The sequence below is a fragment of the Sceloporus occidentalis genome, unplaced genomic scaffold, assembly GCF_023333645.1.
Source record: "Sceloporus occidentalis isolate IW3139 unplaced genomic scaffold, rSceOcc1.0.p SCAF_2, whole genome shotgun sequence".
In the NCBI taxonomy this organism is placed as follows: domain Eukaryota; kingdom Metazoa; phylum Chordata; class Lepidosauria; order Squamata; family Phrynosomatidae; genus Sceloporus; species Sceloporus occidentalis.
Window position 1 is genome coordinate 19894432 of NW_028316982.1, and position 267966 is coordinate 20162397.

General features: G+C 40.1%; 5 protein-coding genes and 1 pseudogene across 12 annotated transcripts; 1 reads left to right on the forward strand and 5 right to left on the reverse strand.

Annotated features, from left to right (window-relative positions):
- Positions 1-5181: 5181 nt before the first annotated feature.
- SKIL (SKI like proto-oncogene) lies at positions 5182-39881 on the reverse strand. Of its 4 annotated transcripts, none has more exons than XM_089508860.1 (7): positions 39831-39881; positions 27869-29727; positions 19415-19512; positions 14167-14414; positions 13828-14066; positions 9813-10037; positions 5182-6397 (listed from the first exon to the last, which is right to left on the reverse strand). In XM_089508860.1, the coding sequence occupies exons 2-7, from the start codon at positions 28967-28969 to the stop codon at positions 6236-6238; spliced, it is 2073 nt and encodes a 690-aa protein (XP_089364986.1). In that variant the 5' UTR covers positions 28970-29727; positions 39831-39881; the 3' UTR covers positions 5182-6235. The 4 variants fall into 4 exon arrangements, with proteins under 4 accessions (XP_089364986.1, XP_089364988.1, XP_089364985.1 ...); XM_089508862.1 differs by lacking the exon at positions 39831-39881 and adding an exon at positions 38311-38371 and having other exon boundaries at positions 13900-14066; XM_089508859.1 differs by lacking the exon at positions 39831-39881 and adding an exon at positions 38311-38371.
- A 16663-nt stretch (positions 39882-56544) lies between these two features.
- LOC149318018 (protein kinase C iota type) lies at positions 56545-124664 on the reverse strand. The gene is made up of 18 exons (XM_089508863.1): positions 124184-124664; positions 94271-94392; positions 86599-86688; positions 82938-82988; positions 80988-81073; positions 78145-78285; positions 77197-77242; positions 76375-76433; positions 76004-76180; positions 70525-70622; positions 69270-69356; positions 68204-68339; positions 65571-65658; positions 63956-64081; positions 63356-63435; positions 62483-62572; positions 61812-61927; positions 56545-59536 (listed from the first exon to the last, which is right to left on the reverse strand). The coding sequence occupies exons 1-18, from the start codon at positions 124372-124374 to the stop codon at positions 59449-59451; spliced, it is 1872 nt and encodes a 623-aa protein (XP_089364989.1). The 5' UTR covers positions 124375-124664; the 3' UTR covers positions 56545-59448.
- Positions 124665-132247: 7583 nt separating this feature from the next.
- On the forward strand, positions 132248-221978 carry LOC149318019 (polyhomeotic-like protein 3). 2 transcript variants are annotated; one of them, XM_089508865.1, is made up of 15 exons: positions 132248-132375; positions 138032-138182; positions 141071-141229; positions 142610-142687; positions 143182-143340; positions 156214-156312; positions 180698-180938; positions 189779-190650; positions 194517-194658; positions 198051-198304; positions 203181-203340; positions 207553-207667; positions 208740-208890; positions 208988-209219; positions 212709-221978. In XM_089508865.1, the coding sequence occupies exons 2-15, from the start codon at positions 138054-138056 to the stop codon at positions 212861-212863; spliced, it is 2946 nt and encodes a 981-aa protein (XP_089364991.1). In that variant the 5' UTR covers positions 132248-132375; positions 138032-138053; the 3' UTR covers positions 212864-221978. The 2 variants fall into 2 exon arrangements, with proteins under 2 accessions (XP_089364991.1, XP_089364990.1); XM_089508864.1 differs by lacking the exon at positions 212709-221978 and having other exon boundaries at positions 132299-132375; positions 209013-209141.
- On the reverse strand, positions 159140-161734 carry LOC149318020 (A-kinase anchor protein 4 pseudogene; annotated as a pseudogene).
- Positions 174377-176688, reverse strand: LOC149318021 (A-kinase anchor protein 4-like). Its single transcript, XM_089507684.1, has one exon. It carries the CDS (start codon positions 176562-176564, stop codon positions 174516-174518), a length of 2049 nt encoding a protein of 682 aa, XP_089363810.1. The 5' UTR covers positions 176565-176688; the 3' UTR covers positions 174377-174515.
- A 2254-nt stretch (positions 221979-224232) lies between the features above and the next one.
- GPR160 (G protein-coupled receptor 160) lies at positions 224233-234821 on the reverse strand. 4 transcript variants are annotated; one of them, XM_089508867.1, is made up of 2 exons: positions 234635-234821; positions 224233-225481 (listed from the first exon to the last, which is right to left on the reverse strand). In XM_089508867.1, the coding sequence occupies exon 2, from the start codon at positions 225463-225465 to the stop codon at positions 224422-224424; it is 1044 nt and encodes a 347-aa protein (XP_089364993.1). In that variant the 5' UTR covers positions 225466-225481; positions 234635-234821; the 3' UTR covers positions 224233-224421. The 4 variants fall into 4 exon arrangements, with proteins under 4 accessions (XP_089364993.1, XP_089364995.1, XP_089364992.1 ...); XM_089508869.1 differs by lacking the exon at positions 234635-234821 and adding an exon at positions 233788-233939; XM_089508866.1 differs by lacking the exon at positions 234635-234821 and adding an exon at positions 232819-232970.
- Positions 234822-267966: the final 33145 nt, after the last annotated feature.

The window sequence follows — 267966 nt, forward strand, 5'->3', positions numbered from 1 at the left end:
AAGCATAGTTACCTATTTGCAAAGAAGAAAGCTTAATTTCATTAGTGTATTCCATTAGTAAAATGTCCAGGCTAGAAAACTTTACCAATTATAGAAATGCTTAATTTTCAGTAATATACTCTCTCTCTATATATATATATATATATATGCATGCCAAATGTTATGTCTCTTGAGAGTGGGGATAGGATTGTGTGCTTATTTGCTCTGCATATATTTCTAGTTGTTTGTGCTTGTGGCACATTGAACCAGTCTGAATTATGATAGACAGACAGCAATGGCCTCAGGCTATGGGAAAGGGAGGGATGCTTTCTTCTTGAATTTCATCCCAGTGAAACTTTTTCAATAATAATTATAATTAAAAACAGGGATGTCAAGAGGCAGATTTTCTTTTTAAAAAGTGCTCTTGGCAGCCTCTCTGCTAGACAATTGCAGTTTTTTTAAAAAAACCTTTAAGAAACATTAATGGAGAGGACAATTAGAGAAATAAATCTACCATGTAAAAGGTGAACACATAGATGATACTTTTCATTTTTAAAAGTATTCTCTAATTAACATACTGAATGAACATGCTAAGGCTAAAAGAGTAGTCAAGGGACAGAGTAATTTGTCATAGATCTCTGTAAATGGGCAAAGTCTTGAATTCAAGCTATACAGGCAGCAACTAAATCACCCATAAAATACATCATATTTAGAGATCAATGTAAGAAACTACTTCTGCAAAACATAGAATATTTACAATTTACTAGAAAACTATTATTGGTGATAATAGACACCTATGGCACAGTTCTATGTAATAATAACATCTACATGGAAGTGTTTTGTAAGATAGGCTGAAATGGTTTAATGGTAACCATTACATTATGATTTTTAATTAAAAGTGGGTATGTGGTCCGGTCTTACAAATTTTCAAAGATATAAAATCTGAAAGTAGCATTCATTCCTTCACACACTAAATCATTTCCATTACAAATCTATTTTTCTAAAATTTAGTCAAAGTTACTGCCTCTGGTTTGGATTTAATATTTGCAGTGACTGTAGAAACAGTTAGGACAAATGCTGATCCTTATCATGTCAGGCCAAGAAAGAAAGAAAATATGGCAGTTACAAATTCTAATTGGATTCCGAAACATACTCCACAAAAAAACTCTAATACTGGGAAATCTTGGCAGAAAGCATTATGTTGCAATGACATTTAGAAAGGATTTTCCATTTAAAATTGAAAATTTTGATGACTGTGGTGGCTCAACTAGTTCTGGGACATGCCTCCCCTTTGTACTGGCATTTGTTGGTTTTAAGAGAATTATTATTTTTTCTATTCTCACAGACACTTTTAATGCTTGCCAGGCATCAGAGAATGCCTCCTGGAACAACAGACTATATATGTGAGGAGCAATTAAATATAAGTGATTTTCAGCCAAGTACTATTTCTTTTCCTAACATGGTAAAACTTTCAGATTCAGAAACTCAAAATAAAATGTTAACATCTGTCTGTGAAATCCAATAAAAATAATATCCACAACTAAACACAATTAGAGGTGCATAAACACCCACTGATTTCAACAGCCTTGCATGTCTAATTCTCTTGGACTGTTGCTACTATTTGCACCACACTACAGAGTTCTGTGTTTATAACTTCTGTTAACATGTCCCAGTAATTCCAAGCTTCAGCCATCCATTGACAGAGACCATACAATAGCCTCCCTGTTCATAAATGCAAGGATGAACATGTAGATGACCTATCAGCACCTGATCAACTCACTTCAACGTCTGTCATACCTTGAACATAGCAATATCAGAGGCTGCAATACTTTCACCCATAGATAACTGACGATGTAAAACAAGCATGTACAATGCTCAAATGTGCTTCTTATCCAAGTTACAGTAAATTGTTGAACAGGAAAACATTTTTAACAGAGAAACATTTCAAAAGCAGGCATTTTTCATATGCACATTCAGTGAAACCTGCATGCCCAGCACTGAAAGATGATTATTTACTTCAGAAGTAAAGATGAACAAAATGGTAACTTATACTGCAATGGCAAAAGAAAACATTTCAAAATGGTGTTGTTCTGTGCTATTTAAAGATGCCAAAACAATGTTTTACAGTACTTTCCAACATGTAAGCAATAAATTTCCTTAATAAATTGTAACTGATTCCTCAACAGTATGTACTGTTGTTAAAACAAGAGACAGAGATGCCAAATATACTACAATTATTATTCAGAAAGCATATAAAATTGTTTTGTTCATCCCATTGGAAAAAAAAACCATACACAATCTGGGCACATACAGTATTTGAAATTTAAGTTAATAGCAGGTGAAGACCTATATTTTAAGAAGTGTAAATTAAATCATTTCAGTAAATGACTACCATCTAAGACTTGAGTGTCTGCAATGTCAACATATTTTTAAAAGCTTTGGGATGATAACACAAAGAGGATGGATGCACTGATAAGTAATCAGACAAAGGTTTCACTAGGTCTTGAACTCTACCATAAATTTGGGAATTATTTTTGTGGAGTACTGGATTTTATATGCTATTCCCCATACTATTTACCATCAATATTTTAACATTGACCTCTGTTTCTCCTTTACACTAACAAACAGTTTAATACCTCTCCAAAGACTGGTTGAAAGGAGAAAGCTCAGCCCACATAATATGGCAGTTACTCATGCTGGGAGGCTGATCAAGCCAGGTAATTGTACATTTACTATTCTTAAAAGTTATACTGTACTTTCCCATGGACATAGGAGTTATAGCTTTAAAATGTTTCTGATTCAACATGTGTAGCAGGATTTTCATGCAGCAACTGGGTAAAGGTACCTCTTGCCTGTTTCATCAGATGCACCTCTTTCTGGATAAGGTCCTTGCTAAGGCTTTGCCTGCCCTGATAAAGTATAGATTCAATTACCATGATGTACTTCAGCTAGGACTGCCCTTGAAGATGGCTTGAAAATGTCCAATTGTTTCAAGAATGAGGTAGCTTAATTGAGGCCAAACACATAGTGTATACCATAGTTGTTGCAAGAGCTTAATTGGCTTCCAATTGATTTCCAAGCAAAATCCATGTTCTTGATTTAGACCTTGCAAGCCCTACACTGCCTGGGCCTAGGCTATTTGAAGGAACATTTGTTCCTATGCATACCACAGGTTGACAAGAGAAGGTACTATGGGTCTTGATAGAGAAAAATGTAAAACCCTAGTCTACAAGAAATGATGGAGGCTGATCTGTGGAATTTTCCACAAGAGAAACTCTGCAAATACAGTTGGCCCTCCGTATTGGTAGGGGTTCCACTCTGTTCCCTCCCCTCCAAGTATAATAAAAAGTGCATGACCTCAAGTCCTATTACTCAATGGACATGTAACATTAGTGCCACTGCATGCATGTGTCACTACTGACAACAATGTGGCAAGACTGTCAGCAAATGCTCTAATCTGCAGATGGCTTAGCTCACTGATACAGAGGGACAACTGTACTATACACTTATTTTAGAACTGCAGTTACACTTTTGTTTTGCTATGTCTCAGGTCCACAACACACTGCAGAAACTTGATTATTTGTGCAGTGTGTTTTGGACCTCAGTTGTTTTAGTTTCTCTCTGTATGTGTGTAATACACTGTGACTTATGGTGCTGTTAATTTATTTGTTTAATATATACAGATATGAGAACTAAATAGTTGAAATGTAGGCCCGTTCCGGACGGGAGTATAGTATGTCCCCAGGACGTACTGGGGTTAGGAAGGGGCGTGACTTCCTGATGCCCCTAACCCTAGTACATACTGGGTACGTACAAAATGGCGGCGCCCTTCCACATGGGTGCCGTCATCTTGACGTCGCAGACGCATAGCGTCTGGACGTCACGCGGCGGAAGTGACGCCGCAAGTGCGCGACTAGCGCCACTTCAGGGGTGCAAAAAGCACCATTTTGGTGCTTCTTTTTTGCTGCGCCTGGGAACCGTGCAGTTTGGCCGCTGTGGTTCCCGGACACAGCAACCGGCGGCGGTGGCAGACCGCCACTTTCTGGCGATCTGTAACGTGCCGTAGTGACGTAACTGAAAATAAATTAAAAGTACAGAAATTTGGTTGTATGAAATAGTCTTTATACAACACAAAACAATGGATATAAGAAGACTTCACCAGGCATCCATAGCATGAAAATCATAGGATAAGTGCCCATAAGATGAACATATAAAGGAATATTACTATTTGCAGTGCTTGTTATTTGTGGATGTACACGTTTCCACCTGCACTGCCATGTGTTTCCCCACACACCCTCTTGTGCTATTAGTCACATATAATACATACAGTTGGGTAGGCAGCCATGGAGTATCTGGAACCACAACCATGCCATCTTCAATCACCCTCTAGATGTCTGTAGGGTGTATTTGCACCTTTTTCAGACTGCAAGTGACCAGATCATCACTTCCAGTTTGGGAGTGGAGAAAGAAAGGTGGAAGCACGATTTTCTATTTGGGGCTGAATTCTATTTTTTCTTTTTTTTGCACTGAGGACATTGGTGGGCTGCATGCAACATACAGGTTGCAGAATTCTCATCTCTCATCTTTGACCTCTACAATGGGGCAAAAAAACTTTTAAAAGTGTGTGTGAACTTGGCTTTGGAGACTAATGCATTCACCCTGCCCTCAACTGCCATACTGAGCATTTAAACTGTTGTCTAACAGTACTAAAATAAGAAAAGGAAATTTTCTTGCTATTTCTGCTTTTCCTCCCCCCAGAGAAACTGATTTGGATAATTAAAACTTTGCAGTTTTCTCAACAGATGTTTGGTGTAAAAGAACACTTTAAGAAAACCCAATGGCCAGGATTCAATTATGTACTTTTGCTGGATGCTGCTTTGCCAAAAGCGACACACACACACGTACCATGTGAAACCCCTCAAGAATCCTAAAGAGCTTCTTCTGAGGGATAGGAAACACTCTGGATCAGTTTTTTGGCAGCACATAGCACTGAAGTGGGAACAATAGACAAGGACAGTCCCAATTCCATTTCATCCAACACAAGTTAAATGCACCATAGGATCTTGACCATAAATTCTTTTATCAAATATACTGCACCTGTTTGGCCTTTAATCAGTAAAAACTCTGGAAGTGAACTACTTGTTAGCCAACACCAGAATATCAAGCACATTAAATGTTAATGCCCCAATAAAGACCTTAGCATTTTCAAAATTAGTAACAGTTTAATAACTAAATTGCTTTTTTAAAAAATGGTAGCAGTATTTACCTTGGCATAAAAAAACATAAGCATCACTTTCACAATGTCAGAATCCATTTGTTCCCCCTCAACATTTCTTTAAGTATCAAGACCACCCACTTCCATGCACTCCAGGACATTCTGTGCATGGAAAATCTTATTGCTAGTGAAGCAACCTACTTGCCTGATGGTTAAAATAGTCACTCTACAAAATAAGGCTGACATTTTCAAACTTCCATGAGTATGAGAAATTTCCCATCATGTTCTGCTTAATAGTAACTGGGGGTGAACTAGTACTTTTGAAAAGTGTCTCAGACTTCTTTTCATAACAGCATTCAGCGGAGTACCAGAAAAATTGGCACTTGGTATTTAACAATTAATAACTGACACCTAAAAGCTGAAGTTAACTGTGTGGAAATTTGCATTTAGAAAAAAAAAGACCGTTTGACTGTTTAATAATTTCCAGGTCTTTCTTTGATGCAGCATTAACTATCAAATGGAGTAATCAGACTAGGACAACAAAAGGGAATATATTCTCTACAATCTGTTTTTCTCTTTTAGATTTTGAAATAACAAGACTATTTTATGTAAATGCTTGCATGCAAAAGAAAGTATGTAGATTCTGCATATCTTGAATGAAAGAAAGTTGCATTCAGTAAAAGGTAGAGAGCCCTCGGGATAGCTTGTATAAACATACATGGAGCACTCTAGAACATAAAGTTTCAATCTTGCTCATAACAGTTTAAAAAAGCAGCACAAATACGGATTTTATCACTCTAGAAGTTGTACAAATGTATATCATTACAGACATACATTGGACACAGTTCTCTGGGATGTCTCTTGTGCAAACATCATTGAAATGACTAGGATCTGAATTACTCTCCTTCACTGATGTTGATTGCACAAGAAGAATTCTCCATGACTGTCCCCAATACCTTTTCTTATCCATGGCTTGACTTCTCCTTGACAGGTAATTTATTATCCCTGCTGAAAAAATGCAGATACATTCTTATTGGCACTTTATTTCCCTTTGCCATTTTTCGAAGACTTCTGAATCTGAAGTTTTAACTCCTTGATCATCATCTCTAACTTTCGTCTTGCTTCTCGTTCTTGTCTCAGTTCATCCTGGAGTTCTTGCCTATCAGCCTCAGCATGATCCAGCCTCTGTCTCAGCTCTGCCAACTGCAATTTTGAACAGAAAAATTAAAACTTCAATATGTATCCATCCATCTATCTATCTCGATAAATTGTAAGCATTTGTTGCTGGAACAATATCAGTGAGGTATTCACAATAATAATTTTGTTCTAAAATGTCACATTTCTTAGTGTTCCTAACATGGGGAGAGGGAAGACTGGCATGGATACAAAGATTCTGGTAGAGAGGATATACTACAGAGAAGTAAGTATTCAAACATTACTGGGTATTTAAAATATGCATTCTAGACACTTAACTCCTTTCTGTTCAGTATTAATAAAACAATGCATGAGCAAAAATATTCTTGTCCTCTTTGGCGGGTTACACACCGCCATTTAGTACGTATTCTATACGTACTAGGGTTAGGAAGGGGCGGTGCTTCCGCACCCCCTAACCCTAGTACGTATAGAATACGTACAAGATGGCGGCGCCCTGTTCATACGGGTGCCGCCATCTTTACATATCGGACACTGTGCGTCCGGACGTCACACAGCGTCTATGACGTCGCGAGTCCTCCCCAGGCACCTCGCGACGTCATAGAGGCGCCGCAAAAAGAAGCTCCAAAATGGAGCTTCTTTTTTGCTCCGCGTGGGAGCCGCGCGGTGTGGCTGCTGCGGCTCCCTCACGGAGCAAATGATGCCGGCGGGAGACCGCCGCAAAGCGGCGGTCTATAACCCGCCTTTGGAACCAAATGTTCTTTCTGCATCTCTGATTCACAAATCTACCGTTCTTCTAAGACACCAGGCTCCAAAATGTATTTCATTTTCATTTGCACTCTCCTGAAATCTCTCACTGTGCTGTAAAGCATATTAAAATCTTATTATTAAAAAGAAACCCTTTTTTAAAAAATAACCTATACAATAGAATCAAACAGAGACAACAATTCCAGTTTCCAACTTAGGGCTTATTTGTTAACTTTTCCCCTACAATCTCAGCAACTGTTCCATTTCAACTGCTACATCATAGGCGATAAAGGACCAAAACATTCTGCAACTCTTGCTATATCTGAGAGGACAGGGACTTTGAATCATAAAGTAACAAACTTCCATCCAGTTACAGTATGATTCCACAGAAGTATGACACCAGATCATTCACTGGTGTTGTTGTGTGCCTCCAGGTCATGTATGCCTTATGTTGGCCCCAAGGTGAACTTATTGTAGGGTTTCCTTCAATCGCTGCCTAACTGAAAATATGTAAATGGAAAGGAATCTGTCCCAGAGCCAAATTAGTGTTGATTCATGGTGGTGATGAACAACAAAAAACAAATAAAAAGAGAGGCCAAGTCCACTATAAACAATGAATGTGTTTAATGCTGCTAAATTGGCTGAAATCCAATGTATCAGGGGCAAACTATAGTCCTGGAAGCCATGACTATAGACTAAAGTGTTAACATGCATACAGAAGACAATGTCCTTATCATAGAATCACAGAGTTCTAGAGCTGGAAGAGACCACAAGGGCCATCCAGTCCAGCCCCCTGCCATGCAGGAAATCACAATCAAAGCATCACCGACAGATGGCCATCCAGCCTCTATCTAAAGACCTTCAAGGAAGGAGACCCCACAATGCTCCAAGGGAATGTGTTCCACTGTCGAACAGCTCTTACTGTCAGAAAGTTCCTCCTAGTGTTGAGGTGGAATCTCTGTTCCTGGAGCTTGCATCTATACTGTTCTATGTTCTAGTCTCTGGAGCAGCAGAAAACAAGCTTGCTCCAACCTCAATGTGACACTCCTTCAAATACTTAAACAGGGCTATCATACCCCTTAATCATCTCTTCGCCAGGCTAAACATACCCAGCTCCATAAGAGGGGAATACATTTCCGGAAAACAAGCTTTCTTTCCCTTTCTGTTTTCACTGTTTTTTTAATATTCCAGTCTGTATTTAGATAACTTTAGTGTCACGTGTTTTTCATTGACATTTTACATGCTGCAGCTCTATTTGTTGTTTCAATTATTTATGTATTTAACTGTTTTTACTTGTATTTTAAAGGATGTTATGACTTTTATACCCTGAAAAATGGGTTAGAAATATAAGCATTCATCTTCATTACCATTGACTGATTGATGATGATGAGCATTTCCATCAAATACAATTTATATCGCAACAGTAAATCAAATACCACATCCCCACTGGACTTGATCTTTGTTGTCTTTAGAATACATTGCCCATGGCTTGCTGTTAAATTACCACATACAAATATGTGAATCAAGATTCCTCTGGAACCAGCTAACTAAGGTAGCCATCTAGTGGAGAGGCTCAGCATAAATGTAACAAGATTTCATTAAAAATATATATCTTTTTGCAGGGGCAGAGGTTGATCTCCTTTATGGTTAATGCTGCCCCCTAGTCTTCCACAGTTCCCCACCCCTGGAGTAATGTGATTACATTTTTGTGTAAACTCTCCCTTAGTTCCAAGTAATATGCTTGGGATTAATATGGGAGTTTACAAAGATGAAATATAACCATGATGATAATGTCGATTACTATTATTTTTATTATTTATCAATGTGTATTGTGAGTGTACCTCCTTTTTACCAATGTACCTACTATACATGGGTCAAACCATGAAGTTAATTTCACATGCTGTACATGAAAGAGGAAATACTGGCATATACACAAAAAGGAACAATACAGACATGTACCAGAAGTATGAATAGCTGTAGTTCCTCATCTAGACTTCACAGTCAAAAAGAATGCTACAGGTTAAAAATATAGAAGTATTTTTGTATAAACAGTGGAATGGACACAACTAAGGTCTGACTGGAAAGCACTTAATTCAAATCCTGGATTTGTCTAATTTTTTCAGAAGATTGTCATCCTTAGTTCTCCTTCTTTAAGGGGTAACTTAAGGATTAGTGAATTAAGGATTGCGAAGTACTTTGCACAATGAATGTGTTACATAAGGTACTAATAAATGGAAAAAAATATTTAGCCTGGCTGATAGGAGGGAAAACAGAGATTCAGTTAATGTACAAAATCACATTTTTATTTATTTATTTGGTTTCTAAGGCTGCAATCCTAACCTGATTTTCCTGAGAGCATTCCCACTGAACACAAGATTAATGTCTGAGATGCACAGGACTGTTTTATGGGACCCCCAGAACAAATGAGTTGGTGCTGAAGAGGGAAAGTTCTGCTGCATGAGTTTAAGTATGCTCACAAGATGTCAGATACAACCCAATATGAAGCCAATTTTTGCAATTATGCTACTGTCAATAGAGAATTCTCTTAATACTGTGACTCCAAACCTTAGCATTACTGGCTTAAAATACATGCATCCTCCCTGTTTCAAATTTCAACTGTACTTCACAAGCATAAAATATCATATTCCATTTCCTTTATTTTAGCAACAATTCATAGGTGATTAGCAATGAAAGTTAAAGACTAATGCTTTCTGCTCACCTGAGCCGCATACTCTGCTTCTTTGTCCTTTTCCAAGTTAGAATCGCAGGTGCATTTTTGCTTTATGACCTGCTCTAACTTCTTCTCCAAGTCTCTTTGCTCAATATAAAATTCCTGCATTCTTTGTGCATGTTCAGTCTGCAAAGACTCAAGTTCTTTCTGTAAATTCTGCTGCTCTTCTGTTAACTCCTTCATGGCTTTTGAACTGCTTAACATCTCTACTTCCTGTAAAGAAAATGACAATAATACACATTATTTTCAATATTAGAGGAACACAAAAAAATTACTTCCATCTTCTAAAATCTGAGGGTCACTAACATTTTTGTAACACATATTTTGCGGCATGCTTTTGAAACATGGATAAATCTGGTGCGCCCTGAATATTTTCTTATATATAAAAAAGAAAAGTATGACTGACTTTTATAGTTTATAATAACTAGATTCAGTTTCTTTTATTCCAACAACCTCCTTAATTAAACAAACAAAACTACAGTTTGTTTAGCTCCATGGAGCACCTCAGAAATACAGCATGAAAAGATTACCTTATCCACTTGGATCACTTTTTGCATCAACCAATATAAATTTGCACATCATGTTCATGAATCTAACAGAAGCCATTCCACAACCTATGCTCTAGAGGCACCCCCAAACATTAAAACCTTGTGTCAGTCCTTCAATAATCTTCTAGATTCTAGAAGGTCTAGAATACTGAAACAGACACTTTTTTCCCCATGAAGTGCACCTGAGCATTTTTGTTACTGTATTTTCTCATTTATAACTATGAATAACTACCTGTATGCCACTCTGAGAGCCTTTAAGGCTGAAGAACGGATTATAAATATAGTAATTAATTAATTAATATTTCCATGACACTGATTCAGTTGTTGTTAACATTAGTCATCTACTCTTCAAAAAGACACCTGAATTAGAGAGGCAAAATTTCATGGAAACATTTTCAGTTTTTTTGAAGGGGAAAACAGGAAATGTAAGAAAAACTAAAATGTATGCGATAATTATTTTCACATCAAACATTTTCACAAAAACATTTTACGGTTTTAGTAATATAATATACTTCATTCATTAGTTAGCATATTAAACTGTATTAGCTGGCATATTTATGAATTGTAAAAATACAGAAGCCTTAGAGTTATACAAGCTAAACTGTGAACATGCCCTATATCAAAGATGCAAATGCAAACTGTTGTACTCTATACTACCCAGACACAGGTATCTTAATTTTTTCTATCTGAGAAACAGGGAAAAATGAAAATCAAAGCTACATATTTTGTAATCAACAAAAAAAGTGTATTATTTCAACAGAAATAGTCTCATGCAGTCACAATAACTTAAGGCAGTTGTTGTCAAATCTTTTACCAGTGTGACCTGCATTACATCTATATGCAGATGTCATGTCCCCCCAGTGCACCTGACGTATATGAATAAAAATATTTTGCCTGTTTACTGTGCATATTTTTCATTCACACATTCATGCATATTCTGATTTTAACATTTTATAAAGAAACAGCTCTCCTCTTTGGGACATAGTATGCCAGGTGAGGCCTGGCCAAAGAAGAATAGAGTGTTATTATTATTTCTCTTGATCTACACACTACACTTCTACTGATGCAGCCTAGAATTGCATTGGCCTTTTTAGCTGCTGCATCAGACTGTTGACTCATGTTTAACTTGTGGTCTACTAGGACCCCTAGATCCCTTTCACATGTTAAACCAGGTGTCCCCCATCCTATATCTATGCATTTCATTGTTTCTGCCTAAGTATTTCTCGCTGAAGTTCATTTTGTTAGTTTTGGCCCAGCTTTCTAATCTATTAAGGTCATTTTGAATTTTGATCCTCTTCTCTGGGGTATTAGCTACTCCTCCTAGTTTGCAAATTTGATAAGCATGCCCTCTATTCTTTCATCTAAGTAATTGATAAAGATGTTGAATAGCACTAGGTCCAGGACAGAACCTTGTGGCACCGAACTGGTCTCTCCAGGACGAAGAGGTGCCATTGCTGAGCAGGTTTGGCTTGTCAACCAATTACTAATCCACCTAACAGTTACATTGTCTAGCCCACACTTGATATATTTATAACACATTTCCCCATGAAAATGTTGGTTTTGGCTTTAAATCTCTTGCAGATTCACTAGAGTCCTGTATTTCTGTATTTACTTCCATAGAAATGAGTTCTTTTAAAACATCTGTGCACAGGTATTTGGCCCATGTAGGTTTCTCAAGTGCATGAATGCATGATTTCCACACCAAATACACTCTAAGATTATATATGTGTTTTCACATTATAATCTGGGACAGTTCAGTTGGGGCTGTTCCCTCCAAAAGACTGCTCTTGGAAAAGAATTAGACACTACTGCAAAATATAGTGGTCATTTGGGGGGGGGGGGGGAGTCTGGATTGTACTTTAAAGATCATATAGCAACTATCCTGACAAACAGCAATGGCTTCCAATTTGTTTCTAAGACAAACTGAAGGCACTGGGTTTGACCTATAAAACCCTGAACAACATAATGCCAAGGTATCACAATGATAGTTTTGATTTGTAGGCACCTGCCTCTAAAGTGAGATCCTCATCAGCGGCCCTGCTGCATGTCTTAAAAGCAAACATTTATAGAGACACAATATAGATCCCGCCCCCCATACCAACCCCTCAACTGTGAAACCCCCTACCACAGAACATCTGGTTGGTTCCATCCGCACTGAGCTTCTGAAAGGCAGTCAAAACGACATTGTTCCACATGGACTTTGATTTTCAAAGTGATTTTGGGACCATTCTTAAGGAAAGTTTTGTTTTTTCCCACTGCCTACACCCAGTTTTTGCTACTTTGGGATCATGATTTGGCACATATTTTTCAAACTTACTAATCATATTCATTTTTACCTAAGTGAAATTTCTTATGGTCAAAGAACTGTATGCAAAATTAGAAAGGTATACAATTTTCCAGAAAGCAAGCACAGTCTTTAAATGGGCATTCAAGCACTGGAAAGGCCTCTTTGTTTAAGGCTTCATACAAAAATTAAATACAAATGCTGATGGAGAGCTTGTAAGGTAAAAACACTAATTAAGCCCTTAATCCTTTGCAGCAGAATGAATTTCATCCTCATTTAACATGCTAATTTAACACATAAGCATAAAATTGAGCAAACACCTAGGGAAGTTATTCACCACAGGATAATTCTCTTTCTCCTTGAAACTTGCTCCCAGTCAACAATTTCCTGGACCATCCTATAGCCTCATCTATATCCAATTATCTGCATTTCATCTGTTTATCACCCTCAACTACATTTTAATTACTTTTCAGTAGGTCTTCTATTCCCTCTTCACTCCTCCATTCCATTTCTGACCAAGACTACAAAGCCATTGGCTGTGCTATATGTGAATTCTGTGCAAGATTATAGCTGTGTATTAAACATAAAAGTACTAAATGAAATGTGGTAAATTAAAGACTTGGGAGTGGTTGTTGTTTGGTTTTGAATGTATCAAAATGCCACAGGCTGCAAGTAAATGAACCTTGTAAATAAATCTACAGAATTAGTCATTAATACAACTAGGTTGCATATGTTTACAGTAACTTGCTCAAGTATACTTGTTAGTTATTTATGTTCCTAAGAGTGGGGAAGAGGGGTAGCAAAAGGTATTTTAAAACTTCCCTATCTAGTTTCTTATGGACAAGTCACAGCAGCTAATTTATGGCTCTACTTAGGTGATATCCTGAATACTTTTAATTCTTTATTTCTTTTAAGAAATTATGAATTACCTGATCATGAACATCTGGAGAGAAATATTTCCACAGAGCATAGTTTCTCCCCATTCTCATTCCAATTTGCATGCATCAAACATTGCTGCAGTATTAGAATTAATTATTATGCCATCTTAAGTCTCTGAGTATGGAATAAATCATCCCCAGATGTTTATTTCACATCTAAAGCCAGCATGAAAGGTTGAGTAACAAGCAGTCTTCAGAAGGCAAAATAAAGGTGAATCAGGTTTATGCTATACCATTTGAAGATGCTGCTTCTTTTGCAAAATTATATGTAGCTTTTCTTGCTGTTTTATATAGGTTTTCATTACTTCTTCCATCATCTTTCCTTTGTCATCATCACAACCGGTACCACTGACAGGAGTCTGAGATGATGATTGTGCACTTCTGCTTACTTCTACCTTCTGTTCCATAGTCACTTTGGAAGAATCTTGTTCTGATTTCCTTTTGTTTCCAGACTTAATGAATACAGATTGCCCTGGAGAAGTACAAAAGATAGCAAGTGATGTTTGCTGATATTCCACATTGAAAGTAACTGCATGGATTCAAGGATCAAAAAATTTCAGTTTTCTACTTACCTATACCAGCTAACACATCTGTGCTATGTTTCACATCAATGTTCTCTTGTACTTCAAGAGAACGATTCTGATAGTATACGGCTTTTTTGCGTCTGCCACCACTGTGGTGCTTCAGTGACTGCCCAGGTACAGATTTAATTACCTCTGAAATTTTCTCCACTGTTTTTGTTGGTTCTTTACATTGCGATACAGGAGAGGTAAGGGAGACGTTGGGGGCAATCATTTTATCACACATATAAAAGTAGTAGCTGTAAAGAAAAACATAATTGCAGAATTAACAAAAAATATTAAATTAACTAGACATGAACTAACATATCTTGGGCTTTATATCCTGAAAAACTGAATTAATATAATAATAATAATAATAATAATAATAATAATAATAACAATAATAATAATACTTATTTATTTATACCCCACTCTATCAAAGCAGCTTACAATTGATTAATTAGACATTTCCTTGCCCTCAGCCTTACAATCTAAAAAAAGACAAGACACAAAAGGAGAAGGGAATGGCAGTAGGGAAGGGGGAAAGTCCAGCAGATCTGCTCTCCCTCGGAGGCCTAACGGAGCTGGCTTGCCTTTCTCGCCTTCAAGATGGTGGAGGGAGGGAGTGCTGTTATTAATGCCTATAATCTTATGGAATCTTGCAGTTTAGAACCCCTGGACATTGGGTTGTTTGTTTTTATTTGCTGCTTTATCATTTTAAGGTTGCTATTAAGGTATTACTTTATAATGCAAAAGCACACTAGGTTATACACAACTTCAAGTGCTCAAACTGTGCAGAAGAGGCATGTCTTCTTTTTCTACAATTAATCTTTATTACAGTGAGTACACCTTAGCTTTCCTCACAATCTTAATATCAACAGTAGTTTGATTAATTAGCTTCTCTCTGCAAAACCAGTTCCTTCCAGTTAGCTACAGAAGGTATCCTTCCATTTCATTATCTCCCTGAGGACTGCCTATTTTGTGATGTGGCAGTGGCTAAATCGGTGGAGCTTTTAACCCAATATTTACATTTGCAAACAAATTTCTGCATCTTCCAAATGTATGCAGTGGTGAGGAGGAGCCAAGGAAAAAGCCATTAAATGTGTGTTTCCTCAGATCAAAATAAAGACATGTATAGCGAAGCATAAGGAATGAAGCAGCTTTACAAAATTCCTTCTTACTGATCTACAACTGTAACTCTGAACTGTGAATCAAGAAAATGCTGCTTTACATCTGTCAGGTACCTTGGAGGTGACCTTAATTTTATTTATTTAATAAATTCTAAAAGCACACATTAGTAGTGGATTCCAATGTTGGCATACTATTCAAAATAATTAAATAAATAAACCAATAAAATAAATAATTGCTATTAATCTAATTAATCTAAAAACAATTACTTAAGTAAGTAATATAAAACTAGCTACATTTTAGAAAGATTCTATGAAGAAACTTTTCAGCATATAAGATGCAATAAAGAAAAAGGCTTTTTAGTGATCTCTACCAATCAGGTGTATGTAAAGACCCCAGGGAAGAGCTTCTAAGGAACACTGAAGGGCTTAAGAAGGCTCAAATGTTGATCAAATGCTGATATTTTATATAAGTGAAATATGGCTTAGCCGCTATTTCAACTGCTTCTGTCAGCCTCCCTTATCTCCAAATTTGCCATATGAAAATTAATTAACACCATTAATTTGCCTTGCAGTATTACTGTAAATAAAGACAACAGAGATAACATAAATGAAGAGTTCTGAACAAGAAATGTACAAATGTTAAAGGTGTGTTTCAATGAAGATTTGTAATGTCAGCTATCATATACAATGCAATTCAGTATCAATTATATAGTAATTCATATTCGTAATTGTTGAATGGAAGTTGAAAGGTTCAAAAATATTCCACAACAGGGATAAATTCAAAAAGTACACAAATAACCAAACTACTCTTTTTCAAGACTTCCAATTCTTGTTTGAGAGAGGGAGAGAGAGGGAGTGTTTGGATTTGTTTTGTGCTATTCACTGTACTGAAATATGATAATAATGTTTAAAAAAGATAAATAAGTTTCCTTCTTGAGATCAGGGTGAAAAACATTTTGAAAACTATTATACATAGTTGGGATGGGTGGGGCAAGGGAATCTGTTTGGCTGGCATGATAGTTTCCATACTGAGGCAATGTGCTCGGTTTGTGAAATTAGCTGAGGAGCAGCACAAGTGATAATTCAACTGCAACATCAGCATTATATAGGCATTTCATCAGCAGAGCAAAGCCTCACATGGTTTCAGTAAGCTGTAAAGCATGTCAACTCTTCACATGGTTAAATGAAAGCTACATTTCAGCTGTAACACTGACTGGCAGCTATGTTTTACAACAGAACTATAGTCTACCAGCATTTTTGTTTTTGTTGTTAAAATCAATTTCTGAATATAAATTGAAGTTGGGGATTTTCAGTGTGATAATATCTACAGGAGGTATCAGGCATCTCTGGATCAAGATCACACTAAGGCCCCATTCCCACTGGTTTATAAAGCGGATTAAGACTCAGATTATGGGAGCATTGTTCCCATTTGAGCACGCATTTGATCCTCATTACGCCGATTTCATTCCCATTGGAACTCGGATCTGATCCCCTGTAACGTTTCCCCACCACCTCACAATTCTTTCCTTCTTTGTGTCCCAACACTCCTGTGGGTTTTTAAAGGTCAGTAGCATGGATGGATGTTAAATCACAGGCCAAGTGGATAGTTAAACAAGAATAAAAGTTTATTTTAACACAGAATAGGCAAAGGTAACTTTGACATGAAATTGTTCCTATGTCTTCTTTTGTTGCATATATACAAGTCTGGTTTTAAGGCTATACTATCACTTAAGAAATTATGTAACCCAAACCCCTCTTTCTGAGTCTGGCTACACTGAGTCTCTCCTCTCTAGACTCTCCAGAACTAATACTGTCCCTCTTGGACCTAACAGACCCTTCCTTGGTCTATCATCAGAATACTGTTCCCTCAGTCTTTAATCCTAATTGTCCACTATTATCAGGGACAAAATGTAGGGCAAATTCGAGACCAAACTGTAGGACAACTGCAGGACAAAACTCAGCTCAAAACGTAGGACATTTAAGGTCCTCCGTTTTTCTTAAATGTCCTACATTTTGGGCTGAGTTTTGTCCTGCAGTTGTCCTACAGTTTGGTCTTGAATTTGTTCCACATTTTGTCCCTGGTAATAGTGAACAATTATGGCAACCCTACTCCAGCTTCATCTCTCAGGATTCCAAACCCCTAATTGACTCAACCCAACTGCCAAGTGGAATCTTTAAACTCCTCAGCCAGCACCTGATTGGCTAGTGGATCTCTGGCTTCTGACTGGCTGGTTTGTAAGTCAGTTCGTCACATCTCCATGTAATCGATTTTTCCAGGAAAACCTCGAAACGGGGGGCGGGGGGGGGGTCAAACCCAGGTTAATTTGACTGCACTTTTCCGGAGGTTTTTCTTGCACCTCCCGTGTCCGATCCGAGGCAAATGAATGGGAACAACAAGGGTGTCCTATTCGGGAACTTGGGGATGGGAAGAGCAGTGCTCAAGGGGCTGGCCTGGGGGTGTCACCCGCTTGTTCTCCTTCCTGCATTACCAGAGCCATTTTCTCCCATTCGCATAGCCTTTCCCCCGGTGGAGTGGGAAGCAGGGTAAGACAATCGCATGTGTAGACAAATTTATTTTTTTTTAAATTAAGCTTTCGATCACTTAGACACTCTGTCAGGTGTCCAAACATAGCAAATTGCTACATTGACCTCCAAACATGGTAAACACATTACGCCCCCCTGCAACAACCCCCCTGCTCCACATTCATAGATAGGTGTGTGAGGAGACCCATTGAACACCATTTTTAACTATTATTTTTTTCTTTTTCTACATGCCTGCTTGATCGCCCCCCCAGACAGCCCAGGGAGCAATGGGGGAGGCAAAGGGACTTTGGGAGATGGAGGGTCCCTCTCCCTTTCCCAGAGGGGCTCTGGGAAGACACAGGACACTTGGGAGGCAAAGGGATTTGGGGGGATGGAGGCTTCTTCTCCCTTTCCCACAGGGGAAAAGCGCCTAAGCGATTGATTGACTGCTTTAAAAAAAAAACAGAAAAATAGGTTTGAAAGACGCAAATCGGAACGAGAAACAAAAATAGCCCGCACCAAAATGCATTGAAGCAACTGCCGTCACTGTAATGTCAAGCTCCTAGGCGCTTGACAGCTGCTTTTTTTAAAAAAAGAGGTTCTGGAAGGGCAATGGGAACGAGGAACAAAAAAGTCTGCTTCAAATTACAACGGAGAAAGTTTCAATGGGAACGAGAACATGGGTCAAAAAACCCAAGTCCGTTTGCACCCTTTTGTAATGGGAACAAGGGAACCAAATTCAAATATGACTATGAAAAAAGATCCAAGTCAGAATCGCAGCGAAATACGTCGCTTTATATGTCCAGTGGGAATGAGGCCCTAAGAAAGCTACTACCTGAGCAATGGACACAAGTCACCCCTCGGCCCACAAAGAATCTTCTTCCTAACCACATAGCTACTGCTGCTGCAATGCTTCTATCTAGCCTTAAACTAGTCTAAGTTGCATCATGCAGACCTGAGGGAAAAGCAACTAAGGAATCCATGTCATATACATCTCCAAAATCAAAGTGCAGGAAAGTGGGAAGGCTCAGTTTGGACAATGTCTCAGCAGCACAGAATTTGGGTCGAACAGCAATGGACATGGATATGTCCATAGTAAAATCAAGGCTCCAAGACTCAAGCTACATTAGTAAGTGAAATGTTGAACAATGAAGAGTTAAAAGAGGACAGCACAGGCACAAGACACAGCAGGAGCAAAGTGTCCAACAAGCAAGTTGCTTATGCAAGCACTGGTTTGGTGCAACTAACAAGAAACTTAGAAGCCTGTCGCTGAGCCTGTCTCCTTTCACTAGTTGGAGTTTTGCATTAGAAACTGATTCTAACCAAGCAAGGGTTGTGGTAAAAGCAGCTCTAGTGAATGCAAAGAAAAATGGAAACTTCTAGGGAAGCAGTCAACAATCACACTGATACTCCTTTCTAGATGGTTTCAGGAGTTTACAATCCATTTCTCAAGAAGCTTATAATACATTACTATCAAACCCACCAACTCCAGTTATCCATACATGCCAAATCAAAAATACACCCCCAAATATTTAGCTAACATCTAAAAACAGTTAAAATGTAAGATTTGCAACCACTGGTCAGATTTCTGGACAGAAGGTTGTTACCTGGGATGCATAAATGAATGTGGCTGATTGACAGAATCAGTTTCTTGCTTTATAACTGGATACCACTGTTGTAGATCTAGATTATACTGAGAATCAGCCTGGAGGGGGAGGAGGAAGAGAAACATATTTGTTTTGTTATTCACCATTTTAACTTTAGGAGACCTGTTTGGAATGAACTGCACTGTGATTTTTCCTGAGTCTTATTGAATGCCATAGGAAAAAGGAATAAAGTATAAGACAAAAAAACCACAGGAACAGCAGAAAAGCAACATAACCTCAGTTTTACCTGCCAATGAAACAATAAGTAGCTTTCCTAAAGACTACTCATCCTTTGGCTTTTTCACTGTGATAAATTACAGAACTTGATGTGACCGATAGTTTGTCAAGATTAATGGGATAGGTCAGCATCATACCATTGCCAGCATATTCTTCATTTGTGTGGTACTTTGTTCAGTTGGGATATGTATCAAGTCTACTTAAAGGACGTTAATGCTTCCTATCTGCAACTTCACTCATCCTTATGAGCAGAATATCTTCTCCAAACACAAAAGTAAACACAACTAAAAATAATGTGTGCATGTGCAGACAGGTGGGAAGGTCTGAACAGAAGGAATGAATCAAGTAAACTAAACATGATAGAGCAGATTCATTTGTGTGTGTCTGTTTGCGTAAAAGGAGTGGAGCATATTTCTGATTATAATTTTGCAATAGGCTGCCTGGCAGTCTCCCAAAAGACTGAGCAGCTTTTAAAAGGATTGTAAAGATCTCTTGTAAAGACAGTCTTTTATCAGTACTGTTTTACTACAGCCTTGCAAACAAATCCATAAAGGTTATTAGCATATTATTATTATTACTAATTATGATTATGCTTATTATGTTGTTGTTTGTTATTATTCTGACCTGCTATGGAGATAGTAGCTGCCCTTTCCATGCTGGTCTTAGAAAGAGAACCCATCAAGCTAGAAAAGGAGACATAGCTGACTCTGTCCCTTTGTCAGCCTCTTCTGTGCAACCAAAAGAAATCAAGTAGCTTACCAAATACAAGGCTGTTCTACTGGTGGTTTTAAAATCACTTCTTTCATCTTGTGTCCCTGTTTATAATTTTCTTTGCCTTGTTAAAATGTTTTAATTGTATCCTACTCTGCAAATCAGACAAGCTAAGAGACTGCACTAAAATCTATATGAATAAATGTTAAAATGTTTTTTAAAAAAACAAAAAATTATCAGGAAAAGGATGAGAATTGAAGCTATAACAAAACTTTATGATGTTTGTCACAGGAATTTCATGGATTCTATGAGTTGGATGCTTGTACAAAGTGCTTCCGCAGATATATGACGAAAAAACACTTTTGACAAGTAATAGCAACCTCTCCAGCTACACAGGATACTATTCTGAAGGAGGGACCCCCCCAGAAGGGAGGAAGCTGAAAAGCATGAGTGAAGACCTATAGAAGACTTAGGTTATTCCATGCTCTGCAATCATGGAAAATGTATTTCAAATATGATAATTTTAGCATAACCATAAAAAATCTCTGGTTTCATTTTTAAATTTCTGTCATGACTGTAAAGAATGAACATGTTGCTGGGTTTTGCTCAAAGACAATTGGAGAATGCTATCCAACAATACCCTTCTCCCTCTGTGTGAGACCATCCAGGAAACAGTAATTGTGGGGAACTGTCAGATCAGAAAGCTTAGTGATCTTAGGCTCTTGATTATTAGAAAACAAATTTTAGGGAAAACATTATAGAGGGAAATTATGAAAATGAACTGGATCTATAATTGTAGTCTAAATGTGTCTATAGGTGTACATCAAATCTGTATGGCTTGACTATTCCAAGATGTCTTTCACACTGTGTACTGCTATCAGTATCTTTTCCGTGGCAAACGTATTGGAATTGATCAGGGCACATCAAATGGGGCACAAGCAAACCCCTAAACAGAAAACATTGCTCTATATGAAATAGTATTTCACCATGTGTGACAATGTAATTGTGCTTTTGTGTGCCTGTAACAGGAGGACAGAAAAAGAATGTCAGAAGTACTAAATTAATTCAGTACTATCATGAGTGCATAATCTTACCACCTCATCATATACCTGACCTAGCCAATCAACTTTTGAAAAAAGTATTATTGAGAACACCTGATGAGTGTTTTGGTTATTCATTACCTAAATACATTTTTATGATCACTCCATATTACTCATTTGTACTGTTGAATTAGAGAGCAATTTCATTCCAGAAGCCAACTTTACTTCATAATGAAACTGAGAATAAAAAAATGGATGATTGGATGACTCTAACACAGTGATCCCCTCTAAAATGAAACAGCAGCTATGGTACTCACTAATAGCATGCAATCGCTCCCACAGAATAAGAAGAACAAAATAAGTACCACCAAGTTACTAAAAATGACCCCTCCACAAATTCCATATAGAAGGCAAACACTTTATGATCATACACTTAAGGCACACCTTGTATTGTGGCATGTGTACTTTGTATACAATCTTATTTTGAACATCCTTTAAATAAAAATAGCTATCCCAACACATTTGGACAACATTTTCAGGCCATATAAAAACACATCATGCAACCAGTCATTAATGACAGCAATACAAGATTCAACAGTATTCATTCTTTTCTTTAAAAAAGCAAAACAAAAAACTAAAACTGATGTTTTACTCCAAAGTCTTCTGCATCTTGTCAAACTCATTTTTACATGGTACTGCTTCTCCTTTTCTTACTTTTTCAGCTACTGAATTATATATATATTTCCCTTTAAGACGAAGTCAAAGTTGGGAGTGGTTCATTTTATCACGTCATTCTTTCACAATCAATCACTTCTCTCTCCAACCTGGTCATTTTCCTCTTCAAAATGTGAAGAATATAAATTTTAACTGGACTTGCTACTTCACTTTTCACATCTTAGAAGTGTGAGAAACGCTGCTGAAACAGCAGACCATTTTTGCAGTCAGCATATAAAACAGGGATGTTCCTTTTCATGTTCATATATTTTTGTCACAAAAGCTTAAGGAGCATTTTATATTCTATTTCTACAGTTTCTCTGAATTGTGAGAAAGTATGGAATTCTAGAGATAGGAGATAATATAAAAGATGACTGTTACTCTAAAGGAGCTACAGCTGGAAAGGTAACCTGGTAAGTGCTATTTGAAGAGACCAAAAAGGTAACACTTATACAGTCGACCCTCCTTTCTCGTGGACTTGAGATCCGTGTTCTTGATTATACATAGAGGGGCGGACCTCCATTATCCTCAATGGGGCGCGCCCCATTCAAGCCTATGGAGCTTGAATAAGTGCGAGTCTCCGTTTTCACCGGGGGGGGGGGTCCAGAACAGATCCCCCATGTAAACGGAGGGCCGACTGCAATTCCTTTTCAGGTTCATAAACTGTCCTAAGAGCAGAATATTATTGCCTTTCATTTTACACAGAAAAACTTGTCTATGTCCAGTGGCTGCCTATCCAAAACAAATTACCCATTCATGTCCCAATGCAACTGTCTCTCTACAAAGATGCCTGTATTCCTATTAATGGAAGAACATAAGGAGTTGGGAACATGCTCAGGAAGGAGTTCATATACAGTGGGCCCACTGCATCAGTGTACAGTACTAGTTATCTGCAGACTGGAGTCTCCACAGCTCACCCCATATTATTCAATGGTGGTGCATGCTGACAGATGTGCTGACAGATACAGATGTCATCGCCCATTGAATAATATGGGGCTTCAGCATCCACGTTTTTCACATCCATGATGGGGGGATTCTGACTTTGGCTAAAGAGGGGAAAATTCTGCTAACTGTGGCTTCTCCCTCTGCGTTGAGAAAGCTCACCGCTGACTGATTACAAACATGCTTGCTAACCTCCCCACCCATAACCTTGAACAGGAAGAAAGTAGGTAAATGAAGATAATTTTTTACAGGATCTACAATATATGTAGACAAGAGAGAGATAAGACCCTTAGCAGCTTTACATTCCTCTCAGATTTTGAAGTCATCATTCATTATTAACCAAGTATCATTCCATGTATAAAATGGAATTTGAATGTAATTTTCTGAAACTGTAATTTAATATACTCTCCACAAAACAGCAGAGGCTCATTAGGAAGTCAAGCCAAAAACTCTTAAAATATTAGAGCTAATAATATTAGCATGTCAACAAAACCACAGACTCATAATAGTCTCTCTATGCTTATCTAAATTTCCTCTCTTCCCACAAATCACTCATTAAAACTCAGACTGTGAAGGCTTCTGAAAAGGTCAACTGTATTTATACAGGAATAAGTAAACGCAGCACAACATTTTGGTAATACATAGCCCTTCATAAGCCACATTGCAAGACTGCAGTATGATAATGAGGTCATTTATAAGCCTTGGGCAACAACATATTTATCATTTTCTTTAAGGGAAGCCAAAATATTGTTCATTGGTATACATTCCTAGAACTATATTACCTTAAGCAAGTACTGTACTTTCACTGAAGGAATAACAAGACAATTGGTTACATCATTAATGTATACATAAACCTGATTAAGTTGGAAAATTTATGGTTTCAGCTGCCCTAACAAGCTCAGCTACTTTCTAGATTGTGTACCTTGAGCTAAACAAATAAGCTCCCAGACACTGATATGTGGTTCAAAACTAATTTAAAGCTTTAGTTTTTATTGCAAATGGGCAATCCATGGGTGAAAGATCTCACCAAGGTCAGATGCCACAGGATCTCTATTTCTTGCTGTTTTATTGTGCCACACTCCCTGCAATGGACAGAGAATGTAAAAATAGTGTGAGCTCATCTACAGTCAGAAGGTGATCTAGCAAAAGATTACCATTGTCTCTATTCTGTATCATTTGTAAACAATGGCAATGATTTAAAAGGAACACATCTATATATGAAGACAGTGCTGACTACGTAGTCTTCTTCCACTAAGTGTTCACTCTTAAATAATATTTCAATAAATAGTATTTTAAAAATGGAACAGTTTGACACAACTAGGTTAGTGTCTTCCCAGTAACTCCTGATTAAACTTTTGCCTATTATACAGTCTAAGTTTCTGCCTCTTTCCTACAAGTATAAAAAAGACGAATGCTCCTCTCATTTTGAAGTTTTCCTTTAGCGCATACCAGAACATTCACAACATACGGAAAGTTCAGCATGCATAAATCTACAACTGAAAACAAATTTGAAAATTGTGAACAAGGATACTCACTGATGTTTTCCATGAATGAGAACTCACCATGACCCATGTAAAGAAACACAAAAGGATTATGCACATCTTAAAGCCTGCTCTCCCTAACCTGAATGGCAAACATAGAATGAAAATAACGTAAATAAATGTAGGGTGGAGAAATTCCCATGCTCTTCAAAGGCTGAGATAAATCCAGGCTTCATTTTGGAATCTCTGCATCACCCTTCATGTTCAGTTTTGCTACCTCCGCTGACTGAAGTTACATTAACTAATGAACATATGATGCTGCCTGGTACAAAATCAGACCACTGCCTCTACTAGTTTTGTATCACCTGTTCTCTTTCAGTTTAGCAATGGATCTCCTTGGTCAGTTGCTCAAGAGCTTCAACAGAGTAAGTCATGGAACGATCCTGAGATCTTTTTTCAAGAATATCATTAATTCAACCACTGTCCAGAATACTCAGCTTTTAGAGTTACTGATATAACCATCAAATCTAAGATAAATGCAACTTCTTCATACCCTTGTTTGCACATGCTCTCATACAGATTTGCTTGTATTTTCTATCTTCTTGTTTTATCTTGCAAATCCTCAGATTATTATAAGATATACATGTCAAGCAAAATTTGTCAACTTCCTCTACAGTCCAAGCTAATTCTGAGTACTACAGGCTCCAATTATAGGATCATCTGTCTACTGAAAATTATATGTCAATGGTCACATATTATAGAAGCTTAATAATTTCCAAAATAAAATCCTGCATTCCTGTTTTTCTCTCCAGTGATTAAAACTAGACACTGGCAGACTAAATTAAAATCTTAGGATTCTGCTGAACATCCTATTTACCTAGGAATAGTGCATCAGTAATAGTTGTCTTAAAGGCAAATGCAAAGGAAATAAATTAAAATAAAACAATGTCATGAGATTTTAAAAATTTGTCAAATTACTGATGGTACTACAGTAGGCCCTTGGTTCCAGAACCCTCTGAGGATAACAAAATCCATGGATGTCCAAGTCCCATTAAATACAGTGGCGTAATAAAAGGGTGTCCCTTATATAAAATAGCAAAATCATAGTTTGTTTTAAAGAATTTATAAATTTCAAAAATGTTTTTAAGCCGTGGATGCTTGAATCCATGGATAAGGAATCCGTAGATACGGAATGCTGACTGTACAAGGATTCAGCCTTCTTTCTTATCAAAAGACAGCATTATACCAGTAGTGGGCAAAGTATGGGCAAAGTGTGGCCCATGGGCTACCTATGGGAGAAAAAACACAGTACTCAAGGGCAACTCCCCCCCCCCCCCATTTTCCTCCCATTTTCCATGCTTGCTGTAATGTACAGCAGGCACTGGAAATGAAAATTTGATCCCAGCCCTGTCAAACCTCCACTATCCTGCATTACACAAATACCGTTGTGTAGTAATGAGAACATGGAGCACCAAGACAGAGGGGACAGAGGGGTGGAGAGAGAGAGACAGCACTAAATCAAAAACAAAAAACCTTGTTACATATGGCTATTTAGGGCAGGATTTGCAAAATTTTGGGGAAAATAAAAAGACAGTTTGCTGTGGCTTATATTTCTAATTCCTGGATGAGGAACTCTTCTCCAGAATAAGTCTTTTCTTCCCACTGCAACTCTCTATGATCTCAAAAAAAAAAGAGTGCTTAAGGGCAAACTCCAGAAGATCATATAATGCAGCAAAAGAACTTCTAGCAGGAAAGGAAAATGAACAAAAGTAAGGTATATGCACTCCCTGTCACCATCATATCTGTTTTATCTGATCATTAAGAAAACCACAGAATATGACATCATTCTAATGTTTCATTGCAAGCATGTCAGAGGACCAGAAATGAGCACCAACACAGGTTAAAGATGAAGAGCGGAAGATAAAAGAGCTGCATGAAGCTCACCTATACAGTTAGTGTACACAAGGTAACAAATTATTTAACATCTACTAAAATATTCAATTATTTCTGAATCAGCCATTGCTACAATGATTACTAACAGAAGGATATGGCTGGTTTTACTTATTTTAACAGGAAGGACTACTGAGTTCAATCGCTGGTATCCCCAGGTTAAATGGGATTAGGTAATAAATGCTCCAAAATAACTCAAGATCACAAGGAGCTGTCATCAGTCAAAGCAGGCATGGCAAGGCAGCTTTCTATATTTGCACATCTGTAGTTTGTGTGAAGTTTAATGAAACAGGAGAAATGTAGTATGGAGGGGAAATGCTCTGAAGGTTATACCCCCACCCATACTCTGTCCCCATAGACAGAGACTATGATGCGTTCCTGTGCTTTTACAATCCTAAACATACTAAGCACAGCAGGTAAAACAACATTACAGCCATTTAATGAATGCTTTAAGTAGTGTCATAACATATCAAAGGTATCTCATTACTCTCTCCTTTGGTCTTTAGATTCTTCTTTTAAAATAAAGAGCAATAAGACCTATTCTTCATCCCCATTCTTTTTCATTAGCCATGGCATACTTAGGAACTCTATCCCACGTGACACTTCAATGACTCCTTCAGTCATGGTGTTTAAGAGGTGCCTCAAGACCTTTGTTCAAATATTCTGTGACAGAGTCCTTTCCTCCTTCACTTTCTCTTTTGTTCATTGCTTTTCCATACTTTCCCTCTTACTTTGGACAGAACAGCTAGGGCTGAAGCTTTAGATTAATCAGTGGCTATTATAGGTAACTAAATATAATTATATCTGAGACAAAATCAAATAGGTATGCTTTTTAAAAAATAAAAGAAAAAAAGCCTGATCATCACATATTGACTATGTCTTGTGGTCATGAACTGGCTAAAACAGGAAATAAAACTGAATACCTGCTTGCTTAGAACTTTTGCATTTTCAGCACCAAGATGTTATTTTTTTTCCAGGTTTGTTGTGATGCAGTAAGATTTCCTGCTAACATTTTAAGATTTTCTAGATTTTAAAGGGACAGACATACAATATGAAGCACGTACTAAAATATTTTGGCCAACATTCTAGTGAGCTAAACTGCTTGCACAGCATGTGCTAAAAAGTTTTGCTTGAACAAAGCATAAAGGGTATAAGTGTACAGTGAACACTGGATCTTTGGAATGGGAATAACCAAATCCACAACAGAAGCCCTGGTAGTTCCACGTTACTATGCTGATGGGAGTTTTTTCACCCCACTAGTGTTCAATGGGATCCTGGCCTTTAAAGCAATTTGTAGCATTAATTGTATGCAAATATTTTACATGTATAAACCAACTTACTTTAGACTGGGATGTTTTCTGACTTTTCATGCTAAATTTTTCTTTCATTTCTTCCAAGAGATGCTGCAAATCTCTCTCTTCTGATGTTCCTAGATATTTTTGGTTAATATGGAGATAGCAGTGCCACTTGGCTGATTCAAAGCCCCAATGGCAGGTCCTCTTGTCAGGAGAGCGATGAGAATGCATCACAAATGTTTGGGGTGAAAACATGCCATAGCATTCAGAACACTGGATACAAGGAGAATCTGGTTGAAGATAAAATTGTGGAGCAAATAAACCCTGGCACTTGCCCAAACATTCATGCTCTACTTCAAAGGCACTGCCAGTCTCTTTTAGTTGGACCAGCGAACCTTTAGCATGAAGCAGGCTGCCATTTTGAGGGAAAGTGCGAGGGCGCAGTAGAGCATTGCATAGTCTTTGAGCATCAGTCAGTGTTATCAGTCCACAAGATGGAGCATTAAATGGAAGAATTCCCAAAACCTTTAAAATGTGAAGTTGGTCAGAAGTGCACCTTGAGCAATAGATATAAAGATCATCACACACTGTGTTAATTTGCTGTAGAGAAAAGTCACGGAGCACGGAATTCAAGACTTGAGGCAGACAAAGCCTTTTTTCTCCTCCAACTTTAAAGCAAGATATAGACTCCCCTTCCAGTAAAGTCTGAGTCAATTCTGTAGAGCTGTCTGAAGGAACAAGTAATGGACCAGGAAGGACCTGGGGTGATGGAAGAGGTACAAAGACTGAAGGTGTGCTTTCTTGAGAATGGCGAGCAGAAAATGCTGCTGGTCCACCCAGTGAACTCTGGCTGCTTAAGTGAAACTGCGCCAGTGTATGTTTCAAACCAGGGTTTAAGTTCAAAGGCTCAGAGACTGCAGCAATATTTGGTTTGGCACCTTCCTCACTGTTTTCCATAAGATTTTCTTCACATTCATCTAAGTGCTCCTTTTTTATTGTTGACAACTTATTTATCATAGTTTGTACTTTATCCTTTACATGCATTTCTGTCATTGCTTTTTTTGTTGGAGGGCTGCCATCTTCTTGCATTATGCTCCCTTTTTGCTTTGAGTGACCCAGGGGGAAATTTATCTTTGCAGCTTCCATCACTCTATTTTTTTAAATATATGAATCTGAAATCTGATCACAGACAGTTCTTTAAATCTCAATTTCTAGTTCTTTGTGTATGGCTGCTTTCATAGCCATAAACATGCAAACAACTATATTGTTATTTTTAACACTTTGCATTTAGTATCATAGTATCATAGTCCATGCTGGTAAGTAATTACCTAGGAACTTGTGTCATTTAAAAACACTGTTTCAATGTGACAAAAAAATGTACAACTCAATGCAGACACAAAAAAGATTTTGCTTGAACCTTTGAATCACAGGTCTCAAAAATAATCCATTGATTTAATCCATCAGAAAAATACAATTTAGTACCAGGTCTAACTCTGAAGATTTCTATTTTTACAGACATACAAGTTCCTCACTTTTTCTTTTAACTGAACATAATAAAAGCACACTGCCAGAGACATGCTTATTACAAAATTATGCTTCTAGATGGTAAATGAACTGTAGGTTTCTGTAATGGATTCCTGCTATTATAAGTATCATAGGTAAAAATCTGTATTTATTGGCCTACAAATTTTTCCATCTCCGAAAGCATCAATATTTGTTCACCAATAAATCTGTAACTGGAAACTGATCCCACTGTGCTTGCTGTACTTATATGCATAAGTATGAACACTGTGAATTCCATTGTTCCAAACACAATATTTAATAGTGAATATAAGATCCCAGTCATCAGCAAAATTAACTTCTTGGGCTAGTAATTCACGTCTCCATCCATCCTTTCACAGAATCTGAATCAGGAAAGAAAAACAAACATTTCTCAGTCAGAAATATACTGATATCAATAGCTTCATATTAGCTTTATATTTTCTAAAGAATTATATTTCCATATTTACCCCCAAATTAAAATATACAGCACACAAAAGGACTGAAGTCTTTTGTTCAGTAACAATACACATGTGCATGACAAAGGTTTTCTCGTGGAAAAAATACTTAGATGTCATTTGTAGACAGTATCAGTCAGAAACAGCCTAATAAGAATACTGCCTTTGCCCATTTTTTCTTAGGGCCAAATTATTCACAATGTAAGAACCATGACTGGATCTACGCAAATCTTTTAAACTGCTTCCCTTATTCTATTTTCCCCTTCTAACCATGCACTCACCTGATCTAGGATTAGCCCATGGGTGGAGTGAAATACTTATACTGACTAAAGCACAATAGAGTGGTATTATTACTTAGTGGTGGTAGTGGACCACAGGCTGAACCTGAGTCAGCAGTGTGGGGCAGCAGCTAAGGAAGCCAATGCAATTCTAGGCTGCATCAATAGAAATATAGTGTCTAGACAGAGGGAAGTAATAGTACCACTCTATTCTGCTTTGGTCAGGCCTCACCTGGAATATTGTGTCTACTTCTGGTCACTACAAATCAAGAAGGATGTGGACAAGCTGGAGCGTGTCCAGAGGAAGGAGATCAAAATGTTGAAAGGTCTGGAAATCATGCCCGATGAGGAGCAGCTTAGGGAGCTGGGTATGTCTAACATGCAGAAGTTGATCCCTGCTCATGATATGATAGCCATGTTTAAATGTTTGAAGGAATGTCAAGATGAAGCAACCTTGTTTTCTGCTGCTACAGAGACTAGGACATGGAGTGTTGCATTCAAAACTACAGAACAAGAGATTCAACCTCAACATTAGGAAGAACTTCCTGATGCTAAGAGCTGTTCAACAATGGAACATGCTCCCTTGGGAGTGTGGTGGAGTCTCCTTCTTTGGAGGTTTTTAAACAGAAGCTGGAAGGCAATCTGTTGGGGATGCTTTGATTATGTATTCCAGCATGGCAGGGATTGGACTAGGTGGCCCTTGTGGTCTCTTCTCACTCTACAATTCTATTATTCTGATTTATATTTCTCTCTGTTTCCCATATTTCATCTATCCACCTGTGCATGTTTAAAAATTCAGGCATCTACATGATTATTTTCTCTCTGTGCTGTGTACCTTCACGTTGTTCCTGACTTATGACAACCCTAAGGTGAACCTACCATGGAGTTTTCTTGGAAAGATTTGTTTAAAGGTTTACTTGCCCAAGTGGGTTTCATTGCTGAGCAGGTATCAAAACCTCGTCTCCAGAGTTGTAGTCTAACACTCAGACCACTACGCCACGCTGGTTCTCTTAGTGATTATTTTCTACCCCACCCTTTTATTCAGTTACCATTATGAAATGTTTGACTGGCATGAAATATAGTTTTTGAGACTACCTAAGCACTGAGGAGAATGCAAGTGGATCAGGAATGTGGTGCTTAGTTGTGCTTCTCTCCACAAACACCTATGTTAATGAAACAATCATCAGCCTATATCCTAATTTGAATGTGAGGAAAAAATATGTGTGAAGCAAGCCTGTTGCTCAATGTTATTCCACACACCATGTCCTCTTTTTTCTGCTTTCATACAGTTCAAAAACACCACTACTTAGTTTTTCTCAAATCCACAATCTTAGTGGTTCCACACATCACATACATAACTTGCATCACACACTCCTAGGCTTTTCTATATTACCATTTTAGAGCCCAATAAATCTGCTTTAAAATAACATGACTGATGGACATAAGCATCCATTATTGGCAAATAAATTGTGGATTTATAAATAGAGGATATACGCTTAGAATGTACTAGAGTAAAGAAGACAAACCTACTCTTCATTTCTGATAAATTCTGCCATTAGAACAGAAGAGAGATTTGAGGAAATCAAAAGGACCTTTTAGTACTCCAAAACTTTCCAAGTTGCCTGTAAACCCCATTAATTTCATAGGGTTTTCTTAGGCAAGGAATACTTAGAGATGGCTTTGTCAGTTCCTTCCTCTGAAATACAGCCTATAGTACCTGGTAGTCATTGGCAGTCTCCCATCTAAGTGCTAACCAGAGCTGACCCTTCTTAGCTTCCAAGATCAGATGGGATCTGATGCCTTTAAAATATGTATGCCCCTTCAAAACTAGCAATATTCAAACAGGATCCTTGCATTCCAACCACATTCATTTGACATTTTATCAACTTCTGTCTCTTGTGAGCAATGAAAACATAGATGAAATTCTAGTTATGAAAAGCCTCTTCCCACACCAACACTAGGAGAAGAATAAAGAGCATAATGTAGTGATTTAAGCATTGGACTGAGAGACAAGGGTTCAATTCCCTGGTCAGCCATGGAAACACATTGGGTGACCTTGAGTGAGCACACTCTCAACCCCAGAAAATCCTGTGCAGGTTCACTTTAGGTTTGCCATAAGCTGGAAATGAATTGAAGGCACACAACAACAGTAATTGCTTCGCATCCAAGCAATCTAAAAATTTGAACAATACATTTAGCCTTTACTATTCCTTCCTAGGTTTCCACCAATATCAAGCACGTTTCTGGGGAAGAAAAGCATCCTTAGCACTAAAAGCTCTCCCCACAATTCCAACTGGTTTCAGAAAAATTAACTTTATCTCCCATTACTAAACCTTTTATGAATTCAATGTATTCTCCTTCCCACTTCCCAGAATTATGACCTTATTCTCCTCCCAATGGTGTTAAAAATCACCAGAATTAATTCTTCATAAAAAGCTGTTCCCCTTACTATGACTTACTCAAATTTCCTTGGTGCACAACCAATACAATACAAAAATGTCTCACAAGACTCTGCCTCAAACTGCACTTTACAGTAATTATCTTATACATCCTGCACAATGAAATATATGCACACCTATATACAAATTACTAATCTAGGGTTTCTTATGACAGTATAATTGCCTCCCTCTCAGCCCATGTTCTCTTAAAGCACCTATTCAAAAACTGTATTTCAAGAAATCCTGAAACATAAAAGGGATTTTCAATTAGAAGATGGCAGATAAGCTTCTCTAAGAGCTCACTATCTTCATTCCCCTCCATACAGCCCAGTCACAGGAGGTATACTGTTAGGGTACACTTTTCTGAGCTTAGCACAGAGGAAAAAAATGTGCATCCCAACACTCTGTGAACCTTGAGCACATCCAGCCTGGTCTGTAACAAGCACACCAGGGCAAAAGAGCAGAGGTTTCTATTAAGATAAATCCATGTGCAAACTGTTCCCTGAAACTAAACAGTGTGAAAGTCACTGCCTTGCAGGATTAATCAGTCTAAAACCTCCCCACACAAACACACTTCCATAAACCTGAGAACAAAACACGAACACAGCCATCTTGCATCTGAGGAAGCAGACCAAGTCTACAAAAGCTCATTCTACAACTTCTTTCACATAGTCTCAAAGGTGATACAAAATCCCTTTGCATACTGATAGTCCAGACTAGTTAGGCTAGACATTTCAGGCAACCTGAGCAGAGAGGTTGAGGACAAGATGTCTTGGATATGTCTCATGCACAGAGTTGGCATGAGTCAAAGTTGACTGGAGGGCAGTTAACAACAAACAACAAGTCCAGACTAATATGGCTATGTCTCTGAATTAACACAACCAGTGTGCTTTAAAAGAGGGCCCCAATTAATGGGAATCTGCTTTGACTGCATGCTGGCTGCTGCTGCTGTTATTATTATTATATTATTTATTACCCACATTCCCCCTCAAAGTTGGAACTCAAAATGGATTATAGTTTTTAAAATAGAAACAATTAAAGACATACAAAATGAACATTAAAATAGAATTAAATTGAAAAAATATTAAAACACAGTAGTTGTTAAAAGAATAAAATGCACTCAAGCCCCAAATCATTCCTGACAGATGCCGGTAGCTCCCTCTCTGCTGTACCTTCTGGCAGGGGCTACTGGGACCTTGAGCAGATAAAGCCAGAAATTTCCTTGCAGGCCAAGATGACCAAATTGAGGCTGTCATACTTTGGCCACATCACAAGAAGGCATAATTCATTAGAAAAGACAATAAAGCTAGGAAACATTCAAAGATATAGATGTGTTCGCTTGGAAAATCAGTACACAAAAGGATCGTGCAGCACCTTTGAGAAAACTGAAAGAAAGAGTTGGCAGCATGAGCTTTCATAGACTTCAGTATACTTCCTCAGATGCATTTGGAAGAAGTAGGCTGAAGTCTATGAAAGCTCATGCCAGCAGCTCCTTTCTTTCAGTAAGGTGCTAAAAAATCCCTTTGCATACCGAGATGTCGGGCATGTCTGGGATCCTCCTTATCCCAGACATGTCCGACATTTCAGCCTTCTGTCCAGGAGGAATGTCCTCCATTTTGAGCAGGACCAACAAGCATGATTTTCTGTTTCTGTTATTGTTTTTAGCTTTGATTTTGGAGTGTTTTTCTCAAATGTCCTATATTCTGTGGTGGCTTGTCCTCTTTTGAAATTAGGACACATGGTCACCCTGTTTGCAAACTGAATCTCCAGACTAACAAATCTATGTCTCTGAATTCTAAGTGAAGAGCGTAACAGAACACTGGATATACATTTGTGTAATTTTGGGGTGTATGTGTTAATAGTTTCAGCTAATTTTATAAATTGTTGTTGTGTGTCTCCTTCAGATGCTAGGAAAGGTAGAGGGCAGCAGAAAGAGAGGAAGATCCCACACCAGATGGACAGTCAGGGAGGCCACAGGCATGAGTTTGCAGGAAACTAAGCAAAGCAGTGGAGAACGGGTGGTCTTGGAGATGTCTCACCCACAGGACCCCCATGAGTCAGGGTCAACTCAAAGGCAGCTGACAACAACAACAACGATAACTGGGTGATGGGCATTCTCACTTTGCTTTTTGGGAAACAAAGCCCTAGGGTGACCATATGTCCTAATTGCCAAGGAGGTCAAGGCACCGCAACAAAATCAAAGCTAAAAACACCCCTATAAATATAAATCCATGCTTCATATGAACCTGCTAGAGCCCTAATATCTTCAAGGGAAGGCTTTCTCTCGCTCTCACCATCCTCAGGACACAAGAGTGAGCCTTCCCCGTGGCTACTCTCACCCTCTGAAATGACCTTCCACAGGAAACTAGGACGGCCCCCTCCGTGCTTGCCTTCCATGGCAAGCAGAAATTGTTATTATTATTATTATTCCGCCCTTTTCCCAAAACTGGGACTCAGGGCAGCTTACAATATTAAAAAACCAGAACAATTTAAAACATACAAAAATAGTAAATTAAAATAGAATTTAAATTACTACAACATTAACACAAATTGCATATTATATTATAAAATACAGTTTTAAAAGATTGAAAAAATGTTTACAACACTTTAAAACATTGTAACACTCCAATCCATTCTTTAAAAACATTCTGTTTTAAATGCTCATCTGAACAGGAAGGTCTTAACAAGGAAGGGGCCATTCTGGCTTCCCTCAGAAGGCCAGGAAAATAGTTTTGTTCAGGCAGGCTTTTAATATATATTCAAGGGATGGGCTTTTCCATGGGGCGCTTGTTATATGGGGCGGGTGCTGTAGTTTTTAAAGTAATTCTATATTGTTTTTATTTGATGTTTTGATGTGTTTTTATTTTGTGAGCAGCCTTGGGGTCCATTTCAGGGAGAAAGGCAGCAGAAAACATGAACTCATAAAAATTCTTAGTCATGCTCAAAATGGAGGAGGAGACTGTGGCATTCCTCCTGGACAGAAGGCTGGGATGGAGGGTATGTCCTGAAAAAAGAGGACACTCCTGGGGTCAGCAGCAACAGCGTCCTCTGCTCCGGATTCCAATCCCTTCCCTTCCCTTCCCTTCCCTCCACCGCGTAGGAGACTAACCTGCTGAGCTCTGCAGACGCTCCTCCTTCCCCCGCAGGGAGGTGAGGAAGGTTAAGTCTAGCAGAGGCAGACATGGGAGGGAGAGAGAGGAAGGAAGGAAGGAAGGAAGGAAGGAAGGAAAGAAGGAGACAGACAGGCAGACAGAGGAGGAAAGGCCAGGCCCTGCCAAGGCAGGGAGACTCCCTTCCAATCAAGGGCACCCCCCTCCATCTCTCCCTTTCTGTCAAAGGTATCAAGTAGGAGCGCCCTCCCCTCTTGATGCATATTCATTGATTGCTCTGAAGGAAATCCTCTGCTGCTTCCCTCCCTTGCATTCTCCCTCCCCTCCACCTCGACCCCATTCCAAGGATCCATTTTCACTCACAACCCACACACAAAACACACACACACACAGGAAGTAACAGTTCCTTCCTTCATGCTTCCACCCAGACAGACCTTCCTCATCCCCCCCTCTTTGGATCGGGCTCCCTAAAATACTTACACACACACAGTAACAATTCCTCACCCTTCCCTGAGGCTTTCACCCAGGCAGGCTGCACCCCCTTTGGACTCAGCCCCCTAAAACACATCACACACACACACACACACACACCCCCCAAGTAGTAATTCCTCACCACCCCCAAGCCCCCCATCCAGACAGACCTTCTCACCTCCCTTTGGACTGAGCCCCCCCAAACACACACACACACACACAAAATACACAAAACTAATAGTTCCTCAACACACCCCAGTGTTCACCCAGACGGTCCTCTTTCTCCATCCCTTTCCACTGGGGCTCCCCTACACACACACACACACACAGATAAGTAACAATTCCTCAAACGTCCCTCCCTGAAGCTTCCACTCATTCTCTCCCCCACAACACACACACACAATAATTCTCACTCCTCCCTGAGGTTTCTACCCAGGCAGACCTTTCTCCCCTCAAGACACACACACACACACACAATGCGCACGCAAACGATTCCTTCCAGACAGACATGTCTATCCCTTTCGACTGAGCCCCCGTCCAAATCTACACACCCAAACACACACGAACAATTCCGCACCCCTCCCTCAGGCTCTCACCCAGACAGACCTTCCCTCCCCCTTTGACTGAGTCTCTCCCAAGGACACACACACACACACCCCTAAAACACAGACAAAATAAATCCTTACCCTCCTTTTCCCACCCAGACCTTTCTAACCCCCCAAAAGACACACACACGAAGTAACAATTCCTCCCCCTTCCTGCCTCCACCCAGACATCCCCTTCCTTTTCCCACTGAGGCCCCCCTTAAAACACACAGACACAAATACACACACAGAACACACAGCAAGTGACAATTCCTAAAAAAAACCCTCAAGCTTCCACCCAGACAGAGCTTCCCTGCTCCAAAACACACAACACACAACACACACACGCAATTCCTCCCTCCCTGAAGCTTCCACCCAGTGACCTTTCTCTCCCCCAAAACACACACACGAAGCCACAATCCTCAGCCCCTCATGCCTCTGCCCAGACAGGCCTTTCTCCCTCTCTTTCCACTGAGTCCCCCCTGAATACACACACACACACACACACACACACACCAAATAACAATTCCACACACACAAAAACCCTCTCAACCTTCCACCCAGACAGACCTTCCCTTACCACTGAGCCCCCCCCTTTAAACACACACACAAAACACACACGAAGTAGCAATTCCTCACCCCCTCCTTTTCCCCAGACAGACCTTTCAGTCCCCAAAACACACACAACACACACACATACAACACACACGGAAAATTCCTGAACCCCTGCTTCCACCCAAACCTTTCTTCCCCCCCAAAAAAACCCCACACACAAAGTAACAATTCCTTAAAAAACCTTCAACCTTCCACCCAGACAGGCTTTCCTGCCCCCTTTCCACTGGGCCCCATCAATGGACACACACACACACACACACACAGCAGCAATTCCTCACCCCAGCCTTCTCCCCAGGCAGACCTTTCACCCCCCCTAAACACGCAACTCCTCAGCCCCCCTCCTGCTTCCCCCCAGACCTCCCCCCAAAAAACACACACAAAGTAATAATCCCTCAAAAAACCCAGACAAGCCTTCCTCCCCCCTTTCCACTGAACCCCCCCTTTAAACACACACACAAAACACACAAAGTAGCAATTCCTTACCCCAATCCTTCTCCATAGACAAGTCTTTCACCCCCCCCAACACACACACACACAACACTCACACAGGAACAATTCCTCAGCCCCCCTCCCGCTTCCATTCAGACCTTTCCCCAAAACACACACACACACACAAAGTAACAATTCCTCAACAATCCCTCGCCCTTCCACCCAGACAGACCTTCCTCCCACACACAAAACAGACACACTCACGAAGTAGCAACGCCTCCTCCCCCCCTTTAAACACACACACAAAGTAACAATCCCTCAAAAGAAAAAGCCCTCGACCTTTCCACCCAGAAAGACCTTCCCTTCCTCCTTTCCACGGAGGACCCCCCCAATACACAACACACACAACACACGCAGGAGACCCCCTCCCCTCCCCTCCCCTCCAACCCTGGGCTCAACCCTTCCCCCCCCACAGATTCCCTCAATATAACCCCCCCTTCTTTTTGGCCTCTGCTTCTGAGAGGGTCCCATTTTAGCCTCCCCTCCCTCCTTTCCCTCTCCTTACCGCCTTCGCAGACACACACAGACCTGGCTCTCTCTCTCTCTCTCTGTCCCCAGACGCCGAGCACCAGCAGCCGCTGACGACGCGCCGCCTACCCGTGACGTCACTGCGGAGACAGTCATGGCGGCGGCGGGGGGAAAACCACCGCGACGGAGGAGGAGACGGCGGGCGGCGGCGCGCGGGCACGAACCCGCCGGGAGCGCGCTTCCTCTTCTAGACTAGTGCTGCTGCTTCTTCTTCTTCCCCCTCCGCCAAGCCCCGCCCACCACCGTCTGGCCACGCCCACCGCTTGGCTCTTAGTCTCTGGCTCTAGGGCGTTCTTCTGAGTTAATGGTTCTCTCTCCTCAGAGAGGGACGAAGGAGGCCCTCCATTTTCCCATCCTCTTCTCTAAAGGTCCCTAGAGAGCAGGCTGGAAAAATGGAGGACTATATATATATATCCTATAGACTGAATCTATCAGAGGAGTTCCCAAATGTCCTCCCCCGTTTCTTTTTTTTCAAGCCCAAGATGGGTGAATGTATAATATAAACATGTCATTGTATAATATATTATATTAAATAATATGTTATAAATGAGTATATAATATCATATACTATATATATTATATATGAGTATGTAATATAATATATATTATGCTACATGCATATTATATATGAGTGTTTTCGAGGGAATTGTGTCTGAGGCAATATTTCTCCTCAGAGCCAGACGGATAGTCCTCCAATTTTCCCCAGCCTCCTCTCCAGGAGGAGTTCCCAAATGTATTCCTCTTTTTTTTAGCCGAAGATGGGCGAATGTATATTATAAAATAAATATTTTGTATTTCTGTGAGTGTTTTTGAGGGACGTGTGAGATATGGTGCCTCCTCAGAGAGAGAGAGGAGGTAGTCCTCCTTTTCCCCGACCACGTCCTCCATTTCTGAGCCTGACTAAGGAGGATGGGTCTGTCTTTTAGGGAGTTGTGTCTGAAGTTGTTTCTCCTCAGAGAGAGAGAGACAGACAGACGAAGATAGTCCTCCATTTTTCCAGCTTTTTCCTGTCCATGGGGAGTTCCTAAATGTCTTCCTTTTTTTTTAGCCTAAGAAGAGTGATTGTATATTATAATATAAATATGTATTTCTGTGAGTGTTTTTGAGGGAGTTGTGTGAGGTAATATTTCTCTTTCCTTAGAGAGAGAGAAACAGACAGACAGAGAAAACCCCATGATAAGGGGTCAGAAATGACTTGAAGGCACACAACAACAACAACAAAACTATATTATCCTATAATATATAGGATCTATGTACTATATTTGTTGTGTGCCTTCATAAGTCATTTCCGACTTGTGGCAACCCTATCCTTGGGTTTTATTGGCAACTTTCTTCAGAGAGGTTTTGCCATTGCCATCCCCTGAGGCTGAGAGAGTGTGACTTGCCCAAGCCCACCCAATGGATGTGTTTATAAGGCCCAGCCGGGATTCGCACCCTGGTCTCCAGGGTCATAATCCAATACTCAAACCACTACACCATGCTATGCCATAACCACACCTCTGTTGTCGCTTATACTCTGCTTTCAGTGCTCCAAAAAGTCTCTTCTAGCTCTCCTCTCTGGGATGTTTTGCACACATGGGTGCAGATCCAAATCAAGCGCAATAATAAGCTGGGGTTAGCCACGGCGTCTTGTCGAAAGTACTGCATGGCCGGCGTGATGTAACAAATACTGCGCATCTTTTAACACAAAACTCAGGCAATGTGCAAAATGGCCTGCAGAGGAGAGAGGGACACCTCACTCTTTGCCAGGGTAATTTTAATTATTTTGATTATGGATTCACTTGACCCATTTCACTGCCACTATCTGTTGGCTGAATAAAAACTGCCTGCAAGAGAAAAAGATCCAAACAGCATTCCTTACACAACAATTAACCTTAGGACACCAGACGTCTCGCTGTATTGCACCCATGACTCAGGCCTTTCAAAGCTGCCTGAGGCAAACTCCTTACACTCTCATGGCAAAACTGCCTCTTCTTGTTTGCTCTCAGCTTCTCTGGTCAAGATCATTTAACCCAGTTTAATTATCTCAGATACGTGCTCCTTAAAGGTGGAACACTTTCGTCTCATAAGTACAAAACACACTGCAGCTGTGTTTTATATATATATAATCCACTTTGAGACTGCTTTAACTGCCCTGGTTCAGTGCTAGGGAATTCTGGGAACTTTAGTTTTGTGAAACACTTAGCCTTCTCTGCCAGAGAGCTCTGGTGACACAATAAACTAGAGTTCCCAGGATTCCTAAGCACTGAACCAGGGCAGTTAAAGTGGTCACAAACTGGATTATTTCTGCAGTATGTTTTGGACCTTATTCAACTCTTCCTTTTTATAACCTATTGCCTACTTGAATACACACAACAACAAACCTACACATACCCTCCTGTATGACATGGTGTAATGGTCTGAGCATTGGACTGGGGAAACCAGTCTTGGCTCAGCCATGGAAATCAACTGGGTCATCTTGGGCAAGTCACACTCTCTCAGCCTCAGGATGGCAATGACAAACCCCATTTGAAGAAATTTGCAAGAAAACCTCATGATAGGTTCGCCTTAGGGTCCCCATAACTCAAACAAGACTTGAAGGCACACAACAACACATCTACAGATACAGAGAGCCAGTGTGGTGTCGTAGTTTGAGGGTTGGGCTATGACTCTGGAAGACTAGGATTTGAATCCTGGCTGAGCCATGGAACCCCACTGGGTGACCCTCGGCAAGTCACACATTCTCAGTCTCAGAAGATGGCAATGGCAAACCCCCTCCGGAGGAACTTGTCAATAAAACCTTGTAATAGTTTCACCTTAGAATCACCATAAGTCAGAGATGACTTGAAAGCAAACAACACACACAGACCTACCTACATATAACCATCTATATAAAGTCTCATGATAGTTAACATACTCTAGTTAAGAGTTCACTACAGAAAATGGGAGCAGATGATGATTTTTGACATTAATTATTCAGCTCCCACTCATTCTTTTTTTTTTTTACTGATAGTAGCTATACTTTGTTTAGCACATGTATGAATGCACATGGAAATGTACACTTTCATGTTTTGTCAACAAATAGCCATAATCAAATGTGAGGGCCGAGAGTCTTTTATAGATATGCGCAAGGTCAGATGAAAGGTGGTTGGAGTCCTGAAGCAATCCCCAAAACAGGATCCTCTTCGTTTGTTGTTTATGTTGTGTGCCTTCAAGTAATTCCTAATATATGACGACCCTGTCATGGGATTTTCTTGGCAAGATTTGTTCAGAGGAAGTTTGCCATTGCCTTCCCTTGAGGCTGAGAGAGTGTGACTTGCTCAAGATCATCCAGTGCCTTTCATGGCCAAGCAGGGAATAGAATCGTGGTCTCCAGAGTTGTAGTTCAACAGTCAAACCACAACACCATGTTGGCTCTTAGTTGTGTGTAATCTTGGCTGTTGGAGTGCTGGCTTTCTGATGTGGTAGGTCAGACTTCAAAATCAAAAATCAAAGGGAAGTTCAAACCAAGGCCCAGGATGCTATATGACAATTAAAAGAACATAATTCAAGACCAAGAAGAAATAACTGCAGCCAGCCTAGTTTTGGCAGGCTGCAGTGTTTTTACTAGAGGGCCTCAATGTTCAGGGTGGATTATATGGGAGAAGGTGATCCCATAGGTAAGCTGGATCCAAGCCATGAAGGGCTTTAAAGGTTATGACCAACACCTTGTACTGTGCCCGGAAATTAATAGGCAGCCAATGAAGAGACTTTTGTACAGCTGTAATATGGTCACCTCTAGATCTTCCAGTGACCATTCTGGCTGCCATATTTTGAATTAGTTGAAGTTTCTGGACTAGGTACAAGGGTAGCCCTATGTAAAGAGCATTGCAGAAGTCAAGTCGTGAGGTTACCAGTGCGTGCACCATAGTTACAACTGAGCACAAAAGTTAGAATCATACAAGCCATTGTATTCCCTATTACCATGCATGGATGCGAGAGCTGGACAGTTAAAAAAGCAGACAGGAAGAATATCAATTTATTTGAGATGCGGTGCTGGAGAAGAGTGCTGAGGATACCATGGATGGCCAAAAAGACAAACAAATGGGTTCTAAAACAGATCAAGTATGAAATTTCTCTGGAAGCCAAGATGATAAAGTTGAGGTTGTCGTACTTTGGTCACATCATGAGAAGGAATGACTCAATGGAAAAGACAACAATGCTAGGAAAAGTGGAGGGATGTAGAAAGAGAGGAAGGCTACATGCTAGATGGATGGACTCTATTAGGGAGGTCAAGGGTATAAATACATAACCTAAGCAGAGCAGTGGAGGACAGGGAGTCTTGGAGATGTCTCATCCACAGGGTCAGCATGAGTTGGGATCAACTCGAAGGGCAGTTAACAACAGCGATCAGACCTAGCCATGGAAAAAGTGCCATGGAGTCACAACCAGTCCTTTAAAGGAGACTTGGTGGTGTAGTGGTTAAATGCAGGTACTGCAGCCACAAGATTGTGAGTTTGATCCTAGAACAGGGCTCCAAGGTTGACCCAGCCTTCCGTCATTTCATAGGTTGGTAAAATGAGTACCCAGCTTTTGGGGGCAAATTGACTTACAGATTGTAAACTGCCTAGAGAGTGCTGAGTTTACTGATAAGCAACATAGAAATGTTCTTGCTATTGCTCTGGACTCAAAAGAAGGTGATTTTTGGCACACTTTCCCCACCATGTCACTCACTTCTTCACTTGCTTTGCAGCCAGAAAATTGGACTGGGCAGGAAAGTACATGGTACCAATCCTTGGGGAAGGCAGCAGGAGAGGGAGCTGAAGATTTCCTCTTCCCAGGACCATTTCTGTCTTAACAGCAACACCACACAAAAAGTGTGTGTGTGTGTGTGTGTGTGTGTGAGTGACCATCTACAGCTTGGGATTCCTAGACACTGAGGGCCATAAAACATTTGCTCCCGTTGCACCACTGATAATCAAACCCTGGTATGAACAGCTCCAGAAATGGTTGGGAGTACACATTCCTTTTTCCTCTGCAAACCATGCCAACCTGAGCTTATCATGATTAACATAATATATCAATATGCATGGTATTTTACTGGCTGTCTTAAAATGTTTGTTCAGGTTTTTTTTTTCTATGAGGAGCTAACCATCTAAATTTTGACATGGGTTAAAAACAAAGGTAAGGATGAGGGAAGCAAATACAATTAATATAATGTTATTGTAGCTGAGGTAAAGATTAATGGGTTAGACCATGAATGGGTATATTGTGGCCATTCAGATGTTGCTGAACAGCAGTTCCCAGCAGCCCTAGTTAGCATAACCAGTGATGAAAAATGTTGAGACAATCAACATGTGGAGAGGCATACAACTTCCACCCCTGAGTTAAACTAAAGATTTCATTTAAAAAGTGAGCAGTGAAATGGAATTTAATGGGAGAAGTGATTAGTTACTTTTTCAAAAGGGCTCCATTCACTTTGAATATCTATTCTGGTCTTTGATATGAAAACTACTTCCGTTTACATTTTATAAAGATGCAGCTCTTGCAACCAGTCTTAAAACATGTTTCCCACTGAATATGGTTGTCCAAGTCTTTGAGACACCACGAACAGAAAAACAGCCTATACATTTAAATATATATATTAAATAAATATATGCTTGACTTCCCAGATCTTTGTACCTGATCTTTGTACCTTTGCTGAAATAACACTAAAATGGTCATGTCAAAACACATCTTGTTGAGTTTTACTCAACAAGATGTGTTTTGACATGACCATTTCAGTGTTATTTCAGCAAAGGTACAAAGATCAGAGCTTTCGGTTCCTACTAGAATGAAATAAAGGCATCAAGTTATTTTAAAGAGCTTTGTATGTGGCACAAAGTAAAAAGCTCCACAAGGCAATTTTAAGATCTCTTTATAGCTCACCTTTCACATCTTCTAATGTAGTTTCTGATAGGTGATGTCTCTTTCACCCACACATGAAAGGAGAAGCGAGACAACAGATCTGCATTTTTAATGTGCAAGTGAAAATTGCTGTTCCAAATTACTTCATGTTAAAAGAGAGGTGTTGACTAGCATTGTACAAAAACTTAAAAATAACCTTCCTGTCAAGCTGGTTAGCATACACACCAAACCTGTTTCTCAAACTGTTAAGATGTACATGCAATTTTGTCACACTGTTTTATGAATTAATTCACATTTTTCATTCCAGTTAGTGAGCATCTCTCATTATTTAACACATCAGAGAGTATGATTCCTACATTATCTGAAAATCTAATTAAAACATTAGGACAGAAATTAAAACAAAAAAACAAAAATATATAATAATTATTTGAGCTAAAGCTGTGAAAGGGTAGTTTGATTTCATTCACAGGAACAGTCAGCAGTCGTTCAAATCAATTAACTTCTGATTTTAGTACTGAGGCAAAATTTACAGATGTGGTGAGGGAACTTAGACAAATATTCAAAAACATCTTCCCTATCATCCACATTCGGCTTATTAGTTCCCGTTAGTTATCTCTGACTTTCACCTATATCTTTGTTGGTAAGGTGGTGTAAGACTGAGTTGTCTCCAGAAGTTTTCTGTTTTACCATCTCACTTCTTTAGGACTGTGATGTCCTGCCAGGACTGATTGAATCTCCCGCTGCATTTTCTCTCACATTGGTTCAGGCCATAGTATGTTTAGTGTAGAAAGGTTCTTTGTATTAGTTGTGGGAGGAGCTGTAGGATTCCCCTGCATTATTTCCACGTTTGGTTTGCTCTTCCCCAGCATGCTCTGTTGTAGCTGGAAGCTTTTAGTTTTGGAGCAGTCTTTGCTGTGACCAGGCAGAGAGCTGTCCTTTTGGTGGCAAACAGGCCCAGACAGCCGGAAAGGGCATTTCTTACACGTTAGCCATTTTAGTTACCAAGTGTAGCCATTTTAGTTACCAAGTGTAGCCATTTTAGTTACCAAGTTAGCCATTTTAGTTACCAACAGCAAGTGAATAAAGGAATTCAGGAGCTGAAAGACCCTGCACCAGCTCCATTGAATGAGGAGAGCAAACCAACATCAGACCCAGAAAGATGACATCCGGAAGATTGCTGAAACTGTAAAGTACCTTTTGTTTAGAGCTGGGGAGGAGAAAACTCTTTATTTTGTCCTTTAAATTAAATTTCCCCCCTTTTGAACTTTACATTCAGCTTCAGAGCCTTTTTTGGGTAGAAGAGTTTGATCTCACCAGGGTACCGGCATTGCACACCCAAACCTGCCACCACCTTTAGTTGGGTGTGTCTTTACAAGGACTAACCCTGTAAATTCTCCTGAATCCTTCTTTTTCTTTTTTTTTCTGCTTCTCACACATAAAGTTTTGGGCAGAGACAGACTATGTTGCTTGTTCCCAATACCTTTGGTACACGTATTAGACTTATGAAGTGGAGAATTACACCAAATCTGGTAGATGATCCCTGCAGCTCCAGAGTGAGAACTGAATTAAAGGCAACTTTTAAAAGAAGTAGATGGTGGTATACTTAACAAAGTCCCAGAAACTGTTATGTTTACCTTCTGCAAATTTCTGCTTTAGAGAGCTAAGACCATACGAATCAACCTCACCTTGAGATAAACCATTGATTAATCTAGTTCAGAGATATTGTCGAGTGGCAATAGTTCACAAAGGTTTCCTCCGCACTGCAGAAACAATTGTGGCTCAGTGCTGTGGCTTTCTGGGAACTGTCGTTTTGTTAGACATTTAGCCTTCTTTGCCAGAGGGCCCTGGTGTCACAACCAACTACAATTCCCTGAGTTCCATAGCACTGAACCATGGCATTAAAGAGGTCTCAATCTGGATTATTTCTGTAGTATGGATGCAGCCTTTGTCCCCTCCTTCCAGTTGTATGAAACAAGAGGAATTATGCTGTAGCTGCTCTTGTTTAAGGAGGTTTCATTCATCTGGCTATTTAGGTGAACACATCGAAGTCCCTGCTTTTAGTAATGACTTTGTTTTCTTCTTCAGGGCAGAGGCAGTGTTCCAGTGGAATGTGTGTGGTTTTACGTGGTGGCACGGTGGTTACTGCTGGTACTGCGGCCACAGGGTTGTGAATTCAATCCCAGGGCTCCAAGATTGACTCAGCCTTCCATCCTTTCATAGGTTGGTAAAATGGGTACCCAGCTTGTTGGGGGCAATTGGTTTACAGTTTGTAAACCATTTAGAGAGTGTTTGGTTCACTGATAAGCAGTATGGAAATGGAAATGCTGTTGCTATTGTTAGGGCCATCCTGCCATTATATGGTAGCCCTCCTGATAGATGGGGATGGGAGATAGGATTTTTCCCTTCCATTAATTCTATTCCTGTTGCATCTATTATTCAATAGAATTTCTTAGAAATGTGTCACCAAAAAGGAACAGCTCATTCTGGACAGTGATACTACCTCCTCACGGGCTTATACTTGCTTACAGACAGCCCCCCAAATTTAAACGAACACCTATCTACAATTGGCTATACAGACAAAGACGAGACTCTTCTTGCCAGGTGCCAACTTTGCTTCCGTATCTACTCTGGTGATGCAATTACAGACCCTAATAATGCCACATTGGGGTGCATTTACTTGCTCATCTTCCAAAATGATATATGATCTCCTTGACAACTATGGCCCTGTGCATTCTGCGAGAATGAATGGACAGAAATCTAAAAATGGTAACACTCCAAAACCAGTATCCAAACAATCTCAGGGTACTCAGTCCTTGACCCCAACGTCAGTAGAACAAAGGATGTGCAAGACTAGAAAGGGAGGCAAGCGAACCAGGATACCTTCACAAATTACACTAGGTTTGAACAGAAATAATGGCTTTTTAGCACACTAAATCAGTTGGTTTTTATTACAGTAGTGTGTTTAATAAAATGATCTTCAAGATAAGTCTCTGCCTTCAAAAGAACCAAGTTGCCTGAAAGCAGAATATATTGGTTTCATACATCTAAGATGAACTATTTATTTATTTATTTATTTATTTATTTACTGTATTTATACCCTGCCCTTCAGCCCTAAAGGCTCTCAGAGCAGCTTACAATTATTATTATTTTTAATTAGACGGTTCCCTGCCCTCAGGCTTACAATCTATAAAGACACGACACAAAAGGAGAAGGGAATGGTGGTGGGGAAGGGGATCAGCAGTTCTTCTCTCCCTCTGAGGCCTGGACCAAGGCACATGGCCTGGAATGAGCGCTCTTCTTCTTGGTGCGGGCAAGGTAGGGTTGCCATAAGTCAGGACCTCCAAACCGGGACAAATGTAGGACAACATTTTCAAATGTAGGACACTTTTTTAAAATGGAGGACACATGAAAAAATTTGATGATTTTTTTAAAATGTTAATATAAATGCATGTTTCTTAGGTGTGATCAAAATGGAGGAGGACAAGCCTAGACCGAGGACGCAGGCTCCTCTGAGGGGCTTGTGTGCTCGGCCCAGGCCTGTCCTCCAAGGCCACTCTCCTCTTCCCGGACCTCCCCTTTCCTCCAAAGAGCTCTTTGAAGGGAAGGGAAGGGAGGCAGGAAAGGAGAGGAGAGACCTGGGCACTAGCCCGGTCCTGCTCTTACCAGACCTTCCCTTTCCTTCAAAGGGCTCTTTTTGGAGCCCTTTCAAGGGAAGGGAAGGGAACAGGGAAGGCGAGGACTCGGCGGCTGCGGAGGACAGCCCCAGGCCTCTCCTCGGCAGCTTCATTTTCCTCAGGCCAAAGGGAGCCTGCAGAAAACACAGCCGCCGAGGAGAAGCCTGACCCAAGCAGGGAAGGTAAGTAGGGAACTAGGGAGGGAAGGAGGGAGGGAAGAGGCAAGGCGAGGCAAGGCAAGGGACTTTTGTCCCCGATCCAACGTCCCATGCTTCTTCACCGAGACTCTACTGTACACAGAAAGTGCACTTGGGGAGGAATAACCTTTGAAAATGGGCACCCACCTCCTCCTCCTCCTCCTCCTGTTTCCCCCTCCTCCTCCTCCTCCTCGCCATGCACTAAGAAATAATAATAATTTGTTTTATTTATATACCGCTATTCCAAAGATCATAGCGGTGAACAGCAAGTAAGCTAATTAGCAAGTAGGGCGCTTTCCCCTCCCCCTGGCTGGCCCAGAGTCTCACTCCTCCTCCTCCAAGGGTCCACCTCCTCCTTGAGGCTGTCCAATGGCAGAGTGGGGCTGGAAACAGCTCCACCCCAGCTGCTCTGCCATTGGCCGGCCAGCCTCAAGGGGACGTGTGTTCCCTTTAGGCGTGATGGCTGCCGGCCGGGGCCCAAACCCGGGATTTAGAGTGAACCGGACCGTGCCAGTACCCCCAAAACCATTACAATCACGGGCGCAGCCGGGTTATGGCATCCCTAGGGCAAGGCCCAATGGAGCTAGGCCTGCATCTCTCCCTCTATGGCCGAATTAACTAATGTTAATAGTAGCAAATCTGTATGGATGGATACAGATACCAGATACCTATGGATACCAGAATTGTTGTTCTTTTAAGAGTAATGACCAGTTTGACAATATACCTTTTCTGATTCCCATTTCACTTTGATGATGATAGTGACCATGATTCATTCATTTATGTGCCATCTTTTCTGCAAAATTGGTACTTCGGTAGCTTATAAAATAATTTAAAATAAACATAGATAGATAAAAGCATATACAAAAAATTAAAGTAAAACTTAAAATGTTATTTTTAAAGTGGCAATTAAACTGTTCATATAATGCAATTAAACTAATTTTAAACAAATCTATTAAAAAGAAAATATGAAGGCTGATAAAACTGAACAGTATTAAAAATTCTTCCAATCTGATTCCATTTCCACATCAAACCTAAGAGCTGAATACTGTACTCCATCAGTGCATCTGAGGAAGTGGAAGGTAATCCACAAAGCTCATAACAAAATAAATGAATCTTAAAAACGCTGAAAGACTACATTTCCCAATTTTCCTTTCCTGCCTTCTATACTGAAAAAGACTGTCTGTCTCTTTACAAATGTTTACATCAGTGGTTCTTGCTAATCTTGGCAATCTGTGCTGGCCAAATGGCTGTAATAAAGTTATTATTATTATTATTATTATAATCTTGGCAATCTATGAATCACAGTAATAATATTACATAAGTGAATTGTTACAATAGCAGTCCAACATCATTCTGGTATTGCAAACCTGTTGATGGCTCTATGGCATGTGTGAAATGGGTTTACATTACAATTCGGTGTAATGTTCTGCAAAATCTCTGGCCACCATCTGATACCAGATATTCTGTTTTGTTTGCAATTCAAGACAAGATACATTTTAAAAAGTAGTTTACAACTAAAAAGGGAGACTATTTTGTATTTGATCTATAATTAGCAGATAAGGAGACCCATTTAGCAAAGATATAAACTAGAAGCAATTTTCATCAAGGCAAAGTTTTACCGCACTGGATGTACAGACGGTACATTATGGGTGTGTGTGTTATATAGATTTGTTTCAGCCTCTGCAAGACCCTTCCCCTTCAAATCTATGGAATAAAAGACTTCCATCTCTACCTATTTATGAGCATCTAAAATGGTATTTGTACTGTGAGAGTAACAGTCTCTCCTGGTAATGGCAACTAATAACTGAGTTGGCTGGATTTTTAAAATCCCTTTCTGCACAGCGGAGGCACATTTGAGTGTCTTTAGGTATCTGTTGTGTACCATGTTCTTCCCATTGAGAAGTATTTTTTTAACAATGGTTGTGGGGGGAACTTCCAAGTGGGGGAGCAGGAACATAACTGCCTGAGATAAGCTTAAAGATAAATTCTATCTCTAAACATATGTTCACAGATATGCTTAGATGTACATACTGTCTTTAAGCATATGCTGAGAGATAAGTTGAACCCTGCATCTCTTATTTAGATATTAAGCTGTACCATATGGCTTAAACCCTGGAATTAATGCTTTCATAAGGGAACATGTACTGAGAGTCAGCCAAAATAGTAACACAAGTACAAAGCTTTTAAAATGTCAGGGAACATGTCTAAGTCTCATCCCCTCCCCTGAGAACTCATTCAAACTTTGAAAAACTAAAACCTTATCTTAAAACTGAATAATGCAGACTGTAGTTGGACAACTGTAACAGGTCTAGGGATCGATTTTCTGCTTGTCATGCAAAAAAAAAAGGTGCAAAAAATGTGATCAGAAGACCTTGTTTTGAAAAATTGTGTTTTTGAAATTCAAAAGTGGAGTGGGGCCATGCAATCCATTTAAAATGTGAATTGCTGCTTCTAGGAGAGGCAATACATGTTTTTTTGTGTGCTAGAAAAAGGCCATCGGGGAGTTTGAAAGAGTCAAGGACTTGTCTTTAGGGGCCACATCAACCCCGAGGGACGTACTTCGTCTACCCCTGATATGGACAAATATAACAGTTTGATGCAGAACTCATCAATTTTAGTATTAGAAGACCCTGCTTAAAACAGTGAGAACCAGTGTAGTGTAGTGGTTTGACTGTGACTCTAGAGAAGGCCATGTAAACCCACTGGGTGATCTTGGGCAGGTAACATTTTCTTAGCCACAGAGATGGCAATGGCAATCCCCTCCTGAAGAAACTTGCTAAGAAAACCCCATGACAGGTTCACCTTAGACTTGCCATATGTTGGAAATTACTTGAAGGCACACAACAACAACTTAAAATAGTATGTCCTGTTTCATGGTTTGTTTTGTTTTAACAAACAGTAACACTGTTACTTTTAAAAGTACTGTAATGTAATAACTAGTAGCAACATTATTTTTTTAAAATCTGTAGTGAACAATGCTAACTCATTACTTCTAAAACACTTTAGGAGGATAATTTGAGGGAGACTGGGGGCTATTTATGCATTAAGTGCATTAAAAATTAATTAAAGTGTGTTAATAAAGCACTATTAACAAGTAGTGTATTATATTACTTGTGAGTAAACAGTAATAAAACTAATCCTGCTTTCATACTCTAAAAAGTAATACGAACAAATCAATTCTAAAATAATGCCTCAAGGTCTGGTCCTAGAAATGTGAATTGTTTCCTAACACAGCCAATGTACCTGATCTTTGATCAATCACAATCCTGTTTCATATATTTATGATGAAATAGAGTATCTCCTAGAATCAGCCAAGAATAGGATGTATATCAGTGCAACATTCAGAAAAATTTGTACCATTCTCTTTCAGAAAATTACTGATGCAATTCCTCAGACAGTTCCACAGAAATTCACAAAATACAAAGCAAGATGCAGTCAGCTACAACCAGAATACTGATATGCTATTATTGTTTAATGTAAGTTATTAAAGATACACTCAAAATAAACAAAGACTGTAATCTTCTGTTCCAGTTTACTCATTTAAATAAACTAATGAACTATGGATTTCAGACCATGAACACTTATGCCATAATAATTTTCTTATTTATTTTCAGAAGACTGTTGTTATTGCTACAGACAAAATACAGCTAACCTTCCAGGAATTTAATCTAGGTAGAAGTGAAGGTCTGTTTGTTCAGATATATAACACAGGGTGGCTGGGGGCGTGTGGGTGGGTAGAATTTTAAAAGATTCAGTTACATTGCAATACAATGTAACACAGCTGGTCTCGGAGCTGGTGTTGGAGTCCCCTAGGCTTCTTGTCCTGGGGGACCTCAACATCCCCTTCGAGGCCAGTCATAGTCCAACTGGAGCGGCTCGGGAGTTCATGGCTATCATGACTGCCATGGGCCTGTCTCAACTGGTCTCAGGTCCTATGCATTCTGCTGGTAATACGCTTGATATGGTCTTTTGTACGGACATGGAGAGTCCGTGGGCAGAGGTAACAAATATCTCCGCCTTGTCATGGACGGACCATTTCCCGGTCGAGGTTAAATTCAAGGCATCTACCCAGATCCCTCCCGGGGGTGGCGGACCTATTAGGATGGTCCACCCTCGAAGGCTGATGGAACCCAAAAGGTTCCAAGAAGCCCTAGAGGGGCATATGGTTGGAACTGACGGCGATTCTGTTGATGCCCTGACTAACATCTGGGATACCGATCTCTCCAGGGCTATACACAGTATCGCTCCCAAGCGTCCTCTCAGGCCTGCTTCCAAAAAACAGCCCTGGTATACGGAAGACCTCAGGGAAAGGGAGCGGGTTCTGCGACGACTAGAGCGTGACTGGCGAAGACACCAGCACTTAGCCGACAAGGCACTCCTGGACTCTCATTTGGAGGCCTACGGAGTGGCAATAAGTGCAGCTAAGAATTCGTTCTATGCTGCACGTATTGCGTCCGCGGAGTTGCGTCCGGCAGAGCTGTTCAGGGTAGTGAGGGAGCTTACCCAGTTGCCCTCCTCCTTGAACTCTATTTTGGAACCATCCAAGGCCTGCTGTGACGAGTTTAACAACTTCTTCGCAGATAAAACCTCTCGGATAAGGGCTGATCTCGACACCAGTATTTCTTCAGGATCCAGAGTAGAGGTCCCCAGAGCCTCTGTGGACTCGATTGTACTGGATCATTTTGAGCCTTTGAGTACCAAGGAAGTGGACAAGATCCTTCGAAGTGTTAGGAAGACAACGTGCTCTCTCGATCCCTGTCCCTCTTGGCTAGCAGCTCAGGGGGGTCAGTTGTAACTGTTATGTTGCGCCGCATAATTAATTCATCTTTTAGGGAAGGGCGTTTTCCATCCAGCTTGAAATTGGCCATTGTAAAACCGCTGTTAAAAAAGCCCTCCCTAGACCCCCTGATTCGAAGTAATTAGCGGCCTGTTTCCCTGCTGCCTTTTTTGGGGAAGGTGATCGAGAGGGCAGTTGCCTTTCAACTTCAATCAGTCTTGGATGAAACAGATTTTCTAGACCCATTTCAAACTGGCTTCCGGGTGGGCTATGGAGTTGAGACTGCCATGGTCGCCCTGGTCGATGATCTCCGTCTGGGCATGGACAGGGGTAGCGTGTCCCTGTTAGTGCTCTTAGACATCTCAGCGGCTTTCAATACCATTGACCATGGTATCCTTCTGGAACGCCTGAGGGAGTTAGGTATCGAGGGCACTGCGCTCCAGGGTTCCGTTCCTACCTCTAGGGCAGATTCCAGATGCTGCAGCTGGGGGACGTGTTCTCCGAGAAGAGGGCACTTACATCTGGTGTCCCTCAAGGAGACATTCTGTCCCCCATGCTATTCAACATTTACATGAAACCGCTGGGAGAGATTATCCGGAGACACGGGGCATGGTGTTATCAGTACGCTGATGACACCCAAATATGTTTCTCTGTGTCTCCGACTGATGCAGTGACCAGGGATGGCATCTCTCCTCTAGACACCTGTCTGGAGTCAGTAATGGGCTGGATGAGGGAAAACAGACTCAGCTTGAATCCAGAGAAAACGGAAGTACTCGTGATAGGTTCCCCGGGCCTGGGGATGGAGATTTGTCCACCTGTCCTGAATGGGGTCACGCTTCCCCTGAAGGACTAAGTTCGCAGTCTGGGGGTGCTTCTGGACTCGTCACTCCACCTTACATCTCAGGTGGATGCGACAGTCAGGAGTACCTGTTATCAGCTTCGGCTGATATGCCAGCTGCGACCCTACCTGGGCTGGGGGGACCTTGAAACGGTGGTACATGCTCTGGTGACCTCTCGGTTGGATTTCTATAATGCGCTCTACATGGGGCAACCCTTGTACCAAACCCGGAAGCTTCAATTGGTGCAGAATATGGCAGCGAGGTTGGTCACTGGATGTTCCAGAACCAGCCATATAACGCCTGTCTTATACGATCTGCATTGGCTGCCCATCTGCTTCCGGGTGCAATACAAGGTGTTGGTTATTATCTATAAAGCCCTAAATGGCTTGGGCCCAGGGTACTTGAAGGACCGTCTCTCCCCATATAATCCGCCCCGCACTCTCAGGTTGGCCGGGAAGCAACTCTTGAGGGTTCCTGACACGAGATATTCCATGACTGCACAGTGGGCGTTTTCTAGCTCAGCCCCGCAGCTTTGGAACTCTCTTCCCGGTGAGCTCCGCTCGGTTACCTCCCTTGACCTGTTCAGGAAGAAGTTAAAAACTTTCCTCTTCCAACAGGCTTTCCCCCAGAAGTTATCAGATTTGCTCTCTCCCCGTTGCACCAGCACTTTATGCTAGTTTGTTCGGTTTTATCTTGTAAATTTTTACTCTGTTTTTAATTAATCTGATGTATTGTTGTGGTTTTTATATGAATACTATTTGTAAATTGTACATTGTGTAGTACTCTGTTGTAACCCGCTTTGATCTCCCAGGAAAAGCGGGCTATAAATAAACAGTTTATTATTTATTATTTATTAACATGCCACAGTCTCCATCTGAAAATCAAGGTGAGTAGGGTCTTTAGAGCAACAGGCAGCATCTGTTGTCATTGGTCTATAAACAAGAAGAAAACTGTCCCATCCCATACTGTCTGGCCCAATATACAGGCAATGATCACCTTGTTTTCTGTCATTCACGTAAGATTGCTATCAGCAAACAGCGGGCAAGAAGCAGTGAGCCAAGTGAGTGCCAAAGTGTTTGAATGCTGATCAGAAATGAAATTGAGTGGATACCTCCAAGTTGATTTTGCAGCGTTTTGATTAATCTAGTGATAATTTTTTGGAATGACTTGTCCCTGTTGATGAAACATGGTTACATCACTATGATCTGGACACCAAATAACAATCCTTGCCATGGCAGCACTTGTTTTCCACAGCCAAAGAAATTCAAGATTCAAAGGTCTCCAGGATAGGCCATGGCTAATTTTGGGGGATAACGAAGGTATTTTGATGACTATCTTCAGAATGGCCAAACTGTTGTATTCTCTTTTTGCAGGACAATGTACTTGCTCAAAAGTCTGGCAAAATGATGGATGTTTTGGAGAATTCCTATGCACAACTCATGCTCCATCTGATTATTCCCCGCTTTCAAGCCTTAAAAAGAGTTTGAAAAGAATGATTTAAATGATTCAGAGGAGATAGCAGCAGCTGAGCACTATTTCAGTGAGGAGACATCAGAATTTTTTGAAGGTTAAAGCAACTTGAGAAACAATGTGTCAAGTGTGTCAAACTTGAGTGAATTTATGGAATAGTATGTAAGTCTCATGGCTCTAGGTCATATATATATCTGCACTATTTACTCCACACAGAACCCTTTGCCAACGATTTGATGTGTTTCTAAATGGAAGCCTCCTTCATTGCCAACATAGTACTTCACTGTTCTGTGGGAAGGAATCTTTTAAATACACCATACTATTGGAATGAGTACTGTGGAATGATTTCCCTCCCCTCTCCTTTTTTTCTATGTCTTGATAGATGGAAATCAGTATAGTTTTGTTTGTTTTTTGCAAAGTTTGAGGATTGCAAAGAGAAAATGTGATGTACATATATATGTTCTATGATGCAGCCCCCTTGTAACTACTAATTGTTCTAAGAGTGTTCTTCTCTAAATAGGAGGTTCCAGTTTATATATTCTCCTGATGGATTAGGATTTTGGAATTTATCTTCAGAAACAGCTAATTCTGTGTTAATCAGTCAAATTAACACATACTGCATCCAATATTGACAAATAAATAAATAAATAAAGTGCAGGTTGAGTCTCCCTTACCTGAAATGCTTGGGACCAGAAGTATTTCAGATTTTGGAGTATTTGCATATACATAATGAGGTATTTTGGAAATGAGACCCACATCTAAATACTAAATTTATGTTTTGCATACACCTTATAAACATAACTTGAAGGTAATTTTGTACTATATTTTAAAATAATTTTGTGCATGAAACAAAAGTTTGTGTAGACCGAATCATCAGAAAGCAAATGTGTCACTGGTGCATTCCAGACGGGCCCTATTGGGTGCCGTCGTTACGCGCGAGGGGCGGCACTTCCTGACGCGCCTTGCCCCTCACACGTAACGAGGGCGTCAAAATGGTGGCGCCCTATACAGATGGGTGCTGCCATTTTGACGTGATGGACGCCTAGCGTCCGCACGTCTTGGCGCCCTCATGATGGTGCAAGGGCGCCATTGGTGCCTTGCAACATCAGAATGGCACCGCAAGAATCACCTGCTTTTTGTGGGTTCTTCTTGCTGCGCTGGGGAACTGTGTGGTTTGTTTGCTGCGGTTCCCTCGCACAGCAAACACGGGCGCCGGCAGACCACCCTTTTGAGCGGTCTGTAAAGCGCCACTGTTGTCTCAGCCACCCATGAAAAACCATTTGGATTTTGGAATATTTTGCATTTCCAGATTTGGAATGATAAACCTGTAATTAACATAGATAATATTTAAATACATTGAGCAAAAGGTACAAAAAGTGAAACATGGGATTTAAACAAAAAATCCTTGTTTTATTTTTTAAAACTTAAAATGGACAGTTAAAAAAGTGTGTAGAAATACAGGATATGATTATACAATATAATACCGAAGACTGCAAAATGAAGAAAACACATCATACAACAAATAGGTAACAGTACCCATCAGTCCAATTTTTATACTAAAAGATTATTTCCCATCATGCTGTTTTAGCTGTCCACATCTGAATTCCCCGTTCTATATTTTAAGACAGCCTTTACACATTGAACAAAATGTTCTAAAAATGAGTATCATGGCACTTGTCTGAAACAAATACGTAAAACAAAAACCTGCCATCTGCTTTAAATTTCTCACTCAAATCTGTGTTAAAAGTGACACCACAACAATGAAATATATATAACACACATATACAGGGCAAGGAGTAGGAACATATTGTAGTATCTGTACATTCATTCCTTTTGTGCTTGGAAGAAGGAAAATCTTGAATTTAGAATCTAATTCACTTACAGTTGTGAGATTCAGAAAATGTACCTCTGACAAAGCTGTTTTGTACCATGCAGATTATGAAATGAAACCACTGTTAGCAGTTTAATTCCACTTCAGAAAAGCAGTCTAAAGGGCAGAAGATGAGCATTTAAATTATTTCACACAGATATCTTTGTCTACCTTGAAGAATATGAACTCAAAGATTACTAATCAGTTTGTAAAAGTAGTGTTTTTAGATGTATCCTGTAACTGGCATGAAGGTTGGTCAAGTACGAAGAGCAAACAAAAAAGGTAGATTCCTCCTCTTTAACATGTCAGTGTTTTTGAAAAATACAATGAAGACAATTCATACTATTAAAATAGGCTTTTTTTTGTCTTAACATACAAGTGTACCATAAAATTCTCAGCAGCAGAGTGAGAAATTCACATCATAGAAGGATAACTCTGATGTGCTTTGTTCTGGATTGTTGTGTTAATACATCCACACAAAGTTTTGTACCAAACTTTTCAAAGAACACTTTGAAGAAGCAATTTACACATTTGAAATCTCCAACCTGCAGTTGCTTTTCAAATGCTGTATGCAAATATTTCTTGTTATGCAGACATTTAAACTTGCATCTTGGTTTACTTTACACTTTTATTCATTTCTGCACTATATTAATGGATGTGGATCCATTTAGAAAATCTTTGCAATCATCATATATAGCTGAATGTATAGGACCATCAGATGATCTCAAGTGTTAGCCACACTTCTCCAGTCACATTAGCAAAGGGATCCTTTTGCAAAATTGTAGTGTAATATTTTTCAAATGTTGTAGTTGCAGTAGAGACTACTAGCTTTTTTTTATTCTGGAAATAATTTCTCCTCTATCTTGGTAGAACCTACAATATTATAAAAAGATGACATGAGGTTTTAGGTGTGAACATTAGCTGCCTATTTGTGCTAAATATTACTTTATCCTCCTGCTGTGTTTTTAATTTAAATTGTCAGCATACCTCATCCTAGCTCCTTCTAAAAGCTCAGGAAGGCACTCATTTACATAGCAAGGATATGAAGTAAGAAACTGTGTTAACAATGAAAAGTAAATTTGGAATCAAGTCTTCTACCCAGTATGCATTAGCAAAATCCAAGGAAGCATCTATTATTGTCCTTGGCTCTATCAAGATTAAAGTAAATGCTGTGCTACTTGCATCAAGTCAGTAACAAAGCTTCAGCTATAATCCTGGAGAGATCCATAAAAGCAACATGAAGGAGAAATTCAGATGTTTAAAGTATAATCCTATGCACGTTTATTCAGAAATAAGTTCCACCAAATTCAATGAGACTCACTCCCAAATGCATAGGACTGACACATTGCCAATGTAGAATATTAAAATTTAGGATGGGTATGTTTAGCCTGAAGAAGAGAAGGTTAAGAGGTGATATTATGATAGCCTTGTTTAAATATTTGAAGGAATGTCCTACTGAGGATGGAGCCAGCTTATTTTCTGCTGCTCCAGAATATAGGACCTGGAAAAATGGATGCAAGCTATAGGAAAAGAGATTTCACCTCAACATTAGGATGAACTTTCTGACAGTAAGGGCTGTTTGACAATGGAACACACTTCTTCCTCGGAGTGTAGTGGAATCTCCTTCCTTGGAGGTCTTTAAACAGAGGCTGGATGGCCATCTGTCATGAGTGCTTTGTTGTGAGTTCCTGCATGGCAGGGGGTTGGACTGGATGGCCCTTGTAGTCTCTTCCAACCCCATGAATCTATGATTAAGTCCAGTTCACATCAAATGCTTAACCAAGATTTTCAGACTGGGAGTGTACCACACTATTGCATGCATGTCCCCTGCTCACCTTTAACTGATTTCTGCATAACACTAGCAACATTGAGTTGAGTTCACACTCAAACCTGGCTGGAAATCTACCTGGCTTTAATCAGGCTTCTCAAAAGATAATTTAATACCAAATTTTTATGTTCATTTTCAACTGTGCTGGTGACAATCGTATGTAAGGATGAAAACAGATGAAGAAGAAAAATATACATGACCCAGTGGTTCAAATCCCTAAACCTAGTTTTCAACCTGAGGTGTAAACTAGGCCTTACGTATGGCTTGCTGAATTTCACTTAATGCACCAGGTGCTCTTTAACAGGACTACTTCAGAAAGATAAGAGCTGCACTGTATTTCAAGCAGAACCAGTTGACAAATTCAGTAGGCATCCAATGGGGAAACCTCAACGTTGCCTCAACGTTCTATTTTAACTTTGGCAAATTTGGTTTTCAGATTTTCTTATATTTCATTAAATGCATTAAGCTGATAGCAAGTTAGTATTTTATACTAGATGGCAAATGAGAGGTAAATGCATTTTATTAATTCCATCCCAAACTGTTCATCCACAAAGAATATCATCAGTAACAAGTGGCACAGTTCAGAAGTGGGAGATCAGACACATTCCTCGGCAGACATCAGAAGGGGGTTGATGTATTCAAAGCCTTCAAATTCAGATTGATCAATCTTCTTCACAATGTCACTGAAATAAAAGTAGCAGTGTAATTATAAAATGTATGTTATAAATATACACATTTCAAGAAAGACACAGCTTTTCATTTTTCTCCTATATTTTTTAAACATGTGTCCCTGATAAAGAAGACTGTAAGCTTGGAAACCTTGTCTAATGTATTTTGTGCCTTTTGGTTTATATTTTATTTATTTATTTCAAGGATTCATATCCTGACTTTCTCCCACAATGGGATTGAAAGTGGGTTGGCCCAGTAAAGATACCACAGTAATATACATTTTGGATTTTGTTATATGCTGCTGTTTGACCAATATGGCTACCCCTGGATAAACAAAGCTGCTATTCACAATAACAAAATACTACAAATAACATGGCTCTGTTAAGGATTCTGTAAAACCCTTTTATTGCTAATCTAAAATTCAAGAAGCCCTGGTGACAGAGTGGTTGAATATCAGTACAGTACTGAAGTGTTAACACTGAGTTTGAACTCGCAGGGCTCCAGGTTGACTCAGCCTTTCATCCTTTTGTAAGTTGGCAAAATGAGTACCCAGCTTGTTGGGGATTGGCTAACACATTGTAAACTGCTTAGAGTTAGTTCACTATGAAGTGGTACAGAAATGCAAAATGCTATTGCTATTGCTAAAGCAAAAACTAGAACAATTAGATCTGCCGAGTATTCAGTTTCTAAGAATGTCACTTTTTCAATTGTCTTATTGCTTTTGTAACAGATTGTTATCTTTCTTCATATTTACTCTGTCCTCCTCCCTTGCCTACCCACTCATTTTTATAGTATTCCAGAATGGAACTGTGGACCATCGACTGGAATTCTGGACCATCAATAATTTGGATTCTAAGAAACAGTGAGATATCATTGGATAATGTGTAATATTTCAAATAAAGTCCCTTTTTGCCATTGTGATTTTATCTGTACTAGTTTCATTCAGATGTGTTTTTTTTCCAGTCTGTTTGGAACTGCTCCCAGAGCATCTGTCAGTGCAAGAACGACAACTGTTTTCTTTTCCCAGACACAATGAACAATTGTTACTGTTATATACAATTTCAATATTCTTGCTTTTTTCAAAACTGAGACTCAAAGTGGCTTACAAGCTAAATTAAATATAGTTAAAACATACAGAGAAAAAACATTTGTAGATCTCTTCATTCACACATCCAAAATCAAGATTATTCAAGAAAAAGCAATGCACCCAATATCACTGCCACTGTCTAACTATCCTCTAGGCGTATGAGGAAGACCCAGTGTTTCTTGTGGACTGTTCCTCCTGTCTATCCAGAGAATACATGTGTTTACAATAACCAACTGATCTGCTCTTCAGATCTGGAAATGTATCTATATTTTTCCTCACATAAACATGTAGTGCCGACATAGGGTAGATTCTTTGTCTGCAAGATGACTTCAGATTCAAATCATGACATCTCCAATTAGATCAGTCAAGTACCAGAGTTTGGAAAAGACAAATGGCTGAGACCATGAAGAACCATATCTGTAATATGTATAACCCAACCCATACACACTCAGCTCCTTTGGGAGACATATACTTCAGTCAACCAAAATTAGGCTGACTTTACACAGGGGGCACTTTCTTCAGCCACCTGCAGGCTGTGGAACAACCTGCTGGAAGAGGTCTGTCAGCTGGATACACTATCTGAGTTTAAATGAGCAAGAAAGCCCAGTCTCTTTCAGCCAGCCCATCCAGATTATTTTCCAATTATGGTTTTTAAAATATTTATTGATGAATTTTAATGTCTTGGATTTATATGCTCTTTCAGCTGATGTTGTTGTTATTCCCCGCCTCAATCCACAGGGAGAGGCAGGCAAGATAATAATAATAATAATAATAATAATAATAATAATAGGTATAAAAGAGCTTCCTATACTATACTGGCTAAACAATTACAAGCATCACCCCAAGGATCTTAGTCTCATAAGTGCTATTAATCAGAGCTTGCTGGGTAATCCATTAAATGTTTTTCCGTTTATCATAGTGGGTCAGTCATTCTTGGTTTCATAGAAACATATGATTAAACCAATTAAATGAAGGATCCATTCAGCAAGTGTTTATAAGCAAGTGGTTAGAATGTCTACAAACAAGACTTCATGCCAAAAGCCTTTGCCATCTATTCTAGCAAATCGTATTTAGAGAGATTATGTTAGCGGACACCACAGCTACATGCCACTTTGATAAATCTCAGGTTTACAAAACAGTATCTTAGGTTTAAAGAACAGTAGTCTGCCTGATTTACTACCTTTAAAATATAATTTACTTACTCATCATCAGGAGTGAGCTGAACAGGTTCATTGGTGAACTGGGAATCAAAGTTGTCCAGGCCAAATTCTCCAGATATGTTTGGTTTAAATGGAGGAACCACCTGTTTTTGTTCCATCTAGGAGTAAGTTCACAAAACATTTTTTTTTAAAAAAAGAATTCATATAACTACTGAAGACATTAAAGCTTTTTTGACAGGACAAATAGATTTTGCACTTCATCCCTCTTGTGCACATCAAAACATGCAATGACATGTTAAAGGTGCTCCTGAAGTACTCAGATGACACTAAGTTGCAGAGTCCATGGGTCTCCCTAACTGCCTATAAAATAGTGCTAGTAAAAGTGATAGCAAGTGGCCCAATGCTGATCTGTGAACTATCAGCTGTGAATCCATGGAAAGTCTCCAGGAAACAATGCAATTATGATTACACACACACACCAATCTGTCACATCAGATAGCCTAAGAAATGCTTCTGTAAAGTACATCTTCCTGCCCAAAAAGATTTTTACAATCTCTTGCTATTTCAGAAGCAATACAAATAAGAATGTGAAAGCCTATGGGGAACATTCAAAGTGTTCACTTTAGTTTCAATGGCAACAGCTAGTGAATCCAAACAACCCTTCAGAAATTCATTATACTTTATTCACTTTTTTTAAAGCAACGCACACTTACCAGATCCCAATCAACATTACGGAAAAATGGATGTCCCTGAATGTCTGCAAACCCTGTTTGAGGATGGCACCCCAAGCGTTCTTTTGGATCCTTTAAAAGGAAAAAAAATATATTAGTTGAAGTCAAACTAATAATATAGGTTGAGTACCTTTTATCCAAAATGCTTGGGGTCAGAGATGTTCTGTGTTTGGGATTTTTTTTGGATTCTGGAACATATTTGCATATACATAATGAGAGGTAATGAGGTTGGTCAGAGTCTGGGGATCTATGAAATATCAGGAATCCAAATGTAGTGCTTGGCATGAATCAACACCTCCTACCATTTCAGATGCTTGTGTCTCTCTCCAGCCTTAGCTCAGAAAGTTTTGGATTTTTGAGTATGTTGAATTTTGGGGAATTCCGCATAAGGGATACTCAGCATGTACTGAAACTGAGTGAAAAATTAAGTGTGCTGATTGTATAAATCTTGGACTATTATGGATCTGAAAATATAGTCTGATTTTTTTGGGGTGAGAGGGATTGTTCTTGGCCCCGCCACAGTTGCCTAATGGGTTGAATTAATGTAAGAAAGGGGACTTGTATTCTACATTTTTTCCTAATGGACATACATGGCATAGAAATGTTGTCATAAATAACATTATAATTGCAAATACAAGACATGTCTCACTTTCTTGGTTATATGTTAAAATAAAAACTAAAATTGAATTAAAAAATTAAAAGTAAAAAAGATGAGCCCTCCCTTTGCCATCTATGTCATCAGACCTCTGAGGGAGAGAAAGGCCTGTCAGCTCCATCAGGCCTGGCCTAAAGAAAGAAGATGAGCCCTCCCTCCAGTCCATCTGCCACGGTCCAGTTTGATACTTAAGTCCTTACCTTATTTAGAAAGCTTTTTAGAACACTTGCTGCCTTCACAGAAAGGGATCGTGGGATACGGATTTGCTTCTCCAAAATAACTAGAAAAAAATAAAGAGATTTACAATTTTATGGATTTTGATTGAGAAATCTAAAGACACATGGAGACTGAAATAAAGGTCTGAATACATTAGAAATTTACTTTTTTCTGCCATATAGCAGCTTTTTATTGATTTCACAGAAATGTCTTGCACCTCCCTAAGAAATATGCTCTTCTGGATAACTTCCGGTCTTATTTGCTTCTTGTTGGGTGCTTTGGACAACTGAAGCATTAAAAGGGCTTGCAAAATTTTTGTGTGATAGCAAACTGACTCCATAATCTTCATTTATTGTCTCTGTAATCCCAAAATATCCAAAAGAGGGGGGATATTTTCAGTTGCCTGAAGGCAGCAGTAAATTAGCCCAAAAGAAGGCCATTCTTAGGCTAGTTTTGTACAATAGTTGCTCAAATAAACATGAATCTAATGGGTATTTGCAGGAGAAAAGTTCTGCTTTGTTATATGTTTCAGCATCTAATTGCTGTCCTAATACAAATGAACTTGGCCATTTAGAATTACTCACCTTGGAAAAGATAGTCTTCTGTATTTTGATCAGGATTATCAGAACTTCCAACAATATCAAAAGGCGATCTTCCTGCCATCATTTCAAACATCAGCACACCCAAAGCCCACCAGTCCACACTAAACCCTATAAGTTAGAATAAGGAAGTGCAACACATAAACAATTTGATATCATCACCTATATATTGGACAAAGCATTAAATATTTAAACATGTGATACGATGTTAACAAATATAACATGAAGATGAACTTGCTTAAAATAGTGATTTAACCAAGGAATTAGAAGTAATCTGCATGAACAAGAAACTCTAGGCTTGTTCAATGTCTTCATGATCATTATGGCCTATTTCTCTTGAAGATGAGATGATAAAGCTGCTTCTCCTTCACAGAAAAAGATTTGCACAAATAACATAACATATATTGGTGGCGTGTGAAAGATTCAACCATAGCCTGCTCATACACACCTTGGTTTGCAGGGATTTTTATTTTTGTATGGTGTTTCATGTGTGGCACTATACCCAACATAAAGTAACGCAGTGGATAAAAAGAGTTTATCACCTCATTTGACACTGTGAAAACTAGGCCTACATCTGAGATCCTTCATGAGTCACTGTGTATAGTGGACCCTTGTTATACGCTGGGGTTTGGTCCCAAGATCCCCCGTGTATAACAAAACCCGTGTATGCTCAAGTCCCATCAAATATAATGACATAGCAAAATGGTGTCCCATATAAAAAATGGAAAATCAAGGTTTGATATTTGAAATTTATACTTTCAAAAATATTTTCAAACCGTGGATGCTTGAATCAGTGTATAAAAAATCCACGTATAAGAAGGGCCGACTGTATATTCATGGGAATTCAGCACCACATAACTCCCAAGCATTGACATATCCCAGCATAATTCTTCTCAATCTGCTTTAGTGGAATCAAGTGGAGATTTGAATGCATACCCCTGTACATTATGCAGTAGCATTTGCCCTAGGCATTGAGCCCTGTGTTATCAGATTAAGAACGGGTCATTACAAAATACAGTCGGCCCTTCTTATACACAAATTTTTTATACACGGATTCAAGCATCCATGGTTTGAAAATATTCAAAAAAATTTAAATTTCAAATATCAAACCTTGATTTTTCATTTTTTATATGGGACACCATTTTGCTATGTCATTAATGGGACTTGAGCATACATGGATTTTGTTATCCACGGGGGATCTTGGGACCAAACCCCAGTATATAACAAGGGTCCACTGTATTATAAATTTGGATCCAGTTCCAGGTGGACTTCATATTAATGGCCTGTAACTGGAATGTCTTTTCCTTCTGCTATTCCAGTAAGGGTTGAACCTAATGTATTTAATTAGGCCAGCATGAAAAATGGAGCAGTTGCCCGGGGGGGGGGGGGGAGGGCAACCCAAAACATGATGGCTCTCTTAAAGTAGGAGCTAGCCCTAAATGTTTTTATTCACAAAATACTTTGCTTGGTTTGTCAATGGCATATTACTGCAAATTTAACAATACGTTCTACTGAATGAACATCAATTCTTACACAGTAAGACAACAAACATAACACACAGCCGAATTTCAAACTGTCTTCACAACATGGCAAGATTTACCATAATCTTCTCCACGTAAGATCTCTGGAGCAATGTAGTTGGGAGTGCCACAGAAAGTGCTGGTTGTGTCTCCAGGCCTTAATCCTTCCTTTTTAAAATGTAAAGGAAGGAGAAAAATATGTTACAGTTAATAGTAAACAAACTGCTTAAATATTCAAACTTACTTTTTTAAAACTGATATGAACTACATTTAAGAACAGACATACTGGCCACTTTTTTATTTATATATAGGAGAGGAGAAGAGGTAGAACTCATTTAGCACTGCAGGATAATTGTTTCTGCAGTGCAAAGTGGGTTGTACCCGTTCTCCTCTCCGCCATGAAACTGACTGGGTGACCTTTGGCAAGTCACATGCTCTCAGTCTCAGGGGAAGGAAATGACAAACCTCCTCTGAACAAATCTTGCCAAGAAAACCTCGTGACAGGGTCACCATAAGTTGGAAACAACTTGATGGCACACTACACAAACACACATAATTGTTTCTACTTCACTTTCTAATTTTGTGAGAATGCTTGTATTTCATTATGTTATCTGAATAGAGGTCTTGATGCTGATCATCTTCTGGCCATTGCCCATTACCAATAGGCTTTATCCTTATCTAACTTCTTAGCCAACTTCTTCTAAGATGTGTGTGTATGTTCCTTCATGTCTCCTGTTGATGGCAAGCCCATTAATTTCAGAGGGTTCTTCTTAGGCATAAAATACTCAGAAGTGGTTCTGCCAGTTTCTTCCTCTGAAATATAGCCAATAGCACCTGGTATACTCTGGTGATCTCCCATTAAAAATGTTGTATCAAATATACTGAGTAAAACATAGCACAAATTCAGTGCTAACGGGTGAGAAAAATCTACAAGTTAGTACAAAAAGTAGAGGTGAAAAGATCTTTATGTATAAGGAATGTATGACGATTGATTCTGGGTTAGATGCAAAGCAAAGAAATCAGCTGATATACTGTCACATGAAGTGCATTGTTCTTGTATATAATATATTACATCCACCAGAAGTTTAGCCAGGAACAGAAGCTTTCAGTTCTTAAGCAATGCTCACACCTTATATAAAGAGCACCACCCTTCTGTTTAACCACTATGTAGGAAAGTACTATTTTATTGATGCTTAAAGTTTTGAGCTGGCAGAATGGGGAAAACATTTACAGTGAACAATAATTCTGTTGGAATTACTAAAACTGGCTGGATTTGCATGTCACAACAAGCTAGCACCAATGGGCTGGGCTCTAGCTGCCTGATCATTTTTATTTGTATTAGAAGTGGTCAAAATAAACCACAGCCAAACCTGTCAGGATCTGTCTGGCTTGCCTCACCACCACCAAGACAAACAAGTAAAACTACAACAAACCATGGGTTATCTCCCAGGTTTGTGAGGAAAGTAAAAGAACTGGCTTCAGGCATACTAACAAATAAATTATGAAGCAAACTCTACATTTTGCTCAGCCACTACCATGACAAATAAGAGCAAGCAGGCAGCGAGAACCAGCATGTTGGATTGTCCACACTAAGCCATGGTTCACATGAAACCCTGACCTTTCATGACATATAAACATGCTTACGTGGTAGCATTTCTACATTTATTTATATCCCCTATTTCTTGCCTAGCAATTAAATCACTGAGGGAATATTGCCAAAAGGAAATATATCAGGAGCTGGATCTTCTAGTTTGCCTGCTATGTTTTGGAGTGTTGGGCTAAATGGGTAGAGCTTCATTTGCTTCTTATTTGCTGGCTTGGAATGTGTTATACAGTTTTCCTTCATTTAAAAAACTGGAAATATTTTGCTGACTTAGGCCCTATACAGACAGGCCAAAATAAAGCTGCTTCGAGTCACTTTGGAGGAATGGTGTTTCAATGATACATGCGTCCTAAGAGTCTGGAAGCTGCATCAAAGCTGCACTCCAGACTGGAGTGTGGCTTTGGTGCGGCTTCTGGACTCTTAGGACACATGTATCATTGAAACACCATTCCTCCAAAGTGACTCGAAGCAGCTTTATTTTGGCCTGTCTCTGTATAGGGCCTTACTTTGTCTTAAGTACTTTGCAAAAAGCACTTACCCTAAACCTGCCTTCATGACACAACTTTTTCAAAACAAGGAAATATTAAATCTCTTGCACAGCTATGAGGAAACCTGAGGTCCTCCTAGAAAACAAATTCAGGGCTGCTAACTGAAGACTATGAAAAACTAATGCCAAAACCCACAATCCAATAGCTAGCCTAGGCCCACTAAATGAATACTGAATGGATGATTCAGTAAGCCTACCCTAATTGGAAATAGCAACTAAAATTACGTCAATGCTTTACAAACACTTCATTGGTAGAAAATCTACTTACTAGATATTTTAGATTTCTGTTCAGGTGTGAAACAAATATATGAACAGTCTTCTCATATTTTGGGCACCTGAATAGTAGCAATTTACTGCTGCTACTGTTGAGCATAAATTGAGAAAACAATACATCCTTACCAAGACACAAGCAGTTCATTGATAAATCTTTTTCTTTACATTTTCAGTTGCAGGATGATTTTATCATTGCATATATTTTAACACAGCCAATACATACCCCCCTTTTAAAGACACCCCATTAGGAATATCAAGTCTATAAAATATTGGAGGATTTTGACTCTCACCTTACACATGCCATAGTCAGTCAGTTTGATATGTCCCTCAGAATCCAGCAGCACATTGTCCAGCTTCAGATCCCTATAAATTATTCCTCTTTCATGAAGATAGTTTAATGCTAAACTGATTTCTGCAGAATAAAACCTAAAACGAAATTATAGTATCTCATTTTATTTAGAGACCTTCAGGAATATGGTGGGACCAACCACCACCAGCAGCATATATTCCAGTTCCCAAGATGAAACTGTGCTCCCATTCTAAGCTTACTAGCCATAATAAACAATAAAAATAAAATATTTATTTAAATCTCGCCTCTTCTGTTTTGGGGATTGAGATGGGTAAGAGCATCTCAAGCCTCCCAGCCAATCCTAGAAACCAGGTCTCCATATCTTTTGTGCAGGAAGTATTCCTAATTCTAATTCATTTAGAAATTCATTCTTATCATGTTAGTTAAAGCTTCTATATTTTTTTTTGTCAGATGTACACTCTCTTCACAGAAAGTTAAGCAACTCAAGTTCTAGCTCTCTTAGCTGGAATATGACAGGTATTGTATGGTCAATGACAGCAACCAGTCATTTCTAAATTTGATATTGACAGGCCAAAAATATAATGCAAAAGAAATTCAACAGCAGAATATCAATCTCCTAGCTGTTCAGGCAGGGACTAATACAGTTTGCCTGCAGATATCAAACTGGAGGGCAATGCCTCAAACTAGAAGTTTGAATCCAGAATATCAATGCATACAGAAGCATGGAACAGAGAATTCTTCCCCTTTTTCTGCTATTCTGGAAAGGAATAACAGAATGCAGCATCACAAAATAGCGGCAGTGGGGGCAATCATACCTTTACACTTAAAGTAAAAATAAGAAAAATTAAATATGATCTACTTTTAGCATCTTTGAAACAGATTATTTGAAGCACCGAAATGCAACTGTTTCATTTCAAGAACTAAGCTGAGAAACAATAAATGTTAACTTTTGGAGACAAGAAAAAGATAATCCATCTAACTTGACACCTTTGTTTTCTGTCTGAACCCATAGTAAAGTGTAAAACCCACACTAGAGAAAGAGATACCTGGCATGTTCTTCTGGCAATTTCCTTTGGCGTTGCATATGAAACATGAGATCCCCTCCATTTACGTACTCTATAACAAAAAATAACCTGAAACACACAAGTAAAATATATAAAGGGTTAATTTATGTCCTATTTATGTCCATCTTCTTATTGTGTGTTTAATTCCAAAAATTATTCCTGCCTCCACTTTGTTAATCCAATCCCAACAATAGTCATATATGTCCACTGGTGCTCATCTTGTACGTTTTCTCTATGCAATCATGTTCACTATTTCCCCCCTTATTCCTTTATGGACACTGGGGTGGAGAAAGAGAAAAGGAGACAGAACCACTACCTTACAGCACAACAGAATTGTTTCAGTGTTCCTTACAGGACCTCTTCTCAATGTTCTACCCCTTCCTCCACCAAAATTTGTCTGAGGATGTATTCTTAAAAAATATGTCACAGCAGGTAGGTAAGCAAATGTATTAAATTAATCAAACAAATGCTATATCACTCTTGAAAAATTACTGAAAATAATTTTATAATTTTATACTCTTTTCTTATGAACCTTCTGCCAGTTATACCAGGTTCTCATTCTTAAAATCAAGTACTTCATCTGCCTCATATACTATCTTGTTTTCAGAAAGACACCTGACCAACTAAAGCATGGGTCTTACATCACTGCTCCTTAAATATTTTTCCATGTTTAAGTTACTTTTTTATCCTAATTAGAGCAATCAACTTTACTCCCAGGTAGGATGTAAGAAAGCAGCCACACAATACTTCCTGCATATTCTGGCATTCAGTTTTTCAATACTGGCTAGAATCTTACTCACAACACCATGCCCTCATCCTTCCACCTTTATTACCTACATTTCTTATTAACCTCATCAACAAATCTTCTGTATGTTATTTTAATATTTTACCATCCATAACTCTTTGAATGGTTTCTTTTTTTAATGACTGCTTCTCTTCTGAAAACCACTTCTGAAACTAAATTTCTCTTTACCATCTTCTCTAAAGCAGGAAAGAACCAGCCATTAAAATCTTTTCCTGAAGAAACTGCGTATAATTGTGTTGCATTCTGCCAATTCCTTGTAAGTTTTAATTAGTAAAATGCAACATATTTATATGCAGTTTCCTTAGGAAAATATTTTATTTTATTTTAGGAAAATATTTTAATAATTGGTTTCTTCCTGCCTTTGGTTTTTTCATGGTTTGCAATGAAATTTAAAAAAAAAAATAACAAGCAAAGATTTTACTGCACAGTTACCTGCTCTCTGTCTGGAAACAGGAGTGAAGACCAACAAGGAAAGGATGATTAGATGCCTGCTCAAAGACATGTTTTTCTGTCTGAACCCAATCAATATCCTAAGAGAAAATACACACAGTCAAAATAGTAATTTCTTAATATTTCTGGTGTCAATAAATCTGCAATGGGAATGGCTCCACAGTAATTTATCAACAAGCCAAATAATAATGAACTTGTATCTGTCTGTCTGTCTGTCTACCTACAGCTCCTGCAGCTGTACTGGACCATGGTCAGAATATTGTAAAGTGAAAAAGTTTTTTGGAGGTGTGCCTCCATTATCCAATGTGCATGCTTGGATGAGCCTCAGTACCTTCTCCTCAATTATTTACTTCAGCAACTCTAAATACAGCAAAGATGTGGAAAGACAGGAAGGTGGGTTGTGACCATTTATAGATGACCACTAAAGGAATGCGCAAAATACATAATGGAAACTTTCGAAGCTCCTTATTTTACTTTCTCATGGTCTCTATGACTCACACGTGTGGGTGACTAGTGACGCAGGTTACTGGAGGCAGGATCCATGTCAAATGAAGTCGGGGCTGTACAGCCAAAAGAAAGTAGCTCTGGATCTGTTGTTCGAACAGTAACACAGGACTATGATCATGTGCTACTTTGGAGATCAGGTAAGGAAACTCTGTGCCACAGTGCTTCTGACATAGCTACAGAGGCATCCCTCACAATCCCAATGCATAATTGAGCCAGTTCATAAGCGACCCTAATAGCTTCCACCACCCATTTGGAGAGCCTTTGGGGGAAAGTTGAAAGCCCCATCTTGACTTCCGGGAAAGATGGCGAAGTAGCAAGTCATTTGCGACAGTAGCGGGTAGCAAATGACCCCTCTTGCAGGCCGATTAGCTTTAAAATAACAGAAGATAAGAAGAGCTAGAGATCACCCCGAGGTACGGGAATCCGGACGGGTCCAGAGGGGTCCCTAGGAAGGGTGATTCCATCAGATCCTCTCACGTTCATGAGAGGCCCTGTGGGAAACCCTGGGGACGAGGACAACTGCGGCGGCAAGATAAAGGGCTACCATGGTAGCAAACTTCGCTGAACCCCCCCCCCCCCCTAAACTGCTCAAAAAGCTATGAGTGGAAAGTTGGTGGAGTGGGGTAAAGAAAATCCTCACTTGAAAAACGCATCGGAAGCAAAGAGGAAGGAGGGAGGAGGAAAGGAAGGAAGGAGAGTGATTAAATGGAGGCAGCGCTATATAAGAGAAACATATAGTGAATAAAGAAATCATAAATTAAAGGCAAGAATAAAGAAGAAGGAGTTGAAGGCAAAACCGCATAAGGGAAGAGGAAAGAGAGAAAAGGAAAAATATTGAAGTAAGAAGGGGAGAGAAAGGACTGGGGGGAGAGTCCCAGAACTGAAGAGAAGAAACTAAGGTGTCTGGAGGAAAGCCTGAGAGAAAAATATAGAAGGAACGAGAGAGAGAGGCAGCAGGAGTGGAGGAAAGGAAAAAAAAAAGCCCCATTTTAGGCACAGAATGAGCGTGGGAACTATGTCTTGTAAAGGGTCAGACAACTTTGGGTCTGATTGCTTGACATTGAGCTCCAGGGCACTAGCCATCTGTACTGTCTGTTCCACAAAGGACCTGTCGTTGTGGCAGAATCATGAGGCGGGCTTGTGGCAGGCAAGGGTATGGGGAAAAGAGTAAGTGGAGAGATATCCAACAATGGCAATGAAAGTGGTAATTTGCATCCTAACTGTAAGGGAAGCAATGAAGGAGATATCTTGTGAAGAGAGTGGGTTCAAAGAGGAACTGGAGGGGAGGAAGGTCTGCAGTAGGCTCTGGTCAAAGAATGGTACCATGTTCTTTCCATGTAGGCCTAGTGTGGAAAGAGACCAAGAGTGTGACCTCCTAGGGGGACAGTCCCAAGAATAATGTCAGTCACAGAAGTGTCAATGAGGAAAGCAGTACCAGTAATGGAATGGGTATCGTAATAGTGAGGAGTCTTGTTGTATGCATAGTTGTATTTGTAGTTGCAATCAGTTGTATAGTTAGAATAAGTTGAGGAATATGCAGGAGAGTGGTGATGGTCACAGGAGTAGGGTGAAAGGGATTGTTTCCTCCGTTTTAGATCGTGGAGGAGCCCTTAGCTTGGTAAGTGGTATTGAGGAGGAGGAGACAGGGAGGCTGCCTGTGCCGAACTCACAAAAGTTGGGGACCCGTGGATTCTTGGGGAGGAAGAAAGGTACTATGGTAGTGCAATGTCCTCCACTGGAGCTGGTGAAGTGACCTCTGCCACTGATTGTACCAGAATTGGGGTGCGTATGAAACAGTGGGAAGATTCAATGTTTTCCCCCTCTGAGGGAGGCCTGCGGTGTAAACACCTTGCAGTGGGTACAGAAGGACACATTATGGGATTTCTCAAGAGAAGACAGTGGGAATGCCTGTCAGAATCAGGTGTTTTAGAACTGCCTGTCATGCATTTCTTAAATGAACGAGTCAAAGATACGGTTGAACACAGAAGCCAAGCCCCCTGCCCCGAAAGGTAGCTTACAAAAGATAAAGAATGGTCAAGAAAGTCATTGGTTAAACCATAAATTCACAAGGGAAAAGGTTTTGAAGAAAACAGTTGGTAAATAGACCAAAAAGCTCTAGAGCAGTGGTCCCCAAACTGTGCCTTTTAAGAGTTCTGGACTTCAGCTCCCAGAAGCCTCAGGCATGTTGGCCAATAGTCTGGGATTCTGGGAGCTGAAGTCCAAAATCCCTTACAGAGCACAGTTTAGAGACCACCACTCTGGAGTGTTCCTATAAAGCTGCTGTTAGTGGTGGAAAGAAAGGAACTAAGGTCTTTAAGCAAGAATTGAGGGTTAAGGCTGCCATGAGATAGGCAGGGCCAAGGCCAAAGTTTTTTCTATATATAGCTGTATAGATTCCAAATGAAGCACAAATAAACCATTCATGTGAGTCACAGACACTATAAAGAAGAATTAGAGAACTATATCTAAAACAGACAAAGGGCTCAAATCAAGATAACCAGAAGAAAAGTTTTAAATGCTGCTTACTGAGTCATATATGAAAAGGATCTGAAACATAATGGAGAGGAAAAGGTACTGGTATGCAGACAGGAGGGTAGCACTCCTGGCAGAAGATGCTATCAGCTCTAGAATGTCCCAAATGTTTTGCATATGTACTAGCATACCACAATATATGGGTGATGTACAAAGACACCAACAAAGAACTAAGTTGACTACTAAACATGAGATAAACAGCCAAATGGCATCCATTTCTGGCCCTTGGTAAGCAAACATGGCTAGCAACTAAAAATACACAAGCGAATAATTACTGACTGTACCCTAAAGGAACAAAATTCTGTTTGATCTTAGAAGCTAAGCAGGGTCAGCCCCAGTTAGTACTTGGATAGGATAAAACCAAATGAATACCAGGTACAGTAGGCCATAGCTCAGAAGAAGGAACTGGCAAAACTACCTTGAGTATTCCTTACTTACAAAAACCCAATGAAATGCATGGGGTCACTATAAATCAATAAGCAACTTGAAGGCATGTGTGTGCACATGAATGCACATATGTACACACACACATACTCTGAAGAGAGCAAGCCACATCTTGTTTCTAAATGTGGAAAGGCAACAGTGATGCACTCTGACCCCAGATGCAGTAATCTGTTGCCACTTCCCATGTGCCTTTAGAATGTAACTGAAGTCTTGTGCCAATACAGTTTCAAAACATGACTAAATCCCTCATTCTCCTGAAGTTGCCTGTAAAGGTCACTTCCTTTTTGTGATTTATACACCTACAACACCCACTCTGCTGTCTCAAAGTGTACATATTATTTAATTTCAATACATTATTTGGCCTAAAAATGACATTAACCTCTTTGTTTACCACTTCTTTAATTATAGCATGTATATCCGCTGGGTATCTATGCAGCTCTCCAGCCACAGTAATAACAATGCAAAGGTGTGGAGACCCAAATGTTTGCTGGACTGACTGTGGTGCTCCTGAAGGTTGTGAATATAAACATTATATTCTCCTCCTCTGCATACTGAGCTCTCACTCAGTTGCTGAGACTGTGAGGAGGTTGCATCCAATCCACTAATGAGGGTATCTTTTTTGTCTACCTTAGCTCTGTCCCCTTGTTTAGAACCTCTGTTTCCAGGATGGCAACTTCAAGCAGCCGCTGTAAACTTCTTCACCTCCAAATTCTGTTTCCCGCTGCAGCTCTGCCAGATTTTTCAGGTTTTAAAACTCCACCTGTATCACTTTATGCTTTAAAGTCTTTTTTACCTTACAAGAAAATGACTTCTCTGATTTTGGTTTCTGAGGCAATGTCACTCTCCTCTTCACTCTCACTCAATGAAATAAAAAAAAAATCTTTTTAATATAGTCTCTTCTCTCTCGCCAGAGTCATGTTGGGCAGCAGACATCTGGGTTTGTTTTTAATGCCACAGTGTATTTTTTTCTTTTTATCCAAAACCACCATAGAGAATTCTTTTCCAATCTCTTCCTCCTCTATCTTTCTCTTTTTTTAGAATTAACCTCCATTTTTTTACCCATTTATTAGCACAGCCTTTAATGAGCTATGGGAAAGTGTGTCCAGCTGGCAAGGGAGGAAATTAAAAACTGACAGGCTAGGGAAGAGAGTAAAGGGTCATAATCGAAAAAGAATTTAGATCCCTGCCTATCCAGCTGGCACAAAGATAATACAGTGGATCCTTGTTATACGCTGGGGTTTGGTTCCAAGATCCCCCGTGTATAACAAAATCCGTGTATGCTCAAGTCCTATTAAGTATAATGACATAGCAAAATGGTGTCCCTAATAAAAAATGGAACATCAAGGTAAATTTATACTTTTTTGGAACATTTTCAAACCGTGTATGCTTAAATCCGTGTATAAAAAATCCGTGTATAAGAAGGACCGACTGTAACTCATTGGGTCTATGGATTGCTGCTCCTAATTCAACCAGAAGAAAGACTTCACTCTTGGCTGGATATTTATGCTCAATATGTCATTGCTGTGTTTAAACTGTGGTTGTTTTGTTTTGTTTTTAATTTTTTTATTGCCTGGAGGTCTGTTGACTGTAATAAAGGCTTTGAATGACTGATTGATTGACTTCACTCTTGGTAGTAGCAGTGAGACTGTGGAAGTCTTCATATGGTGGCAACAGAGATTTAAACAAAATATAACATTTGGTGGGAATAGTGATGGAATAATGGGGAGCATGCCTCACAGCATTCAACTCTGGATTCTCCAACCTGCTGGAGTGGTTGGAGAAAGAATGAACAACCTGACAAGAAAGAATGAATGACCAGACAAGAAAGGTCTGGGTAAAGGGCCTCATAATGGCTGGCTGTATCCCAGCCTCATAAAATATAGCGAGTAGGCCTGGCAGGGAAAAAAAAACTACTATTGAGTTTTTGCAGTAAATACAGAATTTAAAGAATTGGTCAGTTAACATAAATACTGCTTACCTCATCATCGTTGACTAGTTCTTTTTTCACAACTTTCATTGCATAAATGCGCTCTGTCTTCTTTAAACGAACCAAAAGTACTTTTGCATAACTGCCTCTCCCTATAACTCGAAGTAGATCAAAATCTTGGAGACCGAGACTGGAAGATACTTTGCCACTTTCTCTAATACTTGTTGCCTGTAAGTAGATGGACACATTTAAGTAGATAGATAGACACCTTCCTTGAAAGTATTGTCAAAACTTTTAATTTTCCCCTCTATCAGCAAGTATTAAGAAAACCAGCAATGTTGAAGGTACAGTTTAGCTTCTTAGAAGTCTAGAAATGCAGTACTAACTTGGTTAGAACACATAACAGAAAAGACTTAGAATACCTCCTTTTCTTCACCAACGTGGTCTAAACTTTCATGACTGGAAGGATGATATGGAATCACTTCAGGAAAGAAATTAAGACAAATTAAATCCACAGTCAATTGCATCTTTTCCTATATATTCTTAACAATTTTTATTTGCTTTTATGGTGTACAAGAGTGTCAACTGGCCAGGGCTAATGTGACTGCTGCAAGGGAATTAATTTCTTTAGGTTATATTTGACCTTGCCAAGCTATTAAGTTACCTTTCAGTATCCACAGGGAAGTATACAGTAAATTACATCATAGGAAAGCATAGCTATGTCAAGTCCTACCAAGCTGTTCTTCCCTACAATATGTATTTCGGCTTCATTACCCTTTTCATATGACTATGTACAGAGTTATATCAGTACATAGATAAATGATTTATTATTTTAAGCAGTAAGAACAGAACATACATTTTAAATTCTTGCTTACATTGAGCCACAAAATTCATTTTTAAAGGAAATACTATAAAAAACAAATTAATTTTTTTGTATTCCATATAAAATTAGATTGATGGTAAACAGACAGATCGATAGTCCAAACAATTCTATAGCAATAGACGTGAAGATTGAGCATGAATCTGTAACTGGAACAAGACTGATGACCACAAGTCTAAACAAGCCTATAATAAAACAATTAAGTGGCCAATTGTAAAGTTCTTTTCTTCTCCAAGTTCTTCTCACCAGACTAAGTAAAAACATCAGTGTAGAATTCCTCATGGAACAAGAATAGGTCTCTTTCTTTCATGACCCATAGCTCTCACATCTAGTCCCCTCAATATCAATGAAGTATTGCTTTTACCTGGTTCTATGTTATCAGGATGTACTGATGAATGATCCATAGGGTCCTATAAAAAATTAAAAGATCACAACTTTTCAGTGTTTTAAAATGAATAATATCATTGATTCAACCAACAGAGCAGACTGAGGCAATCTAGCAATAGCAATAGCATTTACATTTGTATACTGCTTCACAGTGAACTCAGCACTCTCTAAGCAGTTTACAGTCTATAAGCCAATTGCTTCCAACAAGCTGGGTACTCATTTTACTGACCTACAAAAGGTTGGAAGGCTGAGTCAACCCTGGAGCCCTGGGGTCGAACTCACAACCTTATGGCTGCAATACTTGCTGCAGTACTGGAATTTAACCACTGTGCCAATTCTCCATACAGTGTGCCCTTGTCTTACACAGAGGATCCGTTCAAAAACCCCCCTTGCGTAAGAATTCCATGTATGCTTGAGCCCCATTGAAACTAATGGGGCTCGGGACTGGGGGGCATGTATGTGCCGTTTCCTTGTTACGTATAGGGTGCCCGCGTATGAAGCGGGTGCACTGTATATTTTACCTGTGTCATGTTCGCTGATCTAATTAGGATTTCCTTCTAAGTATGCATGTACATTATCAAAATGAAGAGTCTTCTGATTACAAACTATAAAAATTGTTGTGAAACATAAGGGCTCTCCATCAGTCATAGTTTATTCAAACACTACAGATGATTTTAGTTGGTTCACAAAATCATGCAGGATGATATAATGACTCTATTAGCCTCATTCAGCCACTCCAGTATGCACCAACACAGAGCAATGATAAAAAACCTTTTTTTTAAAAGGGAAGCAACAAAACCAGACTTTAAAACATTGATTAAATGAATAAAAGCTGAGTTTCCAACAGTCTTAATTATTATTATTATACATATATAAGTACATTCTCTCTCACATGCACAGAATTATAGTGATTAGCATCACTTACCGGTGGTAGTGTGTGTCGGCCACATTCTATACTGACAAGTTTGTGACATTTCTTGTGAACCAGGAGTTTACAATTGATACATTTATATCCCTGACGTCCTAAACCCCATATCCGATCAGTACAAATGGCACAGTGAGCTCTCTGAAAAACAGACAGCAAAATGACCACAAACAATGAGACCACCAAAATCTAGTTAGTTCTCAAACTGAAAATAATAGAGTAGCTTTATTTAGCTAATTTTCTCCATTTTGCTGATTAAAGTCCACAAGTAAAAAGTCTAAAAAAGACATCAAGCATATACTACACTGCCTATAAACTTTTAGTTGTTAAAAAAGAAACTAACCATTATTTGTGTCCTTTGCAGTAAGTTGGGGCTGAGCAAATAGCACACTGGAGGACTTACCATGAAGGTCCATTCCAGCCACAGAGAAAGAGCCATTCAGGAAAGGGTTAATTCCAGGAATTAACCCTTTCCTGGGATGGCTTCTTCTCTACCAGCTGAAAACTACAGTTCTATGTATGCAACTTTTAAAATTCATAACTTTACTGTTTACATTTGAGAAGTACTGGCTTAGTATGTGGCACGGATTACCGGCATGTCAACTGATAATACCAACTTTTCTAGATCAAGTACTGGAGAGAATCAAAAGCAACAGATGTTTCACCTGGGTGAAAGCACTATATGATTCCTCTGTCTCCTGGGAATGAGGCAAGTCCACATCCTTGAATGCCTCATTCCAATGTCACTAAAGGGAACTCCTAAACCAAGGATGATGGGCACATAGGCCATTTTTTCTCAAAATGAACCTCGTGACCAAACTCTTAAACCTGTGACAAAAGAAAGGACTTTTTTTACAAGACACAACCCAAAAGCAAAGTAGCAAACATCAAATCATGAAACAACAGATGACAAAAATCTCCAAACAGTGACCGAACCTTCACAGCTCAAGGGAATGGTATTACTCTTACCAGGCAGGCCAGACTGAAAACCTAGCGCCACAATGTCTGTCTGGCTAGCCCAGGCCTGCACAACTTGCAGCTCACCAAAGGCTTTCCAGAGGCCAGCAAGGATGTGGAACAACCTCCATGGCGATGGCATTGTAGCCAGCCAACTTCTCCAGTAAGGCTCCTGAAGCCTTCTCCGCAGCCCAGCTTTCTTCTGAGGAGGAGGCGGAGGGGTGAATGTTCACCCTTAAAGGCCACTCCGCCACTTGGCTTTCTCCCGAGTAGAGGGCTGGGTGGTGGAGGAGGAGGGGGACAGGTTGAAACTTGCCTCACAAGGATCCTCTGCTACTTGGCTTTCTCCCGAGGAGAGAGCTGGGCGGAGGAGGACGGAATTAATATTAATACTTTATTTATTTATTTATTAATAATTAAAACCTGGCCACATAAGTTTAGCCTATTTTAATTTTAGCCCCTGCCTATGGCCAAGTTGTGCAGGTCTGGGCTAGGCTCCTCCTCGGCTAACCAATCTTTTCATTGATTGGACATTTGTTCTCACTGCTCTGTGAGCCTATGAAAAACAGCTGGCTTCTGAGAAGAAGATAGCCTGACAAGTTGTCACCCAACAGAACTTGCCATAACTAGGCATCTTTTCACAGGACATACATAGGGATTCCCAGGTAAGGGTGGGGTACCTGTACTTTTTAATACTTTATGTTTCATCATCTTCTAGGATCTACTAACTTCTTATATACTTAAGCTGTTAAAAGTGTATAGTTTGCATGTGCTCTATAGTTTCCACATTTTAGTGTCATTATAATCTTCCCTAATTATATACAGTACTTGAAATACATCTGAAACTTCTAGAAGGGCTGCTCTGTTACTTTGCTGCATGATAAACAAACACCATAAAGACAAGAAATGTACTATGGCATAAGCTTTCTCGGAGTACTGTAGGGTCATTTTAAGTCTTCTTGAATGGAGTATTCTTGAAGTCTTCTATATTGTTCACTAGTCTGCAAAGGTGTAGAAATGTTTACATTGCCCTTTTCAAAACTTAAGGAAAGCAAAAATAACCTTGGATTTCTGTTGATGACTACAAGATTGCTATTGCTACATGCACAATTAGAAAACAAGGCAGTTGGCATGTAATAGTACCTGGACACTTCTGGTAAACCACAGAGATGGTGCAGGCAGCCTTAAATGAACAATAATATTTGTTTTGTTCAAACTAGGAAGTTATGGCAATTGCAGAGATAAGCCAATATACTGAAGCAGTCTGAACTTTTTCCTAATATTCTGGCTTCTCCCAGAGATGGAAACCACAGGAAATTATAGTTAATTAGGTACTTCCTGGTTTGATTGCTTAAGTTTGTTCATTTCCTAATTTATTAAAAGAAGATATTTTAATCTAAATGCAGTCACAGTATGGAAAGTGGTTTGAACACCCTAAAGCACAACATATATGCTTCATTAGTTGTCAGGAACCTTCATTTTCTATGATAGTGGCGTTCATTTGTAGACACAAGTATGTTATGCCCAAAACACTAAACAGATCCTTTTTATCTATCTTATATTAAACTAACTGACTCTGCATAAATGTTCACAAAATCTTTGCCTGTCTTTTAAGGGCTTCAACACAATTGAAAACAAGTGTCTTATCAATGAGAACTAATTCTACAAATAAAGTTTTTGCTATATTAAAAAGTAAATAAATGTCAATTGGACTGGAAGTTGATAAGAAAACTTGATGTTGAAAGATCTATTTTCTCAGTATCACAGCTTAAATAAAAGGAGCAAACTATTGATACAGCAGAAGGACAACATACATTATTAAAAGGTAAAGCGACACATATTAGAGGTTAAATACAGATGAAAGAAAAGTCAGGGTGAAATCTTACTCTGTTAAATCTCTTGGCTTGAAAAGTATGACCATTCGCACAATAGAGCTTTCGCCACCGTCGTGCACCCCGACGATAGATAGACTCTAAGAAAAATATTAAACCAACAGGTATGTAAATAGAAAACCTGCATGCTTTTATTCCTAGCAATCACTGAGCCCATGTTCATGATTATACAGGTCTGGAATATCGAAATAGATTTATTTAGGACTGCCAAAAGATAAGAGACTACATAATTTGTATATCAAGTACTGTACTCTAAGTACTGTACTATAAAAGACAAACATCTCAAATGGAGAGCTATCTAAAATGTAACATTTACTCCGCCTTTATATTTTATTTACTCTTCCTTCTTTTTCACACAAGCCTTAAGAACTACCTTGGAAGGATGAGCTAGTATTTTTAACTCCATAATATAAATATGGAGTGAGAGTGTATATGCATGTTAGACAGTGACTTCCTACAAGCTACCTAAGAATGTCATGTCTGAAGTTCATTTGAAAAGCAATTCACTCAAGTTAACTACTACAACAAAGGTAGGGAACCTTTTGAGTCTCTGGATGCTTTGGATTACGACTCCCGTAATCCCGTACTGCTGGCTGAGGCTTCTGCAGTTGGAAGTCGAAAGCATCAGAAGGTCAAAGGTTCCATACTACAATGTAGTGGTACACCAGAGCACAAATTTCGAACACTATATATACTTTTAATTCAGACCCTCACACTTTATGGCAATATTACTATCGTAACATTTAAGAGTACTAGTAGAAACACATTATTATTTTAAAATAAAAAACCCATCTCATTTCATCTTTACTTGATATCTCAACCTGAAATGTATTTATTAAACTAACATGGAATTTTAAGAATCAAGATTCCAATGATGAGAGAAGGGAGTGGGCACTCTGAAGATGTAATGCCATAAATATATTGAGCAGGGAAAGCCTTTAACCTATGTTGATTCAATAACCAGGATGCATTTTCAACATTGTACATAAAGAATAAATGAAACATCCCAAAAGCCAAGGGAAATTACTGGAAGAAAAAACACATTCTCATGAATTATAGGACTTAACATCTACAGCAAAACCAAATCCTCACCAACTTTCAGCTACATTGATTCATTCCACATCAGTGCATACAAATTCAGGCAACTTTTTTTCACTGAGCATAAGTGTCTTGTAATATGATGGTATAAAAAACTAATACAGTGGATCCTTGTTATACGCGGGGGATCCGTTCCAGACCCCCCCCGCGTATAACAAAATCCGCGTATGCTCAAAGCATATTTGTCCCAATGGCGGCGCGCGTGCACGCGCGCCGCCATTGGGACAAAAGTCCCTTCACCCACCCCTCCCTCGCTTCCCTCCTCCCTTCCCTCCCTCCCTTCCCTTCCCCTTACTTACCTGCCTCCTCCAGGCCACCGCCGCCGCTGCGGAAGGGGCGGGTGCCGGTGCTGGAGGACAAGAGGCCCCAGCACCGACACCCACCCCTTCCGCGGAGGCCTGGAGTTGTGTTCTTTCTGCAGCAGCGGAGGCCAAGCTGCTCCGAGCAACTTAAGGTAAGTAAGGGAAGGGAAGGGAGGGGGGCAGGGAGGGAAGGGAGGAGGGGAGGAAGGAGAAGGAAATTGTCCCCAATGGTGGCGCGCGTGCACGTGCGCCGCCATTGAGGACAATTTCCCCATTTGCCATCCGCAGATGCTCAAATCCGCGTATGGCAAATCCGCGTATGGGGAGGTTTGACTGTATACACAATTTTAATTGTTGAATTAGACAAGAATGAAGTCACAGATGTTCAAAACATCAAGCAGAATCTCCACAGGCTAACAAGAAATTAATTTCTTTCTTAGGTTCAGTCTCCAAGTACCAATTGTAATTCTGAACATAAAAGATTCATCAAGCTATCAAATTAAACTATATTATGTTATTACATAGTCCAAGTTATTATACTTACTATCTTCTCCTGGACAAGGCATTCCAGGCCTCTCTGGTACACAAGGAAATACTGGGGGGAACCAACAATACTAGATTAGCTATAACTTTAAGTATTTATGAGAATATACAATATAGAAAAGTTCTAGACATCATGAGTTCTAGACATCATCATCATCCCACCCTTTTCCCAAAACTGGGACTCAGAGTGGCTTACAAGATTCAAAACTGTACACAGAAAAGTGTTATCATTAAAACAGAATTAAATTATTACAATATTAAAACAGATTGCATATAAAAGAATAAAATATAGTTTAAAAACAAAAAGTGTTTAAAATACTTTAAAAGAATACAACATGCAGCCTATTCTTTAAAAACCTTCGGTTTTAAATTCCTGTCTGAACAGGTAGGTCTTAGCCTGCCAGTGGAAGGACAACAAAGAGGGGGCCGTTCTCCCTAGGAAGGGAGTTCCAGAGTCTAAGGGCAGCCACAGAAAAGGCCCTCTCTTGTGTCCTCATAAACCATGTTTGCGATGGTGGTGGGACAGAGAGAAAGGCCTCTCCTGAGGATCTCAGAGCCTGGGCCAGCACGTATAGGGAGATACGGTCTGCCAAATAGCCTGGACCTGAGCTACATAGCGTGTTATATGTCATAACTAGGGTTGCCATAATTGTCCACTAAAACCCGGGACAAAATGTGGAACAAAAACTAGACCAAACTGTAGGCCAACTGCAGGACACAACTCAGCCTGAAATGTAGGACATTTAAGAAAAATGAAGGACCTTAAATGTCCTACATTTTGGGCTGAGTTTTGTCCTGTACTTGTCCTACAGTTTGGTCTAGAATTTTTCCTACATTTTGTCCCAGGTTTTAGTGGACAATTATGGCAACCCTAACCAGCACTATGAATTGGGCCCAGAAACAAGCTGGCAGCCAGTGGAGTTTTTTTTCGTGTTCTGTATAACCCGTTAACAGCTTGGCCGCAGCTCTTTGGACCAGCTGAAGTTTCTGAATGCTCTTCAAAGGCAACCCCAAGTACAGCACATTACAGTAGTCCAAATGGGATGTTACCAAGCCATGTACCACCATGGCCATATCCGATGTCTCAAGAAATGGGCACAGTTGGCACACAAGCTTTAAATATGCAAAAGCACTCCTGGTCACTGCAGAGACTGGAACTTCCAGGTTCAAAGTTAGGTCCACAAGTACTCCCAAACTGCGAACATGTGTCTTCATGGGAAGTGTAACACTGCCTATTCCCTGATATGCCTTCCAACTAACCAGGAGCACCTTAATCTTGTCTGGATTAAGATCCAGTCCAAAACTGATGCCAGACACTAATTTAGGACGAGGACAGCCTCCTTGGATTGACGTGGAAAGGAGTAATAGAGTTTACTGTCATCTGTATATTGACGGCACCACACCCCAAAACTCCGGATGACCTCTCACAGCAGTTTCATGTATATGTTGATTAACAGTGGTGGGATACAAACGGCCGCTTTGCGGCGCTTCCCCACCGCCGCCGTTTGCTCCGCGCGGGAGCTGCAGCAGCCAAACCGCGCGGCTCCCGCGCGGAGCAAAAAAGAAGCTCCAAAATGGAGCTTCTTTTGGAGTCGCGTTTGCGACGTAGCGAGGCGCCAGGGGCGCACTCACTACGTCACAAAGGACGCGACACGTCTGGACGCTATGCGTCCAGTACGTAAAGATGGCGGCGCCCATGTGGAAGGGGCGCCGCCATCTTGTACGTATAGGATACGTACTAGGGTTAGGGGGGTGCGGAAGCACCGCCCCTTCCTAACCCTAGTACGTATCCTATACGTACTATATGGCGGTTTGTATCCCGCCACAGGGAACGGAACCCAGAGGGATCTCACTCAGAAGTTCCACAGCACCACCTTCTGGGTTCACTCCTCCAGAAAGAACACAACCAGTGTAAAACAGTACCTCCAACTCCCATCCCAGAGAGGCGTCCCAGAAGAATACCACTGATGGTATCGAAAGCCACTGAGGGGTCCAGCAGAACTAGCAGAGACACACTCTCCCTGTCCAGTTCCTTCTGTAGGTCATACAACCAAATTGTAATGGATTTAAATAATCTATTTCATCCAGAAACACCTGAAGTTGTTCCAATACCTTGCCCAAAAATGGTAGGTTGGACCTCAGGGCAGCATACTATGTTCTAGGTGCTAGGCCATAATTTAAGCAGCCTTCTCCCAGTATGATTTATAAAAGATCTGAGTTAAGAATGTATCATGTATCTGGTCTAAAAAGGTGACTGACAATTCTTTGAAAATAAAAAAGATATACATGATACTTCTGTCCAAACAAGTTTTTTTTTTTTTTTTGCTATGAAGATGAATTAAAATCTAGCCTCCAAAGACACAGACATCAAAACAAAATAGGAGAATAAATCAAGTACACCTAGAAGATGCTCATGTTTGCAAAGATATACAATGGAATATTTTCTAACAAGTACATTAAAATATTTTACCATTTTTGATGCAGTTGAATCTTATTTACCAACTACATTTATATCCATCTGTCCCCCAAATAGTTCAAGGTATCCTCACAGTAACTTTCTGAAGTAGATCAAATTTAAACTTTTAAATTGATTTTATTGTATGCTGCCCTGAGGTCTTTTGGTATATGGTAGGATATAAATATTTTAAAATGAATGCATGAAGCTGAAGCCACATTGTTAACTGAGGGAGCACACAACTCCTCTGTTGCAAAGAGCTCCACTGGTCACTGGTCCATTTCTGGGAGCCACCCATGAAAGCTCTGATATCATCTGGACAGGCCCTTTTCTTTGTCCCAATTCCCTCTCAGGCTTGTTAATGTGAACAAGAGAGAGGGCCTTCTCTGTGGCCTCTCCCAGACTTTGGAATTCTCATCCTTGATCTCATTTTGCCAACAGGTCAAAACATTTCTGTGCCATCAGGCTTTTACAAACTAACAAGGGTTAGGCTTTTAATGCTATGTGGTTCTGTTTTAAGGTTGGTATATAGCTTTTTTAATGCATTTAAATATTTTTAATGCTTTAACTTCACAAATTGTTTAATTGTTTTTAAATGTTATATTTATACTTTTCTTAATACCTTTTTTAAAAAATATATATGGTGTAAGCCACCTTTAGTCCCATTACTGGGAGAAATGCAAAATAAAAATGACTAAAATAAAATAATCAGCGGAGAGAATACGACTTGACTAACGTGGACCAGTGAGTTTCAGGGCTCAGTGAGGACTTGAATCTTTCTCTCCCCTATAGCCTTTCCTCTCTGCTTTTTAACTTTCTAGCTTGGTGGTTTCTATACAACTGGGAATTTTGCACATTATTTTGTGACCTACGGACTGGCTTAATGCAGAATACAAGACTTATGCCCCAGTGGAAAGGGACAAATTATTTTCTTCATACTAGTGACAAATAGTTTTAACACGTGAGCTGTCTAGGCTGCCATGTCACCAGTGCTTTGCCTCACAGCTGCACAGCACAATCAAAAGAATCTTCTGCCCTTTTGTACTGCATTCAATGGGCCTTTAGGGACTTGTTTTAATGCTTATGAATATTACGAATGGTGTATCCTATCTCTTGGGCTCAGGATTTCACTACTGTAATCAGTTCACAGTTCACTCTTTCTCCTTTCCCCACCCTCAGAGACACACTTCCCTATTGTCCTGCTTACCATGTATTAGAAGTTCAGAATCCTTATTTAGTTCATATAAACGAAAGGCCTCTTCCAATTCCAGCTGAGAGGAAACAGTACATGGATCCCCTTTAAAAAGAAAATAAGAAGCAGAGTTTATTCAAGTTGCGTAATTATGCCTGGTTTCAGCTGCTCCTTCTTCAAGTAAAATTCTTGTCATCATTCTGCATTTGGATTCTAAGAGACTACTTATTGCTTTCCATACAGTACACTAAAATGTATAATTATTATTATTATTATTATTATTATTATTATTATTATTATATATGTATTTTCCTGTCTCTCCCAATGGGTTGAGGCGGGATTACAACCATAAAATTACCATACAATAATAGTAATATCTAAAATGCATATTATAAAAACAGTGAATCAACTAGAATTTAAATCACAACAACAGAAATAATAGAACATCATTTAAAATATAGTATACTAATACAGTGGGTCCTTGGTATCCGCTAGAGTTTGGTTCAAGGACTCCTTGTGGATATAAAATCTGTGGATACTCAAGTCCCTTTAAATACAATAGTGTAGTAAAATCGGGTCCCTTATAAAAAATGGCAAAATTAAGGTTTGCCTTTTGGAAATTATTTTTAAAAATTTTTAAAAATTTTTTAAAAATATTTTCAAGCTGTGCATGGTTAAAGAAGTGATGGCCCTTGCTCGTGGGGGAAGAAGGTACCAGGAGTGAGGGGCAGCAAGTGAAAAAGGGGCAAATCCTGGATGGGGCAGAGAGAATCCTGGGCTGAGACAGCCAACCTTGACTACCAGAACAGAAGGCCCGAGTGGGAAGGTGAGGGGAAAGAAAGTCTGATAAATAAGGAGGGACCAACACATGGAAGGCTTTAAATGTCAACAGCAGAAGTTTATACAGAATATGGAAAGGGAGTGGGAGCCAGTGAAGGGATGCCAACAAAGGAGAGATATGGTCAGAGCGGTGGGTGGGTGTGATAATGTGTGCAGCTGAATGCTGGACAGAAATTAAAGGACGGAGGTGAGAAAGAGGAAGCCCAGCCAGGAGGATGTTACAGAAATCAAGTCGTGATACCGCTAGGGCATGGACCAGAATCTTGGAAGTAGAGGCGGTGAGATATGGTCGGATTTTAGCAATGTTGTATAAAAAGAATCTGCAAGCCTTGGCTGTGGTCTGGATCTGAGGGATACACGACAGAGAAGAATCAAAGATAAACCAAGACTACGGGCTTGCTGGAACAGACTAGAAAGCTGGACTGGTTGAATAGAAATGTTGTCGACAGAGACAGAAAAGGAGTGTTGAAGGGTGGACTTAGGAAGAAACACAAGAAGCTCCATCTTGGACATGTTGAGCTTCAAACGCCGATGGCGCATCCACTGCGAGACAGCTGTGAGACAAGATGAAACTTGCTGTTCAAGCCTTGGAGAAAGGTCAGGGGTGGAAAGATACAACTGGGTGTCATCAGCGTACAGATGATAGGAAAAGCCAAAAGAGCTAATGAGTTTACCTAAGGACAGTGTGTAGAGAGAAAACAGAAGGGGACCCAGAACAGAGCCCTGGGGCATTCCAACAGATACTCCATTTCTGACACCACACATTGATTTAGCATAAAATAGCTTCTTTGGACTTAGCTAGAAAAAAAGAGTCAAGGTACAGGTTTAATCCCTGGTATCTCCAAGTGGGTATGACATCTCAGAAAGCTACAGCGGTCACTGAAGACATTACTCAAATAGATGGCACATAATGTGACTTAGTGTATGTTGACTTTCTCTCTGTGTAGCTAGTTTTAATTTACATTTATATCTTTGTCTGTCTGCAGAAACACAATTCCCTCTAAAAGCATACAAGTTGTTACTCTCCAGATCAAGAGAAAAATATCCCACTACAGCAGTGATTACTCTGTCAAAATTTAAAAAATACTATTGGAATATGACATTATATTGTACTTGTACATGATATTCTGAACAGATAAATATGTACCACCCACTTCCACCTACCCGTCTTTGGCAAATTAGAACATATGATGAAATGGTGTTCACATACACAGAGTGGCTTACATCACTCTGCAAAAAAAATCTGCTGGTCCTGTTCCCATTCCTACACATTTTGGCATGACGGTCAACTGGCAGCAATGTCCCTTTGGCTTCTTTTACAATGCATCAAATGATGCAAGTTCTTCTTCACTTCTGCACTTCAAGCAGCTGCAAACTTTATTCCTATATCTCCACAAAGAGTAGCTTCCTTCAGAGTTGTCTGATTCCTTATGATCTCTGTATGTCCATTTTTTGTTGTTGTGAACCTTCAAGTTGTGTCTGACTTATGACAATTCAATCATGGGATTTTCTTGGCAAGTTTCTTCAGAGGAGGTTTACCATTGCCATCCCTTGAGGTTGAGGGAGTGTGCCTTAGTTGAAATCACCTAGTGGGTTTATATGGCCAAGCCAGGATTCGAACCCTGGTCTCCAGAGTCATAGTCCAATTCTCAAATAAATGTAAAAGAAATATAACAGACATACTTGTCAAAATATCTGAATTACTTGCAGCTTTTTGCTGAGCATACACTGTGTAGAATACCAAGTTTATAGCTGCATAACACCTGGAATAGCTTTTTAAGATTAAGGTCCTTCTTATCTGTGGAAAGGTTTCACAATTTGTTTTTTAAAAATGTATTTCATAATCCTTCCATTTACTTAGGAATTTGTTACCCTTGATTATTTGAGTATATTTGTCACCTAAAGTTCAAGGGCTATATTTTGTGTGCATGTTATACGCCAAGCATATTATACAAGGACAGTTAAGACAGGCGCAAAACCACACAGAGAAAAAAACTACAGACATTAAGTAAGAATGTTACCATTCAGACATGCTGAAAGAACAAACCAGTTTTTCTTCATCCAAGCACAAAGCATAAGTGAAGTACTTGATTAAAAAAAAGACAACACGAAACATGGGCAGGTACTCTTGAATATACCTAAGGGGATTTAATGTTATAATCCTCCTCCCTATTAAAAACACAAGAATTCATGTTTTGCTTCTATAACAATGCCTCTAGGTGTGCCAGGATTAATAAACTGTCGCCTTTATTCCATCATCTCTATAAAGCTCTTCCTTTCAGAATACAGGAACCCGCAGAGAGAAAAGTCAGATGTTTAAAAGGCTGAAACTGGACACTTAAATTGCAGTGTGAGCATGTCATTAACAAACTAGGATTTATAAATCTAGCATATAGTCTCTCAGGCAGTTCTAGCACAGCACTAACAAACTAGCATTCTTCAGTTTTTAACCCAGGGATCACCCTGTTTTTGCTTTTAACAAATACTGATTGTTCTAGTTCATGTAGCTGCAAAGGCATCTGAAAACATGGACACAATGGTTGGAGTGCAATGTTTTAGTTTGCATGCATGTGGGAAGAGCCAACGTGGTGTAGTGCTTTGAGTGCTGGACTAGGACACTGGGATATTCAGGGTTCTAATCCCCACACTGCCACGGAAAATCATGTCACAACCTCTCAGCCTCAAAGGAAGGCGATGTTAAACCCCCACTGAACAAATCGTGCCAGAAAGCCCTATTACAGGTTCACCTTAGGGTCTCTGTAAGTCAGAAATGATGAAGGCACAGAACAACAACATGCATATAGGGCCCAAAAGTTGGGCTCACAGTACTTTTCCTTGACAAGTACTGGAGATATCCTCCTCCACAGGTCACAGTCACAGGTTTGGACTAGCATCTTGCCAATGACTCAGGTATCTTATTAGATGTAAACAGAGAAACATACATTTAACTTATTATCACAGAGTTGGAAAGTATCTTGCTGATAATCTACAGCAACACCCTGCTCAATGCAGGCTCTGCAATGCAAAATGTGGAGATGGCATCCCTCACAAACTAGCACCCAGTCTCTGCTTAAATATCCCCAATGAATGAAAGCTGACAACCTCCAGAGGCATTTTTTTTACTGGGAAGTTTCAATTACTACCCCTGACATTTGCTTCCCTATTATATCCACAAAGTGGTTATAGGCTTGTGCTCAGGAGCAACAGATAACAAATCTGCTCCACCTTTTGCATGACACCCTTTAAGATATTTGAAGAAAACTATAATCTCATTTCCCCCCCAAACTAAACATACCAGACTTAATCAACTGTTTCCCACATGACTTAATTTTCAGACTCCTGACCACTATAGCTGTACTTATCTGAACAAACTGTAATTTCCCGATCACCTTCTTAAAATGCTTTCCTGAACTGGACTAAACACCACAAATATGCCCTTCCTAATGCAGAAGCAAGCAGAAATATTTTTTTCTCCTGACTTGGGCACTATGCTCCTCATTATGCAGCACGAGACATGTACTGCCTTCAAACCAGTTCACACCTGACTGTTTGTACTTAAATGCAAGAAATTATATTTACCTGTTAATTTCATCTTTCCAAGGTGGGGAAGCCATGTTAGTCTGCCAAGGCAAGCACAATAAAGAGTCTGTGCCATCTTAAAGACTGATTTTATTTGGCATTATGCCAAATATAACTTTGTCTTTAAGATGCCATAAATCTTTGCTGAATCTTATTAGTTTTGGTCCTTCGTGGCTATTTCCTTTTGAATCGTGTTCCCATGTTCTATGGTGCAAGTTACCCTTCCTTTCACACATCTATTCCTCTCTACACTCTGATCCACCTCATTTATAAAAATGAGGAACATCACAAGACTTAAGACAATGCCTTGTGGCATTCCACTCAAGAACTCATATAGCAGGATAGTGAGTTACTACATGCACCCTCTGTGTTTTGGGGGTCATTTTTTGATGACTCACTCTTTCAATCATCTAACTTATACGCAGTATAATTTATTTGTATATTTAATGCATGCACCATTCTTTTGCCCACTCATTGAATTAATGGTTGTGGCTATATAAAAGGTCAAAAGAGTGGAGGTTCGTTTTTTGGTTTAAAGGGATTAGGATGGCAGGTTTTTACTTTTGATGGGCAAGTTAATGTTTGTGAGGTTGAGGTGATTATGGACTGGGAGGTGGAAGCATTACTAATTGACTTTTATTTTTCCTGAAGGAATCCTGAAGCTTCTCTGGCCATAGGGATTATTGGATGGGAAAGGGATACCATTTTAAAGCTTATTGTCTTTACATGCAAGGGAATGTTTTGCTAGGCAGTGGCATGGACTGAGGGAATAGTTGCAGGAGAACAAGAGGGCATGCACAGGCTTGACAGATATGCTCGCACCAGTAGTCATCAGCACTCCTTCAACTGGATGGCTGGGGAAGAAGAACCAAACATCTTACTACCATTGCCACTGAATGGTGTGAAGCAAAGTCCAGTCAGAGGTGCCAGCTATGTGACATCACTGCCCAGGCTGGCTATAGACTCTCTGAAGAGGTAGTAGCTTGCTTCATTCATCTCTTTCCAGCAGCTGGTGCATGACCATGGCAATTGTGGGGGCTTCCAATCTGACTGTTTCCCATTCCACATCACTTTCGGAGGAACAGTTCAAAGTAAAATCTGGAGTGGATTTCAAACTCACTGACATTATTATTATACTTTATATAGTACTGTAGATTTACACAGTGCTGTACATACAATCAATAAAATAGATAAAAATAAGTCTGCCTATGGCGTACATTCTATAATATAATACACTGGAGCCACTGGAATCCACTCCAAGTTTTACTTGGGACTCTTCTTCCCGAAAAATCCACATTGACCCCTACTAATCAATTATTTTTTCCCCAGATGCTGACAGGTTGATACCTTAATAATCTGGTCTACCATATCAATCAATATTGATGTCACACTGACCTAAATTTTCTGTAGTTTCCAATTTGTCTCCTCTTGAAATTGGGGAGATTTGCTAGTGCCATGGTTGGGATGATTTTCTTTACATAATCTTTCTCCCTCTGGGGAGGCTGTAGGGCAGGCAAAGTACATCTCTGAGATGATCTCTGATCACACTGGGGATGTATCTGCATGCTGCTGGCTTTCTCAAATGGGAAAGCAAATGACACAGGGTGGATGGGAATCTAGTTGTTATCGAAAATGATTAAAAACCCTGAGCACCTTTTACTCTCCTGAACAGCAGGCAAATTACACACTGGATTCACTTCACAACAGAAGATGTGGCTTAGGAAAATATAGGGCTAACTCAGGACCCTCTGTGGAGCAAACTTTGCCTCTCAAGCAGTATTCATACCCTATTAGGATTTCAGGTTCAGCTTACTGGTTTCCAGTAAACATGTGCACGTGCACAACACATAGAAGCACATACGGGTGTTGGAACTTTTGAGCTGTCCAGCCAAATTTCCTGTATGTTACTGGGCCCCACCTCCATTGTCTGCCTCTGCCTTTGCATTCTTCTCTTAGTTGCTTGGTTCAGTTAACTTTGGGGTTTTACCATTGTTACCCCAGGGAACTAGTGAGTAGGTTTGCAAGGCTCCTGCTAAAACATTTTTTCCCAGGCGCATGACATGGAATCTTTCATCTGCAAAAAATATACCATATTTGTATCATGGAAGCCAACCCTGCCTTGATGACTTATGCTTATCAACATTTTACTTTGACTATCCTTTCCCTATCAACATCTAACCTTTGACAGAGAAGACTGATCATTTTCCTTCCCATTAACATTTGTACTCTTTATATACTAACTAGCCAACTATCATTTACATTTGTTGGATATCCACTGAACACCCCTTTGGCTGCATCATTTGTTCCCATGAATCAGCAGGAGAACAGCAGTCAGCTGATTTGATGAGTCTTGGTAGAGTCTCTGTCACATCCTGACTATATGCTTCAGGAAGGCAAAACATCCTCCTGTATTTTCAGTTTACATGATTTCTCTATTAAACCTGGAATTGTGAAAGGAGATTAAACACCAGGAAGTCTGCACTGTGAATAATTTGTAGTGACACATAAGGGAAAACTTGTCTTGCCACTTTCCAGTCCAATAACTTTAATTGCATTTATGTTCACTGTTCCATTCTTTTATAACCGTCTCTTGTTCAAATGTAACTGTGGCACATACTGCAACAGCTTTAGTTAATGATCTTATTTGACTTACTGGCCAGCCAGGTACTTTTCCTCTACAGCAGGCATGTGAAACATTTGCTTTCCACGATGTTGTTGGATTACTATTTCCATAACCCTTGACAAATGGGCACATTGATGGGAGTGTGAATCCAACAACAGCTGGAGGGCCACAGATTTCTCATTCCTTGCTCTAGTGATAAAAAGTAACAACAGTTCCATTTTTGAAGCAGAAGTGACCTATGACTTCAAAAGGCATTTCATCAAAATATACTGACATAATGCACTGTCAAAAAAATCACTACAGAAATAACAAAAACAGTTTCCATAAGGTTTAGGAAAGGTATCTTCTGAAATTTATTTCTGATATAATTAACAAAAACCATTTTGGGGGTGGGGGGAGATGTAACAGTTCTGACTTTCTGAAAAGATGTTACAGGCTCAATGCTCTGAAAATAAACATAGCTGTAACAGTCATTGACCATAAAGTAGTTCAAACAAATACATCAGGTCCATTTGAATTTTGATCCATTTTTAAAATTAGCAATACAGACAACAATAAAAAGAGTATATTCATTTCAACTCTGAAAGAAGGTGAATGGATGTGGGACACCAGTAATTTATGTAGTTTTGACTTGATTTAACTTGCCTTCTTCATCTATCCATTTCATGGTGAAGAGCTGTTCATTATCAAAGGCGCACATGTCTCGAACTTCATTACACAGTCCTTCAAAGGAGATGGAAGGTTCAAAATATGTTATCATAATATCCCTGGAAAGAGTAAAATGAACACACTATTAATTTCAGTACTAAGGATCAGTTTGTTTTGCACCAGCTCTATCTGCTTTCATTTGTCAACGCACATGCATTCCATCGCTTACTGTATACATATTAATGTCTTAAATGCATTTTTCTTAATATCATAAAGTTGAAGGCATCAATCCTGCATTCTTGAGCAGGCCTGCTATGCTATCTCAACTCTTACCAGGCTTGCAGAGAACAAAAAGTGAATCTCAGATGCCACCTCAGATGTTTAGCTGCCCATGATTTTTACAATACTGCCTGAACTGAATTACAAAAACAGGTGCTATCATACTAATCTCCATTTCTCCTTGCCTCTAAGAAGTAGTTAAACACCTGGTATGATTCAGTTTTTCTTATATCACAGTAAATGTTTTCATGATACCATATAAAAACATACTCTATAAAATGTGTACACCAAACAACTCTAAAGAGGCCCCTCAAAACAAACACACACACACACACAATACAAAGAACAGCTTTAAATATGTCCTAGACAAACAGAATATTTTACCTTGATACTGAAATATCTTAGAGAGCCAGTGTTGTGCAATGATTTAAGATGTGGACTACGATCTTTGAGACGAGGGTTCAAATCCTAGCTTGGTCATAGAAACCCCACTGAGTAACTCTGGCCAAGTCATACTGTTTCAGCCCTAGAATGCAATGGCAAATCTGCTCTGAACAAAACTTGCCAAGAAAACCCCATGACAGTTTTGGCTTAGGGTCACCATAAGTCAGAAATGATGTAAAGCATACAACAACAACGAAAGTATCTGCAAGGTCAGCATCATTCAAACCTTCATGGAAAGGGTGTTCCACAACAAAAAATACTTCAGAGAAAGCACTCTCCCTATCAATCATACAGTACTTTGCTGGTGTGTTCAGAAAATTAATTCTATAAAACAACAACAACACACCTTTGATATTGATGCAAAAACCTCTCAGATAGTCTTCTATAAATGGTAAACTTAATGGAAAGAGTGTTGAGGTAATTACTACTAATCTACAGTATTATGCACCTACTAAAATTGTTGGAGGTCCCAGCGACACGCTATGTGAGGATCTCACAGAGGGCATTTTCTATCGTGGCCCCTAGATCTTGGAATAGTCTCCCAGATGAGCTCCGCTCCACCACATCTTTAGCTCTTTTTAAAAAGAACCTGAAGACGTATTTCTTTTCCCAAGCCTTCCCACTGTGAAAAATCTTTTCCCCTTACCCCTTTTCATTGGTGACCCTGGAATGTATATATCGACTTCCCCTTCTATCTGGCCCTTTTGTTGTTAGTATTACTATGTTGTTTTTAATACTGTTTTTAATTGATTTTATTGGAATGTTTTTATATGTAATTGTTCGCCGCTTTTGATCAAAATTTTGGAAAAGCGGGTTACAAATAAACTATATTATTATTATTATTATTATTATTAAAATAAATGAAATATGTTTCTGAATTAGGGGCTGAAAAGATTATTTCAAATTCCTGTTCTCATTCATAATATGTCTACAAAAGCTGATATAACATTATTTGGCATTTATCATTCTAAAATAATAAGAATGAGCAATGCATCTTTAAATTTATTAGCCATGTTCGTATCTCCCTCACATTCAAATATTATACATGTCAATGAATAATGTATGCAAAGCAGCTATTTAAACATAATTCTGTAGCAGGCAATTCAGTCAGTTTCTAGAGCTTGGGTATTAAAATGTTTTTGCTGTAACAACTATGTTATTATTTGGTGTTCTGGCAGTACATAATGATTTAGTAAGCTCACTGAAAAAATGTGCAGTTCCAAGGGTATATCATAAAGCAAGACATCCTCAATTATAGCTTAGATTTTGTCCCTCAGAACTCCCTTATTTTGCTACATAGTTTGTAACTGTTGTATCTACCACATTACTACAACAGCAACATATTGTATTTAAGCCTAGAAACATTTATTCAGTCAAGTAGCTGATTTTCTCTGGACACAGAGAAAATTCTAATTAACTAAAATATTTTATTTCTATGTGCTAGTATCACAAAGCTCTCTCATTCATCTTTGAAAGTGATTGGCACCATTTCTGACATCACTAGACAGCTAAAGGTTTGTTGTTGTGTTGTTTTACTCTAGTTCTTTCTCTACAGCTTGTTATTATTTCAAGGCTAGTAAGTTTTCTGATTACATCTAATTACATTTTATTCTGCTTTGCAGCCAACTTTGAGCTTGTAAATTTTGGAAAAAAGATAGATGGATGTTACACTTCATGATGTGATGTGATCTTACCTCCATTTGAATTATTCCATATGATTTCGTATGACTTTTAATTTTAAAAAATCCACATGCCTAGATACACTGTCTTATTATCAGTAGTTAAAAGATGTTTATTGCCTTGCTTTAGATAGCACCTGTGCATAAATTACTAAATAGAAAATACTGAAAGTATAATGCTGTTCGTATATTTATCCCATATATGCAGAATGGCATTTGTCATCTCATTCTTTAACAAAAGTTAATACCTGGTAAGGGAAAGTAGGAAAAGAGGAAGGCCACATTAGACTGAAACAAAAAAGCTTCAGCCATGAGTTTGCAAGATTGAGTAGGGCTATTAATAACAGAGTCTCTTGTAGGTTTCCCATTGAGCATCACCAAAAGGAGAAGCTGACTTGTTATGGCATGTAACAACGAATTACAGTGAATCTTTTTTCTTTTCACAATATTGTCGTTACTGTAAATCAAATCCTAGCTGTTTGGCTATGTCCATTTCTATGAAGCCAGAAATATTGCTGTTAGTAATATTTACCTAAACAGTAAACTGTTAAGCCTTCTTATTTCCTTGACACTTCTAACATTTGCTTTTTAATCCACTTTTTCTGCCCCTCCTCCCACCATTCAAACCACTCTGGATAGTATTGGCAACTGGACCTCTGGGCTGAAAATGTTGCTGGTGAATGCCAGGTCAGGGAATGGGAAGACAGCTGCCATTCAGGACTTGATTTTGGATGACCATGTGACCTGGCACATATCACAGAGACCTGGTTGGATCAGGTGGGGAGCTTAACCTCTCACAGCTTTGTCCCCCAGGGTTCTGTTCAGCAGCAGGCAAGACTTCAGAGGTGGGGAGGTGGAGCTGCAGTAATCTATTGAAATTCCATCCTCCTGACTAGATGCTCCATTCCAGTTTTGTGGATTCTAGTACTGTTCACCTGAAGTTAGGTGGCTGGGACAGAATTTAGGGATTCTGTTGGTATTCAACTCACCCGGCTGCTGAATAGTCTCCCTTTCTGAGGTAGCAGGGTGGTTTCAGTCCCCAGTTTGCAGTTCTAGCACATTTAAACATCTACGCTGAGATTTCATGCCTGCTATTACAACCAAGAGCCTGTCCCAAGTGATATTTGGCCCTTCTCATGTAGTTGGGCACACTCTGGACCTTGTTTTCTGGAGTGGGTTGAGTGAAATGTAATCTGGGAATGGAGGAACTGCCTATAGTTCTGTTGTCATGGACAGATTGCCACCTGATGAGGTTTAGACTTGCTAGGAATCAGAACCTCTGAAAGGGTGGGGAATTATTAAAAGAGTCTGCCATAGGAGGCTCTAGGAGAGTTTCTTGTTGTCTTCAAAGAGGATCATGTAATGGCTCAAGTTGAAAATTCATGCTACCAGATTTTTCTTTCAGTTAGTCTGAAAGGTACTACAAGATCTCCTTGCATACTGATTTTCTAGACTAGCACAGCTATGTCCATGAATTCTAGATCCTATAATATTAATATCTTCTGTTTATGAAAACTTGTACTGATACCATAATTTGGCATTTTATTCCATATACATCCAGTTGTTTTACAACAATCTTCTAATTAAATTCCCAGATGAAGTTTCTGGATATTTATATTTAAAGAATGCATTATTTATTTAAAGTAGTATATTTCTGTCCTACAATTTGGGGACCTTAATAGCATCAAACATTTTAACAGCAATTGCTAATATTTCAAAACACAAAAGATACTAACACTAGAATGGCTAATCAAATTAAAATAAATGATGAACTTAGAAATTTTAACCGGTCTGATAAAAGATAAATCAATACAGCAAACAGAAGAAGAATGGAAACTAAAACTACAGTTCCCAGAATTCCCTAGCACTGGGCCAGGGCAGTTAGAGTAGTCACAAACTGGATTATTTCTGCAGTGTGTTTTGAACTTGTGATAAAAAATACAGCAAGATAAACAATGGTATGATAAAGCTATACAATTGCATATGATTATGTTTGATTGTATATTATCACAATTGCAATTTTTGTAATATTGTACTATCCAAAAGATAAATGAAATGGATGTTTTGATATTTTAATTTATTAAAAAAAATTAAAAATATTTAAAACACAGACAAAATATCAAATGGGAGAAGGGGCAGTCTTGCCTCCCTCCTTTTAGCAGTCAAATTTCTTTGTTGATTCATTATATAAAGAAAGACAAGAAGAGGCATTCCTTCATATATTTGGGTACCAAGTCACTTATAGCTTTATAGGATGCATTACCATCTTGAGCTAGGCATAGAAACAAAGAGGCAAGTAATGCAGGGGTAAACAAAAATGGCTTTGCATATGCTAACCCCCAAATTCTTTCATCTCTGTTATTTGTGCTTCCTGGTCCTAGGGAAGTTCTTCCAAAGGAACAAGCTGACACTATGAAGGTTACATAGCACATTTTGTTACGTTACGATGCCAAGTGACGGGGGAATAGCTTATGCAGCAAGAACTAAGGAATGGCTGTTTAGAAGCAACTGACACCTAGGATTTTTGATTTCTATAGAATTTTTTAGCTTTATGGAATTTTCCCAGCACATGCACTTTGCACTGGTAACATAGCAACCTGGGCAAATAATATTAGAACATAAGAGCTTGTGGCTCTTGGCTCCCATTTTCACCAGATTCTGGGTCTGTCATTGTGGGAGTCAGAAATGTATTACTGCATTTCTTTCCCTAAATAAAATTGATTCCTTGATTCTTCTAATTTTTGCTAGAGTTATAGGGGGAAAAAAGTCCTCTTTGCTGTCTTAGTGTCAGTGCAATGGTGACTGCATCTGAATGTATCTGTTAATATACTTGTAGGCACATTCTGCATTAACAACACTTCCAGGCAGTCTTCAAGGGAGATCCATGTACAATACATTACAGTAGTCCAGTCCAGAGGTTACTAGAGCTCGGACCACTGTGCCCAGATAATAAGCACGTGGAACCACCAAGGTCTTGCAGGCCTCCAGAGGCAATGATGAATCCAGGAGCACCCTGCCCATTCACAGATTTTCTCATGTTCTAAGAATTGAACATTTTTAATTTTGATGTCATTTTGCTTGTTAATGGCTACATATTATTAGAATTTTATCTCATAACCAATATTCAGACAAATGATTTTGACTTCTGTATAGCAAAGACTGAAAGAAAGAGAATAAGATACAGCAGTGACATACCCACCTTTAAAAACTCAAGTAGCATAGTGAGAGATATTAAATATCAAAATAGGAAAGAAGACGCCATTTCTTACCTGGCAATATAAATCTACAAAAATTGATGACAATCTGTAAATATTCAAGGACAATATACTAACTATGGACTGGATCAGTCAGGAATGAAAGATCTGCTGGAGTCTGCTCTGGCCGCAAGTGGGTCAGGACCGCAGGACCCACCCTGTGATACCAGGCGCTGGATTATCCTTGCTCCTTTTTGCTCTGGTCCAAGGGACTTTGGGCCACTTTGGAGGCGTGCATCATTTGAACATCATGCCTCCAAAGTATCCAGAAGTAATTTCATTTGGCCCATCTGTTCTGGGCCTATGTAAGTAAACATCAGCTGTAGTAAGGAATGAGAAAGACAGGAGCATTTACAAGAGGACTGATAAGGCAAGGCTCTTGTTAAGGCAAGAGCCTTAAGAAAGAATTTCAAAGGATTGGTAGCATGGCAAGTCTGATCAAGAGGGCTTTAAACTAAATGGGGGGGGGGGAGGTGAAGATACCCCAAGGCAAGTGCTAAACATAAGAATGGGAATTCTAGAGGGTAATCTGTGGGAGAATGAAATCCACAGGAAAACTGACAGTAAATAGGTGAACACAATGTTTCAAATGTCTATTCATCAACGCACAGAGTTTCGCAAACAAGTAAGATCAGTTTGAAGTCCTAGTGCAAGAAAGTAAATATGACTTTACAGGCATAACAGAGACCTGGTGGAATGAATCCCATGATTGGAATATTTCAACTGAAGGGTATAACCTACTCAAAATAAATAGATGTGGCAGAACTGGAGAGGAAATAGCATTATATGTCAGACAAATTCACTTGTGCAGAAATTCGTGGAGTAATTAGACCAGTTGAGACCATTTGGATAAAAATAAATAGATAAATAAATAAATGCAGCATTGTAGTAGAGATTCACCACAGACCACCAAACCCTGAAGAAGTGATGGATCATGCTTTTCATGAATAAATCCCAGAGATCTCAAAGATTTCTGTTATGGGAGAGGCAGGGCAGAAACAGGCCAGCAGTAAGCACTGGCTTGGGGGTGGCATGGAGGCATGGCATTTAGATGACAGTTGCCCTGACAACAGCCCCAAGCTGGCATCATGCTGCCTGCCTGACCAGGCAGTGGGCAGTATAGTGGCGTGGCATTCAGATACTGCAGGAGTGCAGAAGAGCCGCTGACGTGGCGGAAAAGGCAGCTTTTTTCCACCCCAAAAAGGAGTGGCAGTTCCTGTGGCCCCAATCCAGTGCTCAAAGGGGCAGCGTCAAGCTGTCTGTACTGGCCCTCAGTTACCCTGACATCTGCTGGGAGACTAATTCAGCTACGCACTGGCTCTCCAACAAATACCTGATATGACTTGCAGATAATTTTCTATTTCAAAAGACAGAGGAAGGAACAAGAGAATCAGTCATCATCCTGGACTTGAACCTAACCAACAGGGAGGAGTTGTCACTCGAATAAAAGTAGTTTATCTAGAACTTGGAATTGTGGGACAGGGCAAAGAACAATACAGTCAAGCATGGACCTTGGCTTTCAACAGATGATTTCAACAGGTTCAGGGAATTATTAGGTGAAATCCCATGGCTAGAAATGCTAAATTAAGTTCTATGGGTGGGAGTTCATGAAAAGGGAGTTGCAAAAAAAAAAAAAAAAAAAAAAAAAAAAAAAAAATCCCATGGAAAAAGAAGAATGAAAAACATGTGAAGAAGTCAATGTGGCTGCACAGCAAACCCAAGGAGGAAGTGAAAAGAAAAATTATTAGTCACCCCTCCTAACTCATGGATCTGGGATCTGTGGCCTTGAATACTCACGGAGGGGTGATCTCCATTATTTCTAATGGGGCACACCCCCGCAGCATTTGCCCTGCACAGGTACGCACTCCATTCAAGCCTATGGTGCTTGGATATGCATGAGCCTCTGTTTTTGCGGGGGTGGTGGTGTCCGGAACGGATTTCCCACGAAAACGGTGTGCCAACTGTATATAGAGAGACTGGAAGGGAGGACAAGTCACCAAGAAAGAGTACTGCTTTTTAGCCCAAGCTTTCAGGAATACTACTACAGTATATAGAGAAAGCTAAATCTCAAAATGAGCTAAGACTGGTTAGGCACACAAGGAGTAACAAAAAGCCCCCCCCCCTCCCCGCCTCCAGGTACATTCAAAGCACAGAATGACTGAACAGACCATGGGGCATTCAGCAAAGATGGCAAAATGCTAACAGATCACACAAAAAAGCAGAAGTACCCAATAGTTTGTTTTCTCCCCAAAAGTGGACTGTGTGTTTCCATGCAACAGCCAAGACCTTGGCAAGGGATCTGGGATGCAAATCAAGATTGATAAGGAGTTACTCAGGGATCACCTAGTTCAACTATTCCCAACATGTGGTCCTCCAGATGTTTTGGACTTCAACTCCTGTAATTCCTAACCGCTGGTCAAATTGGTTGGGGCTTCTGGCATCTGAAGTTGAAAACAAATGGAAGACCAGACTGATCTAGCTAAGCTAAACAAGTACCAATCTGCAGGGTCAGGCAAATTGCATCCCAAAGGAACTTGCTGATATATTCTCTGAACCAAGTGCCATATATTTTTTAGAAATCTTGGAGAACAGATGAGAACAAAATGACATTGTCCCTTTCTTCAAAAAAGGCAAAAAAGAAGATTTGGGAAATTACAGAGCAGTCAGCCTGATCTTAATATAAGGAAAAATATTAGAATAGATTATATAGGAGCCTGTCTGCAAGTACTTTGATGACACTGCAGTGACAGAAGCCAGCATTTCTAGAACAAATTTTGCCAAACTAATTTTATATCTTTTCAATCAGGTCACTAGTTTAGTAGATTGTGGCACAGCAGTATTACATGCAAAAAGGACCTTGGTGTTATCAATCTTGCTGTTACATTTTATTTATATTTGGGGCCTGCCTTTCCCCTTAAAAGGGCACTGTCTCAGCCTTCTCCTCCCTTGTGGACACCAGCCAGCCTGCTTCCTGAGAGGACCCTCTGCTGAATGCTGACCTTCCTTCCATCTTCCCACTGTTCTGGGACTCCCTGGAAGTAGCAGCAACAGCTCCAGCTCAGCAGAGAGAGAGAGGTGGGGCCTGCCTTTCCCCTTAAAAGGGCACTGTCTCAGCCTTCTCCTCCCTTGTGGACACCAGCCAGCCTGCTTCCTGAGAGGACCCTCTGCTGAATGCTGACCTTCCTTCCATCTTCCCACTGTTCTGGGACTCCCTGGAAGTAGCAGCAACAGCTCCAGCTCAGCAGAAAGAGAGAGGTGGGGCCTGCCTTTCCCCTTAAAAGGGCACTGTCTCAGCCTTCTCCTCCCTTGTGGACACCAGCCAGCCTGCTTCCTGAGAGGACCCTCTGCTGAATGCTGACCTTCCTTCCATCTTCCCACTGTTCTGGGACTCCCTGGAAGTAGCAGCAACAGCTCCAGCTCAGCAGAGAGAGAGAGGTGGGGCCTGCCTTTCCCCTTAAAAGGGCACTGTCTCAGCCTTCTCCTCCCTTGTGGACACCAGCCAGCCTGCTTCCTGAGAGGACCCTCTGCTGAATGCTGACCTTCCTTCCATCTTCCCACTGTTCTGGGACTCCCTGGAAGTAGCAGCAACAGCTCCAGCTCAGCAGAAAGAGAGAGGTGGGGCCTGCCTTTCCCCTTAAAAGGGCACTGTCTCAGCCTTCTCCTCCCTTGTGGACACCAGCCAGCCTGCTTCCTGAGAGGACCCTCTGCTGAATGCTGACCTTCCTTCCATCTTCCCACTGTTCTGGGACTCCCTGGAAGTAGCAGCAACAGCTCCAGCTCAGCAGAGAGAGAGAGGTGGGGCCTGCCTTTCCCCTTAAAAGGGCACTGTCTCAGCCTTCTCCTCCCTTGTGGACACCAGCCAGCCTGCTTCCTGAGAGGACCCTCTGCTGAATGCTGACCTTCCTTCCATCTTCCCACTGTTCTGGGACTCCCTGGAAGTAGCAGCAACAGCTCCAGCTCAGCAGAAAGAGAGAGGTGGGGCCTGCCTTTCCCCTTAAAAGGGCACTGTCTCAGCCTTCTCCTCCCTTGTGGACACCAGCCAGCCTGCTTCCTGAGAGGACCCTCTGCTGAATGCTGACCTTCCTTCCATCTTCCCACTGTTCTGGGACTCCTTGGAAGTAGCAGCAACAGCTCCAGCTCAGCAGAGAGAGAGAGGTGGGGCCTGCCTTTCCCCTTAAAAGGGCACTGTCTCAGCCTTCTCCTCCCTTGTGGACACCAGCCAGCCTGCTTCCTGAGAGGACCCTCTGCTGAATGCTGACCTTCCTTCCATCTTCCCACTGTTCTGGGACTCCCTGGAAGTAGCAGCAACAGCTCCAGCTCAGCAGAGAGAGAGAGGTGGGGCCTGCCTTTCCCCTTAAAAGGGCACTGTCTCAGCCTTCTCCTCCCTTGTGGACACCAGCCAGCCTGCTTCCTGAGAGGACCCTCTGCTGAATGCTGACCTTCCCTCCCTCTTCCCACTGTTCTGGGACTCCTTGGAAATAGCAGCAGCATCTCCAGCTCAGCAGAGAGAGAGGCGGGGCAGTAACCCCTCAGACATCCGGAGGCTCCCATAGCTACCCTTCTCCTCCGTCAACTCCCTCATGCCTTGGGATCCTCACCCCATCCCTTCCAGCACTGTTGGACTGTATCTTTATTTTTCTGCTTTTCTCTTTTCTACATTTTCTCCTGCCATCTGTTTGTCACCCAAACCTCTCTTCTCCATGGCTCCTCGCACCTCCCCTTCTCCTTATCTCATCCCTATCCGCCCCCTCCCTATCTCTCAACTCCCATTCTCTTGTGCTCTCTGGAACTGCCGCTCCGCTGCCCCAAAAGCAGCGGCAATCCATGATCTTTTTCTATCCCACTCATTTAATCTTCTCGCCCTTACTGAAACCTGGCTTCCGGCCCACGATACCGCTACCTCTGCTGCCCTTTCTTTTGGCGGTCTCTCCTTTACCCACACTGGCCGCCCTGAGGGTCGCGGAGGAGGGGTCGGCATCTTATTGTCAAAGTCCTGCCAGTTTCAGGTTCTCTCTCCTCCCCCCAGTTATTCCTTCTCCTCATTTGAACTACACTCCATTAGACTCTATTTTCCTCTGCAACTTCGGGTTGCCATCATCTATCGTCCTCCTGGTTCAGCGTCTCAGTTTTTCACAGATTTTGAATCTTGGTTAACATTTTTTCTTTCGGATACTGTCCCCTCCCTGATTTTAGGTGACTTTAACATCCACCTTGACGATCCCAAGAATTCCTCAACCTCTCGCTTCAGCTCTCTCTTAGCTTCCTTCGGTCTCCAACCCCATTCCAACTCTCCAACCCATTCCCATGGTCACTGTCTCGACTTAGTTCTCCCCTCCAAGTGTGTCGTGTCTGACTACTTGGCTTCTGATTTCCCACTATCTGACCATCACCTACTTTCCTTTACTCTTACCTACATCCCTCCTCCCCGTCATACTGTCCTCCGCCAGTTCCGCGATCTTCATTCTCTTAACCTTAACCATCTCACTCAGTCCTTGGATTCATCCTTAGCTTCTCTCAATCTTGGGGACTCTGCTGACTCAGCTATGTCTTTACTGAATTCTACTCTCTCTTCAACTCTTGACAGCTTTGCCCCAGTTTCTACGCGCGTGTCCTCCTCTTCCTCTACGACTAGGCCTCAGCCCTGGATCACTCCCATTGTTAGATTTCTCCGGTCCTGCTCCCGAGCAGCCGAACGTCTCTGGAGAAAGTCCAGGGAGTGGGCCGATTTTATCCATTTTAAGTTCGTTCTTTTATCCTTTTCACGCGCCCTGTCGATGGCAAAACAAGACTACTTCAAATCATTGATCTGCGCCAACGAGAGGCGCCCGCAGCGCCTGTTCTCCTGTTTCAACACACTGTTAAAACCCTCCCCTCCCTCCGTCTCTCCATTATTTTCTCCCTCCGACTTCGCCAATTTCTTCATTACAAAGATCACTACCATTCGTTCTGAGCTAACTCCTCATGATTTGGCTCCCACCATTAATCTCCTCGCCCCTCCTACTAATAAACTCTCCGTGTTTCCTCCTGTTTCTTTGGAAGAACTCTCTTCGCTGTTGAACTCATCAAAACCCACCACCTGCTCTCTTGACCCACTTCCTTCTTGTCTTCTAATCTCTATAGCCCCCTCTTTGTTACCCTCCCTCCTCTATATCTTTAATCTCTCTCTCTCTTCGGGTTCCTTCCCCTCAGTCTTCAAACATGCCTTAGTCTCCCCTATCCTGAAAAAACCCTCTCTCGACCCCTCTTCCTTGGCTAGCTATCGTCCAATCTCTCTTCTTCCTTTTCTCTCTAAGGTGTTGGAACGAGTTGTCTATTCACGCTGTCTTGAGTTTCTTGAAACCAACTCCATTCTGGATCCCTTCCAGTCTGGTTTTCGCCCACGGCACTCCACAGAGACGGCCCTTACTAAGATCTCAAATGATCTTTTGCGGGCCAAGGCGAATGGCCTTTATTCTATCCTTGTCCTACTCGATCTGTCTGCGGCCTTCGACACCGTGGACCACTGTCTCCTGATAGATATACTCTCTGACCTTGGTTTCTCGGGCCTTGTTCTCGATTGGTTCACATCCTACTTGTCAGATCGATCTTTTTCAGTGGTCTCGGGTGGTCAGACCTCGTCTTCTGTCCCCTTATCTGTTGGAGTTCCTCAGGGCTCTGTTTTGGGTCCCCTTCTGTTCTCTCTATACACACTCTCCCTTGGCAAACTTATCAGTTCTTTTGGTTTCTCCTACCATCTTTACGCCGATGATACCCAGCTATACCTTTCCACCCCTAATCTTTCACCAGAGTTAGAGCAGCAAGTGTCATCCTGTTTAACAGCTGTCTCCCACTGGATGCACCATCGGCGTCTGAAGCTCAATATGTCCAAGACCGAGCTTCTTGTTTTCCCTCCTAAGCCCACCCTTCACTATTCCTTTGCTATTTCCGTCAATAACATCTCGATCCAGCCTGTCCAGGAAGCCCGCAGTCTTGGTTTCATCTTTGACTCCTCTTTGTCATTTATCCCTCAGATCCAAACTACAGCCAAAGTCTGTAGATTTTTTCTCTATAATATCGCCAAAATCCGTCCATATCTCTCAGCTTCTACCGCAAAAACACTGGTCCATGCCCTAGTGGTCTCACGACTAGACTACTGTAACCTCCTCCTGGCAGGGCTTCCTCTCTCTCACCTCCACCCATTAATTTCTGTTCAGCATTCAGCTGCACGCATTATTTCACTCGCTCGCCGTTATGATCATGTCTCCCCTCTGTTGTCTTCCCTTCACTGGCTCCCTCTTCCTTTCCGCATCAGGTACAAACTTCTGCTACTCACCTTTAAAGCCCTGCATGGGCTGGCCCCTCTTTATTTAACCGATCTTCTCTCTCCCTACATTCCTACTCGCACTCTCCGCTCTGGTAGCCAAAGTCTCCTCTCTCAACCTAGGATCTCCTCTGCCCCATCCCGGATCCGTCCCTTCTCTCTTGCTGCCCCTCATTCCTGGAACCTTCTTCCTCTGCATGCACGGCTCATCACTTCCCTAACCAGCTTTAAGACAGAGCTGAAAACCATATTGTTTAGGGAAGCGTTCTCAGGGAATTTGTGATTGTCATCTGGCTGTCTGACACTATTTGATGTGATGTGATTTGCTTGATATTTGATGTTTTTAATCTGTTTTTTTTCTCTTTTTTCTATATGGTAATTTTATCTATTCCTCTTTTAATTGTTATTATCTTAGAATGTACGCCTTGGGCAGGCTTTTATTTACTCCTAATTTTACCGACTTTGTACAGCGCTGTGTATAATTACAGCGCTATAGAAATAAAGTTTAATAATAATAATAATAATAATAATTCAATAGAATAGTTTAATTTTTTGGTTTTATTACAGCCATTGTTCTTTTATCAACACTCTTATTTTAGTCTCTGTTTTGAGTTACCCTGAGTCCTGTGTTGGGAGAAAAAATACAGTGCACCCGTATCATACGCAGGTGCCTTTTACGCAGCTTTCAGCTTATGCTGAAAGCCGCACGACAGGGTTGCAATGGCGCGTGCACCGCACCATGCATCATGCACAAACCCCATTATTTTCAATGGGGCTCAAGCATACTGAGGATCGGAACGGATCCCCCGTGTAAGGCAAGGGCACACTGTATAGAATAAGCAAAATGAATGAATACAAACAATGTACTGGTACATAGTGCCTGATTGACTCATCTTGCAGAGAGTGGCTCAACTTGCTCTGCAGTTTGCTTATGTATTGTTCAAAAGATGGCAACTGTTACAATTCAGGATTATTTTCTATTATGATTTACTAGTAGGGAAACAAGCAGAGTGTCAGTGATGGTCACAGTTGGACAACACAAAGCAGAGCTGCAAATGGAAGTGATTGCTTAGGGCTTATACTTCATTAGCTAAGGATCAGTCACGTGGGCTACCATTATGTCCAAATGTAACTGCTGCCATAATTATAACAATATCTATTGCGATGGTAATTTTAGGAATTTTAGAACAATCATTTAGATTCTCAAACCAGTATATTTAGCAGAGTGAATAACCTAGTACACATTGAAATGGACTTGAAAAAACATAATACTTTGAAAAAACACTTTCTCAGAACCAAAACATTTTAATAAATCAATACACTGGCAATGTAATACTGTACACATATTCCTACTCTCTGCAAAACAAAAATACAAGTTTTTGTTGGGTTTTTCAGCTATGGATTCCTGCCATGAAAGCCTTCGACTTCACAAAAATACAAGAATGACCAGCAAATACACATCAAAGAATTCTATCAGGCAGATAAAGATATTTATTTGAATTTGATAAAATTCTTTGATGCTTTGATTTTATGGCTGGTATTTGTTTCTGTTCTAAACCCAAAATGAGGCTACAAAATGTTTACTTCTATCTGAAATGGCAACGTAATAATGCTTGCTTCACTTTTGTCAACAAAGGGTTTGATAGTGCTCTTCTGGCCTTGTAAAGTCTCTTAGCTAGTTAAACCATTCGAAAAAGTTCTAAACATGTAAGAGACAAGGGCAGAAGAGCACTACCAATTCCTATCCTGAGAGGAATCAAGCAACAATTTTTGCAGCACCATAATTTATTAAAGACAGAAATACTTATATCTCACCTTTTGTAGCCTCATCTCAGCTTTGAGCTAAAGATGTTTTTCTCGCTAAACAAACCAAGTGATGGAAGACTTCATATGAATCATTCTAAAAAATTTCTACACATTATTTTTTCCAGTTCTGTAATCTGCCTCAGTCAACCTAAAAATCACAAGTCCATTTTATGGCACAGTCTTGTGTCATAAAACTGTTTAAAACTGTTTAGAAACTCTAGTGAATCCAAAATTCTGAGGCCAGGTTGCTGACTGGGCAAGTTTTATGGAGCAGACAATCCCCTTGCTAAAACAACTCCACTAGCAGCTGATCGAACTCCGCGTAGAATTCAAGTGCTGGCTATGAGCTTTAAAGCCCTATATGGCATGGGTCCAGACTATATGAAAAGCCTAAATGAGTCTGCGTATATGAGTCTTCCTGTGCTCTAAAATCTTCAGGGAAAGGCTTTCTCTTATTCCCACCACTATCCCAGGAAAGTCAGGTGAGGACACAAGAGTCTTTTCAGTGGCTGCTCCCAAGTTATGGAACTCCCTTCCTCAAAGGTCTGCCTGGCCCCTTCTCTGCTGGCTTTCTGCAGGTTGGTAATGATCTGTCTGTTTAAGGAAGCTTTCAGTTTCTTGTGTACGCAGCAGATAAAGCTTTTAATGGGGGGCAGGGATGTAGTGTTTTATCGTGTTTTTAAGTATCTTTTAAAGCTGCTTCTAACTAATTTTTAATATTGTTTTTCACATGTTTTCTTAGAATAGAAATTTAGTTTAACTGTGTTTTACCTTTTGTTTTAACCATTTTTGGTACTTTTAAGATTTTGTACAAGATATTGTTCACCGCTTTGGATCCCATGCTGGGAGAAAAACAGTTTGTAAATTAAATAAATAAACAAAGTGTAATTCTGAGATTAAAACGTATCTACTTTGACGCTTCTTTTTGTTTTGAAGAACAAATTGATGGGATAGAATATGGATGAGATCCATGGACCATATGCAGCCTTTTGAGGGGTCCAGTGTGGCCCTTGGGATCATTTTTTTTAAGATTCAAAATACTTTACTCATAATACAAAATACAACATCTTGCAATCATAAAACAATGGTATAAAAAGTTTCATGTCGTTAAAAACTTTCCTTATTAAAATTTTACACAATTCAATTCATTTAAAATAAATCTGACCATAAATACAGTGGCTAGATGGAGGAGAAACGGATGTAAAATTTGTATTAATGAAATCTATAAGAGGAGACCGGTTTTTTCCTGAACAGGTCTTTGATTTTGTTGTTTTGAGTTATATTTCATATTATATGTTAATTTCTCCATAAGCCATTGATCCCAAACTCTTTTCCACCAGCTATCCAGGGATACAAGACCTGTTTTCCAGTTATTAGCCACTTCTAGACCAACTGCTGTCAGCAAAAAAGATATCAACTTTCTGGCCCTTGGGATTATTCGAAGCCATAAAGCAGGGGTAGGCAACCTGCGGCCCGGCAAGGCCTTGGGACCGGCCCCAGCCCGGTCCTGCCGCCGATTGCCACCGGGGCCTTTGGGGGGCAATTGTCTATAGAAGCCTCAGAAACATGCATTTATATTAACATTTTTTTTAAAAATCAGCAATTTTTTTGCGTGTCCTCCATTTTTTTTTTTAAAAGTGTCTTCCATTTGAAAATTTTGTCCTACATTTGTCCTGGTTTATTTATATATTTAATTTTTTTCTTTTAAAAATTATTTAATTATTTATTTTTTGGCTTCAGCCCCCCAGTTGTCTGAGGGACAGCAACCCGGCCCCCGGCTCAAAAAGCTTGCCTACCCCTGCTATAAAGGAAAATGATTTCTGAAAAAATTTCAGAAAAAACTGAAACAAATACAAAATTAATACCATTTACAGATGTAAAGTCACTTTGGTCCAAAACAAACTGCAGAAATAATCCAGTTTGAGATTGCTTCAACTGCCCTGGCTCAGTGCTAGGGAATTCTGGGAACTGTACCTCTGTGAGATATTTAGCCTTCTGTGTCAGAGAGCTCTGGTGCCACAATAAACTAAATTCCCAGGATTCCCTAGCACTGAGGCAGGGCTGTTAAACCAGTTTCAAACTGGATTATTTCGGTCGTGTGTTTTGGGCCTTTGTTACTAAAGGAACATAAAATATACCATGTATAATTTGGTTTAGCCTAAATATATCATGTCTGATATTAAAAGTACAGTTCATTAAAAGTAATTACAAATTGAATTTATTTTTTTAATTTTATTTTTCTTGAAACTGAGCTACAGTTGAGTTTTCAATGTGAACTATAAGGAATCTCTTTGGTTTTGCAGTTTGAGCAATGAACAAAAAACCAATTAAAAGATTGTAAGCCTGAGGGCAGGGAACCATCCAATTAAAAAGATTGTATGTACAGCGCTGTGTAAATTTACAGCGCTTTATAAATAAAAGTTAATAATAATAATAATAATAAAAACAAACAGAAGAACCTACCAATATTAATAAAGCAAAATAAATAAATAAAATCCTCTAGCAATCCATAGTGTCAATTAAGACATAAATCATTCATTCCCATACAAGAACTGAGGGGGAAAGAAGACTAGGAACTGCAGTAACATAAGTCATCTTACCTTAAATTCAACCTTACATTATCTTACTTTAATTCTGAAAGGAAATGTCTAATAATATATTTTGCAATTTACTGGAAAATATGACTTTGGGGGGAAAACAGGATTTTCCCCCGATTTGTTTTTCATTTTTCTTTCTAGACCATCACTTCTCTGTTTCTCACTCTTTATTTATCTCACTCATTAGCTGTGAAATAGGAAAAACGTGCCTCCTCACATCCTCTGGATGCATTTGCTGACTGAGTTATTTGCACAACCCTCCATGCCACAGTGTGGAATAATTTCAATGACAACATTTTTGGAGACCAGGGTTCAATACCTACTTGGCCATGGAAACCTACTGGGTGACCTTTGGCAAATCCTTCTTTCAGCCTCAGAGGAAGACAAAGGCAAACCCTCTCTGAACAAATATTACCAAACCCCCCCCCCCCAAAAAAAAAAAACCCAAACCCTGTGGTAGGTTCACTTTAGGGTTGTCATAAGTCAGAAACAACCTGAAGCCACACAACCTTAGATTTTCTGTCAACGTCCAAAGTCCGTGTTACTAACTGATCAAGACCACTCTACAAAAAGATCCTCCAATCTCTTGCCAAGGCCATGAAACCAAACAGATCTTCGTTTTTTAACAAACGTGGTGGGAAACTGCACAGAACAGATGCCAGGAAACTATGTAGGCTAGGTAGCAAATTGCAGAAAGAACCGAAGGAATGGGGCTGCCTTTTGCTGAATCCCTTGTAGATCCTAGGGTTCAAAATACATGTATTGCTTAAACCTCTGCTGGGGGTAGGTTGGGGAGCAAAGTAGGTTAGCTTAATTTCCGTCCCACTTTCTCCTAGCTACATTTCAGGCTTTTATTTGGAAACAGCATCCCTGGTTCTTCCCACCCTAGCCCTTTTCTTCACTCTCCCATTCCTGCCCCTCGCCCCCACTACAGCTCAGGGTGGAGAGCCAGTGTTGTCCACTGGGAGCTAAACTCAGTATGTGTATACACAAAATCCTTCTATTTTTTCTTTCTGTGTCTTCCTATGACTGAGGGAGAAGAAGCACTTTTTGAGTACAGGAGGGAATAAGTTCCAAGGAAGTCAGTGGGACTTACGTCTGAGTGGACACACATTGGATTGTGCCTCAAGAAGCATTCAAAAATGAGGTGGATGAAATGAGATGTTTTTATCTCTCCAAACAGTAATTATTTTTGCAATCCTTTCCAAAGGCAGCTAATCTTCTGCCTCCCTCCAAGATTAAGACTGAAACTGGAGTACTATATATATTTACCTGAGAGTACTTTTGAGCAGAGCTGTAATGTAAAGCTTCAAAAGGCTAGGAATTACTGAGGGTGGGGAGTAAATTTTCATTTTAAATAAGGATTATGTTAGGCTAGTGGTGCATAAATATAGATGTCATTACAATTTTGGGGGGAAGATCAATAAAGGAGCTTGGTGGTATAGCTGACTTGTGCAACCCTTTCGAACTAACATTTCCCTGTTTCGGCAATTTGGATTTGAAGGTTTTAACTAAGAAGTTATTTTGGGAAACAGCTCTCAATTGGTATAGCAATACAGAAAAAAGAAGACAAGGATCAGAGGATGAATAAGGGTGAATAGATATGGAAAGTGTAAAGAGGACATCTTGTTCAATAACAAAACTATGATACTTTGTTATGATTGTAATTCCAGTTAAAAACCTGTTTATGCCAACTCCCTATGTGACTCATTTTAGCTCCACATGTACTATCAGCTGCAGATCACATTAACATTCTCAGATTAAAAGAAGACCTGAGAGAAATAAAATTTCCCATAGATATTAGTGAACTCAAGACCTTCAGAACTTCTTAACTTGATAATGATACCAAAAATTTACAGATGTTCACATGAACTTTTTTCCTTACATATTCTTTTAAGAATTAAGCATTTTAGCTGTAAAATCTCTGAAAATGAATGAATTAAACAGGTATCAATAAAGAGACCATGAACTATATAACTGGAAAGGATTGAGCAGTAAAGATAAAGATGTATTGAAAAGATGTACAGTAGGCCATACACATTTGCTAGGGTTAGGGGCACAAGCGGAAAAACTGCACATAAAACTTGGTTATTTTACCCAGAACACCACCTCTCTAGGAATTTCTAGGTCCTCCAGTGCAACTCTGTGTTCAATATCTGCTCGAAGTTGACCACAGAATTGTGCTGGAGCACCTATAAATGCCTAGAGAAGTGTTCTCTTTGGGAATCTCTATGTCCTCCAGCACAACATCTGGTGAAAACTGCCTATAGAGTTACACTGGAGGACCTACAGATTCCTGGAGAGAACATATTAATCAAATCCGCAAAAGTCAAAGATTTAAAATTAGGAGGGCTGACTGTATACAGTAGGCCCTTGGTATTCGCTGGGGTTTGGTTCCAGGACCATCATGGTTACCAAAATATGTGGATCCTCAAGCCCTATTATATACAATGGTGTAGTAAAATGGTATCCCTTATATAAAATGGCAAAATCAAAGCTTGCTTTTTGGATTTAAAAATATATATATTTTCAAGCTATGGATGGTTGAATATGTGGATGCAGAATCCGTGGATATGGAGGGCCAACTGTATATATTAGAGTCTGCTTAGAAGATTTTTTGACATTTTTCATTTTGCTCTCATTTGATTTGGCAGGTTTATTCACATATTTCATCTTTATGATCTATCAATCAAACTTTTAAAATAAGTCTTTTTAAAATATACTCTTTTGTCAAGAAAAATTCATTGCTTGTGCATTGGTAAAGCACTTCTTTAAGATAGTAGCTACTATTAAAATAAGGTAGTTCTGTAGTACTTGTTAGAAATGAACAGGAAGTTCTCTTTTCTATTGCTGCCTGCTGTATAAAAAAGTTAAGAAAGCTGCCAGAAAACCTAAGAATTCAGTTGAATATAATAAGGATTAAACTGCAATTCCACTGACAGTAAGGAGGGCTACCCTGGTATGGTGGTTTGAATGCTGGACTAGGACTCTGGAAAACCAGATTGATTGTTCGATCCAGGGCAAGTCACACTCTTCTCAGCCTAAAAAGAAATGCAACAGCAAACTTCCTCTGAAGAAATCTTGCAAAGAAAACCCTTTAATAACACTGTCATTAGTCAAAGTTGACTTGAAGAAACATAACAATACTGACAGAAATAGATTTGGAGTTAAGAGTTGAAATAGTAAAGTCATGGTAAACTGAGTAACTACCAATCAGTCAGTTTTGTATCAATACCAGTAAAGGTACATCCTGGAGAGAAATGCCTAATGGAGTCCATCAGAATTCTGTCCTGGGCCCAGTGTTGCTCAGTACAGAGTTGGAAGGAGCCTCATGAGCCACTGAGTCCAAGACATCTTTATGAATGAGTTATATAATGGTACAGAAGACATGTTTATCAAATTTGCAGATCACAGCAAGTTAGGGTGGTTAGTGAATACCCCAGAGGACAGGAAACATTCAAAATGGTTTGACAGACTGGAGAACAGGGCCAAAGATAACAAAATTAAACAAGGACAAATGTAAGATACAAAGTCTAGGAAGCAAAATGAAATGTACAAATACAGGATGGGTGACACCCAGTTTGAAAGCAGTACATGTGAAAAAGATTAGGGTCTTAGTAGGCCACAACATGCATCAAGAGAGCGATGCACAGTACAAAAAGTCAATGCAATTCTAGGTTGCATCAATACGAATATAAAGTCCAAATCAAGGGAAGTAGTAATGGCCAATTCAAATATCATAGTGAACATGTATTTCAAATCAGTAACTCTGATCAATATTTGGTTACAAAGGGAGCCTGTCATAATTTCCTACAGTATTCTGGGTCCAAGTAAAATAACGTAACTGTAAAGTAACTCAAGAAACAAAATGACTATCTTCCAATTAGCTCTATGGTTGCTCAAGTGTAGCCATTTTATAAACCTTTTTAAATATGCTGTTGATTAGACTAATTTGTCCTGCAACATGCCAGATGCTGGTACTTTTCTGGAGAAATCTTATTTTTAAAATCTGACACTTCTATGTGGTCTCTAAATATCAAGAGACAAGAGAGTGAGAATTAGCATAAATGATTTTCTACAAAGGCAGAAGATTCCTGCATAATATTTACTGTCTCCCATGTTTTTTCCCATTTTAGTGGTACACTTGTTCCTTGTAGTTTGATGTTTTGCAATATAAAGTAATCAAGGACATGAACTGCCTTAAGTGTTTGGTGTCACAGGACCACACAATAGGATCCTACCATTGGAAGCTCTGACCACTATCTTTATTTAAATTCCACAGGCATAAAAAGATATGAAGCCCAGTACTCATCTACAAAGTTTCTGTGTGTACACTAGTGGAGAGGAGGGGAGTATGAACTTAAACATCTTAGATAAATGTCTTGTGAGTGAGCTTAGCTCTTCCTCTTGCCTGCCTCATCTCAGCAGCTATGTGATGAAACATGACACTGCTGGAGAGGTTCACTGAGCACAACTCCATCCAGCTGCCAGTTACCTCTGTTTCAGGGGAGTGGTTTGCAATCGTTTTATCAGAACAGCTAGGAAAACCAGGCAAGAATGTCCTGACAGAGATACATTTTCCTTCTGAAAAACTGATCAAGGGAAAAAAAGATTTAAAACACAAGTTTCTAAGTCAGCAACTTCTACTCTTTTTTAATTTAAAAGGTGTGACCAACAAGAAAGCATTTTTAAAATGTTGATTATTCTTAATGTAAATGCCTTTTTAAAAAAACAGTGCAGTAAGGTGCCTTCTTAGAAACGTCATTCATTGCCTTTCACAAAACAAAATACTTCTTCTAAGATTGTACCTCCATAAGAAAGAATGCCCATTTACCAAAGAAACAGTTGGGTCCATTTGTAGATTTAGTCAGTGGCTGGCACATTTAAAATTGGAGGTGATGACAGTGGAAGACATAAAAAGCAATCTTGTAAATAAATAAATAAATAAATAAATAAATATTTGCTAGCCAGCTAAACAATTAATAACCTGTATTTTGATGTTGGCTGTAGAGGCAGAAAGGGCTGAATAAAATTCCTGCTGTCACCTAGCAGGCAAGCTGTTAAATGCAAGACTGCTGACATAAAACATTTAACATCATGGGTGGTCAAGGAAAGGGGGGCAAGATTACTTTCTCCTTACTTCACAATGACATTTTTAATCATGAATTAAAACATACTGCTTCATTAGTCTACATAATTAATTGGTTGAACACATTGGCATAGATGTTCTGATGGTCACTACCAAAAGCAGCCATAACATGGATTTGATGAACATATTGAAAATGAGTTTCCTGAAAGTCAATAGTCAAAATACATAGTATGCTCAGCAAAAGGTTTAACTGCTAGAGAGAAAGAGTAGGAAAGTGAAGCTCCCAAGTCCATTTTTCCACATCACTCCACACCCTCCCTGATTTGCTTACATGATTTTCATCCTCAAACCGCACCAAAATGCCTGACAAAGCACACAAATATAGCAGTTTGCTCTCACCCCTCATCTCATCCCCTGGATGTCTTCAGCCACATACTGGTCCAAAAAGGCAACTAGAAGTGAGACAACATCACTTACAAGTGCATCCAGATGCATGGGAGCAACCCACTAGTGTGTGTGAAAATTGGCTCCTACCTCTGCACAGTTGCATATCTTTATTCTACACATTAGTATCAGATGATCATCAACATACCACTGTACATGGCCAAATATGAGTGTATTTTTATAGCTATGGGTGCTACCACACTGAATAGCAATTTGACATGCTTTAACTGTCATGGGTCCATCCTATGGAATCTGGGATTTCTAGTTTCTTGTGACACCAGACTCTCTGATATAGAAGGCTAAATTATCTCACAAAACTACAAACCCCAGAATTTCATAGCACTGAGCCATAGCAGTTAAAATGGTGTCAATCTGCAGTAATTCCGCAGTGCAGGTAACTGTTATAAGCCATCCTGATTCCCTGAATGGGAAAAAGGCAGAATATAAATATTGTTTAAGTTGTCTTATTTATCCAGTAATTCTGCAACTGGCACTGTGAAAGATACTAAGAGAAGCTTAGGAAGGACAATTCAAGATTCTTCAAGATGCTTCTTCTTTTTGTCATACCTTTATTTTGATTATTACCCACAAGTGAAATAACTAAACTTAGACTCAGTACAGACAGGCAGAAAGTGCTATCCTGGGGCCAAAATTAGAGTTCGTGAGCGTGCAGCAACCGCACGCTCCCAAACTCTAATATGGAACAGCAGCACCATCATGGCGGGCTCCTGTCCACACGGAGACCGCTATGATGACACAAGCGCCATGCAGCATCCAGACGTTGCTGGCAGGAAGTGGCATCATGGCGGCATCCTTTCCCGTTTGTAACGCCGCAAGAAAGGAGCCACTCTAGGCAGCTTCTTTTTGGCAGCACGTCGGTGCTGCGGTGTCAAATCGGGGCAAAGATGGGGCAGCGCATCTATGGAGCCCCTAAATCATCTTCAGCTTCAATATATCTCTTTATTTCCCCTATACCCATTAGCAAGATACACAGCATTTCCCAAGAGACAACAAGAATTGGGATGAATGTACATGTCATGTGGGATTACTTATAAAAGAATGAACATAAATAGCATTAAAAAAAAGAAGTGAAGGAAGAGAGAAACATTACTGTAGTGCATTTAACACTGCCTATATACTTATTTTAGCATGCACTTCCATGGGTTAAAATCTATTTCCTCAGATGTGCTAATGGAATCCAGCATTTAAACCTCAGATAAAAATGCAGCTATTTAGTCTGGCAATAACATTACAGATTGGATTTGAGTCAAATGCCAATACAAAAAGCCAGCTATCACATCAAAGCATATTCATTCTAATACCCACAAGTTAACAGAGATTTCCTAGACTTCTATGCTTTTAGTTGTCTCTGAAACATGAAAACAATATACATGCTTTCAGGAAGGTTAGTTTTCTTGAAGACACAATGTCTTTGTTAGACAGAAACCTCTACTGAAAACCAACCTATTAAAACACATGTTGAGCTAATAAGCTATATAAAAATAAAAAAATAAAATAAGAAAGAGAAAGAAAGAATGTATGAAAGAAAAGTAAGAAAAAAGATCCATTCAAGATGTGTCTGCTAATTGTTAATAGATGTGAATTTGTGAATGTATCCAATTCAGCTGTATGTCTTTCAGATCATGGTATATCCCTTGCCAGGTAAGTGACTCCCCTGCCAGCTGTGTACTTTCTCATCTTCCACTCAAATTTATTTGTTCTGCCAATACTTACTTTCAGGTCAGAGATCGATTGCCCTGAGAGACTGGCGCATTCTGAAACTACCTTTTCGTGTTGCCATTTCTAACATCAGATTTGTGTCCATTTGTTTTCTTCTATGGAGACTGTCCCATTTGTCCCATGCAGAATGCAGAGGAAGGTATGTATCATCATGGAGGATGAGCAATAAATGCATCCTTGATGTTGGGGGTGACATTATTTGCAAGAACAGATAACTGTACTTAAATCAGAAGCTTAAGCACTATACATCACCAGTGTATCTGAGAAAGGAGATATTAATCCAGGCATCGGCAACGTGCGGCCCGCGGGCCGCATCCGGCCCGCGAAGCCTCTAGGACTGGCCCGCGCTCGCCCCTGCCGCCGATTGGCGCCGCTCCGGGCGCCATTTTGTTTTTTAAAATGGCGGCGCCCCTCTAGGAGGCCCGGGGTGCTTGCTGCAGCCCTGTTCCAGGGCTGCAGGGCCGCGCCAGCCCTCCGAATGGGCTCCGCCCTCCTCCCTTCTCTCTCTGCCCTTCGCCCTCCTGGCTCCGTTTTCCTAGCTCTGCCCTCCTCTCTCAGCCTCCCTCTATGAATAAAAGAGTGTGGAGGGGAGGGAAAGGAGGAGGCGGCAGAGAAAAGGAAAGCGAAAGTAAGAGAGCCAGCCAGCCAGCCGGAGCGAGCCACTGAAGAGGTTGGTTGGTGCATGTATTTTCCTCTGCTTGGTGACTGTGATTTACTCTCCCTTGGTATCTTTGCAAACCCCCCCCCCATGCTCCTTTGGGGATGCTTTGATTCTGATTTCCTGCATGGCAGGGGGTTGGACTGGATGGCCCTTGGGGTCTCTTCCAACTCTATGATTCTATGTTTCTCCTATGCTTTGTGACTCCCTTACTATCTTTGCAACCCCCCCCCCCATGCTCCTTTGGGCATGCTTTGATTCTGATTTCCTGCATGGCAGGGGGTTGGACTGGATGGCCCTTGGGGTCTCTTCCAACTCTATGATTCTATGTTTCTCCTATGCTTTGTGACTCCCTTACTATCTTTGCAACCCCCCCCCCCAAATGCTCGTTTGGGCATGCTTTGATTCTGATTTCCTGCATGGCAGGGGGTTGGACTGGATGGCCCTTGGGGTCTCTTCCAACTCTATGATTCTATGTTTCTCCTATGCTTTGTGACTCCCTTACTATCTTTGCAAAAAAAAACCCCCATGCTCCTTTGGGCATGCTTTGATTCTGATTTCCTGCATGGCAGGGGGTTGGACTGGATGGCCCTTGGGGTCTCTTCCAACTCTATGATTCTATGTTTCTCCTATGCTTTGTGACTCCCTTACTATCTTTGCAAACCCCCCCCCCCCATGCTCCTTTGGGCATGCTTTGATTCTGATTTTCTGCATGGCAGGGGGTTGGACTGGATGGTCCTAGTGCTCTCTTCCAACTCTATGATTCTATGTTTCTCCTATGCTTTGTGACTCCCTTACTATCTTTGCAAACCCCCCCCATGCTCCTTTGGGGCTGCTTTGATTCTGATTTCCTGCATGGCAGGGGGTTGGACTGGATGGCCCTTGGGGTCTCTTCCAACTCTATGATTCTATGTTTCTCCTATGCTTTGTGACTCCCTTACTATCTTTGCAAAAAAAAAAAACCCTCCCATGCTCCTTTGGGGATGCTTTGATTCTGATTTCCTGCATGGCAGGGGATTGGACTGGATGGCCCTTGGGGTCTCTTCCAACTCTATGATTCTATGTTTCTCCTATGCTTTGTGACTCCCTTACTATCTTTGCAAACCCCCCCCCCCATGCTCCTTTGGGCATGCTTTGATTCTGATTTCCTGCATGTCAGGGGGTTGGACTGGATGGCCCTTGGGGTCTCTTCCAACTCTATGATTCTATGTTTCTCCTATGCTTTGTGACTCCCTTACTATCTTTGCAACCCCCCCCCCCGCCATGCTCCTTTGGGCATGCTTTGATTCTGATTTCCTGCATGGCAGGGGGTTGGACTGGATGGCCCTAGTGCTCTCTTCCAACTCTATGATTCTATGTTTCTCCTATGCTTTGTGACTCCCTTACTATCTTTGCAAACCCCCCCCCCCATGCTCCTTTGGGCATGCTTTGATTCTGATTTCCTGCATGGCAGGGGGTTGGACTGGATGGCCCTTGGGGTCTCTTCCAACTCTATGATTCTATGTTTCTCCTATGCTTTGTGACTCCCTTACTATCTTTGCAACCCCCCCCCCCCATGCTCCTTTGGGGATGCTTTGATTCTGATTTCCTGCATGGCAGGGGGTTGGACTGGATGGCCCTAGTGGTCTCTTCCAACTCTATGATTCTATGAGGAGAGAGGGAGAGAGAGAAAGGGTGGGAGGGTGGGAGTGAGAGGGAGGGAAGAAGGGAGAAAAAGAGAGGGAAGAGAGAGAGAGAACCACAGCCACTGAGCCAGGTGAGAGGTTTGTTCATTGGGGGAGGGGGGTTATACTACCTGTGCCTTTGTGTTTTGAGACAGTGGCATGCATTTTTTGCTGTTTTGTGGCCTTGCCTAGTAGCTTCCATCCTTGCAAATACTGCTATTATTGTTGTTGTTATCCCTTGGTATTGTCTTTGCAAGATCCCCCCACATGGACTTGCTTGCACATTTCTGGGTTCAGACAGTGGCATGCATTTTTTGCTGTTTTGTGGCCTTGCCTACTCGCTTCTTGCAAATATTGTTATTATTATGCGGCTCCGCCCCCGGAGGGTGGAAACTCCACCCCTGACATGTGGCCCTGCCTCCAGATAGTGGAAGCTCCGCCCTGGCATGCAGCTCCGCCCCAGAGGGTGGAAGCTCCACCCCCGTGTACAGCTCCGCCCCCGGAGGGTGGAAGCTCCACCCCCGGCTTCGGCCCCCCAGTTGTCTGAGGGACAGCAACCGGCCCCCGGCTCAAAAAGGTTGCCTACCCCTGTATTAATCCATGAAAGCTCATGCTAAAATATTAGTCCTGTACACTCATCCTGCCACGGGCACAGGACCCCCGTGAATGTGGAAAAACCACAGATAACAAAAACAGTATGTTTTTATCTGACAGAACACCTCTCTAGGAATCTCTAGGTCCTCCGGTGCAACTCTGTGGTCACCATCTGCCAGACAGTGTAGCAGGAGGAGCTACAAATGCCTAGTGGAGTGATCTCTCTAGGTCCTTCAGTGTGAACTTTGGTTAAAGTTGACCACAGAGTTGCCCTGGGGGATCTAGATATTCCTAGAGAGAACATATTAATCAAATCTGTGAATAACCAAATCTGCAAAAGTCAAAGCCGCAAATGTGGAGAGACGAGTGTAGTTATTCTTAAAGGTGTTGCAAGACCCTTCACTCCTTTCAATCTTTGAAAACTGTAAGCACTGCACCATGCATAGGCTGGTTAATGCAGCCTTTACACACCTCAATCTACACTCCTAAATATCTCAATAGGTAGTTCAATTTTCAGTCCGTCTATTTTCACAAATCCTCACAGCTTACATACTCCTACAGTTTCACTGTGATTCATTTTTAAATTCTGATTTAGGGAGGCACCCTACAAACAGGCTTCCCACTCATGGATTCCTGCCCTACCCCCACAAGGGAACACAACATTCCCTTGGCAATTTGCACTGCACCAACATTTTTCTCTCTGATACTTCAAATCGTGAGCATCTTCCTGACCAGGAATGCTCACCCTACTTAGCGCCCATTCAAAAGGATCATTACTTACTCCCAAAGCTGGAAATAATAACTCTTGCCTTTCCACACCATTCTTCCCTCCGTAATTACAGCTATAATGCTCACCCTATGTCTCTATAATGTGCTCCTATTTAGCCTCCAATAACAATCCCAAGGATAAGCCCCTCCATAAAGATTCCTCACATCAATTGCAAGGACAAGCCCTGCCATAAATATACCTCCATTCCACTTAATTCAGTGGTTTGAGTTTTGCATTAAAACACTGGGGGACCAGGGTTCAAATCTTCATTCAGCCATGGAAACCCACTGGGTGACTTTGGGCAAGTCACTCTCTCATCCTCAGAGGAAGGCAATAACAGACCTCTTCTAAACAAAGCTTGCCAAGAAAACTCCATTGGACAAGTCAGTAAATGACTTGAAGGCACACATCAACGATATCAGCTGCAAGGGATGCCACCTTCATAAAGCCAATGTACATCAACCACTCAAAATCCTATAAATTCAGCATTCACCTCACCAATATTAACCTCATTTCAACCATTAAAGTATGGCTTTTTCTACTCTCCCTAAAACCAGTCATCCCATAAAGGAAGGATGGGCAATACACAGCGCAAGATTACCAGGTGGGCAGCCAATATGTTGAGGTGAGAATATAAAATTCGCACATGGTTTCATGCATGCATAATTAAAAAGGAAGCCACCTGAACCTAGCCAGGCTACACCTAACTCAGTATCCCTTTCCAAATGGCAGTCAACCCAATGCCACCCAAACTGGACATAAAGCCAACACTCCTTCCTGCTGCCCACCTGCTCCACAGTCCTTTCATCACGGAGGTTGCAGGCAGCTATGAAGAGTTAGTTACTCTTGAGCAGGAAAGGTCAAATAGAGTCAGAGAGTGTGTGTCTTTTCAAGTCACCTGCCGACTTATGGAGACCCCATGAATTTGGCATGTTTTTCTTAGGAAAGGACTATTCAGTTAGTTTTGCCAGTTCCAGCAGTGCTTTGGGCTTTGGGCTGGGACTCTGGAGACCAGGACTGAATTCCTGGCTTGAACATAAACCCCGCCGGATGACCTGGGGCAAGCCATGTGCTCTCAGCCGCAGCAGCGGATGGCAATGGCACACCCCACCCACGAAAGGTGTCAAGAAATGCACACCTTAGGGTTGTTGCCCTCAGTGAAAAATGGCTGAGGACCGCTGCTTTTAGGGTGTCTGACTCCGCTGAGACCCTCCTGAGCCAAGAAGGCCCTCAGGCCCTCAGTCAGCCTGGCTGCCAGGTGCGAAGGCGAGCCTTTCTTTTGTCTGCTCCGAAGGGTCGGTCCTCCTATATAAGAAGGCGCCATAGCATCGTTATCCCCCCTCAGCCATCCTCCCAATCTCCAAGGGGACCAAAACCCGGTTTGGATCCGCTTTAACTCGTTGTCTGGCTCTTTGCTATGGAATTCTGGGAGTTGGAGTACGTTAGCTCTGCTCTGGGCCCCACAACATACTTCAACTCCCAGAATTCCCTAGCAAAGAGCCAGAAAGAGACTTAAAGCGGATCCAAAGCGGGTTATCTCCCCAATGTGGATGCACCCTTCAAGTCGCGTTCCAAATGGAGGTCGTGACTTACCCTTTGTAGTAAGCCTTGACGCGGACCTGGTGGGCGCCGTCCCCGCCTAGACCCCCGGCCATCCCCCCTCCGCCGCCTCCGCCTCCGAGGCCCGGGGGGTGAGACATGCTGTGGCCGCTGCCGCCGCCGCCGCCGCCGCCGCCGCCTCCTCCTCCGCTGCTGTGGCTGCCACTCTCTCGCTGAGTCGGCATCGCCCCCTGGCCTTGCCTTGCTCCTCAGCAGCCCCACCCAGGCGGCGCTGCGGAAGGAGAAGCAAGCAAGGAAGGGAGAGAGAGAGAGAGAGAGAGAGAAGGGGAAAGAGCCCCCAAAGACCTGGGGGGAACCCACTCGTACGGCCCCCGGCTCTGGCTCTTCCCCGCTTCCCTGGCGCCTGGGAAGGGGAGCAGGAGGAGGAGGCGGAAGTCGCTCCTTCTTCTTCTTCCTCCTCCTCCTCCTCCCTCCAAGTGCGGAGCGCAAGAGACGTGAGGGAGTCGCGTGGGAGAAACCATTACACACACAAAATAGGGGGGGGGGGGTTGGTCAGACCTCGGACTGAACCATTGCTTTGTCGCCTCATGACGACCGTTGTTGTTATCAATCATTCAGTCAAAGCCTTCATTACAGTTAAGAAAGCCGTAAGGCAAAACGACAAAAGCACGACAAAAGCGTCCCACATGGACCCTATGGATGAGATGCTGAGTCCCTGCAAAGCCATAGAGCCCACGTTCTCCTCAATGGAGTCCCTCATCCATCTGCCATGATGATGTGGCCTTCCTCTCTTCCTACTCCCCCCCATATTCCCCAGCATCGTTGGGGCTGAACAGGCAAAAAGAGGTGCTTTCAGGCTGACTTGAAGGTGTGGCGTTTAGATGACGCATGCCTTGAGGGAAGTGCCCTCTAGGCGCCTTATGCAGAGAAAAGCCGCTTCAAAAAGAAGCAGCTTTTTCTCCGCTCCTTCCTGGCTTGGAGCCGTATCATGTGCTCACGGCATGCGCACTCCAGCTGTTGGTGGGGTTTCAATGTGGCTTCAGAAAAGCAAGCCACTTTTTCCTGCCCATCTGTTTCGCCCCATTGTCTTTTCCAATGAGTCCTTCCTTCTCATTATGTCTCTGAAGTACGACAGCCTCAGTTGGATCACCTTGGCTTCCAGGCCCTAGGACCCATTTGTTTGTCCTTTTAGACGTCCGTGTGTTTCTAGGCACTCTTCTCCAGCACCACATCTCAGATGAATTTACAGTTGTCCCTTCCCTTACGCGGGGGATCCTTTCAGGCCCCCCCAGCATAAGGGGAAAAATGCGGGTGCTCAAGCCCCATTCAACTTAATGGGGCTCGTGCCTGTGGTGGTGCAGCAGCAGCGCGTGGGGTGCACACCAGGAGAGCGCATGCCATTGTTTTCTTCCGGTGTGCACCTCCCTTCCTTCTGGCGCGGCTTTTCTTCTTCTCACCTTTCTTAACTGTCCAGCTCTCACATCCATACTTGGTAATAGGGAACACGATGGCTTGTATGATTCTAACATTTGTGCTCAGTTGTATATCTTTGCATTTTAGGATCTTTTCTAGTTCTCTCATAGCCGCCCTTCCCATTCTTAATCTTCTGCTGATTTCCTGACTACAGTCCCCATTTCTATCTATGTTTGACCACAGGTATGGGAATCCTTTTACTACCCTGTTTCCCCGAAAATAAGACATACCCATAAAATAAGCTGTATCAGGATTTCTAAGCATTTGTGCAATATAAGCCATACCCCAGAAATAAGACGTAGTGATAGGCCCAGCATGGAACGGAGCTACCACTTTCCATAGAATACCCCCCCAAATTAAACTGGAGGGTGACACTTGTCCATCAATATGACTGTATAATTCTAATGCAATGTGGTAGAATTCAAAGGTATAGCTGTGTTAGTCTGGAAAATCAGTACATATATGCTCCCAACTACTTATTATAAAATCATAGAATCACAGAGTTGGAAGAGACCAGAAGGGCCATCCAGTCCAACCCCATTTGGCCATGCAGGAACTCACAATCAAAGCATCCCCGACAGATGGCCATCCAGCCTCTGCTTAAAGACCTCCAAGGTCAGATATTTATTGGATTCATATCCCGCTTTTCTCCCAAAATAGGATTAAAATCAGCTTATAAATGCATGCATAACTGTGAATCTGAGTAAAAGTGAAGGGCTAACTAACATTTGTCTGACTTGAATCTCCTGCCAATCAGTTTCCATTTTATTACCCTGGAAACCAGGGAAGGTTCCTTCCATTCAAGTCCACTTTGACTTATGGCAACCCTATGAATGAGAGCTCTCCAAGACCCAGGCCTTGCAAACCGAGAGCTGTGGCTTCCTTCACTGACTCAATTCACCTGTAATGCTTTCTCTATTTCCTCCCACTGACTATTATCCTATTTTCCAGTGAGTCACGTCTTCTTATCGTATTTCTAAAGTACCACAGCCTCTGTGTAGTCATCTTGGCTTCGAGGGAGAGTTTCTTGCTTAAGCAGGCTTTTAATGGTTAAGCAGAGAAAGTCTTTATTTATTCGTGTGTTTTACTTGTTTCTACCTTTTCGGATGGCTTTTAAACGATTACATAGCGCAAAACCTGGGTATTTAAATTTGTTTTAAAATTTTATAGTAAACTTGTTTAATTTTCCATTTTGTTGCTATTTATATTTCCTATAAATGAAGTTAAGAATAACCATAGCAACAGAGTTCAAACCTGATTTGCTCTCTAGGCATTTGCAGTTCCTCCAGCATGATTCTATGATCAACTTTGGGCAGATGTTGACCATAGAGTTGCACTGGAGGAACTGGAGATTCCTAGAGAAGTGTTCTCTCAGGTAAAAGGAACACTGTTTTGTTATTTGCTCTTTTCCACATTCACGGGACCCTTCACCCCAAACCCCAGCAAATGTGGAGGGACCACTGTATCCCTTTATCAGGCCAGTCCAAATGCACACAATGCAAGCTTTCGAAGCTCCACTGGCTTCTTCATCAGGGCTGGTCCAGGAAAATGTGGACATCTGATCATCCTAAATAAAGGTATCCTTTTTTTCTGGATTTCAAATGCGATTGTACTTTGTTACGTGGCCAAGACAAGTCAATTGACGAGATGACAGAACAGATTCGATATATATTTTCTTGGGAGCTCTTCCAACACAGAAGCATTAAAGGCCTTTGGTACAGATTGAGAAACATAAAACCAATGAGAACAAAGTGATATGTACAACGATGTAATCGATTTACAAAATTACATGGCAAAAGTAATGCATTTTAGAAGTATGAAAACAAAATCCAGGATACATCTTCTGGAGGGCCAGCATCGGATAATTGTTTGAGCCTGGGACACTGGGAAACCAGGGTTCGAATCCAGACTCAGCCATGTAAACCCACTGGGCAACCTTGGGCAAGTCACATTCTCTCAGCCTCAGAGGATAGCCATGAAGGCAAACCCCCTCTGAAGAAACTTGCCAAGAAAACCCTATGATGGTTTGTTTGTCTTAGGGTCAGTATATATCAGAAATGAATAACAGCAAGATGGCCAAGGGTAGCTATTCCTAGATATGTTTTCTAGGGCTACATCCCCACTGCAGAAATAATCTGCTTTGACGCCACTTCAACTTGGCTCTATGCTAGGGACTCCTTGGAATTGCAGTTTGTTGTGGCACCAGAGCTCTCTGACAGCAAAGGCTCAATGTCTCACAAACTACATTTCCCAGTATTCCCTAGCATGGAGCAGTGGCAGTTCAAGTGGTGTCAAGCTGGATTATGTCTGCAGTGTGGATGCAGCCTGGAAGAGTCTGGACGATAACAAGCCTGCATCCACACTGCAGAAACAATCCAGTTTGACACCACTTTAACTGCCACTGCTCCATGCTAGGGAATCCTGGGAACTAGTTTGCTGAGACCCATTGAGCCTGCACTGTGGCACCAGAGCTCTTTAAGACTAAATGCCTCACAAAACTACAGTTCCCAGAATTCCAGGCAGTTCAAGCAGTCTCAAACTGGATTATTTCTGCAGTTTGTTTGGGCCCCTAGTCTCTAGAGTCATAGTCCAACACTCAAACCACTACACCAGGCTGGCATATGATTGGAAACCATTGGTCAAAAAGACACTGCAGAAACAATCCAGTTCAAGACCGCTTTAACTGCCCTGGAACAGTGCATAGGGAATCCTGGGAATTGTAGTTTATTGTGGCCCCAGAGTGCTCTCTCTCTCTCTCTTTCTTTCTGACAGAAGGCTCAACCGTTTCACAAAACCAATAATTCCCCTGGCAGGGAAATTTAAAGCGGTCTTGAACTGGATTATTTCTGCAGTGTGTTTTGGACCGATGATTTACAATAATATACCAGCCTGACATAGCGGTTCGAATTCAAAGATCTATAGCTGTGTTTAGTCTGTAGAATCAGTACGTAGAGAGGCCTTGTAGCACCATTGAGACGAAGGGCCCAAACAGACAGGCCAAAAGAGAGCTGCTTTGGGTCACTATTTAAATGCTGCATGCATCCTAAGAGGCTGGACGCCGCGCCAAAGCCATGCTCCAGTCCTAAGGACCGGAGCGCAGCTTTGGTGCAGCTTCTGGCTTCTTAAGATGTGTGTGTCATTTAAAGAGCATACTCCAAAGTGACCGAAGCAGCTTTATTTTGGCCTGTCTGTATGGCTTTTGTAGAGTTCAGTCTACTTCCTCAGATGCATTTAATGGGGTGGAGGCCATGCAGACATACACACACACACACACACACACCATTTATGATGTATTATTGGCCTTTTGTTGATGGATCTCTCTTATTAACTTTACCATGTTGTTTTTGGTGATTTTTATGCTTTTTTTTTAAACTCTGTTTTTGTATTTACTGGTTGGATATATTTTATATTGTGACGGCTTTTAGCTTTTAACAATAAATTTCTACAATATATATATATATATATATGTGCCATTGGAATGTGAGGATGTCAATACAAATTACATAGTGGTTTGAGTGTCATCCTATATTGAGTGTATTTACCTGACCCTAAAGGCTAGGGACAGTCTGGGGATTCTGTTAGTGTATCGGCCACCCCGTGCGCTAGCGGACTCCCTTAACGAGCTGACACAGCTGGTCGCTGAGCTGATGCTGGAGACACCCAGGCTACTTGTCCTGGGTGACTTCAACATCTCCCTCACGGCCAGCTATGTTCCACCTGGTGCGGCTCGGGAATTCATGGATACCATGACGGCCATGGGCCTGTCCCAGCTGATAGAGGGTCCTACGCATTGTGCGGGTAATACTCTTGATTTGGTCTTCTGTTCGGATGCGGAAAATTCATGGGCGGAAATAACTAATGTTTCCCCCCTGTCATGGACGGATCATTTCTTGGTGGAGGCAAAAATCAAGGTCTCTACCCAGATCCCCCCCGGGGGTGGCGGACCTGTTAGGATGGTCCACCCTCGAAGGCTGATGGAACCCAAAAGGTTCCAGGAAGCTTTAGAGGGGTACATGGTTGGAAGTGACGGCGACTCTGTTGATGCCCTGACTTGTATTTGGAATACCGGTCTCTCTAGGGCTATACACAGTATCGCTCCCAAGCACCCTCTCAGGCCCGCTTCCAAACGTAAGCCCTGGTATACGGAAGATCTCCGGGCGAGGAAGCGGGAACTGCGACGGCTAGAGTGCCGTTGGCGGAAACACCTTCGCTTAGACGACAAGGCTCTCCTAGACCAACTGTTAGAGGACTACGGAGAGGCGATACGAGCAGCTAAGAACTCGTTCTATGGTGCTCGTGTCGCGTCCGCGGAGTCGCGTCCAGCAGAGTTGTTCAGGGTGGTGAGGGAGCTAACTCAGCTCCCTCCTGCCCCGAACCAGATCCTTGAACCTTCTAAGGCCTGCTGCGACCAATTTAATAACTTCTTCGTGGATAAAACCTCTCGGATAAGCGAAGGTCTTAACGCCAACATTCAAGCAGAACCTAGAGTAGAGGCGTCCAGAGCCTCCGTGGACTCCATTAAACTGGATCGGTTTGAGTTGGTAAGTACCGATGATGTGGACAAGATCCTCGGAAGTGTTCGGAAGACAACTTGCTCTCTCGATCCCTGTCCCTCATGGCTAGCGGCCCAGGGGGGACCGGCGGTAACTTTATTGCTACGCCGGATTATTAACACATCTTTGAGGGAAGGGCAATTTCCATCTGAACTAAAATTGGCCATAGTAAAACCTTTATTTAAAAAGCCCTCCCTCGACCCCCTGGTACATAACAATTATCGGCCAGTTTCGCTGCTGCCATTTTTGGGGAAGGTGATCGAGAGGGCGGTTGCAATCCAGCTTCAGGCGGTCTTGGATGAAACGGATTATCTGGACCCATTTCAAACTGGCTTCCAGGCGGGTTACGGGGTTGAGACGGCCATGGTCGCCTTGGTCGATGATCTCCGTCTGGGCCTCGACAGGGGAAGCGTGTCCCTGTTGGTGCTCTTGGACATCTCAGCGGCTTTCGATACCATAGACCATGGTATCCTTCTGGGACGCCTGGCAGAGGTGGGAATCGGGGGCACTGCGCTCCAGTGGTTCCGGTCCTACCTCTCTGGGAGGTCCCAGATGGTGCAGCTGGGAGACGTGTGCTCCGATGAGAGGGCCCTTATAACTGGGGTCCCTCAAGGAGCCATTCTGTCTCCCATGCTATTTAACATTTACATGAAACCGCTGGGAGAGATCATCCGGAGACATGGGGCGCGGGGTTATCAATACGCTGATGACACCCAAATAATTTTCTCTATGTCTCCGACTGATGCAGTGACCGGGGATGGTGTCTCTCCTCTCGTGGCCTGTCTGGAGTCAGTAATGGGCTGGATGAGGGAAAACCGACTCAAGCTGAATCCAGAGAAAACGGAGGTACTTGTGATAGGTTCGCCTGGTCCAGGAATGGTGGTAGTTCCACCTGTCCTGAACGGGGTCACGCTCCCTGTGAAGGACTCTGTGCGCAGTCTGGGGGTGTTTCTTGACTCGTCGCTTCACCTGACTGCTCAGGTGAATGCGACGGTCAAGAACACCTGTTATCAGCTTCGGCTTATTCGCCAGCTGCGCCCATACCTGGCCCAGAGGGACCTTGAAACGGTAGTACATGCTCTGGTAACCTCGAGATTGGATTTCTGCAACGCACTCTACATGGGGCAACCCTTATACCAAACCCGGAAGCTACAAATGGTACAGAATATGGCAGCCAGGCTGGTCACTGGAACTTCCAGGGCCAGCCATATTACACCGGTGCTTAAAGATCTGCATTGGCTGCCTATTCGCTTCCGGGCACAATATAAGGTGTTGGTGATGACCTATAAAGCCCTAAATGGCTTGGGCCCAGGATACCTGAAGGACTGCCTCTCCCCGTACATTCCGTCCCGCACCCTCAGAATATCTGGGCAGCAACTACTTAAGGTGCCAGGGGCTAGGTTGACCTCCACCGCGAGGAAGACATTTTCCATCGCCGCCCCGGCCCTTTGGAACACGCTGCCCACAGAGCTCCGCTCGGCCACCTCCCTGGCCCAATTTAGAAAGGACCTAAAAACCTTTCTATTTCAGCTTGCATTCCCCGATTAAAGTCCAGTGGGCCTCCCTTCCTCTTCTGTGGCAAAGAGGACTGGCTAACGGGGGTTTTATTCTGTTTGTGTGTAATTGTTTTTAACCCTGATGTATATGTTGTTTGATATTTTGCTGTCAACCGCCCTGATCTATGGAAGGGCGGTATAAACATAAAAAATTTATTATTATTTTTATTATGACTCTGTAGCCAGTGGGTCCCTCCTAAACTGTGCTCTTTTAAGGGAATTCTGGACTTCAGCTCCCAGAATCCCAAACTATTGGCCAACATGGCTGAGGCTTTCTGGGAGATGAAGTCCAAAAAACCCCTAATAATAATAATAATAATAATGGGCACACTTTGGGGGGGAAACCACTGCTCTGGAGAGAAATAATCCAGTTTGAGAACGGTTTAACCGCCTGGAATTGTGGGAAATGTAGTTTTGTGAGACATTTAGTGCAGTGCTGTGTTCTTCTGGACTTGAAAAGGGGGGGAAATAGTAAGACGCGCGACCTTTCGCGCGTGCGCAGTGCCTCCCTGTGAGGGAGGCGAGAACATGGCGGAAGCGGAGGAGCGGCTGCGTCCGCTGAGCGGGCGCTAAAGAAGGGGGCCTTAGTCTTTCCCTCTCAAGCACCCGCCCCGCCCCCCCTCAGCGCGCGCGGCGACCGTTGGTGAGCAACGCGGGGGGGGGGCGGGGGCCGGTCAGAAAGCGAGGGGAGGGGCTGCCTCGCGCCCGCGCGTACCTGTCTCTTCTTTCTCTATGTGTTAGTAGTGCGCATGCGCAAAGCTGTGCTTACCTCAAGCAGGTGTGTGAGGCGAAGCCTTGACGCCAGTTGAGGGGAAGCTGCTGAGGGAGAGAGAGGCGTCTGGGGCCTCTAGGGGAATTATTATTATTACTGTTGTTAATTAATATTCTTACATCCCGCCTTTCTCCTCCCAATATAGGGACTCCAGGCGGCGAACGAGTATAAAACAAACACCATTTTAAAATAATACAAAATATTAAAGTACATAAATATGCACTTTTAAAAAATAAACAATATAGGGACTCAAGACGAAACTATTGTTATTATTATTAATAATATTTTATTTTTTTATATCTTGCCTTTCTCCCAATATAGGAACTCAAGGCGGCAAATGAGTATAAAACAAGCACGATTTAAAAACAATACAAAATATTAAAATACATAAATACACAATTAAAAAAACAGCAACAATTAAAACAATGTTAAAGCTCCCTCCCTCCTTCATTCTATACATCCTCATCCCTTCCTCACATACACTAACCTTCTCACATTCTTTCTTCTTACTACCTTTCCTGCATTCCTTCCTTCCTATCAGTCACTGATTGCTTTGGTACTCTTTTCTGGACCTTCAGCTTTCTTTATTCTCTGAAAACCCATTCTCCTTCCATCTCTCTTTATGTAGTAATTTTAACTTTTTGTATAGCTTATTTGCAGCAGTCTCATTCTTGCATCTAAAATGATTCTACCTTCTCTTTGCTAGTCAACCAATCAACATTCGAAAATATTTCAGGGGAAAAGCATATCATATATTCTCCCTTACTATGGGCCCAAACAGACAGGCCAAAGTAAAGTCGCTTCAGATCACTTTGGAGGCATGCTGTTTAAATGACACACATGACTTAAGGGTCCAGAAGCTGCGCCAAAGCTGTGCCCCAGTCCTTAGAACTGAAGCATGGCTTTGGCATGGCTTCCAGACACTTAGGACGCATGCATCATTTAAAAAGCATACCTCCAAAGTGACCCAACACAGCTTTATTTTGGCCTGTCTGTTTGGGCCCAAAATCTCCCCATGTCCCTTTTAGATAGTTTATTACTTTTATCCAATCCATGGTCCTGAACAGACAGGCCAAAATAAAGCTGCTTCGGGTCTCTTTGGAGGTACGTTGTTTAAATGATGCATGTGTCCTAAGAGGCCAGAAGCCTGGACAAAGCCACGTTCCAGTCCTAAGGACTGGAACACAGCTTTGGTGAAGCTACTGGGGGCATACTTATCAAATTAGCAGATGACACCAAATTAGGAGGAGTACCTGATACCTCAGAGGACAGGATCAAGGTTCAAAATGGCCTTGATAGATTGGAAAGCTGGGCCAAGGCTAACAAAATGAATTTCAACACAGAGAAATGTAAGGTACTGCACTTAGGGCGAAAAAATGAAATGCACAGATATAGGATGGGGGACACCTGGCTGAATGAAACTACGTGTGAAAGGGATCTGGGAGTCCAAGTAGACCACAAGTTGAACATGAGTCAACAGTGCGATGTGACAGCTAACAAGGCCAATGCGATTTTAGGCTGCATCAATAGAAGTACAGTGGACCCTTGCCTTATGCGGGGGATCCGTTCCGCCCCCCCCCCCCCGCGTAAGGCGAATTCTGACTGCTTCATGTGTGTGGTGGTGTGGCGGCATGCACGTGCGTGCCATGGCCACATGCCCCATTCATCTGAATGGGATGCACCACCCCTTGCACCCTGTGCGCTCCCACGTGGCTTGAGCACGTAAGCTCAAAGCCGCATATAGTGGGCCCGCATGTAACGCTGTATAGTGACTAGATCAAGGGAAGTAATAGTGCCACTCTCTTCTGCTCTGGTCAGGCCCCACCTGGAATATTGTGTTTAGTTCTGGGCACCACAATTCAAAAAGGACATTGAGAAACTGGAGCATGTCCAAAGGAGGGCGACTAAAATGGTGAAGGGTCTGGAAACCATGTCCTATGAGGAACGACTCAGGGAGCTGGGGATGTTTGGCCTGGAGAAGAGAAGGTTAAGAGGTGATATGATAGCCTTGTTTAAATACTTGAAGGGATGTCATATTGAGGAGGGAGCAAGCTTGTTTTCTGCTGCTCCAAAGACTAGGACCCGGAGCAATGGATGCAAGCTCTTCCAGCTGTATGATTCTATACTGGCCTCTTAAAATGCATATGTCATTTAAACAGCATACCTCCACAGAAGCCCAAAGCAGCTTTATTTTGGCCTGTTTGTTCAGGCCCATGGTTCGTAATATAATTCTACATTTGGGACTTCTATTTTAGTTTTATTAATGTTCAGTTGTAGACCTGCTTTTTCACTTTCTTTATTGACTTTCTTCAGTAATTATTTGCCATTTTCTACTAGCAGTATAGTGTCATCTTCATATGGCGAACCTATGGCATACGTGCCAGAGGTGGCACTCAAAGCCCTCTATGTGGGCACATGTGCCATCACCCCAGCACAGAGTTTGCCAGAGTTTGTTACTAGAAAGCCAGAGGGACATGGCACTTTGCAATAAATAAGTGGGTTTTGGGTTGCAGTTTGGGCACTCGGCCCCTAAAAGGTTCACCATCACTATGGTTGATGTTCCTTGCTCCAAATTCATGCTTCCTCCCCCTGAGACTAATCATGCTTTACATATTATATGATCAGCATTTGTTGAGATTATATTTGTTGGAATACTTAACTTTAATTTTTTGTAATAGCATGTACTTCCTGACAGTCTTTGTTTATTTTTAAGGGGGGAAAGCACTGCAAATAGCATGCTAATGTCTATAGAATTACTTCTGCTACTTCTTCTATGTCAGATTGATATTACTAAGCTTGCCTAATAATGTGTGGCATCTATATATTACAGTGGACCCTTGTTATATGCTGGGGTTTGGTTCCAAGATCTCCCGTGTATAACAAAATCCGTGTATGCTCAAGTCCCATTAAATGTAATGACATAGCAAAATGGTGTCCCTTATAAAAAATGGAAAATCAAGGTTTGATAATTGAAATTTATACTTTTTCTGAACATTTTCAAACCGTGTATGCTTGAATCTGTGTATAAAAAATCCATGTATAAGAAGGGCTGTCTGTATTACTATTGAATTTTAAGGGTTTTTTTAGAAATGGGAAATTAAGGGTGGAAAAACTAAGCACTGGAAATTTTCCAGAAAAAAAATCATACTGGAATTCTTTTTGTCTCACATCACTGTACTATGGAATGAAAATATTTTAAAGGAATAACTAGGTTTCTGTGTAAAGTAAGATTTCTTTAGAAAATGATCTGTTTGGAAAAGAAAGCTTATCTATAAATGTCAATATAGCTAACTTTGAAAGGAGGATATCATGACTGATGCTGCTGTATGTATGTTTACCAAACATCATAAAGGAATTAAAGGCACATTACCTGTAATGATTGGTGTTCTCATATGAGAATGTCAGTATGTATTTGTTTGTTTTCTCTGTAGAATGCAACCTGGAAAGGAGATACTAGTGCCAAAGACCCATCTTTCTGTCTCTGATGTCTCCTAATTTGGTCTTTTCACCAAGATAGTTATCAGTAATATCACTTACCAGTAACACAAAACAACAGTAATCTCACTTATCAGTAACACAACACAATGATTTCCCCGTGTTTCATGAACATTATGACTATGACATAAACTTATTGAAGTAGCTATCTACAAATAAGTTGAACATTATAAGAATGGCACCACTTCTCCTTAGTATGGCAAACAACTCCTTTCCTTCCAGTCTTTTCTTAGAAGAAGGCCATGTGGGCTGGGATGTATGGGGTAACAAATGAGGCATTTTGTTTGGCTTTAACCAGTGTTATCCAATTTGAGAAAGGCTGCCCAACAGTTAGAGCAGAGAAACCTCCCTCTGCTTCCCCTCAGGAAGGGCAAGGTGTGTGTGTGTTTAAGTGCCAAAACATAAGGATGGTTAACTTCTGAATTTATACAGAACATGGACAGCAGTACTTTAAAAGTGCACACTTCTACTAGTACACTTTTTCTTTCATTGTAGGAGAGGGAGGTGCTTTCAGTCACTTCTTTCTGTTGGAGCTGTGAGATTCTACCCTAAGCAACAGCTGAAAATTTGTACTCACCCTGCTTCTCTTTCAAAGCAAAGTATATTCTCCCACCTGCAGACTTCTCATGACAGTGCTCTGTATGTATATGTGGATTGGTTGAAGCAATTGGACAGCTATGGGGCTTGGCTAGTAAGCCCACTGAACCTATGTGAATCCTAGCTCCTGAAAGTTCTAAAATAAGTGCTCTTGTCATTCTGGATTAATATTTTCAACAGATTTGTTAATAATAATAATAATAATAATAATAATAGGATTTATTTATATACCGCCCAATCACTGGGAATCCGAGCGGTTTACAACAGAGGGGATAATAGACGGTTCCCTGCCCTCAGGCTTACAATCTAAAAGACAGGACACAAAAGGAGAAGGGAATGGTGGGGGGGAGGGGATCAGGTCCAGCAGTTCTTCTTTCCCTCTGAGGCCTGGACCAAGGCAGATGGACTGGAGGGAAGGCTCTTCATCTTCCAGGCAGGCCTGGTGGAGCTAGCCTGCCTCTCTCCCCCTCGAGATGGTGGATGAAGGGAGGGCTCGTCTTCTTCCAGGCAGGCCTGGTGGAGCTAGCCTGCCTCTCTCCCCCTCGAGATGGTGGATGAAGGGAGGGCTCTTCTTCTTCCAGGCAGGCCTGGTGGAGCTAGCCTGCCTCTCTCCCCCTCGAGATGGTGGATGAAGGGAGGGCTCGTCTTCTTCCAGGCAGGCCTGGTGGAGCTAGCCTGCCTCTCTCCCCCTCGAGATGGTGGATGAAGGGAGGGCTCGTCTTCTTCCAGGCAGGCCTGGTGGAGCTAGCCTGCCTCTCTCCCCCTCGAGATGGTGGATGAAGGGAGGGCTCTTCTTCCTCCAGGCAGGCCTGGTGGAGCTAGCCTGCCTCTCTCCCCCTCGAGATGGTGGATGAAGGGAGGGCTCTTCTTCTTCCAGGCAGGCCTGGTGGAGCTAGCCTGCCTCTCTCCCCCTCGAGATGGTGGATGAAGGGAGGGCTCGTCTTCCTCCAGGCAGGTTTGGTGAAGCTAGACAGACTTGTTCTATAGACCTCCAGATCCATACCTGCAAGTAAGAGACTGACTTGCCATCTTGGTTGATCTAGGATTTGAATGTGCATTTCAAAGTCCAGCACCCTTGCTCCTCAGGATATCACAAGCTAATATGCCTGCCTCTTCAGACTCTTAATTGGAAATAGGCAAATTACAGTCCCCACTCTGTGTTGGAAATTAACCCCCCAAATTATCAGTATGCAATGAGAAGATCTTGTAGCACCTTTGTGACTGACTGTTGTATTGTAAACTTTTATAGACTCGATCTGCTTCCTCAGATCTGCAGAATTATGTCTCAGAAGTCTCTGGGGGTTTGGTTTGCTTTCTAAATATACACTTGGCTCATTTTGGCCCCAAAGAGCCTTTTTAAAGAACTTGGCCTTGAGATTAAGCCTAAAATTGTGCATGCATTTAAGTCTTTATTATCCATTTTGTTTCTCATCAGGTGGACAAATCATTCCACAGCTATGGAGCATGAACCAAGCACAACAACATCTTCCACAGGCACAACAACCATAGCCACCACATCTTCCCCTTCCCGTACACAGCCTCCTCAGATATCTGTTTATAGTGGGTCAGATCGACATGCTGTACAGGTATTATAATTGATATATAGCTGGTACATATCTCTGCTGAAAAGAAATAATGAAGGTAAAGGGAACTATAAAACTGCTTTGAATTGGCAGGGATTATAGACATTTAGATACTATTCATTTAGTATTTCAGAAAGAAAAAACTTCATTTGCAGGGAAAGTTTGTTGCTGTAACTACTTCTTTGCAAAATGTCTGAATGCCAGTGGCATCTTGAAATCAAGCAGAGAAAAGCAAGGAAGCCACTGTCTCCAGTATCTCTCTCATTGTTTTATGCTTCATTTCCTGTTTCTCCTGTCGTGTCCTATTTATGAAAAGTCTTTCTTTCCCCTATTCCTACCTTATTATCTCAATTTTCTCTACTTTTCCAAAGTAGTGGAGCAAGCATTTGCAGAGCCCAAATGCTGGCAGGGATAATAATATCATCTGGCATTCTTCCCATATGTCTCTGTTCCTTCCAACTTTACCTGTAAACCATATTGTTGTTTGGAAATACATTTTCCAGGAGCAATGGATTTTTTATTATCCCTTCTGTAATTCATAGCACCTGGGGGCAACTTTAAAACCTAGAGTATTATGATATGTTGCTGATTTTGCAGATATGTATGTCTCTTTCTCCTTTGCATAGATAAATTTATATATGATGTCTTGCACACAGATACATACAGATAGATATGAATCAACATAGTGGCATGTGTTTTTGAACCACTCCTTGAGGGTATGGCTATTGGGACTGTCATCACTTCACTGGCTGCCTATTAATTTCTGGGCGCAGTACAAGGCTTGGGTCCAACCTATTTACGGGATCACCTCCTTCCATATAATCCACCTTGCGCACTCAGATCCTCTGGGAGGAACCTATTGCAGCATATAAGAACCAGGTTGACTGCAACTACTCAGAGGACCTTTCCTTCAACCGCTCCCAGATTATGGAATGGCCTGCCAGAGGAGATCTGTCAGTTTACCATCTTGGATGCCTTTTAAAAGGCTGTCAAGATGGATCTCTTACAGCAGGCCTTTCCTGAATAGTATACCCAGCCACTAAATTGAACCCACCATCTTATGAATTTTCTGAAAAACCCATTCAACCCTCTTTGATTACCTTAATGTATAGTTTTTAACTGTCATTGTGTTTAATTGATATTTTAAGGGGGGGGGAGGGAATGATTGGGTTACTATGTACTGTATATACTCGACTATTAGTTGACCTCATATATAAGTTGAGGACAGGTTTGGGGGTCAAAATTAGGGATTTTGATATGACCCATGGATAAGTCGAGGGTACAATTTAGGGGCATATACTAAAAGTTGTAAAGGATTATGCAAAGGAAAACAAGGTCAAAGAACATACAAAATTCCAGCAGCTCATACTAAAGGCTGTATGGATGACATAAACAGAGGCAGGTCCGTGCTTCCAGGGCAGATTATGGTCTTTCCTTTCACCAGGATATGGTTCCTTTTAAAAATAAGTATCAAAATATAGTACTTATATTGACCCATGGGTAAGTCAACACAAGTTTTTGGGGTCAATTTTTTGACTAAAATTTCTAGACTTACACATGAGTATATACAGTATGTATTGTGTGGAATTTTAACTGTACACCGCTTCGATTGTCCTTGGACAGGGAAGTGGGATATAAATAAAGGTTTTATTTCATTTATGTTTATTTTATCTGCATTTCAAAACACCATAGCTCTGCTCTACTTCCTTCTAATTTTTTTTTCTATCCCAAATACACTCGTCCCTCCACATTCGCTGTGGTTAGGGGCACAGGACCCCTGTGAACATGGAAAACGGCAGATAATGAAAACACTGTGTTTTTACTTGAGAGAACACCTCTCTAGGAATCTCTAGGTCAGTGGTGACGAACCTATGGCACGAGTGCCAGAAGTAACACTCGGAGCCCTCTCTGTGGGCACACACGACATCACCTCAGCATAGAGTTCGCCAGAGTTTGTTACTGGAAAGTCAGACGGACATGGCACTCTGCAATAAATAAGTGGGTTTTGGGTTTCAGTTTGGGGACTCAGTCTCTGAAATGTTTGCCATCACTGCTCTAGGTGCTCCAGTGCTACCCTGTGGCCAACATCTGTCAGACATTAATCATAGAATTGCACTGGAGGAGCTACAAATGTCTAGTGGAGTGTTCTCTCTAGGAATTTCTAGGTCCTTCAGTAAGACTTTTGGTTAAAGTTGATCATAGAGTTGCGCTGGAGGACCTAGATATTCCCAGAGAGAACATATTAATAAAATCCATGAATAATCAAATCTGCAAAAGTCAAAGCCGCAAATGTGGAGGGATGCGTGTATACCAATAGGATGTAACCAATTACTCTTTTCTGATCCTTCTTCCATTTCTTTTTTCCTTGTCCATTTCCAGACATTTAGGACCTCATAGAAACTAATTATTTGAAGAATAACTTAGTAAAAATTGGTAACTTCTGTTTAACACCAATGTATCTAATGATTATAGCATTTCCTTGGTAGAGAGTAGGGTTGTACATTATTAACTGCATGTTGTAAAAGAATGTGATATCACTTTGATGAAGGTGCTATGTGTATTGAATCCTAAGGACTAGATTAATTTTGTGGGCCTGAAACAGTGTGCACACCATCTGATAGCATTGTCTATACTTAAGACTATATATGGTGACTACATACTTGGGCCATTTATTCATATCCCCATCTGCATCTTCCTTGTAAACTGTTATCTTGAACATGAAGACTTGTATTCAAAAGTCATTCATGGAAGTAGCAATAAAGACAGTGGGGCTATGATGTGGTTCTTTGAGAATGCAGGCTATAGTGGTACATGAATAATTGTCTGGTTAATGCAGTAACATTAAAATAACCTTTTTTTGCCAGTGTAACAATGTACTTAAAAACCCACAGGTTATTCAGCAGGCTTTGCACCGTCCCCCTAGCTCTGCAGCTCAGTATCTTCAGCAGATGTATGCAGCTCAACAGCAGCATTTAATGTTACAAACAGCTGCTTTGCAACAGCAGCATTTGAGCAGCGCTCAGTTCCAGAGTCTGGCCAGCGTACCACAGGTGAGACTGGGATAGATTAGGAAATATTGGAATTAATCTTAAATGCCATAGAACACAACAACAACAATGATAATAATAGTAGGGCTTTTGCCTTAATATAGTGGATTCCAGTTCTCTTTTCATAACCCCAAAGACTGAACATTAGTTTCATAAGGGATGTCTACTTAGCAGCGTGAAGATAAACTCAACTAGGCAAAGGGGCACTGCTCTCTTATAGATAATCGAATTGTCAGATTGTATTTCGCTGTAGTGTTGAAGGAATTATATATATATTTAAAGACCTGTCAGGCCAACAATTTATTTTTGTTGCTATAAAGCTAAATAGTGTCTCATTAGGGAACAGGAACCCGAGGCAATTTAGCTTTCACTCTAATCAAATAGATATCTCAGAATCATGAACTATGACACCCTGATCAGCTTCTAATCAGTTTTATAATTCATATCATCAGTTTCAGTCTTATGTCATATTCTTAACTGTGGGCATTCTCTAACATCAGTGTTTGCTTATTTGTTTAATGCTTTTCTGTACCAATGTATATAGTAAAATTTTCTGTGGGAGTTACAAAGTTTAAAAAGCAACAAAACAATGAAAGTGGCAGATAAAAACACAACTAAAGGCCAGTTTATTTTATTCATCTATATTACCCAAGGCAACTTGCCTTATGTTATTCAAATAACATAAATAAAACAGTAATATCAAACAAATCATAACAAAGATGACAGATAAAACACAATCTTCAGATGAAACATTATCTGGAAGCTTCACTATTCAGGAGTAAGTAACTGACTCACTAACCGTAGCTTTGCATTAGTATATGGATAATGCAGTTGGTTAACTTTTATAATTCTAAAATGACAGAGTGGGATTCTTTCTCTAAAAAAGGGCTGGGGATAGATGGGAGGGGAAAATATCAGAATACTTGTAAGTAATGGAGAAAAGTATCTATTATTTTTTACATCCAAGGGAACAGTCAGAAGCTGGAAGAGAATGGAAAGTCAGCAACTTGATCAGTGGCTTCTAATTGGTCTGTCTTGCATATCTATGCCAAGACTGTGAAACAGATGGTAGGACTATACAGCTTTTATAGAGGAAATGCTATGGTCTATGTTTGACACAAAATCTGTTCCGAAATCTGTTATCTCAGGAAAACCTGTTGCTCAGGTTAACTGTTCAAACATGTCATAAATAGGAATAGGGGGATTGGCCACAGGTTTGCAAGGTCCCAAGGCCATGGTCAAACCACCCTGGATCTCCTGTGGCCATTGGGCTGTCTAGTGAATGTCACTGAGGCTGATGTTCAGTTTATCATGTTCAGCATTATTAAGACACTGTTTATTGCAGTGTAAATGACACACGTGACAGATGTGCTTGCTATTTAGGCAAACTTATCAGGTGGAAGGCAATGTGCATCCCCCAATGGCAGTGTCACTCAGCAGTCAAGCGTGTCAGAAACCTCTGTAAGTGTCTTTTAAAAATGCTTTCTCTTGATCCTCCTTTATAATTTACTTGCATTTGTTCTTTGAAATTAAATACCCAAATATTTATGTTTTATCATATTCTTGTACAAAGAGTTGCAGGAGCAGAAATTTTAATTTTTAACATTTTATTACAATCAAATTCTTTAAACTCTAGAATTAAAATGAGTCATATTATCAATGGGTATCATATATTAAAATTAATAGCTATTTATATTTATGTTTAGATTTGAAAATATATCATAACATACATTAGCCACGGTTAAAGAAAATGTAAGATGGTAGACAGTGATCTTTTCAGTGAACAAGTAAGTGACCAAAGATACTGGCAGAAGTCTAACTTTTAAAGCTGAGATTATGAGGCAATAATATACAAGTTTTCAGTAGAATTTGAAACTATATAAGATTGTAACTTGTCTTTTCAATATTGTGGTCAATGAAAGTGCATAATGCAGACAATTATTTTGCTTCCTTAGATAAATCTCTCTGCTTCTCCTACACCTGCTCAGCTAATAAGCCGTTCACAGGCATCCAACACCAGTAGCAGTAGCCTTACCCAACAGACCATGCTACTAGGGAGTACGTCCCCTACTCTGACTGCCAGCCAGGCTCAAATGTATCTTCGAGCTCAAATGGTAAGTCTTACTAGGCATGCTAGATTTTTCAAAAACTGGTGAAATTTATTCTTTGCTTTTCTCTTTCCCCCCCTTTGATTAATGATTCCCTTCCTTGGTTCTTCTGAGTTTTTAAGAAAGAATGTTTTGTGGGGCATGTTTACACACACACGAACCCATAGCAGTCAGTCATTATACTTCATGATGTTTTTTGTACATGAAAGATTGACATTTGTGATGTCTTTTGTAACAGTGTTTTTTCCCCAGTTATTTTTAAAATACTGTAATGTACCTAAGACCATTCCCCCCCCCAAGTGTCCTGAGTGGTGTAGTGGTCAGAGTATTGGAATAGGACTCTGGGAGAACAGGGTTTAAATCTCCACCCAGCCATAGAAACCCATTGAGTGTCCTTGGACAAGTCACACTCACTCAGCTTAAGGGGAAGGCAGTGGCAAACTTTCTCTGAATAAATTTTACCAAGAAACCCATTTGAAGAGGTTGTCATAATTGGAACTTGAAAGCACATAAAAATGACAACAAATTTGTTTTAAAAGAAGAGTTCTAGGGGCTTTTTTGCTGTTTTGAATTCTGTAAGGCATTGCATAGGTTTAATTACCATATATATTCAATTATAAGTCGACCTCATGTATAAGTCAAGGGCAGGTTTTGGGTCCAAAATTATGGATTTTGACATGCCCCTTGGGTAAGTTGGGGGTAAAACTTAGGGGCATGTAATGAAAGATGTAAAGGACAAAACAAACAATGCCAATGAACTTACAAAAATCCAGCAGTTATAATTATTTGTGCTCATATTAAAGGCTGGATGGATGAGAGAGTAGAAAGAGGTCTTGCTTTTCCCCCGGGGATGGTGTGTGTATGTGATTTAAAGTAGCAATACTTATATTGACCCATTGATAAGTCAATTTTTTAACCTAAATTTCTAGACTTATACATGAATATATACAGTAGCTCCTTGCTTTAATTTGAAAAATCTATATCCACTGTTCTTGGATATTTCCTTACTACATTTACATTTCCACAGCATAGGACAAAAGATTATATTGGGGTTTAGAGACAGAGAAATAGGTGCATGAGAAGTTGGGAATAAAATACACGTGTTATGTCCAGTTGTGAATTTGGCATAGTGGAAATTGCTTGCACAAATTGAGACACCCTATTTTTGCTGATCCCTTAGTTCTCAATCAGTGGAGAAGGAGCCATCCAGGAAAGTGTTAATTCCGGACACCGCCCAGGCAAGGCAAGGGATCATATGTTAATTTGAGTGATTCAGTATCCTTATTCTTATCTCTTACTCTTCACTTCTTTTCCTTGCCTTGACCAAGGAAGGTTGTAAGCAAACCTCTCCATCTTTCTCTAACTATTTTTTTTCTCTTTTCTTTTTCTGGGTTCTGCATTCTTCCCTCCTTCCCCCACTTCTGTTTCTTTGTGTCTCTAGGCGCTTCCTCCCTGCTTTTTTCTCTCACTTCTTCTCAGTTTGTTTATTGTGGCTTTTTTTCCTAGGTAGGTGTAATGGGGAAGCCTAAAGTGAAATCAAATGGTCCTTCAGCCACCAAACTCTTCCATGCTAGACAATGTGGTTTAGAAAGAGAGGTTAGATAAGCACTTCTAGCCAACTCCTGTGGAAGCTACAAGGACATATGGTTGATGCCAACTCCCCCTCAAGTGACTACCTCTGCCATAGCCTTTCCTGCAGCAAGGGAGGCTGATATGGAAGAAAATCCTCCTCATGAGGAAGACAGCTCTGCTTCTGACCTAGACAGGATTGAGGCATCTGATCTCTCCTTAACTCAAGGGTCAGGTCCCAAAGGCCTCTCCAGTGCTGATGAGCAAATGACAGAGGCTGTTGTTTTAGAAGAGGGCATAACTATAATTTCTCAGTATACAATCCCTCGTCATTTACAGAAGGAAGTTCTGTTACAGAACTCTCCTCCAGAACTTCCCAAGGGGCGATGAGACCTAAGCAGCCTTTACAAATGGGGGCTATTCCCAAGTGACAGTTTTCCAAAAAGAAACCATGTGCTCACCCACTTGATGGCAGCCATTTTGAATCAGGTCTACAGGGTGGCCATTTGAAATTAACAGAACAGACATTACCTATGTCCTTTTCAATTGCTCTGCCTTTTATAAATCAGAGTGCATGGCTCAAACAACTTTCCTCCATGGTTGGTGAAGAACTGAAGAGTCTGAGGCAGTTGCCCCCCAATTCAGTTCCTCATCTAAAAGGACTAGGTTTCCTTCACTGGGCCCTTCTACCTCCACCACCATAGTGCCCACTCTTCTCCCCAGGAAACGGGAAGAACAAAAGCCATTAAATGCTAGACCTGCCAGGCCATTCCTCTGCTGAGGATTCTGCTTCCCACTCAAGGAAGAGGCCTCCTCTAAAATATATTAAGATGGCTTCTCTCCATTTCACTTCTCTCAAATATTTATCTGACTCAGACATAGGTGGCTAGTCAGATTCTGGAGAGAAGGAGGCTATTTTCACAAATAGACATTTTAACCAAAATGACTTTATCTCTCTCCTGTGTAAGGCTGTAGCAACATTTGGCATCCAAGAGTCTCAATCTGACTGTCCAGCTGCTGTAGCCACTGAGCGTCCAGCTGTAGGAAAGCTATGTTCCCAAAGGCAACAGCCTCCTTACATGTGGCTCCCTTTCCCTCTGATTTCAATGACTTACTAAAATTAGAATGGCTCTTTTCTACACAGGGCAAAAAAGGGAACAGTGTAGCTTAAAAAACTTCCACCAGAGACTATGAACTTACTAAAGCCCACTCTTATTGATGGCCCCATTTCTGCTCTTTTAATCCAGGGTCTCACCCCTAGGGAAGGTAACTCAACTCTTACAGACCCCAATGAAAAAACTGCTGACACCTCCCTTAAACATTCCAACAAAGCTTCCATATGATTAATTTGTGCCTCTTCCACTGTATCTCTTATAGCCAAAGCAGCTATGCTCTTGGTACAAGATATTTTGAATCTCAGGAACTGAATGTGAAATCCCTTCACAAGATATTGCTTAGGATTTATAAATCCTTAGCCTTTGTGGCTGATACCACCAGAGATACTCTTACCTTTTCCACAGTTATTATTATAGCTAGGTACTCTGTTTGACTAAGGATCTGGAATGCGTATTTCGAATCCAACTTAGCCATGGTCCCTTTCACTGGTTCCCTCCTGTTCGGTGAGGAGGTGCTCAACCACATCCCCACTGAAACTAAGGACAAGAAGAAGGCCCTGCCTTCTGTACCCAAGAAGGAATGTAAATTCCAGGGTAAACAGTCCCAGCCTTTATGTTCCACCTGGTCCTGTTCTCATTATCAGGATTTTAGGTAATTCAAACCCACCTGGTTTATATCTGTTTTACCTTTGTCCCCAAGGAATCTCAGGCAGAATTGCCCCAACAAGAAAGCAAGCAAACCATGAGACTATCCTCTCCATTAGATATTCCCGTTTTTTCAGAGACATAGGCCACCTCAACATCAGATTAGTGAATTAGACAGTTAATGAACGGATCAAAATAGAATTCATACAGCTATCCAGACACTGGTTCCTCAGGTCTCCAGTGTCCAGAAACAGCTTAAAGAACCTCCTAACACACTAGGCCATTGCTCCACCTTCTAAAAGTAGGAGCCATCAAGTAGGTTCCACCAAGCAAGAAGTATAACCTGCTTGATCTATTTGATCTTCTTCACAGTGTCCAAAAAAGGAGATGCAGTACACCCAATTCTGGACCTCAGATTTCTTGTATATCAGATACAGGTGTTTTCAGATGGAAAGCCTTCAGACAATTCAAGAGCATATCTTGCTAGGGATTGTAGATATTTTGGAAGAGCAGGTACCCTTGTTTCTCTTATCTCAGTTCCCATTATCAGTTCAGAGCCCTCCTTTGGTTAGTCTCAACTCCTCAGGCTTTTATTGAGGTGATGATCACCTCTGTGGCCCACCTAGGGCTACAGAACATCCATATATCCCTATATTTGGATGATATCATTTTGAAATGCCACACTCTGATAGGTGTTTGTCAGACTTTCAGTACCACCCTATCTTTCCTCTACACTCACGGGTTTGTGTTCAACATCCAAAAAAGCCACTTTGTTCCAACTCAAAAGCTAATACATTTAGGGGCACTTATGGACATCAAGAAAGGTTGCATCACTCAGTCCCAGGTCAGATAGAAAAGATCAGGGAGGCAGCCTTCCTTTTTGTGAAGACAGAAGTAGCAGACCTGATGTCTTCTTCTCAACTTTTAGTCCTCATGGTCTCCAGCATCCATCTCTCCACGTGGATAAGATTCCACCTGCACCTCTTCAGTGGCTCCTATGCCACTTTCAGTTTCACATAACAAAGAAACCTCTCAAAGGAAGTTCCATTTCAGGACCCTCCCAGAAAGTGCTCCCCGCAAACACCACCGTCCTGAATTGAGGGGCCCATTTCAAGGACTGCTCTGCTCAGGGGATCAGGAACAGATCAGAACTCCTCCACAGCATCAGTTGGCTAGAACCAAAGGCCATCAAACTAGTACTCTTCCACTTTCAAAAATTTCTCAAGCAAATTCATGTCCTTATCCAGTGTTAGGACGTTTTTACTTAGGGGAATTTTTAATTAGCTCAAATTGCTGAGAGGTACGTCCTATGAACTTCTCGAGACCTATTCCCAAATTTGACTACGGAAGGATCAATTAATCCCTTAAGAAGTAGCGCAGAGACAGGCTTCAATTAAGGTCTGATTTTTTTAAAAAGGAAAAACACACATACAGCAATAGACACACAAACACATACGCTCAAGACACAATGGAAATAAAGAAGGGAAAGATGGGAAAAGATTCGAGGCATCACTAGGGTGATACTTACTCCAGTAGTCTTCCCTGGAAATCCAATGCAGAGGAAGAGGGTAGAGTGGGGGAACTGAGGCACAGCCAAAGAAATGGGGGGGGGGGAGGGAGGGGCAGGCCGAGCCAGAGCTAAAATCAGAGTTCAGTGTGGCGTGAAGCCAAGCTGCAATCTGAAAGTAGCACACTGATGGGGCAAATCCAGGGGTTGTTATAGGCAAAATCTTGCCTCTGGCGATATGCTTAATGGCTTGTCCGGAGCCTAGACATAGGTGTTTGATGGCCTTGACTTTGTTACACCAAGATGTGAGATGGCATTACCATTTCAGTTGGGGTCTGACACAATCGGGGGAAGATAACCAGGCGGATGGGTGGGTCGTTGCTTTGATCACCGGCCCATCAAAGGTGAGACCATCGGTACTGTCTCAAGCTTGGAGCTAATGGTTCTCCTATTAGCAACTCTCAAACATTCCTGTGGGGAATTTCCAAAGTGTTGTTTTCCAGGGTCCTGTGAGGATGATGTCATGGGGCCCAGGCTGCCTATCTGGTCTCCTCGCTTACCAATAATGGCAGACCCACCTGAGAGGCCCGTTTGAGCTCATGTAGGAACTCCACACACCCTCCAGAATTTCCAATTTTGCTAACACCAAACAGACAACAAAACAATGAAATCACTGCTCACTGTACCAGGTCAATAGCTACTTCTGTAGCCTTCTCAACAAATGCCCCTATAGAGGAAATTTGTAGTGCTGCCATCAGAGTCACTCCTTCCACCTTTACGTGACATTACAGATTGGATAAATTTGCCTCAGCTTGTGCAATCTTCAGCTGCAGGGTGCTCCAGTCTGTTGATTCTCACTAATTATCTTCTCTTGCTACTGTCCCTCCCAGGGATTGGTTAGATTAGTGTAGTTTCCTTTTCTGGGTGGCTCTTTCTCTTCCAGCTATGAATGTCACATTGGAGGATTTACTGTGAAGGTCCATTCTAGACAAGGAGAAGGAACCATACAGCTCCACCCTGCAGTGGCAAAATTGTACTTCCTTTTCTTTTGAGGAACTTCTCCTCTTTCCCATTTTTTCTTGGTTTTGCAAAGAACTGAAGATGAGGAGCTAGGGATCAGGATATAGAATCGCTCAAATTAACATATCCCTTTCCTCACCTGGGTGGCAAATGGAATTAACCCTGTCCTGGATGGCAACTTCTTCTAGGCTAGAATGGACCTTCATGGAAAGTCCTCCCATGTGCCTTTCTGCAGGCTTTTGCAGTATTCACATTCTGTTCCGGATGGTTCCTCCCAAAACATTCAGGGGCAGCTTGTGGGCAGGGGACTTAAGTGAGTTGAGAATGCTTAGTGGAATTGAATGTCTTGGTTTGCATAAGGAGGAATTCTTTCTGCTCTGTGAAAGTTATAATTGAATGCAACCCTGCAAGTAGAGTTTTGAAAGTTCTCACTGACAAGGAGAGAAACCATATGTAAATTTCAACAACAGTCCATTTCCAGTTAAGGAAACTACACAATATATGCATGCTCTTGAGTCTTGTCATGCTACATGTTATATAATATTGTGGTATTGTTATTGTTGGAGCCTTTATAGAATTTTTTAAACACACTAAATGGAATAAACTCCTTTTTACATAGCATACTAAAACACCAAAGCCCTTTCTATGATATTATTTCTTCAAATCTAGTTGGCCATGGGTAAGAGACTTAAAATAGATATGAGGTTTGACTTGTATTCCATGGAAATAATAGAAGGTGATGTATATAATTCAAATAGCTTACTGTAAAAAGGCTTTAACTTTTGAAAGTGTTTGATTTTTTTCCTGTTCTTGAAGATCTGTTGATACTCATATGTACTAACTTAAAGTGTTCAAGAAGAAAATCCTTCTGATCCAATTTATGTAGGAGGGATTTGTTGAACTGTTTTTCAACCCAAAGACAACAACACATTTCTGCTTTATCCTTTGAGGAAGCAGATTCCAGTGTTGTGCAGAGCCAACTCAGTATTCTGTCTTTGTTGTACTGTGCACTGGCAAGGGGAGTCCTGTTCAAAATGGTGAGAAGATCACATGAGCTGGCATTGTGGGAAGAAAGGGCTGTCATCCTGTATCAGCAGCTCACTATGTCATTCTTGCATTCCCAACAGGAAACCTAAATACTGACATAGAGCTGTTGCATATAGAGCCACTCCCTGAGAGTGCTTAGAATACTTTGAGAAAGCAGTTCCACATAGATCCGTTCTCTCTTTGCTTCTGCTTCCATGTGATCCCCCACTACAGACACACAAACTCACACAAAATATTCAACCAAGGGTCAGACAGTATATATACCTCACTCACTTCCATGCCAGCATTCTCTGAAGATGCCAGCCACAGATTCTGGTGAAACATCAGGAATAAACTTCCAGAATATGGCCATATAGCCCAAAAACTCAAAAAACTATGGATGCCAGCTGTGAAAGCCTTCGACTTCACAAAATATTAAACTGCTTGGGAAACAGTAGTATCAGAGGGCCATACCCCATTGGGAGCAGCTGCCTTATGGTGCTCTGTCTCTTGATGACACAAGGTTCTTTCATGTTTCCTATTGAGAAAGAAAGGGAAATTTTTTAAAAAATGCCACTTCACATTTCTCTAGTTGTCTTGAGAGAGAGGCTACTAAAGGAATGAACTTTGCTCCCCTCCTTCAATTTCCAAAATATGAGGTGAACAGGGGCTATTGTAGGGTTTCAGTAGGCTTAATGAGAAGATCTAGCTACTTAGATTTGGCCTGCTGGCTGGAGCTTCCCCATTACTCATGTGGGCACAGTTCTAGAGTCATTTGTTTGCAGGGCAAAAGGTAGCAAAGATCATCATTAAGGCAACAGAATTTTGTGAGAATGGAGGAACCTGTTTTCAATCCTCCTGAATAGAATTCTGCATTCCTTCCAGCTAATTTCTTGGGATGAGTCGGGTTAAAGTTAGGAAGGAAAGAGGGAGAACTATTTTTATTTAAAAATACAAAAATTACCTTCAATTCTTGTAGCTTTAATATGCAATCTTCCAGAAGTAGAGATTTATTGTTTTTCCAATTTTGAGCGATGACTAATCTTGCCGCTGTAACTCAAGATTGCTAAACAACAGATGTGTAGATGAGTGGAAAGATGAATGGTTACCTGTAGTAAAATTTTGGGAAAGAACAACGGATATTGAGAAAGAGATGTGGATATAAATTATTGGTATTATGGAATTACACTTATCAATTTATCTATGTTAATTAAGAAATATAGATTTATGTATAATTCTCACGGAAAAATGAAAAAAAAATACAAAAATTAGCATTAAATATACAGTATATTTAAACTCTGTTATTAAGCTCCTTGAATGGTTTACAGATAATTTTATGTTATTTATAAGGATATGCAGCTTTTCTGATCAAATAGATATGATAATGAGAAATATTTTCAGTACTTTTTCTTGATTTTGGGGGACAAAGCCCTGAATTTTTGATTTCATGTATGACATGAATAGGGGAAATTCAACATAGAATAAATAAAGAGATAGTACAGGAATACCTGGTTAATCTAAATGAATATAAGTCTCCAGGGCTTGATGAACTACATTCAAGAGTATTAAAAGAACTGACAAATGTAATATCGGAGCCAATTGGCAATAATCTTTCAGAACTCCTTGAGAACAGGAGAAGTCCCAGCAGACTGGAGGAGGGCAAACGTTGTCCCCATCTTCAAAAAGGGGAAAAAAGAGGATCCCAACAATTATTGTCCAGTTAGTCTAATGCAGTGGTTCCCAACCTTCCTAATGCCACGACCCTTTAATACAGTTCCTCATGTTGTGGTGACCCAAATCCATGAAATTATTTTCATTGCTACTTATTAACTGTAATTAAATAGGTGTTTTCAGATGGTTTTAGGCGACCCCCATGAAAGGGTTATTCGACCCCCAGGTTGGGAACCACTGGTCTAACGTCAATACCAGGAGAGATTCTAGAGCAGATAATTAAACAGAGACTGTGTGAACATCTAGAAGGCAATTCCATAATCACAAAAAGTCAACATGGGTTTCAGAGAAACAAGTCATGCCAGACAAATCTAATCTCTCTTTTTAAATAAAATCACCAGCTTGGTAGATGAAGGAAATGCTGTGGATATAGCATATCTTGATTTTGGTAAGGCCTTTGACAAGATTCCCCATGAAATTCTTGCAAGCAAGCTTGTAAAATGTGGGCTAGACAAGGCAACTGTTACATGGATTTGTAATTGGTTGACCGTCCGAGCCCAGAGGGTGCTCAACAATGACTCCTTTTCATTCTGGAAAAAAGTGACCAGTGGGGTCCCACAGGGCTCTGTCCTGGGTCCATTGCTATTCGATATCTGTATCAATGATTTGGATGACAGAATTGGGAGTATACTTATCAAATTTGCAGATGACATCAAACTAGGAGGAGTAGCTAATACCCCAGAGGACAGGATCAAAATTCAAAATTACCTGAATAGATAGAAAGCTAGGCCAAAGCTAACAAAATGAATAATAATAATACAGTAATAATAAAATGTATTTATATTCCGCCTCTCTACAAAATGCAATCAAGGCGGCTTACAAAGATTAAAAATATACAGTCCGAACCCTCAATCCCCCCCTTAAAATACAATTAAACAATGTAAAATTAAAACATAAAACATACTTAAAAACAATGCAATAAACTGTGGTGAGGTCATAGTTCAGCAATTAGATTTTCCTTCTGATGGCCGGGGAACTATTCAGGAAAGGTCTGCCGGAAGAGATCCATCTTTATAGCTTTTTAAAAACTGTTTAGGGTGGTAATATGATGGATCTCGTTCAGCAGGCCATTCCACAATCTGGGCGCAATAGATAAAAAGGTCCTCTGGGAGGTCATGGACAACCTTATTTTACAAGGCTGTAACAAATTCTTTGAATTAATCCAGTAGAGAAATATATACATGCTGTGCATGTTTACAAACAATGATAGGGGTCTAACAGACAGGCAACATGGAGAAATGTAAGGTACTGCACTGGGCGGAAAAATGAAACACATAGATATAGGAAGGGGGTCACCTGGCTGAATGAGACTACATGTGAAAGGGATCTAGGAGTCCAAGTAGACCACAAGTTGAACATAAGTCAACAGTGCGATGTGGCAGCTAAAAAGGCCAATGCAATTTTAGGCTGCATCAATAGAAGTATAGTGTCTAGATCAAGGGAAGTAATAGTGCCACACTATTCTGCTTTGGTCAGGCCCAACCTGGAATATTGTGTCCAGTTCTGGGCAACACAATTCAAAAAGGACATTGAGAAACTGGAGTGTGTCCAAAGGAGGGAGACTAAAACAGTGAAGGGTCTGGAAACCATGCCCTACGAGGAACGACTTTGGGAGCTGGGAATGTTTGGCCTGGAGAAGAGAAGGTTAAGAGGTGATATGATAGCCCTGTTTAAATATTTGAAGGGATGTCATATTGAAGAGGGAGCAAGCTTGTTTTTTGCTGCTTCAGAGAACAGGACCTGGAACAATGGATGCAAACTACAGGAAAAGAGATTCCACCTCAACATTAGGAGGAACTTTTTGGCTGTAAGGGCTGTTCAACAGTGAAACACACTGTAGTGGAGTCTCCTTCCTTGGAGGTCTTTAAGCGGAGGCTGGATGGCCATATGTCGGGGATACTTTGATTGTGAGTTCCTGCATGGCAGGGGGTTGGACTGGATGGCCCTTGTGATCTCTTCCAACTATATGATTCTATGACATGTTGAGTAGATCCATCCTCCTTACCAGATCTGTCTCAGATAGCAGTGGAAAGGCATCACCAGTAGCCTGCATACATTTGATTGACCTCTCTGTGACAGATTATGCTTGTCAGAAGCCTTCTAGAATGCACTTCTACTCCTGATCATGCCTTTTATAATGTTGTCTTTGTGGAAAACATGAACAGTCTACCTGTTCTTTCTCTGTTCTGGCCTAACCCACTCATTTTGTCCATGATACTTCTTGGGGTCTTGTGGGAGGTAGTCATTACCTAGCAACACCCTTGCTGCTGATTATATATAATAATGAAAAATAGTGGTAAAACATGCTAGTTCCTGATAATTTGGTATTTTCATCTCATTTTAGGAGTATTAACAGATTGCTTGCTACCTGATTTTCTCAGTCTTCCAATGCAAATAGTGTTTCAATGGCAGAGGAGGTCATTTCATTGTTAGTAGAGCACATCCTCCCTTCCTATAGTCACAGTGCTGCTTGCCCCTATCCAGCTGCTGTTTACATTTTCTAACAAGTGCTCATGAATTATATCCACATAATGTTAGTAGTGTCTTCTTGAAGTCAGCCTGGTGTAGTGGTTTAAGTGTTGGACTATGACTCTGGAGACTAGGGTCCAAAACACACTGCAAAAATAATCCAGTTTGAGACTGCTTTACCTGCCAGGAATTCTGGGACTGTAGTCTTGTGAGACATTTAGTTTAGAGAGCTCTGGTGTCACAATAAACTACAATTCCCAGGATTCTCTAGCACTGAGCCAGGGCAGTTAAAGCAGTCTCAAACTGGATTATTTTTGCAGTATGTTTTGGGCCTAGGGTTCAAATCCCACTGAGTGATGTCCCACTTAGCAAGTCACAGTCTCTCAGCCTCAGAGGAAGGCAAAGGCATACCCCCTCTAAATAAGTCTTGCCAAGAAAAACCAATATTAGGTTCACCATGGGATCACCATAAGCTGGAAAGGACTTGAAGGCACACATATTTCCCTTAACCAAACTTTGAACTCAAGGTTTAAAGGTAATACTGGTTACCTTTAAGCAAGACAACAATACTGGTAATGCTATGTTTAATCTCGGTTGAAATAGAGAAGGAAATTGGACCTGAGATTAAAAGGGGGCGTCAGTGGAGAGGAGATTAAAAACTATATCAAATCAATAAAATATAAGTTATTTTAAAAGCATTTAAACAATTTCTAAAGTTAAAACCATTAAAATTAATTTAAAAATCAACTAAACCGCGCAGCACATTATTAAAAGCCCATTACAGTCAATTTCTAAAAGCCTTGTGGAATAAAAATGTTTTTATTTGCCAGCAGAAAGAGAACAAGGAGAGAGCCATCTTAGTCTTTCTATGTAGATTGTTACAAAGTCTGAGAGCAGCCACCGAGAACGCACTCTTCTTTGTTCCCCCCAAAAGACCCCGAGAATGTAGTGGGACAGAGAGAAGGGCCTCTCTTGAAGACCTTAGACTTCTGAGGGACTTTTTAAAGAAGACCAACTTATCTGCATGCAACACAAAGTAGAAATTTTAAAGTGGTGACCATGCAGCATAGTGTCTGATTCCACTATAGAAAACAGACTGGGACAAGTTAGTCATTTTTAGAAGTCACTCCAGTCCCTGGTACAAGCCAGTCTTGCTTTCATAGTCCACAGTTTGAAAAGTGCTTAGTTGCCATCATTGCTTTGGGTCAGGTAGAAGTACAGCAAATAAAACTTTCATCACTGAAGTGCTTAGTAGAGCCCACTCCTGAACGTCTGTCTGCCATGTATTGTCTGCCAATAAAGGCCCAGTTTAAGTCAACAGTTGGCAAACCTGCTCTGCAGACAATGCTCCTCCCTAGGTCGGTAAAATGTTAATCAGAATTATTTCATAGCAACCACATTTTCTCAAGACTGCTAAAACTGGAATTGCTGGTTTAAAATTTTGTCAAGCTGTAATAAAGTTAAGTAGTCGTCTCTCAAGTTTCAGGTTAGCTGGGGTAGTTCATTTTCTTTTAATTACTTTCAAATACAAATACAAGAAGAACGTGTAATTGAATTGTTTTGGGGGTTAAGGAGAGTCAGGTGGAAGAGTTAGGTCAGAAAGATAAAAATCTGTATGAAAAGATAAAAAAGCTGAGTTATGTAGAGAAATATTGAGAAGTTGCTCTGAGATTACAGCAGAAATGTACAGCTCTTTGAAGAGGCTGAATCAAAGAGAAACATGTAAGCAATTGTTATCTGTGTGCATGCAGCCATAGTACAGTTTGTCTTTCAGATTTCTTTTTCCTGCCTTCACAGCTGATTTTTACACCTGCTACCACTGTGGCGGCTGTCCAGTCTGACATTCCTGTTGTGTCATCATCATCTTCGTTTCCCTGTCAGTCTGCAGCTACTCAGGTGAGCTCACTTGGAGAGAATGTATTTGTCTCTGTGTTGTGTGTGTTCATTTCACAAAATCATTGTGGAGAATCAATATGAAGTTCTACACTTTGTGTTTGCAGTGCATTGTTTTTCATCAGAATATTTTAAGTACTTTCATTTGTACTTTTGTCTGTCCAAAAAAAAGTCATTCACAAAAAGCTAGAGTTCTCATTTTAAAACCTCAGAATTTTCCAGTAACCATAGAATCTTACTGAAGTGCTTTGTGGTAGTCTAAAAGTGGTCCCATTAGTTCTTTCTGGAATACAAGAAGTATTCTCATGGATAGCACCTTAGAAAGAGGTATATTCGGGGCTGTACAGACAGCCCATTTGAGCCCACTTGCGGGCATGGTGTTTCCATGCACCATGCCCCCCAAGCAGGATCAAAGCAATTACACACCAGCCGGCTTCTGTCCCGTTTGGGGGCGTGGTGTATAGACACCACTTTCCACAGAGCCGGCTTTTTCAAAGGCTCTATGGGGGAAGGGACGGCTTTTTCCAGCCCCCAAAAGAAGCGGATCTTATCCACTCCTTTTAGGGGCAGATTCGGGTTGGATTAGAGCCAGACATCTTTTTTCCCTGGCCCCAATCCAGCCTAAAAGGGGCAGCTCTTAAGACGTGCACCCTTGGAAGCTTTCCCCTGTCTGGGCTTTCTCTACGGAGGAAGCCCACTCAGGGAGAGGCTGCGGGGCAATCGCTCCTCCTCCCCAGGCTCTCCCCAATTGGGCTGCCTCTTGCGGAGGCAGCCCAGCTGGGGAGAGGCTTGGTCGAAGGACCTATTGCCCCATGCATAAGTCTACCCAGGATTCTGGAGGCTATTTGGGGGCAAAAATTTGTCGACTTATAGGCGAGTATATACAGTATATGAAATATACATGAATTTTGTGTTTAAACATGGGTACCATCTCCAAGATGTACTGTATATGAAAGTATTCAAAAATCTGAAAAAATCCCAAACACTTCTGGTCCCAAACATTTTGGATAAGAGTTACTCAACCTGTATTAAGAAAAACAGTTCTTGGCTTGTTAGCCTCTGCATATCTTTTTTAAAACATCTTATGAAAATTTCTGTTTCATGTTCTTGCATATTTATTTGTTGTTAAAAGATACATACATGTTTTAATTGTAAAAGGAGGATTATATTAAGCCTAAGAGCTCAACTTGGAAAGAAATGTGACATTCACTGTAAAAAAAATAAATCAATAACAGTGTAACATTCAGCATTCCATGAATATGCTTCCCTGCTATTTCTTATTGAAGTAGCATTTCTTTATTATGGTACCCATGGTGTGAATTACAGTGATGGCATGTGGTATCTTTTTCCTTGTGAAGAAATACTGTAATGCAGAAACAAATGAATGCAATCAGTAACACTGCATTTAAAAAAAACCCTACTTTCTTTCATTTTCCTTGGAGCACATCTGAGTAAGATTAGAAAGGCAGTGAAATAGACATGTGTGATCTGATTGCATACAGAGTTAATATAGAGTAATACAGATGTTCAGAGCACTGGCGAGGATTCAACTTTGTATTTTTGCTGGTTATCACTGCTTCTTGGTGATCACCCCTTCCTCCTGCAAACTTGCACCCTAAAAATCTGGGAAACCCTCTGGAACAATCTCCTGACAACACAGAAGACTGCAGCTGGAGGGGAAGAAAGTGTCAGTTCTACTGTAATACACTGGATATATCAGGACACTTTTTGATCTTGCCCAGTCTCAGAAGGTAGGCTTACAAAAAGGGACTGAGAGATAAGATGTCTGTATTTAGGTGTTATGTGCAGGAATTCCACCTCATCATAAAGACAGATGTGAGTTTACAGTTACAGGCTTGCAAGTAGTACTGACACCTTCTGATGGTTCTTGTGTATTACATTTCTGGTCCAAAACACACCGCAGAAATAATCCAGTTTGAGACCGCTTTAACTGCCCTGGCTCAATGCTAGGGAATTCTGGCAACTGTTGTGAAACATTTAGCCGCCTCTGTCAGAGTTCTGGTGCCACAATAAACTACAATTCCCAGGAATTCCTAGTACTGAGCCAGAGCAGTTAAAATGGTCTCAAACTGGATTATTTCTGCAGTGTATTTTGGACATCTCTCTTGCCCAACAAAGGAATAACAAATGTGGATAGATAAGCAGTCCAATTAAAAGTTCTTTTTTCTTTATGTTATGCTAAAATGTAGTTCCAGGCATGAAAACAACATTGGTAGAATCAGTTACAGTAATTAAACAACCCTATTAAATTCAAGGGGCCTTTGTGGACTGATTTTTCAAAAATCCAGTATTTATAAAAATAATGATAGCGCAAATGCAGGGGAAGCTTTGTAGTCTCAAAACACATAAACCAGTGTAGTCCATCCTATGGATCAAACTGTTTATCCTTTCATTTGCTTTACTAGTCAGTACCATTGTGAAATTATGAATAGGGCCTTTGGAGAAGATTTTATAGGATTTTCTTTGTAGGGAATAGAAAATAAATTACAAAGATAGTAATTTAGACTGTATTGCTCAACTATGAATGTTTTGCTGCAGGTGGTGGTGGGAGGGAAGGAAGGAAGGAAGAAATAAAGGGAAAAGGGAACTTCCATCAGTTTTGTAGATAGATAGAAATGGTCATGTCTGATTTCTCATAGCCAGAGGCAGATGTTAAATATCAAACTACAAGGATGTTCTGTAAGCAATACTCATAACAATCTAATTTTAAAAAAAACCTCTACCTTTGTTTCATTCTTCCATCTCATCCATAAATTTACACACAAATTAATAAACCAATCAATAACAATTGAGATTTGTATTTTTTTATTGGTGCTTTTGCCCAGCTAGTGTGTAACAGCTTGTGGAATTTGATGAACTGTTGTCTATGGAATATGAGCTGTATTGTTATTCCATCAGTAATTAAGATGGCACTTCGCTGGGTGGAAGTAATGAGAGGGAGGTTTTGGCACTTGTCTACAGATTAGCAAGCAACCAGTCAAGAAGTCCGCAACGAGGCATATTTCCCACTGCGGCATCAACCTGTTGTTTCTCAAAATACCTCATTACCTCCTGCAAAATATCTCCCACACTTGCACCCTTCTTGGCTGCTTTGTCAGCCAGCTGAGGAAGCTTCTTCAGCTCCTCATCATTCTCATTCATGAAAGTGAGATTGGGCACTTGGAAGTGGGAGGCAGCCATCCATTGGAGGACAGCCTGGAGTTCTTTGTTCTGCGAGCTGGTATTGGCAGTCTGGTTGTTCACGATCACCTCAGAACCAGCAGGCACAAGTGGCTTTCCAATATTAGAAGATCGTGGAGGTTTCTGGCATGTCATTGAATCCGGCGTTGATACACCTTTGTTTCTGGCAGTAAAGTATGTAGCTTGATCGTCAGAGTAATCTTCAACAACAAAATCAGGGCTTTTTGTCATGTACATACACAGCTTCATCACAGATTCCATCAGCTGATCAATGAATTTCTTGTTTATTTGTTCCATGTTTTCAGAATCCACATCTGAACACTGTTTGGATGAGGACTTCCTGCTAGACCGGTCATCATATGAGCTCTGTTTGAAATTCCTGCTTACCTCACATTCATCCACATTGAAACCAGCTTCTTGTAGGACTTTCTGGATGATTGATAGGAGAGCACTTTGTATTTCTCCTCTCTGATAATCTTGTTGTTGTGGATCACCTTTAGAACCATGAGATTTAGAGCCATGTTTGCCACCCTTTTCAAAATAGCCAAATGAAGATGTATTTGACTCAGAAACTGGCTCTTTGTATTGAGTTAACAAATGTTGCTGTATCAACATTAAAGCTGTCAAAATGAGGTCTTTGGCAAGAAACTCCGTTGTGGAGTTACTCTTTTCTGGCTTCTTGTCATGACATCTGTCTGAACCTTTGCCACCTCCTGTTTTTGACCTTAGCATGCTAATTCCATCTTTAATTATTGTCTCACCTACTTTTTGGGCTGCTGAGTGTCCTGCATCTTGCTTTACCTTTTCTCTTGTATGTAATCCACCTTTCAAAGATGCAAAATGCATACTCGGAGAGTTAGGATCTAATGAACATCCTGTTTTCAGTAAAGAATATACAAGACTGTGCCCTTTCTCCTTAGTTTCCGTCATCAAAGCATTATACATTCGTAGTACCATTGCTTCTAAAATCTCAGTTGACTTCTGGGTTCCTGCATGGAAGAGATTTTTTTTAACTGTGGTAACAAAGTCTGAGTCCGTCATAAGGACCCCAGTGACGTTATGTAGATTTTTCATTGTAGAGTCAATTAAGTCTGATATGACATCCTTTGTGTGTTTCAGAAATACTCTTTTTAAAACCACACAAGCTGGGAGTGGTTGCCTCTTGTGAATCTTGGTGGCATTCACAAATGAGAATGTCATATCCTTAGCATTTTTATTTGCATAAACCATTAGCCCTTTGTTAAAAGAACTACCATCATTGCGACCTGGCTGCCTCTTTGGGTGTATCAAATGGGCATGTGACATTGGCTTTCCATCATCATCCTGAATAGATTCACTTTGGTTGGAAGATACTTCACCATAAAAGAGAGAGGTTTTCTTCGGGGTTCCTTTTCCCTCTTCTTTCTTGCCCATGTTATCTTGAGATGATTTACAGCTGGGTTCCTGGGCACTTTCCATTGCCTCATTCACCATTTTGGAAGCAACCTGACTTACAGAACCAGGGGGAAGAGGTTTCCCATCTTTGGTAGCATAGATTGCCTGGCGGATACATTTACTGGCAGCATCTTCCAGATTTTCAGAGATCTCTTTACTTGCCATTTGCATAACCAAAGTACACAGCTTTTGAACAGTGCTTGCAACTTCATCTGCAGCTGCTTTCTGACCTTCAGAAGATTTGAAAGCTGTATTATTGTTATTCTGAGACATCTTGTCAGCTGCTGATGGTTTTTGTTTAGGAGGGGTAGGTGAAGGGGTAAGTGCATGTTGGAATCCACATGCATATTTTTGCAGATCATCAAACAGCCAGGTCACAACGTTGAGTTCTTCAGTTGAACCTTGCTTGAACAAGCAAACTGCTCCTTCAGTCTTAGACTGTTCTGGTGTATCGCTGTCCTTTATTACAATGACCTCTTTGTCCTGCATTTTCCCCAAATCAAGTCCAGTGGCAGATTCATTGCTTTTAGACTGGTCAGCAGCATCTTTTTCCGTATCATCTGTGTTCTTTATGTTCAGGCTGGAGACATCAACAAAACAAATCACTTTGCGGTCCTGATCCTTCCCTCCCTCAGGATTGTAGAGATCTACTTTACACACGCCTGCTTGGCTGTGCAACCAGTCAACTTCCTGAGACATCTTTTGAAGTTTGGAAGTGGAATTGTACCTAAGACTGAATAGGGTGTTCTTTATCAGCTGAGCTGCTTTGATGGCCCTGCCAGACTGAAGATGTTGCCTCCTCTCTCAACTTTCCATGCTCTTCTGGTGCCAGATGTCATTTTCACTTGTGTGCACACATGGTTTCTATGGCAGCAGTGACATCACAAAGAAGCAGCACTGCCACCTACCAGTAGTATGGCTTCAGTTATTTAACAAGGGATAGATGCACAGCCTTTTACCCTGTCCACTCTGTCTAATCTGTGAAAAAAATGTTATGTATAGAAGAAAAGGAATGGTGCACTCTCTAGACAAATGATGGAGAATTAATAGTGTCTATTTTCTATGTTGGTTTTATTTAAAGATTTTTATATGACTCTTCAATAAAATTTCTAGGGTATTTCAATTATATAATTACAAGGCCTTTCTTTATAATTTTATAATTATACAAATGCAAAACCACAACTTAAAAACACATTTGGTAGGCACCTGTTCTCAAGGAATTACTATGCTATTCTTTTGAGTGTAAGGACCATTTCTGGCCATGATACTTATGAGTAGATTTGCCCACAAGGAAGGACTGCATTTTCCACCAGCCTTTATTTGCAGTTTGCTGGCACATAATCATGAATTACTTCAACAGTTGACCCTTCATATCCATGGATTCTGCATCTATGGAGTCAGTTATCCACAGCTTAAAAATATATTTTTAAAAATTCCAAAAAAGCAAACCTGGATTTTGTCATTTTATATAAGGGACACCACGTTAATATACTGTAATGTATAATTCTATACATTATATGCTATATAATAGGACCTGAGCATCCACAGATTTTGGTATCCATGGCAAGGTCCTGGAACCAAACCCCAGCGGACACCAAGGGCTCACTATAGTACAGTGTGAACCGCATACACACAAAGAACGGTGAAACGGAGATGACAAGTTCGCCATGCCTAGTCAAAGCAAGAAAACAATTTTAGTTGCCTTGGTTAGTACTCATTGATGGACTTATTTTCTATGATTTCCTTAAAGGAGCTGAATAGTAAATATTAAAGAAATAATGTTAACATTTAGAATATAATCCTTTGTGCACATATTTGGGAGATAATGCCATTGAACTGAGTGAGTTTTAGGAGCTGAGATATGTAGAATCACACTCTGTAATTTTACCTTTAACTTGTTATTTTTTTCTTAAATAATGTCATGGGACTCATAAAAGGCTATGTGCTTTCTCCAGAAGAATTAGTTCCATTAGCTTGACTTTAGTTTGTATCACTCTATAGAGCCAGTACAGAAGATAGTATTCTGTACCAGACATAGAATAGATTGGGGTGCTAACTATATTTGAATAAGCAGTATTTGAGAAGGGTTGGATCTGTCTGCATTTTGTTTACCTCAAAATCTATTTGTAACTTGATCTTTGAATTTCATCACCATTCAACTTGATGAATCTGAGGAATATGGAAACTACACAAGAATAAATACTTCTTTTCTAAATTAACATTTGGGAAAGATGCTGTATACCTGATAGTCACTGTATTTCACAATAGGGAAATAACTAGATGTTTTATGGCACTGGAATGCTTTCTGTTACTTGTGCATAAATGCATTACTTTGGAAGGTATAACATGATATTTTGAATTTGGAGAAATATTTTTGTTCATTATTTGAGTCTGTCTACACAAATTTCTATCTTAAACTTTAGTAGCCCAGTTTCTTCCCTCGTCATTTATCATGAAAATGTAAAGTATAATGTTGCTACAGAAATTGGTGTTGTGATACTCTTGCTCCCTATAATAATAATTTAGGAGACAAAGGACCTGAACAGACAGGCCAAAATAAAACTGCTTCGGGCCACTCTGGAGGTATATTGTTTAAATGACACATGCATCTTAAGACGCCCAAAGCTGTGCCAAAGCTGCACTCCAGTCCTTAGGACTGGAGCGTGGCTTTGGTGCAGCTTCTGGCCTCTTAGGACGCATGTTTTGTTTCAACAGCACACTTCCAAAGTGGCCCGAAGCAGCTTTATTTTGGCCTGTATGTTCGGGCCCAAAGAAACACCTTTATCTCATTTTTTTACTAGCAAGAACCTGCTGCAGACTAGGGAATGGGAGAGGAGAGTGGTTAAAGAAAAATCTGAAGCTTTGATGAGCATAGGGGCATCTAACTACAAGTCTTCCACAGTCAAGTTTGATGCAGTCGTATTGCCTAATATGTTGCCATTAGCAGATTGTGACCTTACTTTTGCTAAAATCTTTTGTGATGGGGAAGGGGAAGAGGCAGAAGCATACATTGTCTTGAAAACAAAATGTCACAGAGTAAATGCTGCTGTTTGGGATGCCAACCAGCCAAGTAGGCATGCCATCTCACTAAGTGGTCAATTCCATCCTTTACCCCCTAGGTAGTTAGCATAACATTCTGTGACTACTGAGCATATTCAGTCCACATTAGACTGTAGATACCTCACTCTTTTTTGTAAATGGTGCTGTTTTAGCTACCTAAGGAATTCTGGTTGGAGAATGAGTTCACCATTAATATTCAGGATACTCAGGTGTACAATGAGTTAAGAATATAAGAAGAACCGTGCTGGATCATATTAAAAGCTTGTGAAGTCTAAGATTTTGTTCCCATAGTGTTCAAACCATGTAGATTGTACGCCAGCACACACCCTGGTAATACCAAGCAGAATTAGCAGCCAGAGCAAGACCCAGTAGAGGCTTCACAAGAGGATTTATAATGAATTTTAAAAAATGTGGCAGTCGCACATTAGAATCAAGAGCTGAGAACCCTAAGTGGGAAAGGTCAAGCAGGATGAGGAACACAATAGTGAGAAGGACATTTAGGCTGCTACTTTGACATGATATGTTATAAAGGCTAAAAGTGTAACTGTGGAGCTGGAAAACTTTGGTTACATTCTCAGACAGTAGAAAAGGAGCCATCCATGAATGGGTCAGCTCAGTGGTTTTCAAGTGGTGGAGCAGGATACCCTGAGGGGCATGAGAGTTGCTTGGGGGTGGGTGGGGGGCAAGACTTGGGGGCCCTGATCCCTCCTCTTCCCAGACTTTCTTATGTATAAAATTTACCCATGTGTTGACTTAAATTTACTTAAATAAAACTGTTATAATTTGAATGATGTTATTTCCTTATAAAATGTTAAAATATAAATATATATGAATGTGCAGTTGAAAATACACACACTAAATAAACAAAATATTTTTATTCATATATTACATCACGTGGAGGGGGTGCGACATCTGCATGTAGAGGTAATGTAAAGTGGGATCCCAAGGGTAAAAAGTGTGAGTCCACTGGGTTAATGCCTGTCACTGCCCAGGCAAGACAAGGGATAATGTGCTTTTTCTAGAAATTATTTCCTATTGGATACCTGTCTCCTCCTCTTTCTCTTTGCCTGACCTAGGAAAAGTCATATTCTTCACTCTTAGTTTTTTTTCTTGGCTATTATATTTTACTCCTCAGTTTTTACTCTTGGATATTTTCCCCTTTTCTCTTTCCACCTCTTTTTTAAAAATCACCTCATCCCATTCTTTCAGCTATTTTCTTTCTCCCCTTTGTCACAGTTTCCTCTTTGACACAGTTTCTTTGTGGGGAGTAGAGATGGGGAAAGTTAAGGCTAAAGCAAAAGGTAATTTGGTCCCTAAGATTCTCGCAGTCCTGAAACACATTTGCATAGTTTGGCATGTGCAAGTGCTCTTAACCGACCTCCATGGGAATTGTAAAGATGTGGACTTGCCTTCACCCCCACTGCAGCATCTGCCTCTGGAGCTGCTGCTGCAAATTGGATGGTTGAGTTAGCAGAAAAGAATAATAACCCTTTGGTCCCTCTCCATGACAGAACAGTAGATATTGCAGACAGTAAGAGAGGTTATACTATAGAATTCATTTAAACACCAAAGCATCACTTGCTCGGATCCAAGTTTCCAAAAACCTCTCAAAGAACCTCACAGTGCATTTGGCCATCACTTGTCTGTTAGAGCTGGAGACCATAGAGACAGTCCCTCCAACTGAATGATCATAAAATCATAGAATTGTAGAGTTGGAAGAGACCACATGTACCTTTGTTTGTGTTACCTCAATATCCACTATCATTTCAGAGCCCAGCCTTTCGGGTTGGCCTCAGCTTGGGTATTCACCAAGCTGATGGTCCACCTTAGACTACAGGACATTCATATCTTCCCATATCTGGACAATATCCTTTTAAAATCTCACCCTTTTCCAGGGCCCAAAATGCTCTAACAACAACCCTGTAAGTTTTTCAGGCCCATGGTTTTATGGTCAGCAAAGTCATCTCTCCCTAACCCACAGGCTACTATACTTTAATAGACACCAAAAATGGTTATATTGCTCCCTCTCCAGATAGAATAGCAAAAATCAGAAAGGATTTTTTTGCGAGAGCAAAGAGATCAGATGTGTCTCTGATACATCTATTGGGTCTGATGATTTCCTCTATTTACCTCTTCACTTGGGTGAGGTTCCACTCTTGTCCCCTGCAGTGGCTCCTTTGACTGTTTCAGAGATTCAGAGCAAAGTATCAACACATCAGGGTTTGTCTAACCCAAGAAATCAAAATATCACTCCTACAGTAGACAAATGCACAGTCTTTCTCTAGAAATTCCCTTGCAAACCATCAAAGAGTAGGTCTTAATACAGGTGCCAGCCTTCTGGGCTGAGGAGCTCATTTCTGGGGCCTATCAGCTCAGGAGGTCCAGACCCCAACACAACAGGCTCACAGCATTAATTGGCTTGCACTTCAATGCCATGAAGTTAACACTCCTTCATTTCCAAAAAGCCCTCGAAGGGATCATATGTTCTTGTTGGAATGGACAAGGAAACTGCAAAATCATACTTGATCAGGCAGGGAGATGCTTGCTCCCTCTCTGTACACAAGGAGGCTCATCTCCTCTTCTGGGCAGAGGAGAATGTTATCTCAGCACAACACATTCAGGGCTCAGTACATAAGCAGACTTCCTGAGCTGCCATGCTCTAGATCCGGGGAGCGGAGCCTGGACATGGCCATTTTTCAGCAGCTACATGCATACTTCAAAGACCTACAGATCAAACTCTTCACATCAGACACAAGCCACAAACTCCCCAAGTATTTCACCAGGTTTCAGTCCCTCAGGACAGAAGCCCAATATGCCCTGCAGACAAACTGGCTATATGTGTTGCCCCCATCACCTGTAATCTCTGCTATACTCAGGAAGATCAGGCAGGAAAAAACAACAGTCATTCTCATAGTTCCACATTAGCCCCACAGGCCTTGCTTCTTCCATCTGTTAGCCCTGATGATCCAAGAACCTCTGCTACTTTCAATCCTGTTCAACCTTGGGTGTACCTACCTGCTTGGCAACTGAACAAAGGTTTTATTTGAGAGCAGGCTATTCGGAAAGGGTGGTAAATACACTTTTGACTTCTAGATGAGATTCAACCATCAGTATATATGAGATCACTGGGAAAGTCTTTCTCAGATGTCTTGGAGGAAATCAGTCTCCTCACACAGCAGACATGAATGTGATTTTACACTTTCTCCAAGCAGACCGCAGTTTAGGTCTGAAACCCAGTACTTTAACAATGCCAGACTGCAGCCTTGGCATCAACCAGCCAAAAGTAACTTATCCCCATCCACATATGAAGAGACTTTTAAGCCTGGCTTCTCTCATTCCACCAGTTTCTCATCATTTCCCATCTTGGGATCTCCATGAGGTATTAAAAGTCCTCTCCAGGCTGCCATTTGAAACACTAAAGAGAGTTTCACTCTGAATTCTGTCCATAAAAGTTTTTTTTTTTTCTCATGGCTCCTCAGCCAGGAGGAGCTCAGAGCTGGCAGCCCTTTACGTGGACCCCTCTCACAGCAAATTTGATGCAGTCTCTCTTTGGATTGATCCCAATTTGATCCCAGTGGCAAACCTGTGCTGAAGAAATCTCGCCAAGAAACCTGCTCTCCAGTTTTTTCTGTTTCAACAGCCAAATTGAGTATAGGGTTAAGATGACCATTTAGTAACGACTTTAATGCAAATAAAACGTTATGGCTACATAGAGCATGTTGCTATGGTGTCATAGCTCCACGTCTCCATCTGACTTTAAAAGCTAGCAGCTGTATGGAGCAAAAGAATTCTGTGGTGCTGGTGAGCAAGATGCTATTGCAACTCTTCATTGTACCATATCTTGTTGGCAGGAGAAGGCTAGATGCAACATCCTTTGGCGCTGGGCTCTCTAGCACTACAGAACTTCCTTGCTTGGTACGACTGCCTCGTATTTAAGGTAGGTATTAGGGGTGTTTACAGTCATGGCAATGGAGCCATGATTGTAAATGTAAATATGAAAGAGTTACAAGATCATACATCTAGTTTAAGACATCATAAGCGACTAACAAAATGCCAGCCTATTTTTGTCCATGTAATTTATGTTACCATGTTCTCAGTCTTCAGTTTGAAGTTGTATACAATTTGATTGAAAGAAGGGCCATTAATGGTTATTGTTCTATGTGTCTTGTTCAGCAAAAATCAAAGAGACAGAGAGAGAAGCCATATAGATAGATATAGATAGCTACAGGTATCTATAGGGCTCATACTACTTATTCAGACTACTGAATTATCCTCCAGTGTGAGTGAGTACATTGACTGGTAAATGTTGCATTGCACTCTTGCAAATCATCACTAAAAATTTTCCCCTATAAGTACTGTGCAGACTCCCCAGTCTGTCCTCACCACCTGCCTGACAAGTAAATGTATGAAGCAGGGCTAATATAAAACAGTGCTGTGATCAGCAACGACTCATGCAATTAACATAATCGTTTGAGAAGAAACAGTTTTATGAAATAGGTCTCCCCCAGTTCTGCTTGTTAGAATCATGTCTTTAACACATTTACTTGTGAGCTATACACGGAGGGATTTCCTTCTAATAAGATGTGTAAAAGATCTTGTCTTGTCTGTGATTTTTCCCTCCCTATAAACTGCTGAGTCTGCTTTCAAAGGCTTTTTGCAAGATATTCTAGCTTGTTTAATATCCAAATTAAAGAAGTTTTCAGTAAAGTTCAGCATTTAAAATAAGGTTGCATAAAATGACTCTCTCTGACCTTCTATTTTTAAACAGATCTGCTTTGATCACTGCTCTTTGGAGAGGTATCTATTATAAATTAAAAATTAAAAACTAAAATCTATTTAAAAATGAAGTGCTGAAAAAATGCCCTTTTCTATAAAGTTGTATATTCTTCTGCTGGTATTCGACTGGGTGAAATTCAGTGTGGGTTTGCTCTACTTAACTATTTTAAAAGATAGGCTCAATGTACTATCTCTTACTGTCTTAATATCAGAACTTTTGCTTATGTTAGTGGAAATATTAGAAAATGAAATTTTAGATCAAAGTTTAGTCTTTTTTTCATTTTTAAAAGAATATAGCTAGATATAAATGTAAAAATACATCAGTAAGCCAGCTAAAGCAGGCTTCAGATTTTTTTTTTCAATTTGGCTTGTCTCTTTGGATGGTTAAATCTGAATGATGTCTTGCAAAATGATATATTTTGCTAATATGAAATAGCTAAAGTTGTTATTTTCAATTCATTAGCATCTTACTATACATTTAATTGTATGCAGTCACTTACTTTTACAGACAGTAACTGCATACATTGAATAGTTTCTGTTGGTGTTGGTAGGGTGTAATGTAGGAATCTATGGACTGGGCTGTATCTCTCACAAATAACTTGGATTTGTGGTGTCTTGGTGGCAGTCAACTAATAGACCAGCTAAATGAAGAGCAGGAATGAGAATTCTGCAGCCCTACAGATATTATTGGACTGCAACTCTTAGCAGTCCTCTCTGTTTTGTGTTCTGACTGGGGATGCTGGGGCCTACAGTTTAATAGCATTTGGAGAGCCACATGATTTTCATAATTGATCTAATGGAAGCAGGAAATGGCAGTTCTCCCTTCTTCACTGCAGCCTTCCATGCACCACAACTAGATCTGAATAACTAGAAAACTCTCTTGAGCTTTTTTAATGATGCAGAGTAGGGATGAAACAGGACTTCATAACAGAGCAAAAAATACCGTATAACCAATTTTTTGTTGTTCATTGAAGCAGCCTTTCTTTTCTTTTTGCTGCCTACTTGCCATTACATTTGAGAGCCAGTGTGATGTAGTGATTTGAGTGTGGGAGACCAGGGTTTGTATACTCACAAGGCCATGGAAACTCACTGGTTGACCTTGGGCAAGTCACAATCTCTCAGCCTCAGAGGAAGTAAAGGCAATCTTACAAGCAAATCATGCCACAAAAACTCTGTGATAGGGATCACCATAAGTCAGAAAATAACTTAAAGGCTCATAAAGCCATTACATTTGCAATGCAGATAGTACTTAGACCTAGCTGTCAGCTGTATTGCCTGAGGAAATAATATTCCACCAAGGAGGAATGGGATTTTCCCATTTTGTGCTGTGTCCAAATGGACATAGGTAGCTGTTGCTTGTGTTAAGACTGTCCATGTTATTTCATATATGACTTCGCTACTGTGGAATGGTTGCTGAGATATAAGTATAAAGATTTAAGACTATGCATCTAGGGTTTGTACATGTGAGTTGGTTATATTCAGATTCACAAAATTCCATGTGTGTGTTTGAAGGAGGTGGGGAAAGAATACTGGGTAACTAGTAGACAGGTGTTTGGGATGGCTGGTGTGTGTGTGTATGTGTGTGTCCCCTGAAGTCACTTGTCAATTTATGGTAATCCTATGCATTTCATAGGGTTTTCTTAGGCAAGGAGAGGTGGTTTTGAGAATTTCTTCCTCTGAAATACAGCCTACAGCACCTGGCATTCATTGGTTGTCTCCCATCCAAGTATGGCTGCTACCCACTTACAAATAGGTTGAGAAATGGACAGAGGGAAATTTGTAAATCCCTAGTTGAGACTACTAACAGGTCATCAGATGTAGCCCCAGGTTCTTGTCCCCTTCAGTTATTATAGCTTGTTCTCAAGCTTGAGATCCAAAGCCTTTAAAACTGTCTCCTTTGTGGCGCTCTGTTGAAGTTTTGATGAGATCTGCTCAAATCCAAAATGATGCATAAGCACCATGAAATCTTTTTCTTCCAGCAAGCTGTGAGTAGAGACACATGTGGAGATATATTGTTCATATGTATGGAGAGAGGATTTTTTTTAAATTGATGTTAGAAATAATGTGTATTTTTACTGGAGCTTAACCAACAAGCTGTCTAAGAAAGGAAACTGGTAATCTGGCAAAACTTGGAGAAAACACTATTGAGATTGCTGACAGGACTCCACCAATAGTAACATCACTTCTGCAATAGTATTACTCTTGTCTTACATTGCAAGCTATTCCTCCTTTGTCATGCATTATAATTATACTGTCACACAGCATGTTGCCCATTCCGTGCTACTTATTAAATTTTCTTGTTCTTCACAGCCTAGTCTTTGCTTCCCTCAGCTTTGAAGTAGCATGAAACTAATCTTCACATTAAATAAAGTTGTGTGAAGAAGAACTTTGCCTTAGTTCTTTGGTTTTTTTTTTACCAGAACCTAGCCTTGTTTCAAACCTTGTGTCTTGATTTTGATACCAGAGCTAGCTCCAGGTTTTTGTAAGTCAGTGATCAACTTCAGCAGAGTCTGTAATGAAAGATACAGTGAGAGGCAGAGGGCATGGGCTGTGTGAAAAATCCTCTACCTCTTAGGGATCCTTCCCACTTTGATAAGCTCCAAATCCTGATTCGGTGTATATGCCCCTAGTTCCACTGGAAATCAATTCTGATCCTCATTGGATCGATTCCAGGGTTAATAAAGTGGAGCAAACACAAAAAGCCTGGGTTTTTTGGGTAGCAGTTATTTTGAAGTTCTTTTGCGAAAAATCGATTCTCAAGTGAGTTCAATAAGTGGGAACAACAGATCAGAATCGATTCATTCTGGAGGGGAGGGACTAATGGCAGAGGGGTATTTATCATCCCTCCTCAGTTTTTGGCAGATCCAACATTTCCCCCCTCTCAGCGCTGCCTTTGTACATGTAATGGTGCATTTTTAAAAAGTAAAATTGATAAGAGTATTTGATTGATAGATCAATCAATCAATAGATCAATCAATCAATTGATCAGTCAACTGATTGATCAATCGATCGAATATTCTATCAATTTTACTTTTTTAAAAAAAACATTGCCCCCCCCCCTTCATCCTCCTGCCTCATTCCCCAGCTTCTCCCTCTGTCCCCGGCTTCCTCCTTCTGTCTCCAGCTGGCTCCTTCTTCCCTGGTTTCCTCCTTCTGTCCCTGGTTTCTTCCTTCTGTCCCTGGTTGGTTCCTTCTCCTTCCGTTAACCATTTTCCTCTTTCTGTCCCCAGCTTCCTCCTTCTCCCTCCATTCCCTGGTTTTTTCCTTCTGTCCCCAGCTTCCTCCTCCTCCCTCCATTCCCTGGTTTCCTCCTTCTGTCCCCGGCTGGCTCCTTCTCCCTCCGTTCCCCGGCTTCCTCCTCACTCAGAGCCAATTTGAAGTGGCACAACTAGTGGGGACGACAACCATGCCAAAAAAAGCGATTACACTGGGGTATGAAAAGACCTGCTTTATAGTGGGAACGAGGGACATTTTGGAATTGATTTCCAACACGGAGTGAGGTCAAATCAGGAATCAGTTTAAATTGCAAGTGGGAATGAGTCCTCAGTGTGTATCTGCTAAGGTCAAGTACATTGTGCAAAATGATAGACATTTTGGGGTACTATTATCTATGGACCCAGACCCAGCAAGTGTCAGAGTCCAAGCCCATCAACCACTGACATAATCTATATTATATGCAAAAGCATATAATATATTTTGTTATATTTATTATAAATTGTGCTTTTAAACCTGGTGGGGGGGGGGGGGAGCCATTTCCCCAATGACTGCCAGTACAGTAAACCAGGGAGAAGTGTACTTGACCACTTGCCCTAAAGTATAAAATGTGAATATTTAGTATGTTGTTTAACTGAAAAATCAGCATTTGCTTTTTCCAATTAAGTACATTTTTATGAATATGTTTTTGTAATTATTATCTCCACCAAATGTTTTATAACACAGTCTTGAGCTTTCTCCTATTTCCAGAAATCTTGCCCAGAGATTTCTTACTTTCTGGAACATGTTGTAATATTCTTACAGCGATCCAGCAGCCAGACTGTTTTATGGGAGAAAAATATTTTCATATAACAGGCTTCTAATCCTTGACCCTTATACATATTTGTTATGTAGAAATGATTAAAATATACTGCATATACTTATACACAAGTATATGCAGTATATTTTAATCATTTCTACATAACATAAGTCTAGAAATTTTAGTCAAAAATTGACCCAAAGAACTCGAGTCGACTTATACATAGGTCAGTGTAAGTACTGTACTTTAACCTTTTTTTTAAAAAAGGGAACCATCCCCTGGTGAAAGACAAGAGTGTAATTTGTGGGGGAAGCACTGAGCTCTCCCCCCCTCTACTCTCTCATCCCTCCGGCCTTTAATGTGAGCACAAATATGCCTGCTGGAATTTTGTAAAATTTTTGGCATTGTTTTCCTTTGCTTCATCTCTTAGATCTTAGGTTTTACCCTCATCATATACATTGGTCATATCAAAATCCATAATTTTGGCCCCAAAACCTGCCCTTGACTTATACATGAGGTCGACTTACAGTAGAGTATGTATGGTAGTCCCAAATCCTTGCTAGACTAAAAGGAGCACCATTTTTTTCTAGGCCATGGTCTTAAGACAGTGCAAGACAAACTGAGGATAGCAGACATTGATCTGTCTTACTGCCTGAAATTAGATTCTAATCCTGTAATAAACATGAGAGTTGTTAATGAAATAAAACATAATACACAAAGAAAAACAAAGATGTGCCAATGCAGCTGGAATCTGATGGCAATAGGAATCTGCAGTTCATTCCTTCTCCTCTCTTATTATCATGAGGTTTCATGCATTTAATTTTTTTTGATACATTACTGTGTGCAAACTTTAGCAAGCAAGCTCTACCAGCATTTATACATTTCTGCAACAGATTGTAGCCAGTTTGGATGTATCTACTGTATGTAAAGAGAAGTGGAGCAGTTTAGCAATTAAATTCTTCTACTGCCCTGCACAGTGAGCAGCATCAAAGCTGTGGGCAGGAGCAAAGAGTGGGCAGTTACTTTATTCTTTGAAATATACAATCTTTTAAAACAAACTTGACTAGGGACAGAAATGGGGAAGTGTAAATACACTATCCTCACATTTATTTTCTTGATCCAGTGACTCTCGTTTTGGTGTCATAATTCTTTACTCCATCTATAAGCAGATGAGAATAGAATGGAGGAATTTTAAAACACTAACAAAGCAGAGGTGGCCATAAAACTTTTAACACAATTTGATTTGTACCTCTTTGGACTTAACTGCCACATTGACCCTTTCTCAACTGCTGTGGTTGGCAAGTTGCACTGTTTTAAAAAGTTTCTTGGTGAAATCATTACACTTCTGTACCCTGTCTTTCTGTACTTTTACCAGTACTGTAGTGTTCATTAACTGCCTACAGAAGTGGTAGAAATTTGAATACTTATAGCTACATCCTACAATTAATAAATATTTTAGTATATTCATTGTGTTATGTATCATGATGCAACTGATTTGGAACTGATTGTTTATAAAGTTTTGTTGGACATGATCAATAAAACAGCTTGTCTCCCCTCTCACTTTTTTTTATTCCTTTTTATTGATGAGCTTGCCCAGCTGCCCCAGTTCAGTGCGTTGTTGCTTGCAATGGGGCTGCGGTGATGGTGTCTTTTGCGCCAGAAAGAATGGTTTGGGCGCCTGGGCTGGGAACGTGAGTGTAACATGAGAGGGAAGAGTTGGTTCTTACAGGTTAGCAAGCAGCCAATCAATTAGTCCACACCGAGGCATGCGTCCCGACATGGCATCCATTTGTTGTTTCTCGTAGTACCTCATTATCTCCTGAACTATGTCTCCCACACTGTATCCCTTCTTGGCTGCTTTTTCAGCCAGCTGAGGAAGTCTGGACAGCTCTCCATCTTGCTCATTCATGAATGTCAGGTTTGGCACATTGAATTGTGAAGCAACCAACCACTGGAGCACAGCTTGCAGCTCTCTGTTTTGTACACTATTGTTAGAGTTCTGATTATTGACAATCACTTCGGAGCCTGAACCACCTAATGGTCTCCCACATCGTCCCTCAGAGTCACTTCCTTTAGCCATCAGCATGCACAACTTCATTACAGATTCCACCAGCTGGTCAATAAACTGCTTGTTTATCTGTTCCATGTCATACATGTCACTACCCCCACTTGATTTTGATAAGGCCCTTTGGGGCCTGCTTTCAACAAAAGGAGGCTGCTTATAGCCCTTATCACAGGTAGTCTCATCTGCAAAACCAGCTTCTCTGAGTACTTTCTGGATGATTGACAACAGAATACTTGAAATATCGCATTTTTGTGATTCCAAGTTATCCATCCTACCACCTCCTTGCCTTGCATTGTATTTGGAACCACCAGATCTGTCATGGACATAGCCAAATGATGTAGTGTTTGTCTCACGCATTCCTTGGTCCTTATTTTTTTCTAGGAGGTGCTGCTGTATTAACATTAATGCCGTTACAATAAGGTCTTTCGCATACACATCCATTGAACAGTGCTTGTTGTCTGAGCCCTTGCTTCCAGATGGAAGGGCCCGCATCGGTCCATGTCCTTTGCCTCCCCCATGCATTTCACCTTTAAGTGATGCAAACTGGAGTCCCTGAGTTCTGGAATCTGTGTGAGTACCTGCTTTCAGTGCTGTGAATGCTAGGCTTTGAGATTTTTTATCATCTCCTCCTGCCAGTGCTTTGAACAAACGTTTCACCATTGCTTCCAGAATTTCAGTTGACTTCTGTGTTCCTGCATTGAAAAGGTTCTTCTTTACTGTGTTCACAAAGTCTGAGTCAGTCATGAGCACTCCTGTGACGTTGTGAAGGTTTTTCATGGTGGAGTCAATTAAGTCAGATATGACATCTTTGGTATGTTTGAGGAGTACTTTCTTTAACACCACGCAAGCTGGTGGGGGATGCTTTCCCTTTTGTACTTTCATTGTTTTCATGAATGAGAACATCATATCGGATGCAACCTGGTTTGCATATACCATCAGTCCTTTGCTTACAGAACCATCATCTTGTCCAGACTGTTTCCTTTCACACATTTGTCTGTCTGACCCCTGCCTGTAGCCATTCTGACTAGACTGATTCATTTCACCATAAAAGAGTGATGCTTTTCTGGGATCATCATGGGATGACTTAGAGGATAATTTACCATAGTCATCACCCATCTTGCTGTTAGATCCACGGATTGACTGCCGAATACACCTACCATTGTTTTCAAATTTATCCTTCATTTCTTTATGTGCCATTTGAACCACTAAGGAACAGAGCTTGTTAACATAATATGAAAGATCATCTCCTCTCTGGTTACCAGAGCCCCTGAAGGATGTATCACTGTTTTGAGACATCTTGTCAAATGCAGGCGAACCGTATGCTGATTTACGAGGGCCTGAGGGGGTTAGTGCATGCTGGAATCCAACTGCGTATTTCTGAAGATCGTTGCTGAGCCAGCTCACAACGTTGACTTCTTCAGAGGAGCCTTGTTTGAAAAGGCAGACTGCTCCTTCAGTGTTAGTTTGGTGATCTCTCTCGTTGTCTTTTATCACAATGACTTCCTTTTCTTCAAGATTACGCAGGTCAAGGGAAGGGTCGGCTACGTTACTACCTCTCTTATGTTTCTCTTTGTCTTTTATATTAAGGCTGGCAACGTCAACGAAACAGATCACTTTACGATCTTGATCACTTGATCCGTCTGGGCTGTAGAGGTCTACTTTGCAAAGGCCTGCCTGACTGTGTAACCAGTCAATCTCCTGAGCCATACTAGTTGTCCGAAAGCAGAATTGGTCCCCCGGTCATGGAGCGTTCTTGTTTCAGTTTTTGCTGACCCTGCCCCACTCAAGATGTTGCCTCCTCTCTCAGCTTTCCATGCTCTTGTACTGGCTGGTGGCATTTTCATTTGTGTGGACACATAGTCTCTATGACAGCAGTGACATCATAAAGCATGAATATCATCCACCAACCAGTAATGGCCATGCTTAACACAAAATTGCTTGCCATTTTCATCCCTTTACCTGTACTAAAACTATATTCTAAGGTTAAAAGGTTTATTTTGAGTAATTTATTCAAAAATATGGAAATTATTTTTGCTTCCTAAATGACCTGCCCAATTCAAACAAAATCAAGAAATTAGACAACACTACTGATCTGAGATACACTTTTTTCTCTACAGTTAAATGTATTTTATTTCATTTACACAAAGCTCATTATACTACTGATATCAGAGTTTATTAGAAAGAAAGATTATTCTTTCTTATATAGGATCTTTGATTTTAAGGCTTCTAGTGACATTATAAAGAAGAAATTATAATATGTCACTAAGTCCTGCCCATTTTCTCCTGATTTCTTCTTTCTGCCTCTCTACTTCCTTTTCATTGTTCTTTGAAGCTTTTAATACATGAATATGTTATCTCTTTAAAATAGGATTGTAGGTTGGACCAAGGTAGCTCATCTAAGGGGCTCATAAATGGAAATACCATCCTTCACATAATCTGGACCCAAACAGTATAGGGCTCTGTAGGTCTTAACTAGTGCTTTGAATCGTGCCTGGAAACAGCCAAGCAGCCAGTGGAGCAGTTGCAACATGGGAGTTGGAAAGGGAATGGTAAATTCACAACCACTGTATAATTCTATAGCTTAAATTCTACTACATTTTAGTGGTGCAATTCTGTTTGGTACATATTAGAGAATCATAGACTCATAGAATCCTAGAGTTGGAAGAGGCCACAAGGGCCATCCAGTCCAACCTCCTGCCATGCAGGAACTCTCAATCAAAGCATACCCGACAGATAGCCACCCAGCCTCTGTTTATAGACCTCCAAGGAGGGAGACTCCACATTTCTCCAAGGAAGTGTGTTCCCCTGTCGAACAGCCCTTACTGTCAGGAGGTTCCTCCTACTGTTGAGGTGGAATCTCTTTTCCAGTAGCTTGCATCCATTGTTCCGGGTCCTGTTCTCTGGAGCAGCAGAAAAAAAGCTTGCTCCCTCCTCAATATGACATCCCTTCAAGAAGATGGATGATTTTGGGATTTGGACATTGTTTTGGGGTATTGAAGATTGATAATTCAGATGACAGTTGCAGTGGAACTTTTTTCTACCACCTTCCACCCTTTGGCCCTTCATGCTGTCCAAAAACCACCTCTGTAAGGTTGCCAGGCCTTACATACACAGCTTTGAGATCCCATGCTGGACCCCACCTTTGCACCAGCAGAGGATCTTTGGCTACTACCTAGAGTTTTATCAAAACTTTCATAGGTTACCTGATCACTCTCTTGCTTCATTTGTTCATGTACATTCCACTACCCACAAGAAGGTGCATGTGCAAAACTGGTTACCACACTATTTTATTCTTGCAAGTTCAGTCCCAGTGAGATGTTGGTGCAGGGAAACTGTTCTTCCCTTGTACATTTTATACAACCATAACAGCAAGGCAATGTGTTCTGTGGTTGTACATCTCTCTGAATGTGATCAACAGAGAGAGGGAAAAGACATCCAGAAATAAATGGAACAAAGTTGTCCTGTGGCAAACTCTCAAAGAACTCTAGATCCATCATGCTCCGGGAGTAGTTGTTGTTGCTACTGTATGTGCAGTCAAATTGCCTTTGACCTATGGTGTCCCTATGATTGAGACCCTATGCTGAACCCTTCTAAACTCAGAGCCATGACTCAATCCATCTGTAATGTGACCCACTTCTTTTCCTACTCCCTTCCACTTTATCAAGCATTATTGTATTTTCCAGTGAGTCATATTGTCTCATGATATATCCAGAGTACGACAGCATCAGTTTGATCATTTTGTCTTCTAGTGAAAGTCCATGCTTAACTTGCTCTTGACCCTATTAATTTGTCTTTCCGACAGTGCTCTCCCAATACTACATTTTCTTGTCAGCATTCTTCAATGTCTAGCTGTAACATCCATAAAGAAAAATTAAAAAATACTAAAGCACGGATAATCTTTGCTTGATATTTGTTGAGGCATCTTTAAAGTTTAGAATCTTATCTAGTTTCTTAATAACTGCCCTTCCAAGTCCTAGTCTTCTTCTGATTTCTTGATACAGAGTCCATTTTGATTGATGATTCATAACTTGAAAGTTATATAAATCACCTGTGGGCGTTGTTTCATTCTGTTAATATTCAGCTGTAATTCTAATTTTGCATTTGATTCTTTAACTTTCAGCAGTATAATTTTGAGTCTTTACTATTTCTGCTAGTGATATGGTGTTCCCTGCATATCTTAAATTGTTGATTTTTCCTTCCTCCTATTTTCCTAACTTGTTCCTCAGAATCCCTGGCACCTCTCTTTGCTCCGCAGGAGCACCACAGCAACCAAGTTGCGCGGTGCTGCTGCGGAGCAAAAAAGGAGAGCCCGGAAGTGGCTCCTTTTTGTGGTGCTGCTGCGACACCGCAAAGCGCTAGAGACAGCATGGTGACATCGCAGCTGTGCCACACCGTTTGGAAGTGGTGCAGCTGCGACGTCATCATTACACACCCTGTTTGTGTGGCACGGTGCAGCTGTGGCATGTCCATGATGTGCGAGGGTTGCCGGGCATGTGGGCGCTCCGTCCACCAGGCAACCCTCGCACGTGCATGACGAGGGTGCTGCAAAGGCCCGTCTGTTCCAGGCCTAATTCTGCTTTCTATATTATATTTTCTGCATCTAAATTAAACAGGTAGGATGAAAAAATGCAACCTTGTCTGATCCTCTTGCCAAGTGAAAACCATTCTTTTTCTCTATATGTGTCCTGGCACTGGCATCTTGTATAGATTGCAAGTTATTCCTAAGGTCAATCAAATGTTGTTACACTCCTCTTTTTAAATAGAATGAATTTCATAGAGGGTTTGCTATAATCTAGAAAGCACAGGCAGATTTTCTTCTGAAATTCTTTGGAATATTTGGAATATTTTATTATTCAGTGAATATTTGCAGTATGATCCTTTGTGCCTCTTCCTTGCTCCTTATATGGTAAAAAAAAAACTTTGATGTAAAATTTTTGAGTATCACTTTGCTTGCATGGGAATTCAGTGCAATGATATGATGGGTCAGGTTTTTTACCTCTGTGATGTATAGCCAGTGAGGTCTGGTGGTTTCAGTGTTGGATTAGGACACTGGGAGACCTGGGTTGGAATCCCTGCTTGGCTACAGAAAACCATTGGGTGACCTTGGGCAAGTCACACTCTTAACCTCAGAGGCATATAAGGGTAAACCCGCTCTGAAAAAATTCTGCCAAGAAAACTCCATGATAGGATCATTTTAGGGTCACCATAAGTCTGAAATGACTTATAAATACACAACAACAGTAACAGTTGTATAGCACTTTAATATTTGGCCAGTAATACATTTTTTAATATATATATTATTCATTTATTTTTGAGACTTGTTGTGTCTTTCACTGAGGGAGATATTACATTCTAAATTAGATTTCTCTATAAGCCAAACATTGACAGTGAATGCAGGGTCAGCCATGGTTACCACTTGGATGGGAGACTGCTAACAAATGCCAAGTGCTGTAGGGTATATTTCAGAAGAAAGAACTGGCAAAACCATATCAGAGTGACCCCTTGCCTAAGAAAACCCTAAGAAATTCATGGCCTTGCCATAATTAGACAAGCAACTTGAAGGCACATATACACACAGTGGAATGGAAATTTTGATTAGTTCTATCTCTAGGCCTAGCTTGTATTCAGTATATCACCTGGCACACTACTAGCAATGCAGAAATGTCAAATATTACAAAGTAGACACAGTATTACAAAGCTCAGGTGTGAACTATTTTTCCACTGGATATTACCTACTATGCTTCACTAGACTGCACATGTGTTTTTCTGATATAAGTACAATCAACTGAGAAGCTTCACATTATCCCACTGTTTTACAGTATTTTTATTGCTTTGTTCAGGTCCAGAATTTGACACTGCGCAGCCAGAAGCTGGGTGTATTGACCAGTTCGCAGAATGGCTCTCCAAAAACGAGTAGTCAAGCCCAAACACTGAGTGCATGTCTTAATAAACCTATAACCAGTACCAAAGCTAGCCAGTCAGATCCTCCAGAAAGCAAAAGGAAGGGAGACAGCCCAACTTCAGAGCTTCGGAGTCCAGCTGTTACACGTACATCAAGTATTCATCAACTCATAGCACCAGGTAAAATAAAGAGATCACTTTAAATGCAAGATGTTTCTTATGCAACCAGTGTCATGTGCATACTCTTCATCAAGTAGTGTGTCATGAGGAATGTACTATACAATCTGGAACTCATGGAATCCTGGGAAACTTGAGGTAGATGAGAAACTACAGTTGACCCTCCACATTTGCAGATTTGATTACTTATGGATTTGATTAATATGTTCTTTCAAGGAATCTGTAGGTCCTCCAGTGTGACTTCTGGATGTTGATCATAAAGTCATGCTGGAGGACTTCCTATGCTTCTCTATGCATTTGTACACTTCTCTGCGCATTTTTAGGTCCTCCAGTGTGATTCTGTGGTCAGTGTGTGGTAGATGTTGACCATAGAGTTGTGTTGGAGGACCGAGAAATTCTTAGAGAGATATTCTCTTAGGTGAAAAATAGTGTATGAGGGGTTATTTGTGGTTTTCCCACTTTCACAGGGGTCTTGCGCCCATAACCCCAGCGAATGTGGAGGGACCACTGTACTTCAGTCTGAATAGTCATGGGCCAGTCATAGAAAAGGGCAGGTGAGCCCTTCCTATGTTACCTGCCAGTATTCTGATGTGTATTTTATATAACATTTTCTACTCACCTATATCACTAGTGATCTGATTTACTTGTATTTATTTTAAAAGTCTAAAAACTATCCTATGCTGATTTTTCCACATTATCTAAAAACTGCTTCCATAACTGCAAGCAACTGAATTTGATTTGATGGAGTGCCTTGAGAATTCACTTCAATAATGGGTGTTAACAGATTAACAGTAGTTCCCTTTTAATTGGTTGAATTCAGGTGCAGTCATAATTAGCACACTCCAATGGAATGAGGGAAACTTAAGGTAGTCATATTAATTCTAACAGGGACAAAGTGTTTTTACCATTTCAAAATTTTGTTTTTGCTTTGGCACAGCATAGACACTTTTCTGACTATCAAACACAGATTTTCCCAGGTGGTATCAAAGTTGTTAAATCATTCTTACAACAGCTACAATCAGTTACACTTACTGTCAGCACATTACTAGATAAGTGTGAAAAATGGCTGTTGGTCATGGGCTCCTACCCTCTTCCTGATCCGGATTTCTAGGAATAGAGCAAGCTTTTAAGTTCAGCAATATCACTGGAGTGGGACAGAGGTTAATTTTTCCTGATCAGTGAGCAGGAAGGCTGGAATGTATGAGGGGTAGAACCTCTCTGTCCCAGCAGTTTTGATTGTAACTGCTTTGAAGTGGAGGTTAAACCTCCCCTCTCTTCCCACCAGTCATGGGCTAGATAAGTAGAATAAAACCTTCTTTCCAGTCCAGTAGGGACTGATCAGGATTCCTGAGCTGGGAGCAGCATTAACTCCTTTCCTCCCTCAAATATCAGTAACTTTACATAATAAAAAAGCAGCCTTTTTGCTTAATGACGCTGAAAAGGCATTTGATAGCATTAATTGGACATTTATATTTGAGTTACTAGTTCAGATGGATATGGAGGGAATTTTATAAGCAGTCTAAAAGAAATATATATTAATCATTCTGCTTAATTAAAAATTAACAGAGGAATAACAAAAAAATTTTTCAAATTTATAAAGGGACAAGACAGGGATGTCCGTTGTCACCACTTTTATTTATTATAGTATTAGAATTTAAAAAAAAAAATCAAATCAGAGGAAACTCAAAAATAAAAAGAATAAAAATAAAGGGAGAAGAAATAAAAGTAAGAGCTTACGTAGATGATGTAGTAGTAATATTAGAAGATCCTATAAACAACATAGAATACCTAATGTGTGAGTTAAATCGTTTTGGCAGATTCTTGGGTTTTAAAATAAACAAAGGAAGGTCATGGATATTGTCAAAAAATCTAACCAAAAAAGAGGAAGAACAATTAAAACAAAAATCAGGTTGTCAGATAGGAAATAAGATAAGGTATTTCAGAATTTGGCTGTCTAAGAATAATATTCTAAGAATATTCTAATAATAATAATAATAATAATTATTATTATTATTATTATTATTAATTATTAATTATAATATTAATCTATATGATAATAATTATAAAATAATATGGAAAAATGCAGGAGGAGTTGTATATATGGAATAAATTAAATCTATCTATTGTTGCCAGAATATCAGCAATAAAAATGGCCATCCTTCCAAAGATTTTATTTTTATTGATCAACCTACCAATTAATATTACTTTAAAGATGATAAACAAATGGAATAAAGAATTATGAAAATTTATTTGGAAAGGAGATAAGGCAAGAATTAAATGGATTAATCTGAAAGAAAACAAAGAAAAAGGAAGATGTGCACTACCTGATTTAAATGTATATAAATGAGCTTGTAATATAACAATAATAATAATAATAATAATAATAATAATAATAATAATAAGTTTTATTTATAAACCGCTATTCCACGTTGATCATAGCGGTGTACAGATAAGAATTGCAATGACAAATACAAAATACAGGGTAAAAATTGCAATACATAAATAAAACTTCAGTAAAAACATTTCAAAATTACAAATTAAAACCATACATCAGATCCAGGCCAGCTAAATGCTCTCGATAATACTGTACATATAGGGGGGAGTTGCATAATATCAAGGAACATCGGGGAAGGCTTGCCGAAATAGGAATATGTTATGGATACAAGACTGGATCAAACTAGATAACAAACGAACGTTAAACTTGGAAGGGGCTGAAGTATGGTTTGGTATAATAAGATGACTGTGAATAAAGATTTCTATAATAATCCAATGAGAAGGGAAGGGCATTAATGGAAACATGGAAAATTATAAAAACAAAATTTTATTTCAAAATTCCATTATGGGTTTCAACGCAAGAAGCTTTTTTAGTAGGTGGGTTCCAGGGAAAAACTGGTTGAGATATAACGACTTAGTTAAAATCAGTGAAAAACAAGGAATTAGCATAGAAACTGAACTAACAGAGTTAGATGAAATAATAATGAAACCAGATGTTAAAAAAATATCAAAATACTATAAATTGTTTATAAATAGAGAACTAGAGAGAGAACCTAGAAAGCAATATATGATAGAATGGGCAAAGGATTTAGGACATACAATCCCACTAGAAGTATGGGAGAAAGCATGGAAGAGGACAAATACATTTACCAAATGCCAAGACTTGCAAGAATTTTTTTTAAAAATAAGTAACAGATTGTATTATACTCCAGTGAGATTGAAAAAAATGTTTGAACTAGAAACTGATACATGTTGGAGATGCATAAGATAGAAGTTCAATGGTCCACATGTGGTCGAAATGTGAAAAAGTTAAAAATTTCTGGGATAAAATACATAAAATAATACAAGAAATGTTTAATATAAAATATAAGAAAAAACCTGAGTTATAACTATTGAATATGACATCGATTTTAAAAATAGAAGATGAGAAAAGACTGTGATGAATAATATTATATCTTGTTACATTAGCAAGGTTAATAATTGCCCAAAATTGGAAATTAGAGAATGAATTAAATATAGACGAATGACTATTAAAACTCAACAAGATTATACATAATACATAAAGATTCAGAGGGGAGAATTCTGGTAACAGAAGTCCTGATTGGGGGGAAAAGAATAATAATAATCAATGTGTACGCCCCATTTGAGAAGAAAGATAATTTTTTCTGTACATTGAATAATTATCTATGCGAAGTAAATAAAGACAATATTATTGTTGTAGGAGATTTCAATGGTGTCATTAAGCCAATGAGAGATAGAAAATCAAACAAAAAAATTGATCAGAATCAAGGGAAACTTCCAAAAAGTGGAAAGGACCTAATAGAAAATCAGGATTTAATAGATATTTGGCCAAAATTATATGGAGATAAACAGGGCTTCACTTTTTTTTCTGATTGTCATCTATCACACTCAAGAATTGATATGTTTTGGGTTTCCAGAGGGCTGATGCCTAAAGTTAATAGGATGGAAATAGCGTCAAGATCCTTTTCTGATCATAATCTTATTGAATTATATTTACAAGAATGGGATAAGAGGAGCTATGAATGGAAGCTAAAAGATGAGCTGTTACTAAATGAGTCTTTTGTAAAAAAAATGAAAAAAGAAATTAGGCTTTTCTTTGAAGAAAATGACAAGGATAATATGCCAATAAAAACGATTTGGGACGCGGGGAAGGTAACAATGAGAGGGTTATTAATTCAAAGATCATACGAAATAAGGAAAGAAAAACAAAGGAGATATAATATAATATTAGATGAAATAAAAAAGAATGAAGAATTTTTAAAATTACATCCGCAAAATAAGACAACCCTAAACAAAATCAAATTGCTTCAGCAACAATTAAGTTCAAAAATCACAGAAGAAATTGCAAATGAACTAAAGAAAGTGAAACAAAAACATTTTGAATCTGCAAATAAGATAGGTAGATGGCTGGCGATAAAAATAAGAAAAGATAAGAAAAATAAAATAATAGATGAAATTAAATATAAGGAGCAGGTTACACATGAACAAAATACAATAAGAAAAGCCTTTCAAGAATATTATCAGGAGCTATATAAAGATGACGACCCTTTAAAGGAAAATAACAAAGAAATGAAAAGCTATCTAGATAAAAGAAAAATAGGAAAAATACCTGAAAAATATAGAGATAACTTAAATCTACCAATAAGTAAAGAAGAAATCTTATGCGCAATCAAGAAACTGAAAGATGGGAAGTCACCTGGGCCAGACGGTTATAGCCCTAAGTTCTATAAAATATTTAAGGAAGAGTTATTGAATCCGCTACATAAGTTACTAAATTCCATAGCAAAGAAAGGAATTCCAGCCTCATGGAATAACGCAACAATTGTGGTTATACCTAAAGAAGGTAAAGATAGACTTTCAGTGAAAAATTACAGACCAATATCTCTCCTGAACACTGATTATAAAATCTTTACTACGATACTAGCGGAGAGGTTCAAAAATGTTTTGACTAAGGTAATTAAAAAGGAACAAAATGGTTTTCTACCAGGGAGACAGGCTAAGGAGAACATCAGAGTACTAATAAATATTTTGGAACACTACAACATAAACAAGCAAAAGAAGCTCGCTTTGCTTTTTGTTGATGCCGAAAAGGCATTCGACAATATAAAATGGTCTTTTATGTTTGAAGTGTTAAAAAGAATGGAAATGGGAGAAAAGTTCATAGATAACATTAAGCAAATATATCTTTATCAATCTGCTCAGATAAAAATTAACGGGGAAAAATCAGAGCCCTTTAATATCTATAAGGGCACTAGACAGGGTTGCCCCCTTTCTCCATTGTTGTTTATTAGTTCGATAGAGGTTCTAATTAATGCAATAAGGGAGAATACAAAAATAAAAGGCAACAAAATAAAAGGAAAAGAGAGGAAAATACTCGCATATGCAGATGATTTGGTAGCAATTTTAGAGGAGCCGTCAAAAGGAATTGAACACCTAATGTGTGAATTTAGAGAATTTGGCAAATTTGCCGGTTTTAAAGTTAACAAAGAAAAAACACATTTACTCACTAAAAATATTGAAAAGAAAGAAGAGGAAAAACTAGGTAAGAAAACAGGATGCATAATATCAAAGAAAACCAAATACTTGGGTATTTGGTTTACCAACAATAATAGGGAACTTTATAAAAACAACTATAAAGAGAAATGGACGGAACTACGCAGGGATCTTTTGAATTGGAATAAATTAAGGTTATCAATTTTGGGGAAAATCTCCCTTATAAAAATGACTCTATTGCCTAAACTTTTGTTTTTGCTCTATAATCTACCAATTATTACTAAGGAAGAACCCTTAAATCAAATGATTAAAGAGATAAGAAAGTTTATTTGGAATGGGGGGAAACCAAGAATAAAATGGCAGGTCCTTAAGGATAGTAAAGAGAGGGGTGGGGTTGCACTACCTGATCTTAAATTGTACATGTGGGCCTGCAAATTAAACTGGATCCAGGAATGGATTAAATTGGAAGACGTGGACTTGCTGGCGCTAGAAGGTGAGGGCTTAAAACGAGGATGGCATGCCTATCTATTATATAAAGACCAGAAGCTAGATAAGGAATTTCGAAGTCATTATATAAGGAGGGTTTTAATATCAACTTGGGGAAAAATTAAGGAGAAATTTTACAACAAGCTGCCCTTATGGACCTCGACACAGGAAGCTTTTTTTACAAAAAGAAATTCAGAGTCGAAATGGCTCACATATGGAATTATAACAAAGATGGATAAAAAGAGAAAATTAATACTAAAAGAAAGAGATGAGTTACGTAAGGAGGGACACAATTTAAATTGGTTGGAATATGCACAGATTAAATTAAAATTTAAGGAAGACACCAAGACCAGGGGAATAGAAACGATAATAAACGAACTGGATGAAGTCTGGTGGAAACCACAAAAAAAGAAAATAACAAGATTTTATAAAATTTTGCTAAAAAGAGATTTGGAAAAAGAAATAATAAAAGAAAACATGATAAGGTGGGCGCAAGACATAGGACATAATATAGCATATGAGGAATGGTTAAAAACGTGGGAAAGAACAAATAGCTTCACTGCCTCCCAAGCTCTCAAAGAAAATTTTTTCAAAATCTCTAACAGGTGGTATCTCACACCAGCAAAAATCAAGAAAATTTATAAATTACCAGAAATAAAATGCTGGAGATGTGGGAAATGTGGAGGAACACTACTACATATGTGGTGGACATGTGGAAAGGTTAAAAAATTTTGGCTTAAGGTACATGAGATAATTCAGAAAACATTTTCATTGCAATTCAATTACTCACCTGAATTTTATTTGTTAAATATGTTATCAGCGCTAGACAGAAAGATAGAGAAAAAATACTGGAGAGTATTTTTATATCTGATTACGGCGGCAAGACTCGTGGTTGGAAAAAACTGGAAAAGTAACAAATCTATATTAATAGAAGACTGGATGATAAAAGTACAAGAGCTGAAAGAAATGGACAGACTAACAAAAATCTTAAAAAATAATTCGGATACGGACTTAAAAGAAGAATGGCTCCCTGTTTCTCTGTTCTGGGGAAAGACATTTGACATAAAACAAGATGTATTTTTATAAAAACAGAAAGAGTCAGGGGGGAAAATGTATAGGATTGGAAGATATTGATATAGGGCTCTTTCTTTTTATTTTGGTTTCTGTTTTTCTTGTAGATTAAGAGTTAATTGGTAATTATGTATGAGGTTGCCTACCCCTGTATTAGCAGAAAGCACCAAAAGTTATGAGCTAAGTAAACCATGCATCTCTTCAAAAAAAAAAAAAAAAAAAAAAAAAAAAAAAAAAAAAAAAAAAACTCAACAAGATTAGAGACATGGACAGACTGTCATGTATGATAGATGACAAGAAACTAGATAAAGTGGGGAAAGAGTGGTTACCGATAGTAATGTATTGGGGAAAAAGGTGGGATATTGACAGAAATTTGGTACAATGAACTTCTGGAAAATATTATAAGAAAGGGGAAAAAAAATAAAATAAAGAAAGATCATTGGCCAGGAGGAGTAAATCATTGCAGGAAAATCAAAGTTATGGGAAGAAAAAATAAAATAAGGAGAATACGTTTAGAATACGTTCCATCATAGAGGAAATTGGAGAGAACACTTCATTAAATTTGGGAATGATATAAAAAGGTATCACTATCGAAGATTATGGACAATATAAGCATGGGTCCTCTTCATATCATCTTTTCAATGTTTGTTTTTTCTTTTTTCTTTTTTCCCCCTCATATAATGTCATGATAAGATATATTGAGAATGGATATCAGGATATATGGAGAATTGTTTAAGGAGATAACTAAAATAAGAACATTATATATGTATACATAGGAATGTATAAAATGTCAGAAAGAATCAAGAAGAAAGGAGACAAGTAACATGTAAAGAACATCAGTATTGGGAAGTACAAAGACAAAGAAGGCAAAGAATGGAATTTTGTTATATAAGATAATAGAACATTAGCAGGATAAGATATTATTATGTGACAATACAATATGTGAGATTTTAATTTGATTATGAAAAAAATTAATAAAGATATTATGAAAGGGGAAAAAACAAATATCAATAATGTTGAGCAGATTGCCGGACAGAATAGAGGCTTTAATCTCATCCTCACTTCAGTGATGTTGCTGGTAAAGAAAGTACTTGGGGGCGACTCTTCTTGTGTATCTATTTCCTTCTGGTGTAGCCAGGAAGATACAGCAACAATTTCTTTGACTAATGTCTGATCAGAAGCAAGGAGCAAGAAATTAGACTAGTCATCATTTTGGTGGTCAGACATGGAACACCACACAAAGTTCAATATGTTGCCTTGAGTCCCTATATTGGGAGAAAGGCGGGATATAAGAAAATAATAATAATAATAATAATAATAATAATAATAATAATAATAATATGGTGTCTACACTTAGCAAATAGGAGAAAAGAAAACATAATGCAAGCAGAACATAACTAGATAGTTACATTCAATTCTGATTTGTTGGGTGTATAATCTGTTTTACTCAGCGGAAAATTCCAGAATGTTTCAACAAAACTGCATATGTTGAAAATACCAAAAATCATATGCAGAATGCACAGTCTAGTCAAAATATTGTTACGGAACTGAATATTTACAAGATCTTATTTCATTGTTTATTCATATTTCTCTAAAGATTTATCAAACTTAGAGCATTATATTATTTTATTGTTTATGGATTGCTTATCTTAGTTTGGCCAAACATAGGCTGGGCATATTTCTGTTTATTTGAAATATATGTTGTGCTAGTTTATTTAATGAATTTTGTCATTTCTTGAGGAAATTAATATTCTTATTTTCCCTTTTTCACTGTACAGCTTCATATTCACCGATTCAGCCTCACTCTTTGCTAAAGCATCAGCAGTCCTCTCTTCAGTCTCCACCTTCAAAAATTTCCCACCATCAGTTGATCTTCCAGCAGCAGCAAGTTCAACCAATCACACTCCAGCTTCCTCCAAATCAGGAAACTTCTCCATCACATCACTGTGTACCACTCCAGAGTCATGCCCTCCCTCCACCTCCCAGTAGTACCACATCACAACATTGTACACCTGTTCACATCCATGCCCCCCTGCCTCCTCCACTTTCTCCAACTCCATCCCAGTCCTCACAGCAATCAGTGGTAGTATCACCCGCACCACCATCTTCTCCCAGTCAGTCACCAACCATAATTATCCATCCCCAAGCTCTTATTCAGTCACAGTCACATCAACTAGCATCATCAGCACTTCAGCCAGAGCATAACCAAGCACAAGTTGATGGTAGTCCAACAGAACCAGTACCACAGTCTGCTAGTCTTCCACCCCAGCTGACATCTTCCCCAGTAGTACATATTGGGTCTGCTGATCCACCTTCCGTAGTGTCCACAGGACAACAGATAACATCTCCAACAGCTCATCCACAGTATCCAGCTTTACAACCCACACCAATTCCAGTTGCAACTTCTGCACAGATGACAACATCTCCCACACACAACCAAACACTCCCCCTTCCTCCTGTGCAGTCTTTACATGTACAGCCTGAAATTTTGTCCCAAGGTCAGGTTTTGGTGCAAAATACATTGGTTTCTGAGGAGGAACTTCCTGCTGCTGAAGCTTTAGTACAGCTGCCATTTCAGACTCTTCCACCTCCCCAAACAGTTGCAGTAAACCTTCAAGTACAACAGGCAGTACCTGCAGAGACCCCCGTGGTAAGCCTCTAGTAACTTCCTTCATAGTTGCAATCTTATGTTTGTAAATAAAGTTTTTCTGTATAGAACATACAGTGCACCCGTGTTTTACATGGGTGTGCACCAGAAGAGCCCTTCACATTCCCCTGAAGAATTAATGGGGCACACGCCCATGGTGTATGTGTGCTACTGCACTTCTGTGTGCCATGTGCACGGGCCCCATTACCTCCAATGGGGATTCAGCATACGCTGATTTCCCCTTACACGGAGGGATCTAGAACGGATCCCCGCATAAGGGGAGGGCCCACTGTAGTTATAAGATTCTAATGGGATAGGTTCTACAGTTAATTACATAGTGTTTGCTACTCTGAGAGGTAGCAATAGCAGCTTCATTTATATACCACTTCGTACTGCACTGAGCAGTCTCTAAGCGGTTTACAACTTTAGCTGAGTCGACCCTGAGCCCCTAGCTGGGACTGAACTCACAACCTTACGGTTTGTGAATGGGTGGCTGCAGTACCGACATTTAACCACCTGCTCCACAAGTATCAACTTGAGGAGTGGAGTAAAAATGACTGAATAAGCAAATAAAAATGACTGAATAAGCAAAATTATGCTCAAAATTCTGCAACATAGATTCCAACCATACATGGAGAGAGGCATCCCAGATGTCTAAGTAGGATTTAGGAAAGAAAGAGTCATTAGAGACCACATTGCAAAGATACAATGGTTGGGTTTGGGGATTAATTCCTTTAATCGTAATTTTAACTGTATGCTGTGTTATTTTATACTGTTGTAATCTGCTTTGATTCCTTTGTGAAAAAGCGGAATATAAATATATTATTATTATTATCATTATTATCATTATTATTAATGGAGCACACCAAGGAATTCCAGAAGAAAATCAGCATGTACTGATATTAGAAATCTTAGATGGAGAAAGAGTAATAACAAAAGGCAAAGAATGACAACAAAAAATTCATAATTATTTTCATTTACTATATAAAGGGGGGGGGGGGAATAAGAGAAGACCAATTGGAGGAATATGTGGTTAAGAAGGGTCTCCCATGGTCTTTAAACAGAGGCTGGATAGCCATCTGTCACGTATGCTTTGATTGAGAGTTCCTGGCAGGGAGTTGGGCTGGATGGCCCTTGTGGTATCTTCCAATTCTATGATTCTATAGCAAAACCTTTGAATGCATAAATCATAAAAGGCTGTGGAACGCCCTTAAAGACATGGGAGTACCAATAAATTTAATTGTCCTGATGAGGAAGCTGTACCCAGAACAAGAGGCTACGCTCAAACTAGGACATAGAGAAACAGAATGGTTCCCAATTGGCAAAGGGGTCAAACAAGGCTGAATCTTATCACCCTACCTGTTCAACTTATATGCAGAGCACATTATACAAAAAGCAGGTTTGGACACAGAAGAAAGAGGAGTGAAAATAGGAGGAAGGAATATTAACAATCTAAGATACACAGATGACACCATAGTACTAGCAGAAAACCTCCCAGACCTAGAACAACTACTGAGAAAGATCAAGGAGGAAAGTGCAAAGGCAGGCTTATTGTTAAACATTAAAAAAAAAATAACCATGGAAAATCTACACAATTTCAACCTAGACAATTAATAGAAATAGTAAAAGAATGATCATACCTGGGATCAAACATTCACAGGAACAGGAACTGTAACCAGGAAATCAGAAGATGATTGGGGAGAGCAGCTGTGAAAGAACTAGGATCTAAGATCTAAGAGCTTTGGAGGCGCAGTCTGTACTGCAGCCACTCACTCACAAACCACAAGGTTGTGAGTTCAGTACCAGCCAGGGGCTCAGGGTCGACTCAACCTAGCATCCTTCCAAAGTTACTAAAATGACAACCCAGCTTGTTGGGGGCAATTAGCTTACATATTGTAAACTGCTTATGGAGTGCTTAAGTGCACTGATAAGCTGTACAGAAATGTACTTACTTACTATTGCTATTGCTGTATAAAATGCACAGATATACAACTGAGCACAAATGTTAGAATCATACCAGCCATTGTATTCCCTATTATCATGTGAGAACTGGACAATTAAGAAACAAGATGGAAGAAAATTAATTCATTTGAGATGTAGCGTTGGAGAAGAGTGTTGAGGATTCCGTGGACAGCCAAAAAACCCTAAACAAATGAGTCCTAGAGCAGATCAAGCCAGAAACCAAAATGACAAAACTTAGGCTTTTATATTTTGGATACATCATGAGAAGATTATTAGGAAAAAAACAATAACACTAGGAAACGTGGAGGGAAGCAGAAAGAGAGGAAGACCACATGTTAGATGGATGGACTCTATTAAGGAGGTCATGAATATGAATTTGCAGGAACTAAGCAGAGCAGTGGAGGACAGAGGGAGTCTTGGAGATATCTCATCCACAGGGTCACTATAGGTTGAGATCGACTTGAAGGTAGTTAACAACAACAATAAGCAAAAGTGTATGGACAGGAAGCAGATGAAGCAGTAACCATTGTAAAAAGTGGTTTTCAGTTATCCTTGACAATCAAATAGGAAGGGGGTTAAAGTCAAATCATCAGCCTTTTAAATTATCCGGTGTATAATTCAGTATGCATAGTTGTTTTCTCCCTTTTTTATTTTGTCTTCAAAACATTTCTCTACTTCCAAACTGCCAGAGCACTCTACAACAGAAATAGAACTATAAAATACAGGAATAATGGTGTATACACAACATAAAGCTGGCAGAGCAAAAACCTGCAATAGCATGGTGTAGGCGGGGTTGGTGTGGCCGGCTGCATGCTGGGTAGTGAAGTCTTTTTCGCAACACGTGTGCAACAAACTTTCCACGCAGGGTTTTGCAAGAACTGTGACTTTTAATTGTAACTAACAACCACAACTTAGTGCAACTCTACTCTGGCTTCCGCTCCCCGACGTCCTCCGGGTGCTTCTCCCCTCGGGTTGTCCGACCACCCGCGTGTTTTTCCAGGGGTTCTCTCTCGGCCTTCTCCCACTCCTGCGGTTGCGGCCCTTGCTCCCAACGACTCCCTTTGCTGTCCCACCATTCACTCACTAAGCCTCCTGCCTCTTGTCTCCTCCAGTGTTCTTCCTCTGGAAAAGGGAAGTCCCCTTCCTCTCGGGGGTCCCGCAGTTGGAGAGTCTCGTGGGGCCCTGGTGGTCTTGGACTTAGTTTGGTTTGCAGGGACACGGGCCGTCCGGCCCTAAGAGGGCTACGAGTCCCTGTCTCGTCCTAACTCGACCGCCTCTCCCCGTACGCACCTCTCCCTCTCCTCTTATCCTTCTCCTTGGCTCCTCCTCTCTTTCCTCTGGCCCCTCCCCTGGGCTCTTCATCCTTATTCCCTCCACCTGATTGCTCTCTCCTCCCCCAACTCTCTCCTCAGGCACCTCTACTCTGCTACATATGGTTAGCTGAAATACAAGCATTATGTAACCATTAGTGCAAGAGAGAATGTGTGCATATTATCTGTAGAGTAATGATCGAACAATGGGAAACTGCTGTATCTTTTCCATCCTTCACTTGTACTAACTTTGAAACTTCATTTCTGCTGATGTAGCACAGTAATCCCCCTGTGGTCTCCTAAAGTCAAATAAATGATTGAAGACCCATGTGAATTTGTTACCAATAATTGATATTTAGAATGTCCTGGAATGTACTGTTGCTATTTAGAAACCATGTGGTGTTTCAAGATGTAATGAATGAAATTATGACTGAGATTACACCTAGCACAACAAAGTCTGAAGGCTCTCAGTTAATCTTTTATCCCAAAAATCATTGTTACACAGCAAAATATAGTGCATGTGAATATTCAGGGCAATCAACAAAATCTAAATTATCAACAAGTCTTTCTTTTAAAAGTGTTGTTGGTTCAATGCAGATTTATCAAGTAGATGAGATGTGTGAGGAAGATATTCCAGAAGAATCAGATTGTGTCCGTATGGCTAGGACCCCTACTCCACCCACCTTGTCACCACCAGCTATAAACAGAGAAGATCTTTCCTATGAGGAGCCTTTTTCAGGTAAGGAGTATTAAAAATGCATAGATATTTAGGGAAATTTCTGGTTTCTAGTCCTCTTCTCTCTTTTTTCTTTTTTTTTTTAGTACTAGGCCAGATTACACAGCAGTAAAAAGAGCATATCTGAACTCTTTTGTGTTAAACTACAACATCTTAAAAGCACAAGGTAAAATGAATTCAGGGAGAGAGAATAGGGAAGTCTAGTCATCAAGCCAAATAATCAAGGTTAAACCAAACCTTGACAGTTGGCATCCCAGGCTCCTAGTCTAAGACAGGAGCCTTCAGTTGCTTGCAAATACTGTATATTTCTGGCTCAAAGCACCAAAAACAAAGAAAGTGGGAAAGTCTGTTAGGCCGGGGTCTTTGGGGGCAATTGTCTATAGAAGCCTCAGAAACATGCATTTATATTAACATTTTTTTAAAAAATCAGCAAATTTTTTCGTGTGCCCTCCAATTTTTTTAAAAAAGTGTTTTCCATTTGAAAATTTTGTCCTACATTTGTCCTGGTTTATTTATATATTTAATTTTTTTAAAAAAATTATTTAATTATTTATTTTTTGGCTTTGGCCCCCCAGTTGTCTGAGGGACAGCAACCCGGCCCCCAGCTCAAAAATGTTGCCTACCCCTGGTTTAAAGCATCATTGGAATCTTTTCAGGACAAAATGGAAATTTCACAAACTGTGATAAAATAGCCTTGTAGTGGGAAAGTCTATGGTAGATGAGTAGTTCCTTAGAATTTCAACAGCTGTAACGGCAGACATCTTATTAAGTAGCAGAGATGAGCTGGAAATGTGATTTAGTCATTTCATTGCCTAAGAGGGTTTTGATGCTTGGTCAAAGGTAAATTCTAGAAATAGCCAGCTACTGTCTAGAAATTTCTAGAGCTACTATATCCCTAACACTTGCAAACGAGATGTCTGTAGCCAGCCATTGTAAATATTTCATGGTTATATTTCAATTCTCATATTGTAACCAATCCCCATTTTTGCCTTGGGTTCCTTTGGTTTGGTGACCGATATGACAGTCAATGAACTTACCTGAACATATACATTTTAAACTGGGTATAATTTAGTTAGTTCCCATTTAAATAAATGTAACTTCACGGTTAACTCTGTTATTCTCTGCAAGCATAGATTAAGAGCCAGCATGGTTTAGTGGTTTGAGCATTGGACTCTGGAGATTGAGGTTCAGTTCCCTGCTTGGCCATGGAAACCCTCTGGGTGGCCTTGGGTGGGTCACACCCTATCAGCTCCAGAAAACCCCATGATAGGTTCGCCTTAGGTGTGCTATAAATTGGAAACAACCTGAGGGCACATAACAACAACAATAAATTAAGAGAGCCAGGAATATCAGTAACTGTTCAAACTGTAGCATCATATTATGTTCATACCTGAATACTAGATTACCAGAGTTAATAGTAGTGCACAAGAAGAAGTTGGATTCTTCCCACATTCCCCCCAAAAAATCATCCAGAAAAGATCTAAAGAAAGAAAACTTCACAACCAAACAAAATGAATTTGACAAAATACTAGAAGACAGCTAAGAAAAAACAATTTCTAAACTTTATAAATTATTAATAGAAAGAAATTTAGAACAAAACATGATTAAACATTTTATGATCCTGTGGGCCCAAGATATAGGAAAACCTTTGGAATTACAAAACTGGCATTTAGCGAGATCAAGAACTTTTCAGTTCACAAAATCTCAGAATATCCATGAAAACTACTTAAAAATGGCCTATCGCTGGCACCTAACGCCAGATAAAAATACCAAATATATATATTAAAAAACAATCACAACTGCTGGAAATATGAAACCACAAAGGGATCATGGATCCACATATGGTGGTATTGTCAAAAAATGAAGGAATTTTGGAAAAACAGCCATCTACATATATGTAAGATCCTAAAATTAAACTTTAAATAAACTCCAGAAGTGTATCTGTTAAACATGACATACAAAAATCAGACCATCAAGCAAGCAAGAAATAGAAACAAATTTTATGTATGATTTCAATAGCAAAGATTAGCTTTGCAAAAAAGTGGAAACAAAAAGAGACACCAAACATTGACAAGTGGCTAATAAATTTATTAGATGTTATTGAGCAAGATAAGTTAACACAAATATTAAATGAAAAATCTACAGATAAAACTGAGAAAGAATGGGAAGAACTGATAAAATTATGTAGAAATAAGTGGAAATAGGTATAGACTAATAGTCAAACATCAAAAGAGGTAACATAAAATAAGTTTAAATAATTAGTTTACACCAACTGGAGAAATGCATAGAAGTCTGTTCAGAAAACGGAATAGCCCATTCAGAAGACAGAATATAGAAGAAAAAGAATAGTAATAAATGGCTTGATATCTGTAATAATTTTATCGTATTGAACAGATAATATTTTGAAGTAAAGTGTTTATTTTTCTATTCACTTTGAATATCTGTTAAACTGTAATATTAATAAAAGCTACTGCACTGATATAATATTAAAATATGCAATTTATTGCAATAAAAATAAAGTACCAAAAAAGGCCAGAAATGGTAGATCTCAAAGGAAGAATGTTGGATTAGGTTAGGGATGGGGACCAGTGACCCTCCAGGTGTTGTTGGGCTGTAGCTTTTATGATAGCTTGCCATGGCATGTACTGGGTAGAGCTGATGAGAACTACATTCCAGCAACATCTGGAAGACCATGCATTCCCTGTGCCATGAATAGATGAGCCATTGGATTTGCACAGCAACAAGAAGACAGAAAAAGAAACACGTGCAACTTTTCCATCCTTAAAAGCCTGCACACCAATTAGCATAAGTAATTTATTTTTTGTTTGTTAAATGCATAGAAATTAGTCTACATTTAGTGTAGCAATAATACGTAAGGATCTTGAAAAACTGTCCAGGCCAGAAATTAACATGATTGGACTCTCGACTTTCAGTATTTTGTCCAGCAACAAATCCTATGCTATGCTTTAAAAGTTATCCTGATAAATCACATGTCATAGCTTAAAACAACCTAATGCAGTTTCCAAGATAGTACTGCATATGTGCAGGCTCTTAACTAAACATGGGCGAGAACACTAGACCAAGACTATATTACCTTATGAATTTGTCCATTGTGGAAACAATTGCAAAAATTCAGTCATGAATACAAATACAGTTGGCCCTTTGTATCTGCGGAGAATCTGTTCTGGACACTGCCACAGATTAAAAAAAAATGTGGGACCCCAAACCCCGATATTTCCAATGTAGTTTATTCCATGCAGTTTATTTCAGGCAGGGTGGGACTGTGCTTCCAGGTCCTGCGAGCTGAACTCCAAAATTTGAGAGAGAAACAGGAGAAATATGAAGACATTTGAACTTAAGTTGTTTTTTAAAAAATACATTACCTTTTTTTCCAGAACAAGATGGACATCCTTCAGTTGCTTCATCAGTCAGCGCTTCTGTAATTAAATCATCATCAGACCCTTCACATGCTTCTGTTCCACAACCACCTCTTTTGCTTCCAGCAGTCACAACAAGAAGTAACACTGCACCAGTGTATAATAGGAATCCTTGCATAGAAAACAAACTTCCACAGGCTATCGTTAAGCCACAAATCCTGACCCATGTTATTGAGGGCTTTGTAATCCAAGAGGGGTTAGAGCCATTTCCTGTAAGTGTAAAATGTAATGCTGAGCCATTTATGTGTGGTATGTTTTGTTTAAAAAGGCAATGTGTTGTTGGTAGTTGGGGCTCTTGCTTTATTGAAGCCTTTTCCTCTTAGTAACTTGCAACAAATGGAGCTTGTTGCTAGTAATGGATACCCATCAAAAAGTCTGTTAAAAATGGGGTTGTTCATTGATTTAGGTTTGTAGCTTCCCAGTGTCCTGAACCTCAGGTATGAGGCTGAGAACAACCTCTCACTGAGGCTCAACAGAGCCACTATATATCATGTTATGTAGTACTGAATTCAATAGATTTATGGTCTGGTTTACTAGAAAAGCAATGTTAGATAAAGGACCACTCAGATGCTAATGGATAATTTCTTTAGCCAGTGAAACTGTGCATTCTGAGCCTGCTGGTTCTTACTTAAACAAAACCATGAGAACAAAATATATAAATCATTAATATAATTTGATGATGCAATTCATGTTGAAAATTCATATACTGTATCTTAGACGCGTTACAGACAGGCATAAGGGACGTCCTTAGGACGTCCTAGGTTTAAAAACGGGCGTCACTTCTTGACGCCCCCAAGCCTAATACGTCCTGAGGACGTACAAGATGGCGGCAACCCATCTACATGGGGGCCACCATGATGGCGTCACGAACGCACCACCTCCAAACGAGGCAGTGCGGACGTAACGCTGTCGCGCCGTGCGAGGGCGCTTAGCACGCCATTTCGTCGGCGGAGGAAGGAGCTCCGAAATGGAGCTCCTTCCTGGTCTTGCATCCAGCGACACAAGGGAGAAAGGGGCCAAGCGGCCCCTTTCTCCTCCTCCTCGCCGCCGCGGGGTATCCTTGGGGCTTGAAGCCCCAAGGACACCCCTTTCCAGGTCTCGGGGAAGTGGCCTTTTGCTGCTTCCCTGTGGCCTGGAAAGTGGCGGATCGGGCCTCAGCGGCTGCCGCTCTGACCACTGAGGCCCTGATCCGGCGGGGAAAGGGGCGGGTGCAGGCCGCCGCTTTTCGGCGGTCTGTAACGCGCCTATGAAACAGAGCAAATATACATTTTGAATATAAAATCACAAGCTGTAAAATAGGATTATTTAAAATTAAAACAAAATCTGTAATATTTAATCTTCTTTTGAAGAATACTGAACTATTAAAGAAAATAATAGTGATAAAGCAGATCTTACAAATAAATATAACATACATAATTTTCACCCCACCCCCAATGTAAATGAACATAATAATTCACATAAGGTAAAATTTCCTGGACAAATGACTACCTTTAGTTTTTTGTGGGTTTTTCATATTTTAGAAGAGTTTGTTCCTTATGTTTTACCAGCATCTGTGGCTGGCATCTTCAGAGAAAGATGAAAATGAATCTTGCATGCGGAACATCAGGAACAAACTCTTCTAGAACATGGCCACATAGCCCAAAAAACCCATAAACAACTATGGATGCCAGCCATGAAAGCCTTCACAATGACCACCTTTATCAAATATTTTATGCAAAATGAGTTGATACTTACACTTCTTATATTTATTATTGTGAGTGTTTGTCATGACAGGAATGATCCACAAGAAGTCTCAAGTCTTAAGTATACCACTGCGGGGCGGGGGGGGGGGGTAGGGTAGAGGAGGTGCAGCCACAAGCAAGTCAAAGAGTTCACTTCCATTTTGATTTAAGTGCAATTTTTTTGTTATATCAAGTTTATTGAAACAATACATCTTCTCAACCCATGAACTGGTTTATTCCAAACAAAACATAGGTTGGAAACACACTGCAGAAATAATTCAGTTTGAGATCACTTTAACTGCCTTGGCTCAGTGCTAGGAAATGGTGGGAATTGTAGCTTGTTGTGGCACCAGAGCTCTCTGAAAAGAGGCTAAATGTCTCACAAAACTATCGTTCCTAGAATTGCCTAGCACAGAGCCAGGGCAGTTAAAGCGGTCTCAAACTGGATTATTTCTGCCGTACGTTTTGGACCAATGCTAAGACTAATGACATTTGTTGGGTTTGGATGGAACAACAAGCTGTGATTAATTTAAAAACAGAAGTGATTGATCTCGTTGTGAGGGAAGAGTAAGAGCAAATGAGCTATCTCTCTGTGGCTCATTCCACTGAGTGTAAGTTCACTATTTATTAAAAATAAAAAATAATAATTGTAGGCCACTTTGATAGCCTTTAGGGCTGAAGGGCAGGGTATAAAAATACCATAAATAACTATTCTGTTTTCACTTTATAAAAAGTAACCAAAAAAAAATCTTGCACAAAGATTTATTTGTTTGCATAAAATATTTTATAAGGATGGGAAGAGATTTATTGGGGGGACTATGAATGCTTGGCATGTTAAAATAGTTTGTTTGAAAGATTTTGTATATGCTTTTGGTACTCATATCTTTGCTGTTCTTCAGAATAGAACTACTGAAACAACACTACACTAGATCAATTCACAAGCCATCAGTAATTGCTCATCAGCAAGTTTCCAGTGAATAACACAAATACAATAATAATGTAGCACAAATATGTTACTGTACCTGTCCCTGGCACAGCAGGAAAAAAATGTTGGTCCACCACATCAGATATCTTGAGAAGCACATCGTAAGAAGTACAACCTGTCTTCTCTAAAGTAAATCCCACTGATCTTAAAAGGATTTACTCTCTGATAAGTTGATAGTAGATCACAAGTTTAGTTTTACTAATGTGTTTCTCTTAATTGTTCTGTTTTACAGTTGATGCTATGTGTTTGCTATTTACAGTCATTCTGCTCTTCAAGTTTTAATATGGCTTTTTCATATCAGTGTCATTACTGAATTGTTCATGGCTTATGCTGAAGAAGAATTAGCAGACTTGAAACACTTTAGACCAATATACCATTATTATTATTTTGCTGCACTTTTGCGGTCTTCTCTATTTTATATTTTCTTTCTATTGCTTATATTTCTCTCTATTTCTTATATATCTTATATTTTTAGATTGTAAGCCTGAGGGCAAGGAAATGTCTAATTAACAATTTTTAAGCCACTCTGATAGCTTTTTGGCTTTAGAGCGGGATATAAATAGATGATGATATTATTATTATTATTATCATTATTATTATTATTATTATTATTCCCATCTTTTCTTCACTGAATCAGTGTGAGGAAGTTTCACATGCTCATCCTAGCCCAATTCTCAAAGGTAAATGTAGACAAAAAGGTTTGCAACCCTCCCAAGAGATGCTCAGACTGGGATTTGAGCAGATGTCCAAGGAACAGAATTCCACACTTGTTGGGCAGCCACTTTGTACATTTCTTGGCCCCTTGTATAGAAGATCCCACTGACTGAGTTTTCATAGTTGACTGTAGAGGCTGTGATGAAGCATAGATGAGGAGGCTGTTGTTTAATTATATTGTTAGTGGTTTAGGTTTGTAAATAGTTTTGAGATCACAGACTTTGTTTTAAATGCTTTCTTTCTAGCAGCTAATTGTATTTCTTACCTGTGGATTGCTGAAACAAAGAATTAATAATTTTTGTTATTGTTTAGCAAACATGACAGTCATGTAAGCCGAAACACATTGGTTCTGCAAAAAATTTGCATGTCCATAAATTGATGCCAGATTGCTTTACAATTGATGCAATAGTGACTTTGATTATTGGAGCCAATAACAACCAAACAATGATATCTTTATTGGGCCAACCAAAATTGGCCACCTCTAAATGTTTTTTTATTATCGGAGGTTTTCTTTTTTAAAAAACAAAGCTCTTCTCTCTGTTTTTTTTTTAAATCAGAATTGGAATTAATGTTGCATTTTAATTCAGGTGGACAAGACCATAAAATATTACTTTTATTTTAAAAGTTATTAAAAAGGTTATAATAAAAAAGAAGAAAGCCCACAATTAAAATACATAGATGGTTTGGGGGAGCAACATCTGTATTGAAGAAAAGTCAAATTAAACATTTGTAAACTGGAGTTTCAAGGGAATCTGGATTAGTAGCTGTAGCACACTCAAAGAGGGTGTCCCATGTTCACCTTTACAATCCTCACTGACCTTTAACAGTGAAGATCAGGTGTTCTCTTTTTACTATATGTTCCAAAGAAGAGAGAAGAGTAGAACAATGACATTGCCATGTTCTTAGAATTAAACTCCCTGCTTCTGGGTATTTCTGACCTAAATTGATAGTTTTGTCCCTTAAACCACATAACAGATCAAATCAGTTGTCAAGCACACCTGATTTTCACTTTATCTTTTGAAATTTGGAGAAAAAGAAGTAAACATGTAGAAAGTATTCAAAAGTTAAAGATTTTTTTAAAGTATATATGTGTTTAAGTGTATTTTCTGTTTCATGAGATTCAGGGGGCTCTTCCTCTGCCTGTTTTTTTTTCTGTATTATTCATGCATTGAAGGAATAAAAATAAGCAGTGGAAGATAACCAATATCCTGTGACAGGCATGGAAGAATACATTTGTTGGTGAAGTGGTTCAAAAGATGTTGGATAAAGTTTTAAAACTCCATGGAGAAAAACATACCTGTTTTTCCATTGTATCAAGTTTTGATATTTTCTCTATGAAATTTCAAAGCCATAAATGGAAGACTGAAATACGCAAAATGTCTTCCAAATGTAAAACAAACTTCTTTGCTTTGTTTTTTCATTCCTCCATCTTAAAGTCACCCACTTTCTTTCTTTTTTTTCATTTTGATATGGACCATCATTCCTCCTGAGGTTGCAGCTAGTGCCTATCTTTGTAAATTAATGTATACATCTATTCTATGCCTGTGTGATGTATTTCACAGAAGTAGAGAGGGGGATAAATGCATGTTCAGACCTTGTAGACTGCAAGGCTACATGTATTAGCATGCACTTTCTTTTATCATGATAAGAGCTTTCTCTTGTTAACAGGTAAGTTCTTCATCTCTTATGGTTGATCAGCCTGCAAAAAAGAGAGCCCTAGTGGAAGGACAGGTGATGAACGTTATGTGTGTTGAGCCAGAGCTACAGAACAATGCAAAACATGCAGACAACTCATCAGACACAGAGCTGGAGGATATAATTGCTGAAGGTCTGTACATCTTATTTACTATATACTGAAAAACTATTTCTCCATTCCCAGCTGCTTTAAATATGTTCAGTCAAATGTTAAATATGACTGAGTCTACATAATTTTTTCATCATTAATTTTATATGTATTATCCTATTATTTCTTAGATTGTACACCATAGGCAGGTTTACTCTTATATATTTATTGTTTTTATGTACAGCACTGTGCAAATCTACAGTGCTATATTAATAATAATAATAATAATAATAATAATAATAATAATACTGTGTCCTAAGATTTCAGATTCTGTTAGGAGAGAGTTTCCAAATAGCAGTTAGTCAAAAACAATGTTACATGTAGATGTCAAATCTTATTTTATATTGCATGCTGTTAGATTATCATCCCAGTCTACATCAGATGGCATCCACAAAATACTGTGGTAACTGAGCATGCACCAGCTGTGTTCCTCAGTCTTCCTTGCTACATCAGTCAGCTGCATGTTATGGACTCATTGTTTTATGATGACTGTAATATCTGTGCTACAAACTCAGATTCCATTAAGTTCGGCTTGGTGAGGTGAGAACCAGATTGACACAGACATATGTCTTTCATTCTCTTCAGCCTGACAACAGTGAATTATGTTGATTATACAAGTGAATATTGCCATTTTAGCAGTTCATGGCTGGAATCCCAGATGAGATGGCAAATATAAACAAGGAATTTCCTTTTATATATTAAGCCAACGTATATCTCTAGTGGTGCTTTTTACCTGTAAATAGCATTAATCTGGTTAAGCTGCAGCATCTTCTATTCTGGTAATACACATTTGTATTGAAAGTATGAGATATAAACTATGTGAATAAATAAAACAGAGCTGAATTTTCAGCTGTGTACAGCTTCCATACAATGAAAAGATAGCATGTGAAATAATCCTTTCCTTGAGGTAGGTGAAATAATCCTTTAAAAAACCTTTAAATTCTAAAAGCTATTCTGTAGGCAGTGTGTATTTATTTATTTTACACATTTGTTCTATTCTTCAGATGAAGATGGCACCAAGATAGTAGATATTTCCTGAGGTTTATGATCTATAATCTTGCAAACATGGCAGAGTTCAATAGAATGGCCACTATGTACCAGTTTAATTAACAGGGCAAAATAACTCCCAGTGACTATAATGAAAGAATTAAACAAATGCTTACATTTCTTCTACTGAGATTTATATATATTTGTTTACTAAAATACTTACGTTCCATCCTGTATCTAAGGATTTCAAAGTGGTGTACATTGGGACCTAAACATATTTAATTTTGGATAGTCCTGCCTTTAACTCAAGCTCGACTCAGGCTTGATCCTTCCGAGGTTGCTAAAATGATTGTTGGGAGCAATTAGATTACAGTTGTAAACCACTTAGGGAGTGCTTAAGTGCACTGATAAACAGTATAGAAATGTACTTGCTATTGCTGTTAACAAATGTTGTATTTTTTGTTGTGGTGGTCATTATAAGTCAAAGAAATGAGCAAGGCATGTTAAAGTACAATAGGCTTGTATCTGATATTGGGAGATCACTCCCCCATCTCATTAATATAGTTGACTAATACTGTATTAGTTTTCTTGCACTGATATCACATTTAGTAATGTGAACTACAGTACAGTCAGCCCTTCACATTCATGGGTTTAACATCCATGGATTCAACTGTTCATGAATTTTTTGCCACCACATCCACTGCTGAACTACACCATTTTTAATAGGAGCTTACTAGCCTCTTCTTGTTTGCAGTCTCTCTGCGAGCCCACCTCAGCCTGAGGTGGTGTAGCAAGGCCATCCAGGGTGTGTGCTGTTGAGGCCCCATCTGTGTCAGTGCCATAGAGAAAGCCATGGTTTGCTGCATCCCAGCCGTGCCAAAGCTCATTGTCTCATTCATTCTGGGTAAAAGTAGCACCGAGCACATGGAGTGTAAATAGGTGGAGCTCCTGGGCTGGGCGCTTACCTGCATTGCCTGCAATACCAGCAAAGACCATGCCAAGGCAGATTATAAGAGCAAGAAGGTTTTGTCATATGTTTAACCCAATCTCAGAAAGCAATTTTGGAGAAAACAGACAGATGGGAACCTTGGCACTAGCTGATGGGAGCGAAGCCAGGAAAGGTGGAGGCTGCTTCCAGGAGTGAATATATAAGAGGGAGGAGCAGGTTTAAAAGGGGTTGATGCTTATTGTGTCCTGAGGGGTGAAGCACCATTGAAGCTAGGTTAAGCTGCTGTGAGGGGCAGTTAGAAAGGGTTTGAGGTACCCAAGAAGAGACGAAGAGTATTTTTAATTATATTGTTGTAGTGTCCTGCAGGAGACATAGTGTTTGTTGACTAGTAGAGTCACAGGTAACCAGAAGGGTTATAAGATAGAAAAGCTTGATAAAGGTTCTGTGAGAACATAGTCTGTAAGGAAACATATATAAAGCTATAGAGAAACAATTACAAAGACAAGCTAAAGAAACTGTCAAACTATGTAAATAAAGTATTTATACACCGTATCAATTGTGAACACCATCCACTAAAAGAGATACTGTATTCAACCTGACTTGTAAATAAATTTATTACTTTGTTTCAACAAGCAGCTGCCTGACATAATTTCAGAAACACATTAAAAACGCTACCAACATCGAGAAAAGTATTTTAGGTTTGGGACACATTAGATAGTGGGTGTGTGGATGTCAAAGAATAGTTGGTGCCAAGCTGAGGGGGAAATTTGAAACCCAGAGGGTTGGCATCTGAAGAGAATTATAGTGTAGGAGACACTTAAGAGAGTCCTGAGTTCGGACCTGACAGTGAAGAATTGATGAGATAGTGGCCGTCACCTTCACATAATTGGTGGCAGCAGTGGAATCAAAAAGACCTATAGTGCTGCAATCCAACAAAAGAAGTTGGATGGGTAAATGTCACTTCACAGCAATTTTTTTTCATTCTCTACAGAATAGTATTACTAAGCTGGAAGCCACTGCAAGGACCATCTATCTACTCCAGCTCACTGCCAGTGTGAACCTCTAACCCCTGTTTAAAAACCTCCAATTAATGACAGTCTACCACTTTCTAATGTAGTCTGTTGCATTCCCAAAAAGCTCATATTTTTCAGGAAGATTTTGCTAAAATTCATTTTAGTATTTTAAAGCCTGTTTCTTGCACTTAAAGAAGTGACAATGGGCTTGAAAATTCCTGGTGCAAGATCAGAAGTATTAGGAAGAACTAAGATAACCAGTTCCTTCTGTCTGTGGTTTACAGACCTATGGACAGCATTGTTAGCTTTGTAACAGAATATACACTTTGTATAAAAAGGATCCAGGTTCATTCCCTACTTTCTCCAGTTCTCTGCAAGTGAGAGTTGAAACTTTCTGGGCTAATTGCTTCAGACTTAATTTGACTCTTCTTCATAGGTTCTATAAATTTTGCATAATAGTTTATGTACACTGGTCCCCCCCATTTGCTGAGGTAAAGGACCCCTGTGAATATTGAAAAATCACAAATAAAAACACTTCTTTTTACCTGAGAGAAGTCTAGGAATCTCCAGGTTCTCCGGCACACTCTATGGTCAACATCTGCCAGAAGTTGGATCATAGAACCATGCTGGACAACCTATAAATGCCTAGAGAAGTGTTTTCTCTAGGAACTTCTAGGTTCTCTCGCACAACTCTGTGGTCAACCTCTGGCAGAGTTGTGCTGGGGGAACCTAACAATTCCTAGAGAGAACATATTAATCAAAACTGCAACTAATCAAATCTTCAAAAGTCAAAACCGCAACTGTGGAGGGCCAACTGTATATAAATAAATTTACACAGTTAATTAGAGCTAGCATGGTGTAGTTAAGTATTGGATTATCCTGGAGCCCAGAGTTTGATTCCTCACTCAGCCATGGTAACCCACTGGGTGGCCTTGGGTGGGTCACACACTTTCAGCCCCAGAAAACCCCATGGTCGCCTTAGGCGTGATCGTTAAGCTGAAACAGCCTGATTTCATTAAGCGGAAACAACTTGAATGCACACAGTAATAACAACAATATTAGGGTCACTAAATTCAGCTGTTCTTGGGAAGGGATCTGGAATATTTTGACTGTATACACACATCCTGATATTAGGTCATGATAGATTCTTTAGGAAGTATTTCATTTAAGAGATGAGAATTTTTTTAAAAAAAACACTGTTCTAATAGATGGTTCAAGTCACTGAATTTATATTGTTCTTTTCTTTAGAGGGACTAGATGAGATGGAAACTGATCTCCTCAAGTGTGAGTTCTGTGGGAAAATGGGCTATGCGAACAAGTTCCTGCGGTCGAAGCGGTTCTGCACCATGTCCTGTGCTAAGAGGTATTCTGTTAATGAATTTCAGATTTTTTAAAAATATATTTTTAGGCCTATTCCTCTTTAAATATAACACAGAATCTGAGAGCAAAATCCTGTGAACCAACAGTTTGATGACACTACATATTAGGATTCAGCATGCTATCTGACATGGAAAGCCACAGCTTGAAGGTAACAAATCCTAAACCCACTTTGGACTTACAGAGGTACACTTATCATTCTTTAGATCCTGTCCAATAACTATTCTGTTGTTGTTGTTTTTACTCATATAATATTGTTATATCTATTCAGAGTCCTTAAAACAGTATCTTCTTTAAGATCTTAGGTTTTTAAAATATATCTAAAATTATTCAGTTCAATTTGATTGAATAAATGTAGGTAAATTTGATTATGGCTTTGACAGGTAATAGACTATCTTGAACTGTGTCACAGTTTCCTTAAATTATGAAAATATACCAGTCTTCTCTAATCTCGTGCCCTCCAACCCCTACAATACTGACCTTCAGTTGTGCTAGCTGGCTGACTGTAATCGGAGTTTCAATCCAACATCTGGACAGTACCAGGGGGCAACAGGTTGGATGAGTCTGATATATATATATATAGCTATTTCAAGCATGTTACATTTTAAACTATGTGTTAAAAGAACTTTGACAAGTATTGGTTAGAAAAACCTCTGTTACATTTGTATCCTGCCTTTCTTCTAAGATGGTATTAAAGTGTTTCTTTTTTCCTTTAACATCCCTCCTAATGTTTAGGTGAAATCTCTTTTCATGGATGCAAGCTACAGGAAAAGAGATTCCACTAAACATTGGAAGGAACTTCCTGACAGTAAGAGCTGTTCAACAGTGGAACACACTCCCTCTGAGAGTGGTGTAGTCTCCTTCTTTGAAGGCTGGATGGCCATCTGTTGGGGACACTTTGGTCACATTTTCTTGTGTGGCAGGAGGTTGGACTGGGTGGCCCTTGTGGTCTCTTCCAACTCTGTGAGTCTATGATTCTTTCCTCAGTTCTTGTTTAGCTTTTGACATCTCATGTCTGTAAGCAGAGCTGAAATATTTTTATTTGTTTTTACCCTTAGGTACAATGTCAGTTGCAGTAAGAAATTTGGATTATATTCAGCAGACAAGAGCAGTCGTTGGAACCGGAACCCAGATAGTCAAAGCCTTGGGCGACGTGGGCGACGGCCAGGCAGTTGTGATGGAGCTCCTAGAGAACCCTTCCATAGACAGGTCTGTGGAATATCAACTGAATTCTCCATAATGTCCTTTTGTTAGAATTGTAAAGGAAAAAGGTTATCCTGTGGTTTATCTGTACTGCATTTTCCAGCTTCCAATTACTTATCCATCTGCAGAAGAAGACTTGGCTTCTCAAGAAGATAGTGTGCCAGTTGCCATGACCACTCGCCTGCGAAGGCAAAGTGAAAGGGAAAGAGAACGTGAACTTAGGGATCTGAGAATTAGAAAGTCAGCAGAAAACATAGATTTGTTACCAGCTGTGCAATCTGACCCATCCATATGGACTGTTGAAGATGTTTGGGCCTTCATACACTCTTTGCCAGGTATGCAATTGGAAGTTATGTGAATTTGCTAAGAATGTTTGAGGGGCAGCATTACTATCTTGAGGTAAAAAGAGGAAGAAATAGATGAAAGTCCGTTTTAACGGTAGAGAAACAGAATGGTGTGACTGTTATGCTTATCTATTTGCATACTTTGCTTCCAGTGGTCGCTTTGGAATACTTTGAGAGCATTTATTTATTCTTGTGTCCATTCTTACATTAGGAATTCAATTTTTTCTGCAGATTTCCAGTGTGACAAAAAGATAAAAATAACAAATTAAAACATCACAATTTAAAACAACAGCATAAAATTACTAGTCAGTCAAAGTAAAGCAAATGCCAGACAGAATGAAAGCAATTTTCAGAGGAAGAGCAGTTCATATTTAAAAGCCTGGGAAACTAAAAAGATCTTTGTCTCTTGTCAAAATGACAACATGATAGGCACCAGACAAGCCTCCCTATGGAGGCATTATATAGTCAGAGTGCCAGTAAAGAAACCCTTTCCCTTGTAGCCTAAGGTGGGGTACAGACCGCCAGAAAGAGGTGCCGGGGAGGTGCCTCTCTTTGCTGCACAGCAGCGCCGCAGCAACCAAATTGCGCGGCGCTGCTATGCAGCAAAAAAGGAGCACCCGGAAGTGGCTCCTTTTTGCGGCGCAGCCAGCACAGTGACGTCACAGCTGCTGCGCCCCGTATGGAAGTGGCGCAGCTGTGACGTCACTATCATGCGCCTTGTCTGGTGGGCACGCCGCAACTGCGGTGCCCTCGTCACATGCAAGGGTTGCCGGCTGGCCATGTGGGTGCTCCACCCACCAGGCAACCCTCGCATGTGACGAGGGCCACAAAAGCCCATCTGATCCAGGCCCATGTTTCCTAAGTAGCTGCTTGGTTTTCATGATTTATGTTTTTAAAAAATCTTCAGGTTCTTCTTACCTTAACACCTCCATTAAAACCTGTCTCATTGGACATTTTTTCAAGGCTAGCTGTGTTCACCATATAGTAAGGTACAGTGCACCCTTGCTAACCATGGGGATCCATTTCGGATCACCCCATGGATAGTAAAAAATGTGGGACCTTAAGTCCTGTTCTTCTCAATTGGCACGCGCTCCCTTTGATGATGCTGCATGCACACATGCCCATTCAGAAAGCTGGGGCTTGCCATCCGCAAAAGCTCAAATCATGGCTGGCAAGCCCACTCTTGGCGTAGGCACACTGTACAATAATCTCCAAAATCCACAAAATAGTGGTACCTTTATTGGGCCAACCAAAATACACAAAAGTACATTTTGGTTGGCTCAGTAAAGGTACCACTATTTTGTGAATTTTGAATGTTATTGTACTTCATAGGATATTAGTGAGTGTTTTGTGATGTGAGAGAAGAGCTAATGTGTCAGACTCTTTCCATTCAACCTTGGCTTCTTTTTGAACACTCCCAAGTCTCTCCTGCCTACTTGTGTTTCCACTAGATGGCAGAAAATGAGTCTGCTACAGCAGTACTTGGGTGCTGGAACAAAAACTTCATCCCATCTTCATCCCCGTAAAATTCTGGCTTGCAAAATTATGCAAGGTTTCCTCTACACATCAGCATAAGAGCACAGAGGGATTATTCTTTGAGTGAAGGAAGCAGGACAAAATCATGTGACCAGAGCAAGAAGCTGAGGAGTCACCATGTATTACTGTTGTGAATACTGTGTTGCCTCTGTGAAGCAAGGCATAAGAAAGAATAAGCAATAATCCAAGAGTACGTTAGATGTGGCTGTGATGTGAATATTGGACTACCATTCTGGGAACTAAGGTTTGTATCCCGGCTCACCCATGGAAACCCACTGGGTGACCTTGGGCAAGTCACACACTCTCAGCCTCAGAGGATGACAAAGTCAAACCTTCTCTGAAGAAACTCATCAAGAAAACCCAGGCTCCCCTTAGGGTTGGCATAAGTCAGAAACCACTTGAAGGCACACAACAACAATAACAACAACATGATAGGAACAGGAGATACAACTTTCTTGCACTTCTTGCTCCTTTGGATCTCTAGCCCTACTCAGAGGTATTAGAATGATAAAATTGGAAGAACCTCATGTGCTATCAATTTCAGCCCTTCCTGCTCAGTGCACAATTGCAAGCTAAAGCATCCCCAGTTGGTAGATGTCCAGCAGGACCATTCTGCATAGCTGGACATAGTTACACCTGCTGACTAGCCCTGCCCCTGCCAAAGCTTGAAAAAGGTTTTGGAATATAGATCCTCAGAACTCATGTTGGAATGGGATTGTGGGAGTGGTACCCCAAAAAGAAAATTTTCTAAGCCATGCCCTGACATTCATGCAGTCAGCACAAATGCATATTGGGACACAGCTTTGAAGTGCAAAAGTTTATGCAGAAAAGGTTCCACATGATCTGGAACCCCCCTCACACTAGAGTTCCAGAGCAAAGGCTCTGTCCCTGAAAATGTTCATACCTTAAACTAGGGGTGGGAATCATGTAACCCCACAGATGTTCTTGGAAAGCCTGAGCCAGGATAGTTGATATGAGGAATACAGTTAGGAGTTGGGAGCCAATAATGGTAAATGCAGCCCACGGGCATCTGGAAAACCATTTGACATGCCTTGCTAGGGAGCATGACTAATTAACATGGACATAATTGGGGGAGGGGTATTTAACTTGTCTTTATTCCTCCTTTATGTACTGAATGATGCATTATGGCACTTTTGAACTTTTGGAACTGAGCAATACTTTCTGTCTCATCTGTAAGAGAATATTAGTATTTCCCAACCCAGGTAACAGAAGTACTCTTTTTTAGAGCAGGCAGAGATTTGATGAACAGGCATGTACTATTTCAGGTGTATTATCAGTGTGTCTGCAGCAGAACTTGAAAAGTTAGCACTGCTGTTAATGTGTTAACATTAAATTGTTAAGGAAAATGAATCCTTTAATATTGAGCTGTTGAGGGAAAGTTAATTTAATTTAATCCATTCGTCAAATTGCTCCATTATTTATTAATAAAAATCTGTCTGGTTATTTTTTTTTAATCCTTTAATATTGCTAAAAATGGCGCTCTCTCCCTCCCCCCCCTTTCTCTCACACACACACATCAAATTTCCAAGAAATTTAATGAGCTAAAATAATGGGAATTGATAATAATTGGTGTAAAACTTAAACCCTGTTGGCATGTCACAATTAAAATAGAAATTTTTAATTTTGTTGTTGAAACTTTTTAAACTTAATGAACTATTTCCACATTCTGTAATTATTTCCAACAAGTTGATATTTCTGCGGCAGTAGAAAGAAAGACCATTGTTCCACCAAGGGCTGAAAACCTAGAGAGAATGCTCCTTGCTACAATTAGGAATACAGCTAAAGATTTCAATTCAAGTCCAATTGAAATAAACATATTCCTCCTTTTCACACTTAAAATCATTAAGCCACACTTGAAAAATTCCTCGGTTTTTTTTAAAGTCACTGTTTCTTTTTAAAATATTATTTGCTATTTCTTTGCAGGTTGTCAAGAAATTGCTGATGAATTTCGAGCCCAAGAGATTGATGGACAGGCTCTTCTCTTACTAAAAGAGGATCATCTTATGAGTGCAATGAATATTAAGCTAGGACCTGCCCTAAAAATCTGTGCACGGATCAATTCCTTGAAGGAATCGTAGTGGAAAACTAGGGCTTTAAAGCTCAGCTTCTGTCAGATGATAGACTTATAAAGTAATAAGCAAACATCTCAATATTTGATGTGATTATTACTGCTATGTTTTGCTAAGCATCTTTTCCCACATACTGACTATTGGAAGAGCACATTTAATGTAACCTTCCAAACCTTCCAGTAATTATCCAGCTTATCAGGAAGCATAAGCTGTGCTGGCAAATTATCGTAGTCAAATGCAGAGCAAGGTAGAGTAAGTGAAAAGCTCTATGAAGTGTATGTAATATGTTGTGGGTGGTGCTTATTCCAAAAAGCCAATTATTTACCATACAAAATTTAAGATTTTTTTAGATAATATAACCTTGATTACCATTTTAAATTGTGTTTATATACACTTTTTCCTTTGTAGAAAGCTTTTTAAGAATATGGATTAACAGAAGAGTCCACAGAGTCTGTGGAAGTGTTGATTATGGTAAAATGCTATGCATTTAATTGTGCTCTTTCAGTTTCAATTGATCTTGAGTGTACAGGTTGAAGGGAATTTGCAACGGATCTCCTATTCTATCATAACCTTAAATCTCACCCACCGTGTTATTTCCTTTAAGTGCAGAAGATTTTCCGTCAAAGCCGTCTGCTTTCAGATTCTTAGGTCCTCCTTATCAAAAGAAGCAGCACTCCCATGTATACAAACATGTTGAATGTGTTTTGTTTTTTTAATGGCAGCACGGAGGTGTCTTTGATAAATGAAGTTGCACAGTGAACATGATGAACATAATGGTAAAGCTGCTGGAAACTGGAATGGCATGTCATACTTCTTAAAGAATACCTACAAATATTTTATGCTGATTATTTTATGTTGCTATGCACAGAAGAGAGCATTGTGTTGTTACTCTTCTAGGTCTTCTTGCTGCTAGTTAACATAGATCAAAGGAATTAACACATACTTTTCCATCCACTGAAAAACAAATGAAAACTGTCATCCATGTTCTAGTGTGCAACTCCAAATCACTGAATAATTCTAAAGAACAAATTAGAGGAACAGTCATTTCTGGACCTTCTTTTCCTGCTATAGTTCTTGTTAACTCCCTTTATTAACCCCCTTCAGTAGATATTCTACTGGGTACTGCTAGGGACACTGTTCTTCACTTCATGTTTGGAATAAGTACTTTTTGCAATGACAGTGATTTCAGCTCTTAATATTTTCTCATGGCTCAGTGTTACCTGCAAATGCTGTTCATCTTATGATGAAAATTACTTAAGCCAATTTTACCAAAGTATTAAGAAGTAGTATTCATATATTTTCAACATTTTAAAATTTTGCATTAGATACCTGGAAGCCCTGCTCATTGAGAAATTTTCCCAAGCAAAACATATGAAGGTTCACAAGACCAAGGAATTTCAGTTCACTTCAATAAGTGTTTGTACAAAAGAAAAGCCCTGATTTTGACCACTGTGTGATTAAATGTGAATCTTCCACAAAAAGATATCTATATTAATTTCAGGCTTCTATAGGCTTCAATAATAATATTAAAATGGATTTCTTTCTTGGAAATGATTTACTAAATGATTACTAAACTTTTAGGCACTATAACTGTTACCCAATTAATGTTCTGCTGATGAAATGTATCTATCAGTGGAATGAGGATAGAAATATTTTTTGTGTTCCTCTTCCCTGAAGCAATCCCCCACATTCTTCCAAAATCTGCATCTTTTTATCTAAATGCTAAACATAAGAGTAGACAAAACAACATTGTGTTTCTTTGCTTTGAGTGAGGTCAGGTACAACCCAAAAAATGGGTTAAGAAAGATCAGTATTCTCTGTCAGCTTAACAATAGTGTCACAATTTTGATTAAATAGCACTCATGAATACAGAAAAGTTACCTAAATTTACTCATCTGTAACCATTCCGTATTCACAATCGCTACTAAATCCCGATTGTGTCACTACTGCCCAACCTACTTTACTAGGCATCAGCTGTATGGGGAGGAGGTCCATTCTGCTGGTCATCAGAACACAGGTGAATGACATCTCATTCTGTGTTTTTTGTGGGAGGGGCGCAAGCCAGGAGAGGTAAGTTAGGGCCTAAACAGATGGCCCTAAAGGGGTGGCTTAATGCTGCCCCTTTGAATGCTGGGTTGGGGCCGTTGCAACCACATGCCACACCCCCAACCTAGCTGTTTGCCGGTGCAAAAAGAAGCAGCAGAAAACTGCTCCTTTTTGAGCCAGCAAAGCACAAGCTTTTCCATCACCGCCTCAAGTTTGCAGCGCTCCTGTGATGTGTGATGTCTAAATGCTGTGCCACCAGAGCACTGCAAAGCTGCCCTCTGTGCAGTCAGGCAGGAGGCTTCAGAGCAGCTTCCTGCCAGCTTAGGGGGATGCATCGTCTAAACAACATGCTCCCAAGCCATTGGGAAGCCGCCACAAAGGGGCCATCTGTTTCACCCCTTAGTTATATAATGTTGACCTTTACATACTTTGGGGAGAGCCACCAAAGAAGTAAATAAATGAACATCTGTGTAAATAATCAAGAATTAAATGTTAGGTTAATTAAGTAGATGATTAAGAATACTGATCAAGGTTTTTATTTCATTTATGCATTGGCACCTTTTTAAATTACAGGCTAAATCTCCCTTATCCCAAATTCCGAATCCAAAAGATACCAAAATCGTCCACATTGGTGGCTCATCCCTTTGCTTTCTGATGGTTCAGTGTACACAAACTTTGTTTCATGCACAAAATTATTAAAAATATTGTGTATAAGATGACCTTCAGGTTATGTATAGAAAGTGTATATGAAACATAAATTAATTTCATGTTGAGAGTTGGAGCTCATCTCCAAGATCTCATTATGTGTATTCAGCTATTCCAAAATCTAAAAATTCTGAAATCCAAAGTACTTCTGATCCCAGGCATTTCAGATAAGGGAGTCTCAACCTGTATTATTATTTAAGATATTATTGAATTAGCAAAAATACTTAAGTATGCATAGTGCTGGATTATTATAATACTGAATTATTTTAATTTGGAATTTAAGGAGGCTTTTCAGAAAGGTTCATACTTTACCAACATGAAGTAACTTGGACCTAACAACTTTAAGGGGGAACGACCAAACAAGTAAGCATGGTAAATATGTGAGCATACTATGCATGCAAGTAACTCAGAATTACAAAGTATTACCATCATCTTCTTATTTTTTTACTGTTGATATTTTCTTCCACATATTGGAGGTATGTACTGTGGAATGTAAAGTCATCAAATTTTATGAACTAGTTTGTAGCCTAGCAAGTATTTGTGAGCTATCTGTTGGGGGTGTGTGGTGGGGGAAGACAAATGAAGGTCAGTTTTGCCAAAGCACAACTGGAGGACTTTGAAATTAAGAGTATATTTTTGCTACAGGGAGAGGGAATTAATTGTTGAGTCATATCTACATGAAATTAAACATAAAGTGTTAATTTAATCCCATTGAGAGACATTTGAGAGGTACCAAATGGGATGAGTTACATTTGAATTTTCATTAAATAAGTATGGAACTACGTAAATAATTTAAATCAAACATTTTAATTGAGTTGCACATCAGGCTAATTTTGTTTCATAAATAACTTTGTGAAATATCAGGACTTTAAACATCTGGGAATTGCAGCAATTTTCCATCTCTTGCGGTTGCAAAGTGGAACATAAATTCATATTTATAACTGAATGATAAACATGATGTAATTTTTTCCAAAAGCACATTACTTAACTACCAAATATATAGATGGTGATTTCCTGAAGAAGATTGTAGTGTTATTGTTATATAATGTATTGGGACATTGACCTTTGAAGATGAAGAGTAAAAGGATAAGCACAACTTTTCTGGCCAGAAGAATCTGTTGTTCCAATTTTCTTCCTCAAGAAACCAGTTTTGACAGAGTAGATCAATCAGACTGTAAGCAATTTCTGTAAGCAAAAATCAAGCATATTTAATATTCTAGCATGGTGCCCTGCTTGTCTGATATGACAACGATTTAGCAATACAGGTTGAGTATCCCTTATCAAAAAGTCTGAAATGCTCCATAATCAAAACATTTTTCATGGGTGGCTAAAATAGTGACACCTTTCTTTCTGATGGTTCAGTGTATGCAGCCTTTGTTTTGTGCACAACATTATTAAAAAATATTGTGTATAAAATTACCTTCAGTCTACGTGCATGACGTGTATATGAAACATAAATGAATTTCATGTTTAGATTTGGTTCCCATCTCCAAGATACTTCATTATGTATACCCAAATATTCCAAAATCTGAAACCCATTTTGGATTAGGGATACTCAACCTTTAACCCAGAAAAAAACAGTGCCAGGGAAGGCTTTTGAGGTAAACATTTAGCCCAGCTATGAAGTAGCCCTCCCACCTTTCTCCTGGGCAGAAGCAGCCTGGTACTAGTTCCGGATGGCCACTATAACAATTGACTGATGGTAGATGAGGAAAAGCTGGACTTCCTGAAGAGAGAGTTTCTTCATCTTACAAAGACATACTTGATTTAGCCAAATGCCAGGGCCTTCTGCCTTTGGTATAAGTCTATGCCATCTCTGGGCAGTGAATTTAGAGTGTCCCAGAAAAAGAAGGAACCCCATTTCTTCCCTTCCTCAATTCCTACAGTTCAGTTGGCCTCTTGACAGTAGTATTGCTCCTCAGAGAGATTTGGTAGACACTATGGGTCCAGTCACACTTTAATATTTTGCACTGAGATATTCGCATCTGTGAATCGATTCAAAATCGATTCACCATTCCCACGGCATTTAAATCAGGTCTGAATTTCCCATTTTCCACTGTTCCAGATCAAAATGGAGGCATCTCCATTTCCTGAACGGTGGGTGGCTTTGCTATTCAAATCGATCGGATAGTTTACTCACACTATTGGAGATGCAGATTGTTGTGGTTCTTTAAAAAAGAACCACTAAGAAGTTTGGTGCCAAATGCACCAGTTGAAATGGGCTTTTTTGTCCCCCCTCCCGCCCATAAACTGCACTGAGTAGAATCAGTGCTTGTCTGAACTACAGGGAAATAACCTGGTTTCCAAACCATATTCTTTCGTAGTGTGAAGTGGCCTTGGGCTGCTTCTCCCCTGTTAAGGAGTACAGTTTCATTGCAGATTCCTTTGCTGACTGTAGTAGCAATTGGGGAATGCAAGAAAGTAATTGCACAAGGCTTTTGAAAGTAAACTCTAGGGCTTGTGTAAGTACAGATAAACAGAGCACTAACAGTATTCTCTAGCATTTTTGTATTATCTTGTAGCCAATTCTCAGTTTACATTTTCTAATATATACAGATATAGCCACCACAGCACAAAATGTATGAGGAAAAGTAATGCATGTGTATTGGTGTTACCTTAGCTATAATCTGATGCTGTTTATGACCTGAGGCAGCTTCACAGCCAGTTCTCTAAATCAGTCCTTCTTTAAGCTACCCAATGTGAGGGACTGCCCCCCCCCCGCCCAATGTGCAAAGGGCTGGTATCATATTTATGCTCATTTACTGCAACTGTATCTTGCTTTTCTAAAAACCCAATATGGACTGGCAGCCAATAGTTTGTAGACTGGCATTGGCCTACAGACCATCACTTTCAGCAGAAGTGCTCTAAATGATTACAAATAATTGGTCATGGAGACAAAATATTACTGAATCTCTTTGCCAGCACCGTAGTTAGCATGCAGCATATATACTGATTATAATCTAAAATTGAATATTTCAAAATTTTAGCCCTAGCATAATGTGTACATTAATACAGTCCTCCATTTAGTTGCATCATATACTAATTTCAATTTCAGTTCCTTGTCTGTTTACTTTAAATCTAGAGTAAGAAACATAGAGTTCTCCAGATGATGTTGGATGGTCATCCCTACCTGGCGGAGCCAAGGTGAGGGATCATGGGAGTTGCAATACAGCAATATTTTACAGGTCCCATGTTCTCTACCATTGCCTCTGCTTTGGCTGCTGCAACAGGGTTGGAAAGAGAAAGATGTATCATCAGTTCATGCAGCAGCTTTCCCTATTTGGTTTGGCCCCAGTAATGTGTTGTATCTGTCTTGTGAGCTAGCAACATCAGCAGACAGGCAGATCCTATATGAGGTTTTCAAGTATAGAATATATTGAATCACATGCTTAACATCCACAAAATAATTATCTGGAATGCTTCATGTTATACTAGATTATTGTCTTCTATATGCCCAGTTGTAGACAAATTAGAAAAGTCAAAAGCAATCAAATGTAGCACCAGCCACCTCTGTCTTTTCAGTATTATCTGCAATTTAATGGCTCAGGATGGCATTTGACTTTTTAAAAATTCAATATGGGCTAAAGAGCCCAGATTATATACAATTACGGTATAAAGGTAGAACAATGGAAATTATTGCTCCAAAAATATGTAATGTAATATCTGGGGACAGCAAGTATAAATGATGGCATTAACTGCAGAAAAGACATTATGTGGCCCTAAACACCTAATTTTCTTAAAATAAAATGAAGGGCATGAGAGAGTGAAGTGCTTTAGTGATAAGTCATGGTATTTGGATATCTTAATGGGATATTTGTGTTGCAGTGGCTTCATCAGGTTTAAAAGGATTTGTCCCATCAAGAGCATGTTATCCATGTGTATTTTTATTATTCCTTTTCTGCACATTAATTTGGTAGCAGCATAAGTTCCCTATCAAAAATGCAACAGGTGATAGTTTGTTGATATTTTGGTACCTCCATGGACTCTTGTGTTCAGCAATGGAGAAACCCAGAGTTTTAGAGCTGACCTCAATGCCTGCTAAAATAATCCTGGGGGTGAGGGGATGAAAATGTAATCAGACTTCTTAACAAAGCACTTGCACATGAGGAAGATAGCCTCAAAGTTTGTTCTGATTGCCATTTTCCATGATGTTGAAAACCACAAACAAATGTTATACCATGTCCAGAGTAGGGGATACAGCATTACCAGTTGGGTATTATGAAAATAAACTCTGGTGTTGATGGACATTGCTCCATGTCCATTTTTCAAGCACCATCATGCAAAAATAAATAAATAAAATAAATTTAAAATCCTTTGCATCTCCCTTACAGCATTTAAAGCTGAATAAACTAACAGGTGACATCATGATTCACTATCAACAGTGCTACACCTCTTCCCAAATGCCAGTAAAGGACTTACTCTCCTGAATGGCAAACCTGACACACTTTTTGTCAGAACATTTGGATGAAATGTTAATTTCCGCAAATATTCACAGCATTAAATCTTTCTCTAAATAGTTCTGTTTATTAGCGTTGCTGTTATCAGTGGTTTGTAGTGAAATCCAAGTGTATTACTGACTTGTAAAAATCATCCAAAGTTTTAAATGTCAGAAAATGATTTCTTAAAATTCTAAATTGCTCTTGTTGGCAGGAAAGTCTCCTATGTGTTCAAAGAGCCTGCCTTTTGTAGCACATTAGAGTCTCATATTGTAGAGTACTTTGGGCTTAAAATTTGTCATGCCCTAACAAGTAAAATAGCACAACACAGATTTGTTGCAAAGAGCTTATTTCAGTTCTTTCAGAACTTATTTAAGTGATCAGTCATTATAACCTATCCAAGTGAATAGTTCCCAGTATCTGTAACAACACCCAATTAACCTCACTGAGGATTTTTTGTCTTTGTTTAATATCAGAGCCTGGTTGGGAAAATGACATTAAACTCTGTTTCAGATACAACATAACTGTGTTTTAATGAAACCATTTCTAAGCACAAATATTGGCACACAAGGGGATGAGGGGAAGTGCGTGAGAGCATAACAACGATAATTTATGATAAGCATTAATATTAAACCAAGATGATTGTGTCTAAATTAGGCCGTAGTAAACTCTGTGTGTGTGTGTGCGCGCACATGTGTGTGTGTATGAAATTAGTGCTGCTGGACAAAGCCAATTTCTTTTTAAATGGCAACTGTTATTTGTATTATGTATTTCCATTTACATACGTTTGGTTAACCTATGACTTTTAAAAATATCTATTACCAGAGTGATGTGTTTTTTCATATATCTGTGATATTTTAGTAAGTTCTTTAGATAGGTGTCAATTGAGGTTGACAAAAATACAGGTGTTCTCAAAATGATAAAAGGGTAGGGCTGGCCCTGTGGCCTTATACATTTTTAAAAGTATGTTCTCTTGGATTGTGTAAAATGCGCACTTATATTTTTCTTACCCTGTTCTCTTTTGATGAAACAATGGTGTTCCCATGCTACATGGACCAGCAAGGAGTGATGGCTAACAATGTAATCTTACCTTTATGTCCCCTTATATTGCACTAGTTTTTTGAACTTGCTATTTAAGCACATAGTATTTAACTTCAATTTATTTGGTCCTAAGCTAACCTTCACCAATGTCTCTGCAGCTGTGCACTTGCCTTCATCTAGGGTAATTTCTCCATCTTCTCTTTACTATCTCTGATACCAATAAAAAGAGAAGGGTTATGTTAGGAATCAGTAGATCTTTGCAAGGGTGAGAGACAACTGAACTTTGAATATATTTGCTTATAAACTAATGTAAGATTGATCTATAAAGATATCTGTGTATGTCTGTGTTTGTATCATGGGATGGTACTTGGACTTTCCTGAACAAGTTGTTTTAACAATATGTAGCAGCAATTTGGTAGTTGGATTGTTTCCAATGACAGTATTTAAAAAATACCCTCTCTCAATAAAACTGATGCCATTTTTACATTTTAAAAATATACCAATAAATTACATAGTGATTTAGCTAAAATTTGATCTATATGTATCCCTTTTATATAAAAAGCACTTTCATGTAACATAGCATGTGGATGACTTTTAGATTCTCATATTTGTTACAGTCTATAGAAGTGATGTAAAATTTGCCATTAACCTGTTCATTGATAATCTGATGATACAAATGAAGAATCAAAGCACCTTATACTATTGCTGCTTCAAATTGCTTGTAATTGCACCTTTTGTTATTCGCATTTTTTTTATTTGAGCGTTTTATGTGGTAATATTTGCTTCCTGTGGGATTACATATTTGACTTACAATCACATACATGGTTTATATTTCAACTTTACATTACAATTGTGAATACATTGCTTCAGAAATAAAAGCCACTTCCATTTGTCTACTTTGATCTTTTCACTTTTCTCACATTTGGGGAAGAGAGTGACAGCCTCTTCTACTTAATACTTTATTTTGTGTATGTGACACAACATGTGGTCTGGCACAGACCCACAGGAAGTTCATTATAAAACTAATCAGAACATAAAAAATATTTTTTAAAAAATACATATAACACAAATTTGTCTTGCTTTAGTCCTGCTTTAATCAATATTAGTTGTGAAAAATGTAACTAAGGATTAAATCATACACATTTCCCCCCTGGGAATAAACTCCATTGAATTCAGTGGGATTAACCTTTGTATTTTTTAACTGTCTGCATGTTTATATGATGGCACTTTACTAATTAAAGCCTAAAGAAAACTAAAGAAATGCTAAGGCAAGCTTAATGTTCAACATTAAGAAAACAAAAATAATTACCACGTTAGATTTACATAAATTTAGCCTAGATGATGAGGAAATTGAAGTAGTTAAAAGATTTCCCTTGGATCACTAATGAGAATTGAAGTAGTTAAAAGATTTCCCTTGGATCACTGATGAGAATGGAGACTTCAGTCAAGAAATCAGAAGAAGACTAGAGCTGGGAAGAACAGCTATGAAAGAAATGGACAAGATTCTGAAGTGCAAAGGTTTAATATACACTAAAGTTATGATCATCCAAGCCATTGTATTCTCCATCAGCATGTACCGATGCAAGAACTGGACAGTGAGAAGAGTGCTGAGAGTACTATGGTGGGCAGCCAAAAAGACAAGTGGGTCTCAGAACAGATCAAGACTGAAATTTCCTTGGAAGCCAAGATGAGGCTGTTGTACTTGGCTACATCATGGGAAAGCATAACTCACTAGCAGACAACAATGCTAGAAAAAGTGGAAGGCAGTAGAAAGAGAGGAACGCAGATGGTTAGACACAATCAAGGAGGCCACAGATCTGAGAATACAGAATCTGAGCAGAGCAGTTGAGGATGGGACTTGGAGGTGTCTCATTTACAGGGTCACCATGAGTCAAAGTCCACTTGAAGGCTGTTAACAACAACAGCATTACATCCTCTGTCACTCTTATCAGTGCAGCAGGACTTTGTTCACTCTTTGCAACTCTGTAGCACTCAAAAGTTGATGGGATTTCAGCCTTAGTCTAGAGCAGGTGTAAGGGTGCATAAGAAGCTGCAGTAGGAAGGAATGGAACACACACTCCCAATTCTGATGATAAAAACACCCCTTTGTGGAGGATAAGGCTATTATCTCCAGCAATGATTGTCATATTTTACCTCCAGTGCCAGGGGCTATATCCCTTAGGACAGTCCTGTTGTGTTCATGTCCTCGTTATGGACTTTTCATATTGTCTAAATGGTCATGGAATTTTACTGGACTAAATAAGTATTTGATCTAATCCAGCATGGCTCTTACATTTTTAGCCCACATGTCTGGGACAGACCTACAATCTCATAGGAACACCTGAAGACATGAGAGTGCAATATTTGCACAGAAAGTGTTCTCTAGGAACTTTCCTTATCTTCAAGTTGCCCTGGTGGATTTTTCTAGTTTTTCTTTCCAGACACAGATTTAAAGCTAAGAATGCCTTTGGAAAACGTGTGCCTTTATTTCTTCCTGTATTCTTAAGCTTAACCCTCAGTTTGCTGTAGTACTTATTTAGCCTCATTTAGATTTAATTTTGCAGGTTTAAAACTTGTTTTAAATATTGCAGTTTTGTTGTTGTATGCCTTCAAGTTTCTAACATGGACACCCCTAAGGCGGATCTATTATGTGTTTTTCTTAGCAAAATTTATTCAGAGAGGGGTTCCCTTTGCTTTCCACTGAGGCTGAGAGAGTATGAATTGCCCAAGGTCACCAAGTGGATTTCCATGGCCCAGTGGGATTCAAAGCCTGGTCTCCAGAGTCACAGCCCAGCACCCAATCTACTACACCATGCTGACTTTCATTGCAGCTATTGATCTTCTAAAATGCAGGCTGCTGTTGTTGTAGTTCATGGTCATATTTTTTTCTAATTTCATTTCTTACCTTCCCCCTTAGTTTGTTTCAGCCTTCTGGGAGAACTGTTTCTGTTATTTATCTGTAGCATAGTCAGCTGGGAACTAATATACATACATTTGGTTATTTTTCCCTTTCATTCTAACAGCGTTCATAGACTGTGGTATGCTTGACCAATCCTTGTTGGAATAACTCTTAGTTGTCGGTCAGGAAAATCAGTTATTACTAATACCTAAGTAATACTTCATTACTTTATTTTGAAATAAGTACCCGTACTGGAAATACAACTTGGAAAATAGCATAGTATTCAATTATATTGCCCGAAATGTACCTAAATTACACACTGGTGAAACATTTTTCCCATCAAGCTATATTAATGTGTTATTTCCCTCATGTATATCCACAAACAAAACAAAACAACATAAACTACCCAAAATATTGTGACAGTTAATCACAACAGCTTGCTAATAGACTACAATTTCAGTAACCGGCTTTTGAGCTTCATTTACATCTTGGCAGCTGAAAGGAACAAAACAGAATTTCCAACTTACAAATGGGTCCACATCCCATGGCTCCTCTTTCAGCTCAATGTGCTGTCGCCTTACCCAACATGTGATTGCAATAAGAAAACTATTGACAAAATAAAGCCAGGGAACATTCATTTCTATATATGCAGGAATCTGAGCACCAAGTAACACAACCAGGGTTTGAAGGAAAACAAATGGTGCCCAAGTGCCCATAAAACAGATTAGAAGTCTTGTCAAAAGATGCTTTGCATGGTCTTTAGGGCTACACTCAAGCACATAAGGGAAGAACAAAACAGTCTCTCTCTCAAAAGAAGTTAACTTAATTGATTGTACCATATCCACAATGTCTGACCAACGGAGTACAAGAACCAGACAGATGATGAACAGCATTCCTAGTGAGAGCCAGTAACTCTGGCTGCTGATGTAGAAAGGGCACTGATACACAGAAATGTAATTGTTTGCATCAAGCCCTACGAAGCTGCCTGGAAAATTCAGAACATAACAGAGAGCCAAAATCCATATGAAGAGAAGAACGATGGCATATAACAATCTCCAACACCTATTAGGATACTCCGATGTTTGGGTTATTGTAATGTAATAATCCAAGCCAGCAAGGAAACAAACTGGGTAATGTAAGATCCCATAGGTTAAGGCTGTGATCTGAGCCAAAAGGCAGATATGATACTCTGTAACGTGAATACCCAAAAGCATGAAGTTCTGAAAATAAGAGATGAAAGCCATGGTCACCAGAAGCACCAAGTCAAAGAATGCTAGTGAAATGCAAAAGCAGCTCATAAAACTCTCACGGAGAGTCTGTTTTCTGACTCGCAAAACATACAGATTGAGTAAAACTTTTCCCAGCATGATAAGCACAAGAGCTCCATTAGCTTCAGAGACAAAGAAGATGCGTCCATGTTGAAGATGGAGAAAGGAACAATTCTCACAGAAGATGGCAGCCATTTTTTCAGAGGCAGTGGACATTATTTCCAGTTCATGCCTAAAACAGAATATAAGACATTGTTAATTATACAGGAATTCTTGTATTTCAAGCAATTTCCTAAAGCAGCACAGGCTAATTCCACTATCTTAGGCCAATATTCTTGAGAGACTACTTTTCTGGAGACAGGTTTAGCTGTTTCATTTTTATTCTTGTGATTTAAATGTTTGTGATCTATCTGAATTGTGATTTAACTGAACTTTGTTTTATCCCATTTTTAACTACAGCCACCAATCAAGCAATCCATAAAGTTACAGAAATAGACATGCATTACAACAGCAATATATACAATAAATGCAGCAATAAATACTCATTGAAAGGCTATTGGAACAGAGATGTTTTCACAGAGCTAAGAACAGACAAGAGATAACCTGATTTTCTTTCCAGGGGGGAAATTCCTCAATTATGGTGTTAACACCAAAAAGATACAAACAAAAACCAATCAGTGATACCTTTATTGGCCAACCGAAATGTACAATATACTTGCTGCAAGCTTTTGAAGTTTCATGGGCTTCTTCATCAGGCAAGATGTTACAAACCAAACAGGAGAAGAAGAGAGAGAGAAAAAAAAAAACAATTGGAGATGTTAGTCAGATGACTGCATGTTGTTTTAGTAAAGATGCTATGATGGGGAGGATATCTTTTGCAGGCAGGTTCCTCCTTCTTCTGGCCATGCAGCAATAAGGACATTTTGGAAGTCCAGGAAATTTAAAGTCTATTTGCATCTCAACAGGGAACTATATGGTAGCTCAGCCCTGCCTTCAAGACTATAGACATCTGATGTTTCCATTTTAAATCCATTACTCTAATGGCAACAATCAACATATACAAAATGGCTCTCATGCTTTGAGCTTATGAATGGAGTTTCACTGCAATCCAGGTCTTTTAGGCTTAGTGATAACGTTTTAAAGAACAGAGAATGAGGATCACAATAGAAAAATAAAAATGCTGACACAAAGTTAGTTGAAAAGTACTGTTTGAAGCAGAGATAACTGGGACTAGGTCTTTTGCAGAATAAAAGTGGCATTATTCAAGCATTAATGCCATTGTCTGCTTTGATGCTGACTGCAGAGTCTGACTGGTTTAATAAGCAAGGTTGCACTCACCCAAATCCATGACTTGGTTGAGCACTGGCTCCCTCATGATGTTCTGCTGGACATGAATTTTGGTTAAGCAGCAGTTGCACAATAAAGCACAACATATCTGATAGACTGAGAATGATGGCAGATCAATATAATCACTGATGTGGTTGTGATTCCTGAATTAAGCACTTGGTTTGAGGATATAATAATTTCCCTTGGCATTGTATCTCAAGCTACCATCTATTGTCCCATTTCCAGCAGCAGTCAGCTATGTACCTCATAAGGAAATGTACATTCAGGACATAAAAGAAACAGTGCTCCTCTGACACAGGTCTCTTACATCTGGGCCAGAGCTTGGCAAAGTCCCCCCCCCCCCCCCCAATCTCAGACTATGCTTTCTGGGAATTCTGGATTTCTAATCCAAAAAGTAACTTTTTCAAGCTCTGTGTATTCAGAAGGATACTTGCTCCAGAAAGTAAGGTGAGAGAAAGTGATATAGGAGAGAAGAAGAATGAAAGAAGGTAGAGGTATAGGAGGAGAGATGGGGAAAAGGGTATGTAAGGAGAGCATAAGAGAGAGAAAGATATGAAGTGTTTAGGACCTGGTATAATTCATGTGTTAGGAGAGGAACACAGTATAGATGTTTTTAGTAATTAGAGAAATGTTCCCCCCCCCCCCAATTTGACATTGATTGTGATTACTGTGATGATTGACCTATGTTTGATTATGTGAATATGAATATGCATACGCACACGCAATTGCTCCAGACACAGAGATGCTATCTGGCCATTGTAGCTAATAGCCACTGATAGACCTACCCTTCAAGAATATAAATATGGATGATTGTTTTTAGAATAGAAGTAGCACATAAGCCTTGGTCTATCAGCTGCAAATGGGTTCATTCCAAGCCTCAGGTGATCAGTCAAATAACCATGACAGAGGACCCTGTCACAGGGGGTTAAAAGAGTGGCTTGCCTTTCCTGAATTCAGTGCTAATTCAGGAGGCAGCTGGTTCCTATCACACAGAAACTGTCATCAAACCACCCCCCTGGTCAGTCTTGTATGCAGCCAGGGTCGTCTAGGCTGTTTCCGTGGCCAATTTTAGAAGTCAGAAGCTTCCAACTTCTAAAAATGGCCACAGAAGTGGCTTAGATGCCCCTGGTGGCGATTTCTGTGTGATAGGAACTGGCTGCCTCCCGAATTAGCACTGAATTCAAGAAAGGTAAGCTGCTCTTTTAACTCCATGTGATAGGGTCCACACTTTCAACACCAGACCCACAACTTCAGTAATGGAAAATATTCACATCCTGTTCCGCTATACTTTCAGGTAACTTACAATAGCATTTTTACTGTTCATAGCATTTTGATATCACAGTAATACTTAAAAGGCCACTAAGAAGGGAATTCTGGCTTGCCAAATATTCCCTGATAAGGTTGTTGCTGAGGTGATGTTTCAGTTCTGGATGTCCTGGGTCCCAGCTCTTAACTTTTTGTCACTATCCGAGAGGCAAACAAGCAAGCTTTGATGCCATCATCTCTGCCACAGATGTTGAATTTCCTGATGTCTATTCATGCTGAAGGTACACCAGTCTGTGCTCAGTGGTTCTGTAGCCACTCGAATCTCTTCATTTTTAAGTTGTGGATTCTCCAAATCTACACAGCATGCATAAGCAGTAACATGAACACTCCCAGGTGGGCATCCCGAAGCTTCTATTGTGTCTCCTAGTCACAATTCGGCATATAAAATCTTTCTAAATGTTTTCCTAGATGAAATGACTAAATATTCAAAAAGGATAGCTATAGTAATAATGGGAAACTTCCACCACCCTGATACTTGTTAGGTGACTAATTCTGCCAAGAATGTAAGGACCAAAAATTGTTCATTTGCACTGCAGACAATAAACACAAAGGAGAAACCTCTTGACAGTAAGAGTGAAATAGACTACCTTGTATGGTAGTGGAGTCTCCTTTGGGGGTCCTTCTATGGAGGTATTTAAACTCAGGCTATTTGCCATCTCTCAGGAGTGCTTTAGTTGTGTATTCCTACATGGCAGATGGTTAGATTAGATGGCCTTTGCACCCTCTTCCAGCTCTATGATGCTATATTCTAGATATTTGTTTCGTTTAAAAAGGAAGTGGCATACACTGTTTTTCCTTTATGTGCTTATGAGAATATTTCATGTCTGTTAATATAATAATGCAATAATAATTTCTGAACTCAGCTCAACCTCTGATTTGTTTGTTTAGACATACAAGGAATGAATCATAAGTTAAAGTAAACAGGAGAAAAGCTGAAAAAGGCCAAGTCTTCTGAAGCCAAGAGAATGACAACTTGAAGTGCTCTAGCTCTTCTACTTTCCCACTACAACCACCACACACAAAACACAGGAAAATCTAGTCAGGAGCTAGAAAAATTATATGTACATGCATGGGAGACAAGAGAATGCAAAACCAGAGCTTTTGTTATTTTTGAAACAGATGTTCATATTACCAAAGAAGGGAGAAGCCGCAATTCCATTTTCATAGTGGCAAGGTAAGGGCAGTGGAAACTGCTGCTGTAAAACAACTGAACAGCACTCCAGTTGTACAGTGTCTCTTACACATGGGCACAGCAGTCTTTGCAATGGATATAGAATCTGCTTTCCCTGGACAGAAGAGCTCTTCCTGCCCTCTGGGTAGCATTTCCAGGAGACTGCTGCAGAAACTACTATGGGGAAAGGAGACAGGAAGGTCCACTTCTGTCAGCCCAATCAGAATGAATAAATCTCTTTTAGTATTCACTCTCCCCAGAAAATGCAGACTAACTAAAAAAATTTGCAGTACAATTTTTATGCAGTTCTTCTAATATGAATCCCAAGAAGTCAGTGTCTCGTTGGTCTCCAGCAACTTTCACAAAGGGAATGGAGCATACAGAAGCAGAAGACCGAGAAGAAGCGGCCTCTGGCAACAATCAGGATGGGACCACACTCCACTGCCATCTCAGGTCCCAAGCTCACACCACCAGGAGTTGGTTTAAACCGACTTCTTTTCGATTCAGTCCTTTGGACTGGAGCATGGCCTTGGCACAGCTTCCAGCCACTTTGGGGGCATGTGTCATCTAAATGCCATGCTTCCAAAGTGGCAGAAAGCCACTTCTTTTGGCCCGTGTGTTCCATGCCACAGTAATTTCTACTGCAATGGCTTGAAATGGTTTCAGGCATTTCCCCCAAATGTTCTAATATTTGTCAAAACACATTTCCAACATTGTGCAGAGTAAGTCATACCAGAACAGCATCACACAATGACAGAGGGAACATTATATGTCGACTAGACTGTGCTAGAACTATCTGGTAACATAGAACAGAGAGACTTCATTTGTGCAGTCAGGATTACACAAATCTTTTAACAACTGTAGGCATTTGCATATCACATTTTTGAGAACCAGTATGAAGAATACGGGGGTAGGGGTGGGCATTGTTTGGGGTAATACACATGATTTGCATATACATGTTTCTAGGAAGACTCCTTAGCAGCTTCAGCTAAGTATATCATGTAGCATGATAGCCTGGAGAGCCACTTTTAAGCCAACTATACTGGGCTAGACAGACCATAGTGGTTGCTTTTCAGTCAGGCAGAACCTTACAAACTGTGGAGGTTGTTTCCATATGTGAGATTCTCAACACTTGCACCTCTGTGACATTATTACTAATTCACAACTGAAGAAGCTTTGATAATGCTGGTAGAGCACAAACCAAAGGGTTTAAATTACAAGAAAAGAAATTCCACAAAGTGATAAGCTAAAAGAGTGTGTCAAATATAATTTCTTAGAAAAGTTTCCTCTTCTGGCTTCTGATGTTAATAACTACATTGATTTGTGTGAAACAGGATGACTTTTTTCAAAACTAGATGAAGTATTCACAACTGTATGAAGTATATTTCTCTGTGTGGATTCATAGTTTTTGGAAGACTTTTGTTATATATACATGGCCAGAAGACTTCTTGATAGAGTGGCACAGGAAGTGGCATTAATTTTAACTCACAAGCAAAAACTTTATTATGAAGAGGAGTTTTTCTTGTTACAGAGGAGTTAAAAGTTTTTAGCAGAATATTTACCTAAATGATTGTGATCCCAAATATACTTAAGAGTTAAAAATCAAGATGGGAAGTAGTAAAAATATAGTGATTTACACTATGTTTTGTGGGTAAGTGGCATAAGAAATCACATGCTTGATATAAGAAAATGTGAATTCTACATAATACTGTTGGGAAACTGATGGCTTACTAGGCGTTTTGGATCCCTCCCTCCCCGGTGTAAGAGAAATACCATGTACAGTATGCTTGAGTCCCATTGAAAACAATGGGGCTCATGCACAGAGTGAGGCATGTGCGCCACAGATGCACATGCCATTGCTGCTTCCATCATATGGCTTTGGCATAAGCTGCAATCCGCATATGGCGGGGGCGTGCTGTACTTTTATTGATGCAGCCTAGTATTACATTGGCTTTTTCAGCTGGTGCATCACACTGTTGATTCATGTTCAACTCATGGTCTACTAGGACTGCTAGATCCCTTTCACATATAGTCTTGTTAAGCCAGGTGTCCCCCATCCTATATCTGTGCATTTCATTTTTTTTTAATTTTATTTTTGCCCTAAATGTACTGTAGTACCTTACATTTCTCCCTGTTGAAATTAATTTTGTTAGTTTTGGTCCAGCTTTCTAATCTCTTAAAGTCATCTGTAAATCTTCAAAAGGCATCTATTCAAGGACTTGTAGTCCAATCCCTCACCCTGCAGAATATCCTCCATTCATAACAAGCAGGCATTGGCAAATAGCAAACCGGCAGCTGAAGCCCTGATTGCCAAGGCTGCTGCCTTGTGGGCTTTGTTCAGGGAGTTAGTGGTTCACTTCTCCTCGAGACCTTTGAGGAAGCCCTCACCCTCCCTTGAGGCAAGGGAGACTGAAACCAAAGAGGTCACAAGGCGGTCCACTGTGGGAACCCTGAGGTCCTCAAGCCCCTGTTTACGTGAGGCATAAAACATCTGTGCAATCATGGTTCCTTTTTTACTCTGTAATGGTAGTGCCCATTCTGATTTTACCAGTTGGAGGAAGACTGAGGAAAAGGGCATCTCCTTCCCCAACATCCTTGAGGAAGAACCCCTTTCACTAAACTCAGAGAAAGTCCCCACACATTGGGTGCTCAAGTGTGGCCTGGGTGAAGCAAGCCCCAGCACTGCAGAGACCTTGGATAACAAGGGAACAAAATCTTCAGAATGAAACAAGTGGTAAGAGGGTTCATCCTAGTATGAACTAGAATTAGAGCATTCTCCTTCCTCCTTTTCAGATCCAGCAGGTTCCTGAACGCCTGCCCCTAGGAGTGGACACTTCACATTGGAATCATATTCCGAGTCCTCAGAGGAATAGCAAAAGATACAGTCTTTCTTTAAATAGACAGGCTTTGAGCAAAGACACACTTAACTGAAGGCCCTTGGGAAGCCATATGCTGAAACTCTACTTCTTAAGCAACACACTGATTGCATGATAAGCTTGCTAAGAGTTCCTTAGCAGAGGCTTCTGAAGTTTCCTTGAGGCCAGACTGAGAGGCAGCCTGGGGTTCCAAAAGTTTCTTAACTGCAGCATTCAGGCTTGCATATCATCATCCCCTGACCCAGCTGCCTCATGAGCCTTTTGTCTGGTGAGGCAGAGCGGGCAGGAGGGAGGAGATGCCGATCTAACCGACTTCAGTTGTCCCTCATGAAGGGGTGGTGGAGAGTGAATTTGGCCATAATGGCCATGCTGATCCTGGCTATGGAAAAGGCCTAAGCTGTTCCTGGCCATTATGATGTCCCTGCTGCTCCCTATGAACTGAGAGGGCTGGCCTCAAGAACCAAATCACTCAAAATGATAGGAACCAGAATTAAGAATTGTTGTTTATCAATGACAAAATATCCACTGTTGCTCAACAGTGGTTGAGTGTTGGACTATGACTCCGGAGACCAGAGTTCAATTCCCATCTTGGCCAGTAACCTGCTGGGTGGCCTTGGCCACACACTCTCAGCCTCAGGGGAAGGCAATGGCAAAGCCTCTGAATAAATCATGCCTAGAAAATCTCATGATAGGTTTTCCTTAGGGTTGCCATAAGTCAGAAACGACTTGAAGGCACACAGCAACAACAAAAGAAGCCTATTCCAGAAGTTCTTGTTCAGCTTTAGTTGCTCAATTATCTCTAGTTTGCTAAGCAGAGTATGTTTTTTCCAGCCCTATAAACTCTATTACCTCTTCAGTGTGAACTGTGGTAATCCAGATGCTTGCCCCTTCAGTTTGCACAACTGTGCAGAGCAGATAGCAGTGTTGTTGTTGTTATCATTTCCCATTTATGGCGACCTTAAGACGAAGCTATCCCAGGGTTTTCTTGGCAAGTTTCTACAGAGAAGGGTTTGCCATTGCCCTCCTCTGCAGCTGAGAGACTGTGACTTGCCCAAGGTCACCTAGTTGGTTTGCATGGACAAGATGGATTCAAACCGTGCTCTCCAGAGTCCTACTCCAATGCTCAAACCACTACGCCACAGAGCAGGCAAGCCATGTACATTTACTCCAGAAGGAACAGCAGGCTTGTGAAAAGGACTGATGCAAGAGCACCAAGTAGTTCTCCAAATCGCAGGGCTATGTGCCTTCCTTTCTACAGAGCCAAAACTTCTCCCACTTGGAGAAAAGCATGGGGTATATGTGTGATTTTTAGCTGGAAATGGCTAGAAGGAAAAGGTTAGAGTAGCAACCAACCTCCTGTTGAAAGGTGCAGTGTCTCTCAGCTGGTTTCATTTTTAAAAAACACACCTGGCACAGCTACACACAACTGCCCATGGCTTTTGGTGTTTTTTTCAGGCTATGTGGCCATGTCCTAGAAGAGTTTGTTTCTCATGTTCCACCAGCATCTGTGGCTGGCGCCTTCAGAGAGGAAGATGCTGGCAAAACCTCAGAAACAAACTCTTCTAGAATAAGGCCACGTAGCTTGAAAAGCCCACAAAAAACTATGGATGCCAGCCACAAAAGCCTTCGACTTCACAACTGTGCATTACACTGAGATCGCACTTTGACTCACGAATTCATCCTAATAATTACTTTTCGTCGCCTTCGTCATTATCGTTACAGGTGCAAAGAGATGCATTTTAACCGCTGCCAACAGAGGTCTAGCCAATTAAACCTGTATAAAATTTAAAGCTCTGTAGAGAGATCTTGTAGACTAACCTTTGAGACTAACTAAAGAAAGGAGTTGGTGCTTGAGCTTTCATAGACGCAAGTCTACTCCTTCAGATGCATTTCACTTAAAACCCTGTTAACCTACTGCTCCGCTCTGGACCCCACAACATACTCCAACTCCCAGAATTCCATAGCCTTGAGCCAGACAACAAGTCAAAGTGGTACCAAACCGGGTTATTTCTCCAGTGTAGATGCGGCCTATGATTCTCAGGATCCCACAGCACTCAGCAGTTAAAAGTGGTGTCGAAACCAGATTAGGCATGAATTGACCTTTGTAATAAGAGTGCTTTCAGTTTTTGAAAGACTGCATCCACACTGCAGAAATAATCCAGTTTGAGACCACTTTATCTGCCCCTGGTTCAATGCTACAGAGTGGGGGGGGGGGATTCTGGGAGCTGTAGTTTTGTGAAACACTGATCCTTCTCCGTCAGAGAGAGAGAGAGAGAGAGAGAGAGCTCTGGTGCCAGGATAAAACTACAAATCCCAGTTATAAAGCGGTGTCAAACTGTGTTATTTCTGCAGTGTGTCAGAGAGGGCTCAGGTGCCGCAACAGAACTACAAATCCCAGGATCCCACAGGATGGAGCCATGGCAGTTAAAGTGGTGCCAAAGCCTTGGAGACAGACACAAACGCACTCTTCCCAGGCGGCAGGTCCCAGCCAGACCACACTGCAGAAATAACTGCAGCCCTGGCTCAGTGCTAGGGGATGCTGGGAACTGTAGTTTCGTGAGGCACTGCGCCTTCTCTTTCTTCTGCCCCAATGAACTCCAACCCCCATCATCCACTGGGGCTCCTGCGGTGAGTCTCTCTCTCTCTGACAAGGGCGCCAACCCACCTCTCCTCCTCCGGGGCTGAGTCCCTCTCCTGCTGGGCTCTCCTCCAGAGGAAGGCGCGCAAAGGCTTCCCTCTTCCCTCCCTCAGGCAGCCTCAGCCTCAGCCTCAGCAGCAGCAGGGCCTCCGCTTCCAGCGCCACCGCCTCAGAACTGGGCGCTACACAAAACACCACACACACAGACACAGACACACACAGACACACACAAGGGCTGCCTGCCACTCCCAGAAGAGGCCTCGGGTGGGGCTGGGAGACAGGGATCTCCCTCGGAGGAGCAGCCGGGGAGGGGCCCTTATTGCTATTGTTATTAGTATTAACAACGACAACAACGACGACAATTAATATAGAAACCGGTGCGAGGAGAAGGAAAGGGGGAACATGACTAGTCTTACTATATACATATCTTTAATTAATGTTTATTAATAATTAACTAACGCCCAGATATTATATATATATTATAATAATCATATTACTGTTAATTATTGTTTATTAATAATTAATGCCCAGATATTTTATATATATAGAGAGAGTATAATATTACATATATATATATATATATATATATATATAAAATCATATTGTTAATTAATGTTTATTAATAATTAACTAACGCCCAGATATTATATATATATATATATATAGATAGATAGATATATATAAAATCATATTACTGTTAATTATTGTTTATTAATAATTAATGCCCAGATATTATATATAGATATATATATAGTACAATATTACACAGACATATATATATATATATAATCATATTGTTAATTATTGTTTATTAACAATTAATTAATGCTCAAATATTATATATATATATATTAATATATATATATATATAATCATATTATTGTTAATTGTTGTTTATTAATAATTAAATAATTCCCAGGATATTATATATATATATATATAAGCATTAATTAACTATTAACAACAATAACATTGTTATTATTTACAATCTTTATTTATAATATTTATAATTATTTATATATAAATAATAAATAAACTTTATTCTTTCTGCTGCAGCAATCAAGGCAGCTTACATGACTAGAATATTTTGGAATAATACATACCCTCAATAAATAAATTGATCCCCCCCCCCTTTTTAAAACAGGATTAAATATAATTAATTCATATATATATATATATATATACACACACACACACACATATATATTCATCATAGTATATTATATATAAAAATATCTGGGGATTAATTAATTATTAATTAACAACACCATTATTATTGTTGTTGCTGCTGTTACTATTTATTATATACATATATATATATATATATATATATATTAATTACCTGGGCATTTAAAGCACTGCTTACATGGCTTGGGTCCAGATTACTCACAGGAACACCTCTCCCTTCATCATCCGCCTCGCACTCTCTGCTCCTCTGGGAAGGATTTATTACAGTCACATAAAACCAGATTCGTGACAACTTCCCAGAGGACCTTTTCCTTGGTTGCTCCAGAATTGTGGAATGATCTGCCGAAGAGATCCATCTTATCACCCCCCTTAGACGCCTTTTAAAAAGCTGTCAAGACGGATCTCTTCCGGCAGGCCTTCCCAACATGACCTTATGAAGGATACCCACATCCTCTTTAATGGCCCTCTCCATTTGGGTTTTAAAATGTCTCTTGTTGCAATTTTAATGTGTATTTTTACTGTTTTAAGGTGGGAGCGACTGGGGTTGATATAATACTTTTATTGCTTCACTGTAATTTCTATTTTGTTGTAATCCCACCTTGATCTGTAGGGAGAGGCAGGAAATATAAATAAATTATTATTATTATTAATTATTAATTAACAACAACATTGTTATTGTTATTGTTATCATTGTTTATAATATATAGTATACATTACATATATTATATCTTAGGAATTAATTATTAATTAAGAATAACATTATTATAATTATTATTATTACTAATTGTTAATATATTATATATTATATATTATATCTATAATATATAATATATATGTGCGTATAGATTACATATATTAAATATATAATTATTAATTAATTATTAATAATAAACAAAAAGAATAATAATTTCATAATAGTAATAGATTTAATTATTTAAACAATTATATATCTATATCTATATCTATATCTATATATTAATAATTATTATTAATTAACAAGAAAAACAAAAATAATAATTGAATAACAGCAACCATAAAGATGATGACAGTGGTTTAAGTGTGGTAAGACCCACCTATTATTATTATTATTAGTAGTAGTAGTATTTGTATCCCACCCGTTTTCTAAAACGGACTCAGCACGGCTTTACAATATTAAAAAGCCACATCACCATTATTATTATTATTATTATTATTATTTGTATCCCACTCTTTTCTCAAAACTAGGACTCAATGTGGCTTATGATAATTTAAAAAACACAGTACAGTTAAAAACATTTTGTTGTTGTATTCCTTCAAGTCTTTTCTGACTTACGGCGACCTATTGTAGGGTTTTCTTGGCAAGTGCTTCAGAGGCGCTTTGCCATTGCCACCCTCTGAGGCTGAGAGAGCGTGGCTCTTGCCCAAGGCCAGCCAGTTAAAAGCGTACAAAAAGGATAAAACACATACAGAAGTCATGAAATCTAGTCCCTCTTTGGAAATCCTGGGCAGCAGTTGTCATTCCTTGACCGCAGGCCATTTGTTTATTTTGTAACAAGGAAAAGGGGAAGAGAAAGTGTTGGAAACTTTGGAGGAAAGCCTCTCTTTGACTGAAAGAGGAAAGGCACCACAAAATGTTTGGTGTTCAAGATAAATGGAGGACATGACCGAGTAAAAGATAAAAACACTCGCATAAAGTCATGCTTCTTTGTCCTGCTCAAAATGGAGGACCTTTTTGGAATTCCTCCAGACAGAAGGCTGAGACGGAGGGCATATCCTGGAAAAGGCGGTCACCCTGGCCTCTATTGACTCTCAGGGCTAGACAACTATTTTAATGCACACACCCTCTCTATTTATTTGTATTTATTTATCTAATTTTTATGTCGCCTTTCCCAGAAAGGAGGCTCACAAATAAAAACACTTTAAAAACACGTTACAATAAAAATAAATTGAAACATTAAATAAAAACAATATAGAACTGCAGTGGGGTTAGGGATGAAGGGCCCTCGTGAATGTAGAAAACCCGGAAATAACAAAATACTGTTGTTTTTAGCTTAGAGAACACCTCTCTAGGAACTTCTAGGTCCTCCAGTGCAACTCTGTGGTCAACATCTGCCAGAAGCTGACCATAGAATCATGCTGGAGGACCTACAAATGCCTAGAGAAGTGTTTTCTCTAGGAACTTCTAGCTTCCCCAGCACAACTCTATGGTCAACTTCTGGCAGAGTTGCGCTGGAGGACCTAGAAATTCCTGGAGAGAACATATTAATCAAAACCGCAGATAATCAAATCCACAAAAGTCAAAGCCGCAGATGTGCAGGGCGAACTGTACACACTTTAAACACTACAGCACCCACCCCAAATAACAAAAGCCCCATGTAAAAGCCATCCCATTGTTATATATATATATATATATATATATATGGATGCTTGAGTTAATGTAACCCACCTTGAATCCCATTGAAAGGCGGGATATAAAATCTTTAAAATAAATAAATAAATGAAAAGTAAAACCGTAAAGCGGAAGGCGAGCAGCGAGAGGGCCATCCTAGCTTCCCATGGAAGGGTCATTTCAGCTCTATCACAAGTTCCTCGCTGTTGTGTGTCCCCAAGTCATTTTGGACTCTGAGGTGACCCTAGCAGAGGGTTTTCTTGGCAAGTTTGTTCTGAGCTGGTTTGCCCTTGCCTTACTTTGAGGCTGAGAGAGTGTGACTTGGCCAAGGTCAAGGTTTTTATGCTTCAGCGGAGATTTGAACTCTGATCTCCAGAATCCTAGTCCAATTTTCAAATGACTACACCATGCTGTCTCTCTCAATCAGTAATGAAAGGAAGGAGAGAGAATTGTTAAGTACCACTCCTTTTTTCTTTTCTTTTCATTATTTGTACTTCATAGTTGGTGGGGTCTTGGAGAGCCTTTCCTGACCCTGTGGAAAAGTGGGGCAGAAATATCTGAAATAAAGCTTTAAAAAAACCCAACAACAATGCCAGCCATTTGCTTCGCTTGAAACCAAACCTATATGGAGCAATTCCCCTTTTTTGGGCCACCTCTCCTCAGGCATCACTTCACAGAGCTCCTCAGGAAGAGAAACCCTGTATTTAAAGCTCACCTGTGCCTTAAATTTGCTAAGTTTTCAGCAAATCCTCTATGACTCCAGCATTATCATCATCATCTCACACATGTGAAATGATGTATTAAAAGCTGACACATTTTGACAGCTCTGATTTACTGTTTCAGGCTGAATCGGTACTGCACACCAAATCTGCACTGCAGAAATAATGCAGTTTGACACTGTTTTAACTGCCATGGCTCCATGGCTATATGGGATTTGTAGTTTGTTCATGCTATGTGATCCTGGGATTTGTAGTTTGTTCTCACAAACTCCAAAGCATGGAGCCCTGGCAGTTAAACCAGGGTCAAACTGCATTATTTCTGCAGTGCAGATTCAGCTTCAGACCCAACATCTCAGTCCTCTAGTGTCTCAGGGCCAATTCAGATATTTAAGCAAAGACACTATTTGTTTTTAACTGATGGAATAAAAATATATAACTTGTGGGCTAACAAGTCCCATCAGAGGCAAACCCACCATTTTATATAGGAAATAGTAAAAGTGTAGAGTTGATGGGCATAAGATGTACAGCCAGAACTACCATTAGGCAGAATTGTGCAACCACTTCATACATCTAATTCTAGGTAACATGCTGGACCAATAAGCTGTCTATATATTGAAATTATTATTATTATTATTATTATTATTATTATTATTATTATTTAGCAGGGGAAAGAGACACTTATGGGATTTCTTTGGATGCCAAAATGTTGACATACAATTTCCTTCTGATTAAGGACCACAGGAACCTAACATCTGACAGACAGTTAAAATCTGACTTTTGAGGAAAGTTTTCAGAACTTGCCACTTACTGTGCTTGCACATGTCAAGCATTTATCATAATTATACCTACTTTTTTTCTGTCACTCTTAGGCATTTTATCTAATTTTAATTGCTGTTTTGTGTACTGCTTTGCTTTAGTCTTTATGTTTTTATGTGATCTTGAGGCCTATCATGACTGACAGTGTAGGCTACTGAATACAATAAATAAATGCTGGATTTACATTAAAGCACAGTCTAAACATCAGTTTATCTGTACCACAGGTGCTTCTTTGTCCTGATCTTACACCTGCCCACTATGACACCTAACACCTGTAAGTACACAGATCTTCTCATATTTAGTTGTTATTTATATATTCAGTCCTTTCTCTAAGCAACCGAGGATAGCAAACCAAAGTAGACTGGATTATAAAACAGGGAGTAACCCATGTTACGTGTCTGAGAGGTAGCTCTATCTTGTTTTTTTGCCATTTTAGTCCAGCATCCTAATCCAGTGGGGTGAATTTTGGGTGTTCCAGATGTTTTTGCCTGCAGCCGTCATTACTTCTACTAGACATGGCCATTGGTAAATGATTGCATGAATTATAGTCAAAATCATCTAGAGGGTTAATTGTTCTTCACTTTTTTTATAACCTTTACTTATCATGTGCAGAAAGTCAGTCTTTTGTAAACCCTACACAGTGTAATCTTAGTTGTGTGGGAACACAGAGTTAATTGCTGCTAAAGAAACTTTAAGTGTACTCATAGGCATGGTTGTTTTTTCTGCCTTATGTACTCAGTGCCTAAACCCTATATTCAAAACAGGGTTTGGCACTAAAACCAGCTCAAATTATACCTGACATTCAGATCCTCTTTTAATTCGCCCACACCTCTCTCTCATTTTCCTTATAACTAGGCTTCTTTTCTCTTCTTCTGGTTTCTGAAACATTATAAAAGATCAGCCAACAGCTTCAAAAGAGTTAAAATTAAATGGTCTAGAAAAATATGTAACGAGGAATGGAATTCTGTTACAACAGCCAGAACTGGGATTGTGCAGGTAAAGAAAATTAACATGGTTATTTATTCTGTTAGAAGATTGCATTAACTACAAGATCATTGCATTAGAAAACAGGGATGGGGAAAAGAGAAGCTACGTGTCCAAGCATTTGTGTAGTGCATGGTTCTATCATAAATACTGCCTATCCTTGGCATTATTTAGGTAAGGTTAGAAATGAAAAAGAAATTCTATTAGTGAATAGAAAGTAACTCATTGAAAGGTTTACTCGCGCTATGCTGAGATTTATGGTGAAGAACTTACTAAGTAGTTCTGGTAAGATGGGATGGTACTGCCTGTTCCTGTTATTACAAACAACATATGAACAAAAAGACAAAGGGGGGGGGGGGGGAAGCAAATAGATTAAAACAGGAGGCAGATTTTTGTGTCACTGCCAAAATAGAAAGTGAAGAAAATTACTGTAATATGTTGGTTTAATATTCAAGAGGTCATTTTTGATGTCTACATGGAAAAATGGAAAGAAACCATTCCCCCAGGTTGCTGCCTTTTTAAATATGGAATACAAGGGACCACCCAAAACCTACCTATGAAATGTGTCAACAGAAGTTTTGCCTTGTCCAGTGGGACTTACTCCCAGATATAATTTCAGCCCATGCTTGTGCATGATTACTATAAATTCCAATAAGATCCAGCAGACATACTCACTACTAAATGTGCTTAGGTTTGCCGTCTTGTTGATCAGTTGTCAATACATTGTTTAAAATAATACCTGTATTTCTGATTTCAGGCACAGTTGCCTAAAGCTCCACTCTGTCAGTTTAGAATCATAGAATTATAGAATCATAGAGTTGGAAGAGACATCAAGGGCCATCCAGTCCAACCCCCTGCTATGCTTAGTACTTAGCAAATTCTTACCTTTTAGCCTAATTTACTTAACAAGATTGTGTATCCTTAGATAGAGCCAATTATTGTCCTTTGAACCACAAGGATTACAAAAAGATGATCCTTGGTAGATTTACTGTAAAAACTGCACCATAAGCATAAAACGTAATTGTATAACTAGTGTTAAGAACGTACAATAACATCCTAAATCCATTAGCAACACAAAAAGGTACTTCCTTTGAGATCCAGGATGATTCTGTTGTTTGTATTTGTAGCCTCACAAAGGACAGCTGGGCTGGGTTTCGTTCAGGAATATATCAGCAGAAAGAGGAAATCACCTACTTTCTATCCATCTTTCTCTCCTCTGAATGGTCTTCCAAATCTTACACTCATCACTTTAAACACATCGTTGGGAACACTGCATATTCCTCACTATCACCACCGCCACCAGCAACAGCAAGAACAAAAAACCTACCTTTGTCCTTGTATCTTGGAGTGCTGCTGCCAGTCAGAGAAGACAGCAGTAGCCTAGATGAACCAGGAGGCTATTTAGCAGACAGCTACAATGGAAACTATGGTGCGTTACAGACCGCCCCTTTGGGATGGCCTGTAGGCGCGCCTTTCCCTGGTGTATTGGGGCCTTAGCGGCTAGAACGGCAGCCGCTGAGGCCCCGATCCGCCGATGTCCGGGCCGCGGGGAAGCGGCAAAAGGTCGCTTCCCTGCAGCCTGGAAAGGGGTGTCCTTGGGGCTTCAAGCCCCAAGGAGACCCCGCGGCGGCGGGGAGGAGGAGAAAGGGGCCGCTTGGCCCCTTTCTCCCTTGCATTGCTGGGCGCAGCCGTCTGAAGGCTGCGCCCAGCGACGCAAACCAGCGACGCAAAACAGGAAGGAGCTCCGAAACGGAGCTCCTTCCTGCTCCGCACAAAGGGCGCGCTAAGCACCCTGGCGTGGAGTGACAACGTCACGTCTGCGCCACCCCGTATAGAGGTGGCGCGGTTGTGACGTCGTCATGGCGGCCCCCATGTGGAAGGGGTGCCACCATTTTGTACGGACTCAGTCCGTACTAGGGTTAGGGGGGTGCGGAAGCACCGCACCTTCCTAACCCTAATACGGACTGACTACATACTTTCATGGCGGTCTGTAACCCGCCATAATTTTCCTACTCAAAATTAGATGTATGATCATCCAGGCTTATTCATATTGTGTGCTGTCTCTCAGAATACATTAAGCAGAACCCTGCTTGTTTCCTCTTGTTGTTCTTGTTGCTCTTGTGTGCCTTCAATAATTTCTGATTTACAGCGACTCAAAAGCAAAACCTGTCATGGGCTTTGCTTGGCTAGATTTATTCAGAGGGAGGGCATTGCCTTTGCCTTCCTGTTACTAAACTCATTTGTATGTTTTGAATGTCTCTTATTTGTCATCAGCAGGTAATGAATTACTTGAAGCACTAAAAACATTGAGTTTTTCTCATTCTAGGCTGGCACAAAGAAAATGTGGGCTCAGTAGTATAGTGCAGCGTAGTGTCCTCTAGAGAAGGATATAGCACCCAGATTGAAGGAAGTGATAGCACCACTCTATCTGGAAAACTGCATCCAGTTCTGGGCACCACAGTGTTAGATGGATATTGACAAGCTGAAACATGTCCACAGGACCAAGAAGGTTAAAGGCCTATAAACCAAGTCCTATGAGGAACAGCATACGGAGATGAGTATGTTTAGCTTTTAGAGGATGAGAGAGGATATGAAAGGAACTGGTGAAACCACTTCTGTCCACACTGCAGATATAATCCAGTTTGACACCACTTTAACTGCCATGGCTCCATGCTATGAAATTCTGGGATTTCTAGTTTTGTGAGATATTTAGCCATCTCTGTCAGAGAGCTCTGGTGCCAAACAAATTACAATCCCCAGCATTCCATATCACTGAGCCATGGCAGTTAAAGTGAGGTCAAACTTATTTCTGCACTGTGGATACAGCCTGAGTATTCTTTGCTTGAGAAAACCCTATGAAATTCATATGGCCATCATAAATTTGCATTTTAAAGGCACAAGAGATGTCATGCAGAAGATGGGATGAACTTGTTTTCTGCTGCAGAGACTAGAACATGAACCAGTGCTCTCAAATTACAAGTTCAAGTCCCTGCTCAGCCAAAGAGTTTATTGAGTTGTGCTGGCCCATTTACCTGGTCCATTTACCTGATCTGGTTGTTGTGAGTATAATGTATTACACCTAGAGTTTCTTGCAAAAAGGCAAGATACAGAGGTAATACATAGATAAATATATATATTCAAGGTACAAAAGTCCTACCAAAATATTGGCAACTTTTCTATCCACGCTTAGAACAATGCTTCTTTGAAAAACCAGGATGTTGGCAAATTATAGATGCATCTATATCTATCTTGCACCAGAAATAACTTCAGTGCTATCACACACTGTCTTGGTATATATAGACACACTGATCTGAACAGGGATAATTTATTACCTGCTGATGGATAGCAAACAGAACAGAAAGAAGTATTTTATTGTTGCTACTAGAATGCACCACTATAATTTGGGAAAGGACTGGCAGAATTACTCTCTTTATATCTATCACCTCTGTAATCTACTTGTGTGGTTCAAGTATTTTCAGTGGATTTTCCCCCTAGCTTCTTCCATCTGTTGCTATTCTGTTATAAATTTGTCTTAATGTGTTTCTACTATATAAATAGCCCTAACCACAGAACACAAAAATTCCACATTAGGCTGAAAAAGTTTCTCTCACAACACATGAAAGAATAAAATAACCTTTGTAAAAGGGGGGAAATACAATCATCTGCAAAACAGAGACACTTTATGAATACTGAACTTTTGCCATTGCAATTAAAAATGATGTCAAGTAGCAAAATGAAAGGAGTCTATAAAAAACAATCTTTTCCTGTTCCATTCAAAGGTCCAATATCCACTGTGATTGTGTCCCTAGAAATTCTCACCATTTAGATAAATGTAGGTAAAAAGAGCTGGGAAACTGTGCTTAATTTAAGATTGGACTTGAGTAACTCTTACATTTTATATTTGTAAAATATATAATTGCTATTTTTAAATTTTTTGGTCCCAGCAGTCTTAGGTGAAATCTGCAACCAATATCGAGCCTATTAAGGTCTAATCCTGTAGTGAGGAACTTTTTTCCAGACCAAACTCCAGATACCTTCATGAGTATGTCCCAGGGACTGCTGGCTAATAATGGACTAGACCCAAAATAACAGTGGTTGGGGCCAAAACACAGACAAATGCACTTGTTCACATGCCCATCGCATCCACACACCCATACACTGCCTTGTACAGTAATTTGAAACAAATTCCTGCATCTTCACTCTCCCTGTCTCTATGTCCCCTTCTCCCAGCTCCACTGCAATTGACCTATTGGTGTGAATGGTCCTTCTTTTTTCAAAGCACATTAGTCGTGTGGGAACGGCTCAGAAAATGGCATCATATGGGATTAATAGAATTAGTCCTTTCCTTCCCCATCTCCCAACCTCAGAAACTCGCCCATCCTGGCCTGGCTAGAGGATAGGGCAGTCTTCTTTATGCAACAGCAACATTATTTCTTTTTTATATATTTTATTTTTATGAAGCGTGTTTAAAATTCTCTGAGCTGAAGTCATTTCAAAATTGATAAATCAAATTGACAGTATAATTCAGTGCATAGAAATAATAATAATAATAATAATAATAGTGCTTTAAGACATTCTGATTAACATATAAAATCATGGTCTTTTTTTACTATTTAAGTTACAATCAGGTTCAACCAACTTTCGCTACTTACAGTTCATGAAAATTATATCCAATTCATAATGTCATCTCTCTCCATAAATTTAGAATGTGTTGCTGGAGGACCATATGACATGCTTTCTGAATTAATAAATGAAATTAATGGGAATCAAACCATTTCAAAACAGTCTGCATCTCTTTCTCCTTTATTATATTTCATTTAGCTGATTAATGTTTCCAAGAAGGCTATCATTCAAATCCTGTTCAACCATGAGACCTCTTTCTTTCTTGCTCAATTTCTATAAAAAGGAGAGGGCACAATTCAAGAGACATAGTAGTACATAAGACGTATTTAACCTTTTCCTCCACATCTCTCACCCCTTTTTAAAAACTGCCCTCCTACATAAATGTCCTTAGCAGGATCTTCTCCTTTAAAGGCTAGAAGTACTGGCTTGAGGGTCTCATGTCACTGGAGTGGTGAATCCACTCTGGGCTTTAATTTGCACTTTAAAGCAGCTACACTAGGTGCTGAACCTATTTGGAGAAAAGGGTTCAGCATTTCATACAACTTTAAAGTTCAGACTAAAGCTCAAAGTACGTATATTCACCACTAACAAGGGATCCACCAGCTGACACTGAAAATTGGCAAATCCATATGCTGGTAGTGTGCAAGTACAGTCATCCCTCTGTATCTACAGATTATTTATCCAGGGTTCAACCATACATGGCTTGAAAATATTCAGAAATATATAAATTCCAAAAAGCAAACCTTGAGTTTGCCATTTTATATCAGGGACACCATTTTACTAAACCATTGTATTTAATGGGATGGGCATCCACTGGTTTTGTTACCCAATGGGGGGTGGGGCTCTTGGAATGAAATGACAGCAGATACCAAGGGTCCTCTGTATTGATGTAGGGAATATGTGTTTATGTGCCTCCAAGGTGCCTTTTGAATTCCATATGGTTTTCTAATGCAAGGAATACTAAGAAATGGTTTGTCACTGTGTTCCTTCTGAAATATACGTATACATCACTGTATTTCTCAGTGCTCCACTGCAGGATTTCATTCACACTGGGTACAGTCAACCTTAATAATGTAGTAATGTAACTAAACTTCTTACTCTAGGTTATACATGTCTTTTCCTCCTAGCTCATCTGAAACTAGGAGATTCATTTCACTGTCTTTTCTCTATATTGTAATTAGGAACAAATTGCTCCTGTGGAACTGGATGCGATTAAATAGCAGCAGTTGGTTTGAGGCATGTGGTTACTTGATGCTCACTCTGCTGGAACTGGCAGGCACCTCAGCAATAACCTCTTGCCATTAGTAACATGGAGATAATTTACACATTGAGTTCACAAAGCTCAGTGAGCTACAGAAAGGTGTGTTATCAGGATTGGAAAATTAATCACCAAGGAACTGTTGCTCCTGTTGTGAGTTGAAGATATGGGGACTCTATATCTTTATGGCAGTGTATGTTATCTACATAAAGCTGTTGCAGAACTCTTTTTCATCTACAGTAGATGCAGTAAACATTTGCTCTGTGTATGCTGCTTTTACCTTGTAGGACTTTGGACTGTAATCACAGAAAGAGTGCTGTACTGCAAACCATAAGAGGTATTCCATTGTCTCCACCCCCAAACAGGCCTGTTCTAATGTTTTGTACCTGAGAAATGCAATGGACAATGGGGAACATTTATTTTTGTACATGCCCATGTAAACAGTGAGAAGTTCCAGTAGTGCAGGATGTAGCCGGGTCTGGTTCCCTTTGGAGAAGTTCAAAAGAGGCTAGAACTCAGGGGAAAAATACTTTTTTGGACTGCAGTTGTACCCATATTAGCTAGGGGTTTATGGCAGCAACATTCCTTCATATAGCTTGAATATCATATATCACAATCTAAATTTCTGATACATAGAAAAAGCAAATCGTTCCTTGGCCTAATATACCAAAATAAAACAATGATAACATTGTTATAGCCAGTTAAAAGCACATTACACCATATTCATCACAAGACATTTATACAGACATTTACATAGACCTTCTATCTCTCCCACCCCTCCTCACCACCACCATACACAAACAAAGAGTTCTTCATTATTACCCAAATTTTCCTTTGGGTTATATGTCTTTTCATATCTTGTAAAATTTCCTTGTTTTACACTAAACATTGAATATTGTCTCTCTCGACACATTGTTTAAAAATGAACAACATACATTGCACTTGCTACTACTTGTTTTATCTTTAGTGTAGTATTTTATAATTCAGTTTTATCTTTACCTTTCGCTAATCGTTTCCTTCCACTAAATTATTAACTCACCCCTTGCCCTTGCTTCTTGTTGTATTTACAATTAGTATTTGGATCTGAGTTAACTTGCTAGGCTATCGTCTTTTCATGGTTCGATAAACCCACAGACAGACCTTAACACAAATAAAAGTTAGTCTGTCATACCGTAAGGATTGTTATCCAACTGTCATTATTACTATTTCAAAATTCTCTTACATGTTGTATACTAACAAAAAATAACATTATTCCATTCTTTCTTTAAATAGGCGTAGAAGATGTCCCATTCTTTCTTTATCTGATCTTCGCTTTTTTCATTCATCCAGCAGGTCATCTTATCCATCTCGGCGACCTCAAAGGTTTTGATAAGCCATTGTTCTGTTGTTGGAGTCTGTTTACATTTCCAAAATTTATCAAATACAATCCTTGCACATGATAACAAATTAAACAGTAGTTTTCCATATTTCTTATTTAATTCTTCATTTATCATTCCTAACAGAAAAATTTCTGGTAGGAAAGAGATTTGTATTTTTAGTTCTAAGGAAATCACATTGTATACTTTAATCCAATATTCCTTAGCCTTTTTGCATGTCCACCAAATGTGAAAATAGGATCCGATCTTTGTTTCACATTTCCAACAGTGTGGATTATTATTTTTATGCATGAATGCTATTTTCTGTGGGGACAGATGCCACCTATATGTCATTTTAAAGGTGTTCTCTCTTATTTTCTGGTTAACCGTGTACTTTGTTCTATTCCAAACGTTTACCCAGTTCTGATATTCTAAATTCTTTCCACAATTCTGTGCCCATCGGATCATACTTTCTCTTATTATCTCTTCCTCTGTATCCCATGTCAACAGCATTTTGTAGTATCTAGTGATCATCTTTTTTCTACCTTTATCTATTATTTCCTCCCATTCCGTTAGCTGATTGTTAATTCCAATTAAATTTTTGTCCATCTTCCCTCTTTCTCTCATCTGTCTATAGAGATACCAATGGCAGTCTATCCCTGCTAATTTCAGTTCTTCCTGGGATTTTATCTCTCCATGTTCTGTTTTTGATTTAACCAAATCTTTATATCTTATCCAGCCATTCTTGGAGAGGCTTTCTCTTCCAAAAAACCCCTCATGTGGGGAACATATTAGAGGGATACCTTTACACATACGAGGTTTTAACTTTTCCCAGACCTTTAACAAAGCTTTACGTATTACGTGATTCATAAACTCTTTATGCACCTTTTTCTTTTCATAAAAAAGATACCCATGAAAACCAAATCTCATATCATGACCCTCTAAAGCCAGCATTTTTTCATCTTCCATCAATAGCCAGTCTGTTAGCCAAACCATAGCAGCAGCAAAATAATACATTTTGAGGTTCGGTAGACCTAATCCGCCACGTTTTTTATCGTCACATGTTATTTTAGCTTTAATTCTGGCTTTTTTCTTAATCCAGATGAACTTCAAAAAATTTTCTGCCAGATTTCTAGGGGTTTAAACATATGAAGTATTGGGATTGTTTGAAACAGAAATAAAAGCCTAGGGAGGATATTCATTTGAATAACAGAAATTCTGCCCAGCAGAGAAAGCTGCAAGCCCCCCCCCCCCCACTTGTCTAGATCTCTCTTTACTTCTGACTACACTTTTTCATAGTTATTGTGAAATATATCAACATTCTTATTAGTTAATGTGATACCTAGATATTTTACTTTCTTTTCAATCTTAAAGTCATTTTTCTCCTGTAAAATAGCTTGTTCCTCTTTTTCCATATTTTTTGTAAGCATTACCGTTTTATGTTTGTTCACCTTTAAACCTGATACTTCTTCGAATTCCTCTAGAATTTGTATTAACCTTTCAATACTTACAATTGGATTTTCTAATATATATACAATGTCATCTGCATACAGACGCATTTTGTACACGTGTTTCTTAACTTTTAAACCCTGTATGCATTTTCCCCTTCTCATTCTGTTATTTAACGATTCTAGTACAAAGATAAATAGGAGGGGTGACACTGGACACCCTTGCCTCGTGCCCTTTGAAATCTGAAATTCCTCCGAGTTACATTGATTTATGATTAATTGTGCATTCTGCTCCTTATAGATTTCTTGGATCCATTTGCCAAATATGTTTCCCACCTCCATCCTTTCTAACATTGTTAGCATCATTTCCCAGCTGACGCTATCAAACGCCTTTTCCAAGTCCATGAAAACAAGCGCTACACTGTTTTTGTTATGTTTATCGTAGTATTCTATTATGTTCATTATATGTCTTATATTTTCCTTTAATTAGCGATTTGGCAGAAAGCCCCCCTGTTCATCTGGGGTCCAATCCCTTAAAATTTTCTTAAATCTTTCTGATAGAATCATTGCGAATAATTTATAGTGCGCATTCAGCAGGGAAATGGGCCTATAACTTTTCACGTCTTTTTGATCTCTGTTTTCTTTTGGCAAAAGAATAATGTTGGCTTGTTTCCATGTGTCTGGGTATTTTTGTCTTCCAATAGCGTTTACTGTCAGCTTAAATGGGGTGGTTAATTGATCTTCAAACTTTTTGTAATATTCGACCGGGAACCCATCCAGGCCAGGTGCTTTCCCCTTTTTTGATTACTTCTGTTATTTCTGCTGTTGTTATGGGGCCATTAAGAGTTCCTCTTTGTTGCTTATTAAATGGTTGCAATTGCGCTTTGTCTAGGATGTCTTCCACATTTTGTTTGGATATTTTTTTCCCCCTTTATAGAGTTCGCTGTAGAAATCTTTAAATTCTCTCTTGATTATGTCTTGATCTGATGTAATTCTTAAATCTCTAGTTCTTATTTCTGATATCAGATTACGTTCTCTTTGTTTTCTCAATTTGTATGCTAACCAATGTCCTGGTTTATTTGAGTGTTCATAGTATCTTTGTTTGAGATATTTAAGTCTTTTTTTGAATCTCTTCATTCTCTTCCCAATCAATTTGTTTTTTAATTTAATTGTTTTAATTTCTTTAGTTATCTTTCTGTCGGATGTCTTTTCGTTCAGCTCTTTTTCTTTTTGTCTGAGTAGTTTGTACATTTCCTCTAATTTCTCTCTCTTCTTTTTCTTTAATACTGTATATAATTCTGTTGTATGAAGAAACCCCTCATGTATGCCTTAGAGGTTTCCCTTACTGTAGTCACATCAATGTCGGGTCTCAAGTTTTCTTCAAAAAATAGTGACAAATTTTTTCTTGCCTTTTCAACTATCTCTTCTTTTATTAACAGTAAGTCATTTAATCTCCAGGTATATTGTGTTAAGTTCGTTTTTATTGTAATTATTAGTGGACTATGGTCTGATATTGTTCTAGGTTCATTGTTCATATTTATAATGTCCTTACACCAAGATTTCGTTGCAAACATCATATCTATCCTAGAGAGGGATTTAGGTCTCTCTGAATAGTAAGTGAAGTCCTTTGAATTGCTGTTTTTGTATCTCCATATATCATGCAATGTTTGCTCCTCTATTAAGTTTTCAAATGTTTTAGGGAGTTTGCCCTGTGATTTTTTAATCTTTTTCTCAGATTTTCTGTCCACTTCGGGGTTGACCACCCCATTCCAATAACCCATTACCAAAATCTTGTCGTATTTGAAGTTGTCTAAAGTTTCATTCAATTTTCGGTAGAATTGTTCTTTCCTTTCTAGTGGGGCATATATACCAACTATTAAACATTTTTCATTTTGCAGGATTACTTTGATCCCTATAAATCTTCCTTCTTTATCTGCAAACAGACATTTAGACTTGTACTTGTTGCCTACATAAATTACTACACCGTTTTTTTTTTACATTGGCTGACACATATTCATTACTGAATTTCCTGTTTTTAAGTAATTTCGTATCTTTTTGCTTTATGTGCGTTTCTTGCAGGCATACCACTTCTACGTTTTGTTTTTTAAGATAGTGAAAGACTTTTTTCCGCTTTTGGGGAGAGTTTATGCCTCTTAAGTTCCATGATATTATCTTAATTTTTAAGCTTTTTTGATCTTTAATATTTTGTCTGTTTTGTATATTTTCTTTCCTCCCCCCCCCTCCATTGTCTTTAAATAGCTGAGCTTGCTGATTCTTCCTCTTCTTCTTTTTCTTCCTCTTCATCTTTCTTATCCTTTTTTTCTAATTCCTTCCTGTATTTCTTAAGAAAGTCTTTCATTTTCATTGTGGAATTTATTCTGTATATTTCTGACTTAAATTTAAATATTACACCCTCTAGTCTATCCCATCTGTTTATCACAGCATTGTCTTTCAAAAGATTAGTAAGTGGTTTGTATTCATTCCATTTTTTAAGTATTCTTATAGGAATGTCCTTATATATAATCAATTCTTCTCCTTCAACTTCTAAGCTCTTTTTGTAATTCAGCTGTATTATTTCATCTCTTGTTTTTTTTCTTGTAAAATAAATAACTAAGTCTCTCGGGAGTTTCTTTTGTCTGGCTATCTTAGAGTTTATTCTAAACATTTTATTGATCTCCCATTGAAATTTATCTTGTTCCTCTCCGATGTAATCTGCCAGAATGGGAGTCAGGTATTCATATATATCCTCGTTTTCTTTTTCTTTCAGGCCCCTGATTTTGATGCAATTTTCTTGTTGTTTCAAGTATTGCAAGGCACTTTCATCAAGTTCTCTTTTATGTCTTTTTTCTATCTCTTTTACTTTTGTATTTATTTTTTCTGTTTTTTCATCAATTTTATTTACATTCCTTTCCAACTGTTTTATATCTTCTGTGGCTTTGCCTAGCGTGTCCTTGATTTTTTTCAGTTCAGATCTGATTTCTTGTCGTATTTCTTGTTTTATTTCTTTCCTCATGGCTGCCATATCTCTCTTTAGTGCTTTAATGTTGTCATGGCCAGCCAAGATCAGCTCTCGGAGGATGAGGAGGAGGATGAGCCTCCTCCAGAGCAAGGGCTGATTGAGGCAACGCCAGGTGCTGTTCCTGCCCTGCCAGGTCCCAGCTGTGATCCTCCAGCCCCAGAGGAGAAAGTTCAACCAGGTCCTAGTGCCGAAGAGAGGCCTCCTATGGTACCACAGCCTAGTGGTGACTCTGGAGACGAAGCTTGCCTGCAGGTGCCTTCTTACAAAGAGAGAAGGGCCAAGAGTGCTTGCAGGCGCAGATCACAGAGGATTGCCGAGAGGCAATTAGCCAACCAGCCTCAGGTGGCACGAGGGAGAGAGACTAATGCTGGTTGCTAGAGTTTATTGCATGATCCCTCGGCGTGATTGCTGCTAGCACTAGCTCCTAGTATCTGGATTCTTTGTTACCTTGACCTCGGACCGGACTTCGTTATCTCTTGGCTGTTTTGACCTCGGACTGTTTTGACCACTCTGTCTCCCGGTATCCTGACTTCGGCTTGGCTTTTGGATTGTTGTGACTTCTGGTACCCTGACCTCGGCTTGATTTCTAGGACTGCTTTTGCAAGGTTTGTGTTTACATTCACTTGCTAAGCTGAGTCATTCCTATCAGTTTACGTCTGCGATTGCTGGCCGCAGTCCAGGACAAATGTCTTCTTTCATGTCATAGTATAGAGTTTTTAGTTCTTCTAATATAGCTGTCAGTTCTGAAGGTTTTGGGTTTGTCTCAAGTGAGTTTCTTCTTTGTTGATGTTGTTCCTTTGCTTTTCTGGTGTTCATTTTGAGTCTATCTTTTCCCCGCTCCTCTTGGGCCTTTACTACTGTATTTTACTCGCTATCTTCTCCTCCTTCCTCTCTCCTAGTCTTTATTCCTCTCTTAACCTCCCTCTGCACTCACCTGGCCAGCCTGATCTCCCCCTGTCTTTCAGCTTCCTTCTCCACTCTAATATCCCTGGTTAAAAGCTTTCTTCCTCCGCTGGCCTCCTTACTTCTTCTGGGTCTTAGCCGCTATGCTTTGCTCCCTATCTTTCTCCTTGTTTTCCTCAATCCTCTGCTGCTGTGCTTGGCCTCCTTCTAGACTCTCTTAGCCGACCTGATCACCACCTGTCTTTCAGCTTCTTTCTACACTTACTTAGTTCTTCCTTCCTCCGCTGTCTTCCTTGCTTTTCTTGGTCCACTGCCGGTGTGCTCTGCTCAGTGACTTCTTAACTAGCCCTGGCTTTAGTCTTCCTACCTCCACTATCCTCCTTGCTGTTCTTGGTCCTCTGCCGCTGTGCTTTGCTCGCTGTCTCCTCTGTTTTCCTTCAATCTGGTCTCCTCCTCCCACTCAGTTTCCCTCCGGGCTCAGGCAGCCCCGGCTTAGTTCCTCCTTCCTCCACTGTCCTCCTTGCTTCTCTCGGTCTGCCGCTGTGCTTTACTCACTGTCTTCTCCGCTTTCCTCCGACCTGGTCTCCACCTCTCTCTCAGCTTCCCTCCGCGCTTACACAGCCCTGGCTTGGGTCCTCCTTCCTCCGCTATCCTCCTTGCTTCTCTCAGTCCTCAGCCGCTGTGCTTTGCTCGTTATCTCCTTCCCTTTTCCTCCGACCTGGTCTCCGCCTCTCTCTCAGCTTCCCTCAGCGCACACACAGCCCCGGCTATGGCTATAGTTCTTCCTTCTCTTGGTCCTCTGCCTCTGTGCTTTGTTCGCTGTCTCTTCCACTTCGACCCGATCTCCACCTCTCTCCCGGTTCCCCTCTATGTTCAAAGAGCCCCGGCTTGGGTCCTCGCTGTCTTCTCTACTTTCTTCTCCACTTTCCTCCACCCTGGTCACCACCTCTCTCTCAGCTTCCCTTCACGCACACATGGCCCCAGCTTGGGTCCTCCTTCCTTTGCTGTCCTCCTTGCTTCTCTCGATCCTCTGCCACTGTGCTCTACTTGCTGTCTTCTCCCTTTTCCTCCGCCCTGGTCACTACCTCTCTCTCGGCTTCCCTCCATGCACACACGGCCCCGGCTTGGGTCCTCCTTCCTCCACTGTCCTCCTTACTTCTCTCGGTTCTCTGCCGCTGTGCTTTACTCACTGTCTTCTCCGCTTTCCTCTGACCTGATCTCCCCCTCTCTCTTGGCTTCCCTCAGCGCTCACACAGCCCCGGCTTAGGTCTTCCTTCCTCCACTGTCCTCCTTTTTTCTCTCAGTCCTCCAAACTCAATTCCCCTTTATCTCCAGAGCACCAGCTGTTCTCGCTCCATGATTGTTGATTGTTAAAAGTTGTGGAGTCTGTTCCAATCTCCTCCGCTCTATGCTTCTTCATTTTAAACTTTTCTTCAAAATAATTTTAATTCCTTATTATCAAGCCTGTCCTGTCCACACCGAAATTAACCCCTTCAGTCAATGTTAATTTGTTTTTTCTGCCTTCCCTCTTTAAATTCGGAGATGAACTTTGAATAAAAAGAAATATAAGGCACTGTTTACCCGCTTTTTGTAGATAAATTCAGCTCTTTATCTTTTATTCCCTTGAAGGCATTTGATGAAGATATCTTCTTAGTTCTAAATACAAGTAGCAAACTGTTCTTTTCACAGGTTATGCACTCGTTCTTTTTCTAAAATAAATTGGTGGCGGCTCTTGTGCCTAAAAAGGCTCCCTTGCTGGCGCCGACTCTTCTTACCTCCTTTGCTCTTACCCGCTCGGATCTTGAGAGACTGAAGACCCCCAGTCAGGGTACGGCTCTTGGAGGTTCGCAAAGCTTCTTCACCCAGACAGTGCCATGCCTGGGGTTTTTCCCTGCTTCTTAATGGAAATAACGAGCTGGGAAAACGCCAGTAAAGGAGGATGGTTTCTCAGGAGCTGCCTGAGATTGTGTCCGACGGGCTGCCGTTCCAACCCGAAGTCGACAGAGCCTGAACTATAATTCTAAGAATTCCTCAGGAAACTCTCAGTGGCCATACTTTCTGGGGGATTGTAGGAGTTCTAGTAACTTTCCCAAGCTCTGCTTCAGTCGTGTTCTTGTTCATTTTCAATGGTGATCGTTCAGTTATTTTCCTCATTTCACTTATTGAACATCATCACGGTCCATTCTTTCCAACCCTACCCTGGATGCCAGCTGTGGGTCATCTAATCCCCTCCTACCAGGGAGCTGTGATATGGGAACCAGAAGCAGGGCTTCTAATCTCACTGCAGATGGTTGGTTGGATGAGGCTGGAAACATCACCCTGCTGCACCCCAGTCACTAGCAGCACAGATCTCAGTCACCTGGTGCACCTGCTGGCTGTTACGGTAGATTTGGAGAGTTGAGTCAGGAGACAATATAATCATAAGCACATCTGTGATGCCTGACCTCAGCCATGCTTTGTATAGAACACACACACTATTCATAAGTGACACAAGGTGCAAAGCGGCTGAAATGTGAATAATGCAGTTGCATAATATTCGGCGGGGGGGATACTATTGGTTTAAATCCTTAAGAATAGAATAATTCAGATCCGTAAATGAGAAATAAGAATACGGATACTTACATGGAAAGAAACAGAAATTTGGATAATAGTTATAAGTATATAAATACAAAGTTTTTAAGGTCCAAAATACACTGCAGAAATAGTCCAGTTTGAGACTACTTTAACTGCCCTGGTTCAATGCTAGGGAATTCTGGGAACAGCAGTTTTATGAGACATTTAGCCTTCTCTGTCAGAGAGCTCTGGTGCCATAATACACTACATTTCCCAGGATTCCCTAGCCCTGAGCCAGGGCAGTTAAAGTAGTCTGCTGTGTGTTTTGGGCCTAAGTTTACTTTACTGTATTAAATGCATGGTATAGCTTGATTGATTACTTACCAATAGAATTCTACAGTTATATTCGAATTCAGAAAGACTAGTTATTTTCAGTAAAAGCAAGAACCATTAGGAAGGAAGTCAATATCCTTTTATGTTTTTGTTTTTGTTTCTATATCTCGTTTAGTCTGTTTTGTTATTATATGTTAGTTTTTCATTGTTTTGATGTTGTTGTTGGTAAAACTGGATAAATGTTTTGATCATTTGTGCTAATATTTAATAAACATCTATTTAAAAAAATTAAAAGTAAGAAAATACATTTCTGGTTTCTTGTGTATGCAAATCCAGAGGGAGGATGAAAAGCAGTTTTTAAATGACATCTCTATACTGTGGCTTAACTGCACACTTTCTGCCTATAAACCTTTCTTCCAAACCTTCCTTATGACCCGTAAGAGCAAACGCTTGTGTTGGATATGCGCAGCTGTAAAACATAATGTCTTTCTGTTTTTCTCCACACCCCTTCCCACCTGCCACTCCTATGAATATGGGCTAAGTAACAATAGTCTGCCAAATAGATACGCCCTGCTACAGAGAGCCAACAGCCATAGGGAGGCCTTAATATATTGATTCTTTCACTCTCTTTCATCTCAGCTTGCTGTTTGCATATAGAAAAAAAATAGCAGTATATGTACCATTTATGCTAAATGCATTTGATATTCTGTTCCTGATTTGTTATAGCTTCTGTGTTTTGATCTTTGGCTTTGTTTTCAGAGCTTTGGCAAGTGAGAAAAATTTAACAAAGAAAAGCCCTGCTGGATTAGATAAAAGACCTATCTAGTTCATATTTCTGTTCCATCTGCATGACCAACCAGACACCCATGGGAAGGCCACAGGAAGATAAAAACTTCCTCCTCATGTTCCCCAGGGATTGGTTTCCAGAAGAACATTGGCCAAAGAGAGGCACAACTTGAAAAAATAGTCTAAGAACGTATTCAACCAAGTTATGTTTTCAACTATGAGGCAGATTCCCACACAGAATCAGTCAGTTTTACTACACTTCTCATAACTTACTCCTGCCCAGCATGGTCAGTGCCCTAATTTAAAAAGCTGCTGGCTTCCTTAGTGATTTTGGTACCATATTTTCTGGCATATAAGGCTACCCCTCTTCCAACGCATATCAAATAAAAAACATCAGATTTGATTTCAAATAGGTAATTTTAATTCAAATGCTTATGACATGCAGGTACTTAGCAGGAAAACTGTCACTTATAAACATAAGGCTTCTCTGAAGATGCCAGCCACAGATGCTGGCAAAACGTTAGGAAGGAACTCTTCTAGAACATGGCCACATGGCCTGAAAAAGCCACAAAAATCTATGGATGCTGGCCATGAAAGCCTTCGACTCAAACATAAGGCTGTTTGTCATCAAACTTGTAAACATAAAACAGTGCAAGCGGATTAAACTTTTCCTAATTCACTTTAAAGGTGAAAGGAAGGATAAGACAATAAACCCATAGGAGCTGCCATGCCGTTTGTTTTCTAAACTGTCAACCAAACTGGAACAGATGATGATAGAAGGAAGATAACAAACAAGAGAGAGAGCAAGTGCTGGGCAAGTCCCTGGTGAGTTAGCAACACCCATCATAACTGTAAGCTACAGCATTTTTACAGGTTTTTCTGGCATGACAGTTTCCCTGTAAAAGCCTTCAAAATCCTCCTGTTTGTCATCTGATACCATAAATACATCAATGAGCTCTTGTGATACATTTGTAAGGCAGTCATCGTATGGATCGAATTTCGTATCAGATGGTGTGGTCTCAGCTTCAGCTTCCTCTTCATCTCACCACAAGTAGTCGTCCTCCATACCATCTAATGAATTTGATATGCCACACTTATTGAAAGACTTGATTACTGTTTCTGCATCAATATCATTCCAGACTTTTATGACAAACTTGCACAAAACATCCAACTGTGGAGCATGCATATTTCCTCCTTTTGTGAATGACTTTCCACTGCTAACCATCCATTCATCCCACAGTTCTTGAATGCGATCTTTAAATGGCTTGTTTAGGCACACATCCAATGGCTGTACCAATGATGTCAATCCTGCAGGAATAACTGCTGCATCTGTGTTTAGTCTTGCAAGCCTTTGTTTGGGGCTGGGAGTTAAATGAGCCCCGAATATATCCCAAACCAGTAGACTATGTTTTTTAATAAGTCCACCTGGTTGCCTGCTCCATACATTATCAAGCCATAGCTTTACCCTTTCTTCATCCATCCAGCCTTTTTCATTCGCATGTCCAAAACAACCAACAGGGAACTTGAGTTTCAGCATTGTTTTTCTTTTAAAAATAATCATTGGTCTCAGTTTGGCGCCATCAGCTGTGCATTCAAGTACCACTATAAAACTAGACTTCTCATGTCCTGTTGTTTTAATTTAAATTGTTTTTTCACCTTTTTGATGGACACTTTTATTTCCAACCATATCAAAATTCATTGGAGTTTCATCCATATTTCCAATACTACTTAACGCACAGCCATGTTTAGTGCGCTGTTGTATTATGTATCGATGGAAACTAATTGCTTTGCTATCAAGATCTGCAGGTACTTTTGGGGCAATTTTCATCTTTTCCCTCAGTAACATATCATGCCTTTCCATGAATCTAGTACACCAAGATACAGTGGCCTTAAATCTGTTGCTGTGATCTGGGTTAGATTTGACCCACTGAAGTGCAAACAAACATATTTTATTTCGTGTCACTACATAACCGTTTTGGTGATGCTCGTTCACCATGTCTGCTATATGTTTTTCGAGTTCTGGCCAATGTGGGGTGCCTCTTCTTAATGCACATTTACCCCTTGGCATACTCTTTAATGCTTTTTCATTTGCTTTCCAGTCCCGAACCATCTTTTTTGTTACTCCATATTGTCTTGCAGCAGCACAGTTATTATGTTCCAAGGCAAAGTTTACAACTTTACGTTTGAAACTGGCTTCATATTTCTTTCTTCTTGCTGGTGGAGCCATGATGGGGTTTTGACTGTTGGACATTTGTATACTGTCCTGTATGTACTGGTGCTATACTGTATGAACAGATACAGATAGTGGTCCTGTATTGTCTGTGGTACCCAGTATAAAACAACCAGTCAACATGGCAAGTGAAGATTGGCTTATTTGTTTGTTTGTTTGTTTGTTTATTTATTTTTAAACTCCAACCTGCTGGGGCAGTAGTGCCTACGTGCGCCAGCTCCCTAGGCCTCTGCTGAGGTCTGCAAAGCCTGCCTCGCACGCAGGCAGCACCCTGGCCTACTATAGACTGAATCAAGGGGGCCTGGTGCACATATGCGCTGGCTTCAGGGGGCCTCTATGGAGGCCTAGAAATCTGGTTGCTGCACAGTCCCTAAAATTGGCGCCAGCATGGGGCATTTGTGTGGTCTGTACTGCACTGTTGTCTCGTTTTATTCTTCTCCAGATATGTGAACTTCAGTTCCCAAAATTCCTTGGCCCTGGCCATGCTGGTTGTGGCTAATGAGTATTGAGAAATGTTTGACCTGCAACACCTGCCACTTCTTTGCCACCGGCCAAATATCTACTGCACACATGTACCCATGAGTGACTTCCACTTTCTTGACTTTAGCAGGCGTAGTAGTATGCCCACTATTCAGCAAGATGGCAATCCTTCATTAGCATCTTACTCTGGGTCAAGGTATGGCAAGGCCAAATACCTTCTTCTTGCTACAGCGGCCCTTAAGGTCATAAACAATGGGCTGATACAGATTGAGTAATAATAGTAATAATAATAGTTTTTATTTGTATTTTCTCACCTCTCCCAGATGGATTGAGGTGGGATTACAGTCTGTTAAAATACATACATCAATATAATGTATCCCTTGTCCAGAAATCTGAACTCCAAAGTACTCCAAAACTTTTTAGACTACAATCAGTGTAGTACAGTGTGCCCGCGCCATATGCGGGCACACTATACGCGGCTTTCAGCATATGCTGAAAGCCGTGAGTGAGCCTGCAGAAGCGCGCAGGGTGCAAGCGGCAGCGTGTCCCATTAAGCTTAATGGGGTGCGTGCCCTTGGTGCACATATGCGCCGCCACTCTGCCACACCATGCACGAGCCCCATTACTTTCAATGGGGCTCAAGAATACGCGGGGGCTCCAGAATGGATCTCCCGCATATAAAAAGGGCACACTGTACAGTCGGATTTCCTCTTCCACAGACTTGCCATCTGCAGATTGGTGCATCCATGGATGGTTCCGCCCCATTGTTCCCAACTGCGGTGCTTGCACACAGTTGCCCCAATGTGGGCATGTGCACATTGCATACCATTGGGAACAATGGGACTTCAGGTCCCACGTATTTTGCTATTCACGCAGGGGATCCAAAATGGAATTGAATGGAGCATACCTGTATTGTACAGTGGGGCCTCCGCATACGCGGACTTTTTATAAGCGGCTTTGAGCGTACGTGCTCAAGCAGCTGGGCGCACGCGGGGCGGAAGGGGCGGCACGTCCCATTCAGTTGAATGGGTGCTTGCGCCCCGCGCACCTCCGCACCACCGTGCACAACCCCCATTGTTTACAATGGCGCTCGAGCATAGGTGGAAATCGCCATACGCGGCGGGATCCGGAACGGATCCCCCGTGTATGGCAAGGTTCCACTGTACTTCCAAGACTGGAGAGAAACATGGCTAGAGAGAGACACAAGGAAATCCATGCATATCAACAATTTCACAGGTTCTCAGACTCTCCAACCTCATTATGTCTCATTGTGTATATGCAAATGCAAGTTTTTTAAAATCTGAAAAAAAATTTGAAATGCAGAACATTTCATGTCCCAGGAATTTTTGGATAAGGGATATTCAGCCTTACAAAAAGGATTTAGGCTTTTAAAACTTTTCAAAATACTTGCATTGAATTTTTAAAAGTATAATTACAAAGAATCAGGATAGGGGAAGAAAGAAGATGGGGGGGGAGGGAATAGGTAAATACATAGAATATGAATGGAGGCTAGTAAGTAACACGGTGTCAGGTCATAACTCTTCTAAGGGCTGGAGATTTCAGGGCCAATATCTCAGACCTAGGGACAACTCTTTGTGATCACAGAGGAAGCAGGTCTTGCTGATGTCACAAGGAGAAGCCCATGCTGATATCATCAGGCATGATGATATGTTAAACATCTACCATGTTTTTAGTACATTCTATCTGAGCATTCATTTTTGGGATTATTTTATTCCCTGAACATGGATAAGGGTTACAAGTGTTTAGAGACTAGGTCACTAAAAGATTTAATGATACTCTCCTATAATCTTACATCTTCATCTTGATCTTTTGAATTGCACTAATACTGTAACCTCCTCATTTTGAATTTAGGATGTTATTACTGGGCAGGATGGGATGTAGAAAATTGAATAAAAATCCCAGAGGAAAACAATTAATGTGGAATTAATTAATTAATTAATAATTTAAAAAGAATTAATAACTCAGCCAGCAGAAGAAGAAAAAGACAACATTTGAGAACAAATTGTTAATTGTAACCAGATAGTCATTTCATATGCTGAATGTGTGTGTTTGCCTTCAAGTTGCCAGTCAACTGACTTATGCCAAGACAATAAATGTCATAAGGTTTTCTTAGGCAAGGAATACTCAGACGTGGTTTTGCCATTTCTTCCTCTTGAAATATAGCCAACAGCATCTGATATTCATTGGCAGTTTCCCATGCAAATACTACCAGGACTGACCCTGCTTTGCTTCCAAAATCAGATAGGACCCAATACCTTTCAGATATTTAGGATAGATAAGTAAAAAAAATAACAAAGGTGTGTGTGTGTCTGTTAGGAGTTGTCAGTCCAAGTAAGGCAGCTGGGATCAGGAGTAGCTTGAAGTACAGCAGAACATGCAGCTTAATTCATGAGGAGCAGATTTTTGGAACAAAGTGTGCAAAAATGAAAGACAGCAATGTAGAGAGACAGCTGCCCTGCCAAGTGGGCTGGCAGTACTTAGGATGCTGTGTTCTGACTGTAAAAAGTTAGTTTTGGACTACAGGTCCCCAAATCCCACAGCCACTGGCCAAACTGCCTATGAAATTCTGGGAGTTGTTATCCAAAAAAGTAAATTTTCCAAGCTATTAGAACTGGACTATGGGTTACAGTAAACATCTTTCTGAGTACAACCTGCTAGCAACACTTCTGGAGAACCCATTTCCCTAGACATCCATATTATTATCTTGGGAGCAAGTTGGAAATTACTTGAAGGCACACAAGAACAGCAACCAACACATCCCAGCAATTTCTCTCTGTGGCTAATCTGATTTTGTCTCACTTTTGCTCCTCCCTTGGGTTTGGTTGCTTTCAGCCTCCATTAAAACTCACAACAGATTTGTTCTCCCTGTGGTTTTGAAAGTATTTGCCAAGGCAGAGCTAGCAAAGGTTCTCATAGTTTGCAGATGCCACTTCCACTGGAAAATGTAGTTCTGAAAGAGGCAAATTGGAGCAGGAAAAAAATCTGGTTGGGAAATCCATAAAGCACCCTTTTTCCACCCAGCAATGCTGCTGAAGAAATCCTGACAAGCTTCGTTTTTACTCCACCCCTGTCCAAAACATGTTTAATGTTTTAAGGCATGCAAAACTGGACTCAAGGAAAGAGTCATTATTTACTAATTAAAATATTTCTAAACTACAGTTTATCACTTGATCTCAGGGTGTGATCAAACAGTCAATGTAAAACAGTAATTAATATAAATGCTATAGTTGTTCAACTGTAATAATAAAGACCTCACCTCCACCACATAGGATGTAGTTTGGTTACCAGGATGAACTTTGGATTCAAAGGTACTTTACCAGAGGGAAAAGCTTTAGAGCAAAATGGATCTCTTTAGACAAATAAGGTGACAAGGTGGTCCAAAAAAAGAACCAATGTACCTTTGGTCTTAGAAATGTGGCAAAGGATGAGTATGGAGCACAGAAAGCACTAGGAAAGGCTCACAGGGAGCAGATCTAAAGACCAAATGAATCTTCACTTAGGCCTCATTCACATTATGAAATAACCTGGTTTGGAAACTGCATTATTTCCCCGTAGTTCAGACTTGCACCAGTTCCACTTGGCACAGTTCGCAGGGGGGGGACACACCAAAAAGCCCATTTAAACCGGTACATTTGGCACTGGATCCCTTAGTGGTTCATTTTTTAGAAACACAATGATCTGCATCTCCGATAGTGTAATCTATTGGGTTTATTCAGATTGTACAGCACTGTTCAGGAAATGGAGGTGCCTCCATTTTGATCTCGAATGCTGGTGAATGGGAACTTCAGACTGGATTTAAATGACAGAGAGATTCGCTGCTTTAAAATGCAGTGTGAACAGTGAATTGATTTTGAATCAATTCACAGATGCAAATCTCTCCATGCAAAAAAACATAAGTGTGACTGGCCCCTTAAACTTCAACCTGAGCTAAACCCATCAACCTGCTAGGTGCCCAGCTAACAAAAAGCAACAATAGGGCCCTAAACTCAATAGCAGCTAAATGGTTCAGAAAAGAAAAAAAAAGAACAACTACTTGGAGTTTGGTGGCTCAAATGTCAGTGGGGCTGTGGATCCACTCTGAATTGTAAAGGAACTGTCCAAGGTGGCAAGCCCTATTCCCCAAATAGTCTTTGTACCCCAGCAACCCTTTAAAGTTCAGACTAAAATCTGGAGCAGTTCACTCGTAACACAATTTAAAGTACTCTGATAGCAGACCTTGGGAAAGCTCCTCTGTTTGTCACAGGCTATGCTCGGTGGGGGATTATGGGAGCACTGGCTCCCAGAAGTAACTTTTCCAAATTCTGAATTTGAGAGCAGAGTAAATGAGTGAGTAAATATGAAGCAGAAAGTTTTAGGTGTCAGCCGCTCTTATATGCAAGACAAAAACCATTTGAAAATTTTATATTATTACAGTTGGACAAGGATACCAAATTCTCTCTCAGAAAAAAATATTTGTTCCTTAATAGCCACAGCTTAAAGTTTTGTTGTTGTTGTTGTTGTGTGCTTTTGGGTAATTTCTTACATAAGACAACCCTATCATGGTGTTTTCTTGGCAAGATTTCTTCAGAGGGGGCTTACCTTTGCCTCCATTTGAGACTGAGAGAGTGTGGCTTGGCCAAGATCACCCAGTGATTTTCCTTGGCTGACCAGGGATTCAAACCTTGGTATCCAAAGTAATGGACCAGCACCCAACCAATTACTTCTTAGTTAATTGCATCTAAGACAAAGGAAATTAAGGAAGAAGGGACAGAACTAGACATGATTGTAGGAATACATTTCCTTATTTATTTATTTATTTATTTAATATGCCACATTTTTCCCACCTGTGGTACTTGAGACAGCTTATAATTGTTCAGATCATATTAACAATAGAATTTAATGCAATTAAAAGAATGCCCATTAACATAACAAAACAAATATAGGTAAGACAAGCTTTTTGACTGTGAGTCCTCAAAGGCCTGCCAAAACAAAAAAGTCTACCCTCTCCTTTCCTTCTGATCAGACAGATGAAACTAAAGCATGAGTCACTATAGGCAGATCCAGCATCTCTAGGAATGGGTGCAGCTGACATAGAAGCCTTAACTGTTCATAGGCACTCCTGGCCACGGTAGAAACCAGGCTTACATGTTCAGGGTTGAATGCAGGAGTACACCCAACCTGCAGACCTGTGTCTTCAAGTGGAGTGAGCCCCATCCAATACAGGCTGAATTTCCTATTCTGTGATCAGCCTTTCAATGAACCAGGAGCACCTCTTTTTTATCTGATAAAATTTCAGTTTGTTCTGATGCTGATGACAATCATCACTTTAAAACTGCAATCACTTCTTTGGATTGTGGTGTAAGGAAGTAATAGAATTGGGTCAACATACTGGTAGTACCAAACCCGCAAATTCTAGGCAACCTTTCCAAGCACAGACATGTAGATGTTGAATGGTATAGGGGACAGAACCAACTGCTGAGGGACTCTAAAGGACAGCAGTCAAGAGAGTCCGCCAGCACTACCTTCTGAGTTCACCTCTCCAGGATGGTATGGAGCTACTGTAAAACAGTGCTCCCAAGTCCCATCTGAGAAAAATGGCCCAGGAGGATATCATGGTTGGTGGTATCAAAAGCTGTTGAGAGATCCAGCAGAACCAACAGGGTTGCACAGTTCCTCACCTAGGTTGTCTACCATGCTAATCAAACCTATCTCTGTGCCATAATCAGGCCTGAAGCCATATCGAAATGGATCTAAATAATCTGTCTCATCCTGATACCCCTGAAACTGGGGAGCCCCTACATGGTCTACTGCTTTTCCCAAAATTTTGGATTTGGAAACTGGCTGGTGGTTATCCAATGTAAGGGGAAGGTATTTTAAACAATGGTTTTATAACTGCCTTCTTTAAACATAATTGATCACTCCCTCTGCCCACTCCACCAGTTCCCCTCAAGCTTTCTTAAGAAGCCAGGAAGGGCAAGGTTCTCATACACATGGCCTTCACTTTTCCAAGAATACAGTCCACATCCTCAGGCTGTACAAATTGAAAAGTATAATTTTTTCTCTCCAAATGAGACACAGAGAGGCAGACAGAATCTCAGGGTGTGTGTGTGTGTGTGTGTGTGTGTGTGTGTGTGTGTGTGAGACAGCTTTTAACTGGTGAATGAGAAGTATGGTACCTATGAATCTATCTACATAGCAGTTTGTGTCGCTTTCCAAGGTGTGGTAATTATCCAATATTCAGTTTAAAAACAGTACATGCATTAAGCCTGCATTCCCTCAGATGTACTGGACTGTAACTATACGGCTTGGGTCCAGGCTATTTGAAGCTCCATATCTCCCTGTACAAGCCCCCCAGAATATTAAGGTCATTGGGAGAGGCCCTTCTCTCTGTCCCACTCCCCTCTCAGGTAGGGTTGCCATAAGTCTGGACCTCAAAACCAGGACAAATGTAGGACAAAATTTTCAAATCTAGGGCACATTTTTTAAAAATGGAGGACACACGGAAAAATTTGATGGTTTTAAAAAAAATGTTAATATAAATACATGTTTCTTAGGCATGATCAAAATGGAGGACATTTGGGCATTATTCCTAGACAGATGACAGAAATGTACTTTCCCTTTCTGGCCACCCCCCCTCCCCCCATTCCAAACAGCACATTTGGGCATTGAACATGGCTTTACTTAACATGGCAATCTCTTGCATATTTCAGAGGCTTATTGTATAACCAAACTCTTTGGGTTTCATACTGAATATGTCAAGGTAGTTTAACAAGAAGTGGGTTTGCCCTCGGATTCAACTGTACTTCTCAGAAGTGTGTACTTGGTCAAGGGACTTTGGTTTTTTTTCACTGTGCATGAGTTTGTAAAAATCAGAGCAACTTACATTGGTCGTGCCTCAGAAGCTGGCTCATTTCATCATCATTACTATCCTCTTCCTCCTCCTCCTCTTCTTCCTCCTTGTCCTTCCTCCCTCCTTCCTTCCTCCCCCTTCCTCCCTCCTTCCTTCCTCCCTCCTCGTCCTCCCTTCCTCCCTCCCTCCTTCCTTCCTTCCTCCCCCTTCCTCCTTCCCTCCTCCTCCTCCCTTCCTTCTTCCCTCCTTCCTCCTTCTTTCCTCCCTCCCTCCTTCCTTCCTTCCTTCCTCCTCCTCCCTTCCTTCTTTCCTCCTTCCTTCCTCCCTTCCTCTCTCCTTCCTTCCTCCCTCCTCCTCTTCCTCTTTTCCTTCCTTCCTCCCTCCTTCCTCCCGCCTCCTCCTCTGCCTCCCAGCCCAGGCCCAAGCAGAGGAGGAGGTGGGTGGCTGCCTTGGTGCGCTCCCCCCCCGCCCGCGCACCAAGGCAGGAGGCAGGCAGCCAGCCACCTCCGCCTCAGCCTCCTCCTCCTCCTCCGCCTCCCGGGCCCAAGGAAGTGCCCAGCACAGAGGCGCGCCAGGCAGAGGAGGCAGTGGGTGGCTGCCTGCCAGTGCGTGCTGCCTTGGCGCGCGCAGGGAGCGCCAAGCCAGGCAGGCACCTCTGCCTCCTCCTCCGCTTGGGCCTGGGCTGGGAGGCAGAGGAGGAGGAGGGAGGAAGGAGGGAGAAAGGAAGGGAGGCTTGGAACGGAGGAGGAGGAGAAGGAGGTGCGCCTCCTGCGCACGCACGCCCCCCTCCCCACCTCCCCGCCACCCTCCCCCCGCGCACTGCCTCCTCCTTCACTTCCGAACAGAGGAGGAGGAGGAGGTGGGTGGCGCGGCCACGCGGGGAGGCAGGGGAAGGTGGGTTTGCGCCGCGCGGGCCCCAAACCGGGGGCTGGGGGCCAAACCGGACCGGGACCAGGAGGGGCCCCCCAAAAGCGGGTTTGTCACGGGGACCACCGGGTTATGGCATCCCTACTCTAAGGTGCATTTGATAGGAACAAGAGAAAGGGCTTTTTCAGTGGCTGCTCCCAAGCTTTGGAACTCCTCTGGCGATAGGTAAAGATGTTTTTATGCAGCCAGCCTTTTGCATGACATGGATGCTGTTTTTGTTTTTGTTTAAAGAGTTTTAAACTTGAAATTTTAATAATGTAATGTTTTTAATTGTCTGATTTTTAATTGCTTTTTAAACTTGTATTTTTGTATGGTTTATAGTGTTTTACCTTGGTGTGTTTTAGATTTGTTAGCTGCCTTGAGTCCCTGTATTGGGAAGAAGGCAGGATATAACAACAACAGCAATCACAGGACTGCAAATGCATTCCTGGAAAATAGAAATGTTACCTGCATTCACTTGGCCAGGTGAAGAATGTTGACTTTTAGGATTAAGCTGACAGTTTGCTGTAAGGCAAGTTT

Coding starts and splice junctions, on each gene's coding strand:
- SKIL (XM_089508860.1), bottom strand. CDS start 28,969: ATGGAAGCTGCAAAGATAAATTTCCCCCTGGGTCACTCAAAGCAAAAA. Junction 14,415..19,414: donor CATTCATTTATGCATCCCAG/GTAACAACCTTC, acceptor TTTTCTTTACAG/CTACTACTTTTATATGTGTG. Junction 6,398..9,812: donor AAGCAGAGTATGCGGCTCAG/GTGAGCAGAAAG, acceptor TCAAAATTGCAG/TTGGCAGAGCTGAGACAGAG.
- LOC149318018 (XM_089508863.1), bottom strand. CDS start 124,374: ATGCCGACTCAGCGAGAGAGTGGCAGCCACAGCAGCGGAGGAGGAGGC. Junction 94,393..124,183: donor GTCAAGGCTTACTACAAAGG/GTAAGTCACGAC, acceptor TACTCTTTCCAG/GGATATTATGATAACATATT. Junction 62,573..63,355: donor TAAAAAGCTTTCTAAATAAG/GTAAGGACTTAA, acceptor TTCCTTTTAAAG/GATCCAAAAGAACGCTTGGG.
- LOC149318019 (XM_089508865.1), top strand. CDS start 138,054: ATGGAGCATGAACCAAGCACAACAACATCTTCCACAGGCACAACAACC. Junction 138,183..141,070: donor CAGATCGACATGCTGTACAG/GTATTATAATTG, acceptor AAAAACCCACAG/GTTATTCAGCAGGCTTTGCA. Junction 208,891..208,987: donor GAGAACCCTTCCATAGACAG/GTCTGTGGAATA, acceptor TGCATTTTCCAG/CTTCCAATTACTTATCCATC.
- LOC149318021 (XM_089507684.1), bottom strand. CDS start 176,564: ATGGCTCAGGAGATTGACTGGTTACACAGTCAGGCAGGCCTTTGCAAA.
- GPR160 (XM_089508866.1), bottom strand. CDS start 232,916: ATGGGAAATGATAACAACAACAACACTGCTATCTGCTCTGCACAGTTG. Junction 225,482..232,818: donor CCACAGTTCACACTGAAGAG/GTAATAGAGTTT, acceptor ATTCTGTTTTAG/GCATGAACTGGAAATAATGT.